Source organism: Maylandia zebra, linkage group LG12, assembly GCF_041146795.1.
Source record: "Maylandia zebra isolate NMK-2024a linkage group LG12, Mzebra_GT3a, whole genome shotgun sequence".
In the NCBI taxonomy this organism is placed as follows: domain Eukaryota; kingdom Metazoa; phylum Chordata; class Actinopteri; order Cichliformes; family Cichlidae; genus Maylandia; species Maylandia zebra.
This window is the reverse complement of record NC_135178.1, coordinates 8,651,422-8,939,779: the sequence shown is the minus strand read 5'-3', so window position 1 is coordinate 8,939,779 and position 288,358 is coordinate 8,651,422. Positions and strand designations below refer to the sequence as shown.

The window sequence follows — 288,358 nt, the reverse complement described above, 5'->3', positions numbered from 1 at the left end:
AGGTTGGACTACTGCAACTCTCTTTACATTGGCCTTTCCTCCACCCTTCTCGTTAGATTGCAGACTGTCCAGAATGCGGCGGCACACCTTTTGACAGGTAGCAGGAAGTTTTCTTCCATCACTCCTGTTCTTGCTGGCTTGCACTGGCTTCCAATTAAATACTGTATTCAATTTAAAATATTACTTTTCACCTACAAAACCATTAATAATTTGGCACCGAGCTACCTCAATGAGCTTCTCAGGTTACACACTCCTGTCAGAGCACTTAGATCTGCTACCCAAATTCTTCTGGAGCAACCTCGTTCTCAGCTGAAGTCTCGCGGTGACCGCGCGTTTGCTTTAGCTGCCCCGGTCTTATGGAACAACCTTCCTGTTGCTATTCGGGCGTCTGACTCAATGCCACTGTTTAAATTACGGCTGAAGACTTATTTGTTTAATCTTGCCTTTCCACCTAGTTAACACTTGGTGATGCGTTGGTACATTTTTATCCGTTATGCTTGTGAATACTTTTATATCTTATGATTGTCAAGGTTTTTATAATTGATATGTGCCAGGTCCTTTCTCTTTTCCCTCCCATCTCCCTTTTCCTATTTTATTTTTGTCAAGCACCTTGGTATACCCTTGGTTTTTTAGTGTGCTTTATAAATAAAGTTTATTATTATTATATCAAACTCTTGACATGGAGGTTTTTTACCTTTTTGGAATACTCGAATAAATGAATGAATCTTATAACAGAACTGTAAGTCCAGCATGCATGTATGAGTGGATCTGATTTTCTAGTTAATCCAAAATGTGTCTAAAATGCCAAATGGTTCACTGGTAGCGGTGAAGAGGTCATTACATGAATCAAATCAACAACCCAGACTAAACATGAACCAATCCCACAAACCAAAATGTTTCACTTTCAGGTGTACCTAGTCAGAGCATGTTAAGGTGATGCAAACTACACAATAAAGCACACATGCAAGATACCTGCTCTACATGTCACGCCCCTTTTAGCACAGCAAGAAAAATAAGTGATAAGGAAGAGGAGAGCCTCAGGCCTTATTGATTTACCACCTACTTTGAGCAGTTGACCTACTCCCTTGTTCAGCTGAGTTTATTTTTGCACTACGTTGTGAACAGCTTGGCCTTCTCTCTGAGTTTAATTATTAAAAAGAACCCAGCTTTGTCCCAGTTCTACATCTCTGTGTTTCCTTCACCAAGAGTCTTTTGTTACATCCCTTTGACTATTTGGGGAATAATAATGGGTGCAGAATCGTGCACATTTAAAGTGGTAATCATACCTCTACGTTAATGGGGAATGCAGTGAAAATACAGTGGCTAACTTTTCTAGTTTATCATATTAATATATGTTGCCTGTGCCATTCAATTAAATAAGACGTACACTACTTTTATCTCAAAGTTTTGAAATGATCTCAGAAATCTGAAATTTTGTTTCCTTTTATATTTATTTTTACATAGAATTTCATGACAAGACACTGGACACTACAGGTAAATTACATGTACAGATATCATTTCAATGTTTTTCATAGAATTTGTTACAGTTTTGAGGTTTGCTTACTGCCTGGGGATGGGAGGTTTTGTGTCATGGTCCTGCGGCCATGACTCAGTGACTTTGTGTTTGTGTTCCTTATTGTTATTATTCTCTTTATTATTCTTGGGCTGTTTTGGGATGGTTTGTGTTTTGGGATTTTAGATACTGGGTTTTGGGTTTGTGCTCCCTCTGTTGGTCCCTGGTGTTAGTGTTCCCCTGTCTCGTCAGGTTAATCAGGTCCAGCTGTGTCTCCCACCTGTGTGTGATTTCCCAGTGTCTCTCGGTGTACTTATAGTGTGTGTTTGCCTCTGTTCCTCGTCGCGTCGTCTGTATTCATACCTTGTGAAATCCCCTGCGTGCTCTCCCTGCTGTTCTCCCTTCATGTTCAGGTTTGCCACTCCTTTGTGTAGTTTCTCCCAGTTTAGTTCGTCCTTAGTTCTGTTTGCCATCTCCACTTTATGTTCAGTATTGTCAATAAATCACCCTTCACGTCTGAAATAGTGCTGCGTTTGAGTCCTCCTTCCACTCTTCACACGGCCGCTGCCCCGAGCCGTGACATTTTGGCTGGTTTCCATCCTTGTTATTGTCTGCCTTGCCATTACTGGTTCAACCTGTGTCTTCTTTGCATGTTAATGGGTGGCTGTGGCTCAGGAGCTAGAGCGGACATCATCTAAACACAAGCTTGTTGGTTTGATCCTCAGTTCCTCCAGTCTACATGTCCAAGTGTCCTTAGGTAAGATACTGATTTCCCCAAATGCGGATTCCATTGGAGAATGAACGAAAGAACTAGCTTAGCTGAGGATCTGTGAAGGTTCTCAGTCATTCAAGAGCCTTCCTTTCCACTTCCTCCATGTAAAGGTTGGCTACAATAGGTGACACGGGGGAGCCCATGGCACAGCCATGTTTTTGGCTGTAGAAGCCTTTGTTTTATTCAAATACAACGAAGGCTCTTGGCTCTTTCAAAGGAAGAGTACCCAGCCACTGGTACAGATATGTGGACGACACTTGGGTCAAAATCAAGACACAAGAAGTGGAATCCTTCACTGCGCACATTAACACTGTGGATAAAAACATCAAGTTCACCAGGGAAGACACAAAGGATAACTGTTTGCCTTTCCTGGACTGAGCTGTGCACATTGAAGAGAATGGCAACCTCAACATCGAAGTTTACCAGAAGCCCACACACACGGACCAGTACGTCCTCTTTGACTCCCATCACCCTTTGGAACACAAACTTGGAGTAATTAGGACCCTACACCACCGGGCAGAACATGTTCCCTCTAAGCCTGAAGGAAAAAAGAAGGAACACACACATGTAAAGGAAGCACTCAAAACGTGCAGCTATCCTAAATGTGCGTTCTTAAAGTCAGCAAAGAGGCACAGAAAAGAAGATCAGACACCAGCGAGGGAGGATAAGAAGGACAGACACAACAACATTGTCATCCCCTATGTAGCCGGTGTATCAGAAAAACTCAGGAGAGTTTTCTCCAAGCACGACATCCCAGTGTACTTCAGACCCAGCAACACGCTCAGACAAAAACTGGTTCACCCGAAAGACAAAACTCCAAAACACAGACTTAACAACGTGGTGTATGCTGTACAGTGCAGCGAGGAATGCTCAGACCTCTACATTGGAGAGACCAAACAGCCACTTCACAAGCGCATGGCACAACACAGAAGAGCCACCTCCACAGGACAAGACTCAGCAGTCCATCTGCATCTTAAGGATAAAGGTCACTCTTTCGAGGATGCCAATGTTCACATTTTGGACAGAGAGGACAGATGGTTTTAAAGAGGAGTGAAAGAAGCCATCTATGTCCACTGTGAGCGACCATCTTTGAACAGAGGCGGTGGTTTACGACACCAACTCTCTGCCATCTATAATCCAGTTTTGAGATCCCTCCCCAGACGCCTTAACGCCCACTCACATCCTGGGCCATCTGACCTCAGGAATTCGCATGATAAGGTGGGGCCAGGTTTCACAATGAACACACCCGAAACGCTGGCTGATTGGGACCCACACCCAGTTTCACACCTTGGCTCAGGCGATTAGAGGATCATCAGGGGGTCCTTTTGTCCCTCTGTGGGGGGTTACTCCCACTAGGTTTAAATCTGGGACTCCCCACCATTTGACCTTAGAACTGAAGAAGCTTCTCGGATGAGAGGTGAAACGTCTTCAAGCAACTTAAAGAAGTCCAGACGCTTTTCTTTGCAAGCTCCTTTAACTAGCTTAGCTGAGGATCTTTGGTGATTGACTGAGGGCTTTATATGGACCCAACTTTACACAAGAAACCTATGTGAGATGTGCATTTCACATTAAATTAAAGCATGTCAAGCTATGGGCTACACTGGGAAATGATTTTGATATCCCAATAGAAAACCTTAGACACCCCTTTCCCTGAGGATGAAGCTATAAATCCAATGCTAGAGACTGTCTTCAGGTGCTCTCTCAGGTGTGTCCTGATGCAGGAAGAAAGTTGAAAGGTTTCAGTCCCTTTTTTAGACCCACACCTCGCCAGGGTGCCAGTGTCATCTCTGCATGCTACTTTTACGTTAACCCATGTTATGTTATTTCTCTTCTATAGTTGCCTCCGCCTGCTTTTATGGTTTTAATCAACTAATAGGATTATTCTGACCACCAGAGCGCCTCTGTTTGTAGACGTACGATGCAAATCCGCCCTAGTTTATCCTCAGTACCACAAGATTTTAACCGCTTGTACTTTATTCCTGTATGTCGTCAGAAGAGCTAGCCAGCACAGTAAATGTATATCTGTTGCACAGTTTGAAATACCACTGGGGATTAATTGCTCTGTGTTGTTAAGGATTTCTCGCTGCTCTGTTTCTACTCGTACCAACTGCAACTACTGGCACAAATTCTCACCCATTGAGGAGGGAGCAAATTAAACTGATCAAAGGAAACCACAGTCTTTGTACATATCTCCCTCCCAACACTGTCGTAATTATGAGCTTCATAAGCAACATGACAGACAATCAGAATGAGTGACTTGCGCAAACCAAGCTGTCTAGAAGACCGATTGTGTTTATCCCTCAAAAACCGCGTGACATCACACAGTCGGGGATTGAATCGTCCTCTCTCTCCTCTGGCTTTCATTACCTCGCCTGGGAATGCAACGGAGAAATGGTACGCATCATATAATTTTATGCTGTGATTGCCAAACAATAAGGTGCTGCTAAAGCCTGTTGTGAGAACATGCTCACATAGGGTCTATTGTTATAAGTGACCACCCTTTGAGAAGACCTACCTTACCCTTATTTATTTATTTTTTAAAATTCTTCATCAGTAATACTAAGAATTGATCAGAGAATGTCTCTCAAGTATTTCCAAAGTGTTAACTGCTCCAAGATGGAAATAAAAAGCGCTAAAATTTTATGACAAAATTAAAAACAGGGTGCAGTAAAAATGAGAAACAATTGAGAGATTAAATGTACTAAGAATGAGGGGATTAAGGGCTTGTTTTTGATTTGTGCTTACATGCCATGTATACGTACACTAAGAGAGTAATGCAAGTATTGCTCCTGGTGTCAATTCTGAAAGCGTGATGATCTCTTTTGAGTTGAACTCTGCTCTCAAGAAGGGTCATGTCTTCCTTCCACACCTGATGGTGGATGTGCCTGACATATAGAACAGTTACTTTTGGTGATGCAGTGGTCATGGTAACAAGAACCAGTAATTTACAAGACAAGACAAGTTAACAGAATGTTATAGTGAGTTAAAATGAGCCAAGATGGCTGCCTGTAACTGACTTGGTAGTTATTCTAGCCAATTGGCAACTTTGCCTTAATTTTGATGTTAATCAAGGGGCCGCATAAACAACTAGCTGAATATCCCATAAATATCATGAATATGCAAAAAACTGTATACCTGTATAGTCCCATATTTGAGGCCACAGTAATAAAAAACTTGTCCTTGTAAAAGATGACTAGTGAAAATTTCTGAATTTCTGTGTGTGTTTCACAGTAATGCTAAATTAAACATAAAATACTTTCTACTTATACTTTGAATACTTCAAGAATGAAGAAAAAGCTTTTTTTTCATGCAACTGTAATGCTGGATTGAGCAAATATCACATGTTTATCATATTTGCTTATGCCTCTTATAATAGTTTAAAATTAACCTGAGTGATAAAACGCCTCCATGGTAGCAGGTCAGGAAATGGTAGAGGAGGTTGTGTAAATGCAAAATATGTACATATTTAACCAAATTATTTTCTCTGTTCTAATTAGTACCATCTGGAAACTTCACATGGACAACCGATGAATGGGTTCATCACAAGAAAAAAAGGTTAAAAGAGAGAAATAGAATAAAGATATACATAAAAAAAATGAAAAGAAATATTTGATTGAAATCATCAAACACAGGAGGAAACATAGGAGGAGGATTTTCTTTAATGTGGTCAAGCATAAGGGCACAATGATTTGAGAAAGTATGACCTTAATGAGCTTAGGATACTTTTTTAAAAATTATATTAATTTCTTTATTTGATACCTGCAAGACATAAAAAATGGCAAAAAACTCTTCAGTTCATTTAGCTTGGTTTCATCACGTGTTGACCTGACAAAGCACCTGTCCCCTGCTCACTCCTCGTCTTCACACTTGTCCTCATCATCGCCTGCATGTTATTGCAGCACACTTGGTTGTGTCAGCAGATCAAGCCTTTCTTTGTTGTGCACACAGTCTCTGCACTCTCTAAAGCTAATGCTGCATTCCCAGTTCACAGCTGGAATTCTCAACTGGACTTCCCCCTCAAATAAGGCTTCCAACTTGGAAAGAAATTTACAATCCAAGATGGTGGCTATGCATGTCAGCAACAGCAAGGCTGTAACACTTGTATTCTGTACTGCACTGTTGTGTATGTAATGTATGTTTCTTATGTTGAATTCACTTTAAAAATTTTTTAGATGTAAGTCATTCTCTGTATGTAAGTCAGTGCCTTAAAAACACTAAAAAACACTAAAGGGGGACACATTACTTTCACTTGTTTAGAGAGGTGATTGAGGATAAATCATAATAACATGATAGTATGTAAAAGAGATTTTATTTAATATTATGCAAATGCAATAAAATACCAAATAAATACAACTGAAATAATGATCACAGCACTACTCTGTAGTGTAGAATTTGAAATTAAGCATTAACTGTCCTATGAGTGTTTGAGCTTTATTGTGCAGAAGTACAGTATACCCTCATGAAGTCACGTGGCCTCAGTTGTTCATGGATTTCTTTTTAGACCTGAGCTAATAATTGTATACAGAAATTTAAATTTCCTCTGCAACTTTTTTTATGTCTTTTTTTGTATATATATCATTTTTTTCATGTATTCATTTAATGATCAACAAGTTATAATATATTAAATAAATATTAACATAAATTCAACTAAATTTCTATATAAAATTACATTATACATTATTGTATATTTTTTTTAGTATTGTAGAGAGAACACAAAACAAACATAGAGGAGAAGGTGGCTTGGGATGGTGAAATACCTGTGCAGTCAGAGGCGGGAAGTTTGAAAGTAGTCAGTCTAAGAGCATTATTCATGTTTCCTTTTTGCATTTCCAGCAGATGCAGTCCAGCATTCCCACATCATAACAGTTTACCGCGTGTAGCTCTCTTGTGCAGATAAGTAGTGTTTCGCTAAGTGTTCTCTTTTTTTTTGTTTTGTTCTTCTTAAAGCTCTAAGATGTCTCCCAAATGCATATTTAGGGTTTAAACTATAAAAATAAGCACTTATAAACGTTTTTTGATCACATCCAGGCATAAATTAGCATAATGCAGTTTAAACTGACTAATTTAAATAAAGTAAGAACATTTCTTGCATTTGCAGCACAGGCTGCAAGTTGACCATAAAGGTAACATTTGAGAGAAAATAGAGCCTGAGCCTAACAGCAGCCAGACATTCTTTTTAACTTCTCAGTAGCAGTTGAAAAGCACCTTAGTGTTCCAGGAGTAGGAGAAATGTTTCATTGACTGGTTAATGGAAATGGAAATGTCATGTACAATGACCCTCAGGGCACCTAACCTCCAGCCCCCAAACAGAATCCGTAGGCTCTGAGCTTGGATAGAAACCATAGGAGCACAGGAGGATTGGGGGTGGAGGTAGGTGGGGTTATATCCATGTGAAACCAGCCCAAACAAAGACTCCCTGTTTCTGGGGGCCAGACAACCCCCCACTTCTCAGAACGAGATAAATAAATAAATACAAATGGAAAAAGAAACCATATACGCCCACTGAAAGGGCCTGTAAGAGAGTGACTGACAGACAATTGAAAAGACAAATTGTTACATTGTCTTTGGGTGGGGATGGGCAAGGGGCTGATGCGCAAATATAATTACAAGGAGACGTGAACCTGGGGGTCAGGGGTCGGAGTAAGTGTCTGACCCCAAGTTTTAGGCCAGCGCTGGGGAAGAAAGAGGGTCTGAATTGGGCCTGTGTCTCTCTTCCTAGCTCCTGCATTGGTTCTTTTTTACTCTCAATGCTCTTTATTTCAATACCCCTTCTTGAGAAAATCCTAAAAAAATAAATAAATCAATTTAAAAAAATGTAAAAAGCCACCTTTTCTACAGCAGAGCTAAAAAATTGCTGATGAGGCATTTGTCCTGCAGCCACTCAGCCATGTTTCATTTAATTGCTTTTCCACCCCTCTGTGCCCCTCTGTCACAGCAGCCTGGCTCTGATAGACAGTGCTGGAAGCTGGAGAGGAAGGTACTGTTATTTTGACAGTCAGGCGAGGAGACATGGTTGACCTGACCCACACTCACTTGGCTGGCTTTCCCATGGTGCTGAAGGGGCTGAGAACTGGAGTGATGGGAATTGCTCCAGCATCTGCCTCTGGTACTTAGATTAAAAGAAAGACTTGAAGTACGTCAGCGAAGTATGTCAGGAGCATGCCAGCTTTAAAGCAGTCTCCTCACATTTTCTTTTTCAAAATACATACTTTTATTTTTTTAAGCCATAATGAAAGGTGGTAAAACTCCTCATTCATGGTCAGGAGCATCTTTAGGTGCCTCTGTAGTTTTTTAATCATCACCTATATCATATTATGTGCCACTACTGCATGATTAATGAACCCCCCAAAGCATGACTCGTATTAACTGATCATTTATAACGAAGATTACAATACCAGATTTTTAAAGTAAGCTCATGTAACTTGTGTAATTAGTTTACATTTTGAGAAATTAATAATTTGATTTTGTTGCATTCATAAAAGTATAGAAGTTCTCATAATACAAACAACAAACCTAGTTCTCTACTTTGTACCAATACTGCTCCTGTAAGAATAACTTGGTTTCTGTAAATGGTGAATATGCAAAATATATTTGATTTGCAATTATAATGTATTGAGATTCTGAAAAACATAGAAACTTTATGGAACCCAAACTGCTGCAGCTGAGTTTGTCTTTTTAGTATAATGTGTATTTTTTTATACAGTAATCCAAAAGTAATTTAAAAGTATTCACCTTAGATCACCTCTTAATCTGATAAACAAGTTTCAAACATCATCATGAGTGTAATTTATATTTACTTTTTCAAGGTACTCTGAGGCCAACTGTATTAACATGTAGTACGCCTATTTATGAGCTCCAATCTCTTTCTCATACTAATACTTTTGCGGGATAAGAGATGAAAATGATCACAAAGCAGGAGGACATTGCACATAGGGAATAAGATATATTTAGATTTGACCCTTGTTAGCATTTTAGTTTATTAGCCTGCTAATGGGCATTAGCTAACAAGCATAACTAGTGCAATCCTTTTTTTTTTTTTTTTTTTTTTCGCCTGTCCCATTTGGTTCTTTAGCCATCAGAATTGTTGTCTGAAGACCAACAAGGATACCCAATGGATTTACTTTGCCAAATGGATCATCGTGGCATTGCCATATTGGTCCATTTGGTCGATCTTTGTTTTTATTATTTATTATATTTTATTTTCAGATGTTACAGACGGGACAGACATGAGTGAGAGATAGGAAAGGGAGAAAGAAAGAGGAAGGAAAGGAAAAACAGAAGGGGAGAGGGACAGTGAGAAAGGGGGGGAGAAAAAAAATAAAAATCTCCTGGATCACCTGTTGAGAGAAGAATAGAAAACAAGCAAAAAAGACAAAAAAAAACAAAAAACAAAGCAACATACTAAACACAACACCATCACATTAATCTAGCTAAGTGTAAACAGCAGTAAATACTAAATATTCAATGTTGTTGTGCAGCACGCAGGACAGATGTGCTTCGAAGTAGCAGCCAAGAAAGGTGTGCAATCCTTTGACAGATGATGGCTCCGGTATTGTGTAGTTGGTCATCTGAAAAGATAAATGTTAGATTTATCATTTTTGACATTTGTACTTTTATACATGCTATGGATTTTTTCCCTTTAAGTGCAGGGCACTGTGAGAAGTTTCTAAGAAAATTACAGTTACAGTTAAGAATTTAATCAAGGATGTTTCTGCAATTCTGGGGCAAGGCATCAAACTGTAATTATAAAGATATCATCACTCTATCAAGTCATTAAGGCAAACGGCAAAGTTAGCAAACAGCAACATTAGCATGTGTTAGCCATGTTTTTGGCCACCCATTTATTCTACACTGAGGCTCCCAGTTATTCACTAACTTTGGCTAGTAGTTAGTACTGTGCAGACAGTATTATGCAATATTATATAATTGTATTATATACTAATTCTATCTATCTATCTATCTATCTATCTATCTATCTATCTATCTATCTATCTATCTATCTATCTATCTATCTATCTATCTATCTATCTATCTATCTATCTATCTATCTATCTATCTATCTATCTATCTATCTATCTATCTATCTATCTATCTATCTATCTATCTATCTATCTATCTATCTATCTATCTATCTATCTATCTATCTATCTATCTATCTATCTATCTATCTATCTATCTATCTATCTATCTATCTATCTATCTATCTATCTATCTATCTATCTATCTATCTATCTATCTATCTATCTATCTATCTATCTATCTATCTATCTATCTATCTATCTATCTATCTATCTATCTATCTATCTATCTATCTATCTATCTATCTATCTATCTATCTATCTATCTATCTATCTATCTATCTATCTATCTATCTATCTATCTATCTATCTATCTATCTATCTATCTATCTATCTATCTATCTATCTATCTATCTATCTATCTATCTATCTATCTATCTATCTATCTATCTATCTATCTATCTATCTATCTATCTATCTATCTATCTATCTATCTATCTATCTATCTATCTATCTATCTATCTATCTATCTATCTATCTATCTATCTATCTATCTATCTATCTATCTATCTATCTATCTATCTATCTATCTATCTATCTATCTATCTATCTATCTATCTATCTATCTATCTATCTATCTATCTATCTATCTATCTATCTATCTATCTATCTATCTATCTATCTATCTATCTATCTATCTATCTATCTATCTATCTATCTATCTATCTATCTATCTATCTATCTATCTATCTATCTATCTATCTATCTATCTATCTATCTATCTATCTATCTATCTATCTATCTATCTATCTATCTATCTATCTATCTAATGAATATGTCTAATACAAATAATTAATAATAAATCCCTCCATTCATCTATTCTATCATTAGTCTAAAAATGGGCAAATAATATGATTTCAATGTAGCCAACTAATGCTAATTAACAAAGCAGAATGTTATACAACATCCACAGCTCAGTACAGGTTACGTTTGTATGGACTACAATGTATTTATAAATGATAATGGGTCTTACACTCCAGTATACCTGGGCAGTTCTTCAAAGCTGCAGGAATTTGACAATAGTGTGAGCTTGGAGAAAGGGAGGAGTAGGGATGGGTATCGTTTAGGTTTTATCCGATACCGGTGCCAAACCGGTACTTTTGAAACGGTGCCGGTGCATAAACGGTGCTTAAACCGGTGCTTAAAGAATGGAGAACACAAAATTGGTCCAAAAACCTCTCATGTTCAGCTGTTTTTTTATAAAAAGATAACAATGTTAGCCTTTTCTGCAGCTATAGGGGATTTATGGCATCACTCTTGGCTGGAAGTAGTGCTTAAACAATGGAAAAAACACAAACTTTGTCCAAAAACCTCTCATGTTTAACTGTTTTCCACTTTTTCTTTGGTCATTTTAGCCTTTTTGGCCAGGGTGAAGGGAGTATCTGCCATCAAACAAGAAGACAGCCGCATGTAGCTATGATGATGTTTGCTAGTTCACCTTACATGCATTAATTCAATAACGTGGTTAGCCTACTCAACGTAAATTACACACGAACAACACGGCAGCTGCTGCATCATCATCCGTCATCATTTCTGCTACACTGGCAGGGCTAGGGGCCAGGACTCTCTTCTTCATGTTTTTGGGGGATGTTGCTTACTCTGGGTCCGATAACAGGCAACCCACCCGCAGTAGATGTGCTCGGTGTGAGGTCTCACAGCAAGCTATCAAATGCGGCGCATTTCTCGGCTTTTAAAAAAACGCTATGTGTTGCCAGGTGTTTCATCGGATTTGAGGTGTTACCTCCTTTGCACAGTATCACAGTATCAGCTTAAAGCGCTTGTTGCAGGCTGCTGAATTTGCGTCTTTTGCTGTGAAGTACAGCCAGACTTATGACCGCCTTGGTCATTTTTAATCTGTAGCTCTGCTCTAAAAGAACCTACTATCCTCGGAAACGTAAAATGATTGGCTAGAATCTAAAGCGTATCACAGCTCAGGAAAAAAAAGCACCGAAATAAAGTACCGAAATGTGCGCTGCCTTTCGGTCTGGTTACTACCGTTTATGTACCGGTATCTGGTGCCATGATGGCACCGGATACCGGTACCCATCCCTAGGGAGGAGTGTCCATCCTTTCCAAATGAACTTGGGAAAGGTTTTCCTGATTAACTGCAGTGAGTTCTTGTTGAACCCACACCAAGGTCAATTTTAGGAGGGAAGGGGGAAAAAGGAAAACAGCTGGAGAGGTTCCCACTTGGTTGTTGTAAGACAAGAATAATGCATTTGGCCTGCATCACACCAGGTTTGAGTAACAGCTCCTGTTAAAATGCGTTAAACCTGCAGGAATACAGGCGCTTTCTCTGGACGTGCCTGATTCCAGACTGAGGCTATTCTTGCCTCTGCGCTTTAAGGCTGGATGGATAACTTTAGTTTATTTGATGTAAACCTTAATATGTTTCTCATTAGAGCAATTTGTGGCTTCACTAATATGCAAGTGTTTAGTATAAATTGTTTGCTTGCCAGCATGTGAGATGGAGCACCGGTAGTAATGATCCAGGGCTTTGTTTTGCATTTGAAAAGCTGTTGTCTATTCTCAGTGGTGATCCTATGGGCAGTTTGCATTTATTCCGCGAGAGCTACAAGAAGAAAAGGCCCCACACAGTCTCTGTTTAGGTAGGAGTGTGTTGGAGGCTGAGAACTGTGCAAGAGAAGAGGGGGCCAGTGCTGCTGGGTTTGTTTATCATTGCAGTTATAGCCTTACTCTCAAGGTGAGGGACAGAGCATAATCGATTGCATGAAAAATGGGCAGACATTTGTTAGCGTGTAGGTGGTGAGAAGGACATTTAGTTTCTGCTGTCACAAAGGCTCATTAATTGTAATGTTTATGCATGGTAATGTTAGCCAGAACGCCCTGTGTGCCCTGCTTCGTGTCAAACAAGCAGCATGTATCACAGGAGAGCCTGGAGGGCCGTCTGGACGCAAGAGGCCGGTGCCACAGGGCCCATCTCTGCATCCACGGCGTGCCCAGTGCACCCAAGAGGTCCTCAACTGCTTTCACTCAAGATTTTCACCTACCTTGAGGGGAGTACTGCAAAGATGGAAAGTTGCTGAATGGGCCAGATTGCAATGCATCTCAGCTGTAAATACTTCTCTTCAAGTCACAATGTTTAGATGTGAAGACAAAGTGGCCAGTGGTTGTTACGGGATAAAATGGAAAAACGGAGCGTGAAAGCTTTATTTAATGTGTAAAAACAAACCCATTCCATCAGCTCCACCAAGAATTATGTCACCGCACTGAGCGAGCGCAGGAACATTCCATCACATTTAAATAACAGACTGTAATGGGGTCAGTATGTTTCAAACAAGGTGTTGATTTGGTCTGAAAGCCTAACAAACATGCCTACTTGTGCAGCAGGTGTGCAGAGCTATGAAAGTAGGTGAGGCCTGAATTTTTTTACAGTTGCAATGGTTTTTAATCTTTGCAAATTCACACAGAGACAGAATAAAGATGAGCTTCTTACCAAGTGCGCATGACCTAGGGGTTAGGTTTACTTCTGCCACTTTAAATGGAATATTCACCTATACCCAAACAGTATCTTATAACAGAAGTACCGTGAAATCAAAGTGTATGAGAAACATTTGTTTTATGGGGTAGCATCTCATAGCTTCTGAAACCTTACTCCTAGAGACCTTAGGTTCTTATGCTGCTGACACATTTTCTGTTATCTGTGATTAACTCGGTCAGTACAATATTACAAGAGCAAATGATGCCAAAAACAGATTAAGGTCACAGATGTACTAAATCCAAATTATACCTCAAGATATGAAAATACTCATGGTCACTTCACTAGTTGCACATTGATAGTACAAGGTGCTGAAAAACTCCTCAGAGATTTTGGTCCATGTTGCCATGAGAGCATCACACAGTTGCTACGGATTTGTCAGTTACACATCCATGATGTGAATCTCCACCACATCCCAAAAGTTACCGTGGAAGCCAGTGAACTAATTGTCATGTTCATGGTAAGCAACAATGTTCAGGCATGCTGTGGATTTTAAACAATGCTGAATTGGTACTAAGAGGGCCAAAGTGTGTCAAGAAAATATCTCCCACACAATTAAACAACCAGCAGCCTGAACCACTGATACAAAGGACAGTTTATACAAAATTGCTGTTTATATTATCTTCTGTTGAACAGCTTCCCATTCTTAGCTGATAATATAGCACCTGGTGTGGTCTTCTGCTTCTGCATGTTTACTTTAGTTACTGTTGTCTTCCTTTTAGCTCAAAACAGTCTGTCTATTCTCCTCTGACCTCTGGCATCAACAAAACATTTTCACTGAGAGACCTGTCACTCTGGATATTTTATGTTTTTCAGACCATTCTCTGTAAACTCTAATGGTGATATGTGAAATTCAAAGTAGAAACACTTTAGCCAGTCCAACATTTACAATCATGCCACATTCAAAATCACTTAAATGCCCTTTCTTCCCCATTCTGATACTTGTTTAGAACTTTATCAGACTTTAATGTACTACATGCCTAAATGAATTAAGTTATTGGCATGTGATTGGCTCACTGGGTACAGATATAGCAGTTGAACAGGTGTACCTCTGAATGTTTTGAGTATTTTCAGCATTGAACTGTGTTGAAATGTATGTTCTATTAATTTCAGAAAAAAGTAAATATGGCAGCACTATTGATGTTGATGTTTATAATCTGATAATAAAGCATTTATAACAAATAAATGACGACAAAGGACTTTAACCCAGGGCTGTTTTAAATTCTTATTTCTGCTGTGGTCAGAGTAAGAAATCTAAACCTCTCTGATGTAGTCCACATGTTGTATCATTTGTTTCTGCAAGGCACACTCTCTAATAAGTGATTCAGCATTGAGCTTTCTTATACCTATTAGAATTCTTTTTCTTCTTATTAGGCGATCACATTTTGTAGGGGATAAAGATGCTTGAAAACTCTGATGAAGCTTGGTGCGTAGTCACTCCAGAAGCCCTTTGGAGCCTGTGCAGTAGTAAACAACTGCATTCTTTGTAATAATTATCGTGGGTTGGCATGTCTTCATCTTAAGCATAAACTGAGTAAATTATGTTGGACCAGAGGCAAACATAGAACAAGTTATTTTTGTGCAGATAAGAATAAAGACATAGAAAACTGACTGAAATAGGGATGGTCAGAGCTATGAAAACCAGGAAACATGACATATCTGCACCTCTCTATCTAAACCCAAACACAGTTGTTGAGGTCTGCCTCGTCAGGATATATAGTTTTGTTTCTGGAAACGTGCATGTCAGGGATAAACTTGTTTTATTTCCTGGACCACATACAGCCCAATTTAATCAGAAGCAAGCCAGACCAATAAAACGACTTTGCTTAAAAAATAGGAATGTAAAGTACATTCTGAAGATATTCACCAGGGCCAGAGCCAAGAGCCAAAGACACTCCTTAGTTCATCTGTTTAAAAAATTACCAGACAGCAGGAAGTATTATTTCTTGAGAAGTTAATCTCCTTGTTTAATGAAGGATTTTATGATAAAAAATAAAACGTTAAAAAAGTTCAATGTCACAAATATAACCAAGCTTTTCCTTACATTACAGTTATCATTTGCAGCTCACAGGCACAAAAGCTCCACATGTAGGTTTTCACAACTTGACAACTCACTACACTAAATACTAATTTGTGTAAATACAAATTTTCTAGTTCTACAAATACATCCATACATTTTCACTTCTTTGTAGTAATTTTGACATCACCACAAAATAAATGGCAATTTAATTCTTTTAAGTAATGATAATGAAGTTCCTGTAATCTTTACACTTTGCAAAGCCAAGTGAACTAAATATGACACTTTGAAGTAACACTACTGGCCCCAGAGCCAGTTGTTTGACGTCACCAGCATGGAGTATAAGGACCCTGTACTTTAAATCAAACTTAAAGAGTCTCTGAAGAGTGCAGTTCTTCAACCATTGCTTACCCCATGCCTAATCCAAACACATCCAGTGGTTGAGGAATGGCCAACATTTGATTGAGGAATGCTCTTTTATGTTCTTCAGAGACCTCTGCTTGGTGCAGGATACATGAAGCACTGGAGACAGCTTGTCTGAACAACAGGTGGCCAGCAGCAGTTTGAATACCACTTTGCCCATGGATGTATCAAGCACCACCAATTCTGCCTCACAGCCATTTTTCCATTGTGTCGCAAGTAGAAGAAAAACTACTGCAACCCAAAAAGCATTTTTCCATAGACCACTGTTATAAAACAGCAGGAACAATCAAGTTGAAGCAAAATCCTTTTGACTCTTGCACTTGATCAGTACCATGTCCAGCTTTCACTAATGGATTGACCCTCTGAGGTCTAAGTCATCACACGTGGTCAGCCTTACCCTATATTGTGAAGAAAACCCAAATGGACTCCCTGATGGCAACTTAGGCCTCAGAGCATTAAAGGCTTGTATTCAAGTACTGAACAGTAGTGCATACAGCTAAAGTCAAACAAAAACACGTAGCTCACAGCTTGGTGAGAGACGTAAGTCATCCTGCTTTCCAAAATTAGGATAGATATGCCATTAGGATAGACAACTGATGCCACGTTCCTGGATACCGAAGATCAGTCTTTCATTACTGTTTATGCTTATCTGGAGTCACCAAAGTGCAAAAGTTGCCAAGTGCAGCTTTAGACCTTTGAAATGTTTGGCTGATTGAACCCAAGGCCGAGTGAGCTGAGGATAATTACCCAATTGGAAATTAATACCATAAATTATGATGATGAATGGAACGCTGCCGGGGCTGCAAACAAGTCTATGTAATTGTACACAGATGGATGACTTTTAGCTGAAGTCCTCATCTTCTGACCACATGCACAGCTGCAGCACTTCACTCGCACAGCTTTTAATACTCAGTGTCTTACAGCATGATTATTTCTGATAGTTTTCTCCTGGACCTTTTGGCTAGAAGGTTGGGGAGCACAGATTTAACACTGATGAAACTTTCATTGCTATAGTGACATAAGTGCTGCAGACATGGTCAGCATCAGAAAAACAAGGCTGGCTCAGAACATGAAGGAGGGATGCACAGCTTTAAAGTGGGCTGGCCTCGTCTGCTTTCTGAGTCGTGCGGTTTATCAGAAATGCAGATGATGCATGTGTATATTGTGGGAAATGGATAAGAAAAATGCAAGGACGTGTCTATTCGGTAGAATCTTTTTTCTGCTTATATCAATCTGTCATTTTTTGGCTTACAGATGTGGGTAAATGTGTGTTGAGAGCGAAGAAAAACACCACATATTAGCATGAGCCCTCATCTGGTGGATGGAGGTAGGGGTGAGGAGGCAGATTAACCGTTTAACATCCACCGGGTTGGTTTGTGATGTTAGAGTTAAGCTGCATTTTAGCCAGAAGGTTCCAAAGAACAGAAGCTATTTGCTTTCAAATTAATTCTCTTACATATATTGTGGCCTTATAGTTCCATCATGTCCACACAGGCACATATGAACCTAACCCTCATTTTAAACGAGCAGCTAGAGATTTGATGGAACTTTGTAGCGGTAACTTGAACTATCATAAGGTAAAGATTGCATAATATTATAGATGTCTAAGCATGTACAGTGATCCTGCAATCTCATTTTAGATAGCTGCAAATTCTGGATTTTAAAACTGGAGAAGTGGAAGGATATTTTGATGAGTATCTGCCAGGAGGCTCAGTTAGTAAAGCTTAGACACTAAAAACTACCTGGTCAAGATTAGGAAATGATTTTCACTCCTCAGCAGTAAGCTTTCCCACTCACAAACTGTCTTTTTGGGAGTGAAAGATCAATCTCATCAATGCCATAACCTGTTATGTCAGGGCACAGACGCCAAATGAGCCACACCAGTGGTTTTAACAAAACTGCACCAGTTGATGCCCTGGGGATGAGAACGAGCTGGAGAACCCCAACAATTAGATGATTTCATGTAGACAAGTACTTGGTGGTGCTAGAGAGGAAGAACTCTATACATCATGGGATGACCACAGCGGCCTGAGCCTAGATGTGTTTTACTGCTAATTTTTAACAAACAAAAGCACACCAGTGCAAACCTACAATGATCTACCTTGGAGTGGGTATATCTGTGGGCCAGAAAAGCATTCACTTCCCACTCCTGCTGAGCAATAATGCTGGCACCAAAGTGCAGGGTATGACTTATGTAGGAGGTATTTTGGCATGTTTTGAAACACACAGAAGCATCATTAAGCCGAAGTAACTGCCACGTTTTTTGTTTTTTTCCCCCCTTTCCTTCTCGCCTCTATTCTCTCCTGCATCTAAATGTCACAAATTGCCTGGATTAGTCATGGCGAGAGCAGTACATCCAGGCAAGTCATCACAGGCAGCTGTACAATGTGTTGCGAAACTCCCTCACAGAGTGTTGTTTGCTTTGATTTTCGAAATCACAAGTGGTAGCTGTACAGCAATACAAGGGGCATTCCAACAGACATCTCATATGGATTAACATACAAATTAATAGACTGTTGACTTAACATTTATCAACTACGTTTTCCTCTAAAGATAAGAACAACCTGGATGATGAATGACCTGCTTTTGACTGTTTTAGTTTCATTGAATTGCTGTTATCATGTTATCACTTCAGTCTATCACTCCCATAGATAGGGCCCATGGGCGCCCTGCTGGTAGTCCAGATAGTAGTTTATCTTCTAATTTAATCCATGATAAGAAGAAAGTAATTCAGACTATGTGGGAGGCTTCTTACGTTTGTCTGAATAATAACATCAAAGTTCAAACATTATAGCAGTTAGTAAAAAGCAAATCCAAGTAAAGCTTAAATCCAAGAGCCAGGTCTCGAGCATCAAAGTTAAGCATCACAGTCTAGAGTTATGTAACAAAAGTCTAAACAGAAAAATCAGGGGCTGACGAGTGAAGCACAGGTAGTCCCAAAAGCTGCAGTTTCACAAGTAGCCACTTGAGGCTGGCTCCAAAAGCAGGTCAATAATTAGACTTCAGTGTTAAAATTAACAGCAGAAATAAGCATGTTTACAGTCTGGTACAAAAATGATTTTGCTCTTTCTTTCATAAAATCAGCACAACACTAAAATGTCTTTACATTTTTTATTAAGGCTTCAAGTTTGCATTATTCGGTGTTGCTATCATTTACTGGACCTCTTGACTGTTTCTTGTGTTGTCTGTCTTTGCAATGCAATTACCTGGCAAACAGCACCGCTTACTATGTGTTTAATTGTTCCAACACTTTGTACTCTCCAGCTTTGGTGTGTAAAATTCTAATTAACATTGGTATGTTACCAACATCCTTGTAGAAATAGGTCTTTTGGTAACTCAGTAGTGAGGGAGTAGTGCCATCTATATAGGAGGGAAAAAAATATAATTTATTAGCTGGAAAACTGCCAAGCTAATGTAACAGGTATTACAATTAAACAACATGAGATATGCATTAAATTATTGTCTCGACGACTTTGGACCAGTATCAGAAAGTTCTAGGTAAGACTATGGAGCCTTGAAAGGATCAGCAGAGAAGGAACCACACAATGATAGAATAGATGTGATTTGAGTAGAAACTGTATTGAAAGTTGTAAAGTTTACAAACCCTGCCTGTCTAAAGCCGGCTTCCAACAGTGCACAAACGCACATTAAAGGGCCCAAAAATAAAATCAAAACAACATCCTCTTTAAGGAAATTCTCCAAAGAGTTTCAATTAAAGAGCTTCCGCTCCCGTTGCTCAGTCCACTTCTCTTTAGAAAGAGAAATTAGAGTTCCTTGTGTGTGTGTGTTTCTGTCCATTGGTTCTAACACTACCCGGGTAGATTTTTAAAGTGTTAGTCTTATCTGTATCAAGGAAGGTAGTAATAGTCCTGAGGTTCGCTGAAGATGGATCCCACGGCTGGCCACACCGCACTCGGGTCCGTCGACAGTCACTCTCTCGGGATTGGCTCGCCACTGAACCCACAGGGTTCAGATCTCAAATGATCCAGTCCTGGTCAAAAACCAATCGGAGCTCGTGGTGAGATAGCTCGTCCAGCTGACGCAGCTTCCCACGGCCGTATTTCACAGATCTCAGATCCAGGATCTTTCAGCTAATTTGGCGGTTGCCTCGTGAGTAGCGGTTGCCTCGTGAGTAATGGCTTCCACAACAGGAAATGTTGACTAACAGAAAGTCATCTCAAGGCATACTCGCCTCCTAGCGGCGGGGAGGGAAAATTACACCTCCAACCTTATGCAGCAGCACAACCCACAAATCTGATGTGGGTTACACTCTCCCCTCCTGAACTCTTGCACGTCCCTGTGCATGACAAGGTTCACACAAATGTTTCTTGGGGGGAAAGGCAAGGGAAGAAGCAGGTGCTTCACCTTCATTTACCATGTCATTCCACACATCGGTCAACCCTTGGAAGAAAGACTTCACCACGGTGACAATTGGTTTCCCCAATTCAGTGTAGTCGAGCCTCATTGGTGGTTGACGATCCCGCTCAGACCTCCTGACATGGATATCAGCGTTAGCTCGTTCCTCTACTTCACCACTCTCCTCTTGTCCTTCAGTTCCAGGATCATTCATCACATCCTCCAACCTGTCCGGGAGGACTGGGATCTCTTTAGGTTGGTCCTCACTCAAATCCTTGACCTCGTTAAACAACTCATCTTCTCCTGAACTGCTATCCAGCAGCATCCTTTGTCCCTCAGATTCAGTGGATGCACTATCATCCATCTTTGCTTCTCCCACAGATTCATGGAGTTCAGGTGCTGGTACGTCCGCAGCAGGAGGTGAGGTCTGACCATCATCTGGAGTCTGCTCATCGCCACATTGATCTGTTTCATGGTAAATTGATGTGGCATCAGGCATAACATTGGCACCTTCCGGAACCTCCGTTGACTCAGCGGAGATTGATGTCAGGTTACTCTTGGCGTGACTGGAACCTAGGTCTCTTGGGGCATTTTGCCTTGCAGCACCCCCAGTCGTCTCAGAGACTGGCTGTGTTTCGAACCAGGCAATGGGAACAATGTCCTCCTCGTCTGAAGACTGGTCAAGCTCCGTTGTCCTGTTGGGAGTATTCTGACGTGTCCTAGGCTTTCTAGCTCGTTTGGGCTGAGCACGCTCCTCCGTTGGTGCGGCAAGAAATCCGCATGGGAGTAAGAGGTCACGATGCAGCGTGCGCTTGGGACCCTCGCCGTTCTCTGGTCTAACTGTATAGACTGGGAGGTCTCCAGCTTTCTTTACTACCACATGGACTGTGGACTCCCACTTATCAGCGAGCTTGTGCTTTCCTCGGATACGCACGTTTCTGACGAGTACTCTGTCGCCAACGCCTAAAGCAGAAGGACTCACTCGCTTATCAAACCGAATCTTATTCCTCTCAGCTACCTTGGCAGCAGTTCTTGTGGCAACTTTGTAGCTCTGCTCAAGGCGAGATTTAAGGTCTTGTACGTATTGGGAATGTGACTTGTGTCGCTGTTCTTTCACTGGTAACCCAAATGCGAGGTCGACAGGCAACCTTGGCTGGCGTCCAAACATTAGTTCATATGGTGTGAACCCAGTCACCTCACTTCTGGTACAGTTGTACGCGTGGACCAACGGCTTTACAAAGTCCTTCCAGTGAGATTTTTCTTGACTTCCCAGAGTGCCAAGCATGTCTAATAGAGTGCGGTTGAAGCGTTCCACTGGGTTGCCCCTCGGGTGGTATGGTGTTGTTCGCGTTTTGCGGATGCCCGCAATCTGACAGAGTTCCTTGATCAACCGCGACTCAAAATCAGGACCTTGGTCACTGTGCAGCTTCTCTGGGAATCCATAATGGATGATGAAATTGTCCCACAACCACTTTGCAACTGTTCGAGCCTTTTGATTTTGTGTCGGTCCAGCTACAGCATACTTGGTGAAGTGATCAGTGATCACGAGGATGTCCTTTGTGTTGCTTCTGTCTGGTTCAACAGACAAAAAGTCCATACATACTAATTCGAGTGGTCGCGTCGTTGTTATATTCACCAGAGGTGCAGCTCTCTCGGGTAGAGCTTTCCTGCACACACACCTGGTACACGTCCTTATTTTCTTCTCAATGTCCAAAGCCATTCTTGGCCAGTAGAATCTAGCTCTGACTAGATCCACTGTGCGTTCCTTTCCCGTGTGACCCATGTCGTCGTGCAGACTGGTCAATACCACGTCCCGAAGTTCCTCAGGCAAGACTAACTGATGTTGGGGGTGTCCCTCTTCTAGGCGTGTTCTATAGAGGATGCCATTTCGGAGCTGAAACTTGTTCAATTCTCTCAACAAGAGAGGCAGATCTGGAAGCTCGGTTCTTAGACTAGATGGTGGTTTCACTCCGTGCTCAATCTGGGAAATGACATGCTTAATGCACTGATCAGCTCGTTGCTTGTCTCTGAGGTCCTCTTCTGAAAGGTTTGGGATGATGGGTAGTCCTCCAAGCCCGTCCTCATGACCAAAACTGTCAGGCACCGCATCTGCAGAAATGGCCAGGCTTTCAACCAGGGAGATACTACCATCGCAGTCCATTGCATTGTCGGTGCAATAGATAAGTTGTCTCTCACAAATGGCTTGAACGACCTCTGGATTAACCACTTCAATGTCTCCTGGGTCAGATAGGTGATGTTGAGTGAAACGACGTATCCTGTCCCACTCTTTCTGAGATGGTAGGTCATCACGCAGATTGCCGTGAGGGCGTCTCGACAATGCGTCAGCATCTCCATTTTGTTTCCCAGGGCGGTACTGGAGCTTAAAAGAGAAGGTGGAGAGTGCAGCCAGCCACCTATAGCTGGTTGCATCGAGCTTGGCAGAAGTAAGTATATAAGTGAGAGGATTGCTGTCAGTGACCACCGTAAACTGATTGCCATACAGATAGTCACTGAACTTCTCTGTCACAGACCACTTCAATGCCAGGAACTCAAGCTTGTGAGCCGGGTAGCGGGATTCACTACGTGATAACCCTCTGCTAGCGTAGGCAACAACACGCAGCTGCCCCTCCTGCTCCTGATACAAGGCCGCTCCGAGGCCGGTGGAGCTTGCATCCGTGTGTAGGATGTAGGGCAACGTGGGATCTGCAAAGGCTAGAACTGGGGATGTTGTCAGTTTGTCTATAATCATTTCGAAGGCCTGCTGGCAAGCAGGTGTCCAACGGTCCAGAAATGGTTCTTTTGGGTGGTAATACTGCCCACTCTTGTCTTTTGACTTGGAATGCTTCTGAACAGGTGGGTACCCCGATGTCAGGTCATTCAGAGGCTTTACTATGCTTGAATAGCCTTTGATGAACTTCCTATAGTACCCGCAGAATCCCAAGAAGGCTCTCAGCTCTTTTAGGCGGTGAGGAACTGGCCAGGTCCTTAATGCTGCTATCTTCTCTGGGTCTGTTTCCACTCCCCGCTCCGACACCACATGTCCCAGATAACGAACCGAAGACTGGAAGAACTTGCATTTTTCTGGAGACAGCTTCAGCCCGTACTCCTTCAACCGGTTGAGAACCTTGATGAGTCTCGCTTCGTGTTCTTCTAAAGTCTTTGAAAAGACTATCAGGTCATCCAGAAAAACTACAACCTCCTTCAGGTTCATGTCGCCCATGCACTTTTCCATCAGCCTCTGGAAGGTACTTGGGGCGTTTGTCACTCCTTGAGGCATGCGATTAAACTCCCAAAAACCAAGCGGGCAGACAAAGGCAGTCTTGGGCTTATCAGCTTCATCAACCTCAATCTGGTAATAACCAGACTTGAGGTCGAGAACACTGAACCACCTGGAACCAGAGAGTGCTGTGAAAGTGTTGTCCATCCTTGGGAGTGCGTACGCATCCTTCACTGTCTGCAGGTTCAACTTCCTGTAATCAATACAGAGGCGAACTTGACCATTTTTCTTCCTGACCACAACAATGGGAGATGAAAATGGAGACTCGCTCTCACGAATCACTCCAGCATCAAGAAGTTCTTGAAGATGTTTTCTGACGGCTTCCAAATCGTTTGGGTGGATTGGCCGGGCCCTGTGCTTGAATGGTGTTTGGTCAGACAGCTTGATGTGATGCTTTACTTTATCTGTCCTCCCAAAGTCAATATCATTCATGGCAAAGACTTCAGGCAATCCATTTAGCTTTTCCACAATTCTGTCTCTCCACTCTGGAGAAATGTGAGATTCCCCAAAGTCAAAGACCAGCTTAGGTTGATCAGGGGACTTGGATCCAGGTAGCTTGGTTGGCTCCTGACCCTCCATCGCACTCTGTTTGTGCGGTAGAATAGCCTGGATTGCATTGAGCTCAGCAATCACGCTCTTGGCCGGAATAGTGATGTCGTGCTCAGACGCATTAGAAATCACAACTGGTAGCCTGCATGGGGATCTGGTCGGTATGTTAAGGAGGCAGGTCTTTACTAGAAGTCCTCCAGGCAGAGATGATGTAGGGTACTCCACAATGGCACACTTCTCCGACTGGAGTCCCTTGACTGCTACAGTTCCCTCTAAAACAACAGTTTCTCCAGCCGGAACAACCTTCTTGTCTTTCCCATGCATCCTCACCACTCCAATGTTACTGTCATGACATTGTTCATGTCGCAGTTGTAATACTTTCAGCACAGTCTTGTAGCCATCTGCTGAAGGGTGGTGGATCACTGGACCTTTCTCTTTGTGCATGTTATATGCCACATCAAGGGTGTTAGTACCAATCAGTACATGAAAGCCAGATGTTCCACTGTCTGGGACCACTAAGGCCAAGGTTGGGACATCACACTCCTTCCCCAGGAATTGTTCTGGGAAGGTGATGGTGATTTTAATGTAGCCCAAATAAGGCACGGGTAACCCATTGGCACCTTCAACTTCCAATAGATCATACAGTGGCTCTATCTGTGTTTTGAACAGATGTTGATCAAAGAAGGACTTGGTAACCGTAGTCACTTGTGAACCTGTGTCCATCAGACAGTTAAACTGTTTATCTTGGATCATCACTTGGCATGTACTCTTTGTACCTATCAGTTTTGGGGAAACCTTCGAAAGGTGTTTCCTGACATTACACTGGTTCAAAGCAGCACTTAATTTAGGTGTAGCGTCTTTATTAACAGGGCGCTGGTGAGCTGCTACAGCCTCAGTTTGCCCTACAACTGAGGCTACATCTAAAAATTTTCATTGGGAGTTAGATGGTCGGTTGCATCCCAAAGACGCTGCTTTTCTCTTAGCTGACTTCTTTTTTCATCAACGAGAGTGGGGTTTGGTTCGTTAGTGCAAGTTGAGGAAATGTGGCCATCCTGACCACACTTGAAACAATACCAAGCCTTTGGCCTTGCATTCTGTTTTGGGTTGGAGGGCTTCCAGCTTGGTGCTCTAAGGTTAAGTTTAGGTGGTAGTGGTTGGCTGGATGTGTGCTCAGCGCTCCCCTTGGGTTTCGAGGTCTTTTGGGGTTTCTTTGACATCAATGCGGTAAGCTGGCTCTGAAGAGATGCGACCTGCTGTTTGAGTTCCGCCAACGTGTTGGACTCGGGTGGGATCACTACTTGCTGGCTGCAGGCACATGTGCCTTGCGAGCTAGTAATGGCCCGCTGTCGATTTGAGCCGAGGTGCTTCTTCATGCGTGTGACTTTGGCTGCATGTCTATCCTCTTCAGTACGGATCTGTAACAGGAGCTCTGCAAACGCTGGAGGGTGACTTTTCTTTTCTTCTAGGTTGAGGTCAGAGAGCAAGATGTTGTCCCAACAACCGCGGCAGAATTGTTTGAGAATATATTTGTCTGCTTCTTCAGCAGCAATTCCTCCCCTCTTAACAGCAAGGTTTAGAACAGCCTGGAGGCGGCAGAGGTAAGACGAAGCCTTTTCACCAGGATCCTGAAGAGTGTTCATAAACTGGGCGAAAAGTTCTTCGCCATCTTCAACAGTTCCAAAGGCTGCATCCAGCAGTTGAAGGTAAGTTTCAGGGGTAGCTTCAGGACTTAGCCTTTTAACAATATCTGCTGCAGGGGAGAGCAAGCTTTCAACCATTTTCCGAGACTTCTGAAGATTGGACAGAGTGGGATCTTTCCTGAGAAGCTCAGCATGTGATCGCCATGTGTCGTAGTCGGTCTCATTACTGGGTCTTGGGGTTTTTCCTGAAAATGGGTGAAGCTTGATGGGAAAATGTGGATATGTGTTACAGTCACTTTTCCTTACAATGTGTTCAACGATGACCTTTTGAACTTCAGGTGGATGGAGGTCACTCTCCCTGATGGGTAGATTTTGCCTCAGGATGGTGGGTGGCTTTGGTTTGGGGCAATCTTGACCGGAATCTGTTAAGGAGGGACTTCTGAACATCCGGTGCTCTGAGGTTTCAACTGTTTCAAGAGATGTGTCGAACGGTTTGGCTACAGATGCCTCATCAATGCTGTCAGTTCCAATTGCCTCACTGATCTCTGACATCATGTCTCTCAGCACTTCTTCGTAGTCTTTCCCACTTAATTTTGCCAATTTCTTTATCTCATTGAGGTAGGTTTTGGTAACATTGCAGCCAACCTTCGTAGTGTAAATGCTAGCCAAAGCTTGAACGAGATACCTGACACTTGGGTTCTCTTTGAGTTCATGTGTGTAAGGCAAAAGAGAAGATAAGGCTTCAATGGCGGCACCATCTTGATATTCAATAATCAGGTTTTTATAAAACTCTGATTCAGCATCAGTTACTGAAACAAGCCTAAAAGAACCAAATTTCTTCAGAAAGTCTATAATCTCCTCATCTTCTGGCGATTCAAGCAACCCACTTACAATCACTGCATTAGGGACTTTGATACCTGAGTTAGCTATGAACTCCATCTTTGGCAATGACAAACAACTTTTAAACAACTTTTTTTTTTTTTATACAATTCCCCAAACTTGAGATATGTTTCACTGCTGACACTTAACTAGGCTCCTGGCTGGCTCGCCACTTTTGTAACAGGTATTACAATTAAACAACATGAGATATGCATTAAATTATTGTCTCGACGACTTTGGACCAGTATCAGAAAGTTCTAGGTAAGACTATGGAGCCTTGAAAGGATCAGCAGAGAAGGAACCACACAATGATAGAATAGATGTGATTTGAGTAGAAACTGTATTGAAAGTTGTAAAGTTTACAAACCCTGCCTGTCTAAAGCCGGCTTCCAACAGTGCACAAACGCACATTAAAGGGCCCAAAAATAAAATCAAAACAACATCCTCTTTAAGGAAATTCTCCAAAGAGTTTCAATTAAAGAGCTTCCGCTCCCGTTGCTCAGTCCACTTCTCTTTAGAAAGAGAAATTAGAGTTCCTTGTGTGTGTGTGTTTCTGTCCATTGGTTCTAACACTACCCGGGTAGATTTTTAAAGTGTTAGTCTTATCTGTATCAAGGAAGGTAGTAATAGTCCTGAGGTTCGCTGAAGATGGATCCCACGGCTGGCCACACCGCACTCGGGTCCGTCGACAGTCACTCTCTCGGGATTGGCTCGCCACTGAACCCACAGGGTTCAGATCTCAAATGATCCAGTCCTGGTCAAAAACCAATCGGAGCTCGTGGTGAGATAGCTCGTCCAGCTGACGCAGCTTCCCACGGCCGTATTTCACAGATCTCAGATCCAGGATCTTTCAGCTAATTTGGCGGTTGCCTCGTGAGTAGCGGTTGCCTCGTGAGTAATGGCTTCCACAACAGGAAATGTTGACTAACAGAAAGTCATCTCAAGGCATACTCGCCTCCTAGCGGCGGGGAGGGAAAATTACACCTCCAACCTTATGCAGCAGCACAACCCACAAATCTGATGTGGGTTACACTAACTCATGATACAGATAATATTAGCCAAGAGAAGGAAGTATATGTAAAGTACACTTATCTAAAATGTTACTACAAGAAAAAGCTACCGCATCATGTAATTGAAACTATAACAATCTATATCAGTAAAACAGCAGGACTAGCTCATTTATTTTACAGTTCACCTAATGGCAGGAGGGCACAGCCTCAAATTCTCCCATGGATTTTAACTAAGAATTCACAAAGTGTTCTCGGTCTTCCTAACATTGCTAATGTTAGTTTTACTAAATAGCACATGTTAGCTGATAATTGTTATCCCTCATCAAATCCTCTCAGATATGGTCATGTCAGGCTCCAAACCTCCCTCCCTCCACCAAAGAACAACAAAAAAACAAACAAAACCAAAAAAATGGACATAGCAATTCATAGTTTTTATGTGACAACAGGGTACTGGGTCCAAGTCCTTTACCCTCCAGGTATCCTCTGAATGTCTTTGAATTTGCCTTAGCCTAAATGCCAGATAGCTACTGTGCTATCAGAATAAATCATCTCTGTTTACTGAATGTGTATCCAGAATGGTGTAGATTATGGCACCGACATGTGATCACACCTTCTTCTATCCCTGCCATACAGACGAAAATCACAGCTATCCCTGCTTCTCTTCAGCAACCCAGGCTTTCAGTGGAAGCTCATTTAAACTGTGGGAATAATTTAACTGACACTAGAAACATAGTCAGTCAACTTTACTGTTATGACATGACACTAATGTGACCAGAACTTTTCTGGGCCTAGACTGCAAATTTCTGAGTAAACAAAGCATAAGATTTACGTGTGGTAATAATTGAAAAATAGGAATAGGTGATTTTACGGTGGTTAGAGCCATCTGTTACGGTCTATGTGTATGCTCCCACTGCTCCTTCCTCCTTCATGGTGTCCCATTGTTGTCTTTAAATGAAAAGCTTATCATTTTTCATTTAGCAGCCTACTAAGGGGAGGAGTAAATGTGGAGGTGATGTCTAAGGAGGTCATTACAACTGATAAAGGCTATTCAGCAGGCAAATATAATTTGAAATGGTTGGCTGGATAAACTGTAAGATGTTTTTTTTTTCTGATTTGCACAGATTATATGGTATGGTATTTTCTCTTTCTTAAAGCAAAGCCAGTTAAAAGTCAGATTCTGTTCCTGACATAGGTTTGATCTTTTTAAAATAAAAATTGTAAAATTATTATTCTAGGTCTCTTGACAGCAGGAAGCAAAAAAAAAAAGTTATGTTTTTCACCTCATGGCAAGAAATTTCATGTTCATTTTGGGGAAATTGTGCTTAGCAGTGATCTGGGTGACTCCATGGTGTAGTGAAAAGGCATCTTGTGTAAAGTCTGTGCCAACTCAAATATGCAGGTCCATCCACTGTGGTGACCATTTGGAAAATAAGGGAGTAGTCAAAAGTACCTTTCTATGGTAAAGATCAACTAGAGGTCTTCACAAGGCAAGTACAGGCATCTGATTAGAGCATTCCATTTGTGTAGTCCCTGGTTTGATTCCCAGCTGGTCAGACCATTTGCTCCATGGGGAAAGAGTTGCTCTTTTCCCCATGTTTCATTTCTTACTCCCCACCGACTAATAAAACCATGAAATAATATTTTTTTAAATTATAGTCTAGACACGAAAGGCCAGTAACACCCCTGCTGACATAATTAATGACATTTTACAACTTGACAAAGATCCTCCAGAGTCACAGAAGACAGTATATAACTGTTTTCACTGGATGAGCTGATCTCTGGATGGTAAATAAACTGAGCTTGATGTATTAAAAATAACTGTAATCTGCTTCTCAGCTAACCATCTGGGGCAATTACTAATGAAATGCAGAGAACAACAAAAAAGCAAAAGGCACGCATATCTAATTGGCTCCATGACCATGTTCTGTTTTAAGTCCCTCTCCAGCAGTATCATCCAACACATCGGCCTATTGCTCCACTGTTCAATAAGTGCTGAAAGCATATTGACATACAAGCATGTTGAAATAATAAAGTAATAAAGTTGTAATAAATGCATGTACTAGTTTTTCAGCATCACTCTGAGACAGGATGTTTGTAATTTTAGAGATATTGAGCAAATGGAATAAAAAAAGTCCTACATATTTGTTTAATACATGCATTGAAGGACATATCCTGGTCACAAAACAACTCCAAAATTCCTCATAGTTCCTTGGGGACAATTTCATCCATAGTAAGCATCTGGTTAGATACCAGATTTATAAGGTTATCAGGACCGAGTACAATAACATTGGTTACATCTGAATTTAGAAGCAGAAATGTCATCCAGGTCTTTATGTCTTTAAGACATTCCTGAAGTTTAACTAATTGGTTTGTGTTATCTGACTTCATGGATAGATAAAGTTGGGTGGCATCTGCATAGCAGTGAAAATGTATGCTATGCCTTCGAATTATACTGCCTAAGGGAACCATGTATAATGTAAACAGGACTGGTCCTACCACGGAACCCTGCGGAACTCCATAGTTAACTTTAGTGTGTGAAGAGGACTCTCTATTTACATGATCACATTGGAGTCTGTTAGCTAGACATGATCAAACCACTGCAGTGCAGTACCTTTAACACCTACAGCATCCACTAATCTCTGTAATAAAATATTATAGTCAACAGTATTGAATGCTGCACAGTCCAGCGAGTCATGTCAGAGGCCATAAGAAGGTCATTTGTAAGCTTCACTAATGTTGTTTCTGTAAAGTGATGAGCTTTGAAACCAAATAGACCAAATAAACCATTCCTGTGCAGATGATCAGTTAGCATTTTTCAATATTTTTTTTAACTAAAAGGTTGGAGATTGGCCTATAATTAGAAAAGAGGCCTGGGTCAAGTGATGGCTTTGGGGTTTTTTTTACAAAGCAAATCATACACTACTCAAAAACTGAGAGGAACACAGATCCCAATGGTGAAAATATGCTGTGTATCTATACTGATATGGACAGAGAAATGTCTTAGGAATGAAAGAATGCCACATCATCTGGAAATGAAAATGATCAATCTAAAAAGGACTGAATTCAAAGACACCCAAAAATCAAAGTGAAAAAAATAATGTGGCGGGCTAGTCCATTTTGCGGAAATTTCTTTGCAGAAACTCAAAATGATCCTCAGTAATTTGTATGGCCTCAACGTGCTTGTGCGTATGTCTGACAATGTTAGTCAGACAATGATATCAGTTTCTTTATCCTCCATAAATTGCCTGCATAATATTGTCACATGAGGCAGGGCATTTTTGTGCACCAGGAGACACCCAGGACCAACCAGCGTAGGGTCTGACAGTGAGTCCAAGAATCTCATTCTGATATTTATTGACAGTCAGGGTGCTGTTGCCTAGCCTGTAGAAGCCTATATTGTCACGGACCCGGCTCTGGGGACTCGGGGTCCGTGGGCAGTGGGGACTGTGACTATTATTGTTATTGTTATTATTATTATTTGGTGTGTTGTCTGCACTGCCCCTATGCACATCTGTATGTAGGCAGGTATGTGTGTGTGTTTTGCCTTTCTGCTGTGGCCAAGTTACAGGCACCTTCAGCCCTGGGGGCGTGGTCTAACTTGAGGGCTGGCCATACCCGAAGTCCTGGCCGCACACCTGCTCCTCATCTGGGCTCGTCGGGGGAGCTATTTAGATGAGCGATGGAGCTTCCACCGACGCTGGATTATTGCGTTTGACTACACGTCAGTCTTCAAACAAGTCAAGTGTGAGTGTATGCCTGCTGGGATAAGTGTTAACGGCTGCCAATATTGTTTTCCCCTCAGGAGGAGTGTGGGACGAGAAGGAGCAGTGAGCACGGGGAGTGCAGGGACACTGGGGCAGAGAGCACTACACGGGGACTTATGGGAAGAAGACACTACACGGGAGTCTGGGAAACTGGGGATTTATTGTTGTTTACTTCACCACCTTGGAAATAAACACTGTTGCACTGAAGAGTCCGGCGTTTGGGTCCTATTTCCCCATCTCCCCACGGTCTGCCAGCCAGACCATGACATATATGTCTCTACATGGATATGCCTCCCCATATACATGAAGGAACCCACCACTAAACCAGGTACACTTGAACGATGTTACTGGCATGATGAGCACAGGTTCCAGTAGAGGACATCAGGACCTCAGGTCGCCCTCATCTGTTGCTGTTTGTTTGGTCAGTGGCCTCATAGAGATCATTTTGTAGCTTTGGCAGTACTTATCCTGTTCCTCCTTACAAAAGAACAGAAACTGGAACAGGACCTTCTACCACCCAGTCCAGCTCCTGGATTGACTGCCTGTCTTTAATATGCTATTGAGATGCATGCTCAATCATCTATCCAATCATCATGCTCTTGACACGATGCTGGAAGACACAGCAAACTATCTGGCAATGGTATATAATGACGTGCCATCCTGGAGGAGTTGGATTTCCTGTGGAACCTATGTACGGGGTCCTCGAGTCCAGGTAGTTCCAAAGTCGCTGAAACTGATTAACAACCTCCTCTGCTGTTTAACCAACTAGATTAGTGTCCCGGAGGTTTTATTGGTTTGATGGTACACTCTGATTAAAAGATGTTCCTTTAATGTTTCTTTTCTTTTTTAGTAGTGTATAACCTCTGGCAATACAGTATAAAGTTATGCAAAATCTTTATATTACCTTTATATTTACCTTTACCTTTTTATTTAATCCTTCATATAATAACTAAATAAATACATTTTTATTTATATAGCACCTTTCAAGACAGAATCACAAAGTGCTGCACATAAGATTACAAGTCATAAAAAGATTTAAAAAGAGAAAATAAAACAGGCAAAAATTAACCAAAAGCAGTTTTAAAAAGGTGAGTTTTGAGTTGTTTTTTAAAAACAGCTACTGAGTCTGCAGTTCTTAATGTTTGGGGGAGAGAGTTCCACAGTCTAGGGGCCACAGTGGCAAAAGCTCTATCACCCTTAGTCCTCCTCTTAGTATTTTTTAAAGCAAGTAAGCCCTGATCAGATGACCTCAAAGACCTGCTAGGGACATAGGGCTGTAGCAGATCAAAGATGTAGGCTGGTGCCAGTCCGTGCACAGCTCTGTAAGTCAAGATCAGGATCTTAAAATTGACTCTAAATTTAACAGGAAGCCAGTGTAACTGAGATAACAACGGTGTCGCATGTGAGTACTTGGAGGATTTTGTCAAAAGTCATATTTCATATGGAGGATATCTGCATGCATGAGCCAAGTCCTCCAGCAAGACAATCATATTGGATGTTTGGCAGCCCAACAATGCAGTGGTTATCCTCACATTAAGACAGTTCCTGGTTCAAACCTCTTGGAACATTTGCATGTTCTCCTTATGCCTGTGTGGGCTACTCTGAGTACTCTGGCTTCTTCCCACAGTCCCACAAAGAGATGCTTCTTAAGTAACTGGTGATGCTAAATAATGTCATAAATAATTATTCCTTTATGGAGTTAAGAGGAAGAGGCCTGTTTTTTTTACTTCAAACCAAACAGAAGTTGGAAATTATGATGCAGATACTACATGGAGGGATGGCTGTGGCTCTGGAGGAAGAGCAGGTCATCTAATTGTGTGTTGGACCCAGGCAGTAATTATGATCCATCCAACATTAAAAGCCAGAACGTCAGTTTCAGTGATTATTGGGATCATGCACAGACTGATTGCACAGAATCACCAGTCAAATCTGATAGAAACCACTTCATAAACTCTGACTTTGCCCCAAAATATGGTTTAGAAAACTTTTCCCCCCATGCAGGTTATACTTCCACTGCAAATGCACAAAGTTACACAACATTATGACTTCATTAGCAGCTTAGTCAATTCAGTCCCATGTCCATGTTAATTCATGTTATTGTTTTATTGTCTTTGCTTGCAGTATCCTAGCAGACCAGCAGATACAGGATACAGCTGAAACTGGCACGAAACTCTGCTGTTTTGCATATTTTAGAGCAACACGTGGTTCGTATATTTCCAGATTTGGCTGTCGATCAGCTCTTTGGGGGCAGGACAACCACTGTCTTTAGCATTGTGGAATTTCTCCCAATGATTTCTATCCAGAATTCATGCAGTGCCATGTCTCCTCCTTCCAATGTTTCTGATATAATACAGCTCCAAAAATGCAAAGAGCGCTATCCATCTTCGTCAGAAACACTGTAAAGAAAAGGTCATAAATAAGATACGCCACTTTCAGTTCTTGGAAGTCTACACACACACACACACACACACACACACACACACACACACACACACACAATCATTCTCCAATCACCGATTGGTGCAGCAATTATGATTTTTCCAAGACAATCTTTCTAAAGCTCTGCTCATGGAAAAGTCAAGCACACCTCATCCATCATAAAGGACTTCTCATGAGACTTTGGGCAAAGCTAAATGAAACCTTGCAGGCCGTTGCTAAATAAAATGATGCCAAATCAAGAAGCTCCCCACTCTCTCCCAGTGTTACCTGACAAAAAGCAGGTGTGCTTGTTTCTCCAAACCTTGACAGTGTTATAATGAAGCTTTTTTTTTTTCAGCGTCCGTCATGCACCTCATCAGCGCACGGCTGACGTCGTGTTCTGGAGCAGATCCAGTGTTTAGCCAGGGCTCGCTGGTGACAGATGACTCTAAATGAACATATATGTTCATTCTGCCAGGGCCAAAAATGCCCTTTCAAGGCAATACATGCACATTCACCCCCAGATGCAGACTGTGGCTTTAAACCCTGGTGAATATAGATGGATTGGTGGTCTTTAAGAAACTCTGTTCTCCTGCAGGCCTATAAGTCCAAATATTTAGTCTTTCTTGTGTAAGTCACACGCTGTTAAAGCACCAGAGCCTAATGGGCCAAAATGCTCTTGTTTGTAGGACCTTTTTTTTTTTTAGTATCCATTTCTCTGCTCTGTTCTCAAATGGAAAGTCACTGTAGACCTCTCCTCTTGCAGCCTTTCTTTTGTCTCGCTCAGTTTTGTTGGCTTGCTGCTGTGCTGACGGTAGTTTTTAGCAGGCCCGTCACGCTGGATGGGAGGCTTCCCCATGCATTTGAGCAAAGCCAGGTCTCGTCTGGAGAAGAAAAAGAAAACAAGCCTCCTGTCTCCAAAATTTGGAATTTGCTTTAGCAACCACCTATGCACAAACTGTTGTTGGATGCCATCAGCCCATAAAGCAGTCTGTACAGCATCGCCTCAAACACAGCCCTGCTTGTTAAACCTTCACCATTAATTTAAAATGTTAACTGAGGTGTCATCTTTAAAGTGCTTCAGAGAATCACTTGGCCTTCTTTTGAGCACACATCACCACTCTGGCATGCAGATTGCAGCACAGAGGTCTGAGTTAATGGATAATTTAACTCATGAGCAATCTGAAGTTGGATTATTTCTGATTTGATTATAACTCTGAGATGATTTACAGTTTTCTTTCAACATCTTTATTTTTCATTTCAGCTTTTGCACCCAGTAAATCGTGTTTTTTCTTTAAAGTGGTACCATCTGTCACTGTCCATCCATCCTGCACATGATGTACTAAACATTCTGCGTGCTGTTGCAGAACATTTTCTCTTGGCCTCAGTTCAATGAGAGGAAAATGTCTAGGTGAGCGGCGTCTCTTGCAGCAGAGACAGCTGTAAAACACATTTATTCTATAAGTTCAACTAGGCCGTTCCTCTCAAAGGCCTCTGTTTGCTATGTGCACACTTAAAATCAAATTAAATCCTCTGTTTTCTTTTTCCTCTTGCTCTACAAGGGCTGTTAACATCACAATGGAATGTAAATTGACCTCCATTTAAATAGAGGGATTTCACACCTTTGCCCTTATCATTGGATATGGGCAGGCTGGGAGGAGGGAGGAGATGGACACTTGGGGCTCAGCAAATTGACTTTAGCCTCAAGTGTTAAACTGAGCTGGATAAGGAAAGTGTTCCCCAGCAGGTTGCAAGTACAACAAGCACAAACAGAGCAGTATTAAATCATCAGCTCCCCATTTGATAAGTTAATGTACCCAAGAACTCCCAGAGGCAGCTTATCGGGTATTTTCCTTCAGAACCTTTCTCCTGCAGAGATAATTATTATGAATGAAAACACTATTTCCTGTCTTTACTTGGGAGGCTTCTTATCCTCTGTGTCTCGGCGTGTTCCCTGCAGGACATTTTAGAAGCAGTGGAATTAAAAGAAAACCTCTAAATAAGTGTTATTATTATCATTATTATTACTCACTAAGTCTTGGCTCAGACTCTTAAATTCAAAATCCTCAAAGAAACTTCAACCTTCAAGGAAATAAAGTGATATAAAGTAAGAATAAAGTGATATAAAGTAATAATAATAATAATGTTATTTTTTACTGAGTTTTTTGCTGAGTTTTTGCTGAGTCAAAGATGACACCCAAAACTGTCATGTTTCTTCAATAAAGTTATAAAAGTCGATTTTTTTTTATTTGTCTATCATATTTTCTGAACCAAATAATGTGTGCATCAGGCAGGCATTACAGTGGATATGCTTTAGGAGATGATCTGGGTTTGTGCTCCATTATATGGAAGAACATAAATTGCCAAAAGAATAAATGAGTTAAAAAGAATACAACAATGAATACGTAAATATGTACAGGTGTAAAAATGAAAGGAAAATAACAATAGATGAAAATAAAAGAAAGGAAATGCATTTGGAGTTGTTTCTGCGTTTAGGCTGTTTCAGGCCTCCGTACAGTAACAGCTGATGGCAACAAGCTTATAGAGCTGCTTTATTTAATATGAATGAAATCAGGATTTCCTCACATTCGGGGATGCGAGGGGCTCGTGTTGTTCCCTGCACCACGTTCTTGTTACAGGCATAAAACAAACCCAGTGTCACACTTTAAAGCTATGCAACTTCTAATCGAGCTTATTCCTACACCCCAGTCAGTCTGAAAGTATTCCCAGTTTATGCGCACATATCCAAATATATTTATTATTATTATTACTTTATATCGACAAATGAAGCGCAAAGGGAACGCTGGGGAGTCTCCCGGAGAGTTTTTACACACGCGGTCATTAAGCGCTTTGACTGACAGCCGAGTGCCAAAAGGCGCAGACGCGCTCCGATTGGTCAGAGCGCACTTTACAACCCCCTCTTGTTTCCGAGCACCGCACAGTCTCAGCGCATTACCTCCCCAAACTCTCGCAGGAGCCGCACGCAGCCCAGCAGCGGGACTACAGCCAGAGGAGATAGTGGACTTATTGCAGAGCGCCTTTCTCCTGCGTCGCTGTCGCTGTGCGTTTCTTCATGAACTGAGTGTTGCCTGGCACTCCGGTTAGCAATCATTCAGTGGCTGCAAAGACACATCATGAGCTCTACTTGTGAGTGCTTCTGCAGGATGTTCCGGCTGCTGGTGACGGTGGCACTCCTGTCAGGGTGCAGGGCGTCAGAGTACGAGTACTTGCCCTGGAATACGCCCGTCTACGGCAAGTCGCCCCAGTGCGTGGACATTCCGGACGACCTGCGGCTCTGTCACAACGTGGGCTACAACCGGATGATGCTGCCCAACCTGCTGGAGCACGAGACCATGGCCGAGGTGAAGCAGCAGGCCAGCAGCTGGGTGCCTCTGGTGCACAAGAACTGCCACCCGGACACGCAGGTCTTCCTGTGCTCGCTCTTTGCTCCCGTGTGCCTGGAGCGGCCGATCTACCCGTGCCGCTGGATGTGCGAGGCCGTGAGGGACGGCTGCGCCCCCATCATGGAGGCCTTCGGCTTCCCCTGGCCGGAGATGCTCACCTGTGACAAGTTTCCCCAAGGTGAAGTGTGCATTGCCATGACGACACCCAACGCCACGGAGGTTACAAAACCCACAGGTAACTCACCTAACAGCAACTTCAAAAGGTCAAACACACACACACAGACACACACACACTGTATATTTGTGAATAAATGTTTGACAAGGAAATATGCAAATTAATAGCTGAATATTTCCTGGGCATAAACCTGCCATTTAAAAGGTTTATTAACATGTTGTCTATATGATGTATATTTTTATTTATTTATTTATTTATTTATTTATTTATTTATTTTTGTTAAATAAACAAACTTTCTCAAGGTGAAATTTAAATGTAGAAATTTGAAGTCAAACTTCAATATAAAGTTGAAAACCTTTTAAGAGAATTATACTTTTTATATATATATTTATATATTCTGTATAAATAATATATTACCCCTGCAACCCTGATAAGGAAAAGCGGAAGAGGACGGATGTTTAAATAAAGAGTTCAGGTGAGGGGTTTATATTAAAAAATTTTAAAGGCATTCCCTTAAAATTCCAGTGAAAGAAAACAATCTTCAAGTTGTCTCATAAGGAAGAAGTTGAAAACGAGATATTTTGCAGTGTAGCTTGATGAATAAATATTCATTCTTTGAATCAGTTCCAATTTCTTAATATAGTATTAACTACCTAACCCTGACTAACTTGCTCACTTAGAAAACAAACAGCCAGCACTTTTGCCACCGTGTAAAAGACGACACCCGTGCAGTTAAATGGGCATGCAACTGTTGTTTCAGGGGTGAAAAGTGTGTTTGCAGATGCAAATCCGAGCACAAACAAAGCAAATGCGACCTTTTGGGGGAGCAAATTCAGCCATGAAAACCTGGATTTGATCCTGTTTTAACACCCACCACCCCTCATGTTTTTTAAAGAAAGTCTATCACGTTTACGTTTTCCTTTCACTCTATAATCCCCTGGCTTTAATGTGCAGGTGAAGTTGCTTGCTATTGACAACGAGTGATGTTGTAATATTGCAAAAGCTCAAACAGATGTTAGTCATTTATTTCAAGGTGTTCGCTGAGCTGGAGGACAATGCTGGGAGGAAGTCAAGCAGCAAAAAAACAAAGAATAAAAAGGTTGGAGGAAAAAAATGTGAATACCTTAATATATTTAAGCCCTGTGCTCTGGCAAATGTTGTGCATCTGATGAAAAGATGGAGATCTGGAAAATCGGCGTCCAAGTTGACGTCGGGAGGGCGGTTTGTAAACAGAGCTCCCAAGGACATTCTTTTACCCCTATCATCTATCACTAATGGGTGCTTTGGTGCAGATTCCCCAAGACGCTGCATCAGCAAATGGGGTTGTAGAGGGCAATAGCATTAGTCCAGCAAAACTGTCTTCCAGCACTAACCTCTGCAAGCCAAGTTGAGAAATGCCAGAGAAGCCCATAAAAATCGCAGAAAATAACAACTCTCTGGATGATAAAGCTGAGAGCAAGGCTGCAGTGCCAGGTTCTCTATCGGTTGCTCAGGCGAGGTGAGGTGTACGCCGAGGGGTGGGGGTGGAGGGACTACAACTGCCTCATTCACTTGAACCATAAAGTTAAAGGGGTGGGGCCTCTACTTATATTTCAATCTAAAGCCCCTTACTGAACATGTTGGCCATAAATGGAGGGACTGTGGATCTTCCTGCGATAACACAGAGCTCACTGTATCTTTGGGGGAGAAGGGACGTGTTTGTGAGTGTGTGTTTTGTCGGGGGGGGTTGTTGCTGACTGACATAGTGGTATGGATGGAGGCCTGTTTTTCTGAAAAAGACTCCTTTTTCAAGGTAAGACGAAGGGACCACACAGAGCTCCATGCTCTCCAGACTTCACCTGTTATCATTTGTCAGCACTGGGGTTAAATAAAGCCAGCCTGTTCCCACAGGTCGGCTGAAGCTCGGCTACTCAGAGTTTTGTTTTCTGGAGAGTCTCTCAGTATCTGATCTTCAGGGTGATAAACATTAACAGAGGCAAGCTAATCTCCTCAGCTGTTAATGATTGTTAATAGAGGCCAGCTAACAGTGCTTGAATACTGCAGCATAGGGACCCGTGATAAGTGATTTAAAGATGAACCAGGCGCTCAGAGGCAAAGGGACCCAGTGACTCTGTAAACATTGTCTGTTTTCACAAGCTCTTCACACCCGAGCGATGCTTTCACAAGCATTCGTTAAACACATGTAAATGGACAACTGGAAGAGAGTAGAGTGCTGTTACCTTCCCCTTTGGTTGATCGATCCAGGCCCACAGTGGGACACCGCAGTGTAGTCGGGGTTAATGTTGCAAGGACGCTGCGATCGCAATGCAGGTCCAAGTTTGTTTGGAAGGTCGGCTCAGCTGTTTGGCATGAAACGATCGTTTGTGGTATTCAAAAGAATTGAAAAATTGTGTCAGTAAAAAGTTTGCAGATATGCCTCAACTGAGTTACTTTTTGGCAAAAACACTTTTTGGCTCTTTTGGGATTTTTGTCTTTGAGCTGGCTATTATACACCTCTACACCCTTTTTAAACTCTGGAATCTCAGAACATTCTTTTAAGGTTGAATTGAATATCTTTACCATTTATTCCTTCCATATTTCTAATACTTTTTTAAAGGTGTATAGATGAGTGTTGAGCAGATGCATTTTGAAAACTGCCTTAGTGTAGCAAAAAGTAAAGAAGAGCGGCTCTTAGTTACAGCTGGCTATAAAAGCTTAAGGCATTCCTCACTGACATCAGGTCATCAGAGTGTACGAAACCCAAGGGAGTAGGTGACTGACTACTGACAGTAAACAGGATCTGTGCATCCTCAGAGATGTTAAGATGCGTAGAAGTCTGCAGGATAACTGACTGAAGTTGAATATGAGCACTCCTGACCTGGTCACCAAACGGGCAACATAAATTCCATTTGACATTTTGTCTTCTATTTGCACCGATTTCTTGTCCAATTGTTTCTTTGTTTTTTTTGTGTGTGTGTTTTCATCCACAGGTTACTCTCCCATCTGCCCTCCATGTGACAACGAAATGAAAACAGACACCATTCTTGAGCACATGTGTGCCAGCGAGTTTGGTAAGCGGCGTCCCAACACCCACAAAACACAGACAGTTGGATGCACTGCATAAAATCAAAAGAACTCTTTACTGTATTTCCCATCTTCAAAGTTCATAAAGTTTTATAAAGTGTGCAACTTTTATTTTTCCCCCCATAGTACACTGTGTCCTGGCGGTACTTGGTCATATTTGGCAGTTCAATTTAATGTGACGTTTTATCTCTTGGTTAGATATACTATCCCTGTCTGGTCTGGTGGACCATGATGTTCTGTGACTAATGAATTGGGGTCATTGAAGTCTTTAAGTGGCAGATCTTTGCAGTTGTAAACTGGGATGTTTGTTCTGTTGTCTGGGCTGACTGATGTTACAGATTACCTTCTTCGTATCCTAAATGGAAAAAAAAGTTAATGATAAACCATCTCCAAAAACAATTCTTAAATGCTAATACCATTTCTTCATGGAAAAAGATAAGAATTTGTTTCTCATTGTGTTGACATTGGGTGTTTGACTTGTGTTAATATTCTGCAACTGTTATCTTGTAATATAAAGAGCCGAGGTAGCTGTTCTAGTGAACTGGTTCTATGGTAATAAAATCTAACTGAGCTGGAAGGTCTTTGAGTGAAATAGTTCATACATCTAAGCTAATATAGGCTAATAAATATTCTATTTAATACGTGGTATCACTTTCAACAAGAAATTTCCACTCAGAAGCACAACTAATATCCTGGTTAGCATTCAAGAGTGATAGGTGTTCTGAAAACTTGCTCTCCAACATTTGTCTGTTTGTTTGTTTTGTTTTTTTTAATAGAATTTTAGCGTTCTATTCATCTATAGCTTTTTCTCAAACTGTTATTTTAAATCTACAAATGGTCAACTGGAAGGGTAGGCTAACAAGAACCATTAGCAAGCTTAATTGCTGTAGTTGTAAAACTCCAGTGCACAGGCCACAACTTAATACAATGCAGGAAACCCTGCTGGGTTATTGTTGGAGAATTGCAACACAGAATTATTGGGTAAATGAGAATTAACACACGTAATTATTTGCTACATGCAAGGCATTGGATTTTATTCAGATGTTAAAAAAAAATGCTCGTGTTTACTTTAGTGTTAGCTTTATGGATTTAAAATTTTTAGTTCAGGTTGTTAGGTGATTTCCCAAATACAAACCTGTTTCCAACAAAAATGGGACGCTCCTTAAATGTCATTCCTAGTAGTGCATGGGTTTTTTATGTTTTTTTCCATAAACATGAAGTGAGTAGAAGCCTGATTGGTATCACCGTTTTTGGTCAGAATAAGATCTGAGTGAAAACAGAATGCAGAGAATTACTAGCTAGTTTCAACTTGCATTTATGGACACAGTGACGGACTGTGTTTCCTTACAAAGGTTTTCAGAAATGAGCCTGTGTGGTGATTTCTGCCAGAGAACTTGCTGTTTTAAATGCATTGCTTCTCGAGGATCTAAAATTCACGGCTATTCTCAACTGAATGGCTGACGAATAGCTCAACTGCCAATTTTTGGCCTTGTTTATTGGGATTCTTCTAGATACTTTTAATCTTTCAATCATATTGCATACCAAAGATATGAAATCTCCAAATGTTTCACAATGTTAGGTTGAGAAAATTTTAAATTGTGGAGCTATTTTTCCCATGAATCTAATCTTTTAAGGGAGAAGTACTCTCCGTCTTCCCATCTGAATTTCAAGAAACCCATTCTGGGATGTTCTTTCTTACGCCAACTGAATCTAGTATTGACAGTTAAGTCAGTGTCTCATGTTCCACCTTGAGGGTTCTTTGCCATTACACAACTTTTCCAGTCTTTCGTTGACCTTTTCTCAACTTTGTAAAACATGTTTCCTGCTGAAAGACAACACAATTTCTTATTTTCTGCAGTTAATATGTCAACTTTTTACTTTAAGAGTAGTTGTAAGATCAAAAGCTTGGTGATGATCAGAAGATCAGTTTTAGAAGGATGTTGTTCATTTTGAAAGGCCATTCTTCAGCTCTGCAGTCATGTTCTGAGGTCGTACCAGAAATGTTCTTTTGGAACATTATCAAATCTAAAGACATATTCTGAAGGGGATTTGGAAGTGGGTTTTGAACACGTCAGAGCCTATTTGGAAATATTAAGAGATGGCTCAGAATCTGCTGCAGCCAGCTTCACACATTCTTTTCATTAGAGGATCCTCAGTCCAACTTGAATGGAAAACAACATTAAAAAAAAAACAGGAAGGAAGGACGATCTTAAGCTGATGAGGGCACTTGTTTTAATTGTGGAAATTTGGAGGTCTTACATGAGGAATCCAGTATAAACCATATGTACTTAAAAAAAGGAAATTGAAAGCTTTGAGTTCAATTAATAACACAAACACAGATTGAACTGCAGACATGAGAACGTTCAGAAATAATACACACATGATGCACACAAGATGCAAGTTGTTCTACTTTCATCTTTTATTCACCAAAGCTTGTGGCAGCACGAATTCCAGGTGCCAGGCTAAGCAAACATAGACTGGACGCACATTGAAAACACACATTCTTCCAGTTCTCAAGAAAAAGTTTAAAGTTACATTTGTTTAACAAATTGCATCGGTGTTTATGCTGCGGTGATGAGACTTGCCCCTTTGAGTCTGCGTCCCGGTTTGCCAAGGGAGCGGGCTGCATTATTGGCTTGTTTCATCTTGGATGAAGACAGATGTTGTTTTGCTTGCTTGTCATAAGTCACCTAACCAGCTGACATATGAGGATACACAGACAGATTTAGTGTCAGGCTGAGGATGAGACCTTGTTGCTTGTGTTGACCCTGCGAGGGAGGGACATAGTCTGGAATGCAACAAACTTCTCTATTGCTTCAGTATGGCTCGATTGTGGCGGGTAAACGACTAATGCGTAGCCTGACACGACACAGCGCTGCAGCTTGCCAAAGATTTGTTTGTTAATTTTTTTTTTCAGCAGACCGACGGAATTCAGTTTTGGTCTGGAGAGAAATGCTATAAATACATCCAACAGCAGCTAAACAGCAGAAGCTAAACATGAGTTAATGCCTTGTCTTGAGCAAAAAGGAAAATGTGCAGATGGAAATATCCCACGCTTTAATCATTATGTGTTTTATCCCACAAGGTCATCCCGATATCTTTCTTGAGTTCCAAAAAAAATATTTGGACAGTAAACTTTAACAAGGCAGCATCTTAAATCCAAGCCTGTTTTGTTTGGAGAAGACTGCAAAAATAGATGTGATGGATTTCTTTGCTTTTCTCAGTGGAACACAGGGATGGAAAACCATAGAGGGGCTTGAGGGATGAACCAGAGACTGAAGCCTTTGTTAATCTGCGTGGACCAATCATGTGTTCATTAAAAAAAAAAAAAAAAAACTCAACCTAGCAGTGAATTAGAATTTTTGTCCATCTCATTTACTTGAAGCTGCAAAATGAAAGATGCCAAAAATAGTGTCTATCATGCATTGCACTGCAGTGCTTCCCAGCATTTAAATTGAGCATGTTTGATTTTTCCATGTGGTTTGATAAAAGTGGAGAATTCTGTGGTGAAACTTTTGACTTGTGTCCCCTGGATGTGGAGTTTTTCTTTCACAGGAGGAAGGATGGCTGTAAGTTGTGTGTTTTTGAGCTAATGCATCAGAGTTAGAAGAACGAGTAACAGGTTTCCCTGGTGAGGACAAATATCGCTTATTTCCCTGAAATCCTCATGATTAATATAGCTGTTGGGCATGTATTTATGCACACATGTCCTATTTGCCGCACTCAGCTGTAAATGATTTCAAACATCATCACAACATCAGCTTTTTCTTCCCACTGCAATTTTTCTCCGTGCTTAAGGTTTTATGGTACCTCATTGTCCCAAAACCTCCAGAAGCCCTTCAATTAAATCTCCTCGGCTTCCAACTGTTCACTTTGTCCTTTTCCGAATTGCTCCCTCCCTTTGCTGATGTGATAAACAACAGGGCATTCCTGTGCTGGATGACTGTTCAGTCTAGCTTGGACCACTTGCCATTATTGTGAATGAGGAGCACTGCTCGCCCTCCTGCTGGGTTTATGACACGTTGGGCACTTAAGGATCCCATTAATACATCTGACCCAGCAGAGGTAATCGAGTCAGGTTTCAGAGACAACATCACAAAAAGAAATCTTACAATAGAAGTCATTTTATTTTAGTGTGCTGGCATGCGTAAAAGCATCCAAATCGCTGACAGTATATCTTCCTTTTAACTTTTGTACTGTAACAAAGGTGCAGCATGCACATATATTTGATTCCACTGAAGACGTTCCCATTTTATTTAAAGAATCGTCTATTTTTGACTCCTAAAAATGAAAACCCTTGTTATAAGCTGCATATATGTACTAGTTCTGACCTTTTGGGGGTTTTTTTACACTGTAAAACTGGTGGGTTAATACCTTGACACTGGAGTAGGAAAATAATTAGTGACAGTAACTTTAATCTCTTAACATCCAACTAATTGACAGTGGACTTTTACCCAAAAGTCTTACTCAAATAAATATCTTGTCACAGGAAAACTGTAAGGCCCAAATGCATCTAAGAGCATTGTTTGATCTTCTGATCCAGGAAGGGCTTCTGAAAACACGGTCACGTCAGTGTGAACATATTCATAGCTGTTTTACAGTTAATATGCTAATGTTATAGGTTATGACATAAGAATTAAGTGGGCAGATTTGAGAAATGCTTTCTCACAGAAAGGCTATCTTCTCTTTTCTTTTCTTTCTTTTGCTCACTGTATAAGATGAATTTATTTTTTTGTTTGGTAACTTTAAAAATTGAAAATATTTTAAAAACTAATGTAGGAAGAAACACAAACAAGGGCAGTTTCACTGACCATGAGAAAAGAAACACTGTTGTCAGTTATTTGATCATTTGAACGTCTTATTGTATTCTGCTGCTGAAGAGATTAAGCCCTCAAACAACGCGAGGTGCAAAGAAAGTTCAGGGCGTTAAAGGATTATCGAGGTTGGAGGATTTATCAAGATGAAGTCCTTTCAGTGGTGGGCCAGACCTTTTCTTTTATTACACACTAATTATGACCGCTGCATTTTGACTTCTCTGAACACTAAGCCCCCTCACAGAGACTGTTTGACGGGGGATAAGTCTTAATCCGTACCATGTGCACTGTTAATACAGGGGGAGGCTCTTTATTTATTTATTTTTCAACACTTTAATTAGCAATTAGCAATACGAGTGCAACTGGAGAGCAAGGATCCAGTACAGGTTTTTCTGTCTACTATAATTCTGTAAAAAAGCAAGTGATCTGGTGTTTAAAATCGTGGAGAAAATTAGATTGAAGCCTAAGTTTGTTCTCTTCTTACTGGAGTGGGGAAATGCTTGGTCAGGCTGTTCCGCTACTGAAGGTCACAAGGCTTTATTCCCAGCTTGATCGTGATTTATCCTGACACAAATGTCAGTTAAGTCAGACATAATGCACCTAGATATACTATATGACAGGTCATAATGTGTGTGTGTGTGTGTGTGTGTGGGGGGGGGGGGGGGGGGGGGGGTAATGGACATTTGGACCACCAAAGTCCAACTCGTGCTCTGTTTCAGAGGAAACTTAGAGATTAGAAGGTTAAATAGAGTTTAGTGAAAGATCAGGGGTATTTTGGTCAATCTGAAAAACATACTTGGACTTAAATGAAGGTGAAAAAAAATTATATTGCATTGCTAATTGTGATAAAGATATATGCTTTGTCTATATTTACACCTTAACCTCGTAACATCCGCCAGGTCACTAGTGATGTGTTTGTGATGCGCAGGTAAGAGGCTGGATTTTAAGGGAACATTTAGTTTCTGAAACATTGGTTGTTCACCATGTGGCTAAAATATAGCCTAACCCTAACCCTATGTGGTTCACTATTGACAAGCTGGAAGCCCAGCGCAGTATTCCTGAGAATTTATTTGTGCTTTGTTTGTTTGTTTGTTATGTCGTGAAAAGCAGAAAAATTAAGTGGCTTTGTCCATAATTGGATTTGGTCTTTGAACATCAGAAGTCACTGAAAAAACATACCGCATTATTTATTAGTATTAGGCTAAACCCCAGAATTAAGAGGATCATGGATAAGTTCTTTTGCATGAACAGGATTTGCAACAATGCACTGTTTGTGGGAAAATGAGTTTCAGTCTATGTTAATTAAATTACTTATGTATTATTAATAAACGGTGATCCAATTTTTAATCAAACATGAGTAAACAGCAAATTGTATAAGGCGGTATCTTGGCTAGCTATTCGTCATTAATCCATGTTATTGTGCAATACTGTTGACCTGAGCCACCAATAGTATTAAGATTATGAATGTACTTTGATTGTGTATGCATTCTGAAATAAAACACACATTTTTGTGCTTTAGCAGTCGTGCGCTTCACACGACTTTTTAACCTCATTCTTACTGATTATTCCCATTATTAGACTTACTGCCACACTGTTCAATAGTTGATTTGAATAATGGGCCCATGATGTACATAGACCACTTTTACTTAGCAAGTATGTTATAAGTGCTACTACTAAAATAAACATTGCTACTTTGGCAATGTTAAGAGTGTGGTAATGTATTTCATATTGTATTAAGTATGGCAGCGATTGAGACTATAACTGATTCAACAAGAGTTTTTTAATTAATGTCAAATAAAAAGTATTTTCCCATATACTTCTATACAACAGGAAGTCATGTTTTGCAAATTGAAAATGCAAGTTTAAAGCACCAAAAACATTCTCTTAAAGTTTAATATTACACTCATTCTATCATTGTACTGTAAAGAGTACAATGATATATTTTTTTATGGGTTTGATTCCTTGAATTTTAATGGTTCTCATTTGGAAAAATTAGTTGTGTATATGAGGTAAAAATGATTAAGAATCATCTGTAAAGGATGGGGAACCATAGTGGCATGCTTCCTTATATCTGATCACGGGAGACTGACCTGCCTAATATCCTTCATGATGATTAATTTTACTAGTGCACTACACTACCAGGAGCTGTCAGACGCAGCACTGTACAACACGTTGAGTTCAAAATGACATTCACATTTTAGAGTAAACTCATCTTTCTGTTGTTCCTCCGCCCACAGCTTTCAAGGCCAAGATCAAGGAGGTAAAGCGAGAAAACACGGACCGTAAGGTGATCCTGCAGAAGAAAAAGAAGATGTTGAAACTGGGAAACCTGAAGAAGAAGGACACAAAGAAGTTAGTGTTGTACTTGAAGAATGGTGCTGACTGCCCCTGCCAGCAGCTGGACAACTTGGGAAACCAGTATCTAATCATGGGCCGCAAGGTTGATAAGCAGTACCTCCTCACAGGCATCCACAAGTGGAACAAGTCCAGCAGAGAGTTCAAAAATGCCATCAAGAAAATGAAGACCTACAAATGTCCCGTATTTGAGAATGTTTTCAAATAATGTGACCTACCCCTTCATCACTGGTTGCATCTCATCATACATATGAACTTGCACAAGCATTCACAAACTTTCTGTTGTTCTCTTAATATATCTTTATGTCTTTGTACATTTGCAGATAGCCGATACTGTGGACTGTCTGTCGTGTTATGTTGAAGATGTGACGACAGGGTTGGGTTTTCTTTTTTTCCCTGCTTCAACTTAAAAGGACATTGTAGTAAAAGCCCTACCTTGCTGAAATCATTTCCAGTATATAGATACTTCATTCACATGCTTTCTCAAAAGGTCTGTGGATTTGTTTTGCATTTTGGGAAAATATACATACTTCTTTTTTTTTTTGCTAGCAATTAGAGGAGATGTCTAACACCACTTTCCAAGAATGTGTTTTTGTGTGTGTAAATTTGAAGCTAAAGCCAGTAAACTGTTAGCTTACCCTTTTTTTCTGAAAAAGGAAGAAGAAAAAGTGTTAGCTCAGCAAGAAGGAAACTGCTAGCTTGTCTCTGTCTAAACCTTTTAATAAAAGAAAGCATAAACTGTCATTTTACATTGAGTTTTCTGTGTATTACAAATAAAATGTATTATTTTAAACAGGGGTAGAGTCAAGCTAGCTGTTCCCTTTTACTTTAAGGCTTTGTATTAATGTAGGCTAACAATCTGCTGGCTAACTGTTATAAATACATCCAACAGCCTTTTATAAAATGGCTCTTTCTGATCATAAAGAAACTCTTAAAATTAGTGTATTTTAAACTTTAAAAGCCAATAAAGGTTTGTTGTAGAATAACTTATTGACAGAAGTCTGAATATGCTGCCATGATTATTCTGTCTAACTGAAGACTGCACTATCAGCAGTTATGAACATTTCTCTGAAGCTCATTCATTTCATCATTAAACATTGTTGTTTGAAATCCATAAGAGAAGCATTAACACCAATCACAGAGTAATTTGTAAGCCTGGGTGGCAGATTACTTGATTTTGCCTTTTTTAAATATTTCTTTTTATGTTGGTATACGTTTAGTCTGCAGTATTCATTATTCTTTGGTCATGGAATACGCCTTGTAGTCGTACAGTTTTGCAAAACTTATCAAAGAGCAAGTATTGGCAATTCTGTTTTTCTCGTTTGTTCTGCTCATGTTTCATTTTCAGCACTCTATTATTGCAAATTGGAATGTCAGCAGTACATTGTTGCCTATTACATGTACATACAAATTTTACATAAATGTATAAAAAAAAAAAAAAAAAACTAAATGTGTTGCCGAGATTATTTTCTTGATTGTTTTTTGTCATTCATTTTCTTTCTGGTGGTTGGACCAAAACTTGGTTCAGTAAAATATCTTTAAAATTGAAATTCTTGGTTTCACGTTGTTACTAAAATATGAATACTGACATTCCTCCAGTGTTATCATCCAGTGAAAGATTTAGGTTAAATTTGTTTAAAATTTGAGTCTCTCAAGAAACAGATTATTTAAATCGCATTGCCACCCCAGCCAAGTTGGCTAAGTAGTTATTAAGTGAAATTAACAGGTAACCTTTTTGTATTTTCAGATAGATTTTCTTTCTTCTTACAGAAAAGTTGCTGTCTATCATGCAAACTAGAGGTGACTAAGGCAATCTGCTAGTGACAAAAGCAATCACAAAAAGGGCTAAGATGAAGCACCTTTTTTGTAACTATTTCACCTAGCAACAACCAGCAGCCAGTTGGGAAATACAGTTTTTTTTTTTCAAAATGACCAGAAGCTGTATTATATCTAACATGTCAGCCAACTCACAAGCAATGTGCACATGACATCATGCACAGCGTCTATAGTGAATTTGTTAAGTGAGTTACAATCGTAAAAAAAAAGAGAGCATATGAAAGACTGGCAGTGGAGACAGCAGAGCCGTATTTGCTATCGAATGAAATTTCACGGACTCAAAGATGTTGTAATTCTTGCTTAAAGCACCTCTTGCATGGAACGTATGTGTAAAATTACTGTGTTACAGCCTTCTAGTTTCAGTTATTTAGGTAATCCAATTATGATACAGTAACTGATGAGTAACGAACCTGCTGGGGCAAAGTAGACAGTCTTGTTTTTGTCCCCAGTGACAGCTTCATACATTGCAAAATGCTTTTATATAATACCAAATAGAACACTGTCAGTCATACCACTAAGTGAAGTGTAAATAAATATAACCAAAGTCTGAGTGAAAATCTAAAATATTGGGAAAAAAATTACTTTCTCAAAGCTACATCTTTACTACATGTAAACACTTGTTGTTTTTAAAACTTTCTTTCAGATACACAACAGTCTCATATCTTTATGTAAGATGTTATTTTGCTCTTTGTACACGATGTGTGACACTGCCAGAACAACTGGCTTCTGCCTTGACATGTCAAACAGGGCCGTGTCAATCTAACATTTGCATGCTTTATGGAAAGATAAAGCATCGCGTTGCCAGATCTCCATGCCAGAGGATCTCTGACGCATGCATGTTTTTACTCCCACCACTTCTCCAGTGATGTTAAACTCTTGTCTGGGTGGCTTTGAATCCAGGTTTATTGTGGTTTCATGGGCTGTTGGTGCGTTGGTATGTTGAGTGTAAATGCCAGTCCCGAGTTATGCATCATTAAAAGCTCATGTTGATGGTGAACTGTAATGCTTTCTTAACCAAAGGGCAGCACTGTCTAATCAAGTGTCTGTAGTTGAACAGCTATGACTTTCTAATGCAAGAGTCACAGAAGCTGCCCCCAAGATAAGCAGTAGATCTCAGCAGCCCATTGATAAATATTTTAATATAAATGCTTTTCAGAATTGAAATTCATCGTGTCAGTACAACATGTATAAACTGCAAAACATGAAACCATTCTGTTAATAAAAACGCTTGTTAAAAACAAGGCGGTATCAAACAGACCAGTGTCTTGCCCATCTGGTTTCAGCAATGGCTTTGGTAGTGGAAAATATATCTCAGATGTTGACTTTGCTTTCTAATCATCACTTCAGCTGCCTTCAAAAGAGCGCCAGAAAACTAGGGGCCAAAATGCAGCTTTGTCCTATTAAGAGATGATCTGCAAAAAATATCCTGTTGGATTCATCCTTTTACTGAAAACCTCAAATTGACAAAGCTGATGAAGTATTATTTTGATTTGTTCCACGTCACAGTCAGGCACTGTATTTATTTATCCCTCCAGTATTAATACCGCACACTTGATTTCAGTCACCAAGTTGACAGCTGGATTGAGAGCTTAGGGTTAGACACTGTGTGCATCAGATCTTGTGAAATACCTTGGCAAATTTGGTTTGGGCTTAATTATATAACGTTCTTTCACAACAGCAGAACCCCAGGTATCAGATGATCCTTTATGATCAAGCATTTGGCAACCGTGGGAAGGAAGAACTCCTCTTTAACAAGAAAAAGAACCATGTGCCTTCACCAGTTGGGTGGAGGGTGGGGTGGGGGGCTATATTCTTGTTGTGTAAATAGTTTGCTTTTAATTTCCACTGCACATTGGGAAAACATTTTGTGTGATTTCCAACTATAGAAAAATCATTTTAAGTTGGGCAAAAACTGAAAACTGTGTTGTACTGAGACATTTTCTATACAGTTGTGTATAGTTTAAAGTTTGCGCACCCAAAAATATGCTTCACCTGAGACAGAGGTCAAGATGGATGTTATTTCGAACAACCGCGTAGCAGAAGAGGCTCCAGTCTTCCTCTCCTCTGTGATTTAAAGAAACATCTGGAGAACTCTTGGGCACCACTGTCTGTTTAAGATTCAACTCCACATCCTCACATTAACAGGAGGAAACAATAAAGTGCTATTAAGACTTATAGCTTAAATATTTGGCAGCAAATAAGCTATCGTAACATGTTTTTTTTTTTTTTCTTTCACCATGTCCAAATGTTTCATTTTATGGATCCCTGAGCCTGGAGGTTTTAAAAAGTGAGGCCCTTCTCTGTTCGTAATCCATGTTTGTGCCTTCAAAGCTGCTGCCACTTCCCCCCACCTGCTATAAAACCATCCTTTGTATTTAAAGGTATAGCTATATACTCTGTTTTATGATCCACAGTCAGTAGCCAGCAATTTAAAAGGAACATTTTGGACGATTTTGTTTTGGCATTTCACGCAGCCATTATGTGCGGTGTCATAAAGCTAGAACAGGAATACAAATCATTTTTAGATGTAACATTAAAATGATTTCCTATAGCTACAAATAAGAAATATATCCTCTTTAACACAGTTTGGACTGAAGTTTTACAATTTAAAAGACAACATTAGCCTTTTTTCTAGAACTTCAGTGTGTGAGAGTGTATAAATTTCCAGTTATTTAAATGCAGAAGTGGTGTTTTGGCTCCCTTGTTGACCCTGAGCTACAGAGCTATAACCTCTAATGTCTTTGGCTTGTATGCAGGATTCAGGAGGGATGAGTCTGCACACAGCACTGCAGACCTGGTTCCTCTGGAATTCTGGGACTGCAGTCAAATTGGCAGACTATTCACATCAATCTTCTGGTTACACCTCAGGCTGTTTGCCTCCCGCTAGCTGCGCTTGCGGCATGTGATATAACTATAACAGTCACTGAAATCCTGGCAGAAAAGTGGACAACCTGCAAAGAAAATAGAACAGAGAAACAATTGTTTTCTGTTTCACGCAGGTCGACAAGGGAGCTGGGGGAGGTGTGCGTGCGTGTGTGTGCGTGTGTGGGGTTGTGTGCATGAGTGTTTGAGAGAGAGAGAGGGAGACTACATACGTGGCCAGCGGCCATATTTTTTTGAATAATAGCCATTAGTTTTAAGAGGATGATGTCACTGTAGGTTTGCTGTTCCAGTAACTATATTCTCACAGTCCTGGATCTGATCCCTTAAATGACTCCTGCCATGAATGATTCTTAATCCTCACTGAGAAACATGAAGAGCTATTTGCACTGGACTGATTGGTAAGTATGTTTCCAGAGTTTGACATGTGTAGATTTAAATCAAATTAGGTTTTGGTTACATTAGAAATAAAGGCAATATATATATACTTATACTTGCAGTTGTGCTGGATTTTAGATTCACTCTAATGTTAAATCATAGCTTTCAGCAAGCAGTTAAAAGTCTTCCTCTTAAGAAACCTCTCAGAGAGGCTTATCCTCTTTGCCTGTGGACTTGGGTGAAGATGTGAGCAATTACAAGTCTATGGATAAGACGTAGTGCCAGCGTCAACATGGCTGTTCTCTTTTGGGAGCACTTTAGTGACTATCAATCAGCGGTGACCAGCCCCAGGTTGTAAAAACATGTGGTGAAAAAAATGAAGATTTATGATTAGTCATTAAAAACCATGAAGACCTGTCAGAAACAGCCACAGAAAGTATTTAGAAGTTGTCCTGCAATGCAAGCAGCTAGGTCGGTGTTATAGACCTGATGTTAAAATTTCTCAGATGATTGATTATTGAAGAGTATTGACTCTTGTTACTCACTGCTTTTAACAAGAATCACATACTGAAATGAATCTGTAATAAGTTTGTAACCGGTTTTGACTAGATTCCTGGTTTTACGGTTATTCAAACCATTTAGCATTAATTGGTGTCATCATTGCTCACAAAACAATAAATCTGCATAATATAAATTTTTTAAATTTACCTCTTACTAGATTTTTAAAAAGTACCGTAAACTATTCTGCAAATAAAATTGTGGCATGTTTTTTCTATTTGTACCCCACATACAAAGCACACTGACAGCAACAGAGTTTTAGCTGAAGCATGAAAAGAGAGCTTTGCGACTGAATCCATCATCAGGGGCTGTTTAAATTCAGTTGTTGCTCAATAATGACTTTACTGCTTCTAAAGCCAACAATCTAAGGTGAATTTCATAAATTGTTCCTCCAATAAACCACATGTGGTTGTTACTTTGAAAAATTCTGACTAGGGGAGCATAGGGGAGGATAAAACCCACCTAAACCCATTTTCTCTGAACAAAGGAGTATACTCAGAACTGTGACATGCATCTTCATTACCAAAGCAATTTAACTAAAACCACACATACAGTAATATATTGGTCCTTGATGAGGACCCATACTAAGTGCAATTCAAAAGACATCTGTGATGATGGATTCATGGAACCCTTGCCAGAGCCAGTAATATTAGGGCCTTCCATGGTTAAGGGAGGCTTAAGTCTATGTTTAACCATATTCCACACCTCCACTGCCGAAACCTGCTGCCTCGTATGTTGGTTGATGCCAAGCCCCAAACCACATGGTGAACACCAGATATAAAGTGAGCCATCAAACTGAAGAATTATCAAGCTTTAACAGGTACGTTAGCCCAAGTGGAAAGTGGCTGAAACAGAAATTCACTTGGAACAAGATGTTCAATTGGCCTCAAAGTGATTCTGGCAAACCCCCAGTTGACTCAGGATTAGTAAGCAGTTTCCTGCCCACTCTGTTTAAAATAGGGATGGGGTGCTTACCTCAAATGAGGATTTTGTCAGGCAGTGGAAGAAATAATTTGAGGTTCTTCTCAACCTCTGTAAAGAAAGCAGAGTCTGGGGATTGGTGGATAGCTTACCCATTACTGTTACTTCAAAAGCTCTCTGTGGGCTGTAGTGATGTGTCGGTCGCGAATGAAACGGCTCTTAGAGCCGGATCTTTGACGTGAGCGACGTGAGCCGACTCCTTATCGCGAGCCGTGGGGGATTTTTTTCTTTCTCTCACCCTCTCTCTCGTACGGAGCCCCTCTGATGACATGGTCCAAAAAATAAATAAATTGTGGCCACAAAATACTACTTCGTGGGCACAAAAATGGGTATAACGTGCCCATAAAATACTTATTTGTGCCCACGAAATACTATTTCAAGGGCACGAAATAGGTATAACGTGCACACGAAATGTTAATTTGTGGGCACGAAACACTTGACAATAAAATCTATCCTGGCGTCCAGGTCCTACTGACGTCTGTAGAGCAGTAGGCTCTCAATATCCTGTTTAAATGTTTCTCCGTAATAATGGTTCCTTGCATTGCCAGGCTTTTCAAAATGCATTTGTTGCTCATTCCCAGCCTAAAATAAAACTCAATCATACTGTCTCTATGGTTTAGCCTACTCTTATGCTTATGTCTCTACGCAGCTGTCCAGGAATTGTATCAATATGATGTGCGCACGTTCTCTGTTTCGTTGCCACAAATGCGTAATTCGTTGCGACGTTATTCCCATTTCGTGCCCTCGAAATAGTATTTCATGGCCACAAATAAGTATTTCGTGGGCACGTTATACTATTTTGATGGCACAAAGTAGTATTTTGTGGCCACAATTTATTTAATCTTTGGACCATGTCATCAGAGGGGCTCCGTACTCTCGCACTTTTTTCTGCTTCACTCCGCATGCGAGCCTTGTGCTTGCGCTGGGAAGAGGGGGGAGGGGCGGTAGTTACACTAGCAGTAGCACAGGAACAGAGCGGGAGGGAGAGACAGAGAAAGAGAGCCAGGGACAACAACGTCACATTAGAAAGGTATAGTAGTCATCCACAACTATTTTCAGTTGCAGATGATAAAGGATTCAGAAAGTTTAATCATGCAGGTCCATATGACAGAGAATATGCATGTTCTTTTTGTTTTCATATTTTAATTTATATTTAATTGTGTTGTGGTTTGCAGTGTTTTCTGTTGTTTCACTTAAAATTTGTTTAAAAGGAAAAAGCTGAAAATTTAAATAGTTAAAAGTTGAACTGTGACTAGTTGGTTTTTGTATTATATGATGTATTTATTACATTTTATGTGGAGTGAATAAATAAAAGTATGCTCTGAATGTTGTAGGACTGCCCTGGTAGACAATTATACAACATCATGTGGAATTCAGGGACAGTGTCCCTGGAATGGCAAACTATTATGGTGGTACCCCTTTTTATTAAGAGGGTACTGTCAGGGGGGTCACACTCTTCTGACTCCCTGGGAAAATGTATACCAATAGTGGACAGAACAATACTTTAGTTGAACCTCACATTCAGGAGGAGAAATGCAGTTTGAACTGTTGCATGCTTTTTTGTCTCTGTACAACCATAATCAGAGCTTGTTTCTCATTGTCCTTCCTTACCAGGGCTGCCCTTTGTCACCAATTCTGTTCAGAATTCTTATGGAAGGAGTTTCTCCTTTAAAATGATAAAGAGAGTACTGGATAAGGAGGTTTCAGTACCTTATCTGTGCTTTGACATTGCTCTGTTTGCTTCACTGAGTGATGACCTCCACTCTCTGTGGGCTGGGGCGGTTTGTTGTCCACTGTAAAATTGGTACAATGAGAATTAGCACATTCAAGTATGAGGCCATGGTTCTTACCCAGAAAAGTGTGAAGTGCCCCAAGCAATAATACAGGTCTGTGTTCCTACTTATGCTTCTGACTTTGGGTAGTCGCCAAAAGGATGAGATCCCAGATATCAGCAGCAGAACTTAGCTTGGTTTGGACATCTAACCAGGATGCCTCCTCTGTGTGATGGGAGAAAACCTGGGAGCAGACCTAGGACACAGTCAAGATATGGAGATGGCAAAGCCATCAAAGAGCTAGATGGGATAACAAGAAAAAAGAGGTAATCTCTGCTAAGACTGATATACCTACAACCCAGACCCCAACAAGCAGTAATCACTGGATCTGATACACAATTCAGCTGATTTATACATATATATATAAACTGGTAAAGGGTCATGTCTTTTGTTTTGACGGTTTGTTGTTCCTCATTGTGTACACATACTGGCTCTGCATCATTTCCACCTTAATGCCCCCCCCAAGTGTTGCTTAGATTTTGTTTATTTTTGGTAAGACTGAAAGATCTCCAATTATTTATCTGCCAGCTAAACAATTTTGTTAGCAGTTTTGATATTTTTTAAAACACAATTTTGATTCTGACTTATTAAATGTGATTATAAATGACTCTCATTTGTTATCTGTGTTACTGATTACTCAAAACAAAACTCTGCTATGAAGAAATGTCTTTTACTGAATGGAAATTTGTAATGTAAAAGGGAAAAAGCAGGACAAGTACACGAAAATGAACACAGATGGATGAGAAACTGAAGACATGAACACCTGCCAATCTCAGAAGAACTACAGAGCAATCCAAACTTTTTTAAACTTCTTTCCCGATAGTTCCCATGTGTCATCACACCTCTCCCTGCAATAATCGTATAATTTTAAAGAAAAAGGCTGCAGTTGTCATTTTCTAAAAGTTTTGCAGCACTATTTGTTCTTTGCATGATATGAAATGTCTTTTACAACTTTTAGTCTATGCGCAATAAATAGAAGATTTGGGCAGTGCACATGGCCAGTAATCACAATCAGGTCTCAAAGAACAGCACTAATGGTAATGAGTTTATGAAGCTAAAATGCTCTCAGATGACAGGAATTATTAAGCTTTTGTAACAAGTGATCATGCTACTTTAAATGACCATTATGTCTTATCTTATCTAAAATCTTATCTTAAGGTAGATTTGAATGTGAGGTTCATTTTAAGAGGAAAAAATCCAATAGTATTCATTTAAAATCATTCAAATTTAACTCTGATATCAGATCTATATCAGTAGATCACCAGAGACAGCGAAATCCATCTATTTATCATGTTCTTAACCACTTATGAAAAATCGGATTTTCTGTGGGGGCACTGTAGAGGAAAACCCAGATCACCAGAGGCTCTAGGAGCCATGTTCCGGATACTAAGAGTGTCTTAGAAAATATATAAATGTATTGAATATTCTGTAAAGGTAGGTGGCACAAGGTTTTATACTGACAGACTGATACAGAAGCAGCATTGTCTCTTTTCCTACACTGTTCTGTAAAATGAGTAATTTTCCCAGTCATATGTAGGTGAAATAATACCATACATTCAGATGCAGCAGCATAACCAAATATATATCTCTGTTTTGGACTCCAGTGTCTCCAGGAAGGGTACTGTCTACTGGAAAATTAACAGTGTATCTATCCAAAGGTATTTAATCGTTTATAATGACAGCCTTCACTGAATAATAGCTCTCTTTGGTTAGTTCCATCATGCTCTTTGTAACGCCCGTACATAAGTCATTATGTCCCCGGCTGACTTTCTCTCCTCACTCTTATGGGCGGCTTTGAACCGTGGCTGCTTAGTTATTATGTTATCATGGTATATTTAGGGGGGAAAAATTACTTCTTTGGGGGGTTTCCACCTGAATTGAATGAACAAGGCATATTTAGTTTTCCTGGCAGAGTTCCCCTTGGAAAATGCTGAAGGTTAAGTCTTTAGAAAAAACATGTGCTTCTTATTTTTAATTATGAATATCTCCCTAGAAAACAATGAAAAGTAGAGCCACTCAGAAAATGTTAGCTACATCTTTCTATGTGTTTAGATGCTGCATGGCAAGAAAAATGACCTGGGAACAAAGGTTTCGTTAAAGCTGCCGTAAAAACCACAATTACTGTGAAACACGTGGGCACGTTGACAATTCAGAGACATATGAAAAGACAAATTTATGCTTGTAACGCTCAGATAATTCTAAATTATGGTTGATGGTGGCTGCAGGTGATGTGGAAAAACAGTCTAGTGTCTGTTTGCTTAATGGCCTGCAATTGAGACTTTTTTCGAAGCCTATAATTTTCATTGCTGAGGCAAATTAAAGTTAACTCTGATTTGGTACATGAATTGGATCAGCCCCGTGAGTCATTATGTGCATTGCACTACTAAACAGGTGCCTTTGAAACTATATGGAAACTCATATCTGCAAGGGGGAAAAATAATTTTGAATAACTATGCCTTGATCATGACTCAGTAAATCAAAGTGTTGGCATAAGATCTCATAAGTCTCATTCTGTCCATCTGTTTTTCCCCTGGTAGACATCAGCTTCCATACAAACCTCTCTCTAACCCATTTATGATCTAACCCATTTACTCTGCTCACTAAAGTTTAAAAAAGAAAGCAAAAAAAATCTATTCTACAAAACCAGCTGTAAAAAGGAGGTGAAAGATTACAGCTATAAACATAACATAGCCTAATGGAGTGTTTACTGTGTGTGACAGGAAATGAAAATGGTGGCTTAACAAGCATGATGTAATTGGTTGTTTTAGCTGGCTGTATAAGCAGTTCAGCCCCCTGCCCCGTAGAACTGTACATCTCTTTAAGAGCAGAAAATAATACTGGCATCATGTCTGTAAGCTAGCTGTTGTTTTCATGAGCATTAGCTACATTTTCAATTGAATTTAAAATATTAAATCCATCTTAGAACAAGTGTGTGCCTGCTGCAGCTGCTGGCTATTAGAAGTTTAAAAGCCTCAATCAACCTTAAAAGATTAAACAACAATTTGTGTGTTTAAATTATGTATTTAACAATTTTATGTGTTAGCATGCTTTAGTGAAAATTTACTTTCATTGGAGCACTCATGTTACAGCTGTTTCCATATATTCCAGTAACCAACTTAATTCAAAAATCCTGTTCCTAACGTTGTGCAGTTCTCTTGAACTATGTCTAGTCCACAGCAGCTTAGTGCTTGTACAGTGTTAGGGTATAGACATGCAGGCCTAGAGATCTCTCATTACACCAGCGACCCGCTGATAACCAGTAATCACTAGTAAAAATGTGCACTCCCCAACCAGTTACCGAGTGGTTGCCGGAGGTGGTTTACTGTTGCTAGGTGAAATTGGTCACGCAAAGGTGTACAGTCCTGCACCAAAAGCATCTTTGCAATTATTGTGGCCGTTATTACATTGGAGCATTCACCTCTAGTTTGTATGGGAAACACCGTTGTCAGCAAGCAGTCATAAACTTAATGACCTTGTAGTACCATATCACCCTATTAGAGCACTTCGCTCTCGCACTGCAGGTCTACTTGTTGTTCCTAGTGTTTAAAATGGGAGGGAGAGCCTTCAGTTTTCAGGCCCCTCTTCTGTGGAACCAGCTTCCAGTTTGGATTCGGGAGACAGACACTATCTCTACTTTCAAGATTAGGCTTAAAACTTTCCTTTTTGCTAAAGCATATAGTTAGGGCTGGACCAGGTGACCCTGAATCCTCCCATAGTTATGCTGCAATAGACGTAGGCTGCTGGGGATTCCCATGATGCATTGAGTTTTTCCTTTCCAGTCACCTTTCTCACTCACTATGTGTTAATAGACCTCTCTGCATTGAATCATATTTGTTATTAACCTCTGTCTCTCTTCCACAGCATGTCTTTATTCATATAAAGCACCTTGAGGCGACTTTTGTTGTGATTTGGCGCTATATAAATAAAATTGAATTGATCTGAATTGAATTGAATCAACTACTCACTGAGCAGTAGTGAAACTATGAGTGCACCACAAGCTGAAAGTTGAGAACTTTCAAAATAAATGTTGTGCCTTTTAAAATATGTTGAGTTCAGTAAATAACTTCAGTAACCAAAAAGAGAGAAGAAAGGCACAACTTTTCTCTTCCTGGTTTATGTTGCACTCTTCTCACTTTCACAACTGCCTAGTGGTTAGTTTACAGATGATGTCATCTTTCATGCAAATGACAGGTGACCACAGCAATCTACCAGTGGCCAAAGTGATTGCAAAGAGGTTTTTGGTGCAATCGCTTCCAACCTGCAAAAGCCAGCAACTACTTGTATAACAATATGCATTTTTTCCTAGAGACCTCAGGTTGCCAGGCGTTTGCAGACCTGTCTCCAGGTCTGTGTTTTGGGGGCCTAAAGTAGTTTAAAAAATCATAACTAGCAGCCTTTATTCATTATGTTGATGATAAATGAGTGATGTTTAAAGTGAAAACATTCAGACAAGTGTCAGAGATCACCCAACCTCTACGTATTAAATTATGTTGTGGTGGCACACAATAGGCTCAATAAATATGTCAACGCCCAGGAAAGAGATACGTTTATTTTTCGTTGTCTTGGTTACCATGATCAGGAGACACACACTAAATGGTCGCAATGGCACAATTGTCTTACTGAAAAACATCAGCTGTGTTGACATCCTTAATCCATTCATTGTGCTCAAATCTAAGCAATCAGTGATAAAATGTAAACCATAAATTGCAACGAAACAGTGATGGAAAATTCAAGGAACTTGAAAGAAATAATTACCAATGGTCAGCACAGACAGGACACAAAGCCAGTCTCTTGGGTGAAAGTCTTGGGTGTGATCTTTTCCCTCCTCTTTCTAAAAAGCACATTTATCATTTATTCTGCTTCATGTGAATCAGAAGAGTTGTATCTCCATAGTCGAAAATCCCCAACCACATAATGCATGAAAGGGTTCACACTCTCTCACTTTTTCTTACTATTTCACACAGAATCTGCCATCTTGTCAGTCTACATCACAAAAAACACATCTTGTTTTTGTCTAGTCTGTTTGTTCACTACCACATTTGACACTGAAAGCTGCTGCCAAGTCACAGCTCATCAAAAAAAGAAAAAAAAAAGACCAGAGGCTGCTCGGCACCCCATAATGAGCCTATCAAGCCTGGGCACGGCTTTTGACAGTGGTTTGTTAACAACATGCCGAATGGTTTGTCCCTTTGTGATCGCACTGATTAAATAAACTTGAAATCACAAGCTGCTAAGAAAAACATAAATCTGATTGTAGACTGATATTCCAGTGGGAGGATTTTTCCAGCTCTATCTGTTTATATAACTCACTTAAGGGAAACAAAAAGATCTCCCCGAGGGCCTCTGTTTCATGTTGTTAGGTGTGCACACATACTCACGCCCACATACTCAAGTGGAAGTCATGCCTCATCAACACATTTTTCTACACTTATCTCTCAGTCAAGTGTGGTCTAACAGTCATGGTGTGGTACACTTTCCCCACCTGTTTTTTCTTCTTTATATTCAACAAACTTTTGTTATAAAAGGAATCGCAATCAAAACCTCAGTGCTAAGCATTTTCAAGGCTTTAATATTAGCTTGTGAATTATGTCACATGCTACGGCTCTATGAACAACAATTTCAAATCTCTGCATGACTACATCGAAGTCTTCATACTTTAACCATTTAAGAATGGTTATTGTTTCCATTACAGTTGTATTCCAATTCAAGAATGATGAAGGTAAGGAAATGCATCATCACAAGTGTGACTATCTTGGTCATTGCTTCAGACTTACTGGATATTGTACTCTCCTCCACAAATAATTCTGCATCTCATTGCTTTCATTCCTTTATCCAGTCTTTTAGTTTTCTTATCACCTGCCGATAAGGGGCAGGCCTTATCAAGGATTTGATAACACACTTTCTTAACAGTAGATTCCTGGAACTCCAAATGACTTCTTGGCCCAAAAGCAGATGCTGGGAAGCATCACTGTCTTCAAGTTTGGTCAGGGCACGCTGAACATTGGATAATTGTAGATATTTATACTGCAGTCCTGAACATTCCTATAACAGTGCCTACATTTCCCAAACAGTTTGATCAGGTATTGTATGCTAACCTTTTTTTTTTTTTTTTTTTTTTTTAGGAGAAAATACGAGTCTTTATTGAGGTAAAAGTGAGTCTGATGTGCAGGTGATGAATCCAGACAGACAAAAGCACGAGGAGTAGACTAAACCAGATACCAGGAAACAGAACTGGGTAGAAAACACAAGGCAGCGCTCATTAAGAGCATGTTGGAAAGCAAATTGCACACTAAGACAGTCTGGAAGGGAAAAAAGGGAAGACATGCAGCTTAAATACACAGGGAAGACAGTTAGAGGCAGTGGGACGCATTAGGGCGGAGCACGCAATCAAACAGGAGAAACGGGAGGAGGTATTTGAAATGAGAGGCTGAGTAATAAAATAACACACACAGAAAAAAAGAAAAATATATAACAATGGAAAAAAGTTCATAAGCTATTCAGCAGACTTCTGATCCTTCTGTTTAGTTTATCACATTAGAAATAAAGATGCTTTTGTGTTTTTTGTCTTTTGCAAATCCTCCAAATCCACTTCAGAGAAATGTTTTTCTAACTAGAACATTTATTCCAATAAAACAATATTGTATGCTAACCTGCCAATTTCCCAATCACTAGTAGAAATTTGATATGTTGTTCCACTGAATATGTTTGAAAAGCACAAACTTGTGCACTTACCATTAGTGAGTGTAAATCTCTCTCTATAAATTATAGGCAGTGTTCTGTTAATGCCAGTATCTTTTACTTCATCCGCAATATTGTTATGTATTGTAAGATCTATCATCAGGTCAAAATTGGATGTTTCCCAGTACTTTGTTTGTGAAAAATTACATTCCTGTTAAGTCTTGCTTACTGATAGGGCTTACAGTATCAAACAAAGAACATCAGCTGATAATTTCAGTTCAGTAAGCAGAGATCATTTGAAGGTTTGAACATGACTTAGTGATATACAGAATTTAATTAAGCTATTTGGTGATTAGACTCTCATGACCCATCACAGCAGAACAGAATCCCAGCATTTATAGGGATTTGGGCCGGACCCCCCAGAGTCTAGACGCTGGTGTTAGAGATGAAGATAGCGCCTTGGAGCCTGAGTAATATGGGAGAGCTGGAGATTGTGAGGAGGTGGGTTGCAGGAAGGCATCTGCAATGGAAAATGACATATGAGCACTGATATTTAAAGTATGCAGAGCGGAGCCTGATTGGTCTAAAGAAGATGGTCAGACCAGTGATGTCGCAATGAGCTGGGGAAATGGAACTGATGTAAAGCATAGATTTGCTACCAACTGGGAAGCAGACAGAAATTTAAAAGCATTTGTCATCATTGTAAAGTCCCAAGTAATGTGTGTTTTCTGTTAGAAATCCATCTGAGATAATTAGGTTTCTCAAATGGCCTTCCTACCAGAATAAAACACTAAATAAGTGAATCATCTCCTAATTTAAAGATTAATTGACCAAACCCTAGCACCTCCAAACCACATGAATGAATGTGGCTTGAATTAGTACGTGTTTTGAGTGGTTATTCAGAGTAGAAAAGTACCAATCCAATTACCATTCACCATAAGAAGATATTTCAGGAGCCTAGTTCTTTAATTTGATGTAAGAATACTGTTTAATCCTCAGAAGTCTGACTGAGTACTGGTGATAAGCTGAACACCAGACCTGAACCACAACCCTGAAATTGGAACAAGCAAAAATTACTTGCTATGATAAAATGTAAATAGATTTTGACATATCAGTTAGAATTAATATTTTCTTTTTCCCTTTAAAGCCAAGACTTGAGAGAACGTACAGTTTTTTCAAGTCTGGCAAAGGGTTAGGGTTAGATCTCAGTGAGCCAAGGTATAACAAGACTCAAAATTCTCCATACGTCAATGATGGACTTTTCACAACGGAGTAATGACAGCCTTTTTCAATGAATTCAGGCTGTGCTCCATACTTTAAAAACACATTTCCCTTCCACCAAAGGACAAAATGAAAGAGTTGTTGAGAAATAAGCAGTTTGGCATTGAAATGAAAGCAAGGTTGAGGAGGTTGGATGGACGCATTTACTCCAAGCCCTGAAGATCTGCTTTTAATTCCAACCTTATGCCAAGATGTTTTCTTCTGTGAGAGGAGTTTACAGTTTTTGGTGGGTGTTATTCTGTTGTTGTTGTTTTTTCTCCATTTAACCACAACCAGAAGCACACAGCTAATTTTAAATGTACTTGTCAAAATATCGACCACGGTTCTTAAGCTAATCCTAAAGCTATTTCAACAAAAATTGCTCCGAACAAGACATCTTATAGACTTTCCAGTATTAGGACTCTTAGAATGACATTGTAAGTCTATCAGCTCAGGTCTCTACCCTTTTTTAGGCTGAAATACTCTAAAACGTGTTAACTTTGGCACAACAAACTCTAAATTTGTGATTGTCAAGTTTCTGTATCTTTCCACATTGCCTTCAGAGTAGTGGGAGAAGAAACTGGGGGATTTATCCTATGTAGTACCCTTATTTTCTTATTTTACTTATAGACTATTTATAGTCCCTGCGCCTTAGGGTCGGGGAACGGGTCCTGACTGTCATCTGCGCTTATGCGCCGAGTGGCAGTTCAGAGTACCCAGCCTTCTTAGAGTCCCTGGGGGGGTGCTCCACCTGGAGACTCTGTTGTCCTGCTGGGAGACTTCAATGCTCACGTGGGTAACGACAGCGAGACCTGGAGGGGCGTGATTGGGAGGAACGGCCTCCCTGATCTGAACCCGAGCGGTGCTCTGTTATTGGACTTCTGTGCTAACCACAGTTTGGCCATAACGAACACCCTGTTCGAACATAAGAGTGTCCATAAGTGCACGTGGCACCAGGACGCTCTAGGCCGTAGGTCGATGATCGATTTTGTAATCGTATCAGCAGACCTGCGACCATATGTTCTGGACACTCGGGTAAAGAGAGGGGCTGAGCTGTCAACTGATCACCACCTGGTGGTGAGTTGGATCAGGTGGCGGGGGATCAGACCTGGTGCACCTAAACGCGTAGTGAGGGTGTGCTGGGAACGTCTAGCAGAGGCCCCAGTCCGCGAGATCTTCAACGCACACCTCCGGCAGAGCTTCAACAGCATTCCGAGGGAGACTGGGGACATTGAGTCCGAATGGACCATGTTCAGCGTCTCCATTGCCGAAGCTGCTGCATTGAGCTGCGGCCGCAAGGTGGTGGGTGCCTGCCGTGGTGGTAATCCCCGAACCAAATGGTGGACACCAGAGGTGAAGGGAGCCACCAGGCTGAAGAAGGAGTCCTATCGGGCTTGGTTAGCCTGTGGGACTCCGGAGGCAGCCGACAGGTATCGACAGGCCAAGCGGAATGCGGCTCGGGCAGTGGCTGAAGCAAAAACTCGGGTGTGGGAGGAGTTCGGAGAGGCCATGGAAAAAGACTTTCGGACTGCCTCGAAGAGATTCTGGCAAACCGTCAGACGTCTCAGGAGGGGAAAGCAGGGCTCTACCTGCACTGTGTATAGTGCTGGCGGAGCGCTGCTGACGTCGACTGAGAAATTTCAGGTGGTGGAAGGAATACTTCAAGGACCTCCTTAATCCCACTGACACGTCTTCCGAGGAGGAAGCAGAGTCTGGGGATGAGGGGAATGACCCGCCAATTTCCGGGGGCGAGGTCACTGAGGCAGTTAAACAACTCCTTGGTGGCAGAGCCCCTGGTGTTGATGAGGTCCGCCCCGAGTTCCTGAAGGCTCTGGACGTTGTAGGGCTGTCCTGGTTGACACGCCTCTGCAATGTTGCGTGGAGATCAGGGGCAGTACCTGTGGACTGGCAGACCGGGGTGGTGGTCCCCATCTTTAAGAAAGGGGACCGGAGGGTGTGTTCCAACTACAGGGGGATCACACTCCTCAGCCTCCCTGGGAAAGTCTATGCCAGGGTGCTGGAAAGGAGAGTTCGTCCGTTAGTCGAACCTCGGATACAGGAGGAACAATGCGGTTTTCGTCCTGGTCGCGGAACACTGGACCAGCTCTTTATCCTCTCCAGGATACTTGAGGGTGCATGGGAGTTTGCCCAACCAGTCTACATGTGTTTTGTGGACTTGGAGAAGGCATTCGACCGTGTCCCTCGGGGTGTCCTGTGGGAGGTGTTGCGGGAATATGGGGTGTCTGGCCCATTGCTACGGGCCATTCGATCCCTATACAACCGTTGCAAGAGCTTGGTTCGCATTGCCGGCAATAAGTCGGACTCGTTCCCGGTGGGTGATGGGCTCCGCCAGGGCTGCCCTTTGTCTCCGGTTCTGTTCATAATTTTTATGGACAGGATTTCTAGGCGCAGCCAAGTGGCGGAGGGCTTTCGCTTTGGTGGCCTCAGAATCTCATCTCTGATTTTTGCAGACGATGTGGTTCTGTTGGCTTCATCGGGTGAAGGCCTCCAGCTCGCACTGGAACGGTTCGCAGCCGAGTGTGAAGCAGCGGGAATGAGGATCAGCACCTCCAAATCTGAGGCCATGGTTCTCAGCCGGAAAAGGGTGGAGTGCCCACTCCGGGTCGGGGATGAGTTCCTGCCCCAAGTGGAGGAGTTCAAGTATCTTGGGGTCTTGTTCGCGAGTGATGGGAGAAGGGAGCCGGAGATCGACAGACGGATTGGGGCTGCAGCTGCAGTAATGCGGACGCTGCACCGGTCCGTCGTGGTGAAGAGGGAGATGAGTGTAAAAGCGAAGCTCTCAATTTACCGGTCGATCTACGTCCCTACCCTCACCTATGGCCACGAGCTGTGGGTGGTGACCGAAAGAACAAGATCGCGGATACAAGCGGCAGAAATGAGCTTCCTCCGAAGGGTGGCTGGCCTCTCCCTTAGAGATAGGGTGAGAAGTTCGGCCATCCGGGAGGGGCTCAGAGTAGAGCAGCTGCTGCTCCACATCGAAAGGAGCCAGCTGAGGTGGTTCGGGCATCTGACAAGGATGCCCCCTGGGCGCCTCCTGGGTGAGGTGTTCCAGGCATGTCCCACCGGGAGGAGGCCCCGGGGCAGACCCAGGACACGCTGGAGAGATTATATCTCTCGGCTGGCCTGGGAACGCCTTGGTATTCCCCCGGACAAGCTGGAGGAGGTGGCTGGGGAGAGGGAGGTCTGGGCTTCTTTGCTTAGGCTGCTGCCCCCGCGACCCGGCCCCGGACAAAGCGGATGAAGATGGATGGATGGACTATTTATAGAATATTCAATGCCTTTTATCATTGGCTGGTTAAAAAGGAAGGACTGTAGGAAATCAAGAACACTCTCGTCTGTGAAGGTTCTCAGTCATCTAGGTCATTGTAGTCTAAGGAGCTTGGAAAGAAAAGCGAAGTCCAGACGCTTTCCAAGTTCCTTATACCAAGAATACTCTCATTACAATAAGATTTGTGAAAAAAAAGTTACAAAAAAAGTCCTTTCTGTAAACCTTATTGAGAATACAGATGAGTTCTAAAATGTAAATGCCTGCTGTCTGCCATGCTTTGCTGAGACCTTTAATGGAACTAAGCCATTGCAGGCAACGAACTTAGTTTCACTGTTGCTTTTTCTGTTACATCAAGTCAAAATATCTGCATTGTGACAGGTGACATATTGACACCACATAATTTATGTGAGGAAGCACTTTGGACTTTAATTTTTCTAAAGCCATACTGTGCTTTAGTAGAGCTGCATGGGAAGGAAATTGAAATTCAAATAACAAACATGAGATCCTTCACTGAGTCCCAGATTTTAAATGTATTTTCAAGACAAGGCTTCTTGATTGATTGGACTGAAAATGAATCTGTCCTATAACTCACTCGTTTTGAGCTTCACATAAGGATATAAGCTTTGTGAAACTTCAGAGAGGATGATAAATGAGTGATTGAATGACATCTTTCTAAGGAAATGATACAACGCAGAAAGATTTTCATCATTCAACTTATCATCTGCGTCTTCCAAAGATGAATAACTACCCATGAACAGTGACACTGGTTTCCTGCTTGCTGAAATAATGCACACCTTGTGCTGCATTACCCATTATTAGCTAGGTTACAGTCGAAATAGAGGAATGCCTGTGCTAACCTTGGACAGAAGGATAATCTGAAGAAATGAGTCTGGAGAAAGGCCTGACTCATATTTCACTGACCCTGAATGGGAGACTGAATTGCTATTTGCCCATGCCTGCAGGGCTCATAATGACCTACATGGTGTTTCTGTTAGAGCAATGGTATCAGGTTATATTTCAAAAGTGTCAGCAAAAAACAATACTGCCTGGACTTCAACTGAGATGGGTTTGTTTCTGAAAGCTGAATCTGAGGGGTATCTTTGCACAAAAGCTGCTTATAAGAAAATGTTAAATGAAGAGGTTAGGGGGCTGTCATTTATTGAAAGGTCATTACTGAGATACCATTAAAAACCTAGATCAGATGGTCTGGAAACAACCTCTGAGATCCAAATGTATCTGTAGATGGATTCTGTGTCAATAAGGTGACAAACTAAATTACAGCAGGGGAAAACAAAAACTCTGTTAACCGCCGTGGATAGCCCTGCACACAGCCTCCATGTATCTCTAGTTCAAACTCTTCAATCTCTCCTTTTCAAGGGTCATTTCAGCAAATATTTTTCTTTGCCTCCATATACTATATAGGCTGACGTAGGAGAGGGAAACCCCACATAAAATCACTGTTCCTGCCTCCAAGGCTGACATAAATCTTAATTATGGGAAGGCATAGCACACATCACAGTAAGTAGTAAGTCAAAGGGATAGAGGCGATGTTTTTTCATGGAAAAAACATCATGTCTTTCCAAGAAGGCAAAAGATTATACATAACATACTTACATAACTATTAATTATTAACTATAAACAAATCAACAGGTGGTAAATAAAACAAACATAGTAGGCCTTAAATTTGCAGGTTAAAAGAAAACTTTATAGAATAGTCTGCTTGAAATTACTATTGCGTGCTATTTATATAACATTTTGAAAACAAAACATAACGTGAAGAAGCAACAAAATTTTCGAGTTTAGTTTTACCTATCCTTATTTTACCCAACTTAGCTGGTTTACAAACTCTACTTGTGCCTCTTGTTCTTTAACAACTGGGATTTGACATTGAACTGGATAGGTAGCAGAAAATGGATGAGTGGATTAAAGTTTAGATTAAAGTGTACAACATCAGTTTTTACTTCAGATAATCAAATAAAAGTTAAAGTAATAAAGTTCTCTATGTCCATGCTTTTTTATATTTTTGAGCCCAAGGTACACTAGGACCAAAAGAAAAGCACACCTATATTCACATGTGCACATTTGATTTGGAAATCCAGATAGTGAACTTATATATGCCTTTGCAACAGTAACATGGTAACATGGAAACATGGAGGATGCATGTAGAGAAAGCATTCCTATGGAGAAGAAGGCTGGATGCCAAAATCAAGGAGCCCAGAAGGATGTTGGTTGGTTAACTGAGGTGCAGAAGGGTGTCATTAAAGATAGGTCCCAGATAAATAAGAAGTACAGCAAGATGGCATAACTAAGGCTGTAGAAAATGCAAAACAAAGATTCACAGCTCTGGTCACTTGGTTGAAGAAATATACCAGAAAAGCATAGACCACGAGAATAAATGCCCTGTTCTCCAAAGATCTATCCAGGATTTTCTCTCAGCTACAAGGGAAAAATAATACAAGGGCAAACACAACCAGAACTCAACAAAGCAATACTTGAAGAACATCATGGAGAAAGAGACAGGAGACAACACCAAGACCACAGTGGCTAGTGGCCCTAAATGTAACCCACAGCAACCTCCCAGAGCAAAAACCAGTCAACATCAAGGGTACTGCAGTATCAAACTATCAGCTGAGCACCTGCCTCTCCAAAAGATGGAAGCTCCTCTCAGGCATCACAGCAACCAAACTGAGTAGGCACATGAGTCAATACATGATTCACAACGCAGGAAGGCAGTGGAAATAACACTACAGGACTAGCTCCTGGTTGATAGAGCAGTATGCAAGACTTTAAGACCAGGTAGACTAACCTGAGCACCTGGACTCACCTAACCAAGGTCATCCACTGTCCATGCTGTTGTTCTGCATAGGCCTCAACCCCCTAAGATGCAAGAGTTGACATGGATTTAGATTCAGAAGTGCAGTAACCCTCAGCCTTGACTCACTAATACAGCTCACCAGGATCTACAACAAGGATATCGAGATGTCAGTCAGATTGGATAATTGTGGCCTAATGGTTGCAACGAGAGGGAACGTGACCCACATACATTCAGAGGACAAGATAGGTGGTTAGAAGCCAGTAGGAATAAGATCCAGACCATGGATCTACTGGTCATGGAATTATAAGCTGGTAACAGGAGGAAACACATAAACTCACAATACATGGAGGTCTCCACCCAAAGACTAGAACCTTAAGGCTCTATGAGCAATGGAAAGAGGGAGGGTGAGGATTAGTGACTGTTAGAGCCACAAACCAGGATAAAGGAGCCTCCGCGAATACAACAGGAAGATGGTCCACCAATATGAGTTGCTCTAAGAGTGCCTTGGGCAAACACTCAGTGAGGAAGAACTATCAACCCAACAATCAACAAATTGATTTACTCTGCCTTACAGAAACCTGGCTGCAGCAGGATGATTATGTTAGTTTAAATGAATCAACACCCCCGAATCATTCTAACTACCAGAAATCTCGAAGCACAGGCCGAGGGGGAGGTGGGACAGCAATGTTTCACACCAGCCTATTAATTAATGAAAGACCAAGACAGACTTTTAATTCATTTGAAAGCCTGATGCTTAGCCTCATCCACCCCAGCTGTAAAACTCAGAAACCAGTCTTACTTGTTATCATCTATCGTCCACCTGGGCCTTACACAGAGTTTCTGTCTGATTTCTCAGACTTTATATCTAATTTAGTTCTGATCTCAGATAAAATAATTATTGTGGGTGATTTTAACATCCATGTAGATGCTAAAAATGACAGCCTCAACATGGCATTTAATCTGTTATTAGACTCAATTGGTTTCTCTCAAAATGTAAAAGAACCCACCCACCACTTTAATCACACTCTAGATCTTGTTTTAACATATGGCATAGAAACTGAACATTTAACAGTGTTTCCTGAAAACCCTCTCCTGTCTGATCATTTCCTGATAACATTTACATTTACAATAATTGATTACACAGTGGTGGAGAGTAGACTTTATCAAAGTAGATGTCTTTCGGAAAATGCTGTAACTAAGTTTAAGAATATAATCCACCCACTGCTATCATCTTCAATGCCCTGTACCAACACAGAGCAGAGCAGCTATCTGAACGCTACCCCAACAAAAGTCGATTATCTTGTTGATAATTTCACCTCCTCACTACGTACGACTCTGGATACTGTAGCTCCAGTGAAAACTAAGGTCTCTAATCAGAAGTACCTGACTCCGTTGTATAATTCTCAAACACGTACCCTAAAGCAGATGACTCGTAATCTGGAGAGGAAATGGCATGTTACAAATTTAGAGGATCATCATTTAGCCTGGAGAAATAGTTTGTTGCTTTATAAGAAAGCCCTCCGCAAAGCCAGAACATCTTACTATTCATCACTGATTGAAGTAAATAAGAATAACCCCAGGTTTCTCTTCAGCACTGTAGCCAGGCTGACAAAAAGTCAGAGCTCTTTTGAGCCAACAATCCCTTTAACGTTAACTAGTAATGACTTCATGAACTTCTTCACAAATAAAATTTTTATCATTAGAGAAAAAATTACCAATAATCATCCCACAGATGTAATATTATCTACAGCTACTCTTAGTACCATTGATGTTAAGTTAGACTCTTTTTCTCCAATTGATCTTTCTGAGTTAACTTCAATAATTACTTCCTCCAAACCATCAACGTGTCTTTTAGACCCCATTCCTACAAAACTGCTCAAAGAAGTCCTGCCATTAATTAATTCTTCGATCTTAAATATGATCAACCTATCTCTAATAATCGGCTATGTACCACAGGCCTTCAAGCTGGCTGTAGTTAAACCTTTACTCAAAAAGCCATCTCTAGACCCAGCAGTCTTAGCTAATTATAGGCCAATCTCCAACCTTCCTTTCATATCAAAAATCCTTGAAAGAGTAGTTGTCAAACAGCTAACAGACCATCTGCAGAGGAATGGCTTATTTGAAGAGTTTCAGTCAGGTTTCAGAGTTCATCACAGCACAGAAACAGCTTTAGTGAAGGTTACAAATGATCTTCTTATGGCCTCTGACAGTGGACTCATCTCTGTGCTTGTCCTGCTAGACCTTAGTGCAGCATTCGATACTGTCGACCATAATATCCTATTAGAGCGATTAGAACATTAGAACAGCAGCACACGCCTTTAGCATCCTAGGACAAGGTGTGTCCTAGGATGCTAAAGGCGTGTGCTGCTGAACTTGGGGAGCCGCTACAACGAGTCTTCAACCTCAGTCTGCGACTGGGGAGAGTGCCCGCCCTATGGAAGACATCCTGCATCGTCCCGGTCCCCAAAAAGAACCGGCCCAATGAGCTGAATGACTTCCGACCGGTGGCACTGACGTCACATCTTATGAAGACTCTAGAGCGGCTCTTCCTCAACCTCCTCCGACCACAGGTACAACATGCCCAGGACCCACTACAGTTTGCATACAAGGTGGGTGTCGGAGTGGAGGATGCCATCCTGTACCTCCTACACAGAGCCCACTCACACCTGGATGGGGGAAAAGGCACGGTCAGGATCCTGTTTCTCGACTTTTCCAGTGCCTTTAATACCATCCGGCCCTGTATGCTTCAGGAAAAACTGAACAGGATGGAGGTGGACCCCTGCCTGGTGGGTTGGATCTCCGACTACCTCACCGACAGACCACAGTACGTCAGGCTGAAGGACATCACGTCTGACACAGTGGTCAGCAGCACAGGAGCACCACAGGGAACTGTGCTGTCCCCTCTTCTCTTCACCCTGTACACCTCTGACTTCTGCTACAACTCTGAATTATGCCACATTCAGAAGTTTGCAGACGACACAGCCATCATGGGGTGTATCTGGGATGATCAGGAAGAGGAGTACAGAAGTCTGGTGAGGAACTTTGTCGCATGGAATCACACAAACCACCTGCAACTCAACACCTCAAAGACTAAGGAACTGGTTGTGGACTTCGGGAGGTCTAGAGCAGGTCCACTGCCAGTTCAGATAGAGGGGGAGGAGGTGGAGGTGGTCAACAAGTACAAGTACCTCGGGCTGTGGGTGGACAATAAACTGGACTGGTCATGCAACACAGAGCACCTGTATAAAAAAGCCCAAAGCCGACTGTACTTCCTCAGGAGGCTGAGGTCTTTTAACATCTGCAGGAAGCTCCTGAGGATGTTTTACCAGTCAGTGGTTGCTGGAGTACTTTTCTATGCTGTGGTGTGCTGGGGGAGCAGCACAGCAAAGAAGGACTCATCCAGGCTGGAAAAACTGATCAGGAAGGCTAGCTCTGTGGTCGGCATGAAGCTGGACACTCTGGTGACAGTGGCAGAGAAAAGGACACTAAAGAAACTGATGGACATTATGGACAATGCCAGGCATCCTCTGCACACGGCCATTAACAACCAGAAGAGTCTGTTCAGTGACAGGTTGCTTCTCCCCAAGACAAGAACTAACAGACTTAAAAACTCCTTTGTCCCACACGCCATCAAACTGTTTAACTCCTCTCTGGAGGGGAGAGGGAGGGGAAACAGGAGGACAAAGGAGGGGGGAACAACTAAGCTGTAGTGCCTCTTCACCTCACTGTGCAATACCTTTTGTGCAATACTTTTGTAAATAGTCAACAGTGCAATAGACCTCAATACTCGAAATGTGCAATTCATTCACTTGTATTTTTATTTTTTATTCCTATTTATTCTATTTATCCCCTTCGTATATTTTATTTATATATGTCTCTGTATTTATATATGTGTGTGTGTGTGTGTGTGTGTGTGTGTGTGTGTGTGTGTGTGTGTGTGTGTGTGTGTGTGTGTATATATATATATATATATATATATATATATATAATATTCTGTAACTCTGAAACTTCTGTCGGTGCTGTGCTTTTTGGAAATCGAATTTCCCAGAGGAACCCACCCGAGGGATTAATAAAGTTCTATCTAATCTAATCTAACATGCTGTAGGTATTACAGGTACTGTGCTGCAGTGGTTTGTATCATATCTATCTAATAGACTCCAATTTGTGCATGTAAATGGGGAGTCCTCTTCACACACTGAGGTTAATTATGGAGTTCCACAGGGTTCAGTGCTTGGACCAATTCTGTTTAATAATAATAATAATAATGGATAGGATTTATATAGCGCTTTTCAAGGCACCCAAAGCGCTTTACAATGCCACTATTCATTCACTCTCACATTCACACACACACATTTACATTTTACATGCTTCCCTTAGGCAGCATCATTAGAAGACATAGCATACATTTTCACTGCTATGCTGATGACACCCAGCTCTATCTATCCATGAAGCCAGATAACACACACCAATAAGTTAAACTGCAGGAATGTCTTAAAGACATAAAGACCTGGATGGCCGCTAACTTTCTGCTTCTTAATTCAGATAAAACTGAGGTTATTGTACTCGGCCCTGAAAATCTTAGAAATATGATATCTAACCAGATTCTTACTCTGGATGGCATTACCTTGGCCTCCAGTAACGCTGTGAGGAACCTTGGAGTCATTTTTGACCAGGACATGTCCTTCAATGCACATATTAAACAAATATGTAAGACTGCGTTCTTCCATTTGCGCAACATCTCTAAAATTAGAAATATCCTGTCTCAGAGTGATGCTGAAAAACTAGTTCACGCATTTATTACTTCCAGGCTGGACTACTGTAATTCATTATTATCAGGATGTCCAAAAAACTCACTGAAAAGCCTTCAGTTAATCCAAAATGCTGCAGCAAGAGTCCTGACAGGGACTAGAAAGAGAGAGCATATTTCTCCTGTTTTGGCTTCCCTTCATTGGCTTCCTGTTAAATCCAGAATTGAATTCAAAATCCTGCTCCTCACATACAAGGTCTTAAATAATCAGGCCCCATCTTATCTAAATGACCTTGTAGTACCATATCACCCTATTAGAGCACTTCGCTCTCGCTCTGCAGGCCTACTTGTTGTTCCTAGAGTATTTAAAAGTAGAATGGGAGGGAGAGCCTTCAGTTTTCAGGCCCCTCTTCTGTGGAACCAGCTTCCAGTTTGGATTCAGGAGACAGACACTATCTCTACTTTTAAGATTAAGCTTAAAACTTTCCTTTTTGCTAAAGCATATAGTTAGGGCTGGACCAGGTGACCCTAAATCCTCCCTTAGTTATGCTGCAATAGACGTAGGCTGCCGGGGGATTCCCATGATGCATTGAGTTTTTCCTTTCCAGTCACCTTTCTCACTCACTATGTATTAACAGACCTCTCTGCATTGAATCATATCTGTTATTAACCTCTGTCTCTCTTCCACAGCATGTCTTTTATCCTGTCTTCCTTCTCTCATCCCAACCGGTCGCAGCAGATGGCCACCCCTCCCTGAGCCTGGTTCTGCCGGAGGTTTCTTCCTGTTAAAAGGGAGTTTTTCCTTCCCACTGTCGCCAAAGTGCTTGCTCATAGGGGGTCATATGATTGTTGGGTTTTTCTCTGTACCTATGAAGCGCCTTGAGGCGACTTTTGTTGTGATTTGGCGCTATATAAATAAAATTGAATTGAATTGAATTATCATGGATGACCAAGCTCCTGCGTGGGCTGTACCATTGACAGATAGATTAAGTGGCTGACATCAAGACATCCTGCTAGCAGCTAGAAAAACCCAGCCAAAAGGACAAGACAGAGGGTCTGATCATGGCAGCACAAGAACAGGCCCTAAGCACTAGAGCCATAGAGTTGCAAAGTCTGCAAAGGTGCACAAGAAACTATCCAACATACAGAAAAAAAATGCAAGCTTGTACAATGAAAGTGGCTGGGAAATTGTATACTACACAGGAGAATTTGTGCCACATTTGGACTTGAATTCCCCATGTCCCAATGGGAGACACCAACAAAGGTAGTTGAAAACAAGATGAGATTGAGACGGATAAGCAGCAGCAATTGGTATTGGAAAGAAGACCGACAGACAGACAGGCAGAAAGACAGGCAGGCAGACAGACAGACAGACAGATTATTAATCCTTCCCAGCAGCCCTAGGGTGAGAAGTGAACATTGAAACAATACAGGTCACCGGTCTGTCACGAGGCTAACAGACAACCAGTCAACAACAGTTAATTTAACATTGCCAATTACTGTAATAAATTACCCAGCATGCACATCTCTGGATCATGGTAGGAAGCCAGAGCACACACATAGAACTCATACAGGCACAGGGAGACTTGAGACAGAAAGACCCAGCCAGTGAGTTCAAACCTTGGGTTCTCTTGTCCTAACCATTTTTTAATAATGTAGGTATTAGTACTTTTAGTCCTCCCAAATGAATAAAAGGCAACATTTGCTAAGGAATCTCAAGGCAATGAGTTTGTGTTGCCATTTGCACATGCATCAGACAACTGGCAAGACGCAGGCTAATTCAAATGTTCACATAGCATTAACATGGCTTTTTCTTTTGCTTTCTTAATGTTCTCATTCTATCCTGTAAGCATGTTTTGATTAAGTTATCCATGTATCCCTGTGCCTTCTTTAGGTCTGTTTGACCTCTGAATATGCTCCCCACCTCTGAGTTAAGGAATAAATTTCACAATACATGCCTTGGGACGACACTAAATAGTGATATGCTTTTGTTTAAATGTTTTCAACTGTTTCTCTAATGTAACTCAACAGAGGGGTATGACAGGCTGGCACGGGGCTCCCTCTAGTGTTACACGAGCGCAAATTCACAACAAAACACAGCTTAGACTGAGTGCAGAATAACGGGGTTTTTTAATGGTGATTTAGGACATGTAGTTTTGGGGGTTTTTTTTGGGGGGGGGGGGGGGGGGGGGGTGTTTGTTTGTCTTGGTAATTTTTAAGGTAAAGTTAATTTAGCAAATACTACTACAAGTTATTTATTTAGTGCAAGTGCCTAAATAAGCACTCTGGCTGGGGAGTTGACAAGTCTTCATCTAGAAGCCCTCTGAATATTTATTTATATGTAAATGCAATTTCATATTTCCTCCCACATTCTCTTTCTTTCTTTTTTTGCTTTTTCTCCACATTTTCTAAATGGCTATTACATCAGCCACTGATTTTGACTGAAAACATACCATTTGAAAATGTCAAAGATTATTTACTTAAAAAACTTATTCTTAAAAGATTAAGGATAGTGCTAGAGCCACAAATTTGACAGCATTTTAAATTTATTATCCCTTTCTGGCTGAAAGCTGAGTCCACTAAATCCAACCAAACAGGGCTTCCAAGTAGTTTAAACCAAGTTGATAAAGTGATTCTCGCATACCGCATGACCTCAGGTCTGGTCTCTGGAAACTGGCTTCTTCTCTCTTCTGGCCTGGACAAGATGAAGTGAGAGATGCTGTTGGACATTTACACCGATATTCAATCCTTGTCCTTGGCAGCGCAGGGGGTTCCTTATTCTCCATTCGCACCACGTCTGAATGCAAGACAAACATGCAGCTGCCTGACAGTGCTTCATCTCTGTGGTCACAAGTAGTGAGTACCCACTCCCCTCACCCCAGTGATTTACCCTAACTCTATTTTTTTTTTTCAAACTCTCTGGAATCCTGTTCTTAAATGGAAACAGTCCTAATTGCCTGTTTGTGGCTGCTGGAGCGGGATGGCAGTGGTTTACGTTAAAATGCTATTAAATGAGGTGTGGAAGGGTGAACCCTTATATGTTTCCCCTCATGCACCATTTTCTTCCTCTACTTGCTTCCTTTCAGCTGTGAAATAGGGAAATTTAAAAATTAAAGATTAATTGGACCTATAAAAACAGAAATAATCAGAATAAACCAGATATGTTTTTAAAGCTGCAGATATTTTTTAAACAATTAACCTGCACTTTAGAGTGCCCATATTTACAAGAACCAACAAATGTATCACTCAGACACATTTCGTAATCATATGTGTTTGGTTTGACACTGGGCCATTTTAAATTCTGAAAGTGAAGCTTTACCCTGATTTCACCTTATTGCAGTCCAGTGATCATTTCCAATTTGCTTTGGGATTTGGCCATGAGCATTAAATAAACAGCATATTTGCATAAGATCCATAATTTCTCAGTCCTGGGAGAAAAACTTGATGTGCTTTTAAGAATTTTTTAATGTGGAAAATGTAGAGAGAAAGAAAACACGAGACAATAATTTGTTTTTCATTGCAGTCATTTTAAATGTCTCAATGCGTGACTGCCTTTAAAGGGGCCATCTGTTATCCAAGTGAAAATAATAAGCATAAATAACTTTCTTTTACAGCCTATGATGACTTACAGCCTATTTCAGTAACCCCCCCACCACCACCATTTTTTTCCCCACTTATTTTTCAGAAGTTGTAAATATTGGACAACAGCTCTATAATCACAATGCATATTTCCGTAAACACCAGCAGTAATATAAACAGCTCATTTTGAGTATGAATTGTAATTGTGGAAATATTTCTGTCAGAAAAAGGGCAATTCTCTTGAGTGGAAATGTTTTTGGTGTTTGATTAATCAGTTATACTCAAGCAAACATCAGACATTATACTTGTCAGAAAGGCCACAGAAATTCTGAGCAAACTATAAATTCTTCATGTTCTGCATGTCTAATTTATTGTAGACAACTATAGCTTTTCATTTAGAACACACTCAGACTGTGCTGTGTAATTGTCCTTGGCTATGATAGGTAGCTTTACTAACGACTGATTAAATGTAATCAGCTACAGGGATCTTTCTTTCAGTGTCTTCATGAGGTAGATGATGTGAGGTGAGAGCAGTGAGAGAGTAAGTCTCGGCTGGATAACAGAAGAGTACACTAGTAGCATCCCAGTGTTTCTTCATATTATAACTACTGTGATTCAGATCAGAAATGGTCAGTGATTCATCTCTGAACATTAAACTGATCATATTTTATTTTCAGTGCTCACTTTGGTGACGGCACACAGGGAAAAGTGAGAAAAGGAACTAATTGTGATGTAACAATGTTATATGGAATAGTGGAACTTTAACAAATCAGGTGGAAGGCTGATTTATTAGCTTTATGCAGATGATAAATGATGGACATTGTCATGCTTTTCAGCACACTTTGCTAAGAACATTAGTTTTATTTTATTTGTTGTCATTTATTTTTCTTTATAATCTATGCAAAGCCTTCTCTGCAGTAGTAGAAAATGTTTCACATTTGCCTGCATGGTACATTTACTTCATTACATTACTTCAAAGGAACCCATATATTTATGCAAAAAAGGGTGAAAAAAAAACCATTATGATGCAACAGATTCAGACCCCTGAAAAAATGTAGGCCATGCAGATGTCCTTTATCCAAATTACCTGAAGATGGTGCTGTTCTCCAATGTTACTGAAAGGCAGCCAGCACCACACATCTACTGAAAGGAACCTTCTAATATTTCTTATGCTATCCTATTGTACATTGAAGATTGAGAACAGATTCCTTTGAGGTTTGGATAGATTGCCCCAGGAGTCATGGTTTATTCATCATCATGAATGAGGGTATGAGGCAATGTGCCTCAGGGTCCCATGTGTCTGTGTGATTGATTGGTTCAGCTGTGCACTATTGATCAGTTACTACACGTAGATGTGCTTTCCCGTCCTCTGTATCATCTCCAGAGAGCCAATGATCCTCTAACAAGAGGCCATTCTGCTGGCTGAACAGTTAATCAGCAGCTGTGTGGCCCATGCTCACCACAAGCATAGGAAATCTCCCAATGACTGTTTTAGTGGATGGTGGGAGAAAAATGAAGTGGATGATTTAACTCCCAGCTTTGTGGTTAAATGAGACCTGTAGAAATGTTTGTCAATGTTAATTGTAGCAACACTTCTGTGGTTATTAATTTCATTTCATACATTTGTCAAATCTGGAAAAATAAATATTTGCATATGCAGTAAAAAGCTGCCGTCTGCTCCCTTCTAAAACCTTCATTGAGAGAACTGAAGGTCCGTGATGCTGATAAGGAATGATCAGCTCTCTGTCATGACTGAGAGCTGGGGGATTTTCTCTTTCTGCCTCAGTTATCTCTCTTTGAGGTTATAATGAGTTTAGCAAAGGATTTACTGAGTGGTTTACTGCTTGGCATTGTTTTCCTCTCTTTCCTGTCACCCTAGCAGAGGTACTGAGCTTTAATCCTCTAGTGTCGTTTTTTTTTTTCCTCTTTCCCCCTGTGTCTGTATGTCTGTCTGGTAAGCTGAGGACAAGTGCAAGGTAACAACTTGGGAGTGATTTCGAGTAAATGTGATCCACTATCTCCTCTAACAGCAACTGTTATGTGAATACATAATGGACAATTTTTAACATTTCTTTGGTTTGATCTAAAAATCCTCAAAGACGACATCCGTGGCTAATAGCTCTTGAAGCACTATTTGCTAAATATCTGGGCATGGTTTAAAGTGTGTCAAGCGATTTGAAAGAACTGGAAAAGTGGAGTGCAAAAGAGGAACTGGAGGGCCTAAAAAAAGGAAAAAAAAAACAAAAAAAAACACACCTATCTGGATCAGACAAACATGTATGGTTTTATGGAGATCTTAAGGAGTAATGAATCCAAATGTCAAATCCGGGGTGACTTGAGCACAGTATTGTACATACTGTGTGTCTCTTTGTTCGACCCACCCTATAAAGAAACATCCTGATGCACATGTCTGTCAGATTTCTCATGCTCATATTTTGAATATGATAAACAGAAGGAAATCTAAACAAATTGGACAGCTTTTACAATAACTCAGATAACACCACAGCTGTCAGATGCATAAAATCATGCTTTGTTTCTTCCCCTGTGTGGAGACAGTACTTATTTATTCTAACCAATATGACGATTTTTGCACAAAACAAATGGAGCAGAATACAAATATACAAACCACACAAGCCATGTCGTTTGTGTCCAACTTTAAGTATATCAGAAGGAGACTTTCTCCTTTTTTCCTGCAAATGATTTTGCAATACCTGTATTGCTCCAAAAGCATTAACATATGACCCTAACACTACACACCTACACTGTACTTGAGGTGAAGTAACTAAAGCTAAAACTGGTGTTATGTTCCAAGGCTTGGTTTAAAATCTGGTGGAAGTGCCACATGTTCATTGGGTCTTATTTATTCAGTTCAATTCAATTTTATTTATACAGGGCCAAATCACAACAACAGTTGCCTCAAGACGATTGTGTAGAGTAGACCCTATACATATAGAGAAAAACCCAACAATCTTTTGACCCCCTATGAGCAAGCACTTTGGCGACAGTGGGAAGGAAAAACTCCCTTTTAACAGGAAGAAACCTCCGGCAGAACCAGGCTCAGGGAGGGGCGGGGCCATCTGCCGTGACCGGTTGGGGAGAGAGAAGGAAGACAGGATAAAAGACAAAGCATGTTTAAGTGCAAAATAAATGATCTACTGGGGGTGTTTTGGAGGAAGGTTCAGAGAAGGTTGGAGATCATCGGGTCAGGATGAGAATGAACAGTCAGTAGTCACTTGCAGGGTTTTTCGTTTTGTTGAATAATGAGCAAAAGGAAAGACACATGGACTGCTATCTCTGAAAGGAAATAAAGTATGATTTAAGTAACTCAAAATAACAGATGAACTCAGGAGAGCAAACAGAAACTCACCTCAGCTGTGGGAGTGAAGAAAGAGTGAGCTGTAGGTGAGTGCAGTCCTTATATAATGGGTGACAGGTGAGTGCAATTAAAGGCAAGCACCACACCCAATCAAAGGTGAGGAAAAGAAACAAGGTGCATCTGGTGAAGTGAGTGTGCTGAAAGGTGAGCCTTTACAACAGGGGAATACACTTCATATGTGCAGCTTGTTAAGCCATACCTTTCACTTTGTATTCATTTGGCTGCAGAAAAATATGTTTTACTTACTTGCCTCTAATCTGCTGCTAAGTCTCTTTTACATTGCTGGAATCACTGCTACAAAAACACCGAACACACGGAGGGAATAAATGTTCAGCTATTTCCACCTCTCCTTCATTTGGCTGTGGGACTGTAACCTTTGATGTTTAAATGCATCCAGTTTAAAGCTTCAGAGCTCTAATGGGCAGCTGTAACTTTGGAATTAAACAGCAGCACTGAGAACACGCTCAGCAATGAATTAATTGAATTAAGATGTTTGTATGAACTTGAATTAAGGTATGTGTCGGGGGAAAAGCATTTGGAACTTTAGACTTTGTTTTTAAAAGCATGAAGTCATGCATAACCTTTTCACATTACACATATATGATTTAACAAAAAACTGTAATCAACAAGTTATACTTTCAGGATTTATGACAGTTCATTATAAAGAATAATTGGACTTTAGAAATTACATCATCCATTGTCATCTGCTTCTCCTTAGTACAGGATATTTTTATGGTTGAAGGTGAGTGTGATCAAGGGGCTGCTACTATAAATTCTCTGCTGCTGATCACTTCATTCCTGAAATTAAACTGACTGAGCCACTGTAGTTTAGTAATCCTATTTCAGTGAGTAAGTAAATTGCCTTATAAGGCACTATAGTAAAGTAAAAACAAAACTCTGCTAAATTAAGGACAGGTTTAACCAGACATTTTCTAAATGTCTGTAGAGCTCATGCATTCGTCTACAATTCCACAATAGGTGTAAAGTGAAACTCTGATAATAAGTCAGCTTTAGTTTATGTCGATCAATAAAGAGGCAAAATATGTTGAGCATAAAATTTATTGTTGATTCTGGTTGCTACCATTTAATTATGATGTATTTTTTGTAGTGTACTTTCCCTCTCTATCCTCGTCAAAATGCAAGTTTCGACTCTGGATAAGGCTCATAACAGGAGGCTAGCGGCAGGTTTAACTTGTGGCTGGCTGTACAACATAGAGCACAAGCATCCAGCAGGATTCACAGTATATTGTCTCAGAGCCAATAGACTGGCTGATCAGCACTCGATTACCTGCTCCCAATTTCACAGGGACTTGACCATTTCACACCAGCACAGAGAACCCCTGAAAAATAGCACTGAGATGGGTTTCCATTGATCACAGCACCTGTGCAGATGAAAACATCACGGTCTGTAACTCTAAAAATCTTCCATACCAATCCAACAACTCTGTTGGTGGCTGTTTTAAATAGAATAGAATAGAATAGAATAGAATAGAATAGAATAGGCTTTATTGTCATTGTACATAGTACAACGAAATTGGAGTGCCACTCCCTTGGTGCAAGATTCAATAATAAATATAAATGTAAAATATAAAAAGTACAATAAAACAATCGCAAGTATTCAAACAATAGTAAGTAAGATATATACAGGATAGCAGCATTAATATAATGACAGTATGAATAGCAGCATAATATAATGGCAGTGACGTATGGTATAGCTGGTATAGCTAAGCAGGTTCAATTGTTTTTGTGCTTATTTACTACGGTGATAGCTCTGGGAAAGAAGCTATTCCTGAATCTGTTTGTCCTGGTTTTATGTGACCTGTACCGTCGGCCTGACGGTAATAGTTCAAACAGTTGATTGCTGGGGTGAGAGTGATCCTTGAATATATTGCCAGCTCTGCTGAGGTACCGAGAGTTTGCAGTGACCTCCAGGCTGGGCAGAGAGCAGCCAGTGATCTTCTGGGCTGTGTTGATGACCCTCTGCAGTACTTTCCTGTCAAACGTAAAGGAGTTTGAATTGAGAAGAAATGAACTGAAGAATGCCGTTCTGTGAAAAGGCAATAAAATGTGCAATGGATGGAGGAGGCTTGTAAAGCCTTTGCATTATAAGGCATAAAGGTGCTAATAATACTGCTTTTCATCTGTCATGCAAGCCCAATAGAGTCACTTATGCCTAACCTGTCTGTAGTGTAAAACACAAAACTTTGTCTCCACTGCAGCAAACTATCATTCAAAATTTTGGGGCAGCCAAGCACATGTACAACATGTACATGTAAGTACATTTAAGCATATTAACTTTCAGTTGACTTTATAGGCGTTTAATGTACACTTCTGAGCAGTATTCGGTGCATTTCTGAATGCCATTTCAACAGGCTCCTAATGAATACCATCAACAAAGGCTGAATCTAAAAAGGTGCCATCAGGCAGCTCTGCCACGCCACGAGATGAGTGTCAGAGGCTTGATTGGATTTTCAGTGCTGGTTCATAATTGCTGGCCAGTGTTAATTTCCCTCCCTCTGTTTGAGTAGAAGAGGGTGGTGGGTGGGATGATGAATGAGATTTGCAAACAGAATCCACAGCCAGCAGTACAGGTCCATGTAGTGCTCCCGGGAGCTGATCTAGCATGTATTTCCTAATAAATCACCCCGTTGGACTGAAAGCCCTTTGTGGCTGAGAGTCTGCAGATACGGTGCAGATGGTAACAGCACAGAGCCAGAGATGAGGCAGGTAATTAATCGAGAAGCCTAATATTTGATCGATCCATATCATTCCTTATTCCATACAACAAAGAGCACATTGTAAAATGGCATTTGAAATCCAGCTTACCGGTAGTTACTTACTTCTGGCAAAAAAACCCAACAAAAACCAGACAGCCAACAGAGCAGAAATTCATGGCATCATAAAACAAAAGAACATTAAACAGAACTTGTGCAGACTGTTTCACTTACCACTTACCATATTCATTCATTTTAAATATTTGACCTTCATCGTGTACATGGACAACATTCCTGCACCCACGTATAAGGAATGCTTCAATCTAATACAAGCGCGTTCATGCTCACAGGTGTACACACAGGTGCTCACAAACTACACCCTTTTTGGCTGCTACCTCAAAGTACACTGTGCGCTGTCAATCTTACGTGCTGCACAATAATCTTTAATATTTAGTATTTACTGTTATATTCACATAGATCATCGCGATGATGTTGTTTATTATATTTCTCTCTTTTTCTTTGCTTGTTTTCTCTTTTTTCTTTCTCAACAGGTGATCCAGGTGCTTGTTATGTATTTTTTGTCTGTTTGTTTTTTTTGTTTTTTGCCCCTTATCCTCGTCCCTCTTCCCCGCTCTTTTTCTTTCCCTCTTTCTTTCTCCCTTTTCTTTTCCCCAGTCAAGTCTGTCCCGTGTTCAGCAAATGAAAATAAAATAAACAATAAAAGCAAAGGTGAATCAAATAGACCAGCAAGGCTGGGATGGTCCATTGGGTAAAGTAAATCCGTTGGGCATCTTTCTTTGCCTTTAGACAACAATTCTGATGGCAAAAGAGCCAAACGGGACAGGCAAAAAAAAAGGTCTAATGAGAACAGTCTGACAAATGGCCACCTTGCAAGTAAGAGTTCCAGGACTGAGCCTGTATTATTAATGGGGTCATTAATGGGACAACACTAGTTTCTTACAACATCTGTAAAGGTTCAAAACTTCATATAAAAAATAAAATTAGAATAAAAGATAGTAGCTCTAAATCAAAACATTGCAGACCACATTCCACAGATCCTGGACTCAGATCAGATCATTTGGAGTTGTACGGCAATGCATTTGCTGTTATTTTAAAGATAGCATTTATTGAATACCATTGTTACAAGTTATTGATAATACACCCTGATTATTTCTGTGTCATTTTGCCATTTCAGTTTGCAATCCACTATATGATTGTGAGAGTAACAGTTTTAGTTATGTTTATTCCATTCACTCACATGTGTTGCACATTGAAAATTAAAATACATAAAGAGCTGGTATTTCTGATTTGTGTAAGCAAATAAACAGTAAGCAAAAGCTTGTGGGAGCTCTGTTTTATTGTTTTTATGAAGCACTTTTTCAGCACCCCTGTTGCTCATTCAGTTGTGCAGAGATTTCACATTCAAATTTCATGACTGGCATGGAAAGAAATAAAAAATAACCTGCAAGTTGTTATGGAATTGTTGGTTCAAGTAAAAGCCATGAGACACCATATTAGCAGAAGTACCAGCACTAGCAGGGATAGGAGTTGCAGTATTATCTGTTCAACTGCCAGGAAGCACTGATGGCAGAAGCCCTCCGTTCTTTGTACCTCATAGATTTTAGTTCCCTATAATATTCCAGGTAGATGTTGATGGTTGATACATACTGATGATTTGTGTGGCAAATTTAACTTCAAGCAATCCACTTTTCACTGTCTGCAATGGTAATAAAAGCTGGTTGAGCTTTTATGTTAGTCGATTAGCACGTGCCTGAGAATGCGCCATTGCATTTTATGAGTGCACCTAAGTGGAATGTCTTTGCGCGTGTGTGTGTTATCATGCAAACAGCTGCACTTGATATGTTACATATACCAAAGCAGCGTAATGACTGGAGGCTTTTAAGGCTTAAAATAAGGAACTGAGTTGCTTTTCTATAAACCGAGACAAAGACATATATTCCAGAACAACAGCAGTGAAAAGAAATCTACAAAAGACTGTGCAGCTCAGAAACTCATTCTTTTGTCTTTTAGAGACCCTGAGAAAAAAACTCTAGATGAATAAGCAGAGACAAAAGGCGGCATGAGATTAGAGTCATCTTGAACACAGGACAAGGCCGTTCCCTGTAACATACCCTTGTAGCACAATGGAGTCATAGTTCCTTCAGTAGTAGCTGCCAGCATCAAATAACGATGCCTGTGATGACCCTGAGATTTGGGCATTGAGATGTGAAGACAGCATACTGCCAAGGGATCCTTGACTCAGAGCTGCATGTTTGGGCTGGCAGTATTATTTTGGACTCAGAGAGCCTGTCTGCCAGATAGCAGACGTGCTTGACTCAGACTGGAGAGTCTGCATGACAGGATTAAAAAAAATCCATCCTCATCCTGGTGACACCCTTTTTGTTGAACATGTCCTAAAAGTCCTAGTTTTATTCTGTTTCAGCATTTTCATCAAACATGTTTCCAGGGCATCAGGCAGCTTTGAAACAGTGTTCATTTTGATCTCAAGTTTTGATTTAGCTATAGTCCTTTGACTAAGATTTCATTTAGTTTTAGTCATAAGTTTAAATGTTTGTTGTTTTTTTGTCAGTTGCTCCACACAGTGTATAAAGCATCTTATTTTATTTAAATGCAAAATGTGTCCATATGTCTGAGGAAACAGCAACAGCACACTTAGGCTTATTGTGTTTCACTTCCTGGTCTCAGAATTGCTAACATTATTTAGCTATTCTATCTTTTCCTCTTTACCAGTGTATTCATATCTTGCAAATGACATGGACTGATATTATCACTGCAAGATGAATGAGTGGGAAATTACAAATCAAAAGGCCATAACTCCATCAACAGCTGCAGACCTCCAGCATGGGCATGCTTTATTCATTTGTGAGCATGTAGTACTAAATCTCTGTAAAGTGCACTGTTTTCTCACTCAACCCCAAGTTCTTTTGCCTGCCAACCCATACTGTGCCATAATTGCAATGTGTGTGAGTAATTGCCTCGTGTGCTCCAGCGATGCACCAAGCAATTTCAATCAAGCCCTCAACAATGGCGCACTAGAGTATGTCCAGCCTTCTATGCCCGCTTACCATATCTACCCATTTACCCATTTGCCTGTCCAGAATATAAATCAGGAGGTCTGCATTATTTAGAGAGTGAGCAACAAATAAGAAAAGACAGACAGGGACGGAGAAGGATAAAATCAAACTCGCTAGTCAGCTGTGACCCCATGTGATCAGTCAGGCATTGTTATATTAAGATGCCTCAAAGGGGGGGAACTTGCTCACTTGCTTCGATCTGACTACATTTTACCTGTGTAGTCCAGGAATCTTGGGACGGGCCTAACTTGCTGAAACCTACAAAACATAAACAAGCAACTCATAAAATTACAAAGTAATTTTTGGAATATGCCCATAAATCCAGTTTTGTACTTGTGCTTCAGCGATTTGTGCTGGATCTCTTCCAGTGATTGTTCTACGTTATCTTCATTTTGGGGAAGTGGACTAAATTGCAGAGAGCCAAATCTGTCAGGTGGTCCGAGGAATTACTTGTTTTAATGAACTGTGCTGGTATACTGTAGCACACTGCTAATGTACTCCACAGTGACAGTAGTCTGGGAGGAAAATTCATGGTGCAGAACTTTAATCCTTATTATCTAAAAAAAAGTTTTAAAAAGCTCAGAATGGCTTTGGTCAGTTTAAACTAAAAGTAGCAGATGTGCTGTAAGTCTGGGAAGATGGCTTTGAACTGTGGATTTAATCTGGTAAGGTTTTTGATTTTAATGTTTCAATAAACAAAACTTTATGATGACACCTTGTAGTGTTCACCAAATATTTGGCTACACATCAACACTATCTGTACTAAATAGCGAATTGAACAGTACTGTTAGTAATGCTGTAGAGAGGCAGGACTTGGTTAGAGTTAGCTTTCGGTACGGCTTGGAGTTTACTGTAACAGGATGGAAATTTTAACAGAATAAGGCTGATGTGATTTTATTGCACTTTTAATGATATTTAACCAAAACTATTGCCTTTCCCTGACCTTAGGCTTAGGTTAAGGCACTTGTTGCTTACATGTAATGATCATCAGCCTTGTACACTTAACATTTATCTGAACCACTTAATGATCATTCTGTTATAGTACATAAATTTGACATTATTTTCAGGGACATGAAAATAAAAAAGATGACTTTTCAGTGAACAGTGAGCAATTACATTAGCACTATAATGTAAGTAGGAAAGTGATTTGGTTGTTAATGGTTGTAATTACTAGGAGAAAGAATATTGTTTAAGAGGACCCATATTAAGATAAGATAAGATAAGATAAGATAACTCTTTATTGTCATTGCACAGTCATACATAGTACAGTAGTACAATGAAATTGGAAAAACTGTCCTACGTCGGCACTACATATAACACACAACACGACACGATATGACACATCACAACGTAACAAACAACACAACACAGTATATTAACTTAGTATAAAAAAGAAGAATAAGTGTATGTGTATTGCACACTGTTATTATTGCACATTAATTATTATTGCACCTTGTTATAAATATAAATATTATTGTTATCGTTTTAAACATTGTTACCTCCCCCTAAAAAGTCCAGGGAGGTATCCAGTCAGGTCAGCTATTTACATTGATCAGGGCTATTGCCCTGTTGTAAAAGCTGTCCTTGAGTCTATTTAAATAGTTAGGTCTATAAATTGTTGCATAATGATACAGTTTTGTTATTTTGCTAACTGCACACAATCACAGTGGATTTTAAATCATACAGCCAAGATGAGACTGAAGTGCAGACTTTCAGCTTTAATTCAATGGGTTTATTATTTGTGTACATGGTTCCCTGTTATCAAAGAACCCAAAATAATTGGACAATTCACAAGTGGTTTCATGAGCAGGTAGGCGGCGACCACCAGCTGTGATTTTTGTACAAAGCTTACGTCAACGCTATTCTCTGCCAGGACAAAACTTTAAACTATGCTTCCATGATAACGTATGCAAAACTGCTCATGTAAATGTATAATGTTCAAAAACATTACATATTTATTTTAGATATTCTTCAAGGTTTTATTTATTTTACATTTGTTTTAGATTGCATGGGATTGGAGGGGGTTAGTAAGCTCCATTTTTGTCCCAGGAGCTTGTTCCTCTGACTACTGCGTGACCTTATCAAGAACCAACCCTCCCCTCCACTTGAGAGCAGGTGATGTCTGTAGGTATGCGATGATCTATTTATGAAAGAAGAATGACTCAATGTTCCTCTATATTTGAGACTTCGCGGCAGCGTATGAGAGCTCTGAGCGAAAGAAAGAATGGGATTTGTAAGGGTGAGTTTAGATGTGTGCCAGAGAACCCCCGGTGGCTTATTCCCCTGCTCACTGCATCAGTGGAACTCATATTTCACCTGTCAGGATCTGTCATCTCCACTGCTGTCTTCCCCATCCCCAAGCTTCCTCTGCCTGGCCTGTTGGCTTTTTTTTAGCTGATGCGTGCGTGTGCATGCATGTGTGTCTGTCTTCATCTTTTTATTAAAACCCTAATAATATCACCCAGTCAATCTAACTTAAGGTTCCCCTGTGATCTGGTTGCCTATTATCATTATTATTATTTCATTAGATTACTCTTGTGTATAATGTGCAGTAAAATTCTTTCATTAAACATTTATGAATCTTTACCTCGTGAAGGCTTTTCATTGTAACCATGCATTACATTTTAATAAAAGCAGCGCCTTTGCTCTGAAGCTGTGCCAGCAGTTGCGTCAGGTTTACCCCTGACTGAGTGAGAACATCCAAATTCAAAGTATAAAATTATGTTTAATTCTGAGGAGATAATTTAGGGCTGTCGATGCCGGCGGGGGTTTTGGCAGCAATATCTTGTCAGAGTGTGATGTAACAGATGCTGTCATTTTTTCCGGTTAAACAGATACAGCAGGTTGCAGTCCAGCAACCTCTGCAGCTGAATCACACAACAAACACTCCGTCTTCTCAGAGAGGAAACAAATGAATTAACGTGGAGAAATAAAGTAGAAAGAAACACATGAGAAATTAGAAGTCACTGAACCAGGTTGGGCTTTTGCGCTGCTGTGTTAGTGAATGTGCCCATGATGGCCAGTCTGCAGCTTCTTGTTGCTGTGCTAAAACACCATGTATGTGCTAAATAAGCCCCACGAACAAAGGGAATAGAGCAACAGAATGAGCGGTCGAATGAGCCACAGGCCCTGAAGAAATGAAAGCAGTTTCACACTTTTCCTTCTTTAATCTCAATATTATCAATATAAGGAACCCCAGAAAGAACATCCAGAGAGATACACTGGCATATGGTTACCGATGAAATCTAATCTGCTGTCCTCTGGTGACCAGTTGTTACAAACCCCTACAAAGCAGTGATAGGCAACAAGCAAGTCATATTATATATTGATGAAGGCCAAATGTGCAACTACAAGAATGCTGAGCTTTTAGTTTTCGTTAGCAACAGTGCAGTGCTTCCTGCAGGTTTACATTCTGTAGGAAATACTGTGCTATTGCTGCCATTGACAGTAGTCCTTGTTCTGCTCTGTGGCCTCTGTGAGATCGGTGTAGTGGTACATGAACCAGCCCTCCATGTGCTGCAGTTCCTTCAGCTCGAGGCAGATTTCCAGAGCAAAACTACAACTACAGTTGCCAGCTGGCAGGTCAACTTCAAAAACGAGTAGAGACAGATGGAGATCACGTGACCCGTCGGCAGGAATGCCAGCGTAGTTTTTAGCTCTGCACACATTGTCACTGTTTATCACTATCCTGTCATATAAATTAGTTATCTCGACGCCGATCCCACTATGGACACCTCTTCAACCAGAGACTCACGGAAAAGGGAGATTGCTCAGTCTCCCTTAAAGAAAAAGTTTAAAGATTCCTCCGTCACTAAGGAAGACCTCGACGAGGCTATTGCTAACGGTGTGAAGCTAGCACTTCAGGAACAACAAAAGTCCCTCGATTCAGTGGTTGCCTCGGCAGTCAGGGAAGCTATGGACTCTATCTTGATTCCTGCTCTGCGCGACTTACGCACAGACCTTCAAAAGACCAATGAAGTGGTAAATAATGTTAGCGGGGAAATCGAGAGGGTAGCTGCGATGGCTAAACGCACTCAAGACCGAGTGGACTCAGTGCAAGCTGCCGCGCGTGAGGACAGACGATCGGTTATCGATCTGAAGAAACAACTCGACCTTCTCACGACAAAGCTTACAGATCTGGAGGACAGGGGTCGCAGGAATAACATCAGGCTTGTTGGCTTACCTGAAATGCTGGAGGGCTCGGATACAGTTGGCTACATTAAGGCTAATCTCCCCAAGTGGATTCCGTCGTTGGAGGGGCGCGACATCGACATCGAACGAGCGCATCGGGTGTACGACGGCCGCGATACTAATACCAAGAAGTCTCGCACCCTAATCTTCAGATTATTACGGTGGCAGGACAGATCGGCAATTCTCAAAGGGGCACGCAAAGCATATCCAGTGAAGCATGCCACCAACACCACTCTTCTTTTCTTCCCTGACTTCAGTCCGACTACAACAGCAAAGAGGAAGAGTTTCTCTCCTGTCATGAAGAAGGCTACGGCTATGGGCCTGGAACCATTCCTCATTTACCCCGCCGTGATGAAGATAGAGCACGGTGGTAAGAAGATGGCATTCGAATCCCCTCAACTGGCAGAAGATTTCATTAACTCCCTGCCGCGAAAGCTGAATCCTGCAACGCCGCAGTGTGTTGATGGGGCCCCCGCTTTTCCTCCCGATCTAAACAGCGCGGCCAACGACGCTGGCAATCAGCATGCAGGAGAAGGCAACTTAGTGGACATGAATGACTGAACGCCGGTTAGTTGACCTGTTTTAGTTGCAGCAGGCCTCAACTAGGTTGACGGCAGGATCACTTTCATGGGTTAAGGTTGGTTACATTTAATTTAGCGACTTGCTTCGCCCCTACCGGGGGTACTTTTTTTTTATTTATTTATTTTATTGTATTTTATCTTATCTTATTTTGTGTATGTATGCATGTGTATGTATGTATATGTGTATGTGTGTATATATGTATATGCATGTGTATGTGTATGTGCATGTATGTATATATTTATATATATGTATTTTTTTTTTTAAATTATTTATTTTACCTTTCTTTGAGCTTATCATGGTCACATATTTGCTGGCTGTTGTTACTGTACGTATATAAGATACATTTGTATTATTTTATTTTGTTTTTGTTGCAAATATTCATATTTTATATTCTTTTTTTTTTTTTTTTTCTTCTCGCTAAATAAGATAATTTCACTCAGTCGGGAGGGTGTGGGATATACTTACCCACTTAATTTCCGTTGACTATGTGTGCACGTCTGACCCTCAAGTTTTTTGTGTTGGAGTGGAAGGACCGGTTACGAATCAATCAGAAGTTTGTGTTTTAGCAGACCTATGGAGGGAGCTCTGTGCGGTCTGCACCAGTTTTTGTATATAGTTTTTTCCTCCCCTGTCCCCTCCCTTGCAGACATATCTCTATGCAAAGTTATAATTCCAGTAGCATTAGTGAAACATTGCAGTACCTGGCAGGGGTATGGTGGCCTTGTATTTTACTACACACTGACGTTCCTCTCTTGCTATCTTCACATTGGGACCATTCTTGGACACTTGCCGTACCGATGCTACCATTGATTATTCTGTCACTTAACGTTAATGGTCTTAACTCCGCTATTAAGCGGACACGTGTCCTTGAGTACCTATACCGTAAAAACGCTGACATTGCTTTAATCCAAGAAACACATCTGAAACAAGGTGATGTGGCACGTTTTCAAAACAAACACTACAAACTACTAGCTTCGTCCTCTGCCCCAAATAAAACCAAGGGTGTCTGTATCTTGCTGAAGAGAAAATTCGACCTTACTACCAGGTATAGCACGAGTGATGAAAACGGCCGGCTGGCACTTGTAAGTGGCAGTATCTTAAACCATAAACTGGTATTCGTATCTGTATACTGTCCAAATGAGCCAGACAGGGACTTTTTTACTTATATTGCCAATACACTATTAGAATACAATGATTATTCCATAGTGTTGGGTGGAGACTTCAATGCTGTCGTCAACCCCGTTTTAGATAAATCTCATCCAGATGCAGTAGCTAATCTCTCATCTTCTCTGTTGAATACACTTATAAAAGATCTTAATCTCATCGACCTTTGGCGGATGCAGAATTTCGACATTAGGGATTATACATTCTTTTCTAATAGACATAAGACATTCTCTAGGATAGACTACGTTTTTGTTAGTCCTTCCTTAGTTTCAGGTGATACATCTATTTCTATTCAGCCAATCTTGATATCGGATCATTCAGCTTTGTTATGCTCTGTCGATCTGCCCAATTTAAAGAATAGGGCCCCCAGGTGGCGCTTTAATACGTCCCTATTAACAAACTCTACCTTTCTCAGCCTGCTTAAGCTCCAGCTGAAGGATTTTTTGGATATCAACGCTAATGAGGATATCGACCCACAAGTCTTATGGGAGACTACAAAATGTTTCATTCGTGGCTTTTCCATCTCATTCTCCTCCATGTAGGCAAAAACAAAACGTGCTCAGGTGTCCAATCTAGAAAATCAGGTGGAATCTTTACAGAATCTGCAAAAACTAAGCCGGTCAGACGATCAGTCTACACTCCTAGCTTCACTAAAAGAAGAATATGATGCAATAACCTTGTCCAAAGCAGAGTTCATCTTGCATAGAACTAGACAGAAGTACTATTTTGAATCAGAGCGTCCTAGTCATTTGTTGGCACTTATGCTTAAAGAATGTGAAACAAGGGCACATATTCCAGCTATAACAGCTGCAAACGGTAAAATTACGACAAATCCCCAGTCCATTAACACCACTTTCTCGTCATTTTTTGTAAATCTGTATAAATCAGATATCAATTTTAAGGATACTATCTGTAATAGCTTTCTCGAGAATCTGGATCTACCTCATATTCCACAAGCAGATCAGGATGAGCTAGAGGCCCCATTAACTCTAGATGAGCTGCATAGAGCGCTGAAAGACCTTAACAAAGGTAAATCACCTGGACTGGATGGCCTTCCGCCAGAACTATTTCTAGAACTTTGGGATACAATAGGCTCGCTCATGCTCGGCTCATTTAATTTTGCAATCCGGAACGGGTCTTTCCATAGAGACCAGAAAACAGCACTTATTACCCTTCTCTTAAAAAAGGGAAAGGACCCTCTTGAGTGCTCTAGTTTCAGACCGATATCTCTGCTCACAACTGATCTTAAAGTATTTGCAAAAGCTCTCGCATTGCGCCTGGAAAGAGTTATCCATGTTTTGGTCAATGCAGACCAGACAGGATTTATCCGAGGGCGGCTTGCATCTGATAACATAAGACGGCTGTTGCACATCATAGATGCCGCTAACAGCTATCAAAATCCATGTGCAGTATTTTCACTTGATGCAGAAAAAGCCTTTGATAGGCTAGAGTGGGACTATATGTGGATGGTATTAAAACACTTTGGGTTTAAGCAGAAATTTGTTGCTATGATTCAAACACTATATCACTCACCTCTTGCTAGTGTCTTAACAGGGGACCTGGTCTCTCCCCCTTTCACGCTGCAGCGTGGAACGAGGCAGGGTTGCCCTCTCTCTCCTCTCCTGTTCTGCCTCTCTCTAGAGCCCTTAGCACAAGCCATTAGACAGTCCACGATTTCTCCCATAAGAATTGGTGGTCATAATCATATCATATCTCTACATGCGGATGATATTATTCTGTTTTTGGACAACTATGAGACGTCCATCCATCCATTGATTAAAAACTTTGACCATTTCAGCTCTCTATCTGGCTACAAAATAAACTGGTCGAAATCTGCTTTGATGCCTTTGAACGATAAAGCTACGAAAGTTTCCTTACCCGGTTGTGTTCAGATCAAAAGCACTTTTACTTATCTGGGCATTTCAATTCATAATAGTATTCCAAAGATAATCAAGGAGAATTTTACTACTATGCTAAATAAGATCAAATCCGACTTTCAAAGATGGGACAATTTAAAAACTTCGCTTCAGGGTAGAATCAACACAGTAAAGATGAACATACTGCCACGGCTTAATTTCCTTTTTTTTATGTTGCCACTCTCTCCTCCTCTAACTTATTTTAAAGACATACACTCTGTGGTGTCTAAATTTATTTGGAATGGCAAAAGGCCTAGGATACGTTTGTCAACATTGCAGCGGCCCAAATTGTTTGGTGGCCTGGCAGTACCAAACTTTGAGTTTTATTACTGGTCATTCCAAATCAGGGCGCTTAGTACGTGGGTCAACCCAGAGACTACTACTGCGTGGAAAATGATCGAATCCGCCAAGGCAGCACCGCATAGACTACAAGATCTTCTGTTTGCTAATGTTCCCGCCAATACGCTCTACAACAACAACGAGTTTGGACCTATTATTGCCAACTCTATACAGGTATGGAGGAAGATAGAACGGCGGCTGGGTGCTCCAGTTAAATTTTGTAAAAGCTCACCACTCTGGCATAATTTAAAATTACTATGTGGCAGCCGACCATTTGTTCAACCCTCTTGGTTCTCACTCGGGATAAACCTTTTTGATGATCTATTCAACGCCCAAGGCCTTTGCTCATTTCAGGACTTAAGGACACGTTTTTCTCTTCCTGCATCTTCTTACTTTGTATATCTGCAGCTCAGATCAGCTTTAAAAGCATACGGTGTCCCCTGGGACTCTCCTCTTCCCTCTCATCCCATGTTGGACTGGATCCTGCCTAAATCTGGCAGACCCTCTGTTTCCAAAATCTACAACAAATTAGCTGAACATGGTATGAAGTCCCTGCCCATTGAATCTATTTGGGTCAGGGAACTGGGAGAACTACAGGTTAATATAGACTGGGATACAGTGTGGTCTAATCTGAGTTTGACTTCTAAGAACCTGGCGCATCAGTTAATTCATTTCAAAACCATACACAGAACATACATTACGCCCTATAGGAGGTTCCAGATGAAACTACAGGCTACGTATTACTGTCACATCTGCAATGATTCATCACCTGGCACGTTTTTGCACATGTTTTGGGACTGTCCTGTGGTATCCGATTTTTGGGTCTTTGTGAACTCTGTGTTATCTGAGGTACTGGAAGTTTTTTATGTTCCCAATCCTGGTCTTTGTCTCCTTAATGATACCTCTGAAATCTCCTTAAAACAAATGCAATGCAAAATGTTGTTCGCTGGATTTACATCCGCAAAGAAGACTATTACAAAGCAATGGTTCTGTCCTGACATTTGTATGGAATCATTCTGGAGACGATGTCTTATCCGTGTTATTGGTTTTGAACATACCACAGCAAAATTAAATAAAGCTCGACCCACGACTGTTGACGCTTGGAAAATCTTCTCATCCAGAGTTATCTCCTGGAAGAGACAATAATTGGTTTTAACTTTGTGTTTTTGTGTCTTTTCTTTGCTGTCCCTATGCCTTGTTTGCTAATGTTTGCTTTGCTACTGCAGTTTACAGTTGTGCTGTATATGTCTGTACCCCCCCCCCCCCCCCCCCCCAACCCCGTTTTAAATCAATAAAATGTTGATCACAAAAAAAAAAACGAGTAGAGACAGACAGCGAGTCCTTCACATGCTGATCCTCTGGCATTCTTCAGGCAAGGTCCATGGGTCATCAGCACCGTGCACACAGAGAACTATACACCCAGTAATGTTGAAAAAGCCTGCAAAATCACTATTAAAACTATAAGAATATTTAAAATTCTAATTCAACATGGAGGACAATGCAGAAAAAGTACTACAAAAAATATGAAAGGTGCAGCCCAAATTAAAGTGAAGCCTAAAATCCCAATGTTGACTGTTAAAATTTACTTAGTAGAAAAAATAAAAACAGAGTTGACCACAGAAATGGTCAAGCTATTCTAAAAAGTAGTCAGAGGCCTGAAAGCATCTGTTTCGGTCATTCGAAACAGATGCTTGAATTACAGGGCTGTGAAAAGGTTTTTGCATCTTGTTTAATCTCCAATTCTTTTGCATATTTATCACACTATGTGATCAATATATATCAACAAAAGAACAAGCAATTAGAAAAGGAGCAAATACTTTTCCACAGCAATGTAAACGCTTATGAGACTGTTCCATTTGGAGTTAGGACATCCACGTCTGGTATCTGGGCTGACAGTTGAAACTTGGAGTATATTGCTATTCAGTATAATCAGTATGTAAGCTAACAGGTAAAGTATATTGTACCTGTTTTTAAAATTGCATATAAAATGTAACGAAACAGCAAACCAGCATTTTAAAAGTCACTGAATAACTTTCCCCCTTTTTAATGCTTCAGATATCTTTTCAGTCACTACATATAAACTCTTAACCCTCTCAGGCTCAAATTAAGTTTTTGTTGCTAATGCACAAAAGAATACTTGCAGTGGTACTTCTGAGTAAAAAAAACCCTCATAAAATATGTATGTGGGGTAATCAGGTTGTTAGCTTTTAACTGTTGCAAATCTGCAACGCTTGCCTTGAGAGGGTTAACACCCACCAGAGTCGCGTAGAGAATTAGGGATGGGATATGGGTTAAGTTTATGTCCATGCCTTTTTTTTTTAATTGTCCATAAAATGTGCTTATTTAGCATGCTAAGACAAAGCCCAACCCTAACTCCTACTCTCGGTTGGTTCCCTAATGACCTGCTGGATGTGAGGAAGTTAATGACATGTGACATCACTCTGGCATACAGGGCATATTTAAATAGCCTGGGATGTCCTAACATCTCATTACATCTGGACACTGATAAGGTCCTTAGCCTTCTATTCTAAGGTTTACGACCTTATTTTCTCTGAGCACATAATAGATTTTTTTTCCAGACGTTTTTCACACCAAGTAATAACAGCTTACCTTTTGCTCTCGTATCACAAAATGATGAACCAAAAGTTCAAGTTTATGACCAAAGCTTCCTTTTATAGTGTTTGTCCGTCATTTATGTACTAGAAATAAAATCTAAAAGACATCTGAGGATTACCTGCAGAACATTCAACCTCCTGAGGTCTAACCCATCCTCCGTGATGATGACATGAACTCAATCCTGACCCTTTGTTTTGCAGATAAAAAAAAAAAGCTGATTTCTTTTTCAGAAATTGGAAAACAATTGTTGGCAAATAGAAGACACACAGATTTGGAGAACAATTTTCTTTAAAAAAAGAGAAAGAGAAGCAGAAATAAATACATATTCTGGGAGGGCTAGGGTTATCACCTGTGATGAGGTAAAGCCTAGTAAGCCCAGTAAGCTGGAGAAAATACAGCATCTATTCCTCAAAGCATCCTGTTTCCAGTTCCACACCGCTGTTCTTAGATATTCACCATCATACAATCCTTTCCATTCCGGACACGTGTGGCTTTAGCTATTTTCTCCTTCTCTGTGTAAGATCTTTGGTTTTGCCACTGTCTCCTAAACCAAGCGACTGACTGCAAGAACAGGCTGTTCAGTCTCTTTCTCATATGTTCCAGATCTCGGCATATTCCTTTTAAAAAAGTAATCAAAATATTTGTTTCATCTGTGAATGATCATCATGACCCCCACCAGCGTTTGCATGCATGGTGTTCTTTTAGTCTGTAAACACAATAGCTCGAAAACCTTTGAATAAATTCTGATAAAACTTTGTAGGTATGTAGAGTGGAGTCATGTTAACTATCCCTTTAAATTTGGCCTACATCCACCAAGGCCTTCAAGGTCGACTCAGTGATTTGTTGGTCGACAACTAACAAAAAGCCTTTTAACTTAAACACTACTATGCACTATGAAATGTGCTGTATGTTGTCAATATGCAAAAAGTATAAAGATTTATCATGTCACATTTGACCTCTGACCCCTCCATCAAAGTCAATAGATTGATCTGAAAGTCAAAGTGATAATAATGCCATATGGAGCTTTTTAAAACTATCTTTATTATTTATTGTTTGTTTGGAAATCAAAATAGAATTCAAAAACTTTTTCACTTGCTATTTATTACTAAACATTTAAAAAGGATTTTCATCATCAAGACTTGTTTTTGACTCTGACAGCGAGGTCCAGTTCACTATTTCAACAAGTCTTTATTTTTAAAGGTTCTTTTCAACCCTGAATGTTATTAACCTTACTTATCATATTGTCATACAGTATTTTTGCATTTTTGTGCAGTACAAATAACCCCAAATACATCACTTGGTCACATTTTACCTTTTCAGCCATAGTGCATGACAGTTACAACAGTTGCTTGTTTTAAGGATAAAATATGACTACGAGCACCGGCTGGTTTTTCTTTCACTGTGCTCCCAGCCACAGCCACTCTGGTGGCTATGGGGTTTGCTTTTTATGGGCTAGCCGGCTGTGACTGACTGATGGTGGCATTCCCTCTCTTTGTGTGGCAGCTCCAGCTGGAAAACATAAATAAAACGGAGGCAGACAAGGAGCCAAAAGCAATGTGCCAGCCACAGACAGGCATGTGTGCTACAGACTTACAGCATGGCTCCTCACAACAAACTGGGCCAGGTTTGAAAGGCTTAATTGCAGCTGCCTGCTTACAGTAGTTTATGATAATATGAAGTCTTGCAGGCGCACTTGTTTGAAATTCTAGTGAGAATCCTCTCTCTGTCTTTGGTAAAATGGTTCCTGCTTCTGCCCACAGGGAGCCCAGTGAGATTTGTATTTTGTTACTAGAGGCAGAGACTCTACCCAGAATTCCACCAAATTTAGAAGTGGCCTATATTTTGCCTATCAGGCCTCATAATGCATCTGAGTGTTAGCCCTTTTTGTGCTCGGGGGGTGCGTCTCAAACGCTGCAGTTTATGACAAATCATATTAAAGATGCACTCTAAATGGCGTAATGCAAATATCTGCCTAATGTGCTAAGCCTGTAAAGGAGGATGGGATGTGATTTTGGAAATGATGTGGGGGGAAAAAAGGGTAGAATTAATATTCAGCGCTCAGTTACAACCACTCCTCCATAATGCATGTCGTGAATACATTTGGCTACAGAGTACTGAGTAATGAGAAGCAAAGGAATCCAGAAATGAGCAAAAATCATCTGGCTCTGACACACTTTCAACTTAGAGCTCCGTTCGGTTGCGAACATGCGGCGGCGATCAAAGAACGCTTCTCCAGAGGGAGCTGTGTGGCCTGGCAGTGAGGCGGGCTCCAGAAGTTCACAGGTCTGATTCCTGCAGCAGTTCTACATCAGTTGCTGGTTGTGTATCCTCCTACCTACAGTAAAGGCAAGTTAACTGTATGACAGCTTCAATAAACACACTGAATGAAAATGTGGTGAAATAAGGCCTCTGGCAACGTGACACATTTCCTGTTTCGAACCTCGCTTGTTGTGACATACTAACCATCTGGACCCGTTGGCAGATGAAAGACTTTTTCCACCTCTAACCTTTTTTTTTTGGTCTCCCTCTCTAACAAATGAAACTGTTCTGACCTGGTATTCTGACCTAGTTGGAAGCAGTGGAGATGTTTTTTTCAAATTGCAGTGCTGACCCTGTTTGCACATAAATGTAGTCCTGCAGCTATGCACCGCCTTTAGACCTTAACCCACATTCTGAAACAGAGCTGGACCATTTCCAAGAGCTTACCCTATCAATGTCTAAATAGCACCCTAGTGTGTGCAGGTAGTGCCACAGCTGCATTGCCATATAAACAGTGTGACTCAGAAACACCATCAGCCTAACACAGCTGCATGAGACACACAGAGGTTAATGGTTCCCCTCTACACAGACTGTTTTACTGCAACGCAAACAAAGCTTGTTCAGCTGAAGTTGGTCAATTGTTGGACAACAAAGAGTAAACAGCACCAGAACATGTGCCTAGAGAAGCCACAGTAAAAAAGGAAGATGACGTTTTTGATTTGCTACAGCAGGTTGATTTAAACAGCAGGTAGGTGGGCGTGATAACTATGTCATTGTCATCATCACATAGAGCAGAAGTGCCAAACATAAGGCACGGGGGCCAGAAATGGCCTGGCAAAGACTCCAATCTGCTGCTGCTGATACAGACCTCCCAACAGTTCAGTTCAATTCAATTCAATTCAATTTTATTTATATACCGCCGAATCACAACAAAAGTCGCCTCAAGGCGCTTCATAGATACAGAGAAAAACCCAACAATCATATGACCCTCTGAGCAAGCACTTTGGCGACAGTGGGAAGGAAAAACTCCCTTTTAACATGAAGAAACCTTCGGCAGAACCAGGCTCAGGGAGGGGCGGGGCCATCTGCTGCGACCAGTTGGAGTGAGAGAAGGAAGACAGGATAAAAGACATGCTGTGGAAGAGAGACAGAGGTTAATAACAGATATGATTCAATGCAGAGGTCTATTAACACATAGTGAGTGAGAAAGGTGACTGGAAAGGAAAAACTCAATGCATCATGGGAATCCCCCGGCAGCCTACGTCTATTGCTGCACGCTCTCTCTTTCTAGTCCCTGTCAGGACTCTTGCTGCAGCATTTTGGATTAACCTAAGGCTTTTCAACGAGTTTTTTGGACACCCTGATAATAATGAATTACAGTAGTCCAGCCTGGAAGTAATAAATGCATGAACTAGTTTTTCAGCGTCACTCTGAGACAGGATATTTCTAATTTTAGAGATGTTGCGCAAATGGAGGAAAGCAGTCTTACATATTTGTTTAATATGTGCATTGAAGGACATATCCTGGTCAAAAATGACTCCAAGGTTCCTCACAGCGTTACTGGAGGCCAAGGTAATGCCATCCAGAGTAAGAATCTGGTTAGATACCATATTTCTAAGATTTTCAGGGCCGAGTACAATAACCTCAGTTTTATCTGAATTAAGAAGCAGAAAGTTAGCGGCCATCCAGGTCTTTGTGTCTTTAAGACATTCCTGCAGTTTAACTTATTGGTGTGTGTTACCTGGCTTCATGGATAGATAGAGCTGGGTGTCATCTGCATAGCAGTGAAAATGTATGCTATGTCTTCTAATGATGCTGCCTAAGGGAAGCATGTATAATGTAAACAGAATTGGTCCTAGCACTGAACCCTGTGGAACTCCATAATTAACCTCAGTGTGTGAAGAGGACTCTCCATTTACATGCACAAATTGGTGTCTATTAGATAGATATGATACAAACCACTGCAGCGCAGTACCTGTAATACCTACAGCATGTTCTAATCGCTCTAATAGGATATTATGGTCGACAGTATCGAATGCTGCACTAAGGTCTAGCAGGACAAGCACAGAGATGAGTCCACTGTCAGAGGCCATAAGAAGATCATTTGTAACCTTCACTAAAGCTGTTTCTGTGCTGTGATGAGCTCTGAAACCTGACTGAAACTCTTCAAATAAGCCATTCCTCTGCAGATGGTCTGTTAGCTGTTTGACAACTACTCTTTCAAGGATTTTTGATATGAAAGGAAGGTTGGAGATTGGCCTATAATTAGCTAAGACTGCTGGGTCTAGAGATGGCTTTTTGAGTAAAGGTTTAACTACAGCTAGCTTGAAGGCCTATGGTACATAGCCGATTATTAGAGAGGTTGATCATATTTAAGATTGAAGGATTAATTAATGGCAGGACTTCTTTGAGCAGTTTTGTAGGAATGGGGGTCTAAAAGACACGTTGATGGTTTGGAGGAAGTAATTATTGAAGTTAACTCAGAAAGATCAATTGGAGAAAAAGAGCCTTAACTTAACATCAATGGTAATAAGAGTAACTGTAGATAATATTACATCTGTGGGATGATTATTGGTAATTTTTTCTCTAATGATAAAAATTTTATTTGTGAAGAAGTTCATGAAGTCATTACTAGCTAACGTTAAAGGGATTGTTGGCTCAAAAGAGCTCTGACTTTTTGTCAGCCTGGCTACAGTGCTGAAGAGCAACCTGGGGTTGTTCTTATTTTCTTCAATCAGTGATGAATAGTAAGATGTTCTGGCTTTGCGGAGGGCTTTCTTATAAAGCAGCAAACTATTTCTCCAGGCTAAATGATGATCCTCTAAATTTGTGACACGCCATTTCCTCTCCAGCTTACGAGTCATCTGCTTTAGGCTACGTGTTTGAGAATTATACCACGGAGTCAGGTACTTCTGATTTGAGACCTTAGTTTTCACAGGAGCTACAGTATCCAGAGTCGTACGTAGTGAGGAGGTAAAATTATTAACAAGATAATCGACCTCTGTTGGAGTAGCATTCAGATAGCTGCTCTGCTCTGTGTTGGTACAGGGCATTGAAGATGATAGCAGTGGGTGGATTATATTCTTAAACTTAGTTACAGCGCTTTCAGAAAGACATCTACTTTGATAAAGTCTACTCTCCACCACTGTGTAATCAATTATTGTAAATGTAAATGTTATCAGGAAATGATCAGACAGGAGAGGGTTTTCAGGAAACACTGTTAAATGTTCAGTTTCTATTCCATATGTTAAAACAAGATCTAGAGTGTGATTAAAGTGGTGGGTGGGTTCTTTTACATTTTGAGAGAAGCCAATTGAGTCTAATAACAGATTAAATGCCATGTTGAGGCTGTCATTTTTAGCATCTACATGGATGTTAAAATCACCCACAATAATTATTTTATCTGAGATCAGAACTAAATTAGATATAAAGTCTGAGAAATCAGACAGAAACTCTGTGTAAGGCCCAGGTGGACGATAGATGGTAACAAGTAAGACTGGTGTCTGAGTTTTACAGCTGGGGTGGACGAGGCTAAGCATCAGGCTTTCAAATGAATTAAAAGTCTGTCTTGGTCTTTCATTGATTGACAGGCTGGTGTGAAAAATTGCTGCCACACTGCCCCCTCGGCCTGTGCTTCGAGGTTTCTGGTAGTTAGAATGACTCGGGGGTGTTGATTCATTTAAACTAACATAATCATCCTGCTGCAACCAGGTTTCTGTAAGACAGAGTAAATCGATTTGTTGATCAATTATTAAGTCATGTACTAACAGAGACTTGGAGGAGAGAGACCTAATATTTAATAATCCACATTTCACTGTTTTACTCTTTGGTTCAGATGTGGATACTGTATTGTTCTTTCTTTTTAGTTTGTTTTTTGGCTCTTTGGGAGCTGACACAGTCTCTATGGAGATGGGGGTTTTTTTTGGAGGGGGGGGGGGTAGCAGGAGGAGAGAAGCTGCAGAGAGGCGTGTAAGACTGCACAGACTCACAACAGCCATTCATACTAAACGAAAGTACTTAAGTAATAAACAGTTCAATGATAGAACAGGTCTTGATGCATTCTCAATCATCCAGGAAAGTAAATCTCCAAAAGTTGATTCTGTTCATCTGGACGTATCGTTTTCAGTTGGAGAAATGTTTCATCACTCATCTAAGCCATAACTTTATAATTTGAAAGCAAAACAAATCTGTTAAGTCCATATTTCCAAAAAAAGAGAAAAGAAAATTCGTGCAAAGCGAATTATTGACTTCCTACCATAACAAGAAAGAAAGAATTTGCAAAGATTTTTTTTTAATCCAGTCTACTTTCAGCATGTTGTGCAAATGGGAATAAATATTAGTGCTTGGTGAATCTCAAATAATAATGATGAGACAGACATAGAAGCACCTAATATCTCATCGTTACATTCTAATTTGTGTTGTACAGTTATTTTATTTTCAACTTTAATTTATATATTTTATCTTATTCTTTCCCAGTTAAATTTACCCTTCATTCTAATTTGTGTTGTACAGTTATTTCATTTTTAACCTTAATTTATATTTTATTCCTTCCTAGTTAAATTTAACCTTTTTAATTTTTCATATTTATTTCCTATCTTATTCATAGCCTTTCCTTTTTTGTTTTCTTTAGGTCACGAGCAGTTGTCCAAGCATTTCACTACATATCGTACTGTGTATGACTGTGTACGTGACAAATAAAATTTGAATTTGAATTTTTATCTTTCCCTAAAACATTCTCTAACATTAAGCTGAGCTTTATACATGAATGAGATTTAAGTTATTCTACATAACAAGGTTGTTTTCACATGTTTACATAGTTTTGAGTTTCCCCTAATTTGACTACCAAAGAGGATTTTTATTCATTTATTATTTACTGATACACAGCCACACTGAAGTGTTTAGTCAGCATAATCATAGTTAGAATCAAATATTACACATAATCAAAAGTTAACAGTGGTAACAAAATATGTCTGATCATGTTGTCACGGGCAAAATAACTCAATTTGATTTGATGGCAACTGAACTATAAGCCTACATCATATATCCAACTACTGAAAGCGTTATACAGACTCTGAATTTTGAGAAGCTGCTTGAGGATACTGATCAAACAAGTGAGGGGGAGTTTGTGCCTTGCGAGAGAACTTTCCAAACCTCCAGCTGATCTTAAGGTTTGGGAAGGCCTCTGTATATAGCTGAATACAGCTGAGGATTGCCTGGCTCTGCTGCAAATTTGCAAAACATTTTTTTAAAATTTGATTTGATTTTATTATCCTTTGTTTCTTTTTTTTCATTATACACCAGCTTATTTTTCAGTCATCAGTAAAAAATGAGTTTCACAGAATTCTAACAGGCTCTGAGCAAAGTAGTAATTCAAATCAAATAGTGATTCATTCTGTATTTCTGCATTAGTTACGGTTGACTAAGCCTTCATTCACTATTGCCATTTCTTCTTCTGCAAGCACTAAATAAAGCTCAAAAGTTTGGAGTTGAAGTAAATGTTTCATAGCCTTGTTGTCTAGTTGCCTAGTTGTCACCACTCAGACAATACCTCCACCTCAGCACTGACATAGACAGAGAAGAAGTCAAAACAGGAAGCAAAGACATTGCAGTGTTTTCTTTTTCTTTTTTTTCAAATTTCTATCCACAAAGTCTCAAGTTTTCAAACTGTTGCAGCACCTCCCTCTGTGTAATCTCTGAATCTCTGAGTTTCTGCACAGACACATCATTAAAACAGCTGCAAAAGCCGAAATGATCATATACTCGTGTCTTCCAGTTGGCAACCCATCAGGTTACAAAATCAAGAGACGCAAAACAGCACCAACTTTAACACCACTTATGGTCATGTGACAGGGTCTTTAATTATTCTGACCTGGAAGCTATGTCCATGTTTTATACAGTCTGTGACCATTACGCATGTTTTTGACACTGTCCCCTAGTGGCAGTAGACAGCTACAGCATGCTGTGTAGGTTCTGGATAGCACCCTTTAAGGACCCTTTACTTTGCAGGGCACAAATGTCCTTTACCTCTGCTTTTTAAACTTACTCTGCTGAGTTGTCCAACAGGCTAATCTCAGCACTTAAATGCTAAGGCTGAATGTAATGTCAGGTTAACGATGTATACATGAAATAAAAACTAAAAATGAGATAAAATGAAAAGCTTTTGCCACACAGAATGTCCACTGCTCATGTCAGTAATAACGATACTCCCACATGAATCATAAAAGGCTCTTTACAGACCGTTTCATCCCCAGCCCCGGCTCCTGCCTGCACATCACAAACGACTGAGCTGATGACATTTGCTAATGGGAGATGCGCTGCCTACCTGCTGCCTCAAAGTCAACTGACGTGGCTGATGAGCGGCGCGCGGCCAATGGGAGCGCAGCGGGGCGGAGAGCACGCTTAGATTGTACTACAGTGTAGTACCGCTGCCAGCAGCAGACGCGTCTCCTGCTCACTCCCGCTCTTCAGCATCTTCTTCTGGTTCATGGATTATACAGTTTCCCTCCAAGTGCAACATCAGCTGGCGGTGTTCCCGACGCATTTCCATCAGGGCTACAGCGTGGAGTTACAGGTATGATCTGCACGCGTTACCGCTCTTGTCTGCTTTCTTCTTCTTTCTTTCTTCGCTCGGTTTTTTCTAGACTGTGATGAGAGACGTGCACGCGAGTTTAGGAGTGAATGAGTGTGACTTTATGTAGATGCCTTGCTGCAGGGGACAAGCATGGTTGTGGTGTTGCATGCTGATATCTTTAACACCGAGGTCCTTGTTGCACGGAGGATCCTGTCAGAAGGAGCGCAGCGCAGCTGTGCTGCTGCCGGCGCGCTGCGGCGCACACCGGGGTGAAAAAGTGAGCAGAGCAGCCTGGTTGCTTTAGGTTGACCTTATGTCTCGTGTAATGTTCCTGCGTGCTGAAAAGGTGACAGTCCCTGGTCGATCCCCGAGGGAGTCCCTCTCGATAAGCTATAAATGAAGACATATTCAGAAACAATCTCAGTGTATTAGTCCATTCAGAGATTTAACTTTAAATAATTCAACACGCGGTCCAGTACTGTACACACAATGCTGCAAACACTCTTCTACCCCGGGGGCAAAATCCTCCAATAACCTTTGGAGAGTGTGTGTCACTCTTCACATTAAGCTTTCTCCTGCAGTCTGTAGCTTCTTCATCCAGTGCAGGACAAACTGTAATCATTAAGCGATCAGCTGCCCCCCATAGAGCAGCCCAGGTTGCTCGTAACATGCATAATAACGCCCTTTCTGATTCTTAAAGATGACAAGTAAGATGGATTGGAAGGAGCTGAAGACACCTGTGTCAGCCTCAGGGAAGAGTTTCAAAAGTATTGACTGACCTGAATGGTTCCCAACACCAGATTTAAAAACAGAAGAACTTTTTCTTTAGTTGTGTTTGGTGGTGAATGGAACTGAAGCTGTTCACTTAGTGTCTGTACAGCATCAGAAGTGGAATGACCAAGTTACCCACTGTAAATGCACTTGTCAACATATAACCCCCATCCTCCCCATCGAAACACACAATTAAATTGCATCATACATTTTTAAGTAATAAAAACAAAACAAAAATGCTGTAGGAATGTAGCAAATCACTCATATATGGTCATATATGCAAATTAATATTTAATTAATTTAAAGAAAGATTCAATAAACATTCAATTTTCAAACTAATGTGAAATTTCTAGCAACTACTTCATGTTTTATACTTTAAAAGGATAAAGAGGATGAATAGAAATCATAAATTATTATTATGATGATGATGATGATGATGATAATGATGATGATGATGATGATTATTATTATTATTAATAATAATAATAATAAATTAATGAAACTGCACTTGGTGAAATTTTGTTGCATAACTTCCTTCGTGTTTCTTTGTGGTGATATGTACTCTTTGTGCTCTTATTGAAATTACTGTTATTCCACAGATAATGATAACTTATAATTGTTTGTTTGTTGTGCAGCACAATGCAGCGACTGATACATACGTTCTCACAATGCTCTACACTCGGCTTTTTAATGTTTTTTTTTTCCAATTGTATCAAAAGTTGTGTTGACCATCAATATTTTTCAGTGTATTGTGTATCATTTAGAAATACTTGGATTGGGACTGGCATATGTGGATGACTATAGGAGCCCTTTTTTCATACATAGATAACTTGCTGACAGTTCTGGCATTCATATCGGGCGCTGGTGATGGCGATGTTTTTTGCCTTAGCCGACATCGACACATCAGTGGGCTGTCAGTGAAAGTTATGTGAGAAGAGTGGACACACACACACACACACACACACACACACACACACAAAACATGTCCCCAAGTACTCCAAAACAGGGAAAAAGGCATTTTCCTTTTTAATGCTGTTCCAGCCGCTGACAGTTGCCCTTTTCTCAGTAGCTGCCAGTTCCACTAGTAACAACTGATCTCTGGATGGATATCTGGAGGGTTACACTGTGGCACCACAATACAACACATTCACATCAGTTTAATAAAAATAGCTGGCTTAAATGGCATTAAAATGCAGTATTTCTAACTACAGCAACACCTTGATGCTGCGCAAACCTGGCTCTGCACTGGCAGAAGGCTCTGCGTATTAGCCAGTAGTACACTATATTCCCAAAAGAATTTGTTTGTTTGCCTTAACACACATAAAAACTTAGTTGCATCCTATTATTAATACATAGGGTTTAATATGATGTCAGCCCACCCTTTGCAGCTATAACAGCTTCAACTCTTCTGGGAAGGCTTTCCACAGGTTTAGAAGTGTGTTTATAGGAATTTTTGACATTTCTCACAGAAGACATTTTTGAGGTCAGACATGTTGGATGAGAAGGACTGGCCCAAAACTGTTGGGAAACAAAGTTGGGAGCATGTCCAACATGTTTTGGTATGCTCAACCATTAAGAGTTCCTTTCACTGGAACTAAGGGGCTGAGCCCAAGTTAGGAAAAAACACCACATTCCCCCCTCCACCAAATTAGACTTGGCACAATGCAGTCAGACAAGTAATGTTTTCTTGGCAACTGCCATACCCAGACTTGTCCTTCAGATTCCTAGACAGATAAGCACGAGTCCTCACTCCAGAGAAAATGTCTCCACTGCTTTAGAGTCCAGTGGTGTGGTGCTTTAAACCACTGCATCCGACATATTGCATTGTGCTCGGTGATGTAAGGCATGGATGCAGCTGCTCGGCCATGGAAACCCCTTCCATGAAGCTCTCTACGCATTGTTCTTGAGCTAATATGAAGGCCACATGAAGTCTTGAATCTGCCGAAAGCTGCTGTTATTTTACTTGCCCTACCACTTCATGGAGTTGCAGTCATTCCCAGTGGCTTCCATCCATCCATCCATCTTCATCCGCTTTGTCCGGGGCCGGGTCGCGGGGGCAGCAGCCTAAGCAAAGAGGCCCAGACCTCCCTCTCCCCAGCCACCTCCTCCAGCTTATCCGGGGGAATACCAAGGCGTTCCCAGGCCAGCCGAGAGATATAATCTCTCCAGCGTGTCCTGGGTCTGCCCCGGGGCCTCCTCCCGGTGGGACATGCCTGGAACACCTCACCCAGGAGGCGCCCAGGCCCAGGCAAAGTGGCTTCCACTTTGTTATAATACCACTAAAATGTTTAGTTAGAAAATTTCATGACTCTACTTGCACAGGTGGCATCTTATCACGGTAATATGCTGGAATTCACTGAGATCTAGAGAAAGAGAGCTATTCTTTAACAAATGTTTGTAGATTCTATACACCTGTGTTCATGATCGGAACGCCTGAACTCAATGATTTGGCACTATAGTGTATATGGCCGCTGATATTTAATGCCTCCCTTTGTAAAACAAGAAAAAAGTAAGGAGGAAACCCATGCAGATCAATAGAAAGGAAACTTTTTTCAAGGCTGTTTGCTTTCATGTTCTATATGAGTATTGTACGTGTTTTCTTACCTAAGGCTCTTGCAGCATCATTTCAACACATACTTAAGGATCCCAGACACATCCCAGGTGTGTTTTATTCTGCAGCCCCCAGCAAGATGAGAAAAGGAATAAAAGAATTATGCACCATTTTACCAAGTGGGTGCTCAAAGTGCCATCTGCCTTATTTAAAGTAATACGAACGTTTAAAGTTATATCATCAAGTTTCCCCTCGTGCGGAACAATAGATGGCACTGTTGAAGGCTTCCAAGTTTTCCCTGGGACACAAACATTTCTCTTTTAAAGCTCAGCAGTAAGGTTCTGCACCAAAACAGCAACATGTTATAAAGTGTGTCAGATAATAAAGCTCCTTCAACCCTATCTTTAATATTCCAGTGATTTTTTTCAACCACCAAGGATGACTACAATCCTTTCTGTTTGTGAAAACCTTCAATTGAAGAAAAGAGCACTTCCATTCCCCCGCATGCTGTCTGTAATTTGTGATGCCTATAAATAAGAGGCTTTGAAGCTCTGCACTTCCACATCATCAGTAATGTGTTTGTTTTGCAGAGTTAAAATTGCTCTGCTTCTTTGTTGCTTTCCATTGCATCCTTCCCAAAGTTGTTTCCATTCTCTCTCCGTTATTCCTTTCACAGAAGGTCAACTGAGATGGGGTTTGAGATTTTTATAAATAGCACACAAAGTAACCAAGTGCTCCAACCATTGGCACTGAGCACATTTATTACACAGAGCTTGGAAGTTGTTTTGAAGGAAACAACTAAGAAAACTCAGCTGCATCACAGAAGATAATGTGTGCTTTATCAAAGGTGTGGAATCTTCTCTCAGCTTCCAGACAAGCTCCAGCTCAAATATGCAGAACCACTTGTATCTGCTTATAAAAATGCAGTTACTGAATAAGATGTTAAACAAAGCATCCAAAAAGTGCCCCTGTTTATAAAGAATAAAACAAAGCATGGTTCTTTTTACCTCTTAACCAGGTCATCGGCTATCCATCTAATGTTAGAGTTGTGTATTTAGTTTGTGCTTAACAGGCATATTTTCAGAAATTCAAAATACTCAAAAGCCATTTTATTCAGTGCACCCATTCAGCTGCTTGTTAATGCAAATATTTAATCACAGCCAGACTGCTTTAAGGAGGCAGGAAGGCCACAGTAATTACAAATAATCGCTCAGTACAACCAAGGTATGCAGAAGAGCATCTGTGAATGCACATCACGTCAAATCTTACAGCAGCAGAAGACCACACCAGCAGGATTGGAAAAACACTGCCTGATGTGATGTGTGTCATTAAGATGTTAGGGTCAGAATTAAGTGTGGACAACATGAAAACATGGATCCAAGTTGTTGTTGGTTGTATAATGGTGTGGATGATATTTTCTTGATATACTTTCGTCCCCTTAGTATCAGCTGAGCATTGTTTAAACACCACAGACTACCTGAGTATTGCTCCTTAACCATGTTCACCCCTTTATCACCACACTAAATCCATCTTCTGATGGCCACTTCCAGCAGGATAAAGCATGTCACAAAGCTCAATTTATCTCAAACTGATTTTGCAAACATGACAGTGAGTTCATTATACGCAGATGGCCTTCACGGTCAGCAGATCTCAATCCAGTAGAGATAGTTGATGCAATGGAACAGGAAATTTGCATAATGGGTATGCAGCATATGTGGAATGCTTTTATGACAATATGGAATAAAATCTCAGAGGGATGTTTTCAGGAATTTTTTAAATAGTCCATGCTGTGAAGAATTAAAACAGTTCTAAAGGCAAAAGGGTGTTCAGCCCAGCAGTACTAAGGTGTACCTAACAAAATGACCAGTGAGTGTAGAATGTTAGATTACAGGGTTTTTTTTGTTAAGGCCTCCTCCCTTTATGTGTTTTTAAAGACATTATCTATCTTAACCCTAAACCCAGATGTTAAAGGGTTAAGGACTTTAGTGAAATCAAGCCAGTAGATGGAAAAATAATTATCCATGTATTTACTAAGGCATTGGTCGAACACAACGCTTGTTTCACCTTGCTTGCAAACACTTCTGGTGTCCCAAAAGAGTCTTTTAAATCTTAGATGCATGGATATGTCACCTTGTAGTTAAGTGCTTTTGTGTAAGCTGTTATGGATGTAATTTCCAAGTTACTTTAACTACAGGATCATCCAACAGGTTTGTGCTGTCATGTCCCAAGCCACGCTATGTCTCTGACAGCATATTATTTGATTATTTGAGTTTGAATCCTCCTTGATCTCATGCCCACGCTGGGAAGAATTAATCTCATCAGACCGACCAGTGTCACTATTTTATTGTTGCACCGACTCAACATTTGCCCTAAATGTCTGTTCTGGCTGAACACCAAGCTGATTATATTACTGAAGTGCAGGCAGTATGCCCAGTGTGAGTGCTAATGTTTTCACTCAGCAGATCTGTGGATGCCGCTTGGGTCACACTGCATGGGAATAGGCCACTTAGCAGCAAACACAAAGCAAATGGTCATTGTTTCGACCTCAAGGCATGACATTACAATTTGGCCAGCCTTTGCCTCCCCAAAGCCAGAGCAGCAGAATAATAGAGACAGAATGGGAGGCAGATCAGTGCACAGGTCTGTGGAATAGGATGTAAAGTGTCTTTGCAGCCTCGCTCAACCAGTCCGGCTAATTTGCCCCCCTGAGAGCAATGTTAGAATCTCTCACATGGCCCCGGAGCACCAGCTGGACAAAATGCTGCCGATGATAGAGTAGGCAGATTCTATAGAGCTTACAGCTCAAAGTGTGCACGGAGAAGTGAGACAGCTGCTCTTATTATATATGTACTTTCCTTTGTTCCTTCCTTACTAAATCCTTGACCAGCACCAAGTTGCTTCAGTTCCATGTACTTTTAGATGATTTCCTTTTTTTTTAGCTGCATTTCCTAAAAGACACTATATTTTCTTTCAAACATGCACTGCTTTTCAGTAATCTGAAGGTGTCTGAACTTGTCAACTTTAGAGTTAAACTTTTGCAAAGAAAAAGCGTTAATAGTCTTACTTGGCTGGACCTAGCAACATTGGCATCTAACATTTATTGCAGTCTCCGAGAGCAGTTGCATTAATGGAAAAGTATGCACAAGATACTGACTGTGCGTGTCTGTTGTGTATCTAAGCTAGTTGTTCTGCTTGCTTAAGAGCAAATGCATGCACATATGTGATATTAACTCTTACCAACTATCTACAAGTTGCTATAAAAGAAAATTATCTCTCTGTGGACTTTTACTTCAGCCAATCAGGAAGAGAGACTTGTGTAGGAGGGTACAAATTTTTAGCAGCACTGTGCCATGCACACGAAGATGCAGACATGCACACAGAAACAGGCAGAGAGAGAGAGAGCCTGCTCTTAGTGACAGTGGTGGCGAGAGTGAGAGTGTGTACTGTGACAAACAATGGCACTAGTATGTCTGAATAATAACGTAAAAGTGACATGTATGACAGAATTAAATCATTTTGTCAAAGTTTAAAAATGGTCTTATATGACATTTAGCAAACCCAAAATCATCCTTCAGTTTCCCATGAAGCAGTGATGGTGTGTAACTGGGCCAAAACATTGTGTGTCATGTTCTCAGTAAAGGTGAAAATTGAAAATAAAAGTATGTGACATTAAATTGCATAAAGAATTTGACTGAAAGCGCTTGATTTGAACCAAAAGAAAAAAATTATGCAGGCTTGGTATTTTTAATTGCAAATTGTTAAGGAAAGGGAATTACTACTTACCTAGCAAATACCCAGACAGTTAAATATGATATCATCTTAAGTATCTTAAGTGACTGACTGTCAGTTTAGAGCCTTTATTGCCTTTTTCAGATAAAGTCTCATCCAGTTATTTTGGTATCATGTTTTTTCTGTTAAAACCTTCTACAAATGGGCAATAAAATAGGTGAACATTAACTAAACTCAAACACTACCACTAACCCCAGATGTGTCACTGATGACCCTCTTAGATATAAGGATAAGACAATGCTTGTATTTCATGGGTTGTTGCCTCTCATTGTGGTGTCTGCAGAGATTGAAGCTCATGTCTTTTGGGATATGTAAGCAGCAGACCACCCTAGCATTACACTGGCTAACAAGACTTGCAATTAGGCCAAACATGAGACCTCTACTGAGACTGAGAGTGAAGTCCTTTGCAATCAAGTTGTGGGGTAATCAACATTCAGAGAGTGGCAGGAACAGTGATTACTACAGACATCCTGCTTGGATTTGATGATGATGCCAGAGATGGTGATAAAGAGGACAATGAAGATGAGGATGGTGACGACGATAGTTATTGTATGTAAAATGGATTCAGTTTTGTCATATGTATATATCAGTGTTATTGGATTTCAGTTCAGGATAACTTCAGTCGTATACAGACAGTCCTGGTCGGGTACAGATTGATTTACCACTAACTGATTTCTTCTTCTTTTTTTGTGTGTCAAAACTGTCAGAGTTCAGTTTTACAGATGAGATTTAGTTCAAATGATTTGAGTGAGAACTGAGAATGAATTTCAAATGATTTTTTATCCATCTCTGAATAAGCTAAAGGAACAATGCATGCTAGAAAGCAACGTCACCAGTGTAGCTATTTAGATACTGATTCCTTCATTAATACCGTATCAAGATCTAAGGCTTTTGCTCTGATCCAGATTAAAATTCTACTCAAACTAGTCAATCACAGTTTAACTAAGAAGAAAGTTTGTAAATCATTGTCATCAATCTTTGAAGCAAAAATGTCAGATATTTATTATCTGGGTTTTCTGTGTTTTACTAAAAAAGCAACCTGCTATTTTCCTTTTTTATTCTGTCTTGGTGAACACCAATAATAGATATTTCCAACCCTGGGAGTTTTTAGTGTCCAGTCAAACCCTAAAAAGTCAAAGTCCAGTGTCCTCGCTGTCCCTGAAAGAAGGAAGCTTAACTCTTTACATATGTGCAGTTAACAGGTAGTTGTGAATGTAAAACCATGCTTAAAAGAAAGTACACCTTCTTTCAGTAGCCTACCTCCTTCTTATTGTGTTGTCTAATCTCAACAAAACATTGTACGATCATCTTCACACAAAGAGAAATGATTAACATCTAGATGTTTGTTTGTTTTTCTAAAGATTTATTATAAATCCCAGTTCTGTGGGTTTTCATGTTCATTGTCCTCTTGGACTGATGACCTCACAGTTGACCCTACAATACTTGATGGTTGACTCAAAGATGGCAAGTTGCCAGATTCTGTGGCTGGAAAACAAGCCCAGCTCATTACCCCTCACCACCACTGTGACTGACAGTTGGTTATTGGAGGTGTTTAAGCTGATATGCTGTGTTTGCCTTTCACTAAATGTAGCTGAATAAAAATAGATTCCAAATACACAAAATCAGTAGTAGCCCAATTAATACTAGTGGGGTATAAATATTGTGTTTACGTATGCGTAAATAGCTTTACAAGGGATACTGATAGTGAGAATTACTACAAAAGGTCATATTAGTCATACTGTGATTTAATTGATACGTTCTACATCTGTGTGCTAGTGAGTGTGTAAGTAACTGAAACAAAAATCAGTGTCGATCTGATTAACAAGAAGAATTATTGCCATTTTATTCTGTAATGCTTTGCTTTTATTTAGTTATGGCATTGATCCAGGAGTTCTCTGCACCATCTCTGTCTTCCACTCAGCATAGATTGAGCTATGGGACTTTCAGATGGCGTTTTCTTAGTCAGAGGATTATTGCCCACGTTGGATTTTACACCAATATCTGGCCCCAGAGAACAGTGCTGGAGGCCCTCCAAAACTGGTGACCGACAAGCTCACTTTATTCCTTATAATAATTCATTGTCAGCAACAGGTGAGCAAAGATAACTATAGTCCCATTTATTCACACAGTAGAATACTGGCCATTGTACCATATCACTGATTGATTATTTCTGCTGTGCTGGACATTTAGCACCCATTTGTTTCACTTGCAAAGTCAGGCAAAATGAGAAAAATGGAGGTGCTGTGGAGAGGACTTAGGGTGAATGCGAATAAATAGTGGACCATGAGGTCTATACCTTTTGAAAATTTCGTCATTGCAAGCTGCTCAGATTGCAATTTTGTTCATTTTCTATGCATCAATTTTCAGACAAAAGTGGATAATGTAGGTTTCAGAGTAATGCATCAAAATCTAAAAAGCTGAGTTTTTGCGTTTTTGAATAAAGCTTGCTCTTTCATCATGAGGGTTTCAGAGACTAGGAAAGCTGAAAAATCATTTAACATGATTCATGCCATCATAGAACTGTAAAAGTCTGCAGTGATCAGAATTATTGCATTCTTCAACAACTTCAGCAACTGTTCCAAGTGACTTAGAGAGTCATACTTAAAGACAATCACTGTGGATATGTAATAAATTGATCAATTTATTACATATCTACAGCACATGTATTACTACAGCACAGCTTGTCTATATCTAAACACAAATGTAACAAAAGCTCTAACAATGGTTGGCTGGTGATCTCACATGAAAGCTTAGCCCATGGTCAGTGTTGGCCCAATGTTGTCAGTATGTACTGGCTGCAAATTCTGCTGGTTTGACCATTATCCTAAACAGTGCTGGCAAAGGGTTTCACTTTACTCATGGCATTTCTTCATAGTGTTCATTGGGGTTGGACAGTCAGTTGTTAGTTCACTTATTTTTACAAGTAGGTGGTCCACTTGTGCAAAACTTAGTTTCAGACCAAGATTCTGCATATGGAAACAACTCGCCACCCGCCACACTTTGACTTGGTTATCAGAAGTACTTTACAAGTCTACACACACCCAAACACTGGTTCTCCTCAGACCTGGTATCGTCAGCTCTAGTTGCACTTCACTGTGCCAAGTCATGAATACATGCATTTCCACTACACTGTTGTTTCCCTGGTGGTCTGCATGGGTCACTGGAACTAATCAGTCAAGATCTTAACCAAAACAAAGCTGTTTTGTGCTTATTATTAAGCACAAAAACAGTTATTGTAACTGTTGGCGATTTAACTTTAATCTTTCTAATTTAGAGATCACCTTGATTTTATTTTTCCTGTTAGAATTGCTTACAGAGTGGGATTTGGCGATTGTCCCATTGTCATTTGGTAAAAATGTTTGCCATCACTGGGCTGTATGTTTAACATGCAGATTTTTTGGATATGAATGAATAGATCTGACCACTGGGACCATTACATTCGGCAACAACATGCACCAGTGCTGAATATATAGGTTGCACAATAATACTGTTTTACCTCAGACATATAAACTTTGCTATGGGTCATTCGACTTTGAAGTTATTACTCTGCCTCCTCAGATGTGGTCCCAACTCTGCCAGCAAGAGTTCAAAATGCCCCACTAACATCTTGAAATATGTACGAAAGCAGTCATGATACAGCCTCAACTCCTGGATCAAACCATGAAATTCTCCCTGCTGCTGCCTTCGTTTGAGAACTGGATGAATCCAGAATCTCAGTTTCTTCCTTTTCTTGTTTAGAAAGATCAGGATCAGCTCAACATCAACTTCTTTTTGAGGATGGATTTTCTGCATATGAAATGAAATACAATACTTTTGGTGTATGTATCAACCTAGTATTATGGCAAAAGGTGTAATAGACACTCCGGTCCACCGTGTCCATTTCACGCTTCACCTCTCCAAAACATGAAATGTACACGCATGCAGAAGATGCAGTAATCCGAAGTACCAGCACAGGGAAATATTTTATTTCAAGCCAGCATGAAGATAATCACAAGAAAGCATTTAAACAGACATTATTAGCACCTTTACATGTATATACATATTAGCTGCCTAGGTTCATTGTTTCTGATGACGAAGGACCCTTGATTGTACTTAATACGTTTTCTGCTCACTACCAACTTTGTAGCTTTAAATATATTATCTCCCCTACTGGTAATGTAACGTCTGCATGCATTTAGATTTCACATTTTAGAGAGGCAAAGCGTGAAATGAACACGGTTGACTGGCGTGTCTATTACGCGCTTTGCCGTGATATCAGGTTGTGTATATATGGTACAGTTCACATTTGAAAAAAAAAGATTTTTCCACTACATGCTCAGTGTTTAATATACTGCTACTGGTTAGAGGAAGAGAAAGAGAGATTTGACAGTTTCATCCTCCAGGCCCAAAAGAGAATAACATATTTACCAGTAGGCTAGTCTAACTTTCCTAAATGATGGATGATTTAGCCTAGAGTAATAGGTAAATACAAGTGGAAGGATGCACAGCCAAAACAGCAATATTTCATAAAAGTCACATTGGCTCTTTTCAAGAAAAAAGAAAACCTTTTTCCACCGTTGAGGCCTGTTGTTCAATTTGTTTTTATGTGTATAACATGGTTTACCTGTCTCGCCTCGACTGTGGACTGTGCCCTCTTCACACACAGAAGAGTCCTTCACAGACACACTCACGTACTACCGTCTCTTTAAAAGCACTATTACAGTAAGCTCTAAATTAAAACCAGCACTCCTTCTGTTTTTACTCATTTTAAAATGAAGATGGTGAAGCTCCTCCCTGCATGCAGAGAAACATGTTCTTATTGAAAGTCAAACACAAGTCAAACACATAAAACCGATCAATATATATGAAAACCGTGATCAATATGTAATATATTTATATAAATCTCCTAATAATCCTTATAATTAGGCTACAGTCAGACTTCGGAAAACAGTGGTTGGAGACCGTTGGAGACGGTGTGCAATGAACTTGGAGTCTTGTTGCATTAGAAATGGTTGCTTTGAAGATGGGGACCAAGTCTGCGACCAGTTGTACTCTGATTCAAACCCTTGCCTATCCGTCCGAGAGTAATTGCAATCAGTCTGAGTCGCACGACAATGACTTGGAGACAAGTTGCCTTCCACCAGGTGATCTGTGCAACTGCCTTGCAGTTGAAAGGGTGCTGCACTCCTAACCTCTGGGTTTCCATTTTTGAAGTTGTACCATGATAGTGTGATACATGCTGACTGTAGTTTTGCATTGTTTTTTGGATGTTGTTTCAAAATATGTAAATATTATATAGTCAGTTATTCATGCCATGCACATTAATGCTCCCTCCATGCCATCAGTGCTGTGTGCTGACAGCCAGTTTCATAGTCCCTCTCCTCTGTAGCCTGGAGGATGCAGCTTTCATTATTTCCAAAAGGAATTTCAAATTGTGAACGGTCACACCACAGGAATGCTTTTCACTTCAACTCTTAAAAGAGCTCAAATTCAGAGGACTGTCAGAATTGCATTTTTAATGTTTGTGGAGGCAGTAATCAACTATGTTTTTCAGAAGTTTTCTTGTGCCCAGGGACTGATTTACAGATCAGATCAGAATTCAGTTTTCCATGAATTTAGATTCTTATTTCCAATGCAGGAGGTAAGAGTGTTGAATATGCACCCAATTAAAAATTCCCTTAGCAATTATGTTATTTGGCAAGCACTTTGATAAAATTACATAACTTAAAAATACAATGAAGTGTGCCATTAGTGGAGTGTCTCATCCTTCAGATGAACTCTTGGAAAGCTGCTGGTTAGTGGTTCTGCTCTGCAGCGTCTCTGATCGTGCCACAAACAGCACTCTGCCTCCTGCAGGTTCTGGAGACCGTCCCACCCATGGACCAGATTCTTTTTGAGGAAGTAGTAGGATGATATCAAGAACTTCCATAACAGCAGTATGGCCAGTAAGCCATCGTGTAGTGAAATAGTACTAGAGGCTGGGGTCCTGTAGCTCCTGTTAGAACAGGCTCTCCAGTAATCACAAGGTTGGTGGTTCAATCAATCTACTCAAGTAGAGTAGAACAGCATGATGTAAGAAACAGTGCATTTAGAGACTAGAAAAGTCACTGGTTGGCATGACTGAATTTCAAAATAGAAGCTAGTAAATTGATTGCTGGTGGTAGACAATAAAAAAAAGCCAAAACCAGACGGTCACCAAATATTTCTGCGTATCCGTTAGTCTTTGTGTGGGAAGTAGGGCTGCCACGATTTGTCGACTAGTCACGATTATGTCGACTATCAAAATCGTCGACGACTGATTTAATAGTCGACGCGTCGTTTGAAGCTTTGTAAGATCACAAAAGACGCAGGAATAAGTAGCAGGATTTAAGAGTGTAATAACGGACTGAAACAGAAGATGGCAGCACTGCATGTACAAGGATGCCAGCTGCCGTTAAACCCCGAAGAAGAAGAAGAAGAAGCAGCTGTGTCCCAGAAATCATAGCGCGGCCCAGCTTAGTTTCCAACAGTGGCGGCAGCTAGTTAGTTTTAATGTTACTCTTATTATTCTTTCTGGGTCAGAAAATAAACGTTTAACGTATTTTCAGGCGAGAATGTAGCTGTGTAAACCTCAAATATCGGCTCAGTTTATCAGGACACCACATATTTTCAAAAGCGCTCCGACGTTTTCGGAGACGTCTGTTACCCACCAGCTCGATAGCTAGCCGGGGGCTAGGTCACTAGCGCGGTGAGAACACCGGACTCCCGGCAAATTGTTTTCTAACCCACCGCCGTCTTTCGCTACTCAGGTTAAATATATATGAGTCACTTAGATAAATTAAAAATGTTGTTGTTTGGCTTTTTTTTTTTTGTATTTTATTTGTTCCTGAGTAAATCGGTTTGTCTGAGATTAAAGTTATAGTTTTTACACAGCTGAATAAACGTCAAGCAGACAGCTGATTATCAAAAGTGTGAGATGCTGGAGAATATACTCCGTTGTCCTGTTATATTTTAGATAGCAAGGAGTTCATTAAACTTCACCGAAACAATCTGCAAATTTCATTAAAATTGAATAAACTATCATCTTGTCTTTATTTTTAGTTAGCACCTTAAACACTTAAAGCTGTAAGCTAATGATAGTTATATAAGAGCAGATGCTGCTGGTGCAATAAGCTGTACGTTTTACGTCCAGTGGATGATGATCTGATTAGTCGACTAATCGCATAAATAATCGGTGACTAGTCGACTATCAAAATAATCGTTTGTGGCAGCCCTAGTGGGAAGCAGCGGAATTGTGCTGCCTCAGGGCCATGAGAGGGTAGACATACAGATTAAATGACTGCATTTTGTGTTTATTTACATTTTGCACAATGTTCTAACTGCTGTGGAAACTGGGCTGTATAACTACACTAGCGCTTGCTTTCTACAATTTGTCATAGTCAGCGTCATAGTTAAGCGTAGTGAGAAATTTGCATACTGTGAACTTTTTTAAGAAAAGACCTTATTATGATTTTACGTGATCAACGCTTCAGCAGTTCTTTGTGGCACGAGCTCACTCAGGGCTCTGCAGCCCCTCTCTTTCTCATGCTGCTACTCTTAATGTGTGGAGCTACTATGATTAATTGGCAGTTTTACTACTTGCTATACTACATATGGAATAAATGACCAACTTCTAATTTATGGGTTTCTACAGTCCTCCATGTGTAGTCATAATTCTTCATTAAATAGCTCACAATTTATTGGTGAAGCTTACTTTATGAGTTGAGGGTTACTGTCTACTGTCTACAGTCTGGTTCATTATTTTGCCAATAGATTATTATTTTGGCTGAAGGCACATTAAAAATTATTTCAATGAGCATCCCTCTTTCTGCAGAAATACAATAATATACAACTGAGCACTAACTGAAAGTGTCTCATTCTTGTGTACATTTTGGTATTATTTAGATGGCTTGAATTCACCGGGAGGATTGTAGTCTCATTTTAAAATCAGTTAGTAATAATAATAATAGTTTGCTAATTATGAAACATCTTCAGGCCACCCATAAAGAGAAAAATATATACTTAATTTAAATTTGGCCATCTCCTTGTGCAATGCTGCACAACGTCCACCCCAGCTGCTTTTGTTAGGTCAATGCCTAGAACTCCTATTCTGACCATTTAGACCTGTGTCTTTGGTAAGTGCTGGATTTCCTCCACTGTACCAGAACTGTGAGCCTTCAACATGAATTTTTATTTGTAGTAGAGAACAAAGTTGAAAGGAGACAAATCTGGTAAGGTGTGTGCTGAGTGAAGATCGTGTTAGTGTATCTGAACAGATCCTGCTCTGTGAACAAGTGTGTATTGGCACGATAGCATGTGTCACACTTGAAGTTGTTTGCTGCAGCGAATGGTCTCCTTGAGACCTTTAGGAATTTTCAGGAAAAACAAAAATTTGCAGTCACATCTGTGGTTTCACTAGTGGAGAGAGTGGTGAGTGGACCAGCAGGGACTGGCAGCAAGAAGGTGGCTGGTTTAGGGTTGAAGTAGCTGGTCGGGACATGTGGGAAATCTGGAGTGCACACTTTGGTGTTTACAGTGCTGGAAAACAGCAAGGAAAATAGAAATCCGAAAGGATAACAGTAATGGAGTCTGAATTTTTATAACACCATGGCTAACAGACAATCTGGCAGATAGTGGGTGGTGAGAGCTCATTTATAAATACTGCAGCAACGTGATTAGGTAATTGTCCTGGTGTGCCAGCCAGCCAGAATCCTACAAGAACCAAAGCCCAGCCAAGAGGGAGAAAGAGAAAGAAAGGGAGAGTAAGAGTGAGAGTAGAGGAAAAACCAAACAAATGGACATGTTGGCACTGGAGGCATATAAAGATCACGATAAGGACATGTAAAGTGATCTGCTGTATGAGGAGTTAAATGACATTAAATCACAATGGATTCTTTTTACATTGTATTATTATGAAGTGTGACTTTTTATCCAGGAACTTTGCTTTTGTAACTCCAGTACAGCAACTGGATCTGATCGTCGCAGCTCAAAACAATGCTTACAGTTCCCCAGACACTGCTCATCACACTGTATACCTAAAAATAGCAGCGGGTCGTTTTTTTTCTTCTTCTTTTTTTCAATTTTCAAGATATCAGAGTTTGTGCAGCTCTTCCAGTCCTAAAATCTGCCAGTATGATCTGTATCATGGATGGAACAGCACGCAAAAGTAAATTATCAACTGAAAAGGTGCAACATGTTCCTTTTAGATGTATTGTTTACACATAACAGGGCCATGTGGTACATGCTTCATTTAAGGATGCCTTTACATCTGCTGAGGTAATATTTGAAGCTAGAGGGCAACATGGAGATCAAAGAATATATAGCCTCTTTTCAACTAGTTCCTTGAATCTACTCAGTTTCTGTCCTTTTCCATTTTTAAGGAATCACTCACATGACTCATCAAGTGATGCCACTGATTGGCCAATTTGTGGCATGCAGTCTGTTGATGTCATATTTTCAGACTCAGCTTGCGTCGAACCCCAGCTGAGCAGGTACTACCAGTACCATGTACTACCACCTAATGGAAAACCCTAAAAACTGAATTGAGTCGAGTCAAGCTGAGCTGAGTAGGTACAAGTGGAAAAGAGCCATATGACGGAGCAACTGGTAAGTGGTAAGGACAGAGACAGAAAAAGTCTTTGAACTTTAACATCAAATTAAAACATCAAGTAAAAGAGAAATCACTGGTGGACTGTGAGATTTAAAAAGAAATGTTCAAAAACAAAAGCAGCCGCTGAATTCCTTGTTTTAGGAGCCTTGAAGAATAATCCCAAATAACAAGTCAATAGAAAGAGTGAGTGAAAGCATCTAAATCAGCAATTTGTGGAAGCAGGAGCTGTACTTAAAGTTGCTAATTTCTTGTTAGCAGCAGAAATCCAAAGGCAAGATTTAACGAAAAGTCAGAAAGGGCATGACAGCAGAATGACCTCTCACCAAACGTAAAGCCAAAGGTATGGCATAAGACAGGAGGAACTTAGAAAAGTGTGAAATTTATGGGGCATCTGTATATCTGTTCCAGACAGTGTCTCCAGCATGAGTCTCACAGTAGCCAAGTCTGTTTATTACTGATTTAAAGAAAAAAAGAGTAAATGTTGAGTACTGTCACATATACTTACTGAATCAAAGAAATGTTATTTCCTTTGACATCAGTTAACTTTTACTCTACATCTGAAAAAAACCCTGTACAAACACCATTAAAGTCAGTCTTTATATATGATGACAAAACGTGTGCACTTATAAATAGAAATAAAAGCTAAAACATGACAAAGATTCTACCTTTTCCTCTTTGTAATGTTGGCTGATGCCAGGGCTGTGCAGAGATGTTTGAAGGGGCGGGTGCTCAAAGTTAAAAAGGGGCACATAGAAACAGGCTGAATAACAACAACCCACATTCATCAAAAATCTAATATGAAATCACATCATACTGTATCACTGTCATCAGGTGTGGACAACACAAACCAAATGTAGCCCGTGTTTTTAACTGAAGGGGTACAATGTTCTGTTGAGGGGTTGCTGCTGCTCCTGGTAGTGTTAGAGGACAGGGCTGTGTTGATCTGAGACGGTAGACATTTAAAAAATCCATAGGAAAGATGGTAGCTGATTAAAGACGTGTTATGAGATAATAATAAAAAAATACAAAGATTGGTGACAGCGCTTGGAATCATAAGGCAAGAGGTTAAAAAAACTGTGGGAAATAAACTGAAACCAGAACATTAGTAGGGCAAAAGAGCGGGGTTGTCGTGGTAGTGTAAGAATGTAACAAAAAAATCTATACACATAAAACACACACACATGCACATGCAGTGACATTTTATACCTTCTCCAGAGTACTGTATATACTATACCACAAGTTTGCGTCATGGTGCTGATCCAGAATCCTCATTGTTTATTCTTAATGGTATAATAATAAAGTAATAATAATTAACTTACTTTAAAGCAAACTATGTTCCCTAAAACGGTGGACAGAGCTACAGACCCATGACGACTTTACACAGTAAGCTAGCAGCTAATGACCAGCACTTCTTGTGCAGTTAATAATAGGACAGTTAATGTTATGAATTTGAATTGAACTTGCAAGCCAAAAATTCAGTAAAGACCAAATGGACTGTGCGGGTTTTAGGATGACTGCAGTTCACTGGAATGTTTCCTAGATTGTAGCCTTTTTGGTGTTGTATTTCAGCCTTTGCAAATGCAAACTTAAAGGTATTGTAAGTCATTTTTGCACTAATAAATATATATTAATTGATGTGTATTTAAAACAACAAATTCACATAAACAGAAATAATTAAACAGAAATAATTGATTACAACTTAATCAACTTTAAAATTCCACTAACGTCAGCGAGTCGAATTTCCCAGAGGAACCCACCCGAGGGATTAATAAAGTTCTATCTTATCTCTCTTATCTTATCTTAGCAGCAATTAACAACAGCGCTTATAAGAAAAGTTTAGGATATTCTCAACAACTCACCTCAGTATCGCTGTAGTCGGTCAGAAGTGCGCTACACAGTCTCATCGAATCATATCAGTCTCCTTTTACAGAGTTTTACAATCTCCTCTAAAGTAAATAGATGTGAACACCCGAGCTGAGCTAAGCTGTCAACATAGCTGAGCTGAAGTAAACAGAAGACTGACAGCATCTACTCACTACATATGAGTAGAAGCCAAAGTTGTTTGTCCTGGAGTGGCTACTGTAGCTGGGATGCACTTGAAATGGGAGGGGTAAGAAATAAGAATTGTACTGATATCAATCTGCAATGTACTGAAATCTAGTGATGAAATTTTACTTATAGTACCTTTAATTTTTAATGGCTTCATTTTGTGATATCATCATATTGCTTCCCAAATATGTTTCCATAGTTTTGTCGTGTTTGCCATTTTTAGAGTTGGAGAAAAAAAAGCAAAAAAAAGCTTTGCTCCATTTTTACAGTAAAGTTTTACAGTCTGGTTGAGACAACATTGATGATGATGATGATGATGATTTTTGTTTTTATTAATGTTATTTGACTTGCTGACTGTCATTTTGGCTGTTAACGTTTAACCTGGTATGTATCAAAAAATCCAACACAAATATAAGTAGACAGTATACAAGAATAATAATGTCTGCCCAAATAAGTCTGGCAACTCATTTTAGCATTTTTATATGTAAATCTTTTTATCCATCTGAGGACAACTCAAACTGTGGTTGACTTAATGGTAAACAATCCTCTCCTTCCTATTTAGAAAGTTCAAATGGTACAAATGAGCTGGACCTCAACTCGATTAAAATGCTTCCTTAAAATATTAAGAGAGCATTGCATAAAGGAATCGTCACAAACTTTGATGAACTGAAGCAATGTTAAAGAAAAAAGGGGCAGAAATTCACTCAACTATTAGAGAGACTGATAAAGTCACAAAAAGAGAAAAAGAAAGAAAATACATAATACATATATGACTTTAGTGTTTAGTATATAGTATTAGTATAACATGGCTGCACACTGAAATAAAGTCTCTTTGTGTCGGAACTCTATTTTTGTGTATTATTTGTGTATTTGGTATGCCACAAATGTAGCAAGACTTAGTACGTCTGCAGGACACAGAGAAACACAGTGATACTGTTGAAAGCTGATATCAGCTACAGCTTTTTAAATGCCTCTTCTCTCTTTTTAAAGCACTCTGCTGTGTGTTACATCTCTCTGACAGTTCAAGGATGGGGGAAACAATCTGGGGCAGCTAGTCACTAAAGCTCCTCACCGGAGGAATTTGAGGCCTGTGTGTGGGAAGTGCAGAATCGCCCCATGTGAATACAGTGGAATTCTAAAATCACTTAGTTAAGGATGAGACAACACATTTGGTATTTATGTGGCTTTGCTTCTAAGAGATGATTGCTCAGTGTAATCTAAGATTTACTGATATTATTCCGAACCAGACAATCAAACAACGTACCCCAGTTGTTGTTATCAGCTAGTCTCCAGTGTGATGATGCATTATTGAGCAGGGCTAGTGTTGAAGGCTGGTTTAACATGTGTGACATATTAACTTACATTACATGTTCTTAAACCTTCAAAACCTGCAACTTCCATTTGCTCTCACTTCTGTCCAATTCCGATCAATCTTTTATTGAAATCTGATAAATTCATTCCAACAATGAATGTCAGTGAATGATTAACTAATAATTTTTCTGACCTCCTGACTTCTAAGAGTCTTTCAAGAATTGATTGTCATAAAAAAAAGTCACTGATATAGATATTCAAGTTTGATAGCAAACAAAAAAGTCTCAGGTGTTGTTTGATCCACTGTCTGTCTAGGAACACATTCCCACTGTATTTTTGGATTTCAGTGGGTTATCGCAACAGCTCTGAGTTGCTATAAAATTTGCCGCATACATTTGTTGTGTACATTTCTAATTGTGATTTTTCGTCTTTAGTTTTCTACTTGAACAGATTAGCCCACAATTAATACTCAGATAACTTTGGGGATTTCATGACGTTCATCTGCAGTTCCTGGTATGTTGGCATTGATTCAGAAAAAGAGAAAAGTCCACTGAGGATAAAATGTAGTACTGATACAAGTGTAACAGAGTAATGCCATGCTGTTCAGACAGCTCATTTTTAACCTATTGGCAGTGTCTGATCAAAAGAAGCATTTGTCCTGTACTCACTGACATTCTCATGTGGCCTACAAAAAATAATTTAAGATCTAATTAAAAGCTGGCAGAGAACTGGATATTTTCTGGGTGTGTGCACTCTCCAGAGGTCTTTCCGTGTTGTGTTTCCTGTTCATGCACTTTTATTTTCATTCACAGTGTAACCAATACAGGCCTAACCCGTCCAAAGAATAGGCCTGGGACATTCTGATAGTCAAGTCAGAATGTCTGTTCATATGATAGGCAATGACAAGGCGATAGAATTGTGTATTAAAATGTTTCCTACCTGACATTGGGATCAAAGCTGGAATTTTTATGTTGTGACAGCAGCAGTGCCCATTTAGCTGGTTATCATTATTTGTTATCTGAACTATTCTTAGCCAAAGGGTCATCTGCCACTAAGGCCAGCACGAGTCCAGCTCATCTGCATGGGCATTCATCCAGCTTCCCAGCTTAACACACTCCCTAACGAATTACAACTGACCTTTTTAGCAGCAGCATCTGCTGGGCACTCGCCACTGTAACCTTCTTTTCATCTCTGAACTCTTTCTCTCCCTCTGTTTCGTCAGCTTTTTTCTTTTTTTCTATCCCCAGCCTCACTTTTCCAGCTCTACGGAGCTTGCCTCCGTTGATGTGCTAACACTTTGTCGTAGTCAAAGAAGGTCGGTAAGCAGGAAAGCTGGCTTTCTGCTAATTTGATCATTGGTGTGAAATGTGCTTGTTTGTTTCTTCTGACTTCTCTGGTGAAGGAGAAACAAGGGACAGAGTGGCAACATAACTTCCGTAATGAGCTCACGGAGCTGTGCTGAGAGAGCTTGCCTGTAATGTTGTTAACAACAGCTGCTCTGATCAGATATTGATGATTGAATTGTGTAAAGGACCCCCTGTTGGTTTACAAGTGCGATGCCTCCCCTTATCCAATTACACGGGGTAAAAATTAATATTTTTCTCATTTAGAAGAGAGTCAACCTCTTGCAATTATAGCAATGTATCTGACAGTAAAATCCATTAGCTTAATGAATTGAACACCAAGGAGAGGCACATGTTAATTTGGTGAGAAGCTGTTGCTCTTTGGAGCGCTGTGCTTAATACTCAGCAGGACGTTTCCTGCTTTCTCTCTTGTGCCTTTGTGTGATAGACACACTCAGGAACAAGTTCTCTTCTCAGGTAAAAAATAATTATTTTTTTTTCTATTTTTGCCCATCCACCACTTCTCATTAAGTTAATCTTTACAGGAATGAAACATGAGCTGACCACTAGGTTCAGACCTAACAACAAGGGGCTTTATTTCTCAGGACCTCTTCAGCTTACTTGGCACCACGTTAGCACAGGGGTGGCTGTAACTCAGGAGGTAGAACAGGTCACCTACTGATCAGAAGGTTGGCGGTTCGATCCCTGGCTCCTCCAGTCTGCATGTCAAGTATCCTTGGCCAAGATACTAACCCCAAGTTGCTCTCCGATGCATCCATCGGAGTGTGAATGTAGTTGGTAGAGCTTGAACTCTCTACTAATGGCCAACCATTAGCTATATAACACATAGTTGTATATGTACACAGGGCTTAACAAGCTTTTGACTGGAACTATTAGCATAGGTGTACTCTTTGGGCTATAACTGAGAATATCAAGTATGAAACACAGAGTTGGTGACCTTTGAAGGGTTGGAAGTAGACTTATGGTTTGGTTTAATGCTATCCCTTCCATCTATTTTCTGACAGACCCAAACCAAACCCAATCTTATAACAGAAGATCTGTTAGGTCGAAATTCAGTTCAGTTAAATCCAATTATATAGCGCCCAATCACAACAATAGTCACCTCAAGGTGCTTATAAACCCCAGAGAAAACCCCAACAATCAGATGACCCCCTATGAGCAAGCACCTGGCGACAGTGGGAAGGAAAAACTAACTAAAAAGGCTCAGGGAGGGGCAACCATTTGACCGATTGAGGGTAAGGATACATGTAAGAGACTGGACTTGAAAAGCAATGTTTTGTATTTTTTCAGAATCCTTCTTACGCATAAGTAGAATCATACATAAAATGCTACCTAAACCTAACCCCTAAGTGATTCACTAGCCACTTTGTGGACATTATGAGGTTTTGAGGGAACAATTTGGCAAATTAGCCAAATTCTAGTTATGTAAATTGTCTGGGTACACCTCTGACTCACAATGAGATACAGATTTAAAGTACATGAATCTAATGTTTGTCTAATGGCAAACAGAAGATGCACAAGGGTGGTTTCAGAGTTTCAGAGAACAGGACAAAAGAGGAAAAAAGCCTAACGAAGGTGTTACAAGGGGTCTCGCTTCTTAGTGAAATAGGTCAATACAGCATTACCCAAAATCAAAACCACTAACAACAAATAACTTTTTAAGAGGCCTTGTTTTACTGTTATTTATTAGGCGGTGTTGAGATTTTTACAGTAAACTCCCACCATTGCTGACCTTAAATGCAGACAAAATATAGGGTCAGAGCTCACATCCTAACAATAAATCCAGCTGAATGATTTTTCGTGTCTCGCGGGATTATGCATTGTGGAGAGAGATAACAGAAAAATATTTACTTATTTCTCTGTTTACTCCACATTGTAGGGTTTTGGCCATTTAGTCCAAACTAAGATGAATATGCAGACTTTACAATGGCAGAAATAGAACTGAGACCTCCTTTTAACTATGGAAAATGAAGTCAGAGATAAGAGTTGCTTTCATTCCCAGGCTTCTGCAGAAGTTACCCCTGATGCCTCTGCTTCTTAACAGAATTTAGGCAGATTAATTATTCATTTTGCACATCTGTGCACCCTTGCTAAAATAGTGAGTGGCTCCAACTGGCACAGGCTGATAGAGCTCTCAAAGATGCTTATTTATGTTGTTTGTCCTCTAGAATCTGAACTAGAAGTGACGGTGCTCTCGACTGATTACAAGACTTTGGAAGAGAGTGGCAGTGCTGACTTATTTATGTTTCTCTTCTTCTCTTGCTGTTTATCTGCAGACACATACACTCCTGACATGTTTTGCCCCTGTTTTCTCAGTCTGACCATAATGTCTTTGCTGCCAGAGGGTAGGGTAGTGTAGGGCCTACCTTACAATATAAAGCACCTTAAGGCGACTGTTGTTGTGACTGTTTGGTGCTGTATAGATAAAACTGAATTAAACTGAATTGAATGATAGTGCAAATATTTCATACTTGAATAACATGCAAGTTTATTCTTCTGTTCTGTTGCTGGTGCTTCATATTCCAAGAATCCAACATTTTCTCTGATGCTGAAACTACTGTAGGCTGAATTTCTTTTCCACACACAAAATTTATCATGAATCATTAGGGCAATAAACAAAGATTCAGGTCTAGAAACAGAATTAGTGTAAAATCATTTTGTCAATAAATTTCCATCCTCCTACCTTGCCTAAAGACGACCACCAAATTTCTGTGTGTCTCTTTCTTTTGCTGTATCAGTCAATATAATTTTTTATGTTCTAAGTAGATATTCTCTGGCCAGTGGATGTAAATTTAGCCACTTGGTTTGTTGGCATGATGAACTATCAATTAGTAATAACAAGGAAAAAGATTTTTTTTCATCTTTCTGCCAATGAAAATGTAAAATCCGACCCCAAATAAGCCATGCAAATTATACATTACCACAAGCTAAGTGGTACTCTCTGTGAATATTAAAGAGTACACTTATGGGAAGCTTGTAAAACCACACAGACTGGATGTAAAAGGCAGAGGAAACCTCTAGGTCTAAAACATTATGGCCAACAGGGGTGAATCATCTGAAAACTCTGAATTTAATGATGACTTTGAGACAGTGATCTTACTTCTGATTTGTGAGCTCAGTCTCTTTTTGCGTACTCTGTTGCTGCTTAAGAGCATTTTTCTGTTCACTGTGACACTAATTTTTTTTATAGAATGTTATCTCCTTAACAAAAAACAAATGTTAAAGTAGGGTATAATTTAAGGTTTGTCTGCCTTGAGATTGACAAGTCTCTAATGAGCCCTTTGCCTTGGCATTTTCCAGCTCTCTGTCAGAATATTTGTGTTTCCTGCTTGTGCTTGACAAACCAGAGGACACCTGGTGCAGTTTTTAAGACCAAACTCATCCTCACCATGGCCCTACTAAGTGATTTGAGGAGGATTAAAACTTTGATGACCATATGCTGTGCAATGATTCCTTGAGTAGAGATTTTGAATCTAAAACCAATACCAAGATGCATCTTCTTGTTATTAATGCATCTTAGTATTGCTTGACAATCTTGAGCTGAATGTGTGTAAGACCAACAAAGAGATAACAGTGGACATTACCAGAAAACTAGCAAAGAACCTTCATCCTCTCAGCATGAATGGGATCCAGCCGGAGAGGGAAGACCAGTTATTACCTCAGGTGACTGAAGGACTTATGATTTTGCACTACAGAGAATCCTGTACTGCAAAATCCCCACCCGGATGGGAAACTGCATCCAATGCATCCAATCTTTAAGACTTCTTAAAACTTGTTACAATTTTCCTACTTTTGCTAATAGCACAGAGCTATTAGCTATCAAATTTGTAAATTGAAACAAGTTTGAGATACGTTCCTCCTAAGTTCCCTCTGTCCCGTGGCTCCAAATGAAGCTGCACCTTTGTAAATGAGGATGAGTTAAGCCTGACTGCTTCCAAATATGAAATGCGAGCTTCTGTTGTAAACTAGGCTGAATTAGTAATAGAAAGCAGAGAGGGCTCAGCTATGAAAATAAAAGGTTTTTGCAGCCATGTCACCTAGAATACATTTTTTTCTCCAACAACACACAGCCTGGAGTTCAATTTTATACTTTAATGAATTCCCAGGAACAGCTCGTCTTTGATCTCTTGTTATTTATTCATTAACAAATAACATTTTAGCTTCATGTCTTAAGTGGGATATTTTGTATAGTTTTTCTGACTCATTGCTTGCAAAAGCTGTTCAGCATCTGTCACTAAGTTAATAAAATATTGATTAACTGTGTTGAAAATATGAGTTTGTTGTTTACTTGCTCTATTACATCTTGGTTGGTTTGTCACAGCTCCCTGTAGACCTACAAAACAAGGCTGCCTGATAGTACCAATGGAAATCAGACAGCTTTCTGTGTTTGTGTGAATGTACAGTGGACATATTATGTCATTTTGTCAAAACTGTTAGTCAGAGAGGTCCAGTTTGATTCGGACTTGCCGTTTAAATAAAAAAACATTTTCCCTAACTTCTTTTGACTCATCCTGTCTGAAATGGGCTTTTTCTTTCAAAAACAGTCAGCATTATGTGTGCAGTTCTTAAAAACACCTGCCAAAAACGGAACTCCAGTCAGTAAACTCATTTTCTCCTTCTCCAGATGAAGTCAACAGAGGTGGACCAAGGGCTTTTCACAGACAGCTACTGCAAAGTGTGCAGCGCTCAGCTCATTTCCGAGTCCCAGCGGGTCGCCCATTATGAGGTGAGAGTCACATGACCCTGATATACTATACTACTCTATTGGAGCTAATGACAAGATTTGTGCTGTTTAGGCACTGCCCCCAGAGACACTTGGAAAATCTATCCACCTGAGCCCTGCAGCTCCACACTGACATACACCTGAGTTCACCCAGTTGTTTGTTCTTTCATTTAGCCTCAGTTGAATGCAAACCTAGAAATACAGATATAACCAAAAGAGAAACTGAACTTTGAGATTTTCCACAGCTCATACTTTAAGGGGTATTCATCCACACTACCTAACATTTTAACCCCAAGAGATCATTGCTGAATTCAAACTTTGACAGCACAGTTGCAGTAAACAAGAAAAGCCATTACTGAAAAGCTACAAAGCATTTTAAAGTTACAAATAAGTCTCTAATCTCTCATTTTGTATTTAAGTATTGCAAAGTGATACAACTAACTACTGCAAAATAAATTTAGGACTGGTGTTAGATTGGTAATCAAAGCCAAGTATTGTATCCAAATAAATCCCCCAAATTTTCCCTTCATTAACCTTACTGTTTACAAACTGAATTGCCCTTTGTTTCTAATGGTTAATATAGTTCCTGACATGGAAGCCCACTAATTAATGATATTCTATCAATAGGATTATTGAATAATCTCAGTAAAGCCCTATTATTTTGATATTTTGGTGGCTAGCTTTGGAGCTGGCTAGTAACTACCAAAATAGAGAGATGGACTAAAGAAACCACAAAATTTGTCTGCAGTATGCCAAATACCATCTCACGTCCACTTTAATGTTCTTGCAAGTGAGTTTTAAGGAGTTTCTGACAAGATAAAATAAAAAATGTAGTAAATCTATGTAAACACATCTGTACCTGTCCTTTAACCCGACGCGCTGAAACTGGCGATGCCCCAATCAGTCAACTCAAGGTCAAATTGAGGAAGGCAGCCAGTTGGTTTCCTCCTGCCTGAGCATCATCAGGTAGTGGACCTCTATCTCTCTGCAGATGCCACCGCTCACTCACTGTCAAACTGAGTTTCAAGACCAGTGAGTCTGATGGCTAGCCTGCCGCTACAGGACATCTGCAGTAACAGGAGTTGAAGGGACTCATATGAACACTACCATCCAGGCAATATTATCAAAGACTGGCCAGCTGACTTTCATTCTTTGAGAGGCTGAAAGAAAACAGTTTGAGACCTTGAGTCAATTAAGCATGTTATTGATTTCCTGTTGTTGTGCATCAGTTTGCTGAGGTAAAATCTCAAAAACGAAAACGAAATGTTTTTTTTGTTTGTTTGTTTTTTTTACATTTTTCTGACAGTGTTACTTTGTCCTAACTTTGCCTCGTCCTAAGCTTGCTTTCCTTGACTTTGAGTCAACTTTTCTTTTGCAACTCTTAACTCAGACTCTGTTTCCTGCAGGGCATAGTGCTCGCTGTGCTGCTGCTGCGGAGTGCTATTTAAAGTAGCCCTAACTGCCTATGGGAAACAGGAGAACTATTGTGTTCTTCAGGCTGTTGCAGGAGACAGAAAGTGGCTGTACCAATCCGAATCAAATATTAATTTTGTTATTGTGTGGTGAATGCAGAATACAGCACTTGGCCTGTTGCCTCCTGGAGATAGAGTGTATTTGGCTTCTATTTTAGCACAGTTAGGGTCTAATGCATGGTGAGGTGTTTGGGTCATGTTGACGACAGTAAGAAAAAAGGGAAGTGCCACAACAAAGTAAACTTTTGAATCGAGATGGCAGTTTTGCATTTGAAAAGGTGAAGTGTTTGCATTTTGTTTTTGTCGATTTGATTCCAGCAGTGCTGCATTTGAAGATTTACAGTTGCTGTATATCAGACTGTAGAGCTTCAAATCTTCTAACTTGCATCTGAAACTCATGACCTCTTTCATTAAAAATATGAACATATGTATAAATCATAATAATGGTCATTAATAATGAAAAAGTGCATTTGCCAAAGAAAGAAGGAAGCCAGAAGATTTTACGTCTATGCTTCAGGTGAAGCGCTGGGCCAGTTGTGTATCTGTAGTTGAAAACTCCTTTTGACAGGGGATGCAGACCAATTTTTTTAAGCTTTTTGCAACAGATAATATGTTATTGTTATTGCCATTTCACATTTTTGGCCTTAAGGGTCTGACTTCATCACCCCTTGGAGATTCCCCCCACTCAAGGAATCTCCAAAGGAGACAGGCAATAATGATTTCCTCCCTTGGCCTCAAGCCCTACAGGTGGATTTTGAGGTGAAAGTAGGTCCTAAGGCATATTGTTCTAGATGTACTGGCAACACCACCAGTGTCAGGAAGTGTGGGGTGAGCTTTCAGGCAAATGTCATGGTTTTCCTCCGCAACTGTATAAGGTATAGTGGGAAGAGTGTGCAGACTTCAAGTTCGACTCTGCAAAAACAAGAGAGATCAGAGGCAATAGGAGACAGACATGTAAAGGGCTTTCAGGGTAGGAATAAATAATTAAATAACTAACTGAAAAAGAATTCATAGTTAAAACTTCCTGGACCATAGTAGGGACTTTTTTATCAAATGGAGAACTTTTTCTGTATCCCCCCTTCAGATGAAATCTTTTTGACAGACTGGTCATCTAACTCACTCAAATATGATGATCTGTGATCGAGTCAGTGTTACTTTGAATTTTTAAACTCCAAAGTTAAATCAGTCTTTGGGGTGACAGTAGACATGTAATTGATCTTTAAACCTCCTTTTCAAATACATCAAAGCAAGAGCTCCCCTGCAGAGTGGATCAGAGTGGCCTTTGGTTCTCAGTTCAAAGATATGAGTGTGGCGCATGTTAATTTATGCATCTGTCTCGTTGCATGTTTTCTGATTTGGGCGTGTACTACAGCCTCTCTTGACAAGCTGCCCTCTTGCAAGCAGTGCAAGAGAACCTCTTTTAAACTAGATGCCTATTACGTTTTAATGTATTTTCCCTAGCAGTGTTGAGTAACTGCTCTTGAAGAAATATAACACAGCTCGTTAAATGTCTGATTGTTCAACGTGTCTTTCACTTACTGAGTCAACAGCAGTTTATTAGTACTTGCTTGAGTGTGGCATGTTTTAGGGGTGATCTAAGGCACTGTTTTATGGCATCACACGGATGAGAAGCAAAAAAAGGCCCATCAGGTGCTAAAAATGAACCTTAGACTCAAACGTTAGAACAGGCTTTTCCCTGCAGCACGCCGTGTAATAAATACTCACAAAGAAAATGGCGGCTGTTACAACTTATGTCTAAAAATGTATCGTTTCATGCATCTGTTAAAACACTCGACTCCAGGTACGCAACGCCCAGCTGGAAACACTTCAGCCAAGTCGAGCTGCCCGAGATTCACAGAATTTACAGAAAATGTTAAATTTTTGTGATTTATATCGTTATCGGGACGATAGATGTCTTATATTGGGATATGAGATTTTGGTCATATCGCACAGCCCTACTTCAGAGAGACCTTAAAGTCAAGCTCAGATAGAGTTCTGACAGATCAGCTGAATGCTTACCTAATAGCTTTCTTCACATCCAACTGCCAAATCTCATATTGATGTGTTATATAAGCTGCATCAGCCTGTCCACAGTTGGCGCTCATCTGCAAGTCGCTTTGCAACCCACCTCCACACCAGTTTCTCTCTTTTTTTAGAATGTAGTTAAGTCTTATATAATATATTCTCTTTTAACAAATTAAATCTAAGCAGCAGTCTGTTAGTCTGTTATTTGAGATGTGGCAATGCATAGCTTCCATTGTGCCATACCTTAATGACAGGACCTGTTATGGACATCAGACTGCTACATAATGACCTCATAGTTGTGGTCAGTTATTACTTAATATAGTCTGAAACAGGTGTACATTTCTGCCTTGCTTCAGTTCTTTTGTGTTATCAGAACATGGCCTTTGTTTAAAAATTAATTAATCATAACATTAATTAACATGAGGATAATATATACAGATTATATACATGATAGCATCTAGGACTGGGTGATATATTGAGTTTTTAAATATATCAATATATTTTTATACGAAATAAGAGATGTGACAATATCGTTTATATCGATATAGTCTATGTTACGTTATAATTATACTTGTGGAACCACAAGTTTGCCTCTCTTTCGTCCACTTTTGTCTCTACGCTGCGTTACTCTGCCTTGCCTCTCTCCTTCACTGAACACAACTCCCCCTCCCCCATCGCTTCACCTGCAGTTAACGACAAGATGGACACGGTAGCTATCAAAGAGGAGCTGGTCGGTAAAAAGAAAACATTTAGAGATTACTATTTTAGTGCTGCAGCATTACTCTCATTAAAATGACGTTAACGCCATAACTGTATTAACGCGGCAAATCTCCGTTAACGAGTTACTGCGGATTGCCCCGTGCGTGGGGCTGCACGGCGTCAACGCGTTAACGGTTACCTCGTTAACGTGTTGACGCCGTGCAGCTAGCATTACTAGTATTTTCACCATTTACAACAGCGCCATAAAGTGCAAAATGAAGAGTGTGTGAAAATGTGTGCTGTATCCCAGACCACGAAGTCTCCCAGCCTCCTGCCCTGAAACAAAGTACCTTACATATAACCTAGGGCTGCACGATTAATCGTTAGAAAATCGCGATCTCGATTCTTACTTATGTCCGATCTCATTTCCGAATGACAACGATTTAAAAAAAAAAAAAAAAAAAAAAAAAAAGACGACGATTGTACCGCATTTTGATCCGGGACGTAATCTGCATGAAAACAAGCGCTCACTCTTCCTGCTCAACAAATGACAAGGGCGGAGCCTTATACCACGTGATACAGAAGCTGGCTGCTAAAATTAGCAGGGAAAAAACAACGGAGAGCACGTCAGGGATGACGAGAAAGTGACAGGAGAAAATCCGTCCCGGTCAACCACCCAAACATCAATAACGGGAACCTTATACAGCGCTTCACGTCGAACTCCCGCAGGCACAAAGAAATTACGGAGGCTATCACTTATCACCTGACCAAAGATATGGCTCCCATCAACACTGTGCAAAACGAGGGATTTAGGAAATGATCAACACCCTAGACAAACGCTACACAGTGCCGTCCCGCAGCTATTTTTCTATTGTTGCACTACCTGCTCTGTACACGCAGTGTCGAGCAACGGTGGAGACGGAATTTCAAGCAGTACAACATTTTGCGGCAACAACAAAATGTGAGACTTTTGTTGTTTTTATGTTTATTTATTGTTTTTATGTTCAGTCTCAACTGTTGCGAAGTTGATGTGCAGTTAATAAGTGCAATAAATATTTATACTGGAAAAGAATATCGTGAGAGAATCGTGATCTCAATTCTAAGCCAAAAAAATCGTGATTCTCATTTTATGCAAAATCGTGCAGCCCTAATATAACCTTACACTAAAATCCTTTCATTTTCTCAAAAATGTATGAGTTCTGGTTGTGCTTACTGACCGCGAACCGATTTTATGTGGTACAAAGGGCTGAGCAATCTGTCAAAAATGCTTTAGTACGACTTTGGTAAGCTACGAAGCTGCACCGCTTGATGGATTGTTGGAGCATTACGGCTAGCGGAGTCTGGAGCCTCGTGGAGTAATGCATACTGTGCTTCAATATAATATTACCGTATTGTGTGCGCATAACGAGCACAAATGGCACCTGTAAGAGACACGCTTACGAAGCGGATTTCAAACTCCAGGCTGTCAGTCACGCAGTAGAACTTGGGAACAGAGCAGCGGTGAAATCTGTCTGTCTTTGTTATGCTCAGCGTCTTTTAGTTTACATTTTGACTGCACAGTTGTGAGCGTTTTGTTATGCACAAAAACAACATTGTTTTATTTTATTTATGGAGAATTATTATTTAATAAATGCTGATAATTTATCTCTGAGTAATTTTTTCATGTACATCTACGCTGTATGTTAATAAAAGTGCCTGTGTGAGATCTGGGACACAGTGTGACTAAGAATTCTCTTTTAGTTCTTACTTTATGGCTTTAAAAAATATCGAGATATATATTGTATATCGCCATCTAGCTAAAGAATATTGAGATATGAATTTTAGGCCATATCGCCCAGCCCTAATAACATCATGTAAATACTTAGTGCTTCCAGTCCACACATCCCCAAGGTAATATTACACTGAAATCTGATTAAAGGTATTATTATATTGAGTACAGAGAAAAGAGATAGTTTAAGATGATCCGAGCTTTGTGACATGTTACAGCTTTGTGATATTCTGCTGGAAGCAGCATCAGAAGGCCGATCCAATGTGGTCATAAAGAGATGGACACAGTCAACAACAATGCTCAGTTGATACTAGGGGCCCAACCTGTGCAAGGAAAATACCCCCCACACCATTGTGTCACCACCAGCAGCCTAAACTGGTGCTGGTGGTGTTGGCGGGATGGATCAGTCCTTTTTTAAATTCTGGCCCTGACATTTTGATATCACCGCAGAAATTGAGAGTTGTCAAACCAGACAACATTTTTCCAGTCTTCCTCTGTCCAATTTTGTCAGCTCATGAGAATTGTAATTTCAGTTTCCTCTTAGCTGACATTGGTGACATCTGCTGTGGTCTTGGTCTCCACTATCTACGGATGGAAATATTTGAATACTTGTTAAACGCCTCACTATTTTACCTAGCTGTTATTTCTGTCTGTCTGCTGTGTGGTAAATTGCAGGGTTTATCAGATCATTATACCCTAAAATAGCTTGTATTATGGAACTGAGGTTAATCTTATTATGATTCAGTTTTGAAATAATTCTCTGTAGGTTTATGAGTAGGAGAGAAATGAACACGAGATCCATTGTTATGTAATTTTTTATTTAATCTTTAGATACAAAATGAAGTTTGGAGCTTTCACCTATACAGGAAAATCTGGTTTCAAGGATTCGATCTTTCCAGTCAGAGGGAAGTCCTGGAAAACGATGTAAAATCGTATATTTCAGCAGCATGAGCTAAACATGCCACAGCAGACTACCTTTTGCACAGTTTCATAAATCTAAGGCAATGTGTATTTCAGCCACTTCAAGCTGAATAATCTCATTCCCCACATCCAGGAACAATGCCTGTCAAATGCTATTTGTCAGCACTGCAGAGTCATTTTCAAAATGCCACCACACTAATCCAGCAGCTGCAGCATGTATGACTTTTTCCGTGAAAGCTGTATCAAGCTCACATTTTGCATTTTCACTCCACTACATTGTGATTCTCCTCTCAGTACATAACATGATCGAACAAGAGCAGAATTCAACTGCATTGGGGACACTCTTAAAGTTCGAGTAGCTCACTATTGGCTGCTTGTGTTGTTCTGTTCACTGCTATGCTCTTTGTGCACTTCATGTCCTCACTAATAGGTTTCTATTATCTCGGAGACATTACAAAATGAGTTTGCCTTTCAACATTTTATGCTATGCTTTATGCTTTATACAGCAAATGACTCACTTGGCTTGTAAAGAAGAGGAGAAGGGTTTAGGAGCTCAGCTAATATACAGTGTAATACTACAGTACATAATTAAATATAATGCATGTGTGTGTTAGGCTAGATTTGGTTACATTTATTAAAGCTTAAGGTTGAAAAGAAACCATGATGGTAAAATAGTCCATTGAGCTAGTATAGTGGTGTAGGGGGCAAACAGAGCCAATAAACCAGTTATTCCCACCACCCATCCCCCTACCACGGCCCTACAACATCTTAATGAGCAGCTGTTTACTGTGCTGAGAAGAGACCAGACTAAAACATACCATTTATGACTCTGTACTGCCTTTCTTTCCCGTGCTGAATGTCTTTTTCGGAAGTGCTCTCTGGCTGAACAAGTGTTTAATATATAATAGTGTTTTTTTTTCTTTCCTACTTTTGTGTTCTTTTCGAATTGAATTGAATATCTTTATTGTAATTGTCGCTTGAACAATGAAATTAAAAGAATTGTCTTCGATCGGTGCTGAAAACCTTAAAATAAAACAATAAAAAAACAGAACATTTACATTCATTCCAATACATATGCCTCAATTAGTTGCAAGTTATTCCACAGCATGGTTGGTAATGCTGATGTTCAAATACGATATTGCTGTTGGGTAGAAGCTGTGTTTAAATCTGTTTGTTCTTGCTTTGATTGTCCTATACCTGCCCGAGGGCAGCAGTTTTACCAGGAAATGGCTGAGGTGAGAAGTGTCTTTCATGATGTTCTGAATATTTCACTGTTTATTTGATCTGACACTAAATATTTAAAATATACAACAAAGAGGAAAAGCATCTACCAATATAGGAGTATTCATAACGTGTGTACTCAAACTACAACAAAAAAATCTGCTTCCGATACATGCAGTAGTTGCTATTCATGCTAGCTTGTGTAGATAATGCCAAATTTGGTCACAAGAGGACCGTAAATCACAGTGTGCACAGACAATAAAACAGAATTTATAGTACAGAACATTGTTCTGAGACAGAGATCGCTTTCATGTTGGTTTCACGCTAATTAAGTTTATTTTATTGATTTGACTAGTCAAGCACTGATTGACTTGCCTGTCCTGATAACCGATCCATGAGATAACATACTGTAAATTGTAGTTGGCTAAATTTGACAAAGAGCAGTGAACTTAAGATCTACAATGTAAAATTAGTTGAACATCTAGCTTGTACACAAAAAAAGTACAGTCCACTGGAGCTCACGGTATAAATCGGTTTATCAAAGTTATTTTCACACAGTGTCCCAACTTGAACTCCACCGCCAGGGCCTCTGCCCTTGACTTCCACCCGACACAAAGATTTTCTCTATTTCTGTCAAACATGCTGCCCACCACAGCTGTAGCTGCTTATGTCACGGTCATGTCATGCACCTGGCCTCTACAGCGCCTCTTGTAGGTTGTGAGCCCACAGAAGAAAAGAGTCAGTTAGGATCTGACTAGGATGTTTCCTGGACGCCTGGGTGAGGTGTTCCGTGCAATCTATCAGGAGAACATGGGACCAGAACATGCAGGAGAGATTATGACTTTCAGCTGACCTGAGAACACCTCAGTGTTTCGCCAGATAAGCTGGAGGAGGTGGATGGGGAGAGGGAGGTTTGGGCTAGTCAGTTAGTCTGCTGCCCTTGCAGCCTGGCCCCAGTTAAGCAGAAAAAAATTGATGGATGGATATTTTCATACTATTTATTTTTCTCCGTTGGGTCTTAGGGTTTTTCAATGTGCCAAATCCCAGTTTATCCCATGGTGGAAAGACTATTTTGTGATGCTTTAGTTTTTGTTACTATTTTACCGGATTCAGAGCAGATAGTTTATTATATTTTCTGATTTTATGATCTAAGTTATCAAGGAGTTATCAGGGAGTCCATAAAACAGACTGGTGGGTGTCTTAGTGTTGCCTATGTTTTCATGTTGACAGTTTGGAAAAGATTTTACCAAGATAGGAACACAAACAAGGCTAAATCATATCTTAATATGATTTTACTTTAATGCAACATTGCACTACACTGCTCCTCTTCCATTCTCTCCACTGCATGTAAGTCCCTGTCTCATTCATGAGCTTAGTGTTGTGTCTGCTGTATTCGCACATTCAGCACTCCAATCAGACTGCTGAATATGTCTGAAGCGTTAGATGTCTAGAGAAGACCACAGGGCCTAATAACTGCGACTGGCTCAGACGATATCATGTGCCCTCAGGGGTGCTGCCATTGCTGTCTCATCCCGGGATGTCCTCGTTTTCCAACGCTTGCATGTCTTTTGTGATTTTCATGGTGTGAACTAAATATACCTGTTCAGTTGCATGTTAACACAGATATTATCTAATCAGTCAATCGTATGGCAGCAGCTCAGGCATGCAGACACTGTCTGTGATGTCCAGATGGTAGGGCCAGAATTTGGCATGAACAACATAAAAGCATGGATCTATCCTGCCTTGTATCTACAGTTTAGACTGGTGGTGATGTGATAGTGTGGCGGATATTTCTTTGACACACATTGGGCCAGCTGAGCATCATGTAAAGTTACCAGAGATATTGTTGCTGACCATATGCATCGCATTTGAAATTCAGCTTTTCTCACTTTTTAAAACAAATTTCTCCCAAAACAACCTAAGAAAGCGTGAAATCAACATTTTATAAATCCTGAGCAGTTACTCCTCCTTTCACTGACACAGGCTCATCACTAAACTGTAGCATGTGAGTGTGTAGGAGAGTGTGTCAGCTATTGACGAGGTAATCTGCATTTTCCATGCAGCTCAGTTTGACCTCTACAAGTATTGATTTTTTGAGGGAGAGGATTAGTAAATCACTGTAGTTCAGTGTGAGTACTAGTTGTTTCTATCACTCCAAAGAGGCACAAAGGAAGGATCTCTACCAGCTGCTATCATGAGTGAGAATATGCATTCTTGGAGACACGTATGGTAGCAGTAACTACCACCAAGGTTTTTATCTTTGGTAGTCCATGAACAGATTTTTATGCAGTCAGTGGAGTCACATAGAATTGCCTTTCACTCATGAATTCCTGGTGTCTCATACACTAGCAGTTTCTGTGCAGCCCTGGCCCTGGCCCACGTGTTTGTCTGATAAAGAAAGAAACTAATTTCCGTGATCCCTTTGTAATTACCTCCCATGCATCATTAGCCGAATGTCGAGGTCTGCTAATACCTGCAGCAGGTGCGTCAGAGAGTTTATAGATGCTCTTGTCTGCATCTGGAAGACTGATGTCCACATGGCCCCATCTGCCATCTCCTGTCATTTTCACAGGCTTTGGAGTTAATGGCATGGAAATATTAGCCATTTCTAGTGCTGGCAGAAACTAATCTACAGTAGAGAAATGAGACTGAAAAGTGCTGTTCCACTCAACCTGAAGTGTGATCACTGGAAAACATAATCAACAGTAGAGCGACTTTGCTTCATTATCAGTCTCTGTTATTAAATTAAAGAGTAAAAGACAATTGTAAGCTCCTCAGGAGTCTGTCTCTCCGTGCCATGCGATAACAGCACAAACAAGAAGAAGATTAAAAACGCTTCCAAACATGTTGGCACAATGAAAAGTGGCCCAAAGCTTCCCTGGTAAGCAAAAAACACTAATGCAGCAGCGTTTACACAGTTTAATTATGAGGCTGTCTCACTGGGAAACAGAGGAGTGAAGGAGTGGTTATTAATAGAAAGAGTCCTGCGAGATCAGTTGTTAGCCCGTCCTTAAAGCAGAGAGAGGGAGAGAGAGGCAGAGAGAGAGAGAGGTAGGTGAAACAGTCCTTTTGGCTCTTGAAAGATGATTAAACGAGTTCCAAACAGCCCAGAATCTTCCTGACAGGGAGGCGTTTAGCCCATGATGCGCGTCAAATTAAAATAGAATAGAATAGAATAGAATTCAACTTTATTGTCATTGCACATGCACAGGTACAGGGCAACGAAATGCAGTTTGGATCCATCCAGAAGTGCTTTAGTGATATAGATATATTACAATATATATTAGCAATAATATAGATATGTGAGTATATTACAGAAATGGGTCTATTATGGTATGTTATAATGTACACGGTATGAAGTATGTTGTGAATATTCTATAACTATAAGTATGTACAGGCTGTAGTGAGTACAAGCTATGTACAGGATATGAACAGGATATAAATATGAAAAACTATACAGAATATGAAATAAATAACTTTACAGAATCTGGGATATACAGCTATACAGAAATGGGAACTATGCAAGTTGTAAACAGTTGTAGGATTAAAGATTATCGAATGTACAGAATGATTATTTACACAGAGCTATACATTAGTGCAGTTAAGATAAGTGAGGGTGTAGATAGTTTCTACAGAGGCTATATAAAGTGCTAGTGGTTGTGAGTGGTGGTTCAGTCCATGTTATTATTGTGTTTGAGGGTACAGTTGTCCATTGTGGGTGTGTGTATGTTCAGTCCATGAGTTTAACGTGGGTCAGATGTCAGGAGGCAGAGTTCAGGAGTCTGACAGCTGTGGGGAAGAAGCTGTTCCGGTACCTGGTGGTCTTAGTCCGGAGGCTCCTGTGGCGCCTCCCAGAGGGCAGGAGGGTGAAGAGTCCATGTGATGGGTGACTGGGGTCTTTGATGATTTTCCCAGCCCTTTTCAGACACCGCTTCCTGTAGATGTCTTTTATGGCAGGAAGTGGTGCTCCGGCGATGCGCTGGGCAGTTTTCACGACCCTCTGCAACGCCTTCCGGTCCGAGGCAGAGCAGTTCCCGTACCAGACTGTTATACAGTTGGTCAGGATGCTCTCGATGGTGCAGCAATAGAAGTTCACCAGGATGTCTGAGGACAGGTGGTTCTTCCTCAGAGTCCTCAAGAAGAAGAGGCGCTGGTGAGCCTTCTTGACCAGCTTGGAGCAGTTGGTCGTCCAGGTGAGATCCTCGGAGATGTGGACTCCCAGGAACTTGAAGCTGCTCACACGCTCCACAGCCGTCCCCTTAATGTGGATGGGTGGATGTGGGTCAGCATTCCTCCTGTAGTCCACGATGAGCTCCTTGGTCTTCTCGGTGTTAAGCAGCAGGTTGTTTCTGTCGCACCACTCAGCCAGACGATCCACCTCCTCCCTGTAGGCGGCCTCATCGTTGTCACTGATGAGGCCAATCACCGTGGTGTCATCTGCAAACTTAATGATGGTGTTGGAACCATCAGCAGGTCTGCAGTCGTGGGTGAAGAGGGAGTAGAGGAAAGGGCTCATCACACAGCCTTGTGGTACACCGGTGTTCATTGTGATGGTAGATGAGCAGCGGTTATCCAGCCGGACATGTTGGGGGCGGTTGGTCAGGAAGTCCAGTAACCATTTGCAGATGAGGGAACTGATACCCAGGTCTGTCAGTTTCCTGATGAGTTGTGAGGGGTGGATTGTATTGAATGCTGAACTGAAGTCTATAAACAGCATTCTGGCGTAGGTGTTGTTGTTGTCCAGGTGTGAGAGGACAGAGTGCATTGCGATGGAGACTGCATCCTCTGTGCTCCTGTTCCGGCGGTATGCGAATTGGTGGGGGTCCAGGGTGGGGGGGAGACAGGATTTGAAGTGTGCTAGGACCAGTCGCTCTAAGCACTTAGTGATGATGGGGGTGAGTGCTACTGGGCGGTAATCATTGAGGCAAGATGGGTTGGAGTTTTTGGGTATCGGGACGATGGAGGTGGATTTGAAGCAGGCCGGTACCACAGCGTGGGCCAAGGACAGATTGAATATGTCTGTGAGCACTCCTGCAAGCTCCCCAGAACACGCTCTGAGATGCCGGGGATGCCATCAGGGCCTGCAGCCTTGTGGACATTGATCCTGCTCAGCACCGCTCCTACATCGGTGGGGGAGAGAGTCATAGGTTGGTGGTCTGGCGTCATGTCTGCTTTGGTTGTGGTTGTGGGGTTCCCTCGCTCAAAACGAGCATAAAAGTTGTTGAGCTCGTTTAGGAAGGAGACATCAGAGGATGCGGGAGAGGGTTTGGTGGTCCTGTAGTCTGTGATGGTCTGGAGTCCTTGCCACATGCGTCGGGGGTTGGAGTTGGAGAAGTGTTCTTCTACCTTCTTTTTGTAATGGTGTTTGGCTTTTTTGATGCCCTTCTTTAGATTAGCCCTGGCTGTACTGTAGGCGTGTGCATCTCCTGACCTAAAGGCAGTGTTGCGGGCCTTCAGGAGGAGACGAACATCCCGGTTCATCCAAGGCTTCTGGTTGGGGTACATGGTGATCCGTTTCTGGGTGGTGACACTGTCTGTGGTTTTGGAGATGTAATCCAGTACAGATGAGGCGTACTGGTCCAGGTCTGTGTGGGTGAACATATTCCAGTCTGTGTTTTTAAATCTGTCCTGGAGCACTGCGTCTGTCCCCTCTGGCCACACTTTAATTGTCCTCACAGCAGGTTTCACACGTTGGATGAGTGGTGAATACCGAGGTGTGAGGAACAGGGAGAGATGGTCCGATTGTCCAATGTGGGGGAGGGGTGTGGCTTTGTAGGCTCCAGCCAGGTTGGAATACACATGGTCTAAAGTCTTGTCTCCTCTGGTGTGGCAGGAGACATGTTGGTGGAATCTGGGGAGGACTGTCTTTAAGTTGGTGTGGTTGAAGTCGCCAGCAACAATAAAAGCAGCCTCGGGGTGTTTATTCTGGTGTTTGTTAATGGCTGCAGAAAGTTCTTTCATGGCCAACCTAGCATTAGCGTCGGGGGGTATATACACGGCAGTGAGTATGATCGAAGTGAATTCTCTGGGGAGATAATAAGGTCTGCATTTGACCATTAAAAACTCCGCATTAGGTGAGCAGTGACTCTCAGTAGTAGTGGAGTTCATGCACCAAGCATTGTTAATATAAATGCACAAACCTCCACCTCTGGTCTTGCCGGAGTCATCTGCTAGCCTGTCGGCTCGGTGTGTGTGGCGTCCTGCTAACTCGATAGCATTGTCCGGGCAGCTGTTGTTCAGCCATGTTTCGGTGAAAAACATGACATTTGAGTCCATAATCCGTCTGTTGTTAGTGATGGAGAGCCGTATCTCATCCATTTTGTTTGCCAGAGAACGGACATTGGCGAGAAAAATACTGGGTAAAGGCAGCCGGTGTGGTGTTAGCTTTAGCTTAGCCCGTAGCCCTCCGCGCCTACCTCGCCTTTGTTTACGAAATGCGCGAAATGCATATTCCACTTGCAAATAGATTGAATTCCCTCACAGTTTCGCTGTGACTCAGCTCATAATCCCAGGCAAGGTTTTCAACCCTCCCAACATACACACACACATGTGCTTCTGGCTCTGTGAGGCACAAATTCCAAACAACAAGCCCAATTTTCAACATTGCATCTCGCCTTTGGTGGTTTGGTACAATTTGTTTGTTGTGTGCCATGAAAGTTTTGTGCTCTGCGGCTGCTGTGACACTGCTGCAGTGTACCAATACAGAGGATGCTGAGAATCATTAGCATAAAGAGAGAAAATTACAATCATGATTATAGTCAATAGCAATTATGGAGTCTTTACAGGGACTTCCAGTCAATCCAGTCTCTTTTATTTAGCAGGATCACAGGAGGGGGTTGGGGCCTATTCCAGCTACCATAGGGCGAGAGACAGGGTACATGCTGGACAGGCCACCAGTAGGGCTAACACAAAGAGCCAGACAACGATTCACACCCATGGGCAATTTAGATTCAACAACTGAAAACCATGAGAGAGAGAAACTTGGAGAGAAACCATGTGATAGAGTCCCAGGAGAGGAACTTTGGTAATCTATGAGTTGATCAGGAGTGGCAGAGAAGTATGTGAATGTGGTCCAGGATAAGTATGAAGACACCAAGACCGTGGCGAGGTGTGCAGTAGGAGCAACAGATTCAAGGTGGGATTGGATTACATCAGGTATCGGCTCTTAACCCCATCTTGTTTGCAATAGTGATCGACCGACTGACTGATGAGGTCAGGCCTATAATGTTTGCAGATGACATTGTAATCTGTAGTGAGAGTAGTGAATAGAGGAAAGAGAAGCTGGAGAGGTGGAGGCATTATTTGGAGAAAAAAGTAAAGGAAGTTAGTAAAAGCAATACAATTCAATTCAAACCTAGGGATGGGTACCGGTATCCAGTGCCATCATGGCAGCGGTTCTGACATATACGGTAGTAACCAGACCGAAAAGCAGCGCACATTTTGGTGCTTTATTTCGGTGCTTTTTTTTCCTGAGCCAATCATTTTACGTTTCCGAGGATAGTAGGCGGGTCCAGGTACGTACGTTCTTTTAGAGCAGAGCTACAGATTAAAAATGCCCAAGGCGAAGCGGTCAAAAGTCTGGCTGTACTTCACAGCAAAATATGCAAACTCAGCAGTCTGCAACAACTGCTTTAAGCTGATACTGTGATACTGTCAAAGGAAGTAACACCTCAAATCTGATGAAACACCTGGCAACGCATAGCGTTTTTTTAAAAAGCCGAGAAATGCGCCGTATTTGATAGCTTGCTGCGAGACCTCACACCGAGCGCATCTACTGCGGGTGTGGTGCCTGTTATCGGACCCGGAGTTAGCAACATCCCCCAAAAACCCGAAGAGGAGAGTCCTGGCCCCTAGCCCTGCCAGTGTAGCAGAAATGATGACGGATGATGATGGCAGCAGCATCCGTTCTTCTCTGCGTGAGTAGCTTAATGTTGTACGTGTGTAATTTATGTTGAGTAGGCTAACCAATGCATGTAAGGTGAACTAGCAAACATCATCGTAGTTACATGCAGCTGTCCTCTTGTTTGATGGCAGATGCTCCCTTCACCCTGGCCAAAAAGGCTATAATGACCAAAGAAAAAGTGGAAAACAGTTAAACATGAGAGGTTTTTGGACAAAGTTTGTGTTTTTTCCATTGTTTAAGCACTGCTTCCAGCCAAGAGTGATACCATATATGCCCTATAGCTGCAGAAAAGGCTAACATTGTTATCTTTTTACAAAAAACAGCTGAACATGAGAGGTTTTTGGACCAATTTTGTGTTCTCCATTCTTTAAGCACCAGTTTGAGCACCGTTTAAGCACCGGCACCGTTTCAAAAGTACCGGTTTGGCACCGGTATCGGATAAAACCTAAACGATACCCATCCCTATTCAAACCCCGAGAGTAAGAAGACCACCTATGAGCAGGGACAGTGGGAAGGAACAACTCCCTTTTAACAGGAAGAAACCTCCGACAGAACCAGGCTCAGGGAGGGGACAAAAGACACATTGTGGAGTAGAGCCAAAAAATAAAATTAGTTAATGATTAAATCCAGAGTGGTGTATAAACATACAGAGTTAAAATAGGTGAGTGAAGAAGAAATACTCAGTGCATCATAGGATATCCTCAGCAGCCTAGACCTATTGCAGCATAACTAAGGGAGGCTTCAGGGTCACCTGATCCAGCCCTGACTAAAAGCAAGACCAAATATGTATGTGAATGAGAGCAGGGCTGGTTTAACAGTGAAAATGCAAGGTAGCTAAATTGTAATACCTGAAGTACAACATACAACGTACATGAGAGGTGATGAAGAGAGTGAAGGCAGGATGGAGTGGGTGGAGAGTGTCAGGGGTGATTTGTGACAGAAGGATAGCAGTGAGAGTGAAAGGAGAGCTTTACAAGATGATAATGAGACCTGTAGTTCTTCTTGCTTTGCAGCAGTGGTGCATTATTACCTCTCTGCGCTTCAGTTGAGTTCTTATGGAAGTTTCTTTTATGGATTAGTCATTTAGTGAGTAAAAACGACTACAACAACAAAAAAGGCAACACTTTCACTGCAGCCCTCATATGCAAGTTAAAGTCCAGCTTTTGGGAAAAATTGTCTTGAAATTCTTGGAAAGAGGAACAAAAGCTTTGTAAGCTCAGGGGAATTTGAATGAGATATAATATTAGTAGCTGTCAAAAATAGAATCAGCAGAGTGAAGAGTCCTCAGGCTTAAAGGAAGATGCTGGACTTGCACATTGTACCGCCTAACAGTCCAATGTTTCCTTGAAACACCCCTTTTCCCCCCAAAAAGACATTAAAACATAACCGAAGCTTTCATGGCATTTTCAACAGACTTCAGCTTTTATACTGGATGGCCCATTAAGCCGACAAGCTTGTTCTCTTTGATCTCACAGGGTTTTGTTTGTGGTCGATACTGCGTTTTTAGTGGGAACTTGAGAATTGACTGCATGGCCTACTTTGACAGCGTTGACAGTGTTCTCTCGGCAGCCTCAGGGTTTGCTCCCAGTATTGTCTACCGATCTCTGCAAACCAGCCTTTGGCTTGCTGCCAAGCGAGCTTTAGTCAATCAGCTTTCAGTGTGAAAGCATTAAATAAAAGAAATCTAAATGAATCCATCTAGTAATCATCTGAGGTGTCAAGTTGGTTATCAAAGCAATGAGGTGGCGTGGCTGCTGCTAATTCACATCAGACTGTCAGCAGTGAAGAATGAAGTTGCTTCCTGTCCTGAGAACAAATTGAACTCCTGCTGTGATTTATGCTCTGATTGCAATTGCTTGTGTCGGTATGAGCTATCTGAAGTGAGGTTTATTTTCCTGCAGTGGATAAGTTGGCAGGTATTACAGTGACAAATGCGAGAGGACAGGTGAAATGATTTGAAATGAGAGTGTTGGACCAATATATTCGACCTCTCTCAGTGATACTGATGTAGGTTGTGCTGATGAATAGGTTTATTCCAAGTGAAGCTCAGCAGGTGCTCCCATAACCACCAACTTCTATTAGTTCTCCACCATTTCTCATTATACGTACACAGACTCCTTATGAAGCCACGTATCACTTGTGGGTAGTCAGTCAATGTATTTTCTTTCCTGCAAATTCAGAATTTTAAAAAATTGTCTGTAAATCGATTTTTTAAATTGAATCTTGTACAAATCCTAAAAGATGTTTCCTGCTGTTTATTCCAGATGCTCTGTTCTGATTTTTCACAGACGTTTCAAAAAGAAATGATACAGCTCCAGAACTCATGCACTTTTATGGACATAGTATTCCACCAAATACTCCACAAGAGCAGAGATTATTTTGCAGACTCTCAAGAAGGAGCTCAAGTTATAACCACTAATTTTTATCAGTGTATTGTGAATGCACACCTTATAAAGCTACAAGTTCAAAACCAACAAAACTTACTAAGAACTGTTTCACCCTGGAAACACTGAAAAACAGGGCCTATAGAAACAGCATAAAAAATGACCAAGTCCAACTATAAGTAGCCCGTACATGGAGGTCATCAACAAGGACATCAACAATAGACGTTCAGTAGACGTTAAAAAAAGACGTTGCCTGGCATCACAAAACAACCCCATCAGTGGACCAAAATTGCATGTCCAAAAGTGACATATAAAGATGTCACTCCGATGTCACTTTGTGCATAGCGTAGTCGTTGTGCAGTTGATCACAACCATTTCAAAACCAAATAGAATCGTTTTCAAATGTTGCATAAAAAACCCCAAAGACACATGGGTTTACTTCATAGCAAGCAGTGCACGCTACATTGGTAGTTACTGCACTACTAGGCTGAGGGAATAGCCCATAATTTGCATTGCATTGGATTGCACTGTGTTGGGTCTGCGCTTCCACAGGCCCCGCTGGTTTAGAGACTTATTCCCGTTAACGAAGCAAGGAAGCAAGACGAAGAGCTTTAACCTGTTTTTACTTCCTAGCAAGAGAGGCTGGTCGGAACCAGGCTTTTGGAGCTGAGCGCTCCTCACCTGTCTCCTAGCCAACTTCAAATAAACAGCCTTCCTTGCTGCCTTTTTATTGAATACAGTGAATACAAGCACCACCCATTGTAAAACCCCCTATGGTCACAAAAGGTTAAAACAGTGTGTGTGTGTGTGTGTGTGTGTGTGTGTGTGTGTGTGTGTGCGCGCGCGTGCGTGTGTGTGTGAGTGTGAGTGTGTGTGTGTGTGTGTGTGTGTGTGTATTTGGGGGTTCGTTTGTGTGACCTCCTGCTCACCAAAGGGTAATCTCCCCCACCCTGTATATGGCTTAACCCCTCTAACGGTTTCACCATACACAAACACAGGTGAGGTCATAAAGGCAGGAAGTAAAACATCCTCACTATTCTGTTTTATATTGATGATTCATGCATGGTGGTGTTGGCATTTCATATAAGCAAGCAATAAAAGTGCTTTACAAAGCCAGTGTGCAGCATACCAAAGTGAAAATAACTGTAATACAAAATGAAAATAAATAAAAAGAAAAGTAATGGAAGGAAAAGTATAAATCCTCAAAGTGATTGTGGAAATACTTCAAGTTATTTCTTCATGAAGTCGCTCTGTGAGAACAGTGAGGAATTTTGATTAATGATCAGACTGGGAAAACAAGGAAGCGCACTGCCTGACAGCACCAACTATGCTTCAGCCTTAGTGTCCATATTTTCCTCATCCAAAGGATTAAAGATTTTTATTCCGCTCACACTGATTTCTCTGATCTATCTGGGACTATGAACATGTTCGACATTCAGCTATACTATCCATTAAACATCAAGAAAGTTTTAAAAAATGGTAGTTTTTCCAAGTACAGTAGTCTCACATATATCTCTAAACCCAAGAGATAATGGTAGAAGAAGCTATTTGTGTGAGGTGATGGTGCTAACCACTGTACCACTTGTTAGCAACAAGGTCAATTTAAGTATCATATAGAAGGATGGGGTCCTTTGTATCGTTTTAGAAGTACACTGAAGAACCTGTACATATACACGGAACTGAGGAGCTTCTTCGTTTTAGTTTTAGTCTGGACTGTGAACACTATTTTCCTCACAGCTGTGTCTGAAATTAAAGGAAGCCAATTATGTTTGGCAGCTACAGTTTTTCTATTTATTTATTTTTTAGGTTAATGTGTTGCAGCAGTTGAACCACTCTGTGCATTTTGCTGTTTTGAAGAAAACTTTCTTTCATTCTCTGTTTAAGCCCTCTGTGGTGTTTCCGAGTAAACACACTGTAATCCCTCCACAAAACCCTGCATGGACCCAGTGTTTTGATGTAAACAAAATGATTCATGAATTTTTGCCTGTGTGAGTGTGGCCTGCAGTGTTGTTCCCCACAGCGAAAGGGTTTGTATTAGACCTGAGGGGTCCAGCAGCAGTCAGAAACCCTCTGCCTAAATAATCCAGGGGATGGCTACCAGGTACGTAACACAACTCAGTTCAGAGTGTCCTAAGACCTGTGTCACAACATTTTCGTCTGATTTGCTATAATTAGAAGGGCCCAGTGAGGCAAGCACACAGCCACTGGTCTAGTGCAAGTCATGAAACACTCAAGGTTACATTTGGGTAAAAGCTTCCAAACATGACCTGAGAGGCAACGAGGGTTGTTGTTGTTGTTAACCAAGTTATGTAACAGGTGTCGACAGGAGGCACTGAGTGCTGTGATGATGCTGCAATAATGGTGCAGGCTGGTCCTTTTAGGCAAGGAATGGGCAAGTTCTTGAAGTTGGAATAGAAATACTCTACAACGTTATATTTTTGGAAGTTATAAAAGCTCTTCTTATTTGAGAGCAAAATGACAAAAATGGAACAATGATGTGGAAAAAGTTGAGGTGCTTCAGCTGTCAAGATTTTTACCCATCATGCCGAGGTGTTTCATTTGTCCCAAATTTGTTTTATAGGAAAAAACAAGCCCAAACATGCAGAAAGAGTCATGAAAAATTATTTTCAGCCACTGGAAAAACAAGGAGCCCTGCAACAGATGGTGCAGTCCCCACAGAGTCCCCGTCTCAGCTTCACAGAGTCAGTCTGGGATTACATAAAGAGACAGCAGACAGTCAGAAACCCTAAATCCACATATGAGCTGTGGCAAGTTCTCCAGTCTCTCTTGAAAACTGCTTTGAGGAGAAACAATGAAACAATAAATCAAACTAGTCAAGCATCCTTGCTTTACAATCAGTGCAGTTTTGGTAAAACTATATGAAGCTATATAGGGATTTCGAACAGATATCAAATGTGATCTGCTCATTGAATGGTTTTTATCAGTTATCAGTCCCATGCATATCAGCAGTAGGTGGCTTTCTTTGCTCATAAAGCAAAAGTGTTTTTATCTTCAAAAACCTCTGGTTGCAAGGTAAAAAGTGGTATGCTCTTCTGCTGCTCTACCTCCTGGTTGAGCTTTGCGCTATGGCTTTGAATACTCTGGCGGAGTAGAAAAGCACCATATAAGAATCAGCCCGTTTAACATTTAAATGAAATAAATATTTGATCCCAAAGGAAAATTTACTTAATACTTGTAGAAACCTTGTTGGCAACCACAGCGGTAAGACAATAATTGTAGTTTTTTACTAGGGTTTCATATATCTGAGGAGGGATTTTGGCCCACATCTCTTTAGAGAAACTCTCTAAATCCTTTAGGTTTCCTGGCTGCTGCTTTGCAACTCAAGGTTTTAGCTTCTTCCTGGACGTCTGGAGCCTGGCCTAATTGATAAAGATAGTCCTGACTGATTGGTTGGTTGGTTGGTTGCAATTTGTCTGCAACGTGGGCACACAGTAAATCTGCAGAAGCCAGAATTTGAGATTAAATATTTATTTCACAATCATATACAAATGATTTTGTTCATAATTTAATATGTTTTTTCTGGAAACTACCATAAATATTATAGACTGTTAATTTTTGTCAACAGGGGATCAAATATTTTCTTCACTCTATTTATTTTCTGTTCAATCATCCAATTTGTCTCAGTATCTTATGACAAATGACACACTTTGATTAGGGACTAGTGACCAGGACAGAAATATTGTAATTGTAATTGTTATCTTGCCCTTATCTTCTCCTGTGAAGGACAAGCAACAGGACAGGACTAAATGCTTGATGTACTATAATAACCCTACTTTAAAAATGTGAGATTCATCATATTTTCTCCTGACAATCTGCCCTGGCGAGTTAGCTGCTTTGCAGTCTACATGGTGCACTACTGCAGCTGACTGTGTCAGATTTATAACAGCTACAACTAACCTGAAAGAAATGATAATTATACTGCAGTGGTTCTGCTGAGGGACCAACAATGCCACAATTTTTGGTCTAAGGAATTAGACAAATGGGATGTTTTGGCAGCTAATGCTCCGTAAACACCCAGGGATGAGAATGCTGTCAACCTAATTTATCTTGTGGATGAAATGAAAAAACTAACTCTCCAGGTATGACTTAAAATGAAAGGAGCTAAATCACATTACTAAAACTTTTATAGTGAAAATTCTTAAGTAAAAGCATCATTTGTTGGCAACGTGTCAACTAACACACTGTACTAATGTATTAATGGAAGGACGTGTGATGGAGACAGCCATTGGTTGTTGGTATAAATATATGTAAACTGGACTAAAGCACTCAATTTATGTCAGACGTGGTCTGAATTTGTACACCTCACCATAGGACTGATTTATAGTTCCCTGCATCTCGTACAGAATTACTGTTAGTTTATAGGGAACAAAAAACAACATTCTGTTTATTGGTGTTCACTTAAAATAGTGTTAAAATAAGCAGAATTTAAACCTGCTTTTGACTTTTGCCTCTATCCCCTTTCTGGCTGTCATTTTTTCACAACAACATTAACAGCCCAGAGAAAAAAATATGCAGCCATCTGTGGTCCTGAAGCAGAGGGGTAATCGATATTTTCAGACAATTCTCTCCCTTCAACCACACGTTCTTCTGACCAGCGTATTCTCTACAGTTGCTGCAGACAAGTCAATGGCAATTAAGACATCTCTTTCTTTGCTGTTGAAAAATGGCACAGTGAGCAGCCAAAAACCACATTGTACAATTCATTTAAATTCCCTCTCCTTCCTTTCTGCCCTACACATACATATTCAATAAGGTCAATTTCATTTGTAAAAACAAGGCAAATTGCAAATCTTTTGCAAATCTCATAAACCCATATGTTATTCAGAGTAGAACATAGAGAACATATCAGATCCTTACACTGAGACATTTTACATTATAATGATAAAAAGATTTGAATTTGATGACAGTAAGGCATCTCAAAAAAGTTGGGATGGATCAAAATTTGAAAAATGTCCATTTAAACGTGATTTCCATGTTCTGTTGTTAATAAGTTGCATTTATCAGATTAACAAAGCATTTCATTTGACTTGTGTTTACAGTTTAAACAGCACCTCAACTTTTTTGGAATTGGGGTTTAACAAGAGTCTATGCAATCATGTCCGACGCAATTAAGATTTAAACTGTCCTGAATGACAGCCATGGTGTTTCATGACTGTTATTCTTTTTTAAGGAAAGGTCTTTATTTTCATTGCATTACATACTGAGTAATCTATATTTCCACCAATGAGTTGCCCAGTACAGCCATAACCTTCTAAACAGTTAGCAGGGTGCAATATCAGGTTCAGCTGCTAAGGTAGAACACACCCTTGATATAACAGAAGAATGTAGCCACAGTGACCATCACCCATTGATGCCATTTTGAAGCCTTGAGTGGAATTTTTTTGCTGATTGCAAAACTAAGGCAATGAATGGATCTGACCGTGAGTGATGCTGCATGCTCATTGGGTACCAGTGTGTTGGACAAAAGGTTAGATCATGTTGATTAATATCGTGTTGTATCCAATAAGACTTGAAACTAATGACTATTATTAAAAATATAAAGCACGTGTTTACTGAGCTCACAGATCAAGCGAACCAACGGCCATCTTCTCCTAGTCCTTTTTACAGCCAGATTTCTTTGTGCAGCCATGAGAGTCGACTCCTGCTGGTCATTTGAAAGAATGCAAATGGACTCGGTGTAAAAACATCCATTTTCTTCTACATTACGACTTCTCTCACTTAATTTATGGTCCCACAAATGTGTCTCTCTGTGTACACAGTTTTGTTCACATAGTGAGCGGAGAAGGGTCTTCACCTAAAATGTGTTGCCTTGCAGCCTTCTTCTTCAGTCACGTTTCTCACTCACTATGTGTTAATTTACCTCTCTGCACTGAATCATACTTGTTATTAATCTCTGTCTCTCTTCCACAGCATGTGTTTATCCTGTTTCCTTCTCTCTCCCCAACCGGTCACAGCAGATGGCCGCCCCTCCCTGAGCCTGGTTCTGCTGGAGGTTTCTTCCTGTTAAAAGGGAGTTTTTCCTTCCCACTGTCATCAAAGTGCTTGCTCATAGGGCGTCATATGATTGTTGGGGTTTCTCTGAATCTATTATTGTACGATCTACTGAACAATATAAAGCACTTTGAGGTGACTTGTTGTGATTCGGCGCTGTATAAATAAAATTGAATTGAATTGAATTAAAATCCTAAGTGTGCTGATTGGTGGACAAGCAGACTGGAATAGGGAAGGGAGCAACAGCACAGTTCTCTGGGAAAACCACCAAAAAAAATTGAAAGACAAAAAAACAGAGTATGAAACACACAGACAGTGACTGCAGTGGACTCGTCAGTGTTTTTAAGATTTTTTTTCACTTTAGCTCTCTCTCTGTTATAACTTTGCTGTTCTCTGTGGCTGGCTGATAGATTAACAGCAGCACAATCAATCAGTGGCCCGTTTGCACCACATACTTTGTACACTTCCTCAATACTGAAGAAGTTACAAGGATCAGTTTTTACATATTAAAAAAAAACAGGGCGAGAATGTTTGGGATTATCAGTTCTTTTAACTTCACAATGCCCAAAGGACAGGGATGGCTCACTGATCAGCTCACTGATGTGGTGGTAATGCAATATGGATTTTTTTCTCATCCCTGTTTATGTCAGATGTGCACTCAGCCACCCTGTCATAAAAGGATCTCCCACTGAGGTTTAGTTATTTTTATATCCTGAGTTTGAATCTGTGGAATGGAAGAAAATGTATATATTTTCCTTAAATTTTCTACTTCAGTCTAGTTTTAAAACTATGCCTAAAAGCAAACAGCAAGTCATTTTTAAATAAATTTCAGAATAAAACAAAAATAAATTAACCACAGGCAGCCTTTTGGTGAGCTTTTTTTTTGCTGGTCAACTTGTGACTGACAAGTCATTGGGCAATCAGCATCTCCTGGGCAATTTTTGTTTCCCTTATAATGGCCATAAATTGTAAATTTGGGCTCAGTGTTTTATTTGTTATGACCCATAAACTCATAAAGAGTTTTTACTGAGGTCTATAAGAAGAGGAGCCAAGTGCTATTTTCCCATAGACTTTTATGCAATTGGAAATGTTTGTTCAACCACAGCAGTCGCCCTCTGGTGGTCATTAAATATATTGCAATTTAAAGGGCCTTTCAATTTGACTTCACTTTTCAGACCCGGAAGATGTCCACGTAGTTACGGTGTCCATCAGATTTTGGGACACCTCTTTTAAAACCACAAATGTTGTGCTGCAAGAAAAAGTCTCCATCATCAAATTAAAAAAATAATAATTGAGGTGGATCCTCCAGAGATCAGGAATCTCTCTTTAAAATTGATGGCCCTCTATTATGTAAGAGGTAGTGAGATATTTCAGCATGGACTGAAGTGGTGAGCCAGTGAACAGTATCCTCCCTAAAGCTGCACTGCCAGCATAGATAAAACTGCTTCAATGTGGCGTGGTCAAATGCTGATGTCGACCTACAGAGATTCTTTTTTTTTTTCAGTGATATCCATGTTTGCTTTGTGTGTAGGTCCAATTCATCATAACTGACAGGGTCCCAGACTTCCCTACCCTGTACCAAGTTTACAGTCACCTGCAGGTGATAGCACACATTGCTGACAATACACAGAAAACACAGCATTCCCACGGGCACTGTGTCTTAAAGAAGTACTTTTTTTTTTTTTCACTGCCTTAGTCAACATTTCCCTGCCTTCCCTTCTGGTAATTTGTTAGGGCTACATAGTGACTTCTTATCTGCAGGCCTCCACATTTTTTTTCTTAATTTTTGAATCAGCTTTTGGCTGCTTCATCACCTAAAGAGATTGCTCTGCACATCAGCAGCCACGTTGATGATGTAAGAACGGGTAGGGTTTGGCCATCTAAGCCAGAAAAAAGTAATTTTGCTTCAACCACAATAGCCAGTGCCATGGCTACCGATATCAAAGGGAATTAGAACACTGTAATGATCATAATCCAGTCACGCAAATTCAACAGCATACATCTTGCACACTCTCATTTAGAGTGTCTCTTCTTAAGACTTTAGCATGTGTGCACTGTGTTCAAATCCCTGCTTATTCTCTACTTGTTCTGCAGTTCTGAAGGATGCATGCAACAGTGCTGTGCAGGTTTAACATTTGGTAAAGTACAGTGGGAGGAGGCTACATGGGTCCTCCTGGCACAAACAAGAGCCAGGATGAAAACTCCCACATAAATGACATCAGCTTTTCAAATATACACTTTAATTAAATTTTCAAGAGAGAGTGGAAAATTGCTCTTAAGATGCTTTCAACAACTTTTTGCCGCAAGCATTAGAAATATTTTTTAAATAACTTAACAGAAAGTAAAATAAACAAGTTGTTCATTTGAGTTCTCATATGAAGCACTGGAATGTCTCTTTTGTGGATTCTTGGAACAGCTGTGCTTCCTGATAGTGGATTCTCTGATTGTGGCTATTGGTGCATGACAGTTTTTTGTAATTAACTGATTTTCCTGAGTAAACATGCTGACAATGTGAATGAGAAACAGAAGGTAAAGATACAAAAGCCTAATCGTGTTTTTTTTTTCTTGGTTTATGAGAAGTGATTTCCTCTCAAACATGAGAAGAATGATGAGGTTTCACAGCTGTCCTGTGGGAATTCCACATTGATCCGTGCTCATCTGACAAACACAGGCACACTGGAATGCCTCAAATGATGCTCCACCACAACCTTTTCGATTCAACACCTTGGCTCTGTTATGCGTTTTACTACCTTCATGGGAAGGATCACTGGATATCAATGCAAAGTTCTCACTTTTATTAATATGATGAAACATTTCTATCCTGATAGGAGTGGCCTTTTCTAGGATGACAATGCCCCTGTCCATTGGGCACAACATCTCACTGAATTGTTTGATGAGTGTGAAATGATGTGAATCATATGTTGTGGCCTTCACAGTCACTGCATCTCATTGTGATCGAACAACTGTCGGACATTTTAGACTAGCATGTTAGACGGCTCTTTCTACCACCTTCTTCAAAACACCAACTAAAGTAAATGTTTTGATAGAGTGATCTTCTATCCCTCCCATTTACATTTGTTGTTTTATTTTGGTGCATATATATGCACTCACCTCACAGGAAATTGAATTTAAACTCTAGTTGATTGTCTTGCTGCTGTGCCCTCAGTGTGGAATAGGATTTCTCCCATAATCAGCATTCATTATTACATGGCCTGCCCAGGCCCGTAGCTGAATGTGAGACAGCTACATGTGGCCACGGCACCAAACGCAGGATTTTAACAAAACAAAGTCTGCATAAAAAACATTTAAAGTCAACCTAGCATTTTTCGATTCAGCTTTATTCTCAGATCTATGATTTTTAATTTGCAGTGGGTAGTGTTTTCCAGACTTTTCCCAGTCTAACAGCCTGGGAACAGGTTAGGTTATGTGCTTTTCCTCCCTCATCACTCTCTGAAGATGCCACATTCCTCTGTGGTGCTGCTTCCATACCAGACGATACTGCAGCGCTGCTCTCAGTGGAGCTGCCTCAGAAAGACCAGAAAATGCTGTGGCTCACTCTACATTTCTACAGGCACCAGAGATTGTACAGGCGTTGTTGGACAATCCTCACCTATTGGTGTGTGTGGACCATATAAAGTCCTCTATGATGATCATGAAGAAGAATTTAAACTTCCTGCCCTGCTCATCTGGGATTGCATTAGTCTCTCCTTGTCCTCATCAAAGCCACAATCAGCTCCTTGATCTGTTTGATATTTAGGTTAAGATTGTTGTCCCAGCACTATCATCTGTGTTAGATAATTTATCTCCAAAAAGGAGAGCAAAAAGGAAGATTGGTTTTGTAAGATGTGATTGATCTATCTATCGTACCAATGCTAGCTAGCACAAATTTAGTGTTTTGTACACTTTGCCAGTTTTTATTTACATTTTTCTTCCTCGGTATATATTTATTGAAGTCTTGGTAGCTGGGGATCGGGAGTCCGCCAGGGCCTCAGCTCCTGGCAGCCGCCCGGCACACAATGCACCCGACCCCTATGATGCCTCCTGCAGGCGTTGGGCCTGCAGGAAGATGGGCCCATGTCCTTTTTTCAGGCTGTGCCCCACCGGGCCCCATGAACTAAGGCCCGGCCACCAGATGCTCACCCTCAGACACCCTCCACGGGACTGGCTCCAGGGCAAGGCCCTGGTAACCTTATTCCGGGCAGGGTGAACTGTCCCCTAGGTGTTCTTCTTATAAGGGTCTTCTGAATTGCTCTTGGTTCAGGCATGTGACATGGATGCCTCCTCGGCGTATCCTGGGTGAGGTGTTCCAGGCGGATGATCTGATATCCTCATGTCGGTGTTGTTCCCGCACGATCTGGTATCCTCGTGTTGGTGTTGTTCCCAGATCATCATACTAAATGTTGTTCCAGGATCAACATTGCAAGTGACCAATCAGAATGTTGTGACGTCATACTTTTGCGACTTCGGGAAAAACCGGCGTAAAACAAAAAATTTTACTTAAGCTGCGAGAAACCGCCTCTGTCCGCCGATCAACGGACCCTGACCCTAACCCTAACCCTTTAATAAACAGTAAGCAGAATTGATATTGTCCTTGCAACATTGGAATTTCATAAATGCACGAATGGCTTGGCGTGCAAAAGAATAACGTCACAACAATGTGATTGGTCACTTGCAATGTTGAACCTGGAACAACATTTTCATGATGATCTGGGAACAACACCAACACGAGGATATCAGATCATCCGTTGTTCCCACATCATCATAATAAATGTTGTTCCAGGTTCAACATTGCAAGTGACCAATCACATTGTTGTGACGTCCCCCTTTTGTGCCTTTGAAAAATACCGCCTTAAAAAAATCTACTTCACTTGCGACAAGAGAAACCGCTTCTGTCCGCCGATCCAGGAACTTGAATTCTTTGCATTTCAGGATACTTTCCTTTAACAAATGGTAAGCATTATACATATTGTCCTTACAGAGGCGGTTTCTCTTCTCGCAAGTGAAATAGATTTTTTGAAGGCGTTTGTTTTTTTTGAGGTCGCGGATGACGTCAGCAGAAGGTGATTGGTCACTTGCAATGTTGAACCTGGAACAACATTATTTATAATGACGAGGGAACAACACAAACACGAGGATATCAGATCGTCCGTTCCGGGCATGTCTCACCGGGGGGAGGCCCTGGGGCAGACCTGGGACATGCTGGAAAGATTGTATCTCTCGACTGGCCTGGGAACACCTCGGTATTCCCCCGGATAAGCTGGAGGACATGGCTGGGGAGAGGGAGGTCTGGGCTTCTCTGCTTAGGCTGCTTCCCCTGCAACCCAGCCCCAGATAAACGGAAAAAGATGGATGAATGGACAATATATATTTAGATTATTCTTTACATGTTTTTTATGAAATAGTGAATGGCCAAATTCATTTTTAGAGATTTTTGTACAACGTGTAACAAGAAAGAAGAAATTCGACACATAAGTCAAAGAACCAAAAGAAGAAAGAAAGAAAAATAATCTTGTCACATTTTAAAGCCTTTATTGTGAAAGCAACACATTTTGTGTGGTGTACCAACTTTTATGCAGTGTCATGTGAGACTCTTTTGGCATACAGATCAAAAATATATCTTCACACATCATCAAACTGCTTGAACAAAACCACACTGCCTGGTTCTGCCAAAGAATAAATCATTTTATTTTAGCCAGTTTATCGGTAAGTTTGGGAAAAAATTTGAATTTCAAATAGTCAAATTTCTGTCCTTCTTTCAGTTTGAAACATTCCCTTGTTGCTCTAAAGAGTAAAACATCATGCACAGATCAAGACCAGAGTTTTATATAACACTAGAATGCTTTGTTTGTATTTATTTGAGCTAAAAGTTGAAAATTCTTTTTTTCATGCAGATATAATATAAAACGTACGTGATCAAACCGGCTCAGATTTTAATGATAAGTGCGGAGTGAATATTCATGAGCCCTTCCTGCTTTTCAAGCTCTGTTTGTTTTCTTTTTAAAGAAGCAGCAGAGCTCATGTTGCTGTGTCTCTGCCAGGAGACCAGACAGGCAAGACAGATATATTCACGCAGGCTTGCTCTCCCCACGCTGCCCAGGCAGGATGAGTTTGCCCTTGTAAAGAAATGCATACACATGGATGTCTCTGATACCCCTGTCCGCTGGAGTAAGGCATCAGGCCCTGTTAACGCTGCTACTATACATGCTTCACTAGACTTATTTTGTAGCTATCACTCCTCTGTGGCATTCTTTAAAAAGAAAAATTGCAGTATCCAAGGATGTTTTCCTTCACCTCCTACTTCCTCCTCCTACCTTGTGTCATTCCCCTTGACTTCTAAAGCATTACATCCTTAAGCAGAGTCATTTTCAGATGAACTAATCTGCCCTCCCAAATCCCGTCTTTCTCCTGTCATGGCTGTGCTATCAGATCCTGGGGGATTGATGGGCTGCCGGTAAGAAGACTCCTGCTTCAACCTCAGTAAACCGAGCACTAGTTATCAATTCAGTCCAGTATCAGGGATCGGAAGAGTGCACCTCATTTGACGGCCTTCACCTATTTTTAATGGGTCCTCTAACCTAAGCCAGTAATTTGAAACAAGAGGGAGAACTAAAGGGTAGAAGAGTTGTTCTGAAAGTTTTTCTTTTTTGTTTGAACAACATCTTTTTTTTTTTCAAATAAGCTCCAGCAAATACTGATGTAAAATTTAGTATTTTGGTCTAGACAGCCCTAAAATGTGATGTCCACATATGTGGAGGCCAGGTCCTAGGAGGTTAATGCAATATCTCTCAGGCTTTTCCTGTAAAAGCATATTTTAAAAGCAAACTGCCTTATTAGAAACACAGGAACTTAACAGGGCAGTTTTTCAACATGATATTTATCATCTGTACAAGCACAGGCTTTATAAATGGCAGATCAAAAATATATAAGGAAAGTTTATATTGCAGTTTTAAATAGGTCAGTAGCAGTGGTTCAGGCATGAACAGGGTGTCTCTTAGTACCGTGGCAGAGAAGATATGTTGCAGGGGCATCCGATGTTCCAAATATATCTTCTGTTCCCGACACTCTGTGTCCCAATAGGCCTCACAATAACTTGGGATCTCTGATCACTGATGGAACAATAACATTCTTACCATTCTCAGGTGAAACATAATTTCTCCTGTAACAGAGTTGGATGTCAAAGTTTTGTATATATATAGTATTTGTTGATAAGGGAACAGTCGGTTCTCATAGTCAACTTGTTGGAGACCAGAGCAACTTGGACAAGGTTTTCAGTGATTATTACCAAGTGGTTTGCCTGGATTGGCAAAGCAAGAGTCTCCTTCATCCAGATCAAGAACATTTGGGCATCCAGAAAGATGACCCTGACTACCAAGATCCAACTGTTCAACTCCAAAATGAAGTACTGCTGTACAGGGCTGAAAGCTGGAAGACAAATAAAACCTCAAAATGCAAAATCCAGAAATTCCTCAACAGCTGTCTCAGAACAACCCGTTCTCACTCCCAAAGCGTAACATTTTACGCTAGGTGACAAATCGTCAACATATTACGTTTTCGGCTACCCACCACGTTCCTAAATGACGACCTCGGAAAAAAGAGGAAATATGAGAACCGTCTGGACTCCATCTACACATGTTCGCTCTTTTTCTTCAAATCGCTTAGAAACACGCTATTTAACATCATTATAGTCCTGGTTAAGATCAGGAATAAGGTTATGGTCAGGGCTAGGGATAAGGTTAGGTTTAGGGCTGGAATACAGGGCTGGAACGTCTATTACAGCGGGAACGTCATTGCACTGGATTCCAACCATAACCCGCTGCGTACCATAAGAACGCCGAAGGTCTCCTTTTGCGTTCCTCAGGAACGCCGCGGGATGTGACAAAACGTCGACATGTTACACCTCGGGAGTGAGAACGGGCTGCTCAGAAAGTTTCTTCACATTCGAAGGCCAGATACAATCAGTAACATCAAACTAGGGGAAAGAACCTGTCAACTCCCAGTAGGGGAAGAAATGAGGAAGAGAAGATGGTGCTAGGTAGGGTACACTTTGCGCAAACCGCCAACCAACATCACCAGGCAGGTTCTCAGGTGGAACCCCAAGGCAAAAAAGCAAAAGCGGGGCTACCCAAGAAACACCTGGCGACAAGACTTCGTGGCAAAATCAAAAATGATGGGCTTACACCTGGAACCATCTAGAAAGAATGGCCCAGGACAGAAAACTCTACCTTTGGCGGCCCATACCCTGGGAGGGGTGACAGGCAGTAGTAGTAGTTGCCTGAAGCGGAGAAATCTCTATGGTTTCATCCTTACCCCTTTCGTATTGCCATTTCATTGTGAAAATGTCTTTTTCTTGTTTCTGCAGTGTTATCAACGGTTTGTAGCCTTGAAATATTTGCAATTAATAGGACATTTACTAAGCCTCTGTGTTATTTTGCACTCAAATTACCATCTTGCTGCAACTACTTGAACATTTATGTAGACGTTTCTGAATTTCTGTTTCAAATGTACGGATTTCTGACTGGACTCTGAATATAAGTTGTTAATGTAAATTTCTCTGTAAGCAGACAACTGCAGATTTGTGATTTTCAGGGATTTATCATAGTTAATCGCTGTGCTGTCATAGATTGCATGTAATTGTCAATTTGTTCAATGATAAGCTGATAGCAAGTTGACTCCATTGTATTCTCATTTTATTGCGATCTTGACACACCTATGTATTGAGGCCTGACGACAGCAATTGATTGCAAGTCTTTGTAGACAACAAGATCACAAGTTTGTTGCAAAAGATTGCAATAATTTGTTCGTGTAATGGTCTCCAACCACTGTGTGACTGTCTGGGACAAAGCCTGGGACAATGGGATTTAGCCTTCTTTTTATTCTGATCCACATATTTGGGTGATGTTTTTAAACTCAACCAAATACATGTATTTTGTCTTGTTGTTTACTGTTGAATTTATATGCATGTATTTATTTGACAAGAATATATTTGATGTATATGCCTATTTACATTTTAGATTTGAGTCATTTCCTCTTTTTTCTCTTGCAGAGTCGGAAACATGCCAACAAAGTGCGACTGTATTACATGCTACATCCTGTGGATGGAGGTTGCCCTGCCAAGAAGCTCAGATCAGACAATGTGAGTCCTGTGTGAATTCTCTTCATCCTGCTGTGTGTTTGCCCACAGCCTTGGTAATCACCGAGAAACACACACACACACACACCTCAGCCCCAGTCCACCCCTGCTGGTCTCATATGGAAACCTTTAATGGATTTTTCACAACAACAGCCGTGAGACTCGCTGGCCCCTTGTGCTTCAGAATAGGTGACTGATAAACAGCGTTGCCACATTTTTAGACCAATGAACAATGCGATTGTGATGGCACTGCTGGCGATGCCAGAGGACGTCAACCTTGCATCAAACACAAAGGCGCATTGTTTGGTGTCCGGCCCTCACAGCCATTACTGTCATGTAAATTTGAAGCATGCGATGTGTCTGACAGACACAATTATGTGTGACTTTTGTTCCTCTTTTTCTGCACTGAGGAAGGGTGAAAACACGCTTCTAACATCCTCTTTGCAGCTCTGCCAGCACACAGATAAGCATCACAGTGTGGAAATTTCATGGTGGGTGCTGATATTTGATGTAAGCGTCATGGTGAAAGGTGCATTTCCAATCCAAGTCAAGTTTACAGTTGGAGTGTGGTGGTGAAAGACTTGAATGTAGAAGTGGACAGACTTTGATGAAGAGACAGGGAGAGGTCTGTGCTTTGATTACTGAGGGTTTGCCAGCTATCAGTAAAGAAATCTGGGTTTCTGAACCAGATAAGGACATGTCAAGGGATGCTATTGCATTCGCTTGCTGCCTCAGCTTGTCATCTAATCCTGCTGCTCTTGTTCTTTCTCCTCTTGTATCCATCTACACGGGTTGGGAAGATGTCACACGCCTCCATTCTCTGTGTTCTCTAGTTTTGGATAAGTTCCTTTCCTCTACCTTCCAAGCATTCCTTTCCTGTTTCCTTTGTTTTCTCTTATTTTACTTTCCTATGTTTTTTTTATTCATTCCTCTTCTACTTGAATTTCTTGACCCTATCTCCTTTTTGGTCCTAGTCTATGTTTTTCTACTTTTTTGTTTCTCTTCCACTGATTTCTTTCCTTTGTGTTTCTCACTTACTTATTACTGTTTTTGGTTTTGATGCATTTCTTATTTCATACTCCTTCCTTGCTTCCTTTTTAACCTTCTTTCTTTCCCTTCCTGTGTTGGTATTTTTACATTAGATATTTTCTCTTCTTGCTTTATAAGTTTTTTTCTCCTCTGTTCTTTTCATTCTTTACCCAAAACTTTTATTCCCCTCTTTTTTTGCCTTTACTTTTCCTGTCATCTGTTTTCTTTTATTTAATTCTCAGATCATTTTCTTTCCTCTCTTCATTTCCTCTGCACTCGTTTTGGGCTTCATTTTCTGGTCCACTTTTCATTTTCCCTCTCTCTTTCTCTTTTCTCTTTTCTCATTATCTCTGTTTCTTGTTTCTTATTTATCTTTGTTTAATATGTATTTTCCTCTTTGATCTTTTGCTTTATCATTTGTTCCTTCTTTCCCTCCAACAATATAATAGATTTTCTTCTCTTTCCTGTTTCCTTTCCTTTCCGTACTTGCAGACACCATTACCTCTTATACCTTTAGTGTAGTTTTCTCCCCCCCTCCCTTCCATCACAGTATAACTTTTTATGTGATTTTTATGTGATGATGTGATAAGAACATTGTACACTCTGACAAGCAGAAATGTGTGTTACCCATTAGCATAGTTCAGTCATGACTACTATAGACAAAAGGAAACTCTTACTTTCATATGCGGTATGATTGTTTTAGGTTCTCTTCATTTTTAAATGGACGTATTGAAAACGGTAGATAAAAGCGTCATCAGAACAGAACAGACTACCAATAACAACAGACATGACTCTGCTTAAAGTTATCAACTGAGCCATCAGCTGATATGGGCTGGAAGTCAGACTAATGGGATAATGGGCAACCACGCTAAATATAAAGAGTATGAATCAGGTGGAACCTGATAGTCACCCTGTTTGCTGCCTGAGTCAACTGGCTTCTTGTCCAGTTCCAACTCTGACAGTTTTCTCTTTTCTTGGGAACCTGACTGGCTTTCAAGATGACACCCAACAAGAAAGCAAGGCTTTCCATGTTGTGGAGAAGTATTGTAGTCCAACTTTGACTTTTTTTTTATCCTGCTAGACTTCCTCGTACCATTGTGTTCCTCAGCTGCCTGTGTCATTGTTCTCATCGCTGCCCAGTTCCTCAGCCTCAAAGTGGCCCAGAGTCAGGCAACACCATGCCTAAACTGGAGTCAGCTGATGTCCTCTCTTAGAGCTCAAACCAATATCAGAGTCATTTCTTGAAGTAAACCCCCTGGATCCAGAGAAGCATTTATGGACCTGCAGTCCAAATATCAAAGCTGTTAGAATTTTGTGTGTAGCTGTCAGAGTTTGTGTCTGTATTGCAATGGCTTTGTCACCACCCACAGCCAGAAGATGGCTTCTACATGGACCTTGTTGTATTACTACAACATCCTTCCATTCTGTAGCATTAACATGGAGGGGGAGTTCAAATCAGAGGAGCTTGACAAGTTTTTCTGCTGAGCTGACATTGCAGGCTGCTTCATATGAGGGAAGTTTGTGGTATGTAGTGATGTGTCGGTCGCAAACGAAACAGCTCTTAGAGCCGACTCTTTGAAGTGAACGACGCCAGCCGTGGGTGTTTTTTTTTTTTTTCTTTCTCTCAGCTTCTCTCTCGCATTTTTTTCCGCTTCACTCGCACGCGAGCCTTGTGCTTGCTCTGGGAAGAGGGGGGAGGGGCGGTAGTTACACTCGCAGTAGCACAGGAACAGAGCGAGAGGGAAATAGAGAGAAAGAGAGCCAGGAACAACAATGTCACATTAGAAAGGTATAGTAATCATCCACAACTATTTTCAGTTGCGGATGATAAAGGATTCAGAAAGTTAATTCATGCAGGCCCATATGACAGAGAATCTTCCTTTTATTTTCATATTTTAATTTATATTTAATTGTGTTGTGGTTTGCAGTGTTTTGTGTTGTTTCACTTTAAATTTGTTTAAAAGGAAAAAGCTGAAAATTTAAATAGTTAAAAGGTGAAATGTAAACAGGTGTTTTTTTATTATATGATTTATTTATTACATTTTATGTGGAGTGAATAAATAAAAGTATATTTACGGTGGCCCCTAGAGACAAAGCACATACAAACTCCAAAACACGTACAAAACACAACAGAAGTGCTCCAGGATGCTAGGCGCAGTGTTGAGCTTTTGTTACCTAGTGGCTACATAGGCCAGGAAGTACCAACAACCAGATTTGGTATGTGGTAGTAACAGGTAAATTAACATTTTTTTAAATTATTTGAATATATATGAGTGCTTGTGTATAAATACACAAACAATACACATATGCTTTCAATTGTGTAATTTAAGTGATGTAGGTAGCTCTGTTTTGGAAGTTCAGTTAACGCTAGAAATGTGCTTTGGAGTTTGTACGTGATTTGTCTCTAGGGGCCACCGCATATATTTATATATATAAATAAAACCACATTTTTTTTAAAGTAATTCCTTTTGTGCATAATTTTATATTGTTGTTAATAATAAATTAATTAAAGCAACAAAACAACCTGAAGAGCCGGTTGGGAGCCAAGCCGAAAGAGCCAGTTCTCTAAAAAGAGCCGGAATTCCCATCACTAGTGGTATGTGTGATCACACATGTGATGCAACTTATAGTAGGTGAGGTCTGGTGCTGGTGTGGTATGGAAGAGTAAGAGTCAGGATGAAGACAAGTAAAGGAGAGATGAGGCTTTGTTCAGTCTTCATATACACAGATATGTCCATATATGTAGCTTGCTATCGCCAGTGTGTGAATGGGTGAATGACTGAATGTAGTGTAAAGCGCTTTGGGGTCCTTAAGGACTAGAAAAGCGCTATACAAATGCAGGCAGGCCATATAAAATGAACGATAAGAAAATGAAATATCGCGATAGAATATGGGTAAAATGCGCATGCGCAGTGCCTTTGTTTTCATACGCACATGGCAGAAAAAGCATGGCGGCAATGAGAAGGGCGAAAGCGGATCGTTGAATGAAACGGATGAAAATGCTGCAACTTCAGTGGTGTGGAACTGGTTTAGCTTTCGTCCGTCAGATACACAACAAAGCACTGTTTTTGGTAGAGCATGCTAGCGGGCCGTCGTTATTACCGTGTTTTTTGGAAAATACAGCACACTGAATTCTGGTTGTGTTTACTGACTTCGAAACGATTTTATGTCATACACGGCATTCGAAAATCTGTCAAATATTTTAGTACGACTTTGCTAAGCTACGAAGCCGCACCGCTTGATGGATTGTCGGAGCATTACGGGTATTGTAGGCACGAGTCTTGTGGAGTGATACGTACTGTGCTTCAACATAATATTACCGTATTGCGTGTGTATAACCTCTTTTTAAGTTTTGTGGATATTGTACATGGTTATGCTGAGGATATATTGGCCAATTTCCACTGGAAATGCCTTTTGGTTAAACTGTCAGCAAGGAATTTGCATTTGCACCGTAAAATTTTTATATAACTTTAATGCACATAAAAAACAGCTGCTTGTTTAAGGGAAAAATACATTGATGTTTTTTTTTGCACTAATAAAGTTGTAGAGTTGTAAAGTATTTTGTTTAGTGTCAATTATATCATTATATCGTTATCGCAAAATTTCAAATGTATATCGTGATAAGTATTTTTGGTCATATCGCCCTGAAGACATTCTTTTGATTGAGAAGAGAAAAAAAATATTATATATATATATATTTGTAAACTGGGTGAACAGAGTTGAGTTTTTAGGGGCTTCATTGATGCCTGCAGAGGAACAGAAAAGTTTCTGCCTACCTTTGATTAAATTCAAAGTTCTGAAGATGCTTCACTGTGCTTGTGTGTGTTGCTCGGTTCCAAATAGAAAAGTAACATTTCACATTTATTTTTTGTTACTACAGTTGTACAGTAAAAACAAAAATGATTAGGCATCAATCAAATTTGAATTCATAGTACAGTAGGTTACATTCCAGGTGGCACCCACTGCTGACAGTGATTTTATTGCTTGTAACGAGATGCCATCCACAGGGAAAGCACCATCAAACCTGTCTATAGAGACAGGCTCCCTCCCCATTGTCATTTTACGGATCAACTAATAGGCACATGGACCTCTGTAGAGGGGACAGAAGGATCTCTAGTTCATGTGGTTTGATGCAGAATCCTTTCATTAGTCTAGAATGAGAGCCAAGGGACCCATTTGGACCTGACAGAACAACTCCTCTGAGCCTTCCTGCGATTCAAATTAAATCAACCTCCGGGTTAATGTCTGCTCCAGCAGGGAGAGCTCCTGTTTTACTGTTAGAGAGCGATGGGGATGATGGGGAGTGAAGGGTTCACTCATTTCTGCAGCAAATTCTCAGCCTTGCTTTGATAGTTTACTTTCTGCACCCTCTTGTCTCATCACTAATACTGTATGTTTGGACCAATGTTTGCACCACATTCATTAAATTTTGAAATCACATGAGAGAAGAGGGCTTTGTAGTCAAATGACTTTCTAAAATAGATCTGAAATATTCTTTGTTAAACTTGTTTCTACAGAAATAATTTCAGTCACAAAGGGTTTTGCTTCCCTTTTGGAGCATATTGGTCTTTTGATCATCGTGTTCTCAATATGTATGTATGTATGTATGCAATATGTATTTGGTTCTGGGTATCCCTTGATGTAAAAGTAGAGACTACTGACTGATACTTTAAATACCTGTATTCTTTACCAGTCATCTGAGCAAACCAAATTTGAAAATTACACTGTTATTATTACAGTGATTAGAAAGATAGTGTATAACTATAACATATTTTATTTTAGTGTATCCTCAAAAGGTTCAAGACACAAGCCTGTCTATAGGCATGTGCCATCTATCTTTACAGTTCCTTGAAATTTATTCAATATCTTCAGTGGCAGTATTTCGGATGTCTGAAGCCTAAGATTAAAACGATTTTTTCTTTTAGTATGTGTGCATGGCAGTTGCATGATTTTAAAGACTTGTGGTGCAGATAAATTAGGGCAGAATCTGAGGTTTAATAAAACAAGTCAACCAAACAACCAAAATAGATGGTCTGATCCATAAAATGTACTCCTCTTTTTGTACATACAAAATACAAAATAAATAATTCACTAGATTTAATTCCTGACACTTGACATACATTTTGGGGTACACACTGGGCTGGACAGGGAGAAGGAAAGATTAAGCTCTACAGTCACCTGTTTATTCATTTAAAATTTAAACTTTTTTAAAAATGGAGCCACTGGACAATTTGAACACTCTACCTGTCATCTTAGGTTAGAACTACAGGCTTTAAGGCTGTTACATTAATTTGTGTTTTTTGTTGTTATGGAACACTGACTGCATTGTAAAATGCAAATTTACAGTTTTGCATGTGCGTTACTTTATTCTGTTGTTGTTTTTATTCTCTTAAAGCAAGGCACATTTGCTAACTTTCAGTGGTGTTGATCTCCCAAAGGGTGATTCACTCCTGGACCTTTCAGCTAGCATTAGAACTTTCATTGGTCCATTAAAAGCTATCTGAAAATGTCTCATAAGAGTAGTCTCTTCACGGTTTGCTGTAGTTACACAGCATCGCCAAAATTATTTTACATTTTTCAAGCAAATCTACACCAACTTTTTTGTGTATTTTTTTTAAGCTGGTTGAAAAAATCTATGACCAAACCAGGACTAGCTTCACACATTGCTTCATCTTTGCTTTTTTAAATGTCACAGTAAATCTGTGTTTGGTCTGTAGTCTGACCTTAGGCCCTTGGTAAAAGGGCACATTGCCTTGATGGGAAAGGCTCCACTTAAACTACACAGATGTGATGCGACCAGGCTGTGCTTATAAGGTGGCACTATCTAAAAATACACTCGCCAGCACAGCCTCCAGAGACTGTGGGAGTGCGTACGGCCTGGCGTGACCCGATGTCTGGACCCGGTTGAGCTGATGGCATCTGACAACTGTACACGCTCCTGGTCATGCTAGTCCCGGTGATAACCTGCTCTCATGTAAAGGAGGAGGGGGTGTCAGTCAATGCTTGCTTTGTGGATGGAGATTGTAAAATGGCATGTTTGGGATTGTGGCTTCATTTGTTCAGATTTTTTGTACCAGTCAGATTAGTTTTGCGATCACTGACGTTTTACTCTGTTAAAGCCAGACAGACTCTCATAAATAAGATTAAATTGTTTATTAAAAGAAACGTTGAAAACCTGTGAAACTGCAAAGCAGTTATTGATGCTACAGTTTTATCAGGCAGACGTGAGTTCAGCACCCATAGTTTGACTCTACTGCATTTTCATTTCTGTGTTGGCTGGTTAGTCAGCCTTCTGTTCTGACATTTAAACAGAACAGTATGAAGAAAAATTAGGATTCAGATAGCCCTATGAGATCTGCACATTCAGCTCTGATAATGCTTTGATATCGCAAAAATATTTTCCTTGAGCCAGCAAGGCTTTCAGTCGATAACAGGATTGGAAATGCCTGTGTTGTACAAGTACAGAAGGTTGAGCGGTATAAATTAATATATAAAATGTACATTTGATAGACTATTTTACTGCAAGCTAGACATTTGTTGACTGCTGATTTTCACATTCGCATCATTATTTTACATGACTTTTTAATGGTAATCAAATTCATCTTTTTTATCAATAACTGGAAAAATGCTTAATTTATCGTTTTTTCCACATCATAGCACTGTGTCTATTAATTCTGTTTCAAGAAGAGAACCTCCAGCAGAACAGTGCTTAAGGAGAGGCAGACATCTGGTTGACCTGTGAATATCTGTTCACTTTTAAAAGTGAAGACAGTTTTACAGCTAAGTTTAGAAATAGGTTTTGCTACAGTTAGTATTTACCGCAGTGGTCAAATCCAGTAGTCGAGTACCAGAAAACAGATGTTGTCTTTGCTTTCCTTTCTTAGGTGGTCATGATTCTGCGGGTTAATGAATAGAATAGAATTCAACTTTATTGTCATTGCACATGCACAGGTACAGGGCAACGAAATGCAGTTTGCATCCATCCAGAAGTGCTTTAGTGATATAGATATATTACAATATATATTAGCAATAATATAGATATGTAAGTATATTACAGAAATGGGTCTATTATGTTATAATGTACACGGTATGAGGTATGTTGTGAATATTCTATAACTATAAGTATGTACAGGCTGTAGTGAGTACAAGCTATGAACAGGCTATGAACAGGATATAAATATGAAAAACTATACAGAATATGAAATAAATAACTTTACAGAATCTGAGATATACAGTTATACAGAAATGGGAACTATGCAAGTTGTAAACAGTTGTAGGATTAAAAATTATCGAATGTACAGAATGATTATTTACACAGAGCTATACAGTAGTGCAGTTAAGATAGGTGAGGGTGTAGATAGTTTCTACAGAGGCTATATAAAGTGCTAGTGGTTGTGAGTGGTGGTTCAGTCCATGTTATTATTGTGTGTTTGAGGGTACAGTTGTCCATTGTGGGTGTGTGTATGTCCAGTCCATGAGTTAACGTGGGTCAGATGTCAGGAGGCAGAGTTCAGGAGTCTGACGGCTGTGGGGAATAAGCTGTTCCGGTACCTGGTGGTCTTAGTCCGGTGGCTCCTGTAGCGCCTCCCAGAGGGCAGGAGGGTGAAGAGTCCATGTGATGGGTGACTGGGGTCTTTGATGATTTTCCCAGCCCTTTTCAGACACCGCTTCCTGTAGATGTCTTTTATGGCAGGAAGTGGTGCTCCGGCGATGCGCTGGGCAGTTTTCACGACCCTCTGCAACGCCTTCCGGTCCGAGGCAGAGCAGTTCCCGTACTAGACTGTTATACAGTTGGTCAAGATGCTCTCGATGGTGCAACGATAGAAGTTCACCAGGATGTCTGAGGACAGGTGGTTCTTCCTCAGAGTCCTCAAGAAGAAGAGGGGCTGGTGAGCCTTCTTGACCAGCTTGGAGCAGTGATGAAATGAAATGCTGACCCTGAACTCTCTAGCCATTATGTCAATATTTGAACTTCTATCCATCCATACATCTGTTTTTTAAAACCACTTATCCAGTTAAGACCAGTTTTGAATCACCAATAAACATCACAAGCTTGTCTTTGGAATATGGAAGGAAGTAGCCAGAGAGTTCACAAAAGCACAGAAATACAGAACATACAGTACTGACTTCATACAGAAATGCCCCAGCCAGCTGGTGGATTCAAACCCGCAGCCTCCTTTCTGTGAAGCACCACCACTACTGCATTACTGTGCCAGTCACTCGTCCATCTATTTAAATTTAATTTAAGGAATAAATGTGGTTCCACTGCTAGTAACATGTAAGCATCTTGATGTTGGATGAAACCACTCTCGCAGAAATGCAGCATGAGGTGCCACTATTTCTCAGGATGTTATATAAAAGCTTTGCTCTTGACACCCGATAATAGGACAAATTCACTATGTTCTTCCCATATCAATATGAACATAGTCATCATATAACAACTACACAGGAGAAAACATTTTTCCACAATACCTCAGGGATGGCTACATATTGTTGTGTTGATGTGTTTGCCATGCCTCATGGTGCCACTTCTTAACACCAGGGTAGGTTTCATTTATGCCTATTAAAGGCTGTTAAAATAAAGCCACTAATGTTTATGCTGTACCACTAATGCATAGGCAATACTGTTTTTATCCAGTTCCACATTTTGAAGCAATACACAGTGATCAAGAGAAGAAATAATGCAATAAACAAACCCACTCTCTATATATGTTGTACTGGAAAAAATGTAGCTAATTCTCATTCTCACAGAAGGCTGACGGAAAACAAAACAAACAAAAAAACTTTTAATTCTGCTCTGATGTGAAAAACTGTTTTCTCTATTTTTCTGGTTGTTAGCATTTTTGTGTGCCTACAATGCTAACAGCACTATGATGTCAGCTAAATGCTAATTTTAGCGCGCTAACTTAAATTTTATGACCCTGGCTTGTTGGTTTTTAGCAAGCTTTGTGCTAACTAACTAAAAATAGCTAAACAGCAGTAAGCACAAAATACTGGCCACTCCTCGAAGGTTCACCAGTGTGCAAAGTTTTCATCCAGTGTGGCTAGTGGTTTACTGGCATCCCAAAGTTCTGGAACCCTTTCTAGGATGATATATGTCAATGATTTTGTTTCTAAACAACCCTTAAGTTTCTGTAGATTATGGCATGATGTGTTGCGTTTTGAGATATTTTAACCTACTTCATGTTGCCAGACAGGGTCTATGAAAATGATTTCTTGATTCATCGGGTCTGGCAGTAATCAGGCCTGGGTGTGAAACTCAGCTTTCAGCTTTCAATATGGTTAATTCATGATTTAACAAGGGGGAGGGATAACGTTTTCATACAGGGCCAGGTTGATTTGTATAGCTTGTTTCCCTTAATATACAAAAGCTTAATTTAAAAACTGCATTTTGTATATAATTGTCTTATCTTTGTCTAATAATAACATTTATTTTTATGATCAGAAACATAAGAGTGGAGAATGTGGAAAAAATGAGAAATCAGGAAAGGGACCAATTCTGCATAAATAATGCACTGTAATAATTAAACTACTGTAGACTAAAAATGGCTGTACCTTGAACAAAGTATGTACCCATGGATATAAAAATGTGTTTCACAGTCTGGTGGACTGACAGGCACACTTACAACCATTCCGTTCCATAAAATTTCCACCACTTTGTCAAACACAGCCAATATTCATTATACACATTCATGTGCGCAGAGTTTTGCAATTGGTTGGACGGTTCTGGTGTAAGCCTGCCAGTTTATTCAACTGCCAGTTTCCATTAAATCAGGCCTCAAGCATTCCCACCATATCCTGGTGGGTAGATGGAGCAGTCACACTGGAGATGGCACAGGTGTCCAGCGTTGCCTTGACTGAACAAGAAGTGACTGCAGTCTTATGCTTCATTGCCTTGACCTCTCCTTGGGCAATGTGCAGCAGATTGCACTCTTGCACACATTTCTAATAGTGTATACATACACTACATCAGCTGCATGGCGAGGAAGCACCAGGGACAGAAAAAAAGGCCTCTGGAGGTTTAAGTTCATAGTGGGATCACATGGACAATAGCAGAACTCCATTCTGCTAATTTGTTGCAGCTTAAAAAAAATAAGATGGCATATGTACAGCATGTAGTTTATTAAAATAAGTAGGTATCAATGCAGAAACAGAATTGTAAAAATAATAAAAGTTACATTCTAGTCAAGAGCCAAGAACTTATTTGTGTTAATGAGCAGCTGAAATGTAAAATGTATTAGAACGCACAGCATAACATGAGAAAAGCATAAGAATAATTAAAGTATTTCAGACCGTGCATTAGAAATCTGCTTCACATGCCAATAATACAAGAGCATAATGTTCTTATTTGCATATTTTGATTAGTACATATTCACCTTAGCTAAACAGCAGGTGGAGCACCACTTGCACAGAATATATTATTTATTGTCTGTAATGTTTGCTTCCAAGTATTTGAAATAAATACCAGGTTGCTCCTAAATGTCAGTCACTACTTAATGTAAAGTTATGCTATTATGAATAAGAGGAGCAGATATCATAATTTGAAAACATTCTCTCATAATATAAAAAAAAAAAGCTGAAAAGAGAAATGTTAAAAAGAACTATGATCCGAATTAGAGAACATTTCAGGATGCCTCTCAGTGTTGCTGCTAATCTGGCAGCTTGTGCAGAAATCGTCAGTTGTCTCACCAACTCTGTAAATCTGTCAATAATAACTTTGCAAGATGGTGAGTTGGTGGTTCCTGATGGCAGCTAAAGAGGTAACCCATCACAGTGGAAGATAGGAAACGTCATCAAGCATGCTGGACTTCCTGTACAGTTGCATGGCAAGTTATCAGAAGCTCCTTCATTGATCTTCCCCTTCCATGAGCTTCAAATCAAGCTTGTTTATATTTTAAGACTATTTTTTTCTGCTGCAGTTAGTTTTCTCTAAATTGAGTCACTCCAATCCACAATGTTAGTAATAAAGATGATGGTGACCTCATGTTTTGTTTTGCTTCTGATTCTGAGTCACCACTGTGCTTTTATTTTATTACTACTGTGATGTGGAAACACAAAGCTTCATACAGTTATGAAGAAAATCAAGATTCAGTTGCAGATGCCAGATTCACGTCTTGGTTTACAGTGGAAGCTGTGCAGCTGTCATTTGTGCCTTTTCTTATGTTTTTGTAGATGAATAACATTTGGACACACAGTATTTTTTCTCTAATTTTATGGAACAATGATGCAGCACTTTTAACCTCTTCTGTCTGGAAACAGTATTCTAAATCATACCTGTACTTGGAAACACTTCAGAAAGAGCAGTTAGATATCACTTTACTGCTTAGCACAAAAGGATAAATGCACACAGGCTATGGAACACAAAGCTGAGTAAACAAAAGGGCACCTCAGTGTTAGGAATCTATCAAGCCTGAAAAGTGATATGTCAATCTTCTGCTGTTTGAAGAATGAAATGAGGAGAGGATGATGCCTTTTCACCTGCCTAAATGTATTTGCAGCTCCCCTCAGTGTGGAACCGAGACTAGACTCCTCCATTTCTCTCCCTAAACTGCTTCCACATTTTAAACATCCTCAGTGCTTCTTTGGAAAAGGGATGAGTGTGAATTTCTGCTCTGTAAGGGGGGTGGTCCATTATGCCCAGTGACGGGGAGGGATTTAGCAAAAACCCCTCACCGTGCAGAAAGCAGAGCCCAGCAGAATGAAGGCTAGAACCAAGAGGTGAGAGCAGTGAACTATCTGAACCTCCAAAAAGACGGAAAACAATGGTTGTAAAAAAAAAAACAAAAGGGGGGGGGGGGGGGGGGGGGGGGGAGAAAGCGTTTCTGTTCCACAGGAAGGTGTAAGAGAGCTGACAGTGTTGACTAGAACCGCATAACATCTCTGCACCAGACCCCTGTGCAAAGCTCTTTTCTAAGAAAGCAGGAAGGGAAGAATACCTGAAAAGTAGGTTTCAAACTGGAGACGGTTCAACCCTTTTTAAATTAGCTCAGATAATTGGCCACACAAGTTGTGGAACAGTAAAGTCTCCTGAAAGTACTGTTCCAAATTCCAACACTTATTGGCCGCTCTTGGCAAGCTGCACAATTGTGCGTACAGCAAAAGGAAAACTTTTTTAAGTGTTTTGACTTTACTGGACTTTGAGCACAACAAGCTGCTTTGGTGGCCTGTGAGGAGTTCTGCTGAAGGATTCCAAAGAACGTTAAAGAGAACAGAGATAGCAGAAACAGATTTACACAGTTTTCACACATGCGGTGCAGCCTGAACTTTTCTAAGACTTTCTGGAAAGAGGTATGTGTGAGAACGCACAAAGTCTGTGTGATGGTGGATACAGCAGCGTGCAGATCAGGCTTATTACAATTAAGACCTGCTTAATCTGTTTAGAATTTGTCTGGACCTCATCAGTGATATGACAGACTTAACAGTGGACGCTTTCTGGGTAAATAAGTCACTTCATTTAAAGCATTAGCCATGCAATCATCACAGCAGAGCTTGTGTAACTAATCAGAATATCCTCCAAGTCCCTCTGCTGGGTCCTTCACAGTGTGAACCTGCTGTTCACAATTACATTACACTGTGAAAAGCTTGGGCAAGGATAAGGAGCGAATCATTTAACCTTGTGAAGAGACGGTGAAGGCTGCAGATGATGGAGCTTGTCAAACGTGTCAATCAATAAGCTTTATGGAAGACCATTCAGATTGTTATATTAAATCTCTAGAGTTGGTTTTTTTTTTGTGTGTGTCATACAAAACCTTGTCTGAATTAGGATGTAAAGTGATGATCCATAATGTTAACTTCCGTGCCTAATATGAGACTGGAAACTTGCATTCCACGAGTTGAGCTGCAGTTGATAAGATTTTTTCTAACTCTTCCCTCAGTCCCTTTCCAGATCAGTTATTTTCGTGGCTGGAGTTGCTCGTTTTTTTCTTGACAGGCTTTGGGGATCAACACTTCTGGAGCCAGCTTCGGGTAGCCATTAGAAGAGCGTTATAGCTCCCAGTTATCTAGTCTGAGAGAGCTGAGCCACAAAAAGCTACAGGATTCAGGACTGAGGCTTCTTTCTGTTTAACTAGAATGTGGAGACTGTGAATTGGAAAGCTGCTGCTCATTTCTGATATGCTGTGATGCATTCGTCATGTCCTAACAGTTTTTCCTTTGTCAAAGTTTTGAATGCAGTTAAATCTGCATCCAGTACAGTACACCTGGATCTCTTGTAAATGAGACATTGAGTCTCAATGGGACTAACCTGTATAGAAAAGGTGTATAGATTAGTTAGGAAACTGCAAGCAACACTTGCTTTGCTATAAAATCTAATTATTTGAATGAATTATGTGATAGTTTAATAATGTTTTCACTTTGAGTTTAACAGACTTTAATACCTGAGTTTGTGCTATTGAGCAACATTAAACTACTCTTCCAGTGCTGACCTTTGAAGGAATGAAGAGCTCAAGAATTTAAAACACATACACTCGTGTGCTTCTACCGATTTAACTACTTAACCCTTCTCTGTCTATATGTGACCTTCTCCATTAACAGTCACCACCTGGCATGGCTACATAAAAGAGATGTCAGCTAGGCAAATGACAGTTATCCTTAGATGCTGTTTTTGCTGTCACAGAGGTGCAGTCCACTGTTGCCTTGCAGCAAGAAAGTCAGATTCACAGGGTTTACTGGATGGGCTTTTCCTCTGGATTTCAAATTGGTCCTGAGTCCATATGTCCATATTATACCAATGACAGTTGAGAGAAAAGCAACACACAAACCTGCTGTAAAACGTGGAGATAATTCAGTGTTGGTTGTTTTTTTGCTGATGTTTTTTACTGTCTGCATAGTTCTGATTTAAGTGTAGCTGCTCTGGTGTTGGTCATGATGTGTCATGATGTGGTCTTATTCCTGGGTAATTCACGGTTGATGTAATAGATCAATGCTGATGTGTTTTAGTTGGTTAAAAAAAAGTACTAAGTTTACTCACTAATGTCAGAGACTTTCCTCCTCTTGCATATTTTTCTGACTTGCTGTATGAACTGAGACGATCTTGCACCCTATACGAGTGTGTGTGTGTGTGTGTGGTGTGTGTGTGTGTGTGTGGGGGGGGGTCTGAAATCAGCAGAGGGGGAAAAAGTTTCTTGCGGCAACTAGTCTAAAAGTGTAGCTCCATGAGCAGTCTTGCTGACCCTCAGCAGATTTATTGAGGGATTTTACTTTTTTTTATTTGTGCTCTGTCAAACTAATGCTCACCATCTGACTGCCCATGTTTAATTGTGTATGCTAGTAATTATGGGTGTGCGTGTGTTTTGATGGTCTCGTACGACTACGATACTAGAGTTTAAAACTTTATACCGACACACAGGAAAATACTTAAAACTCATTTTTGATATAGAGAAGATCTTTACTCCATCCTGCAACAACAGAAGTAATGCCAAAGAAGTCACTGCTTGAAAAAGCTGTTTATTTGAAACTATTTTTCCCTATTATAAGTTAGGTTTCATGAAGATTTTAGATTTAAGAATTTAAGTTATATATAATTCACATTTTATGTGATTGAATTAATGTAGAAAATATAGCATTATTGAAAAGTTACAAAATAACTTTGAATAATAATCACACTTAAACTCACAAAATCACAAACTCTACAACTAAATGAGAAGCAGATTTTAATAAATGATCATACAAGTTGAAACGTTAAAGTTTATCATCCTTTCCACATCTGCCTGCCGTCTCGCTCTCATCCAGCGTTCACACTGCTCCACCTTACTCTCCAGCTCTTTACCTCCTCAGTTCTGCTCGTCTGATTCAGCTGCTCTGGTCCGGATGTCAGTCTATATTTGCTCAGATTGGGTCTCCACACTCGGGGCTCTCTGCTCAGTTCAGCCACGGTTCCCCCGCTGTTCGGCCCAACCAGAAACCCTCCCGGTTCTTCATTGGTCTGTAATGTCACAGCTCAATTATTACTCTGTTCTCTAGCTACAGTCCTCTTGCCATTAATGATACATTGATGATAACAGGTGACTAATGTGTTAAATGGCTAATGTTAAAATTAGGTTTTATGATTTATGATAACTTCTTAATAGAGTCAGCTGGAGGAGACAAAGACGGCAGAGTTGGGATCGATGTTGTTGGAGTGTCATAATTCAGTAGTAATTTGAGGATTGATTAATATCATGTATCAGTATTTTTTTTTTAAAAACCCTACTAACCATATTTTGTATATTTTGTTTACTCATTGATTATTTGTGTGTTTATTTTAATTGTATGTGAACTAGCAATATATCTGGACTGAATCCTCCTGTGTGTGTGTGTGTGTGTGTGTGTGTGTGTGTGTGTGTGTGTGTGTGTGTGTGTGCGTGTGCGTGAGTAACTTTGTTACTCTCAGATACGCTAACTGCAGATCTTGACTCCTGCCGCGGCTTTCGGTCTTCAGCCTGTGACAAAATAGCAACATAACAGCTGCTACACAGGGACTGGCACTCATTCGTGTTTTTTAATAATCATATCGTCAAGTTGTTTAAGTTTAAGTTTATGTATAAGCCTGTTTTTGTAAGGGATTGTGTATAAAAGTGCCATTCTGCATGTGTTTCTCATAAATTTCTTTTTTAAAAAAAACACAGCTTGGGAGCCAGTTTGTTTCTGATTTCGACCAAATCAAACATGTTTCATTTTATAGCATGTTTTTTCATGGGAGGTTCAAATACGAGGTTATTGTCAAAAACAATAGGTACACGTTCTAAAGGAGCTGTCTGTTCTTTTTCTTTTTGGCAGTTTTGTTTCTAACACACCATTGCACACACAAAGAAAGCAGTGGCCAAATGATCCTGCTGTTTCTGTTCTGCTGTTCTCCACTGGAAGGGAAATAACCTCAAAAGGAATCTAGTTGTAGTTTAGCAAACAGTGACCTAGTAAGATCCAGAGGCTTTGCAAAATCATAATATGTGAGTAAAATTTAAAGAGAGCAAACCAGACTTTTTTCATGTTCATGTTTCATCTTCTCATGTGTACTGTTAGTGGATTGGGGACATTTTTGAAGGCACTTTTAATCATTAATCATAATTTTGCATAACTAAATTAAGAAAAACGCTACTATATGCAGAATAGACTGGTTAATTTAAGACCCAGCCGCAGCCTCGTTTGTGATAATTATCAGTGCAAATGATGCTCACAAATTCAATTCTATATTTAGAGATGTTGATCTTGTTCACACAAAAAACCTCCAATGAGTAAGAATAACTGCTTCGTGCCGACGTGCACAATATGCTCTTGCAGTAAAAAGTGAGGCCCCAAAACTCGAATTCTCGTTGCTGCCTCGTGATGCATCGTCCAGTGAAGACCAGTCAGGGTTTATTCTCAGCTCCTGCTGGCCCTGCCTGCTGTTTAATGTGAAGGTCATTTTATCATGTGCAGCAGAGACTACTGTGTCAGCCCAGCTTAGTGCTCCCCTGTATGCTCCGCTTGGCAGCAATAGACTGCATTGTCCACAGCTATGTTGGGAGCAATTCCTTTTTTTAATCCTTTTTTTTTTTTAGCTGGGATACCCTTGTACTTGGCTGCCCTATTTCTTCTCTGCGCGCCTTAGGGGAGATGCACATGAACAGTGAGTGTTCCCTGACCTCCAGATTTAGCTCAGGCATTATACGGTGTTTATCCGCACCAGAATCACGCCAATCCAGTCCAGGTTTCCCAGAGCTCAAGGCTATCGCCTCAAGGATCGGTGCAGCTTGTTGACTCCATGCATCTGAGACAGAGTCTCTGTGAGGCTGAGCGTGTTGCAGCCTTGGCATTTGTGATATAGCGACAGTAGTAAACAACACAAGTCCAGTGCTCCAAGACAAGACAGGGGCAGTGCTTCCCCTAAACCAAGATGAAAATGTGCAGCACAGCACTGACAGCGGAGAGAGGATTTACTGCTTGCAAATCAAAAAGATTATTTTATTATGCCTTACATGAATAGGAATGAGGCAGCCCCATCCCTTCCTCCCTCTATCTCTCCTCCTGGCCCCATCAGTTACATATTCAGAGGAGTGCAGCACAGCCCTCTATTCTGCCAATGCAGAACTCCAATTATTTCTCACTGTTGAGTTAAGATTTTACACACACACACACACACACGCACAGAAAGATTTTCACTCTACATGGCTGCTGAAATATGGCATTCGTCAGGCTTCAGGTGGCTAATTTTATTATATTTTTTAAGAAAAGAAATACAAAAAAAGGAGATATTTTAAACTATGTCGTTGACCTTATCCACATTCCCCAAGTTTATGTCACATCACCATTACTACTTCATACCTGAAACAACAGTTTCTCAGCCAGGTCTCCACTGTGATTGGGAGCCTGCAACATATACCTACCTACTGCTTAATTAATTACATTTCCCTGCAATTAGCTTCTCGTTTATCCAGTTTTAATTAACCATGAAATTATAGATCTTTCCAGTCTGGAAGAGGCATCCCATCCGGTGGTGCATTTTTGCTTCTTCTTGAATATATTTGCTCATTGTGTCTATAAAATACTGTGTATTAAGTGCAGTAGTGGCTCTGCTGCTGCTACCTTGGTAGCTGAGGGAAGGTTCTGTGTGTGTGTGTGCCAATGTACATGTGTGTGCTGAGTTAGTGAAGGACAACACCAAGGGCGGAAGGAGGGGCTGTGTGCATGTGTGTGTGTGTGTGTGTGTGTGTGTGTGTGTGTGTGTGTGTGTGTGTCAGAATGACTCAGAGTGCAGCAGTGTTTCTGTGTTATCACACACTGTGGGAGGAAGAGCTGTTTTTTTGTCTTATCCTCTCACACACGCGCAGTTGTGATCTGTGCTACATTAGAGCTCGCCACAAATAGTATTTCAGTAAAAACAGAAGCCCATGTTCATGTACTCAGAGGTTAGGTATGAAGCCACTGATGCATTCAAAAAAATCGATAGAAAAGCAGGTCCTACCTGACCAGAAGGTCTGAGATTGGCCTTTTTAATATATCCTTCATTTATCTAGTTGAAGGTCTCATTGAGAAAAAAAATGCAACCCTGGCCAAGGAGGCAACAGAAATGACAACACATAAAACACATATAATATAAGAAGTAAACAAATACAACCGACATTCAGTACTGACAGGTGAACACATGACCTTATGAATAACAGACCATTACAAGAGGAACATCAAAAGCAGTCGCATTGACTCATTCATTGAAAAAAGTCAAATATTGTGAGCATGTAGACTGTACTGGTTGTGGTTTTTACACATACAGACACACAAATGAGAGCAGTGATTTATACAGAACAAACAGCCAGTGGAAAGTCTGCGGACACACAGCGACAGCAAGAACTCCAACATGGGGATATTTACGAGGAACTTCTGATGATGTATTGAGAATTTCTTCTCCACTCTCTTATTTCTCTCTTGATGTTTTTATGTGCCATTACAGCATGTCAGTAACTTCTGTCTGCTCTCTCCTGAAATCTGTTTGTTTATTTTTTGTGTCTCTGTGCTCATTTTTTCTCTCTTCTCTTTCTCCTCACCCCCCAGCTGCTGGCAGTAGGGAGTTCGTCCTCCCCACTCTCTCTAAATGCTTGCAGACAGGGAATGGTTGCTGTGTTTTGTGTCTCATATTGTAGAGGTTTATCTACAGTAACAATACCTTAGACCTGGTTTAGAAATCTAATTGTCCCAATGACTACATGTCAAATCAGAAATGCAGCCCAGTTTAGACTTTTTTTAACATAATTTCTGATGTTTCAGATGTTTCTACTTGCAAATGTTTTAGAAATCCCTTTCAAAAATTGTATGTATTTACAGATTAACTTCAAAATGTAAAACTTCTATACAAAGTTTCTACTTTGTGCACTTATGTATCGTGCCTAAAAAGCAACACAATTCACTGTTGGTAAGTCTTTTCTTAGTCTGTTCGACCACGCACATCAATTTCTGATGCAGTTGTGACATCATTTGTGGCTGTGACAATAATGACAATAAAGTCAGCTTTGCTTAGATCGTATGCACCTGCAGTAGATACAACATTCCTTTTCCAAATGATTCTACACCTTCCCACAACTGGCTGTACGCTATGCTTTGTGCAGCAACATTATGACATCACAACTTGTCCTTATAAAGACAAAGTGGCACTTTGAGTATGCCGAGGCCACAAACTATTTGTGGCAGTGTTTATTCTCCACCAGGTGCAGTGTTTCATAGGATATGATTTGGCCGAGCAGTTCTCTAAAAAGCTGCAATTGCTTTCTTTCAGCCAGGCTTATTTTGACTGGACTTTCCTCTATCGCCCTGTAAATTTAGAGAGTAAAACAATCTCATGACTCAGTGAGCCACTGTTAGTGAGGTAGTGTTTAAGTGGCATACAGTAGGTTTTCCTCTAAAAATAGCAGTGTACAGAGAATAGTATCGATGGCAGTGGAATTATTGAGCTCTAAAACCAAAATTAGAAGATATAGGAAGCTAAAACTCTATCTAGAGTTAAAGGGAAATACAGATTCAGGTGTTTACTCAGTGGCTTTATTTGCAATTTGTCAGATACATTAAAAGACCATCCCACTGTTAACCCCTCTTTGGCCCTGGGACCAAAAATGGTCCCAGGGCCAAAGAGGGGTTAAGAAGGTGGGGTGTTCAATCAAAGCATTTAAGAGAGTTTAAAAAAACCCCAAAGAGCATGATTTATTAAATTCAAAATGTGCTTTCAATTATATTTTTACACTCTGTACTCACTTCCACTTAGATATCTTTGCTTGATCACTTGTGAATGTGTACGAGCAGTCATGCAGTCTGGAATCGATATTAGTCTTTAACCATAAGACTCCAAGGGTCACAAGTCTTCGATACTTGCCCTTTCTGTAACCTCAATGTTGTGTCATTTTTGGATAAGAGTATGGTGGTGAAATGTCTTTAGGTGGCTCAGCATAAATGGGATTGTGCATGAGATTGGCTTAACTTGACAGATGCATTGGATTCTGCTTTTCCTGATTTGAGGGTCATAAAAAAACTTTTTTTCAGTACTTTTTACACCATTTTTTTCCTTTTTTTTTTTTTTTTTGCATAATCAGCATATCACATTTCTTAAGTGCCTATACCCAGTAGAAGACAAACTTACATCTTTAACATTAAAGATCCGTTTAGGTATAAGGCGTGCTTTCTTGTTATTCTTCCTACCCTATTCAGCACATCCGTTTGTGTTTAATGCATCAGCCATTTCAAATATGGCACAATCACAAACCCAAACTAGAAAAAATTGCATTTCCTGCGAAAATGCTGTGTGGATGCCTTACGCTGAAGATTTCTGCTGAAAAAAGCAGAAAAAGTTGAAAAAACAAAAAACATTGCCCTGAGCGAGATTCGAACCTGGCCTTTCTGATCTATAGGCGGCGTCTCACCTTACTGGACCAAACTGATTCTTACAAAGAAGAGGTGGAGAGACTGACAATTCTGGTGAAATTAGCAGAAGCTGCTTAGTATTGTGCTAATAAGAGGTGAAAAGGCTAAACATTTAGCAGAAAAGAGGTGAATCAGAAGAAGTTCTGCTGAAAAGAGGTAAAGAAGCAAAAAGATGAGTTGAAAAGAGGTGTAGAAGTGCTTGCTGAAGATGGCTGTATGTGTAATGACACACTGGAGAGTGTCAAGAAAGCAGAGCGCATGCAAGCAGGGAACATGTGTAGCAACTGTCACAGGTAGGATTCGAAACTCTGCCCCCGGGTCTCACGGCAGCTGCCCTACCCTCTGAGCCAAATGAGTTCTGGTCTCAAGCAAATATATGATGAGAGAGAAAATGTGCACTGTGGAGCAGAAGCTCAAATTAGCAGAAAAGAGGTGAAGAGGAAGAACTTTGTTGTGAAATGAGGTAAAGAAACTGAAATTTGTGCTTAAAACAAGTGAAAAAGCTGAACTCTGAAATCCTGCTAAAACAGTAGTAGAGGCTGATATTTTTCAGCTACTCACTGAGCCAAACTGGTTCTCACGTAACTGAAAAAAGGTGGAAAAGCTTAAAATTCTAATGAAAACAGCAGAAGAGGCTAAGTGCACTGTGGAGCAGGAGCTCTAATTAGCAGAAAAGAGGTGAAGAGGAATAATTTCTGCTGAAAAGAGGTAAAGAAGCAAAAAGCCGAGTTGAAAAGAAGTGTAGAAGCAGAAGTGCTTGCTGAAGATGGCTGTATGTGTAATGACACACTGGAGAGTGTCAAGAAAGCAGAGCGCATGCAAGCAGTGAACATGTGTAGCAGCTGTCACAGGTAGGATTCGAACCTCTGCCACCGGGTCTCACGACAGATGCCCTACCCTCTGAGCCAAATGAGTTCTGGTCACAAGCAAAGATATGATGAGAGGGAAAATGTGCACTGTGGAGCAGCAGCTCAAATTAGCAGAAAAGAGGTGAAGAGGAAGAACTTTGTTGTGAAATGAGGTAAAGAAACTGAAATTTGTGCTTAAAACAAGTGAAAAAGCTGAACTCTGAAATCCTGCTAAAACAGCAGAAGAGGCTGATATTTTTCAGCTACTCATTGAGCCAAACTGGTTCTCACGTAACTGAAAAAAGGTGGAAAAGCTTAAAATTCTAATGAAAACAGCAGAAGAGGCTGAGTGCACTGTGGAACAGAAGCTCAAATTAGCAGAAAAGAGGTGAAAACAGCAGAAGAGGGTGAGATTTGTGCTGATAAGAGGTGAAACTGCGGAACCAATCAGAGGTACTGCTTCTGTCTGCTTCATCAGGCTGTGTACTTGTATGTATTTCTGCCATAGACTGTTAACCAGAATCTGAGGTCCATATTAGAAAAGCTGCTAAAATCATTAAACTTTGCAGAATTGTAATAAATTATCAATATGAATTACCGGTCTGTGATAGTGTATAAATTTGTAGTTAAAAAAAAAACATGTGGGCCAAGGTGGAATCGAACCCACGACCTCTGGTCTGAAGAGCGGTGTCATTACCAATCGCGCCACCTCTAAGGGGGCGGGCGCTTTGAAAAAAAGGGTGATGAGGAGTCAGAATTAGATCGCGGTGAGACGCGAAAAACGCCGTTTTTTGGAGTTACAAAACGTCGTGTAACTCAAAAACTAGGTGGGATAGAAGCATAATTCTTGCACTGGGTGAATCAGCGGACTTTGGTGTACTTTGACTGCGATTTACATAGCTCTTTGTATCTCCGTCGCGGAGATATGACGAGAGAAGAAACGGCTTCATTTTCGGAATTTGAAAAATGAGAGGAGGACAGATTTCCACCCCTCAAACAAGTCTAACTCATCTCAGAACGGTAATAGGTGAGAAAATAATTCTTGAATTGTGAGTGTCAGGAGTGTCTGAAGATATACAGGGACAAGCCTCATGTCTTAACTTTGCTTCGTTAAGGAGATATGACGATTTGAAAATGCCTTCAGTTTCAGTATTTCAGCTCTGAGTTTCACAACCTCCCCATAGACTTTGAATGGGGAGTTTTTAGACCATGTGTCACTTCGAGGCAAATTGTGAAAAAAACGTAACTCTCACAATAATTATAGTGACACTGTCTTAAAGCCAGCAAAAATACCTACGTTTTGATGTATAATTTGTGGAAGTTGAGTGGAAATTGAGCGAGTAGCAAGGAGTTGTTCAGACATGAAGAGAAAATTCAGAACGGACGAGTGTGCAGTGGGAGTTAATTGCATAGCAACCATAGCAACACATGTATTTTCTGAAAAATCACAAAGTTGTAACTGAAAACTTAAAGAGTCATTACATGAAAACGGTAACAGATATGAAAAAGCTGAATCACACAGGAATAGCCCAATCATCTGAGAACGTTTTAAAGTTTGAATGGAGTTTCTAGGTGAAAGTATGAGGAAGTAGTTAAGTTTCAAAGACAAGCAAGTTTTAGCAGAATTGTAGAAGTTTCCCATTCATTTCAATGGGACAAATTAAAGGAAAAAAGTGTAATATTTTAAAAAGTATAATAGTAATAAGTACCAAAAGATATAGCAGTCGAAAGCAGAAATAGCAGAACAGTTTAGAGTTTGAATGGTAAAAATCGGCTGAAAACTGAGGGAGTAGTTAAGCGGCAAAGAAACGGAGCAACTAGAATAATAAAGGATAAAGAATAAAGAGAAACAGGATCTCAATAGTGTGGATGCCTACGGCATCCACCCAATTAACCGGTGGCACCTTCTTCTCCTGAGCTGTTTTAATGTTCTGCCCTCAGCTTATTTAGATCGCTGTATGTTTGTCTACTGCAATTCAGAACCTCCCACTCAATGACATTAGTTTCCTCTCAGGCGAAGCTTTTGTGTCTGAGCCACACACCTCTCTTTCATCATAAAAACAACAAAAAAGAAAACAGGGCACGATGATGTGGAACTCAACTCTTTTAAAATGAGGGCATGAGATGATTTTAACAGTCTGTGCAGAAGCTGCTGTTGCATATCTGTTTTCATCATTAAGCAATTAATTAGCTTCATTACTAGCCTTATTAATGTGAGTGTTGTGTGAATCAATTTGTATAGTCATGTTGGCACAAGCTTAATGTTAATGTGGGTGGTGAGTGTTGTTGAAAAGTTATGACCTTCAACTGATATTTCTGGGTATCTAATGGTGTGGAAACCAGTGGATGTTTTTTTTCTGATAAAGATTGTCAAATTCAAAATATCACATGTATGTTAATGTAATGTTGCAGACTCAACAGATTGTATGCAAATGCTTCCAAACTGATCAAACATTTTGGAACACTGGAGTATAATTATGAGTCGTATGTCATCCTTGGTGAGTAACTCAGACAGTGTTGCTTTGTAGCTGTGCATTTCCATAGCATATATCTGTAATTTATGCTCAGTGTCTACTTTGTGGGATTTCGGTTGGTCAGTGGCTTGGCTGTTTCGCTTTGTGAAGTAGACCAGAGCAGTGACTTTACAATTTGCAATCATGTGAGTCCAAGTCCGAATTTTTTGAAAGAGGAGTTGTAAATGTCAATGAAAGATTGTTGACTATTAGACTTGGAGGCGATGTCCAACAGAAAACAAAACAGAAAACAAGTCAAATCATGAAAAAAAGATATAATTTTGAATTTGGTGACAGCAGAGCAAAAGTTGGAATGGGGCAACAAAACGCTGGATATTAAGTGGTGCTATGAAGAAAGCAGCCCAGATCTAATTAGGCTGGTGGTGGGTCAGTGTAAAAAGAGCATCTTATAAAGTTTCTCAGAAGTAAAGATGATCCTCAGCCCTTCCCATGAGGGTGGCACGGATGCCCCTCCGGTGGTCCTCCTTGGGCTCTCGCACTCTGGGGCCTCTGGATGTCTGGGGCCTGGATCTCCTCCATGCCTGCTTCATGCCCTGGGGGACGGGGCTATGGCTCTCTACATCCTCTTGCAGACCATTACATGTGGAAACCATTTGAATACAAGCGTGCTGATCCACACAGGTGTGCACACGGGTGTTCACTGTTCGTAGACTTAAATTACACCTTTCTTGGCTGCTACTTCAAAGCACATTGTGCGCTGTCGGTCCTGGTGCTGCACAACAACATTGAATATTTAGTATTTACTGCTGTTTACACTTAGCTAGATTAATGCGATGGTGTTGTGTTTAGTATGTTGCTTTGCATTTTTTTTTTTTTGCTTGTTTTCTATTCTTTCTCTCTCAACAGGTGATCCAGGAGATTTTATTTTATTTATTTATTTTTTTCCCCTTTCTCACTGTCCCTCTCCCCTTCTGTTTTTCTTTTCCTTCCTCTTTCTTTCTCCCTTTCCTATCCCTCACTTATGTCTGTCCCGTCTGTAACAACTGAAAATAAAATAAAATAAATAATAAAAACAAAGGTCGATCAAATGGACCAATACGGCAATGCCACGATGATCCATTTGGCAAAATAAATCCATTGGGTATCCTTGTTGGTCTTCAGACAACAATTCAGATGGCTAAAGAACCAAATGGGACAGGCAAAAAAAAAAAGAAAAAAAGTAAAGATGAGCAGAGATTACTAATCTGGTAAACACTGTGCTTGAATTTTGGACAGCACAGTGATTAGTTCTGATAGCTCCCAGCAAGAAGGTCCTGGGTTCAATCCACCATCTGTCTGGACCTTTCTGTGTGGCGTTTCCATGTTCCTCCCCAAAACAATCAAGTTGTTGGTTTAGCTTAATTGGTAGTTCTAAAGTACTGCCAATGTGAATGGTTATCAGCCCTGTGATGTCTTATAACAAGAATGGGATGACATTCATTTCCGAAAAGTTGAGCAGCTGGCCTCATCAGTTCCCAAATATTTATGTACTATTAAAAGAACACAGGATGCTACACAGTTGTAAACACGGCCCTGTCCCAATTTTTTTTAGGCATTCTGCTGCCATCAAATCCAATGAGTTAATATTTTTGTAAAAAATTTACATTTTGTCAGTGTAAACACTGGATGTGTTTTCTGTGTTCTATTGTGAATAAAATATTTTGTTTTTGTTTGGAGCATTCGGGCAGGGGTGGCAATCGTACAGATGTTCTGTACTGAAGTAGTACGTATACTACTGTTAGAAAATACTGCAGGGAAAGTTTATTAAACTTCTTTGCTCAAGTAAAAGTGAAAAAAAAAAACAGCTGTGAAATGTACTCAAAGTAAGAAAGCAAAAGTAGCTCCTAGAAGAACAGGTAAACTAAACCTTGTGCTACATTAAGGTAATAATAAAATAATATTAGAAACTTTATTTCAGTCAATTAAAAAAAAGATTTTGGCTCTAGACTATAATACTCTGACTGGATAGGAAAACTTACTTCGCTACAGATTTTCAGATTGCCCTGAACATGTCATGTGGCTAGCTATTGAATTTAGGCCACGAGGGGCTAAATTGGGGCAAAATTGCTATTAAGAAGAAATAAATAAAACACACACAATGAATAGTGACAGATTTCAACCCAACTCTGTGCAATTGAGGGGCCATAAACTCAGAAATCATAGTATGACAGTAAAACTTTACACAACCTTAAATGTACTAAAGTTGTATAAATAAAATCAGGAAAGTTTGACGAGGTCAGATGGACTCACTAACTTTTCATGGAATGACCCAGCATCATTTTTAAATATTTAACTAAACATCTCACATTGTCCACTTGAAATGCGACGGAAATGTACTTTCAGGAGTTTTAACAAGCAAAGACAAAATAAAGAGTAGCTTGATTACAGGCTGAAAAATAATCTTCAGATTTCTGATTTTGAGTTGGTTCAGTCACTCTTTACCTGTCCAGTGTCGTGCTCATATTTAAATTTCTGAATGAACCTAGCAACTCATTATAACTTTTAACTGGAAACGTTTGAGTACACAAAGTTAAAGTTAGAATTCTTCCCATGAAAAGAATAAAGAGTTGTGAAATGAAATACACAATCCAGTGTACATACAATATTTGCGTAGAAAGCCTCGTCTGAACATACCTTACATTTATTTATTTTTTCAAAAACTAAATTCAATAATGTATTCCAATACTGTTGAATAGTTGAAGTGAAAGGTGCAGTTATTGACAAATGTAAAAAACTTTTTCTGCCTACCGTCTGTTAATGATTACAGCCCATTCCATTTATGCACCGTGCCTTCGTCTAGACAGAAAAGACATTTCTCTGTATACAACCGGCTAATGCAGTGAATACAAGAGTCCTTCGGCTGGCTGATTGAAATTGATTGAGTGGTGCTGAAGGTAATTGAATACTGCTGAAATAGCCTACTGGTTCCTTTGAGAGTAACAAGGAAATACTGTTTAACGGCTCTAAAGCAAAGACAGAACAAATGGCATCTGTTGTATCCGGACTCATATCCAACATTCTTAATGAGTACAAAGTTTGTGTACATGCCTTATATTATAACTTTGCATTGGGAATGAGGTTGCCTATTATCCAAATTATTTTTTAAAAGAAAATAAAAAAGTATGCCAATAGCAGAATAGACCACTCTAACATATCAAATGAGGTAAGGCATTGATTTTATTTTACTTGAATATAACTAACGTTAATTCTAAGCTAAGTGCATCTGCCATTTTTTTCAGGTTTGCAGAGCTCTTTAACTAAATACAGAAGTAACAGTAAACACAAAATCTGTTTTTCATTGTTATGGCATCGCCAAAGACATTCAGATTCATTTGTATACAGTCTTTTAATTCAGTAGTCGATATTACAACCCGATATCACAGCAAAGAGTGTAACAGACATGTCGCTCCACCATGTTCATTTCACACTGCCTCTCCAAAGCGTGAAATGCACACACCATTATACTACTGCAAGAGAACAAGTTGGTAGTTGGTAATTGCCAGAAATTATAAAGCTAGACATTATTTTTATTTACATGTAAAATGTTAATAATTTCTGTTTAAATGCTTCACATTTTCTTGAAATAAAATATCTTCCTCTGCTGTTACTGCAGATTACTGCAACTTCTGCATGTGTGTACATGTCATGCTTTGGAGAGGCAACGTGTGAAATGTACACTGTAGATTGGTGTGTCTGTTATGCATTTTCCCTCAACTGGTAGCAGAGCACTCATTGTTTGATAGCATTAATAGGGATTGAGGCCTTATACTTTCCAAGAAAGACTACACATTTTGTATTTGTACATGAGATGGTTTCAAGATATAAATTAGAAAATGTATAATAATTTCATACTGTTCTCACCCGCCACAGGGTGAGAACAGTATGGAATGTCACAATAGGACCTTACATAGGACCACAGTAACCTTACAATGTCACAATAGACACCAACACTTCCTGGGATGCTAAATTGAATAAATGGAAGAAAATGGAAAAATGGATGTGTGCAGTTTCGTACTGTATACTTTAATATGTCTCCATGAGCGAGGTTAGCTGTGTGCTGTCAGCAGTTTTACACTACCTTGCATTTGCGAAGCATCATGCTCTTTATTTGCATTTTGGACACCAACGGCTGGCTGAATATAATGGTCTCTCTGTATCTTTCACCAGAAAACAATGGGACTTGAAGTATTTTTTTAACAAGACACTTATTGTATTGAATGTGGCAAACTCAAAAATTGGTGACTGGTTAATTTTAGCAATAAATTTACCCTGAAGAATGAGAGGGTTGCTGATATTGTATTATTTTCTGTTATTAGATATTCCTTTCACATTCCCTGAAATTCAGATTTTAGTTTAAATATTACCATATATGCTCCAGACTAAAACCTGAACCACCAGTCGCAATCCAAACGCTTTTCTTCTCTACCTGACTGAACTCTTGGAAGTAAATTTATCATGAAGGTGAGTGAGCTCATTATCTCGCTTCATCTCAGACTGAGACAGTTGAACTGAAAAGACACACACACACACACTCAGATTCATTGTTCACGCATTGCGTCTGGTAGAGTGCACCATGCACCGGAGCAGACATTTGAGAGATGTCATGAAGTTCACCCTCTTCTCTCCTCTTCCTCCTGTATGAATATCAGCCTTTCGGTGACCTGGTCTGACTGGCAACACACTATCTTCTTCTTCTTCCTCATTTCTCTGTAAAAAAAAAAAAGTAGCACAACCTTGGTGAACAATACTGCTAGGATCGTTCTACATTTTTTGATGATAATGGGTTTTTGGTGCAGTTTGTAAAGATGGAGTGTGCATATAACTAACGATATAATTGACGCGAGACAAAATACAACTCCACAACTGTACTAGCGCAAAAAAACCCCATTCATGTATTTTCACTTAAACAAGCAGCTGTTTATGTGTATTAAAGCTATATAAAAATTTAACTGTGCAAATGCAAATTCCTTGCTGAAAGTTTAACCAAAAGGCATTTCCAGTAGAAATGGGCTGACATATCCTGAGCATAACCATGTATAATATCCACTGAAGTTAAAAAGAGGTGCTTTGCAACATTAAACTGCAGTGTGCCAAATAAAAAAGTCAAATACGGATTTTTCAGACCATAAGGTGCATGGGATTATGAGGCACATTAAGCTAAACAAAGCAGTCAGATAAATGAAACTTTATTCAACTCATACTTCTTGCTTCTTCCACTTCTGTACCATTGATTCATTAATGCTGTATTCTATCACAGCTGCTCTATTCCCGTGTTGTTGCAGTATATTAATGACTAACCTCGTATTGTGGATGGATTGTCTCAGTTGTTCTCCTGACTGAAGTTTGGTCCGTTTACAGCATCCTGCCATGCAATTGCATTTGTCTCTAACCATCAGGAACCTTCACGTTAACTTTTATCGAGTGGAAAAATGTTAGCGTTGATTCCTCCAGATTCACCGTTTATGTTATGCTAACATAGCTGTGTCGCTAGCGATCACGTAGCACATCATTATAAACCAGCTAGCCCAACTTCAGTAACCTTACAAACGTCACTGCTGTTTAGTTTCCTGTCTTCATTTATGTTGGAAGTGATAGCAGAGCTGTACGTTTGAATTTTTCAGAAATCTCTCAGTCAGAACATGCTATATCATGCTCAGGTAACTAGTGAAACTAGCGAGCTAACTTCCGCTAGCTTCTAACTCCGTTAAGTGTAATAAATTCTGTTTTCATGGGTGCCTGGATGTTAAACTTCATAGTTACACCCGGTAAAGCAGCAATGCTGATCGTTTTATTAAAGATGAAAGAATTTAGACATTTTAACTCTCAGTGATCCTGCAGGGTTTGTTTGACTTTGGGACCTGAAGAGACGGAGTTTAGGACCCAGATTACTCCCAGATTTACGAGCGCCTTAGTCCCACAAATACGGCAATAACGACGGCCCGCTTGCATGTTCTACAAAAAACTGCTTTGTTTTGTATCTGACGGACAAACACCAAACCAGTTCCACATCACTGAAGTGGCAAAATTTTTACAAACTAATTCTGGTTCATTCGCTTCACTCAACGATCCGCTTTCTCCCTTCTCATTCTCCGTTGCCGCCATGCTTTTTTTGGCCATGTGCGTATGAAAACAAAGGCACTACACATGCGCGTTTTACCCATCTTCTATCGCGATATTTCATTTTCTTATCGTTGCCTAACATTGTGCCGGTATTACTGTGAACGGTATAATGTGGCCCAGCCCTACACCCAATCTCTTAGTTTCTCAGACGCCCAACCGAACTGAAATCTTCTGTTACTAGTTGCTTGATCTGGTCTTTATGGTTCTTAGAATTGGTTGTTATTTGTACTTTTTTTGACCTTTTGTTTACTGCTTCTTCTTTAGGTTTGCTTTTTTTTTTTTCACTTAATCTATCAGGCTTCAGTTGTCTGCTTTTTGGGTCCTGTATTGGATAGAGTTGACTCTATTTGCATTCTGCCAGGATCCTATCCTTCAGACAGGAAATGTTAGAATTATCTTCTAAGTTGAGTCAGCCAAAGTAAAGCCATTCAGTGTTAAAGTGCTAAAATGATATGCTGTTCTTCCTTTGTTATGCATATTACATGTTTGAACCCTATTTTTAAAGCTCTCAAAAATAAATAAATGTGGTTCTCAATCATGCATTTTTCTTTTCTAGGGCAGTGACGACGGCGATGTGGACAAGAATAAATGCTGCACACTGTGTAACATGTCCTTCACCTCAGCGGTTGTGGCACAGTCACACTACCAGGGTAAAATCCACGCAAAGAGGCTAAAACTACTACTGGGAGAGCAGCCTGCCATCACAACCAAAGGTATATCCCCTGTTAAAAATTCATCATGGGTATCAATGATGGAAGAGCTACATGTGTTCAAAGGGGATTTATAATTGAGAAGAAAATAATTAAGGAATGAGAGACAAGTTATAGTACTTAAGGCTACCATCAAGATATGTGTTGGCAGTCTCGTAGATGTATATGTGAAATTAAATATGTGACAGATCGGGTTTTCTGTTCTCCCTATATTTCCATACCTACTGTATCTGAGCTTAGGAGCAATGCAATAGGACAGACTCTTAGATCAGTGATCCAAAATGTCACAAATAAAAAAGGGGTGCTGTATGGTCAGTATATACTGCGGGAGCCCATAGGCTAGACCAGGGGTAGGGAAATCCAGGCCTCGAGAGCCGGTGTCCTGAAGGTTTTAGATGTGTCCTTGATCCAACACAGCTGATTTAAATGGCTAAATTAGCTCCTCAACATGTCTTGAAGTTCTCCAGAGGCCTGGTAATGAAATAATCATTTGATTCAGGTGTGTTGACCCAGGGTGAGATCTAAAACCTGCGGGACACTGGCTCTTGAGGCCTGGAGTTCCCTACCCCTGGGCTAGACCTGTAGCATACTCAGGGAGATGAGGAACAAATTATAATTATATTTATATAATTATAATTATATATATAATTTTATGTTGTTTTTCTGCCTACCTTTGTGCTGAGTTTTGAAGTACACAATACTTTATCTACAGAGACTTCATAACAAATAAATCATAAGACTTATGAAACTGTGTTATGTCATGGAAGCAACTCAGAATTAAAGAAAATGGTCTTTGTTTAGAACACTTGATTCCTGTTTTCTTACTTTTTTGCATATTTGTCACAGTTAAATATTTTAGATCATCAAATGCTAAGGATGTTATGACGAGATATTAGGTTTGAATATCTTTTTCCCTTAATAAATGAATTCATCAATTAAAAACATCATTGTACTTTGTATTTACTCAGGTTATCTTTGTCTCATCTTAAAATTTGTTTGATAATCTGAAGCATTTAAATATGACTAATATGCAAAAAACTCCATCCATCCATCTATTGTCTTCCGCTTATCTGGGGCCGGGTCGCGGGGGCAGCAGCCCAAGCAGAGAAGCCCAGACCTCCCTCTCCCCAGCCACCTCCTCCAGCTTTTCCGTGGGGACACCATGGCGTTCCCAGGCCAGCCGAGAGATATAATCTCTCCAGCGTGTCCTGGGTCTGCCCTGGGGCCTCCTCCCTGTGGGACATGCCCGGAACACCTCACCGAGGAGGTGCCTACGAGGCATCCTTGTCAGATGCCAGAACCACCTCAACTGACTCCTTTCAATGTGGAGGAGCAGCTGCTCTACTCTGAGCCCCTCCCAAATGGCCGAACTTCTCACCCTATCTCTAAGGGAGAGGCCAGCCACCCTTCGGAGGAAGCCCATTTCCGCCGCTTGTATTCGCAATCTCGTTCTTTCGGTCACTACCCACAGCTCGTGGCCATAGGTGAGGGTAGGGACGTAGATCGACCGGTAAATTGAGAGCTTCGCTTTTACACTCAGCTCTCTCTTCACCACAACAGACCGGTACGGCGTCCGCATCACTGCGCCCGCTGCACTAATCCATCTGTCGATCTCCCGCTCCCTTCTCCCATCACTTGTGAACATGACCCCAAGGTACTTAAACTCCTCCACTTGGGTCAGGAACTCGTTCCTTTTCCGGCTGATGGCCATGGCCTCACATTTGCAGGTGTTGATTCTCATTCCCAAAAAACTCAAGAAGGGGAAATCAGGAGCAGTATTTACTTACATATACTATACATACATACACACACACATATGAGCCACATTAGATTCCAAAAATTTATTTGTGTTATATTTTAATAAAATTGCTTTCAACATCCATACATCAATGTTTTAACTGCTTATCCAGTCTTGCTGTCATTGCTCTGAATATGTATCTGTTAAATCTTTGTTTCAAATTATTACATTATCACAAAATATGGAACTTTTTATGTGGACATTTTACACACGATTTGTCCTGTGGTTATCTGCCCCTCAGCAAGAGCAACAAAGATACAGTTGAGTACCACCTGAAAAGGGTACAAAAGGTACGCATGATGGTCTGTGGTTAGTACTGTTGCCTGACAGCAATAAGGTCCTGCCTTCAATTCCACCATCAGATCAGCCTTTCTGTGTGGAGTTTGCATGTTCTTTCCGTGGGTTCTCTCCAGGTCCCACAGTCCAAAGACATTTAGTTAGTTAGGCAGTTAGTAGGTTTGGGTAAATTGATGATTCCAAATTGCCCATAGGTGTGAATGTGTGAAGCGAATGGTTGTCTGTCTCTATGTGTTTGCCCTGCGACAGACTGGCAACCCGTCCAGGGTGCGCCCTGCCTCTCACCCTAAGACAGCTTAGATAGGCTCCAACCACCCCGCTGAATTGGATAAGTGGAAGAGAATGAATGGATGCACCATGGGATTGGATCACGGTCTGATCTTGTATCAGCTGATGGAAAGATGTCATACTTATATATGATAATCGTGATAAAATGTATTTTACCTGGTATAATTCAGGGTCTAATTACGTGCCAACAGCAGGTCACGAGTTGGTGTGTTTGCATGTTTCCTTATTTCATGAGTCTGTGTGCGTGTTATTTAGAGTTAATCACCAGCTGCTCTTTACCTCAGGGTGATCAAAGTCTGCTGCCGTTGTAATTTGCTGAGAGCTACTTACCTTGAAATCACGTACATATTAGCAGTTGCGAAAATAATGAGCAAAGGTCACAGAGGAAATACGGCAAACATAATTTTAGATCATTTTAAAGCCCAACACCTGAGTCCACAGTGAGCAGCGTGGATGTGGGTAACTGAGCTTTGTTTGTTTCCTGTGGTTTGTTGGTGCTCCAGTTGACCAGGTCATTGATATGCACTGCAGAGCTTTGTGTTTTACTTTGTGCTCTCACTGCTACATTTCTTTTAATTTGTTGGATGCGTTCAGCTGGCTGATAAGGCAGTAAATTTTTATAGTGGTATTATCTGAAGCCTCACATTGTTGGACCATCCTGAGTTTATCCAGCATTAGTGCTGCCTCAGGCACTGCAGCCTTTTTCCCCTTCCAAAGTGGGAGGATTGAATCCGTAGATTGGCACAGAAACCTCTTGTCTTTGAGTTTATGTTTGACTTAACCTTCTGGCTGAAAAACCTGAATAGAATAATTTCTTTCACCGCAGCAGTTCTAGAACAGCATTTACACTTGAAAGTAATGGAAAGGTCCTCTGTTTTACTTCAGGCCAACGGCAAGTTGCGTTTTCTTTGTATTGTGTTTGTGAACTGAAAAAATAGCAGGACAGATTATGATTTAAGTGAGGTCGAAATATTAAAGCTCTCGAAACTGTGGTAGTGATCACCAAATGCTGCTGCATAGTGGCACTTCCCTCTGGTGCATTGACAGCCCAGTTTCCACATGTGGTCTCTGTGCTTTTTTATTCTCGGGATCTAAATTGATCTCTTGCTGCTCATGCTTAGCTGGTTCAAATATTAAGGATCTGAGGCAGTCACTGAAAAAAAGCTTGATGCCAAACAGAGTTTTTGTAAATTCTCAGTGCAGTTTTCCTGTCAAGTTCACAGTTATACTGCTAAAGAATAACTTTTCATTCTGTCTCACAAAAGTCATTTGTATTACACTTTTCTCAGCATTCTAAGCCTTTTTAAGCATAACTTAAAAATAACAAGTTACATTAACATCAGATTTCTGGAAATATGATCTGTTTAGGATGTGCTTTTCTTTTGTTCTGCAATAATTCAGCAAAGATGGCATGAACTTCACCTCTCAGGATGCTGGGATGCAGATTGTGATCACAGAGTCCATACATGGCATTTCCCTATGTTCATATATAGTCAATCTAATTGTATTGTCTGTTTACAGTAAATACCACTGAAGTGTGTTTTGTCTCTCGTCCTTACTGCTGTTCACATCTCCATGGTGCTGAAATGCAAGAAACAGTATCTGAAATGAACTTTTTGACTCACCGCCCAAGGGTACTGAAAAAATCCACTTGTTAAGCTCATTTCTTTATTAGGCAAACTGTTAAGTCAGCTTTTTGTGTCTTATACATTTGTTTATATATATTTCATTGGGGGTAATATGATATAATGCTGAATTCAGCCATAAAGAAGCCAATATGTGAAGCATATTTCTAAATATGTTAATGAAATCAGGCCTCAAGAAGTCTTGATCTTCACCATCATCATCATCATCATCCACTCTGCTGTCTACAGCCTTTATAGATTTAACTTTCCAAATAGAAAATCTACCTAACGTGTGGTGCTTGATGGGTTGTAACATGTAACATGTATGCAGTATGTTATTTCTGACATCTTCTTAGACACTTAAATGAAAAGAATGGAAATAAATAAATAATTAGACTTTTGGTTAAAATCCATTTACAAAAATATAAATGTTTTGTTTGGAAATGTCTGGTATATTTATAGAGGACGTTATTTCCCTCCTGCTATTGTAAAACTGATTAAAGTAGAATAGTGTGAACCCAAATGCACTAAGAGCTCAGATTGAATAAAGAACAAAAAGTCTGAATGAAAACTTACAGGGGGTAGCAAAGCCTCACAGATGAAGAAAAACAGTGTTGCTGAACAAAAAAGGAAAATAAAAACAAAAAAAGTCCCAGGGAAAGTTTCCAGGGAAAAAAAACAGAAGAAGATTAAAAATGCATGAGGACACAAAAATCCAAGAAAATCAGACAACTGGGGACAGTTAGGACAGGCTACTGGCTGGAAAACTGGGAAGAAGACCTCAGGCACAAAGCCTATCAAGACAAGTCAGGCAAGTCCAAAGGCAGAGCAGACTAGCTGAACTGTTCCAGAGGGCACTTTGACTGAAGGGCAGACTGGCAAGACTGGTTAGTGGGGGACAGGTTGAGCAGACAGATGGGACTAAAAGCTACAATCCAGTGACAAACACAGAATGACTCTGTGGGCTGGGTAAAGAGCATTCAGCAAAGTTCTGCACAGACTTTTCAGATAACATTACACGATAGCATGGTGCCTAAATGTTCAGATCCTAAAGGTTTAAATTTAATCCTGATTTGGATCTAATCTTGTTGGTCATTATTGGCTGTTTTCACTCCTTTATATCTCGCCAGCAGGTAGCTCAGTCTATCTTCTAATCTCTCATTTACTGTGATGAGTGATAAACAGAGAACAGCCGTGTTTATTTAAGGAAATATCTACCAGTTGTATTAAGAAGTTCATGTAAAGCAAAGGGCTTTTTGTTGAAAAATTGTGTATTTTATCTCAGACTGTGATGTTTTCTAACCTTAAATAGCCTACATCTAACATTAACTAAACAGTATAATAAAACAAAATTAGCAGTTGTAATGCAGTGGCGATGAAGATGTATGTCTATGTCTAGCATCTACTATGCTGTTAATATACATTACACACTGACTGCAGACAGCTGATTAATGATGTAAAAAACTGGGGATAGACATGATTTTAGTTTGGTGGTTTAATTTGAATGATTCAGGTTTAACAGGAAACATTTGGAAACATCCATCCATACTCTTATTCACTTCAGGGTCATTGGGAGGGTGGAGCCTATCCCAGCATGCAGACCAGAGTCAGACCAGATGGTGGATTTGAACCTTCTTGCTGTTGAGGCAATACTTCTAACCACCATGCAAAAAAAACCCCAGACAGTTCAAAATGGCATAATTATATCTGTTTAGACTTGAATAGCCCAAACATCCAAAGAAATAAAGAGATACCTTGACTTTAGTTTAGAGGACTTCATGACTGTTTGGTTGTAGTTGTACTTTAGAGATATTGTGACTGCTGAGAAATTCTGATGTAGTGTTCAGACAGCACCCTTTGCTTTTCTTTCTGCCACATGTCAGTGACAGACATAGCCATTAACGAGGCCATCTGTGGCCAATGGTTCAGAACAGAGGCAGAACCGTCTCAGCCAAAAGAGGGGGAGGCACAGCTATCAATCGCACTGACATCCAACAAAGTACCAGGACACCATGGAACCTCTTCTCCACCTGACAGACACATTAAGTTTTGTTGACTGAAGTTGCTGACATCCATCTTTGGGGAATCATTTGTATCACTGAAAAAAATCACTTATTCAGTGCTTCTCTTGCATCTCTTTTAGTGTGAAAATGACAGAAATGAAATTGAAACTGCTCCATTAACATTAGACTCATATATTACCCTGAAGCACAGTGAATTTGTTTTTTATTTGTGTCTGTTTCATTACAGAGGGGTTCAAACCATCAGAAGAAAAAGAAACTATTAGTAAAATGTTGAGTTTTCATTACCCAAAAAACTCCAGTCCTGCTGAAATAAAAGAAATGTTAGCTTAGGTTATTTTATCCTGTGGAAGTGTAATTTAAATCCTCTCAGATCTGTCACAAATACATAATGTCATAAAGATAAATCCAGGGTGCCGAGAGGCCCCAGCTATTGATTTCTGCATAAGTCACATCAGCCGACTCTGTTGATCCAGTTGCCTCTCGGGATGCGTTGTTGTTCTGCCGACTGTCAGCCAGCATACAGCTGCAAAAACTTCTAGCTCTCCAAGCACTGACTTTGGTGTCCACACAGGACATGCTGTGAAAAAAAGCCTCCAATAACACTAATGAGAATTTATAGCATCATGGGAGAGCATCATAAACTTTACTTGATGTTATTTTTGCCTTTGAACAGATGCTGTACATCATCTTCTTGTGCCCAAAATGCCTATTCAAAACCCACGATGAACATTCGAGAAATGCACTGTCATCAATCTCTAGTCACAGACACACACACACGGAAAAGTCCTGCGTAAGCGATTGTTCTCAATTTCAAACTTTTTGAAGATGCGAGAATTTCATCTGACAGTTGAAATTAATCTTTAATGCTTTACCTGCAGGCACAAAATTACACAAAGCTTCTATAAGCTAACCAGTAACCCTTGCTTGCCCTTTTACTTGGGCACCGTTGTGTTAAATTTGAATATTTCCACTGACCCACATAGATCATGCTCAGCTGCACACATTTTCTGTTGAATGAACTGCTGGTGTTGCAATGTATTGCAATACGCTTTCTATTTTAGAGCGGAGGCAGGCTAAACGAGCGTTGATCTGTCATTAGTACTTTTATATAATCACAGCCACGTTTATTTTTGTATTTCTTCAGTCGCTATTTCCAAATTCTGGCTTGTTTCCCATCGTCTGTGTCGTAAGCACAATAGCTTGCATGAGCTGCATTTCCTTTAACATCTGCAGCTTAATGTGGGGCTGTTTTGCTCCTGCACTGATTTACCGAGAAGTGATTTAGAGAAATCTGGAGTTAAATTGTTCATATTGTAAAATAGCTGTTCCCCTTCCATTACGTTAAACTGGGGACATTATCTTAAGACTTTAAATGTCTTTGTCTGTTAACATATAATCAACAGCAAGCCTGCATGAATCATAACAGCAACATTTAAAGCTCCTGTATTTTTATATTGCCTTGTGGTTCCCTGCTGTTTCTATCTAATGGGACACTTTAAGCATTTGCAGCATTTTAGACATTCACACATTTGCATTTGATGGATTTCACTTTCATTGTGTTGCAGCAGCTCTGCTTTGAGAGCAAAATGAAAGTGGAGCAATTAGAATGGAACACGTGAAGAGAGCCGTATTATGTGGTCATAATTATTAAGTCCTGAATGACTGTAATCAGCACTAGAACAAAAGATTTTCATTACATTTGATTAACTAAATTGTATTTTCATACATACATCTTTTTCTTGCATGGAGTTTGAAACAACCATTTCAGCAACAACGTTTATGAATTAACTATTATAACTTTCGTCATATGCAGACCTTTTATCTAGTGCCAAAACCCAGATTATTTTTCTGTGTTGTTAGGTTTTTAGGGGTGGGAGTTGGGGACAAGATGGCAATTTATTAAAACTCTTGATAAATGCCAGTAGTGTTATTGTGAGCATGTTAGAAAGTCACTGTGGTAAAGTATTGTGTGAGCGCAAATCCCCAGACAGCGCTGACAGGTGTGATTAGTTTTGCGGGTGATTTACAGAAATAATGCTGTTTTCTAACACATGTGCTGTCAGTTCATTTGAATATAACATACCCAATCTACCAAGAGCAGAGCAATTTTGAGCAAGGTCGCAAACTAAGCAATGATATTCAGCTCCCAGTAAACTAACCGGACAGGTGCAGAAAAGCATATAAATATAGGGCGTACAGTGTACGGTAGAGTCATTATAATCAAAACAGGCTTTGGTAATTGTCTGTAGCTCACTTACTGTCAAAGTGCATGAAGCCTAATGCAAAACCCTTGTGCGCTGTCCATGGTCCTGGATTTCTAACGGTTAAATTTGACTGTAATAAAAACTTAGTTAAAGAAAAGTGTGTTTTTAGAGTTTGTTCATGTAAATGCATTGATCAATCGACGTCCATCCAGGGCTTGGTTATTTTCGGTATTGGGTACAAAGTCAACGTCACCATTCCTCCTTTCTCTCCGCACTTCAGCAATTTTGTGGTGAACCCATTGCACGGGCTGTGAAATTCCTGCTGCTGAATCACAGTATGTTGGAAAGAACCCGGCACTAAAAGTTGAAGAGTTACAAGAAGTTCAGTTGCCGCTGGTATCGTGCGACTCTTTTCTGGGTTCTAGGTCTAGACTCTGAGTTCACTGAGCAAATGTAGGAGTAGTTAAATTGGCACAGATGGAGAAATGTCTCACTTTGCTTGCACAAAAAAATAAGATGTGTTTTTTTGTCAGTTTAGTTAGCAGTAAATTGCGTGTCACAAATGGTAGTAAATCATTTTGTGTGTATTCCTCACCCTATAAAAAAAAAACCTTCCAAAAGAATCTTCCCACCTCTTGCACACAATTTCCTAACTGCAGTGTTTCTGTAAGTACTGACAGTAATTGTTTTTAAACCAGTTTGTGCTGGTGCAACCCGTTGGTAAATCTGGTTAGTTACCTCGCCATCTGCTAGGCATACTTCTTAAATGTGACCTAGTCATTCTGTTTGGACTGCCCTACAAGATGTATTAACTTTAATAAATAGAACAACATCAGCAACTTTAACAAAGGCAATAAAAAAAAAGAAAACATCCTGCAAGGGTTACTCAAAAACGTAATTTTCCATCCTGAAGCCTTTCTCATTCTGCTGAACTAACTAAACCAGAGGTGGACTCAGCAGCACACTGGGTTTATAGTGCTGACATCGAGAGACAGAGCGGTGATGTCAGTAATGTGAAGTCACCATGAAACAAAAGTTACCTGTAAATAAATGTAAAGGGCTTACAGTGGTTGTTTAAATTTGCTCTATATGCTGACACAAACAAACACACACATATTTTTTCCCTATGTCTTTGCTCTACCCTATTCTGCTTATTCGCTGTTATCTGTGTGTTATCTATAGCTGATATCTGTGCAATATCAGATGTAATGCCTGCCAGATATAAACTGCTGTCACGACTTATAGAGTCAAGGATGATAAACTCCTAGAATATCCTGATTTTAAACTATGTGAATATAATCTCATATAACCCCAAGCCTTGCTTTAATCAGGTCAGATATCTGTGGCATCTTATTACAGATCAAATGACAGATATGAAGATATTTATAGGCCCAAGCAATCATCCTCACATGCAAGTTTGCAGTCTAGAGTAGAGATGGAGTGAAGAATTGTTGTGGGTTTAATGTATATAAATATATACAGAAAAGCTGAATAGAAAATCCGCTATATGCTTTAAACAATTTACACTTGTAATTATGTTTGCTGTCCATGGAATGTCAGAGAAGTGGCACTGATGGTAATTGCCTGTTTCATTTCATGCGGCACACATTTTAAAGTGCCCCTCTTTAAAGCGCAGACTGTGGGAGAAAGGAAAGATTTCTGTATCTTCAAACAGCCAAATAGCAATGCAACACCGAGTCGGATCATTTGACCCGTCTGTTACCTTCTGTGGCCTCCTGCTTTACTTTGCCTGACTTCAAATGTTTCACAGCAGCTGCAGGACGATGTGATAAAACTTAAGCAGCTGTATTCACATATTCTTTTACTTTAGTTATAAAAATAATCTTGCCCAGAGAATATTTTGCATTTTTCATAGCTAATTTAAGCATCAGCTTTAGGCTGCAGTAAAGTTTACTGCAGTTTATTGTTTGTTGCATTTAAAGCAGGGATGTCACTCATTTTACATTGTGGCCCACATACAGCCCACACTGGTCTTTAATCCTTAAGATGTCTTAAATGTCTTAATTTTTTTAAAAAAATGCAATTTCAACAGTGTCTCCGTTTTTGTATATGGCAAATGTAAAATTACATGAATAAAAAAACGTGGTTAATTCACAGAAAATGATCTTTTTTAAAACTGTGAACACACTTCAGAAACAAACATAACACAATTCTGTAGTAGATAGTAAAAAAAGTAATTTTTCTACCATTTAATTTTTATGTTTTATCTGTTAAATACTTTGGTGTTATATGAGTGACCATACGGGAGGTATTTCAAAGTGGAAAATCTGTAAAACATATAAAAGTACAGTTAAAAGCTCAAAATGTATGCACTCTACTACATTTCATATTCAAAGCCTTTGAGTGGGACAGTGGGCTGATTCAGGCCCCCAGGTCTTATTTTTGACACCCCTTAGTTAAAGGATGTCTTTGGTTCCGCCTGTATTCCAAGTGCAATGGGAACCAAGCCTCCTTTCCAAACACATGGACCAAGCTTTGAATTGCACAAACTGCAGCTTTGCGCTCAAGTCTTCTGTGTTTATTACTCAGAATTGTCTCAAATGCAGCAGGCTTAGTACACTTGTGCCCCCCCCCCCTCCACTTTAAAGCATTTTAAAGTACAAATTGTCCGCAGTGCACAGAGGGTGATAATTAACTTCAAGTATGAAGATGTGTTGTTTGCTTTCCATTCAGAGATTTCTCTTTGAAGACAAAAGGAAAATCTGAGAAAACATTTTATAAGTGGTACATGTCAGCAGGGTTTATATTCCGAGAGGGTGGAGGGGTGAAGGAAAGCACAGCAGGGATCCTCATTGTAGGAAAGGGTCAGTGAATGGATTTGGAGCACTTTGGTCCCGTCTTCTCACAGAAGCGGAATCTCTTTAGATTTATGACTCTGTTTTAAGAGTTAGAAGATTTCTACACTGCCCTGATTCTCTGTCTGCTTATAAGAAATGCCATGGGGGGCAAAATGAGACACTCTGCTTCAGCTGAAAGTAAATTGTTGCATTAGTGAAAACACGGAAGTGTGTTTCTCTTCGACTTTGAGCAGATGAAAGGATTGCCTTGCTGTGCTGTACATTTTATTTTTAATGGATTCTTGGTATTCTCTTACTAAGCTGGTCAGTAATGAAAGAAGTGTTCACACAAACAGCAGCAGAAGAGCTGCATAAATAAATCCAAATTAGTTTGAAACTGGAAGCTGACACAGCCAGCATCAAACAGCAAAAGCCTTAACTGTGGTGTCAAAACCTCAAAAACCAAAACCTCCCAGCTCTTCCTACATGTTTGAAAAAATCCCGAACAAATTACGATGTATAATGTATGAATTGTATTTATATTAGTGTCCAAAAATGGCTGCTTAGAGCAAACTGCTGTTCATAATGCAGGCTGAGCACAATGTGTGACTCTTTTTTTCCCGCCTGTCCCGTTTGGTTCTTTTGCCATCAGAATTATTGTCCAAAGGCAAAGAAAGATGTCCAACGGATTTACTTTACCAAATGGACCATCCCTTGCCGTATTGGTCTATTTGATTCACCTTTGCTTTTATTGTTTATTTTATTTTATTTTCACTTGCTGCACACGGGACAGACATGACTGGGGGAAAGAAAAGGGAGAAAGAAAGAGGGAAAGAAAAACAGTGGGGAAGAGGAACGGTGATACAATGTGTGACTCTTGAATGTGACTAAATTAGAATAATGTGACTAAAAATGACTCATGAGTGTGTCCACAGAAAAGCCTGCATGGAGGTGTCTGTTTTCCTCAGGTGTTTTATTTTGAGCTTTGTGCTTTCCATTCGGTTTTAAGCTGCTGTTTTTTCACTGTTTGAATCACTTTTTACATTTGATTTGCTTTTTTTGTTTACACCCACTTCACAGGATTTACCCTGCACACTGAAAATGGTGCTTGAGCTTAACTGGGGTTAAAGTCCAATCGGTCCTTCGCATGTGACAACTTAGGAGTGAGAACCGACTCTCACTGTTGTCTAAATGAACACCAGAGGAGCTCATATGATTTTTGGCTAGTTTTCTCCCTTGATCTCTGGTTAATCCAACACCTCAACTCTATCTATTCATTTTCTTAAAAGCTTATCTCATTGAGGGTGGCAGTGGGCTGGAGTATATGGTGTGAGGTCACTACAGTCACTCTCACATCCACAGCAGGCTAGAATCTGGACTGTAGGAGGAAATCAGAGTATGAGGCGAGAACCTGAACGATTGCACACGTACCCTGTGCAGTCGTGAAAACATGCAAACCTCACACAGGTATATCCCAGCTGATGAGCTGAGGTCTTTCTGTGCATTTCTGTGCAAGCTTGTGCTAACAGCTGCACTTCTATACCAGAATCTGACCCTACCATCACAATGTTGCAGCAGAAATCATAACTCATCACACCAGGCATGTTCCAGTCTTCTGTCATCCAATTTTTTAGGAGAGCATAGTCTCATTTTCCTTTTTCTGAGCTAAAAGGAGTTGAAACTGCCATGGTCTTCTGCTGCTGTAGCCCACCTACTTTAAAGTTGCATGGCTTGTGGATTCAGAGATGCTTTTGCATAACTTAGTTATAACAAGTGGTTATGTGAGTTACTGTTCCTGTCCTATAAACGCAAAGCACTTTTGCCATTGTCCTGTTACCGTTGGTATTAACAAGGCATTTTCCATCCAGAGAACTGCCGCTCACTGGATATTTTCGCGGACTATACTCTGTAAACCTTAGAGATAGTTTTACAGGAAAATCCCAGCAGATCAGCACTTTCTGAGATACTCAGACCAGTCTGGCAACAACAACCATGCTGCGTTCAGAGTCACTTACTTTTCTTGAACATTCTGATGCTCCGTTTGAATTCCAGCAGATCAACTTAACCATGTCTACATGGCTAAATATAGACATGGTCAAGTGCCGGGTGATTGGCTGATTTGATATTTGCACTGATGAACAGTTACACATGCGCACATAATAAAGTGGCTGGTGAGTGCATATTCGTGGTGCCCAGAGGATTGATTCTATTAATTTGATGAGATCAGCAGTTTGCCTCTATTGTTATCAGGAGTTTGACATTAAAAGCATCTGTCAAGCATTGAATCCAACTGTACTTTGGGTTTATCTAACAGCTTGGTATCAGTGTTATAGGTTTACGTGACTGATAGCCCACTTGCTCTTTTATCTGTCCTTATCTGTTGTACACAGCCCCTTAATAACTGTTTCCCAAAACCTATTTACCTGCCTATTTGAGTTTGGCAACGGCTCGTGTCTTGAGTCTTTAAATAACTGGTTGATTCAGTTCGGTTCGATTCTCCATTCAGTTTTATTTATATAGCACCAAATCACAACAACAGTCACCTCAAGGTGCTTTATGTTGTCAGGTTGTAAGAACAATCAAACAACTCCCTATGAGCAGGCACTTTGTGATCATGGGAAGGAAAAACTCCCTTTTAACAGGAAGAAACCTCCTGCAGAACAGGCTCAGGGAGGGGCGGGGCCATCTGCTGTCATTGGTTGGGATTGAGAGAAACACAGACACAGAGAAGAGTGGATTTGAGAGCTAAATTCTGTGTTTGCAGGGTGAGTAAACCTGCAAAACTAGACCCTGCAGAGCTCTGCCACATCCTGCTTTACTGTCAAGCTTCTTAAGGACAGTTTTTCTAGCATAAAACTTCAATTAGAAAAACTGTACAAGTTAACAGCTGACACTGAAAATGCTTCTGTAAACCTGCATGCTCGTTTTAACAATCTGAACCTACAAACTACAAACTACAAAATCTGAAAAAGTTAGGACAGAAAAAGCACAGGGACTTGCAAATCTCACAAACCCACATTTCATTTACAATAGAGCATAAAAAACATATCGAATGCGTAAACTGAGAGAACATACCATTTTAAGAAAACTATATCATTTTGAATTTAATGCCAACAAGTCTCAAAAATGTTGGGCCAGAGTCATGTTTACCACTGTGTAGCATCCCCTCTTGTGGATCTGCAGACAGCAGAGGGTCTATCAGGCCAATAAACAGCTGCTGTGTGTGCGTGTGTGTTTGCGTGTGTGCGTGTGTGTGTGTGTGTGTGTGTGTGTCGTTGGACTAAACAGCTACGAGGCTGCTAGTATGAAATGTGGCATGTGTACTGTCTGTTTGACTTGATACAGCAAGACCATCAGGCTCAGATGATTCACTCGGTTGTCTCTTAAAAAAATGTTCTTTTCAGACATCATTGTCAAAATCATTGAGTCTCTACAAAAAATAGGCTACTTTCCCAGATAGTAGTTTTTACTGCGCTCTCTGTGCTTAGCGCAATGTTTCAGCTCTCGATTTTATCTCTGCGGAAAAAAACTTTCCATATTTATCCAGATGATACTTAAACCTGTAACATTGAGAAGCAGGGCCCTTTTCATTGAGTTTAAAGTGTCCTTTACACAGCAGGTGCCACATCAAGCTGAAGCCATCTGTCTCTTAGTGATGGTGACGACCCCTGCCTTCTGAAGTGAACTGAATCCTCAATCAAAGCACAGAGGGGTGTTTGACAGTGTGGATTTAATGATGCTCTAAATGGGAGGAAAGGCTTTCAGTCCTTTATGTGCCTGCTGGGTTATTTGATGCCAAAGACCCATCCTGTAATAACACAGTGTGTTATGAGTCAGGAGCCACATATGGAAAGTAAAGACTTTAGGTAAAACTGGTGGGCTGCTAGACAAATGGCCTGGACACTCTGTCATAAAGCCTACTAGAAAGAATATTAAATCAGAGTGTGATTATGCTTTGCTGGAGGAAGATACTATATGGAGAGGCTGCACTGATGATGATAAATACTCTTTGCTTAGGCCATATAATCATGCCCCTCTAATTCCTGACTATTTGCAGCAAATTATTTTTCCAGAGTCTCTCCTCTTTTGGGAATTTTTCACATGCGATAAATTTAATCGAATAATCAACACTGTTTGACGTGCAACAGAAATCTAAGAGCCACTTACCAGAAATCTGTCAAGACCACTATAGTCAAAACAAGGCTGACATTTCTATCTGCGATAATTTGTATCTGGTGGTACGGCCCAGTGCTGGGAGGTGTGAAAGGAGGAGGTGGGTTGAAAAGCAGCTTGCAGATGAGCAGCAACTGTGGGCAGATTGAAGCACTGTAAATTCACTCCTGCATCTAAATCAGATGTTAATTCAGATGTGGCAATCATCTCCATGGCCACAGGTGTATAAAATGCAGACTGCTTCTACAAACATTTTTGAAAGAACGGCTCGCTCTCAGGAGTGGTATTATAATAAGATGCTACCTGTGCAAAAGTCCAGTTTTGAATTTCCTTACTACTAAATTTTCCATGTTCAACTGTTAGTGGTAAGTCGTGATAGAGTGGGGTCAGCAGATCCTGAGGCTTTCTGCAGAGTCATTAGGTACATACAGGTGTTCAATTAAATATGTGTGCACTGCTTCTCATGGACTTTTTATTTTGTTCTCCATTTAAATGATAAAACAACTTGAGAGATGTTGACAGCATTGTAGTGATAATTAACATGTTTACCAAAAATGCTGTATTAACTTTAAAACAATATTTGAGATGCTGCCTTTCTTTGAACAGTCTGGAGTGCAGAAGTGTACTGTGAGGATAATTAACCTTCTTTCTGTTCTCTCACGTCTTTATCTCAGCAAACAGTAAACATTTAACCTCTTTTGAGTTCCCATTCGCTCTAACTTCTTTCATTCTGTCATCACTGTGTCTGGAAATCGCCTGAATGTTATGATACCAGGAGCTGTGCTTTTGGGGGAGTGTTGCATCTGAGTATTACGCTTTTAGTTCTTCGTAAATTTAGAGCTTTTTTTCCTGCTTTAATCCGAGGCTGCATTAGTCTGCCTATAGATTTCCTAGTAGTCTTTATATTTGGGTTGCAGAAATGCAATCCCCTCTCTTTGAGCAAGGCGTTACATTTCTCTCAGCTCCAGGGTTGCTGTTATGCTGCTGACCTCTGACCTGCTTGCAAAAGCAGCTGCAGGGATTAAATTGAGTCTGACAGTTTACATTGGCCTATTATAGTGGGGGTCATTCTATAACCGTAAAGTCCAACATTTAAATCCTACATAACATCCTTTTGCTGTGGAGGGGCGAATGAGCCAAGCACTGAATGTAAAGTGTGATCCAAACGGCCTCACTGAGGGCCAGCTGTGCTCAGCAGACAGCGAGTCCTGACACTTCAGGCTCCATACATCCTCTCTCCCGCCATGTTTTTCACTGGACTTTGCTATTTTGAAATGTTGACTGGTGTAATGGAAGCTAATGGGACAAAACTAAATGTTGACTTAGGGTGAGCTGTGCAGTGGAGCGTTAAAACTGATTAAGCTGATAGGGCTTCTTCGTGTTGGGGAGTGCTCGTTGCAGCACGTTGCTCGTTCGGGGGTTAATGCCGTCATCCATGCGTGAAGGCACAAGTGGGCAGCCCCAAGAAGAGCTGGCTTCTCTTCCGTTTGCCAAGTAGAATTTAGGTTTTCCTCTTTAGGCATCTAATGGAGATAACAGCTTGTTATTCAGAGGGCTACACTTGCACGGCCACAGTTACGTTGCCGCTGATGAGTGCTCATTAAAGCCGTCCCATTGTGCTCTGTCTGCCAGCTACAAATCTTTTCTTTAAAAAAGCTGGCAAAGTGTTGCTAATGTAGCTCATTTTAAAGTATTTTTTTCCTGGGCAGTGTTTTTCCTGAGCATTTATAGTTTCTCACATTTGTCTTAGCAAAAATGTGACATTTTGGGTTATTATATCACCATTATGTTCACAGCACCTTTTCAGGACTTATACATTATGTTTACTGTTTGACATAAGCCAAAAAGACATGAAGTGTCATGATCATACAGAACCCAAGTAAATTAGCTGGATTTCAAAAGCATTAAAAGTCATGTCAGACATTAAAATCAAGTTATGGTTTAGAAACACAGAGAACACCTTGTTCTTATTATTTGTGTCCTTAAATTTTGTTGTTTTGTTTTGCTATCAGTTATGTCAGTCCATGACAACTAATGTCAAAAGTCTGTTTGTATCCATACAGGTACAGTGTACCCAGTGTTAAAAAGGTAAATATATACCCAAGAAGTTAAAAGGTGTTTCTTGGTTTAAATAATTGCAGTTTGAGGAGACAGTCTGTTTGGGGTCTAGTAAACAAACAAGTTAGCATATTGATTTAACTCTTAGACTTGATAAAAAGCATTTGGGCAAAATTCAGGAAGAAGGTTTTAGGTTCAGTCTTTGCTTTGCTGTCTGCTTGTCTGAGGCAGATATGAGAGAAAGAAGATTCAAGGGTTCAGTAAGAACAAGCAAGTATTTTACAAATGCCTCCCTGTTTCAACTTATTAAATAATAATATTTCAAAAAAATAGTCATTCTTTAACTTTATACTAAAAAATGTTGCCAGGAATCAGAAGTGGTCCTTGAATCAAAACCACATGGGTACAAATTAGCACCCATTGTCAAATGGCAATACCTTAGAGTACTGTTTAAGCTGTAGTACCTCTTCATGCCTCTTCTTCATCTGAGACAAAAATGCATGAATAATAAAGATGAAAATTTGACTGTGAGGCCAGATCAGGTTAGTAGTTAGCCCACAAGCTACCAATGGTTTGAGAGTTAAGCCTAACATAATGGTCCCATTTTAATAAACCATAAAATCCCCCATAGTGTTTTAGATTCTCCTGAAGTAAGAGAGTGAATTCATGCAAGTCAGAGTGTGCTTTTCCCCTGAACAATCACAAGCTTTTTCATTTCGTAACCACTGGAAATGATTTCATATTACTGACAGCTTAGTTAGATAGTTCAGATCTGCTTCTTACGTTTATGAGTCTCAGTTAGAAGATAATTTGATATGTGGTTATGTATTTATTTTGTTTTGTTGTTTGAGTTTTACACTTATTTTTATTTATTTTTTCCAAACGTTTAAAGCTGTTACACACACAAAAAAGTTGACCTGGTGTTTCAATCTTTTACTCAAGTCACTGTGATTGCTTTTGCTTTGTATTTGTTTCTTCAAAATATGAAATTAAAGCTCATTGTTAGTTTTTTTCTAACAATGAGCAACAATACTTCTTTCTCTGAAATTTGAGGTTAACTTAGTGTAAGAAAGTCTAAGGAGCTTGGAAAGGAAAAGGAAAAGCGTCTGGTTTTCTTTAAGTTTCCTTGAAGACATTTCACCTCTCATCCGAAAAGCTTCTTCGGTTCAAAAGAGTAATTGGTGGAGAGTTTAAAATCCTTCCCAGACGCCTTACTGCCCACTCACATCCCGGGCCATATGACCTCAGTAAATCACATGATAGGGTGCGGCTAGGTTTCACAATGGGTAACCTGAAACTTTGGCTAGTTGTAACCCACACCTGTTTTCACACTTTAGCCCGTGTGATTAGGTAGAGGATCAATAGGGGGTCCATGACCCTCTTGCGGACACTCCCATAGGGCTTCAAATCTGGGACTCTCCACCAATGGCTCTTAGAACTGAAGAAGCTTCTCGGATGAGAGGTGAAACGTCTTCAAGGAAACTTGAAGAAGTCCAGACGCTTTTCTTTCCAAGCGCCTTAGACTCTGATGACCTGGATGACTGAGAACCTTCACAGACTTAGTGTAAGAAAGTATTTATAGTAATTTTATGCAGCTTATCTGCGTGAAGAGCCAAATATGGAAAGTAAAGACTGTAGGTAAAACTGGTGGGCTGCTAGACAAATGTCCTGGACACTCTATCATAAAGCATCCTAGAAATAATATTAAATCAGAGTGTGATTATGCTTTACTGGAGGCGGATACTGTGGAGACTGATCAATATATTATTTTTCAAACTGATACCAACCCTGAAATGCCAATTTATTAGCCTTAAAAAAAAAAAGCACAATCAAATTTCCCTAACACTTAAGTCAAGTGTAGTTACTTTTTTACTTGTTTATGTCTTGTCTGACTTTATTCACGTCATCTGGTTACTTTGTTTGTGGCACTCAAATATTTGTTTGCAAAGTGCCCTCTGGTGGACAAGATATGCAGCATCAACACTCATGGCTGAGCGTTGTTTCTCTCTTCTCTATAAATCATTCTTAACGTCGTTACCGATAGATCAGCGAGTTGTTAATATTGGCTGAAAAAATTGACGCAACAATAAATTTGCTGGGCTCTATCTCTGTCAAGTCGCGTACTGTGGTCATGTCAAATATGTAAATTTTCTGCTTTGTATAAGGCAAGGGGTTCCCAGATTACGTAAAATGCTGTAAAGGAGATTATTTAAAAAATAGTAGTGTCTTAGCAGATTTGTTTTGTTTACAAAACTATCACTAGATCACCAAGAGACATCTGTATCATTCTTGTTTTACCTTCAGAGGCATCCCCCAGTCCTGTTAAGACCTCCCCAGAAGCATCTCCTATGACCTCCCCACGACAGCGCCGTGACTCAGACCGCTACTGCCAGCTATGCAACGCCTGGTTCAACAACCCTGGCATGGCTCAGCAACATTATGATGGCAAAAAGCACAAGAAGAACGCTGCCAGAGCAGATCTCCTGGAGCAGCTGGGAAAGACCCTGGACATGGGAGTGATGAAGGGTAATATGAATACATTTTCAGTACATCAGTTCATTTTTAAACTATGTTCATGCATTTGTGAAGGTGCATTATCAGATACAGTTTATAAACGAAGTTCAAAAAAAGTTTTCCAGCCTTTTTAAGGGTAAAAAATTCTTATACTGAATACTGTACAATCTTATTATACAGTATATACAGTATATACAGTTCTAATTTCTTTTGAGGTGACACATACCACCACTCACAATAAAAAAAATCACAATGAAATAACTGTAAGCCAATAGCAGAGTTGCATTACTGTGAAAGGTAATTTCACAATTTGCATTATTGCATTATCAAACAATATAACTATGTATCAGCCGATAGCAAGTCAGCACATTTAGCCATTTAGTTCAAACTGAGCCTCTGAATAGCGATGACAGGGACTGGCTTTGGCTGTGGGGCCAGATCAGCCTGCCTTACAATTTCAAAAACTGCTGGGGTTTCCCTGCATAACCATGTGAAGACTAAGGGGACAGAAAATATCCAGTAATCAGCAGGTCTCTGGCTGAAAATGGCTTTTTGATGCCACAGATCAGAAAGACAAGACTAAGTCAAATAATCACAACCAAAGTAAGCAGAAGAGCATCTTCGAACGCACAGCCTAACAAAGCTTGAACTAGAACTGCTACAGCAGCAGAACAACAATTCCAGCTTTCAGTCCTATCTGTGAAGGGAATAGAAGATTGAGAAAACTTAGCCTAGTTTGATGAAATCTTTAGTTTTGCTGTGAAATTTGGATGGTAGGGTCAAAATTAAATGTAAAAAGCATGAAAACAATGACCCATCCAGCTTTGTATCAAAGGTTCAGGCTGCTGGTGGTGGGTGCGCAGTGTTGTGGGGCATATTTTCTTATCATGGTTTGTGCCCCTCAATACCAGCTAAGCACCATCTAAATACCACGGCCTATGTAAGCATTGGTGCTGCCCACATCCATCTTTTATCACCACAGTGAACTCATCTTCCTATGACTGAATCCAGCATGTCATAAAGCTCAAACTGGTTTCTTGGACGTGTATTTCACTGCAAAATAAATGACTTCACTAAGATCTGGTGACTGATCTCAATTCGATAGAACACCTTTGTGATACGGTGAAACAGGAGATTGTGCCATATTGACTGTCATGTCAATACGTACCATAGTTTCTGAGGAATTTTTTCAGCACCTTCTTAAATCTGTGCCACAAAGACTTTTGGTAGTTATGAAAGCAAAAATGGGATCCAACTAGGTAGGGATAAGTAATGTCTCGTTTAACGCTGCAGGTAATAAATGTGACTTGCATAGCTTAATATTGATGAGCAACAGAGAGCAGTATTACATTTGTTAATAGCTGTGACTATTTCTAAGCCCTGCTCTGTGGAGCTGAAAAGTAACCCTCTTGACTTCAGCTGTCAGCTTGACTCTTCATGGAGCCCACCAGCATGTCACAAGCTGTTAATTTTACAGAGGAGGAGGGGAGAACTTTCTTGCTTATCATTTCCCAGTTACAATATGTCAATAACAATTACATAATATTATTCCAGCTGGCAGAGTGCTGGCTGCCAGAAGAGCACACGGAGCCCAGAGGTGTTGTAAAGGGCAGCAGAGTGTGACTGCACCAAATGGGAGAAACAAGTCTTCACAGCTGATTGGCCATGGACCTTCTAACTCAGAGCCTGATTGGCTACTTTTGCTAGTTGAGGGCAAACTGGTTGGTTCTGCTTTGTTCAGCTTTGTTATGCTGCCCAAGCTTTTGAGTCCACGATGTTTGTTTCAGGAACATTATACATGGTGTGTTTGACTGCCGATGTTTGCAACTTCAGTTACCAGTACCGCATTTAAACCTATAAACAGGGACATAAATACACTTATGATTCAAAGAAGAAATTCACCATTGTTTTGGACAATAAGCAGATAATAACAGTATTAACATAGATATTGTGCTGTAATGTGTGTTGGTGGGGATGGTGGTTCTGTACTCTGTGGGTTACATTTTGGCTTGGGGGAGATTGGGCCATATTAAAATTAGTAGGTTTACAGTTTATTTTGAGAATCTTTTACCAGGTGACATTGAATGGTGACCACTGGCTGGGAGAGTGGCTAAGGGGGTAGAGCAGGTCATCTACTTATCAGAAGGCTGGTGGTTTGATCCCTTGCTGCTCCAGTCTGCATGCTACGATATCCTTTGGCAAGATACTACCCCATTGTGTTCACTGGAGTGTGAAATTTAGAAAGTGCTTGTATGAATGGGTGAATGAGACATGCTGTATAAAGTGCTTGAGTGGATATATCAGTATGTATATAAGAACCTGTGCATTAAGGATACATAAGTTAAACTGACTGGTTTCAGACTACGAATATACTAAGAGGCTGCATAAAGAGTAGGGCTGAACGATTATGGAAAATAATCTAATTGCGATTTTTTTGCCCCAATATTGCGATTGCGATGCGATATGCGATTATTTTTTAAGGTCTTTGTCTTCTGTATTATTAAACAAAGACAAGCAATACATCATATAGTATGGCCAATACTATATTACATTAATTTTAAACTGTTCTTTCCTGGAAGACAGACCTCTGTTATGATGACATGAGGTGATGCATGAATTGATGACTGACATTTTTATTTAACTTCTTCAATCACAACAGTATATTTGAACATACACAATAGTTTATTTTTAGCTTACAAACATCTGAGCATAAAGTGCTGACAAGGAACCCTGGTGTAAACATTAAAATGAAAGTCAGTACAATGTGCAGATTGCAGAAATATACATAAAAAAAAATCAGTGGCTTTACCACACTCAGTTTTTCGACATCTGTGAACTACTAGACAGTCATTCAATTAAAAAATAATATTAAATAAATAAAACTAATAAATAAAAAATACACACATCTTACTGATCTCTGCAGTCAGTAACATTACACATAAAGTGCAAACATAATAGCAATTGTATAAACACACACACAAACACGCCTTTAAAGTTTAAAGGCGTGAAATTGGACGGTCTAGTTCTGATTAGCGTCACCGCTGTCTCGGTGGAGTTTAATAAACTCGGCCGTCTGCTTCTTGCTATCTAAAATATAACCAGACACTGGTGTAAATTCTCGACTGTCTCATACTTCTGTTTAATAAGTTTTCTGTTTGACGTTTAGTCAGCTGTGTGAAAACCAAGGAGGAACCCACCCGGGGGATTAATAAAGTTTTATTTTATCTAATCTAATAACTTTAATCTCAGCCAAACCGATTTACTCACGAACAAACAAAACACTGAAAAAAGCCCAACAATAACATTTTTAGGTTGTCTAAGTGACTTATATATCACGTTTAACCCGAGCAGCGAAACTCCGCGGTGATCTGAAAATGATGTGCCGGGAGTTGTGCCGTTCTCGGCCGCATCAGTAACCCTCGAGCTCCCGGCTAGCTGTCGAGCTGGTGGGTAGCAGACACCTCTGAAAACGTCGAAGCACTTTTGCAAATATGGGATATCTTGATAAACCGAGCAGATATTTGATGTTTACACAACTACTTTCTCGCCTGAAAATATTTTAAAAGTTTATTTTGTGACCCAGAAAGATTAGTATGAGTAATTTTAAAACTTAGTAGCGGCCGCCATTGTTGGAAACTGGAGTTTGGCTGGGCCGCGCTATGAATTCTGGGATATGGTAGTAATTTGGACAGCCTTCGGCGCGTCGCTGTGACGTAATCGGTCTACAAATGCGGCCTCAGGAGGATGCAGCCCATGAATTTGGACATGTCCAGAGTATAATCGCAGCCTTTGCGGTTAGAAAATTGCACTTGATCATGTCGCGATATTATCGCAAATGCGATATATCGTTCAGCCCTAATAAAGAGTCAGTATAAGACAAAGGTGAACTTTATTAACTCTACAGGGGAGACACAGAATAAATAAAGGGCTGGAACTTAGCATTTTTAGCTCTTTTCTAAATAAGTATTTTTGGTATACAAAGAGATGTTTTCACACCTTTGTATAAATTGGTGAGGTTCAAATCAGGAGATTATGGCAGTCAATTCGAACATTCATGCCAGTTTTTAAGGAGGATCATTGTCCTCCTGTAGAACTTTTTCTCAGTTCCAGGTCTCAACGAATTGCCTGAAGTCTACGTCCAGAATTTGATTATTTTTAGCCAGATCCACTCTTCCCTCTATCTATTGTTATGTTACTTGAACTATTGGCTGCCACTCAACTCCAAAGCAGAATATTTCTGCTACTCTGCTTAACAGCTAGCAAGATTTTCATTTCTGCTCCTGAATTTCTCAAACACATGGCTCGGAAAGTGTGACCAATGAGCTCAGTGTGATTTTTTTGTTGTAATCTTACTTTAAGTCATTTGTAGACTTTCATGATTCCAATGAATCGTTCATGTAGGCTGTGTTTGCGCATCAGTGCTAGGTTAAATGCTGCACAGTTAAATGCTGCATCTTGTGTGTCAGCTAAATGTTTCTACAAAACTTGTTTGAAGTTTGACAGATAATGGCAGAAGAAGCTAATGAATAAAATATGATAGAAGGTACTTTTTAGAGTTATCAAAAATCATTATTGGCCTATATTGGGCCTATTAACTGATATATGCATGTCTTGTGGCAGATTGCTGACCCTTCTTTAGCCTGGTCTGTTGGAGGTATCTTCCTGTTAGAAGAGAGTTTTTCCTTCCCACTGTTGCCAAATACTTGCTCAAAAGGTGTTTCTGATTGTCCCAACATACCCAAGAAACATGTCCTGGCTCTGCCCCTGTGTCTCCTTCCATTAGGAAATGTCAAAACCAACTCTTCTAGGAGGTATACAGGATGTATCCTAGTCAGATGGCTGAAAGATTATCTCCCTACTCTCACCCCCAACCAGTTGTGGCTGATAGTTGCACTTTGAGACAACTTGTGATTTTTCATTTATGTAAATAAAATTGAATTAAACTAAATCAAATTGAATTGACCAATAATCTTGTGCTGGGAAAAAGTGCAGTGAAGAGTTGGAAGGAGAGATATTTTTTGTTGCAAGATTCCTTTGTTTCCTTTACACGGGGTGTGAAATAAAGCATCAGCATTGGTTACTGGCCATTTTTGAAACAATGTTTCAGTCCAAAGTTTTGCATCACAGGGTGTTTGAAAAGTATGACTAAGGTTTCTAAAGCGACTGAAAAGGAAAGATTTCTAAATGAAGACGTAGTTTGTTAACGGGTTCAGTGTTTTGCAAGTGAATCAAAGAATGCACTGCTTCCACAATCCTCTTATAACAAGTGTTGATCTCAATGAATAATTCATTAGAGATTTGCATGTAAAAATGAAAAACAGTTTAATCCCTTTATATCTTTACCTTCATCTGTTCTGCACGGCGCCTGTTTTTACAGTGCATTAAGAGGAGATGAATTTGCCGGCTTCAACAGAGTCATTATGGAGCGACAGAAAATGTCAGCACACTAGCTGTACTATTCAGCACTTGGAATAATGAGCATTACTCTCTGGCGATTATCAATTAGTAATGAAGTGGCAAATTGTCCTATCAGGCAAAACCAGCAGTGTGAGCCCACAGAGAGGAGAATGGGACCGCAGCAGGCCTTGCAGGCGGTCGGGATGCTGCTGCTTCTTTCTGCTTCCTCTCTGCATTTTATCCTTTCATCTTTCCCCCTTTTTTCCTCCCCTCTACCTGACCTTGTGCACTTCTCAACCTGTTAAGAAAATGTGGAGTCTGACTCTGAAGATTGTCCTGTGATGAAATATTCAAAAGCTCTAATAAAATGGGAGGGAGCATCAACCAGTGGTCTTGTTTGTTGTTGTTGTTGTGTGTACAGAGCTGTGCAGCATTGAAAAGCTGATGGCAAAGACATAAGGTTGAAGATGGATAAAGAGATGGGCAAGCCATTAGCACTTTTAGCACAAGTGTAGAGACCCTCCAGATGTGTCTAACCTCATGATAAAAGCCTTTGTTTTATAAGTGGTGTACATACAAAAGAGTGCAGGTTAACCGCATGAGCATAGTGTAAAACCGAGGTCCCTGCTCACCTGTCCTCTTTGGCTTAGTTGATTTAAGTTGTTTTGGTAAAACTCCATCTTTGCGCTCTAATAGTCTACTTGATCCTCTGGTCTTTTGTCTGGTGCTCATTCTGTTCAAAGCTAACAGGGAGTAGTATTGAGATGGTGATATAACTGTGAGGACTGTAATGTTTGCATAAATGTAAATGGGATGGAAAATGAATTTGTGGTTGATAGTCCATTAAGACACTAATGGGAACAGATTGTGTAAGCACTTTTGCCCAGTTATCGCTGCAGCAAGTTTAAAACAGATGATCTCTTTTTTCCAGGTTTGTTTTCTTCTTCTTTTTTTATTAAAGTAAAGATGTGTTGGATTTTATCTCAGAAATAGCTAAACTTGTATTTGTGGTGAACTTTCTTATTCGTGCTGAACTCTCCCCATTCCAGCACTGCTGCTCAGGAATCATGTGTTTACTCTTGTCAGTGTTTACAGACTGTGCCTGTAACTGTGTGGAAATCTATCCATCCATGTTCATGACTGGTTATCCAAGCCACAGTTTCGGGAAATCACTTTCCCAGCTGTCATAAGGTGAGAGGCAGGGTACACTGAGGGCAGGCCGTCAGTCTAGCTTAATGTTTCAGTTTAAATATAGATTAGATAAATTAAAAAAATAAAATCTTTCAAAAATGCCCCCTTTTATGACTTTTACATCAGAACACATCAAATCAACAGATGACTGCTTTTAAGCTTTCTTTTACTTTCTTGTACTGGCACATAATGGACTTCATGAGAGAGACTGAAATAACACACATGCTATAGACTCCTTTGTTGTCCCACATTCAGTGTTCATAGAGTGGCTAAACGAAACATGAGCTGCATCCCAGGTTTAGTGACTCACAACCAGACAATGTGACACAGCAAACAGCTTGGTTCATCTGACCACCAGCCAGCAGTTCATGTAACTATCTAAGTGCCTGCCAAATGCTTTTTATAGTACTCATAAGACACCTGCTGTCACAGAGATGTGAGCATCAGCAAAGGTAGAAGTCACGGTAAGTGGTAAAGCTCTGTTATATGAGATAAGCATCACCTTTGCGTTGAAGTGGCGTTATACAAGTTTGATCTAATTTAGAACCATTTGCCATCATCATCACAGAGTTGTAAACACTGCCTGCGTGCTGTCATTTTTCTTTATTTATCATGCCCATTTGGGCAATGTACTTTAGCTAATGTGATTTCCAACACCAGCAGACATAAGATACAGTTTGTAATCATCTTGTGCCATGTCAGAGAGAAAAAATATTATAAATGTAATAATGGAATCGATGAAGGACGATGCACAGGAGCTAAAAAAAAGGATGAACTACTGCACCACTGTGATCTGTGATTTCCATCTCAGTAGGTTTTCAGCTTTCATATGAGATGAATGATGAATTTGTCCTATCAGTACTGGATATGCAGTAATTGTTCTCATTATTTGTTCAATAAAAATGTTTTGAGACTAAAAAAATGTAATACAAATGTTTTTAAAAAATCTTCGTGGTTTAAATTTGGTGATCTCCCTCTTCTTGTGTAACCCAGATCTGTTTTCTGGGCGGCTGCTATATTTATTCTAGTTTGTCCCTTTGTCCCACTTTTTCCCAATGCCTGTTGGATTTCTTCCTGTGCATCAACAAGCAAAACTTCATCTTTATTTTTATGTTTGCGGAAGTGAACAATGAGTGGTCAGAGTCCCATCATAATCAGTTCCATTTTTGGCAGTGGAGGTTTAGCAGTCCTCAAAGAGTCGTGCTGTACAACGTTATGGCAGTGCTCTTATAAAACATCAGATCTATTATTCTCCAGTCTCACAGTTTTTTAAATAAGTAAAATGATACTTAAGTAAACTTCAGAATGCATTTTCTAAAGAAAATGCAGTGTGAGCGCTGCTAGCCGAATGGTTTGAGTTCAATTTTTATAATTGCTGAATCTTTGTTGAAAAAAATGTTTAATAAGCTAAAATACACCAAATCATTGACCTGAAAGCCGGAGTGCAGAACTGTTGAAAGCTGAAGTTTACACAGAAGTTGGAATGTAGTGTGTGTGTGTGTGTGTGTGTGTGTGTGTGTGTGTGTGTGTGTGTGTGTGTGTGTGTGTGTGTGTGTGTGTGTGTGTGTGTGTGTGTGTGTCCTTATCAGCGAGTGAGTGACATACAGAGAAAGAGGGGAACTGGCATCAAATTAGGAGGTAAAATAGTTTTAAATCTTTAACTGTTTTGTGCGTCTTATTTTAGACTTTATGTTAGTGGGGAGAAAAGCTATACAGACTAAAAACAGAGACATTAAATGAGGTTAGACGACTTGATATGTGGGAGAATCCACTAGAATCCACAGGCAGGCACATAGTTTCAGTTATAATGATCCAGTCACAAAATATGATTCCTAATGTCATCAACTGACTCCAACTACCCAGATTTGAACCGCCTGTCTGCTGAAGACAAATCCACCCATGAAAATTTGGCCGCAAGTTAATGTGCCAATCAGAACGCTCTATCATTCCCATAGATTTAAATTCACCAACTGAAAGTAACTGCCAATAGCTTTCAGTTGGACTGAAGTAAATACTGACATACTGTTACACATACTGTTACACAAAGGTACTCCCTGTACCTGGATCCACACAGTTGAATATTTTAAAAACTAAAGTTAGAAATGAGAAAAATACAAGCTCACATGTCCAAAAGAATCTAATACGTTGAACAGTGTTGAAGGAAGCTGACGAAAAAATATAATGAATGTACTCAACACTTAATCAGCGTTTACACTAATAAACTTCGGTCTTTTTATCCAGAGCCAATTTCCTGGGCTGAATATTCTTACATGTTTGGTCGCCCATCCTATGTCCCTTTTAGTCCAGGAGAATCCCTGTATGTAAGTCAGTCGTGCTATTTGATAAGGACACAAGATGAAGTGTTTGTTTCAACATCATTTCCAAGAAATATTATTTGGAGTTATTATCACTGCCTGATAACACACACATAGCTGACCAAATACTCTAATCTTTGTTTTACCTGACCAGCTGCCTTTGCTTCTCAAGGTTTAAGAGTCCATCAGAACATTTACCTTTTTCTAAAAGGCTGTCATGTACCTTTTAGTAAAAAGTAGCTTCCATCTACCCACTTTACCATAAAGCCCTTTAGCAGAGTGTTTGACCGATGGTTGTCCTTCCTAAAGTCTCTCCTGTCACCACAAAGGACTCAAAGCTCTCATTTACAGTATAAACGATGCACCACGACTCAGCTGCAAGTGCCACTACAAAGGATCTCAGTGCTTTTGAAATGAAATGCTTCAACAACATTTCTTTTTACATGAAAAAATGAGAACTCTTTAAATAAAAATGGGAAACTTTAAACGTCATTTTTATATAAATAAACTGTTTGCTCACCCTTTTATGTAGCATGAATCACAATGTTTCTTTCCTTTTTTGAGTGTAGCTGACAGCATGAGAAGATGAATAATAGTAGCAGGAAGACAGCAGAACTCACTTTAAGTCCATGCTGTGCCACAGCTGGTGTTTGCACTCCTATCACTTACCATGTCTCTGAAGAACAGTCCTCGCGTCTGCTCTGCCTCTGTTGAGTATCTTGTTTGAACCGGCCCTAAAGATGATTTCAGGCGGAGCAGCCCATATTCACTAAGTGCTTTTCATATTGTGGCTGCTTCTCTGAAGTGTGGGGGAGAAAGCTGCTCACATGGAGAGAAGCAGACTGCGTTTGTGTTAAGAGCAGTTGAAAGAGAAGTGGAAAGTAGACTGCAGAAATATTCGAATTTACCTGTTTTTATCTTTTTTTTGTTGCACACCAGCTTTCAGATGCTACGTCTTTAACACCGAGTGATGTCATCTCTTCCAAACCTTATTGGCTGTGAAAATAAGCTGCTCTTAAGTCTGCATGGAAACATTTGAACCCCCCCCCACCCCACCTCATTTCAATCCCTCTCCTTGCTTTTCAGTCAACTACATCCTTTTTTCAGAATAAAATGGCAGCTAGTGAAGTGGCCACTCTCCCAAAGCATGTTATTACCTAACTGTCACACAGTCAGACTGTGTGTCGAAGCTAAGAAATCACACTAAGGTTTGACAGGTACGTGGTTGGAACCATCATCCTCATTTTAATACTTCTATGGCACACTGATGAGCAGGTACAAGAAAAGTTTATGGAGCTTAGCGTGAGTAATTCTGTACTAAGAGAACGTGATTAATCCTTAAGTACTCCACTGTGTACTCTGGGCAGTGATGTATTGTTCTTTCTAAGCACAGTTGGAGACTCAGTTTGTAGACAAATCTAAGAGTGACTTTAAAACACAGTTAATATTAAATGTAGGCGATAATATAACATTTACATTCTAAAGAGGTAGTGCTTAGTAAAGCAGTACAGCACACAATTATTTAATTAAAGAGGACCTAATATGATTGGTTTTATTGTTTGTTCTATTACTGCTGTTCAGTGTATACAGAAGTGTTTGCTCTGAGCCAATAGAACTCAGTTCTTTGCCATTTTTCTACTCTTGGGTGTGTATGATGGCAGAAGAAGGGCTTAACCTCTCCAAGGTCATCTTAGGTATGCAGCTGTGACTGTAACAGCTCCACCCATTTACTCTTAAAATCTTTTGTTTTGAGGGGCAGCCAATAAGAAGGCATTTGCCGTTAAGGCAACGAAAGCAGCTTGTTTCAGACAAATAAAGAAGTGAGGGGCTGTACCAGAACCAGCACGAGCTAAATGAGGATTAATTTGGACTGTGAATCATGCAAAGCTAGAACAGGTCATCTAATAATCGGAGGTTGGTGGTTCGATTTCTGGCTGCTTCAGTGTGCATGCCAAACATCACATCCTCCGTCTTAACCTTTTATCTTTTTCGGTAATGCTACAGTCTACAAACCATACACCCAACTTTCACTAGTATCTTGTAAACCTTCCCATTCACTTTTGCAGCTATCCTTCTATGATAATTGTCTTCACCCACTCCACCCTGCTTGCACTCTCTTCTTCACCTCTCTAACCTCTCTTTCTCTCTCTCTCTGTCTGCTTTGGACTGTTGATGTTTAAATGTATCTACCTTCACTATCTCTATTGTTTGCATATCCACCTTTCCACCTGTCTCCTTCTCCTTCACATACATATTCTGTCTTGCTTGTACTGACTTTAATTAATCTTCTCTAAAATTATATTCTATTATTTTTTTCATCGCTCAAAATAAGCGTCACAGCCGGTGTACCCACCGAAACGCCGTGCATTTATCGAGACTTTCAACCCCAGGTAGGCCAATTATGGATCTTCGGATCCACATTATATCAGCAGCTGTTCTCCACCGTGAACTATGTTAAAAACAAACGCCTCACAGATGACAGCTTACAGTCCAGCGTAAAGATGAAAGTTCAGGAGCAGAAGTCCCATTGTAAACGTACCACAGCAGACCCGACGATGTTTCCATGAACATGCTTTTCAGCATCTCTTTATTGACCACTTTTCACACGGTTGCTGTACGCACACAGCCGGCTGTAGCTTTTCAGCTCACCACCCAACACATACCAACAACAACACAACAGCATAGATAGCACACAGACGTTAAGGCGGCAAGGCGTGATTGCGGGCGCCGCTCGGGCGCGTCCACCTCCCCTGCAGTGGCGCTGCAGACCACGCCCCGCCACGCACATTAACCAGGTAAAATACATATTTAGGCAGAATTTTGCAAATATCTATTTTTCATTTTTTAGCAGCATAGTGCTTTTTTTCCAATTATTTTTTAAAAGTCAGGTCAAGGCTCCAAAAGCCCAAAGGCAATATCAGGGTGGCGGTCTTAAAGGTTGCTGACCCCTCACCTAGACAAACAGTCCTTTCCTCTTCCTTAGTGTTCAGTATTGCATACAACTCGTAATAACAGTAAGCTTGAAAATAAGAAAGAAAATTGCGTTTAAAAAAGTAATGAATGATCAAGATGAGAATTGTTTCAACCTGGCCATGAAACCAACATTCATAAATGTGTTTCTGCAACCTGTTGTCAGTTTTGTTCTCATAGGTCAAGTAAGGGCCGTCTCTGTCTTTGCCATCTTAATGGTCCCTCTCAGTGTATTTTGATGTTGTCAAATCTCAACCAGAAACCACTAAATTTAGACCACAGGCTAGCTAGCCTGTCAACACCCAGCAGACAAATTGTGTTGGGTCAGACTATCACAGCTGTTAATCAGGGATGCTTCTCTGGAAGATATAATTTAGCATGTGGTCTCCTCATTCTCTCACTTTTTAGCTCTTTTTCAACAGAGGCTTGCAGTCACTGTTCTCAAGCTGTTGCTTTCAGCTGTATGTTGTATTCTCCACTCTTGTATTCCCCAGCCTAAAATAGATCCATTATACTGTTAACAACAGGCTCAGAGACGGGGAAATTACACCAAGCTGATCTAGGTCCTTTTCAACAAAGTGTAATGCTGAACCCTAATTTAAAACTCTAGATTGGACGAGTTCTCCTCAAGATATTACGCCTCTTCTTACCCCACATTTTTGAACCGTCCAATTTAAGAAACTTTCAGTCAGTGCTTCAGTGGGATGAAAACATTTTTGAGTAATGATTTTATTCTGTCAGTTTTGCAAAGCAATTCATTATACTAAATCTCACAGTTGCAACTTAGCACCCAATTGATTTCATAGAAACAGTGATTAAGTGTATGCTCTTTCAGCCTGGGCTCAATGCTACAGTGAGGGAGAGAATGAGCTAAAGTTACCAGATCTGAGTGGGGCAGATGCTTGCTGGTTAATTTAGCATGAATCCTGGACCAGTACCACCTTTTTCTTTGCTTATAAACAATCGACAAAGAATGTTGCACTGCTGATCAGTCATACTGCCAACAGTATCTCTTCCAAAGCTTCAGGCAATAGGTCTCAATAAGCTAAGAGAAAGCAAAAGATTCACTGCAAAACAAATTGATCTTGCCCAGGTTCAGAATCTGTTTGAGTGGTGCAAGCACGTACGGTTAGTCTATACGTTTGTGGACAAATAGTCTTCTCACTTTTATTTTTGTAGTTTTCTCTCTGTACGCTATGACAGAGGATTTAAAATAAATAAAAATGTAATTAAAGTACAAAATCCCAGCTTTATTTCAGTGGAATTGACAAAAATATTGCATCAACTGTTTGTGAATTATAGGCTTGAGGCTTGAAAGTAACTGGACAAGCTAAACAAGTCAATGGCCCATGCATATCTGCAAATGTTGTGTGTTCTCCTTTGAGAAGTAACCTTAGACCCTGATGCTAGCATCGTGTTACATCTGTGGTGTTGTGTGCTCTGTATAAATTGCTTTTTAAAAGGTTTTACTAAGGCTTTGCTTGTATCTGTGGGTATTTTTTGACATACAATTACTTGATACCAGAAAAATCTCTCAGCTTCATAGCTTTCACAGACCAGCATGCATTTCATCTGTTTTTACAGCTAAAATGCTGCATGAGTTGTTTTTACACTAAAAACTGAGCTGAGCTCCTCTTAGCTTAAATATGTTTTTGGATATTTGACCTGAAGTTAAAACTAAATAGGCAGCTGATATGAATCTCATTACACCCACTAAAACATCTTTTTTTAACCTTTTTGGGTTTAGTAGTTTACCTCCTGGCAACTTCTTTTTTAGAGGTATACTTCTTATACGGTGAGATCGAATAAAGATCGAAGACATCAGTCTGTGTTTTTTTTTTCTCTGCATGCATCAGCTCCACAACCTGTTATTTTATTTAACAGTTACCAAATTCCTAAGTTAACTCAAACAAATGAGACTGCAGAGCACATTTTTCTTCTGCTGCAACCACTCATCGGCTGCTCCCCACACCCTCGTTTTTCTCAGCAAAGGGACAGGTTAACCAAAACAAACGAGTCTCCAGTGCCTCAGAAAGTAGGAAGCAAAGTTGATGAAGGGGAGGAATTGCAGAAGCCTAAAGCTTCTGATGCTTCATCGCTCATGCACCATAGCGCCATGTGGGAAGAGCCGCAGGTGGCTGCCAATGATGGATACCGAAGTCACAGTATAATCTTTCACCCTTTCAAAAATAGTTTGAGAGGCAGGCTGTCAAAGGGGCACTGCAAGGCAGAGCTTCTCCGCCTGCTGCAGAAATTTAATGTCGATTCATGACTGCGTCTGGGGACGATGGTGCAAAATTGAAATCTCAGTCATGGTGGCGACCAGCTGACAGAGTGGTTATTGTACAGCTTATCAGCGGGGAAGTGAAAGGGAGGGATTTGCCGCTCTCTGTGGGGAATATTGCCCTCCATCAAAATGGTAGAAGGGAAACAGCTGACATCAACACCCGAGACCAAGCCCACTGCAGATTTTCACCTTCCGCAACCCTGAAAGCAGAAAAACAAGAAGACTTTCAAAGTTTCGGCAGCGCTTTCCTCACCGCAGCGATTTAACAAACAATCATTCAGTGAGGAAATTTGATTGAGGAGGATATGGAAATGTGATTCAATGAGTGCAGGGTGGCATTTATTTTCTCTTGGCCTTTTGCTCTGAGGCATATTTATAGAGGAGCTAACTCAATTGCGAGAGCGAGGAAATCAAGACGGCCATTTTTCACACCACAATAAGATTAGTGCAACATGAAGGCGATTACACAGGATGCTTATAATTTGCAGCAACAGGGCGCTGATTCAATACAGCCATTATCACCCCAAGGGCATTGCTGTCGCTATTTAGAAAAAAAAATAGGCAACTCATTAAATGTTGTAGATTCCAAATGATTCAGACATCTCAAGGTCTCAGCTGCTATGGATTTACTATAAAGATCTTTGAGCTATGACTGCTGCACAAAGAGTCTTCTCCTTCAGTGCAGTTATGGGAGTCTTCTTTAGCAAACACCAGTTTGTTAAGGCAAAGTCACATGAATGCTCATCTGCTGCAGGACTGAGACCCGTCTGCGTGAAGGCAGACATGCCTTCTCACTGTGATGGATTGATTCATATTGGCCACGTGCAGCAGAGCAAAAATTGTATTACTGAATCAAGTTTTGAAAAATTCACTGGAGTAAAGCATTTGTTCAGTTGCCAGATTCGTTTCTGTAATGTGCGCTATTCTGTTTGATTCCAGGTCTGAAGCGAAGCTACTCCTGTGAAGTCTGCAGCGTCACACTCAACTCAGTGGCACAGTACCATGCACATCTGCAGGGCTCAAAGCACCAAAACAAGTGAGTGGATCCCACTAATGTTCATTTACAGCTCCTTTACACATCAAACTACTTATGCTGCTCTGGCAAAAGCCAACATGTTGTTTTCTTTGCTTTCACTTGCATTTTTCTTTCTACTTCTCAACAAAGAACCAGACATGCTACACTAATAATAAGAATGTTGCAGTGAGTGCCATTGCTGAGCTTTTGCTGGAGGCAAGCAGTGAGATTTTTCTCTGAATTAATTTCAGTCAACAAATTAAAGGACAGTCTATTATGGGAATTAACTCTCTAATTTAGCCTTGTTTGTCTTTTAGGTTGTTGCTAACTTATTGATGTTCAGCTTAAAGTGTCTACGAGTTAATCAGTCTGGCTGACTGGGCAGAGTGTCAATTTAAAATTGTGGGCTGAATTTGGTTTTTGTAGTTAGTTGTGGGAACGTACATCTCTCTTTTTCCCAAATCTGCAAAAAACTGCAGCCAGTTACAAGAGAAATATAGCTCTAGACTAGAGATGGACCGATCCGATATTACATATCGGTATCGGTCCGATACTGACCTAAAAAATGTAATCCGATCCATTAAATATCACGAAAGCACCTCACAAAACTTGCAACACGCCGTAACTCACCTCAGAACGTTAGCACGTCGGAGCAGTATGCATCACGTGATAGAGCGGCTGTGGCATGCGGGACCTGTCGGTGGTCTGGATAGCATGTGGAGCTTTGCTAGCAACCCGGCATTTCATCTCCGACAAAGTTATCCCCGAGAGAAGTAAAGCAAGTGTGTAAGTCCATCTCTGAATGTTTGTAAAGCATTCCTGCGTTAAGCTTAACAAACGATATATGGAGCGACTGCCTCTTCTGGCTGCTACTTCAATCATGAAACTGCTTAATGATCAGCTGATCGGCTTTTCTGTCGCAAGTCCGTCGCTCTGGTTTGTTTTTGGCCCACTTTGCACCAGAAAGAGGAAACCAGCGGCTGAACAACAGCAGCACGTTTAAGCTTGATCAGCTGTTGTTAGAATTTATTTATTATTACTTTCTACTCGAGGATCTTTTTCTACGTAGCTGACGGCTGGTAACTGTGCAGGGGCGGATCTAGCAAAGTTTAGCCAGGGGGGCCGATAGGGCATTAACAGGGAAAAGGGGGCACAAAGACATACTTTTCTTTCTTATTCTCATTTAAAATGTCTAGCTTTTAATAAATAATTATCCGAATCTTACACCCAAAGTTTTAATTTGATGTAAAATGAATAGAAGTCAATTACTGTATATAGTAACTATTAAGTCTAATATATATACCCTAGTAAGCTATAGTACTTTTTCCTTTGGGAAGGTACCATCTGTGCAGTCTGCAATTTTGTTGAAGAAAGATGTTGAATCTATTTAATATTTCTTGAAAAATAATTGATTTCTGTGCATTTTTTTTTTCACACTGCATCAAATTAAGGTTGATTACGTTGATTAAGCATCATGAGGTGGAGGGTGAGGGGTGGTTCCCTATTTTTTATTTATTTATTTTTGTTGTTGCTGGGAGTTGGAACCCTATTAGTTAGGTTGCTTAATATTTACGCTAAGTACTCTTTAAAATACCAGAATAGGGAGGATGGTGCAGGTTTAAGTTTATTAGATTGATCAGTATTGCTGAACTATGAAATATTTTTTTTTTGCATACAGGTATAACAGAATAGCTTTAGTGTAGTTGTTGTTTTAAACTTGAGTATGAACTTATACAAAATGCAGCAAGATATTTAAAAAAAACAGTTTTGTTGATTAAAAAACATTATATCGGATTCATATCGGTATCGGCAGATATCCAAATTTGTGATATCGGTATCGGACATAAAAAAGTGGTATCGTGCCATCTCTACTCTAGACAATAAGTCCTCATGGCTAAACCTTACCACAGCTTTTTATAATCTATATCCACACATATCCTGTTTACATTACCACAAAATATATTCCTGCTAAGATATATGGCATCACGAGATTCATGACATCGCCTGTTTCCTGCTTCAAACTACCATCATTACCATTTTAAACAAACGGCAACCTCCTATGCAGAAAAAAAAATACATTTCTAAAAAAACCCTTCAGGCTGGCTCCATATTAACTGTAAGATAAGATAAGATAAGATAAGATAAGATAAGATAAGATAAGATAAGATAACCTTTATTAGTCCCACACGTGGGAAATTTGTTTTGTCACAGCAGGAAGTGGACAGTGCAAAAGTTATGAGGCAAAAATTAGAATACAATAAGAATAAATACAGTACACAACTGTACAGAATAGAATAAAATAAAATACTATATACAGTAGAATAAAATAAAATAAATATACAATAAGATAAAAATAGAATACAAATACAAATACTATATACAACTGAGTAAAAATACAACGATGACAGAAAGGATTATTGCACTTAGTATTATTGCATATGTATGGATGTGTGTGCTTGATCAGTTAAAGTCGTTATTATGGAGTCTGACAGCAGTGGGGAGGAAAGACCTGCGAAATCTCTCCGTCCCACACCGTGGGTGCCGCAGTCTCCCACTGAAGGAGCTGCTCAGTGCTGTCACAGTCTGCTGCATGGGGTGGGAGATGTTGTCCATCAGGGATGACAGCTTAGCCGCCGTTCTCCTGTCACTCACCACCTCCACTGGGTCCAGAGGGCATCCTAGAACAGAGCTGGCCCTTCGGATCACCCTGTTCAGTCTCTTCCTGTCCCCAGCAGAGATGCTGCCGCCCCAGCAGACCACGCCATAAAAGATAGCAGAAGCCACAACAGAGTCATAGAATTTCTTCAGGAGTGGGCCCTCCACTCCAAACGACCTGAGTCTCCGCAGCAGGTACAGCCTGCTCTGCCCTTTCCTGTAGAGGGCGTCTGAGTTATGAGTCCAGTCCAGTCTATTGTTCAGATGAACACCAAGGTACCTGTAGCTGTCCACAGCCTCAATGTCCATACCTTGGATGTTCAGTGGTTGCAGTGGAGAATGCTTGTGCCTGCGGAAGTCTACCACCAGTTCCTTGGTTTTACTGGCGTTGATCTGGAGGTAGTTCTGCTGGCACCAGTCCACAAAGTCTTGGGTCAGACCTCTGTACTCCTTGTCGTCCCCATCAGTGATGAGGCCGACTATTGCAGAGTCATCAGAGAACTTCTGCAGGAAGCACTGGGTGGAATTGTGGGAGAAGTCTGCAGTGTAGATGGTGAAGAGGAACGGAGCCAGAACCGTTCCCTGTGGGGCCCCCGTACTGCAGACGACCCTGTCCGACACACAGCCCGAGTCCTCACATACTGTGGTCGGTCGGTGAGGTAGTCCAGGATCCAGGTAGTGAGGTGATGGTCCACTCCAGAGTTCACCAGCTTGTCCTTTAGAACCGAGGGAAGAATGGTGTTGAAGGCACTGGAGAAATCAAAGAACATGATTCTCACAGTGCTTCCAGCGGTCTCCAGGTGAGCGAGGGAACGATGTAGGAGGTGAATGACGGCATCATCCACTCCAATGCCAGGCTGGTAGGCAAACTGAAGTGGGTCCAGTGATGAGCTTATTAGGCGCCGAAGCTGAGCCAGGACCAACCGCTCCAGGGTCTTCATCAGGTGGGATGTCAGAGCCACCGGCCTGTAGCTGTTGAGGTCCTTGGGGCGTGAAGTCTTTGGCACTGGTACAACACAGGAGGTTTTCCAGAGCTGTGGGACTCTTCCCAACCTCAGGCTCAGGTTGAAGAGGTGCTCCATCACCCCACACAGTTGGTCCGCGCAGGACCTGACGACCCTCGAGCTGATGCCATCTGGACCCGCTGCCTTCTTGCCATTAATCCTCCTCAGTTCCCTCCTAACCTGGGTGGTTGAGAGAGACAGGCTGGAGCCTTGTGTTGAGTGTGTATTGGATGCTGTTGTTGGGGGTGGGGGGGAGTGAGCAGGGTGAATAGAGGAGGTGTGAAGTGTCTGAGGTGGAACAGCAGCAGTGGGGGTGGGTGAGTCTGCAGCCGATGTTGCAGACTGCCTCATGGCTGAGTCAAATCTGTTGAAGAAATGATTCAGTTCATTTGCCCATCTCACATCCCTCCCAGGCAGAGAGTTCTGCTGTTTGTGGCCCGAGATGGTTCTGAGGCCTCTCCAGTAGGGATGAAATTAACGTGTTTACTGTCTGCCAAATAAAACAGCTTTTAATCTCTATACTTGGCTAATTTACAGGAAGCAGGGTTGGTTTTTTATTTGGCTGCTCCCTGTAGAGTTCCATCTCACTGGGGATACTGGAGATGTCACACTTTTCCATCTTTACCTGTTTTAAATTTCTAAAACACATTAAAGAAAGACACAGCAGCAGAAACGTGTAGTTAAAGGGAACTTTGTCCTGGAAACATCCGGAAAGACTGTAGAGTAACTGAATTATTAGAAAAATAAACAGAGAAATATTTGCTACAGTCTAATGGGAAGCATCCCTCTCCCGTCTTTAGGGAAAGGGGTAACATAGTGTTAAGTCATAGGAAGCTTAGATTTATGTTGACTGAAAGCTCAGACTTAAAGCTCTGTAACAATAACACGTGCTTGTGTCATGACACTGAATTCAGGGGTAACGATGTACTTGTGACTTGTAAGGCGTAAACTTTGTTTTCCCTTCCGACCTCAAATTAACAACTATCTGTGTATTTGTTTATTATTCTGGGGGATTCTCCTTTGCTCAGATTACGTGACTTAAAGCAGTTTTAGGACTGCACACTGTGTGGGATTCCACATGGACCTTTGGCAGCCGCTGTGAATTAATGGGGCTTACATGGTGCATGTCCTAGAATTAATTCCCCCTGTTGGCCAGCTCTGCCAGAACACCTCCATGGGGATGCTAGCATCAGGAGACGTGACGTGCCGTTTAACAGCCTCTTTGCTTTATTAATGGATGAAAACTCCACCTTGTCAGAGCCGCTGGGTTTCTGTGGCACACAAACCTTTCATCCCACCTCACACTCTGAGCAGGGCAGAGGACTGGCACATCAGACCACTCGTCTAACCACCCCACCCCATCGTTGCCATCCAACCAGCCTGATTTTATCCACATAGTCCACAACTTTGCCTCAGGTCTATTTAGGTCATTTGCCTAATGCTGTTTCACATGGAGTGAATCAAAGGCTTCTCTGCTCTCCAAAACTACAGAGTGAGGCTAAGGATAATATCGGAGCTGTTTCACATGAATAACACCGTAATACAAAAGCTAATGAAAGTGGAAACCATTCATTTCACTATGGCTAATGGGACTTATATTCATCCATTTTGTTAATTGATTGTCCAGTTCAGGCTTATACGGGTGGGATGGGGAGTGGGAAGGCTGGAGCCGAGGCACAGTCCATCCTTGACAGCTTGTCAGGGCTAACTCAGAGACAGAGTCACGCTCACATTCACACCTAGGACTTATTTAAAACCAACAGGTAACCTAGCATGCATGTCTTTGCACTGTGGGAAGAAGTTGGAGTACCTCAGAGAATCCACTCAGGCACAGGGAAATAAGCGAACTCCACACAGAAAGGCCCCAGTCAGGAGTAGAACCCAGGACCTGCTTGCTGCGAGGCGTTAGAGCTAAACACTGTATCGATCAGTGGTAACATAATGAGGTCCTTGTATGTGTGAGTAATCTGTTAAATCTGTAATCTGGTGGAGCTGTAAAACTTAATTAGGCCATAATTACATTACACAGAAGTCATCTATTAACTTTATTTTTACCATTTGATGCTGGTTTGATTACATTTATGCACAAACAACTAGGTTTGTTGTTTATGCCTTATACAAAGAAGATCTGTGAGACCAGCCCAAACTGGATTTTGCTTTCTGAGAAACCAGTGTGTTCTACTTTTCTGTGTAGCGTGAATGAGCGAGAGCAGCTCAAACACTTTTAGTGTCTGTAAGTCTGTATCTGCTGTTATTGATGCCACTCCATTAGTGGGTACTCTTTGCATGGTTCACCGAGTCAGGTGAGGCTGGGATCTGTGTGCGGGTCGATACAAGGAGAGTCACGTTGTGGTGCAAAACGGGAAACAAAGCCCACAGGCTTCGGGGCTATATGGGCCTTTATTGCTTCAATGAACTAAGGTTAGGAAAGCAAAGAGGAAATTCAATTTTGACTCAGGAAAGGGGACTAATTACACCATGATAGGTGCACTAATGAGAAGTGTGATCTATACTCCTCTATTGAGAGCGCTAAAAGAGTACAACAATCCTGGTGTTTAAACTATCTGATTTGCTGCCGGCACCTAAAGCAGGAATCTCTAATCTAATGTGGGCTTTTATTAGGTGAACTTGGCTTCATGGCCTGTTTTAGTTTCTTTTTTCCCCCCTTGTCTTTCAGTTTTCTTTCTGCCGCTGTTTTGCCTCCTCTGTTTCCAAACTGGAAAATAGCTTGGAAAATCAGGTGCTGAAGCCACTTTCTGTGGCCAATAAGCAAGTAGTGCATAGCAACCATTTAAAAAATCAATGTGGAGATATGTGTTGATATTTTCGAGCACTGACCTTTGCAGTGCTTTGACCTCAAGGCTCTTTAGTGGGATTAATCTTTAGCCACCGCACTGAAGACATCAGCATGGGGAGGTAAATGTTATAGTCCACATTGTTGAATTATGAAGCAGAACTTTACTTGCAGCTTATTTTATGGTGGTTTGTTCAAAAACGCAACAAAAGAACTGTGTCCTTTTTTTCTTTTTGTTTTCCTTCCCTGATTGCAAAGACCTGCTGAGAAAACAACAAAATATATATAAAGCATCAGGGTCCTTTAAGTCTTCACTGGTGATGACTGAGAAGAAATAAAGCCAGTGGAATGAGTTCCTGAGGTAGAGCAGGGCGATATGACCAAAAATACTTATCACGATATACATTTGAAAATTTGCAATAACGATATAATTGACGATATAATTGACACGAGACAAAATACTTCACAACTCCACAACTGTATTAGTGCAAAAAAACAAAACATCAATGATTTTCACTTATTTTTTATTTTTTTTGTTTATTTTATTTTCACTTACTGAATACAGGACAGACTTGACTGGGGGAAAGAAGGGGAGAAAGAAAGAGGGAAAGAGAAACAGCTGAGAAGAGGGACGGGGGAGAAGGGCAAAAGACAAAAACCAACAGAATGAGCAGAAAAAAAAAGATTTTCACTTAAATGAGCAGCTGTTTTTATGTGCATTAAAGTTATATAAAAATTTAACGGTGCAAATGCAAATTCCTTGCTGACAGTTTAACCAAAAGGCATTTCCAGTGGAAATTGGCTGACATATCCTCAGCATAACCATGTAGAATATCCACAACACTTGAAAAGAAGTTATACACACACAATACGGTAATATTATGTTGAAGCACAGTACGTATCACTCGGCCAGGCTCCTGCCTATGATAGCTGTAATGCTCCGACAATCCATCAAGCGGTGCGGGTTCGTAGCTTAGCAAAGTCGTACTAAAACATTTGACAGATTTTCCAGCGCCGTGTACGACATAAAATCGTTTCGAGGTCAGTAAACACAACCAGAATTCATACATAAGGCACACGGGATTATAAGGGGCACTGCCAGTTTTCTTAAAATCAAAGGATTGATTTTAAGTGTGCCGTATTTTCCAAAAAACACTGTAATAACGACGGCCCGCTAGCATGCTCTACCAAAAATAGTGCTTTGTTGTGTATCTGACGGACGAACGCTAAACCAGTTCCACACCACTGAAGTTGCAGCATTTTTACAAACCAATTCTGATTCATCAGTTTCATTCAACAGTCCACTTTCGCCCTTCTCATTCTCCGTCGCTACCATGCTTTTTCTGCCATGTGCATATGAAAACAAGGGCACTGCGCATGTGCATTTTACCCATATTCTATTGCGATATTTCATTTTCTTATCGTTGCCCAACATTATACCGGTATTACCGTGAACGGTATGATATGGCCCAGCCCTATCCTGAGGTCTGTTTCTCAAACAAAGATGGATAAAATGATCCATGACTCACCAACAAAAGGTCTGCCTGTGGAAGTAGTGTAGCGTTCCGTCTTTTAGCAAGAATATAGTGACAGAAAATTGAATCATATTCTTCACCGCAGACATCTGTTTCATAAGGGATTTTAAATCACTTGTTTTTTTGTTTTGTTTTCTGGAGTGTAATATCAGTTTTTAATACTGTGACAAATAATGTTTATCTTTATGTGTTTTGAGATGTTTTTAAGCTTCAGTTAGGTCAGCAGAATGCAGATGGAATCATTTGTACAGCTTCTCTTCCTGCTTATTATTTCACTTGAATTATCTTCATTCTACAAGACAAATTGCTTGTTAATTGCTGCATTTCTGCAACATAGATGGGACTGCACTGTCATCAGTTGGTCAGCTCAGGCTGACACCATAATTATTGTACCATTACATCGTCCTAGGACATCTATCCATCAGTGGCCATTATGTGTGTATGAGTGTGTATTTAGCCTGAATGTATAAGCACACATGTGTTTGCATACAAATAGACTTTTAAGAATGCTAATAGGCTGCAGAAACACATTAGATGTGAAGGTCCTTTTGCTGATGCCTTTGAAATTTAAACAGGTCATTAAAATGGGGCTCTCCTTTTTCATTTGCGCTTTCTTGAAAGATTGAGGTTGGGATTTTTTTTAGCCATTTATGCTAATTTTTTGATAATGGAGAGATAGAAAACTATAGAGTGGTGACACACATAAAAACTAGCATAGAAATGCTTTTATCAATTAAATTGGTTTCGTTGTTAATCAGTTCTTATGTAGTGCTTTTATACTCTAATTTCCCACTCAAAGTATTTTATCCCTCATTCACACACATTTTGTTCTTCTTTTAAGTGTTTTCTGTCTAACATTCTCACGGTTCAGTAACCTGCATAAAGATAGTTTGGCATGCAGCCTGGGGCAGCCAGGGATCAAACCACCAACCTTCTGATTAGCAGATGACCTTCTCTACCTCCTGTGCCACAGCCAACCTTCAGTCGTTTCTCTGTATGGAAAGGGAGCATGCAATAAGATTTATATCATCTCTATGCAAAAGAAACATGAATCAGATACTTTTTTAATGGCAAGTTCTTTTTGGATGATACTGAATGGAAACATTTTAACTCTGAGGCTACTAATAAATAAAGAGAATAAAACTTCTCCGTAAGGTCAAATTAACACTATTTCAGAGACCCAATGACAATGCAGGTGCTTCTTTTAGTCAACACAACCAGTGCTGTGTTGGCAGCTGGCAGTGAGGAGCTGTCCAAGGACAACTTTACAGGGAGCAACAGATTGAAGCCCACAGGTTACAATAAGAGTAAGTAATGGATAATAAAGGATAATCAGCCTCTCTGACTGATTTCCACACAATAACCTAATGCTGTATCTGGTAACTGTAAATCCATTGCTTCAAACTGAGACTTAATCATCTCTGCTTTATCCAGTGTGACCTACAAGTCTTTTGATAGTACGAGCAGAAGTGAGAAGAGTGACAGCTCTGTGAGCTAGGACTTGGAAACCATTGTGCTTTGAGCTACATAAATATCATGAGACATCTGTAAAACATAAACATTTGAAGGCGATGGGGGAGTTGTTGAGTGTTTGTACGCTAGCAAAGCAACCAAACACATTTAAGTTGTCATTTGGCACGCAGGTGTTTTGCATAATGTGTAATGCAGGCTACAACATGCAGTATGTAGTTAAGACCTCTACAAGGAGGCTGTATTATTATTGTTATTTATTATTATAATTGTTACTGAGGCAGCCTCTAAGGGATGGTGTACTGTTACACAACAACAACATGCGAACAAGTGTGACATTATGATTAAATTATAAACATAATTAAATATAAACATAATTAAAAACTGCTCACATATTTACTTTGTCACCTTTTAAACTTTGTTATGCTAAAACATTAAATACAACTTTAACTTCAAACACAGGTGCAGCCTTACAGGTTCAAAGTTGGGTGTGGACACCCAACTTTGTGACAAATAACATAGTTGCATCTACCAAAAATTTCCAATGAGTCCAAATCTCAGAGCTGCAAAGTTTTCTGAAAATCTTGTGAACATTATAACTCAAGAAGGATGTCGGCTGGGATTTTCAAATTGATATCATAAGTGTATCTATTAGAGAAGGGCGAATCGCTCAAAACAGTGATTGTATCGGTACCCACACTAGTGTTGGTATCACATTGGTACTAGTCCGGTTGGATTGATACTTTTTTGTTGCTATCCTCTAACTTCAGTACGTAGCCTGGCCTGCTGAAATGTATTAAATTAATTGGGGCTTTTTTGGATATTGAAAAATATGACTCACACATGAACTATGAAAAATGTTTGAAACCTTTTGTGCATGTGTCCAAAAACAGAAAACTGCTCTCACCTACATAAGAGACCTTTAAAGGTTAAAAGTATCCACATTAGTATTGGTATTGATATTGGCAGTAGAGGCCCTCAAAATTTTCAGTAGCACATAGCACTGCTATTTATTAAAAGTTAGAATCTCAGTGACCTCTGCTTCAAGGTAGAAGGTAACCCTAACCCCAAGGTCAAGTTTAGAGGTCATTTTTCTGAAAATCTTGTGACTGCACTAACTAACAACAAGGAAGTCAACTAGGATTTTCAAATTTAAACCAGGAGTACAACTACTAGGAGGCTGAAGGGCAACACTAGTTACCTGCTATTTTTTAACTATTTAATAATTGCCATAAAAATGTTTATTAAACCTTCAGTTAAATAAAAAAAAAATCAAAAAGAAAATCTGTTTGCATATATGGATTTTACTTTGTGTCACTTTTGCTACATTTGAAATTTGTTGCTTCCGGTTTAACTAAAACAAACAAAAGCATATAAGAAGGTTATAGTGTTAAAAAAAATCACATTGAAATGTAGAGCATGTGGATGGCTGTGTGGTAACAAATTGTGGACCCAGATGCTGGATGCAACACACTGATGTACATGAACATCAAAGATTTAATACTGATAAAAGGTAAAAGGAAACAAAAAGCACAAACAATAATTTGCTGAACAGGAACAAGGTGACTGAAGGCTGAAACAGAAGGCTGAACATTTGCACACTATGAGGGAGGACACGACTAAAAACAGAGGGAGAAGTGAACAATATATACCCAGAAAGGCAGAGTGGACACACCTGGGAACATAGCTAAACAAAATCTAACAGTGGAAGCAAAATTGAAAATGACATACAAAATAAAACAGGAAGTGACTAACACACCAGGCCAAGAACATACAAAGTTGACAGAACACAGGGAGCCCAGGGAGGCTATAATGAGACATAATACATGACCAAGGAAATTAACAATTTAGTAATATTAACAAAAACAGACTAAAAGAAAGGAAACCAAAGACTACAAAAAAGTTAAAATACTGTGAGGTCTCAAAAACTCATGTATCAAATAAGTTGCACTTGGCATTGGAAGGTTAAGCCACATTTTTTTAAACTCTTCAGTCAAACTATAATAAACAGCCTGGTGTTGTGTTATACTGTTGTTCTGTTGTTATATTATTGTCTGTTTTTTAATGTTTGTGCCAGTCAGTGCTTATCATGGAATTTCACATAAACTCCATGGCCTAATAATTATAAAAGTATGAAAACTGCATGTTATTTTTGAATGACTTGCCACCCATTGATTATAAACCGCAGCAGTCTGACGACAAAGAATTCTTCTGGTTGGCACTGACAGGTCTATCCACAGTCTGTCTTTAGTGTGCTCTCAGTCGATGCAATAGGCTAGCCTGGGGAGCAATCAGCCCCTTGAGGCTCAATCCAGCCTGTCACCAATCACCATCAGCACCTGCATGATACTTCCCCCCTTCCCTTCTATTCAGTCAGTTTCAAAGAAGTAAAACGTGTGCATACAAATGATCACATCTTCAAAGCATAAAAGAGCTATCACTAATAAGCCTTGACACTTTTCCTTATTGCAATTCAGATAGCATATTTACCCGGTGTGTTCAAACGAAAGAACGTTCCAGCTGGTAGCATTTGTTTTCTGTACAGTGTACGCAGGCTGGTAAAGCTATCTCTGCAGGGAAATAAACTTCTGCTTATTTAGACACAAAAACAAAATGGCCTTTGAGACAAACTTGGGAAACATCAGTCACCCGAGATAGTGTACCCATTTGAAATTCTGCCTCCATCTAAATTAGCATTTCAGGAAGGAACAGACTTTATTCCATTTGACAGGCTAGTTATACAATATGGGATTAACAAGAAAATATTTTTAGAATATCAACAAATTAAATCCATAGTAAAAAAGAAATTTAACCTCAGTCAAGTTGAATTGCAAACACCACCAAGCGCGGTACATTTTCTTACTCTTAAATCCCCCAAATTATTGTCTAAAATATACAGAACACTTTCTAAAATAGATGAATCAATATCCCTTCCTATTGCAAAGTGGGAAGCAGATTTATCAGTCGGCTTAGACCAAAACTTCTGGTCTCAGATATGCTTAAAAACCTTTAAATTGATTAGAAATCCCAGTCTGCAATTAATACAGCACAAAATACTACATAGAGTGCACTATACAGGTCATCGGATGTTCTAAATGGGCTTTACATCTTCCAACAACTGCTCACACTGTCAAGGCAATACACCAGACAATTACATCCACGCTCTTTGGTTCTGTCCACCAGTGCAGAAGTTTTGGCGCGAGATATGTGAAGACTTATCAAAGTGTCTGAAATTCCAACCTCCCCTTTAGTGTGCTTGTTGGGCAAATTGGATGATGTCACTACAGAAACTAATACAGTCCACATGGTTTTTACTGCCCTATGCATCGCCAAGAAAACGGTCCTCATGAACTGGAAAAATAAAAATAATCTTAATTCTAGCCAATATAGAAACCATCTAATAGATCACATTAGTCTCGAGACAGCCTCTGCCACCACATTAGATCAATCCCTCTGGGCTCCTTTGATCGGCTCCATCACCTAGCGGGGGTGGGGGATCGTGGTTTGGTCCCGCCTTCGCCATTGTGGTTGATGTGGAGGTAGGGACAGGCTTAGGGTGTCTGGAGAATCCCTAGGGACGTTATCCCTGGAGGGCTTAACCCAGGGGTTGTGGTCATAACCTGGTTAGTGGCTCTGGTCGCTCTTAGAGGGTGTTCTCCTTGTGGCTGCGTGCAGCAGGGCTGGGGGAGGGTCTGTGCTGGCGGACGTAGGTTACTGGCCTGGTAGCCTGGCTGCCCCTGAGTGGATCCGGGCAGGCGTGGGGGCTTGGGATTTGGGGGTGCTCTGTGCTAGGGCTCTGGCTGGGCCTTGGTGTGTTGCAGAGGTTGTGGGCGGGTGGGTGCACGGGGGCTCAGCCCTGGCGCAGGGGGCCTCTGGTGCATCAGTCTAACTGGGGGGCTCTTCAACTAGCAGGGAGTTTGTTCCATCCTTGCAGGAGTCCACTCTGCAGGTGGGGGAGAGTCATAGGAGAGGATGAGAATAAACTTAACCTGGGTGTCTACTGTCTTGTGCTGTCTGGGAGATGATTGAATGTTAGGGTGGGTACAGTTTCCTCTGCGGTGGGGTCGGGTGGGCTGCCCCGGGTCCTGTGGGGCTGGGCGGTCCTGATGCCGTAGGCCCCGGTCTGGATGGGCCTGGGCTCCCTTGCCTTGGTGGGTGCCAGGCAAGGGAGTGATCCAGGAGATTTTTTTTTCTCTTCTTTCTCTTTTTAAGCGCCTTTTCTCACTTTCCCTCTTCCCTTCTGTTTTTCTTTTCCTTCATCTTTCTCTCTCCCTTTCCTATCCCTCAGTCATGTCTGTCCCATCTATAACAACTGAAATTAAAATAAATAATAAAAAAATAAAAATAAAAAAATAAATTAGCATTTCAGGGCCGAAAACACACACACAAAAGTCTATTTTCCTGCACTGTTCCAGTTATCAGCCGTGTTGGGGCTGTTTATTCAATAAGTCATAATTACTCTTTTCTAATGTAGTGTTATACTTAATATATTCACACATGCAGTTACACAGCACTTTGTAATCAGGAAAGCGGGGTTGTTCATGTCCAAGTCATGACTGGTGACCCGAACCCTACTCTTAACTCTGAGCCTATACTTTTTTTTTGTTGTTTTGTTTTGTTAGTTAGTTAGTTAGTTAGTTAGTTAGTTTGTTTTTCTCTTCTTTTCTTTTCTTTTTCGTTGTTTTGTTTTTTTGGGGGGGTAGATGATAATTCATCAGAATTATCATTGTTTTGGTTTTTGATTTAAAAAGCATAATAACATATCCTGATTAGCTGTTTAATGATGGAAAGCATTAGCTGCTTGATGCACGGCATGGCGTAGGGTGAACTAAAGACAAAGGATTAGGTTTTGGTTCAAAATAGTATCTGACTGCAGGACCAAGCAGACAGAAATCAGAACCAAGCAGCCAGCAGTATCAGACTGTAAACACTAGAGAGGCGGAAGCTAGAAACAGAGAGGCGCATCAGCTGAAAAAAGCCCACAAGTAATTAAAAAAAATAAAACAGAAAACAAATTTCATAGAGAAACAAAACACATTCAGTAACACTAAGACAGGAAAGCAGCGAGGAAAAAACACTTTAAAACACGAAAGAGAAACAAAAGAGGAGTCAAGGACAGGGCAGGAATCTTGACACAAGATACAAAAGCTCTTTCCACTTTACTGTCACATTCTTATCCTTTGAAAATGTGAACTCAAAGTAATTTGCATACCCTTATCTCTCAAAGTTGCATACCTTTACGCTGCTAGGTGTGCCCAAACTGACAGCTGTGAGTATAGCTTTCTTTTAAAAACATGCATCCATTCCTCAGTGCTATGAAAAAATTCATAGATTTCAATTCTGTTTCCTAGTTTCTTTATTTTCTTTCTCCACTTTCCTTTGCAAGTTCAAAAATATGAAGCTCCCTCCAATATGCCACAGATAACAAAACTTACTTATCACCATGTTGAATGTGATCTGTCATTGTCTTGTAGTCAGTAAAAAACACCAACAGCCTGCCATCACACGGTGATATTTACTATGCCATATTTATCTTTCTGCTTCATGAACCAAGCAGGACAGCCAAGTGCATTATTAATTTTGGTCTCTGGTGAGGTTTGTCCCAGGAGCTGTTGGGATAATTTGACTGGAAAAATGACTGATTGTGTGTTTCTGAGTGATGATCTTCAGCTATAACAACTTCATCTGATATGAAAAATGAAGAAAGAATGAAAAGAAAACTGTTTTTGTAATGGTCTTGGAGCACCTGTGGTTCGGAGTGCATTGTGTCCTGAAGCACAAAATAGCCGGGACCAAGGCAGGGGGGGATTTTTCACTGCCCATATTTTCCCTGCACTCATCTCCCGTGTAATGGCTCTGCGATTTACAACAGCGCACGATGGGAAGCTCTGAAAGGGACCGGGCCTTTTTACACCTCACACCTATTAGCTGCTCAGTAGAGGGATTTTTCAAAACCACTTTATGTGCACGTAGCAGGCGGATATGGATGAAAAGAGCAGCTTCCAGGACTGGCAGTCATCATGAGCTGGGAAGGACAAAGGCGAAAGAGAGCAATACCACAGAAAGTGCTCGTCAAGGTTTTTATTATTCAGCCTCATTTCTCCCGATCATCAAGCCCCTAATTAATTCCCCTGTGCACAGGGAGATAACACAGGGATGCAGTTGGCTACAGAGGAGCAATTGTCAACCTCCAAGTGGGGCAAGTGCCTGTCAGATCACCTGTTTTTGTTTTGTTTTTTTGCTTCTCTCTTAGGCTGATAGTCCCCCAGGGGCCTGCTGTTAGATGAGATGCAAACCCTCATTAATTTAATTCCCTGTCATTCACTGGAGTGTAATCAAGTATTCACTTTGTTCCTTGTTGTTTGTTATTGAAAACCATCTATCACTGTTGAAGAAGGCCAGACTCCGTGTGGTGGATGGGAGCCAGTTCAAATGATGAAGAAAACAATGTCTCCTGTAATAAAACCTCTCTGAAACAGTAGTTCTGCCTAACAGGATAATGTATGATTAGTGCTGTTAACAAGGTTCTCAAGCCTCTCTTTGCTCTGAGCTTTGTTTGTGGTCAGCGTCAGCATTATGGACAGGGCTCTGTGCTCCAGATCTGCCCACTAAAAGTCGCTGTGCCCCCACAGTTAAATTCTCCTGGTACATTTTGAATATAAGTTACACTCATTTCATATAATTTTGGTAATGAAAATCATAAACACCCATATCTGTGATAACAGTGCAAACACAATTTAATGTTTTGTTAGCAGAAGTTTCTGCAGAAATCATGGTAACTGATTTATAAATGTGTTGAGGATTTTGTCTCCTCACAGTCAGCTGCCCTTGTTTTCATTGATCCACCAGTCAACTTTGGTCCAGATCAAATAATTTCCACAGTTGTTGGGTGAAGATCAAGTAAGTGGCATGTGTGGTCATGACAGGAGAAATGGTGCTCACTTTTTATGGGACATTCCTAACCCGCAGCAGCAGTTTAGCCCATAAATTTTGTCAAGATATCAGCGGTTCATAGAGTTGGATCCAAGTGATTTTGACAGTCTAATCTGTCCACCGCTTCTGCCGTGACGTTCACATTTGCGGCTGATTGTAAGCAATCCTTGAATAACGTCTATAATTATAGTCAAATGGCAGCAGCACAGTGGTCAAGGAACCGAGCAAAGGAATGAGGCGAGATGATTTAAAGGACTTTGAATGTGACACGGTAGTTGGTGTCAGACTGAGCATTTCAGAAACTGCTGATCAGCTGGGATTTTGCTGCATATCCATCTCTAGGGTTTACAAAGGATGGGACAACAAAGATGACACGAGGTCAGAGAATAATGACCAGACTGTTTTGAGCTGATAGGAGGGCAAGAGTAACTAAACTTTGATGCTAGAATTCACACAGGATAACCATAAGTGGACATTCGATGACTTGAAAAAAAAAACATTATCTGTACTGATGAATCTCAGTTTCTGCTGTGACATTTCGAACGTTGGGTCAGAATTTGTCATAAGGACCAGGAAAGCATGTATCCATCCTGACGTGTATCATTGGTTCAGTTTGGAGGTGGTGGTGTAATGGTGTGTTTCTTGGCACACTTTAGGCTCCTGTTGGACCAACTGAGCATTGTTTAAATACCACAGCCTACCTCATCCTCTGATGGCTACTTTCAGCAGGGTAACGTGCAAGTCACAAAGCTTAAATAATCTGAAACTGGTTTCTTAAACATGACATGAGTTAACTGTGCTCAAATGGCATCCAGCATCACTAGATCCCTATCCAAAAAGGCACCTTTGGGATGTGCTGAGTATAGTTACTTTCTATATAATTATTGCACTATCATCAGGATAGAACAGTCAAAATGCGGTTCTACACTTGGTTCTGGTTGTGGTTCTTTAAAATGCTTAATAACCTCACATTTAGTACAGACCCCAAAAATACACAGAATTGAAAAGTAGCTGTGTTTGGGCTCTCAGCCTCCCTTTTTCTTCAGCTGACTTAAACATATTATAAGATGTGCATGCACTATTTCTTTCAAAACTGACATTCCTATCCACGGAGTCCTGATGAAACAATTTATGATTCAAGAAACACGCCTGTTTTTATTATATCTTTATGCTAACACAAAGTCATTACAGTAAAATGCCAGCTGCGGTCACCGTACGTCGAAATATATCAAATTTTGAAGATAATTTATGAATTAGTCCTAAGTTTAGTAGTATGGCAGATGACACCTGCCAGCTATGGTATGGCAGCCAATCTGAACTGCCTGTGGTCTGTTTGTTTCATGCAGAACATTATATTGAGTGCTGAGCTGAATCCACCATGCAATATTTCTATATACCTGTCATTAGGGCATGCAGTGTACTGTGTAAAGGTACACAAAAGGGTTATACATAATCTCCTGTTTGTTCTGTTTGTTTTATGTAGAACAAAACTAGTTCAGTGCTCAATTAACTGTAAATCATGCAGCATTAAGTCCTCCTGTCATTTTGATCAGGCACAGATCATTTTCCCACAGTGAATTATTAGATGTAAACCTCTTGTATTGTGAAATTGCTTGGGACAGGTGATTTCTCCCAGCACAGACCACACTGACAATCGTGACCCGCACAGCCACAGCGAGGGAGGCTGTTTATCATGAAGAGAGAATTAACTTCAAAGGGATTTGAAAATGTCCATGTGGAATGTAGGCTGGAGAATGAATTATGCATGAAAAATGCTTCACTAGAGCAACGTCCTGATACAATTTGTCACACACCACAGGAATACATAAGTTGCAGAGTTGCCATGTGGGAGGGGTGGATGCAGTCAGGTTGTGCTGTTGCTCTCGGCCATTGAAGGTTGTGAAGCAGTGTAACCTACGCCGACTGTACTGTGAATTACTTAAGAGACCCTTCTCCACCTTAAGAAGTTAGCTCGGGGGCTTTTTATGCAGTAGTAGCGTGAAAAATTTTACTCTTGACTTAAATCTGTGAAAGTATGATTGTGCAGAGCAGCACATTGCTTCGGGCAGTGTTTGAGGCCATGTATCATCCTCAAGCTCCTTAAAGTCTAAGCCACTTCTTCATATTTTCTAGGAATTCTATATAATTCTTGTATAACTTTAGCCCTAATGCACAATCATATTATACAGATCTTTTATTTTTCCCAGGATAAACTGGTGCAGTGATGTCACATGACTGCATCAAAAGTTATATAACCATAAGAACAAAAGAAAAATAAATCAAACTAAACCACACAGAATTTGATTCTTATCATTCAGTGAAAGGTAATGAACAAGTTTTTTGGCCTGGATAATTGTTTTCCCAAGTCTTGGCAATCCTGTGGAATACAGAGGGTGGACTGGCTCACCCTGCCTACAGCACAACTAGATTGCCAGCTCTTCCTAGAAGGCTTCCTCTTGCTTCTTTGAATTTATTTTCCACATGTTTTATGACACAGTCCAGCTAATTTAAAAGCCAGTCATCGGTCTGCAGAAGAAGGGTTTTTACATACAAGACTGCTGACTGAATCTGTTGATGAGAAAATTTCTTTGCAGTCATTTGAAGCATACATCTCGTATAAGTGCTCAGCAGTGATGTGTGAAATATGAGGCTGTGCTGGAGAGAAATGCATCAAATTGCAGATACTTTCACATGCTAATTAAGTGGTCAATAGGTAGCCACAGCACTCACTGTGCTAAGGGTGCTTCAGGAGCTCTGCACTTGACTCTGAGTAGAGACCCCAGTTAGATCAGATGCAAATACCAAACCTGAGAGAACCTGTGACAGAATCAGAACATTTGTAATATTGCAACCTCGGATCAAGTCAGACCAGCTCACAGCTGTATCTGTAAAAGCCAGAGAAGATTAAATCTGCTACATGTTCGACAGAATGATAACCAAAATGCAGAACACTGCAGCAGGATTACTGAACAAAATTCAAGTTTTAATACATGACTTAATGAAGGCAGATAATCTAGAAAAATTAAAAGCAATACAGGTGAAAACAGTCAAGGAATTAGAAGTTGGCAAAAAAGGACATGATGTAAAAAAAACCAAAAACATAAAATAGAACCAAATACCAGAAAAAGAAGAAAACAGGAAGTGACTACAAGTGAGACGCGAAGCACGCAGAGGCAAGAATTATGCAGATTTGGAGTCACATAGTCAAGATTACTAAGGAAGGTTCCTAACTGAGCTAAGTGAAGCATCTGCAGCAGTCATAATAAAAGCTATTCAAATTCTCTTAATACTAAGGAACGATTTAATTGCACCTTATAGGTCATGTGCTTCCTTTTCTTTAAACCTTCAACCTTGGTAAGGAAGTGATATGTTATATATAGTAATACATACAGTAAGAACATGTAAAGCATCTAAGACCAAGGAGTCTTTAAGTGCAGTTAGATTCCGCTGTTCTTTTTTTCTTGCTTCTTATTCATTTTCCATGGCACCTCATGATATTTCACATCAATGTGAAGGAAAGCTGATTAGGAAAGGTTTGTGTGTGGACTAGTTGGCTAGAAACAAAACTAGCATGAAAATGGTGAGCACAATACTATTTGCTTGTGTGTGCATGTTTATGTAAGCTTAGTGTCATACCATGTATGGTAGCAATACACACATACTAGAAAATAAGCTGTTACCAGCTGTTACCGTAGAAATATAACACCAACCATGAACAAAACAAGTTCCTTCCAAAGGTCCACACAAAGATAATCCATAAACAGTTCTGGCCTGGAAAGATTGTGACAACAAAAATGTTAAATTATGCACAGGAACAGGATGGTGGCTGAATTTGATATTCTGTAACTGCTGGATGTGAACAGGGACAAACATAATGACTGCTATAGAAATCAAACCTCTGTGCACCAGTTTGCCTCACTTACTACCTGCTATGTTGGCCACACAAATGAGAAAACAAATGGTGTAAACAAAAAAAAAAAAAACAGTAAGCAGTGAGACTGCTCACCGTTGCTGTGTTTGGGTGGCTGTGACTCAGGTCTTAGAGCAGATTTTCTACCAATTGAAGGTCAAGCGTTCAATCCTGGCCTCTCCTCTCCTTCATTGAATATTCTCAGGTAGGATGCTGGACCCTGAGTTGCCCATGACACAGCTGTGCGTGTGAATGTTAATTAAAGTGCTTAGGCATAGATAAAAGCACAGCATGGATACGTGTTACTGTGTGAAGTTTAGGGAGCACTTTGAGTCCTCGCATAGAGTAAAAAGGCACTGAACATACAGCAGTCCATTTACCCGTTAACTGAATTAAACAAACACAAATCTGTTTAAAACTATTTTTTTCTGCTGTATCAGATCAAATGTAACATGACTTAATGTAAGAAGAAATAATTTAGAATGCTTTGAAAGAGAACACTGACTTTGAATGACATAATTTTGTTTTTTGTCTTGGGATCGTTGAAGAAAGGGAGATTCTACCTAATACTGAATCTAATTAACATGGGGTTGTAAAGCATTTGACTCAGTATAGACTTATACATATGAAACCCTCAGATATATAAAGCACCATAGTGCTGAGAAACAATTCTGTTGTCAGAATAAAAAAAGAAAGATCCCTCTGCCCTCCATTCCCCCTCCCTTCTTTCATTGGTCTTAAGGTGTCTTCAGTTCTGTTTGTTTCCTTTTTCCCCATTTTTGGCTTCCTGCCTGTTTCTTTCTCTCTCTTTCACTTTGGAGATGCTCTTATATTCCACTATGCCTTTTCATTTTAATATCACACCATCCCACTCTGCATTTCCATGATAATGAGTGGAGAGACAAAAATATCTCCCCATGTTTGACTCACATTGTGAAAATTATTCAGCGTTAAAATAAGGTTCCCTAGTGTGCTAATTCTTTCATTAATGTGTGAAAATTTATATTTTTACATAAAATGTGATACTTTTCTTTTAGCCACATACACACAATTTTTCATAAAGGGTAGATTTACATGGCTGCCAATAACAGTCAAATACGTGAATGCAAATTAGCCTGTTTATTTTTGGATTTCCATGGAGATTTAATGATGGGTTAAGGCGCAAGTGTTTTTTTTATCACATACGCTGGAGACCTACCTGAAACCAAGCAGAGTAATGAAATGTGTGACATTCAGCGATGGAAATGTGGCATAAAAATTGTGATTGGCCCTTAGAATTTAAAAAGCATTAGCTCACTTCATCAGGGTAAATTTACCATGAACTCAGGAGTTAATTCAAATGATTTCGGGGGAATTGCATATCCCGATGGCTTTGTCTTGAGCACAGCGATTCTTTATAATTAGTAATTACAGGAGTGTCAGGACAATAAACAACCAGAATCTCCAAAAGTTGATTCTGTTCATCTGGACGTAGCATTTTGTGGGAGAAACGTTTCGTCACTCATCCAAGTGACTTCTTCAGTCTCAGCTGCCTGCAGGTTTCCCCAACCTTATAAACAGTACATTTGCATAATGTACGAACCCAGCCCACTGAAGGAACAATGGGCTGGGAGGTCAGTTCCTTAATCTTAATTATGCAAATTCTCATGACCATTGATCAACAACCACTGACCAAAACCCACTGATCAAAGCCCACTGATCAATGGCCATGAGTCCCATTCACAGACAGTTGGGGAATGGCTGCAATCACAGCATTGTAAGGTGGCGAAAGATGTACCCTAAGGCCCCCTCCTCGATTCAGAGATGGTCTTTCCCATTTCACGTAAATGGCCTCCTTGACTCCGCGCTCAAACCAGCGTTCCTCCCTGTCCAGGGTGTGTACATCCTCATCATTGAAAGAGTGTCCACTGGCCTGTAGGTGTGAATAGACTGCAGAGTCCTGGCCTGACGAGGTAGCTCTTCTGTGTTGGGCCATCCGCTTCGCCAGAGGTTGTTTGGTTTCCCCGGTGTATAAATCCTGGCAATCCGGACAGCATACACTACGTTACTCTGTTTGTGTCGGGGGACCCGATCCTTGGGGTGGACCAATTTTTGGCGCAGCGTGTTTTGGGGTTTAAAAGCTACAGAGACCCGGTGTTTAGAAAAAATGCGTCTCAACTGCTCCGATACTCCTGACACATATGGAATCACTACAGGTTTTCGCTTGGGCAGCGGTTGTCCTTCTCTCCTGGATCAGCTTTCTTTAGGTGCCTTTCCAGCTTTGACAAAAGTCCAGCTGGGAAAACCACATTTACTCAGGGCCTTCTTGATGTGATGTCCTCCTGCCTCCCTGGCCACTGTGTCAGTGGGGATGGTGTTCGCTCTGTGTTATAGCGTCCTAATGACACCCAGTTTGTGCTCCAGTGGATGATGAGAGTCAAACCTTAAATACTGATCCGTATGCGTAGGTTTATGGTACACGTCAGCTTTTAGATGTCCCCCATTACTGATGGAAATCTCACAGTCTAAGAAGGCTAACCTGCCCCTTTTCATATCCTCCCTGGTGAATTTGATGTGTCGGTCCACCAAGTTAATGTGATCCGTGAATTGTGGTACGTACAGAGATTTCATTTTCACCCAGGGTTCATCCACATATGTGAACCAATGGCTTGGTGGTGTTCCAGGGTAGGATAGCAAGGACCTCCCAGCCCATTGTTCCTTCAGTGGGCTGGTTTCAGTCATTATGCAAATGTACTGTTTATAAGATTGGGGAAACCTGCAATCAGCTGAGACTGAAGAAGTCACTTGGATGAGTGACGAAACGTTTCTCCCACAAAACGCTACAACCAGATGAACAGAATCAACTTTTGGAGATTTGCTTACCTGATTGATTGAGCATGCATCAAGACGTAAACAACCAGAACTTTTTCTGTAAAATGTACAGACCAAAGTGGGCTGTATGTGGCACATAATGTAAAATGAGCCTGACTTCTCTGCTTAAGAAAGTCAAATAATTCAAAGTGATTGCTTATTTAATCGGCACAACAGTTGTTAGCTATGCAAAAAAAATTTTTTTTAAATCAATCAGCCTTTTAGGATGTTAAACCTCTGCCATTAGAATAGAGGAGTGTTTGTTGCTGAATATGGGCAGATATTCCATCAGAAATGATAAATGTTTATTATGAATCATTCATTTCTATCAGTTTTACATTAGATAGAATCACATGTGCTTTTCTTAAAAAAGCAAGGACATTTCTGAGCAACTGAGTGACCAAACTGTCCTTCTTTTTCTACCCAAATACTTGGTGTACGAGGAAGAGGGTTACAAGATCTGTTTGTTAAGAAAGGTTCAGGGTAGTAAGTCAAAACACTTTCTGTGTCGAGGTATAAGTCTGAAGCATTGGTGCATTCTGCCACGTTGAGCTTACCAGTGAAATAAGCACAACAGTTTGTTTTGTGTAGTTGTTTTTGTCTTTGCAAGACAAACACAGCAGGATGCTCTTTTTGCAGAGCAGACTGTGATTACTCTGCTTAGTTCGACTAAGGACAACATGCAATTTCCATTGCACTGACAGAGAAAAAGCCATTTGATTACGTGCAACAAACAATAGAAGCGATGCTAACTGCCAGTCTGTCATGTTCCTGCTCACAATTGTGCAGTTATTGTGTGTCCCCACTGGGGAAAATTGCACGATGCCTCTGAATTTTTTTCCCCATCTGCTCTATCAAACCATGGGCACCCTTGTTTGTGCTGTCTGAGGGACAGGCAGCCTTTGGTGTGTCGTGACTGAGTCTTTATTGTGTTGACCGATTGAACCTGGGAGTACATCAGTCCTGCTAATCGAGGAGACGTCAGGACAGCAACTCTGTAATGATAAAGCGATAAGATGAGGCCATCTGTTGGTCTGGGTTGCTGGACCAATGCAGAAAAAGCTTGAAGTCACCTATTCAATCACACAACGATTGTGATTACTTGGCAACTTTTTGACACTGGATGTCAAGAGAAAGAAAAACGATTTCATTGAGTGCATGGAACAAAAAGGAGCAGAATGGTAGACAGGACCAGATCTCTACCTTTTCGATTCTGCAAATCAACTTATTGCTGATATATACTTATCTGATTTTTCAATCAACTGCAATAGCTTTAAGAATTTCCTCCAGGGAACCATGCATCATTAGTCTCTAAAACGGTGCTTAAACTAACCACTTGTATAAACTGAGTCCTGAAACTTATCTGCAGCAGATTATACTTTCAAAAGTTCAAAAGGAATGTTCTCCAGATGTCTCACATTGCACAAGTACAGAAACATGGCTGTTGAAATGAATTGCAGGCCAAGTGTGCATCAGTCATTGACGGTAGTTTGAAAGACATGCAGATTTGTGCAAATTTCAGGGACTGAGCCACAGAAAAAATAAGAATATTTTCTGACCTGACACACTGAACTAGAAAGTTAAGAATATTGTAAATCAAGGTCAGCTTTCTTTCAGAAAACCTACATTTCTATACAGTTATTGTATCTCCATTCCAGATTTTTCAAAGGCAAATATTTTAAAAGAAATAATGCTAAATAATTTATTCTTTAAAAACAAACCACCTGGCCTAATCCTTATGAGGATCTATTTTAAATCATGTTTCATGTTATATGTTTACGTTTACAAAGAAATTACATTTCCATTGAAACATAATTTCAGTTCAAAGTATAAAGTCAGGTGTTCCTGCTGCCTGGTCTTAGGTTTGTTTTTCATTATGTATCACTGAGCTTTCTATCAGCTAAAATGTCTCGGTCTGTCTCTGTCAATTAAATCTTTGGCATGCAAACAATAACTCATTCATGCAGAGGTGTTAGATCCCCTTGACTGCCTTTGGCCCTAGGCCTTGACACATGCAGGCCCTCAGGAAACTGGACATACATTTTAGGCCATGCTGTCATGTTTTGAACTGCATTCAATTCATTGAATCAGGGTCTACAAAAAACCTCCAGTCTTATTGAGGATTAGGTGAGTTCACTCCACCCAACCCACTGAAAACTCCTAGAGGACTTTGTGGAGTGGAAGACTGGCAGGTGCATTGGCTAAATTAAAGTGGATGAGTGTACCCCAGTCTCTTGTGGTGAAGAGACAGCTGAGCTTGAAACCAAAGCCATTCATTTGTTTTTACATTCCCTCCCTCAACTATGGTGACAAGCTCTGGATAGTGACTGAAAGAATAAGGTTGCAGTCTTGGTAGTGCAGGCGTCTTGATTCAAACCCAACTATGGCCTTTCTCCACAAAGAACATCAGCGTCTGTTTTGTCCTTTCTTCCTCCTCTCACCCCTAATCGGTCACGGGAGATAGCAGCCCCTCCCTGAGCCTGGTTCTGCGGAACTTTTTTAAAATGATTTTTTTCCTTCCCACTTTCAGCAAGTGCTTGCTCAGAGGAGGTCATCTATGTGGAGAATAGCCTGTGGGTTCATTCCTGATTCAAACTTGACCATGGTTGTAGATAAAGTGCTTCAAATGCATTGAGTAAACAGCTGTATGGCTGTATTTTTTTACTGGTTGATCTATGATCCCACCCTCACCTATGGCCATACATGCATGTAGTGGATGTTCCTCTTCTTCTGTGGGAGCTTGTCTTGGAAAAGCTCCGTAGTTTAGGACAGGTTATAGTCCTCTTCCACATAACAAGTAGCAAGTTGAAGTGGTTGTGATTTGGATGCCTCATGCACACCTCCTAGATTAAGTCTTGTGGATATGTCCTACTGGTAGGAACTGTGACAGGACAAGGGGCAGAAAGATGGATGAATGAAGTGATTATTAACTGGCATAAAAATCAGAAGGCTACAGACACTTTGGTTATTCTTCTGTCATTTCAGCACACCAAGTTTCTGCATGTAGAACGTACTATACAAAACTGCAATGTGACAAGAGATTCATTAACCTTAATTTGATTCACATCTGTTTTCTTTTCTTTACTATTTAATGAGAGACATGATTGACTGCAAATACAAGTTGATTACCAAAACCTTTTTAGAATATTTTTTTTCTTCAAATCTTTGCTGCATACTGAGCTGTCATATTTTTCATAATACAAAACCGGCAACATTATTTTGAACAATAACTACCATTATGTCTCAGCAGTTGTGCAGTCATCTCTGGCATTTTAAAACTTCACAATATCAAAACAAACAAAAAAAAAACCCAAGAGAAAAAGAGCTGTGTGTGCAGGTTCAACTTTACAATGTGTGAACGGATTAATTTATGTGTTTAATTCTCCCGTTGCCCCCGATGGCCACTCTGGCACTGGTGTCTCTCTATTTCATTTTGAACAGACCGAATTAATGTTTACTTAGAACACTGGAGGGCCACGCCACAAAAACATGAATGAAGTTTTGTATTTGTAATAAAATAGTAAAACAGAAACTACTATACATCCTGGGATGCTCTGAGGATGGCAGCTGAGGTATGGTTGTATGTTGTGCACAGCAGTTTAAATTTAAATATGTGTGTGGAACTACACACTCATATTGTTTTTGTACAGCATGTGCAGGATTGATGGAGATTCAACACGATATATAAAGGAAAACTGAGGCTGAAGGCGACAGAACATGACAAGAAACACAAGCAGCCAGATTCTCTCATCTGTTTGGAGCATTAAAAGATCTAAAAACTTATTAACTGGATAAGAACAAGTTGGTGTTTTTTTCAGCAGTATTAGTTTAAAAAATAGGAAGAAAACAAACAGGTAAAGCCTCTGCATATCAATTTAAATGATAATCTACATCTACATCCAATAATCTACATCCAAATAACACCTTTATTCTTTTCCTGTATTCTTTTTTCTATTTATTCTGTTCTATTTATTTTAAAATTTCAGCTGAAGAGGAGAAAACACAAACAAAATCTTTTTTTTTTGCCCTGTCAGAATATATAACAAACCAAACCCTGCATGGTTTCCATAAACCAATTATTCATATTTACTCTTTTCAATTCAAAACTTTTGCAAAATTCAACAGGAAGCCTAAAACTTTTGAAAGATTTTTGGTTTGTCTTTTGATATATATATACACTGGTCACTTTGCTAGGCACGCCATATACCTGCTCATTAACATAAATTTCTAAGTAGCCAACCACATGGCAGAAGCCCAATGCATTTAGACTTCCTGCTGAAATTTGAGCATCAGAATGGGGAACAAAGCTAGTCTTAAATTTCAGAGACTTCCCACACAACCACTTTTCGGCTTTACAGAGAATAATTAAAAAAAAAGAAAGAAAGAAAGAAAATATCCAGTGAGCTCATTTCTCTGGTTGAAAATGTGTTTTTGATAAAAGAGGAGAATGGCTGGACTGGTTTGAAGTGAAAATGTTATGGTGTGGAGATAGGTGCTGGGTGGAACCCACACACACGTGCAGTCAGGGTGAGCTTGAATTGAAAAACTACTAAACTGCATAGCAACAGGGAAATGGGGAGGAGTTTTCTTTTACGGAGAGAAAGATGCCTGATTGGAGGAGACAGAAACTGGAGCAAACACTATCTATGGAAAGCCAAGTCTGAGGCTTCTCGCCAAATTTTTAACCAATCATATTCATGTGATATTTCTATGCTATTATTAAAACTTTATTCCCTGAGGAGTGGCACCCTTTCTCTGTCAGGACAGCTGGACAGAGAGAGGTCCGCAGTGCTGTAACTGGAACCTTCGACCATTTAATAAACTTCATTATAAATAAAATTCATCTTTGAGTTTGTTCATCCTCTCTCAGAAAACAAACGCGACAACAGTAACTCCGATAATCACTCATTAGAGCCAAAGTATGTAGAAGAGCATCTCTGAAAAAGAAGAAGAGCTTGAAGACTGAATAACTCCAATTTCTACCTATTTATCATATCTTGGTGGTATATGTCATTCCAAGCTCTGCAGTGTGGAAGATGTTGATTTTTTTCAGTCCAGCAACACACGCAGTTCTCAAAGTTGGACATTAAATGACTGGAAAAAACATTAGCTCGTCTGATGAGTCTCAATTTCTTCTGCGACATCTGCAAGGCAGGGTCAGACCCAGGACTAGCAAAGTGGACCTAATAGTGTCCAGTGAGTGTAAGCTTTGACATCGTTTTCTTATCCATTGTGAAACTGATGAGTTTCTTGACATTTTTATGATTCTTAACTGGTGTAAATCAATGGCGACAGCAGCCAGCACCAAAATGTTTCTTTTCCTTTATTTTGCCATGTGCTGCATAAACTGTGTATACAATATCTGAAGTGTATCACTGATGAATCTTTTCCGTCTCTTTCTGTTTTTCTCCAACAGTCTGAAGAATCAGATATGTGTCCAGTGAGCGTGGGATGCCGATTAAAAACAAAAAAACAAAAACAAACTACTACTGGATTGATGTCAGACAAGCTGTGTTCAGCTTGCCCTGCTTTTTCTGCCTCCGCCATGCTTTTCGCTCCTCTCAAAACTATTTCAATTTCTCTCCTTATCTCTCCATTTCCATCTCTCTCTGGCTTTTTACTCTGTCTGTTTTGGATTTTTTTTTTCTAACACTAGAACTGCATCAGCTCCCTCACCTTTCAATATAAAGTGCAGTTCCTGCACATTGTTAGCCACTCCCAAACCATAAACCTTCACACTGCGGCTGTATTCTCTGCTTGCTTTTTTTTTTTCCTTTTTCTTGTTTTTAATTATTTGTTTTTTCAGTCCACTGACCATCTGAGAATATTAAGGTGGATCTGATACGCAGCAGCCTTTCTAACATGCATGGACTGAATTTAGCTTTATTTTTCACATGTTAAGTACTGTAAGTGGAATTAAGAATATAAGGGTTTGTTTGCGTTTGCTCAGTTTTAATGTAACACATGCATAGTGTCTAACATTGTTAAATCATTGCCCTAAATTATGTAAGGTAACAGTGTAATTTAGTGCATACATTCTGGACCTAAATCCCCTTGTAGCTTTTAAGGGGTTAATGGCAATAATGACACTAGTAGAAGTCTAACAATAAGTTGCATTGGTATTGTCTTCTATTGGCCATACTGAAGACTAAATTGCTCTTTTTTCTTGGGTTTTGGTTGTGCTGTAAGAAGACCACCAGAACTGGTGAGATTTGTCTGCATCTACACAGGATTACAAGTTTCAAATAGAAGCTTTCAACACTTTTAATTTGCCAGTACTGGGACCATGGTAAGAACTTTGCTTTCACCATGTTAATTGCTGTGATCTGGGAACAACTAACATCACTGTAAAGCAATCAAGTGGGGTAAGAAACTGTCAAACAATCAGACAAGTCAGAAAAAGTTAGCCAAAAGGAGAAACAAAGAAGGATTTCCCAAACTCTATCCATGTACCCCAGCATCATCCCAAGCAAAGCAGCACAGATATTTTTCTCCTCGGGTCCTCCAGGATACTTAGCTCATCTGCCCCAAGTTCTCCACCCAGTTAGCTTCGTTTCAGCATGAAAGGATTTGCGTTGCAAGCTCTTGAGGTGGGAGTATTCTTCTGCAGACATACAAAGAAAAGAGCGCTATTACCAGTTGATTCCATTGGTACCAAATCATTTGCATAAACTAGACTTAGAAACAGGAACCGTCTAACTAAAAGAACTCTTTGATGTCTGGAGCACCCTTGTCCTACAGCTTTGCATCATGGGAAGTGAAGGGCTGCCTCAAAGAATTTCTAGAACATTCCAAAAGACTGAAAGTCACACATACACTCAATCTTTTCCATGTATAAGGCCATCCAGACATTATTACCACACTGGTTGTGCCATTGTAATCCGACATCTTCAGCTAACTCTGGGCTTCAAGTTGAGCTACTCTAACTGTCTGGTTGTTTGGGTTTCATGTTTCTTGCCCCTGTAGAAATTTGTCCTTGTTTTAAAGCAGTCCCAGATGACTTCAATAATAAAAAGTTATCTGTTATCATCATTGACAGAAACGATGTCAAAATCAAACAAAAAATTACATTAAAGTTGTTTTTAAGGTGTGAAAAAAGTTCTGGGATTGGGCCTGATATATATAATACACATGCATATGTTTGCGTGCGTTAAAACCTTACCTGATTTCAATTTGGATCAGTTCAAGATCATCTTTTTAGGTTCAGACAGCTTCCAGCGCAGCTATTTTTAGATCCCTCTCTGGAAGTTCTGTTCTGACCATTTACATTTACAAACTTTCACAATGGACCACCTTCAAATTATGTTTGGAAGTGACATAAATTTCAAAGCCTAATGGTAGGTGATGATCGAGACCAGAAGCATGGTTGTTGTTACTCATTCACTGGATTTTGCACCATGACAAAGTGAGACTGTCAACACCATGCTCCTGTGGGATCTGAGGGAGAACACTGACAGAAAATTACCTGTCTTGTGCCACCATACTGTAATTATCTGTCATGTTTGGCCACACAAACACACTGCGCTGGAAGAGCCAGTGGAAATTACAGAGGCACAAGTAGTGGTAGACAAAATGCGACTTCCACAGACTGATCTGAAAAGCTGATCTTGAATTTTTCAGGTATGGTTTAAATTGGGAAAAGTTTTTAATTTTTCTAGGCCTCGTCCAGGAAGTTGTTGATCACACCTGTTACAAAGAACAGCTAGGTTTCTCTTGGTTATAAAAAGATGTCACCAGACATGATCTCTACCGCACGTTGAAAAGAGAGACTTTGTTTTGTTTTAAATTGCTGTCCAATGCAGCATATACAGTCTATTATATATAGTCAGTGTTTCAAAAAATATATATTTCCTTTCATTTCAGTATGGTCTTCATCTCAGGGAGGTGTAACTGGATGCTTTTGTGAAATTTAACAATGCTGTTGAGAGCTGAACATTCAAATGTACTGAATCCATTCCACCATAGAGACTTGTAGAATGTGTTGGTAGATGAGGTAGAAAGGACTGAAGTATAACTGTAATGGTTTCACAGTATTTGATATTGATGTGAAGTGTTTTAAAGGGTAATTCAGCTTTACATATATAGACAGTATATATATTATTCAAAGCTTATGTAGCATTCTTCTTTCTTACATGTCATGTCAAGAAATTAAAGATGTTGACTTAAAAGCCAGTATTGTATAAATGAGCACTATGAGGAAAACTATAGATGAGTAATATATCACTGTTGTGGACCAGATTAAGTTGTAATTGCTATCTGTTTACAATGTAAGAGATTTTATCTACTATCGTTTTCAGTGCTGTGTCAACTGCAGACCTGTGTTTGATTAACATGTAGCTTTGACTGTGTCGTTAAAGCGTTTAATTTTTCAGCCCTCTAAGGTTATTGACAGCTGAAATCACTTAAATATGGAGCTGGAGATTTGTACTGTGGAGGAAAAGAAAAAGATTATCATCTCGATTTGAAAAGTGGAAGAATTGTCGCTGGCTGATGTCAGAGCCGCCAGCTGATGTGTGAGATGCCACCGCCAACGACATTATGAATAATTTCTAGAAATGTGTTTTTTAAATATTGCAAATAAGACATGCACGTATGATTTGTTATTGCAACGAGGGAAAAAAATGAATTGCATTGCTCAGCCTGAGTAATAACGTCTCTGTCCAGGCGTTGCTTTGAATCAGTCATTTCTCCTTCATCACAGGATGTCCTTTGCTCATACACCCCCTAGTCCTGTTGTGCTCTGGGTTATGTGCTTTATTGTGTCTGAGAAACGAATAAAAGACACTTGCAATGATTTCTTCTGTAAGTTGTTTTTTGTTTATTTTATTGTGTTGCTTTTTCATCTTATTTTTAATAATTATAAAAAATCCTATCAGAACACATTAAACTTTTAAGGTAGTGAGTCAGTAGTGTAGAACCACAGTTACCAGTGACAACTTGAAGTAATCGTATTCTGTGTGACTATGAGTCTTTCACATTGTTGAGGAGGACTTATGGCGCACTTTTATTTTGGTCATTTCATCTCATTGATATTTGTCGGCATTTTTTGTGCACAGCTCTCTTAAAACTAGACTATGTAAAATCACATCACTCTGTAGAGTGCAGATTGGTGTTAAGGAATTCTGTTATTTTTACTCCTAGTTCAAGTGCATAATCCTAGCTGTGGTGGCCACTGTAGGACTTTTCTCCATAACAGCTGGTTTGTTTCTACTACTTTTTGCGAATAAAAAGATGGTCACATCTTTTGCTTTCACTTTTTAGCTTCTTGGATGATAAAACATATTTAGCTCAATGTAACGTGAATGCCTATGAGTTCTTTTCTTCTCTGCCTTTGATGTACTATGTGTACGACTAGACTATAACCACATATATACAATGTGATTAGGTGGAGTGTCCATCTCTGCACCACGGTGGGTTTAACAAACGGTGCTCGCGCTTATGAGTTTTTCAGTGGATTAATTCCAATAAAAATGCATAAGGTCGTTAGAAGACATGATTACACACTAATAAATGTATGTTTCCGAGTACAATATTTTATTTTATACTAAATAAAATTACTTACTCTATGATTTTGCAGTTTCTCTGAGCATTTCACCTAACTTTGGGGTGAATTTGATAGGATATCCACTCCTGGCAGGATTGCTTTCTAATCCTTAACACACACCTGAACATCAGACAAACAAACTGACAAAATGTATGTTTTTATCAATTATTGTATTATTATTACTATTAAAAGATTAGTAGTAGTAGTAGTAATAGTATTGTTGCGTCAAACATCAATTAATCAAGTGCATTTGATTAACATGACCTGGTTGTTTCTTATCCTCGCAATTTTGACATATGGTAAAGGTGTTCACAGAAATGCATAGAACCCTTTGTTTTTCACATGACTGTATAATCTCTTTGACTGACAAGCTATCATAATCACAATGTTTTTATCCCAATAAAGAACTAGAGTGTCATAATAAAGAGAATTATAATTTTCCTTTATGATTCAAAATGCCTATAGACCCACCTCGGTTGACCAGAAATACCCTTTATGTTACTAAATACTTAAATAGGATATACAGTGGGGCAAAAAAGTATTTAGTCAGCCACCGGTTGTGCAAGTTCCCCCACTTAAAATGATGACAGAGGTCAGTAATTTGCACCAGAGGTACACTTCAACTGTGAGAGACAGAATGTGAAAAAAAAATCCATGAATCCACATGGTAGGATTTGTAAAGAATTTATTCGTAAATTAGGGTGGAAAATAAGTATTTGGTCACCTCAAACAAGGAAAATCTCTGGCTCTCACAGACCTGTAACGTCTCCTGTAAGAAGCTTTTCTGTCCCCCACTCGTTACCTGTATGAATGGTACCTGTTTGAACTCATCATCTGTATAAAAGACACCTGTCCACAGCCTCAAACAGTCAGACTCCAAACTCCGCCATGGCCAAGACCAAAGAGCTTTCGAAGGACACCAGGAAAAGTATTGTAGACCTGCACCAGACTGGGAAGAGTGAATCTACAATAGGCAAGCAGCTTGGTGTGAAAAAATCAACTGTGGAGCAATCATCAGAAAATGGAAGACATACAAGACCACTGATAATCTCCCTCGATCTGGGGCTCCACGCAAGATCTCATCCCGTGGGGTCAAAATGATCATGAGAACGGTGAGCAAAGATCCCAGAACCACACGGGGGGACCTGGTGAATGACCTGCAGAGAGCTGGGACCAAAGTAACAAAGGTCACCATCAGTAACACACTACAACGGCAGGGAATCAAATCCCGCAGTGCCAGACGTGTTCCGCTGCTGAAGCCAGTGCATGTCCAGGCCCGTCTGAAGTTTGCCAGAGAGCACATGGATGATACAGCAGAGGATTGGGAGAATGTCATGTGGTCAGATGAAACCAAAGTAGAACTTTTTGGTATAAACTCAACTCGTCATGTTTGGAGGAAGAAGAATACTGAGTTGCATCCCAAGAACACCATACCTACTGTGAAGCATGGGGGTGGAAACATCATGCTATGGGGCTGTTTTTCTGCCAAGGGGACAGGACGACTGATCCGTGTTAAGGACAGAATGAATGGGGCCATGTATCGTGAGATTTTGAGCCAAAACCTCCTTCCATCAGTGAGCACTTTGAAGATGAAACGAGGCTGGGTCTTCCAACATGACAATGATCCAAAACACACCACCCGGGCAACAAAGGAGTGGCTCCGTAAGAAGCATTTGAAAGTCCTGGAGTGGCCTAGCCAGTCTCCAGACCTCAACCCCATAGAAAATCTGTGGCGGGAGTTGAAAGTCCGTGTTGCTCGGCGACAGCCCCAAAACATCACTGCTCTCGAGAAGATCTGCATGGAGGAATGGGCCAAAATACCAGCTACTGTGTGTGCAAACCTGGTAAAGACCTATAGTAAACGTTTGACCTCTGTTATTGCCAACAAAGGTTATGTTACAAAGTATTGAGTTGTATTTTTGTTATTGACCAAATACTTATTTTCCACCCTGATTTACGAATAAATTCTTTACAAATCCTACCATGTGGATTCATGGATTTTTTTTTCACATTCTGTCTCTCACAGTTGAAGTGTACCTCTGGTGCAAATTACTGACCTCTGTCATCATTTTAGGTGGAGGAACTTGCACAATCGGTGGCTGACTAAATACTTTTTTGCCCCACTGTACTTTTAGTAAAAAATGCAACTATTGGTAGGGCACCTGATTGTAATTAGATTGTAATCTAAATTAGATCCTGCATTAAAAGTCTGTACTATATAGATCCATGGTTACATCAATAGGCAAACATTCAGAATGTTTTTTTATGATTTTTGAAAAAATATGTACACAAAGATAAAGACATTCTCATGACGTCATGACGACGAATTTAACGTCCTAGGACCTGGCGTCCACATATGTGGACATCACATTTTGGGTTATTTAGACTAAAATATTAAATTTTGCTCTACATGGGCCTGATATCCACTTACGAGGACAATATACTGCTACTGTTCTATTAAAATTTTAAACGAATATCCTCATATGTCGCTCTTATTTTTCTTAAAAAAAAATAAGGTAAAAAAAAATCTGGTAATTCTTTGATGTTTGTGCATATTGTAAAAACAAAGAGAAATGGAAAATGCATGGCGTGAAAGAGTTCGGGTCTTAGGAGGTTAAAGCAACTTCCTGATGATACACTGAAGACATGCTGGAGCAGAGATAGTGTGTTTGTCTACAGTAGGTGGTATGTACAGCAGCCTTTTTGATAAGGTGTCTAGGCAGATATTACTAGCTAACAAGACTACTACTTATCTAAATTAATGCAGAAACAGATCTAACTTTAAATTTAAAATGTTATGTCTAAAAATATTGAGTGAAACCTCCCTAAATGTTAGTTAGGTTTGCCAAAAAGTTGAGTTTTAAAGGGATTTTCTTTCCTTCACAGATGGTATCTTTGCTACATACTGTATGCGCAAATGTTGTCTGGTCCTTATAACAGCAGATGGGCAGAAGAACTGCCATCTGTGGTGTTATGGAATTTCCACTCACGATTGTTTAAGTGGCAAATATATGCGTTATACAGTGGGTAAAGTAAGCACTGAACACATCACCAATTTTCTAAGTAAATATATTTCTAAAGGTGCCACTGACACAAAATTATCACCAGACGTTGGTAACACCCCATCCAATCTACACATGCAAAGAAAACAAACCATGGACATCCATAAATTTAGTTATGTGTAATAATGAGAAATAACACAGTGAAAAAATATTGAACACATGAAGAAAGGGGGTTGCAAAAAGGCATGGAAAGTCATGACATCATCTGAAATATATAAGTAATTAGATATTATACCAATATTACTAATAATATTAGATTGCTTTCTAATATAAGTAATTAGAAAGCAATCCTCCCACTTAGTTTATCAGCTGGTTCAATCCCAACTGATGGCCTATAAAAATGATTTCATATTACCAAGGTGTCACACAAGAAACATCTCATGATGGGTAAAACCAGTGAGCTCTCTCAAGACCCAAAAATAAAGAAGAAAATAAAGAAAATAAAACACACAAAAAAACATGATGAACATTTTCCTTCATGGTGCAAAGAAACAACTGCTGAGAGAAGATCTGGGATCCGGAAATAATAAATGGACATTACTGTTGTTGACAATTTATCAAGAATTTAAGGCAATATTTAACCACTGTGGCTAGCATACTGTAGCATTCAAATGGGTGTGAGTATGGGTGTTAGCATTAAACCATCATGAAGCCATGCACCTTTGGTGCAAATGAAAGTATCAATGGTTCAGCACAGTCTCAAGAGTGGGGAGGAAATACCAGCAAATGGACAAATATACAAGTACAGCTGAACAGGATTGTACAAGGACATCATCCAATCAGCAGGACCAGTTTATGCTCCTTTGTACGAGGAGGAACTGTGGAAGCACTGCCGAGTCCTACGGTATGACCTTTAGTGAGCTACTCATGTGCATGCTTCTAATCAAATTGTCAGAGACTCCATGAGGGTGGCATGAGGCTCTGCAATCCTTTAGGCCCTGGCCTTGCGCTTACAGCCAAGCACTAAGCAGATCAACTGTCATTCACCAAAGATATGCCTCCCCAGACCATCACAAACCCACTGCTACCACTGGAAGGAAGGAAATCCAAAAAAGTCAATCCAATCACAATCACAAATGAAAGGCTTTGATTAATTTCATATGCGTGATTCATATCCAGTACATACAGATAAAGAAGATTATCAGAAAGGATGGTTCTCTTTGAATCGTCTACATGTATCCTTCATTCTCTACTTTGGAGCTCCTTACATTACATTTTTTTCCTACTGAAATTTTTCGGCAGTGTGGGTTGGTGTGTACTGACCCATGATGATAGATTATTCTAATTAAGCTATGCAGACAACAGCGGCCCATCAAGAGGCAAGACTCATTAATTCACTGCTTTAAAATTTGAATCATAGAATGTAAATGGGAAAAGGTCCCAAATTAGTTTCTGCATGAGGAGGCGTGCCGGGAAGGAAGCCACAGTGTTACCAAAGCATCGTTGCTGACCTCTAACAGTCATTTAAATTATCTTACCACATACATTCATCAATTTGTCAGTATCACTTTTTTATGCCAAGCCATCAATCATTATGCAAAAACATCATAAGACTGCAGGAGTTAGTTGATGACAATCCTTTTTTTCAACAGTTTTGCTAAAGCTTTATGAGATTATTTAAATAGCTGAAGCAAGCATTGTCATTTGGATGCTCTTTAACTGGATTCCACACCCTAGCACTATGATACCCAAAGTCACAGCTTATGTGTAGGTATTCTTTTGATTGCTTGAATTGTGATTTTCACTCCTGTACCTGAACATGATGAGAGCAATAAAAAAAAGAGTTGGGGAGGATTGTGCAGTTCTTGCCTTGTTTTTAAAGGAAAAGGAGGATTTTTGAGGACTGTGGATGAGTATGAGATCTGTATTCCTTTTCCCAGAGCTCACCCTCACATGTGTGCCAATTTAAGCTAGGAGACAGAATAAACAGAAGAGAAAGAACTGAGAAAAGAAGCCATATACATCTGGGACAGAACCAAACCAATCCAGTGCAAATCCCTAATGCTATCTGTAGCGATGCATACAAAATATGTGAAATTGCTGTTTTCCTGTAGTGAAGGAATTAGCAAGTGAATTAAGGAGCTTTGCTGAAGAACTATGTGCAAATGACAAAGTGAGTTTAAATTCCAGGAGAAAATAACCAGATTCTTTATATTCCATATACATAGCATCTTCAGTAACTCCAAAGGCATGAATAATGTGTTTAAACACTATTTATGTAATATAGATTGTTTCATAAGGAAGATTTATAGTAGAGTAGCAGAGTGACCCAAGAATAAGGTGAGCCTTTATTGTGGCTCATGAAAAAATTCCCAGTGGAATATTGAAGTTTAACCAAACTGGAATTCAATCATACAGTACAAGGAAAAATCACACAGTAAAAAACAGAGGGGAGCATTCGAGACAGAGGACAAACACTGGTCTACACAACTTCCAGTTGTTGCTGAAAATTGTCTGCTACGCCTCACTTCCACTTATTACAGTCATTTAACTGCACCTCACAACTTTTTAGTGCTGTTAGAATTACCTCACAAACAGTAGGCTATGTCTTCCTATGCAGGTAATTGTACTAACAGCCTCTCCAACAAGTATGGACTCCAGTTTTTGGTGAGTGAAATTCTACTATTTTATCATTCTGTTAGCTAACATACAGTGGGGCAAAAAAGTATTTAGTCAGCCACCGATTGTGCAAGTTCCCCCACTTAAAATGATGACAGAGGTCAGTAATTTGCACCAGAGGTACACTTCAACTGTGAGAGACAGAATGTGAAATAAAATCCATGAATCCACATGGTAGGATTTGTAAAGAATTTATTCATAAATCAGGGTGGAAAATAAGTATTTGGTCAATAACAAAAATACAACTCAATACTTTGTAACATAACCTTTGTTGGCAATAACAGAGGTCAAACGTTTACTATAGGTCTTTACCAGGTTTGCACACACAGTAGCTGGTATTTTGGCCCATTCCTCCATGCAGATCTTCTCGAGAGCAGTGATGTTTTGGGGCTGTCGCCGAGCAACACGGACTTTCAACTCCCGCCACAGATTTTCTATGGGGTTGAGGTCTGGAGACTGGCTAGGCCACTCCAGGACTTTCAAATGCTTCTTACGGAGCCACTCCTTTGTTGCCCGGGCGGTGTGTTTTGGATCATTGTCATGTTGGAAGACCCAGCCTCGTTTCATCTTCAAAGTGCTCACTGATGGAAGGAGGTTTTGGCTCAAAATCTCACGATACATGGCCCCATTCATTCTGTCCTTAACACGGATCAGTCGTCCTGTCCCCTTGGCAGAAAAACAGCCCCATAGCATGATGTTTCCACCCCCATGCTTCACAGTAGGTATGGTGTTCTTGGGATGCAACTCAGTATTCTTCTTCCTCCAAACATGACGAGTTGAGTTTATACCAAAAAGTTCTACTTTGGTTTCATCTGACCACATGACATTCTCCCAATCCTCTGCTGTATCATCCATGTGCTCTCTGGCAAACTTCAGACGGGCCTGGACATGCACTGGCTTCAGCAGCGGAACACGTCTGGCACTGCGGGATTTGATTCCTTGCCGTTGTAGTGTGTTACTGATGGTGACCTTTGTTACTTTGGTCCCAGCTCTCTGCAGGTCATTCACCAGGTCCCCCCGTGTGGTTCTGGGATCTTTGCTCACCGTTCTCATGATCATTTTGACCCCACGGGATGAGATCTTGCGTGGAGCCCCAGATCGAGGGAGATTATCAGTGGTCTTGTATGTCTTCCATTTTCTGATGATTGCTCCCACAGTTGATTTTTTCACACCAAGCTGCTTGCCTATTGTAGATTCACTCTTCCCAGTCTGGTGCAGGTCTACAATACTTTTCCTGGTGTCCTTCGAAAGCTCTTTGGTCTTGGCCATGGCGGAGTTTGGAGTCTGACTGTTTGAGGCTGTGGACAGGTGTCTTTTATACAGATGATGAGTTCAAACAGGTGCCATTCATACAGGTAACGAGTGGGGGACAGAAAAGCTTCTTACAGAAGACGTTACAGGTCTGTGAGAGCCAGAGATTTTCCTTGTTTGAGGTGACCAAATACTTATTTTCCACCCTAATTTACGAATAAATTCTTTACAAATCCTACCATGTGAATTCGTGGATTTTTTTTCACATTCTGTCTCTCACAGTTGAAGTGTACCTCTGGTGCAAATTACTGACCTCTGTCATCATTTTAAGTGGGGGAACTTGCACAATCAGTGGCTGACTAAATACTTTTTTGCCCCACTGTACTCCATAACCCTGAATTGGATAAGGAGAAGAAAATGGATGCACGAGTTAGCTAACACAAGTTAGCAAGAATTCTGCTAACCTGTAATGCTAACCTTAGCTATCAGAATCAGAATCAGAATCAGAATACTTTATTGATCCCTGGGGGAAATTATTTTTTGTTACAGTGCTCCATTTTAAACCAACATTAAGACAAGACAGACAATACGCTAACTAAGAATAGTACAATATATACATATATATACATACATACATACATAAGTCACTTATAAATAAATATTTGGAAAAGAAACATGTGTAGTTGTAGCAGTAACCAGTGTGTTAAGTGGATGCGTTGTACAGGGAGATGGCCACAGGCAGGAATGATTTCCTGTGTCGTTCAGTGGTGCTTTTCGGTAATCTCAGTCTCTCACTGAACGAGCTCCTGTGACTGACCAACATGTCATGGAGTGGGTGGGAGGTGTTATCCAACATTGTCTTTATCTTGGACAGCATCCGCCTCTCCGACACCACCTTGAGGGAGTCCAGCTCCATCCCCACAACATTGCTGGCCTTACGGATCAGTTTATTAAGTCTGTTGGCATCTGCGACCCTCAGCCTGCTCCCCCAGCATGCAACAGCATAGAGGATCGCACTGGCCACCACAGACTCATAGAAAATCCTCAGCATTTTCTGGCAGATGTTGAAGGACCTCAGTCGCCTCAAAAAATAGAGACGACTCTGGCCCTTCCTGTAAAGTGCTGTGGTGTTTTTAGCCCAGTCCAGTTTATTGTCAATGTGTACTCCAAGGTATTTATAGTCCTCCACAATGTCAACACTGACCCCCTGGATTGAAACAGGGGTCAAGTGTTTCCTGGTCTTCCTGAAGTCCACGATCAGTTCCTTGGTCTTTGCCACGTTGAGCTGCAGATGATTCTGCTCACACCACGTGACAAAGGAGTCGACCACAGCCCGGTACTCTGTCTCATCATCCCTGCTGATGCATCCAACCACCGCAGAGTCATCAGAAAACTTCTGAAGATGGCAGGTCTCTGTGCAGTGGCTGAAGTCTGTGGTGTAGAGGGTGAAGAGGAAGGGGGAGAGGACAGTCCCCTGTGGTGCCCCTGTGTTGCTGATCACCTTGTCAGACACACACTGTGGGAGACGTACATATTGTGGTCTTCCTGTCAGGTAATCAACAATCCAGGACACCAGAGAAGCATCCACCTGCATCGCTGCTAACTTATCACCCAGGAGGGTCGGCCTGATGGTGTTGAAAGCACTGGAAAAGTCAAAAAACATGACCCTCACAGTGCTCGCCGGCTGGTCCAGATGGGTGTAGACACGATTGAGCAGGTAGATGATGGCGTCCTCTGTTCCGAGACGAGGCTGATAAGCGAACTGAAGGGGATCCAGATGTGGTCTTACTATGGGTCGCAGCTGGTCCAGGATGAGCCTTTCCAGGGTCTTCATGATGTGGGAGGTCAGTGCCACGGGCCTGTAATCCTGGGGGCCACTGGGACGAGGGGTCTTTGGTACAGGGACGAGGCATGATGTCTTCCACATCACCGGGACCCTCTGCAGACTCAGACTCAGCATAAACAGTTTATGAAAGACTCCACACAGCTGGGGGGCACAGGCCTTGAGGACAAGGGGACTCACTCCGTCTGGTCCAGCAGACTTACCTGAGTGAAGTCTCCTCATTTGCATCTCAACCTGGTATTGAGTGAAGGTGATGGGTGGGGGAGGGGTGTCAGGAATCTCACAGGAGGCAACATGTGAAGAGAGAGGCTGGCACAGTGGTGTGGCTCTGGATTCCAGGCTGACTGCAGGTGAGGTTGTGGGGGTGGGAGCAGACACTGTGGTGTCGAATCTATTGAAAAACAGATTCAACTCGTCGGCTCTATTCTCACCTCCCTCAGCTCCCCTGCTGTTGGTTGGCCTGAATCCAGTGATGGTCTTCATGCCCCTCCACACCTCTCTCATGCTGTTCTGCTGGAGTTTCCACTCCAGCTTCCTCCTGTAATTGTCCTTAGCCTCTCTGATCTTGTCCTTTAGTAACACCTGGACCTTCCTCACCTCCTCTTTGTTGCCCCCTCTGAAAGCCCTCTTCTTGTTGTTGAGGAGGGCTTTGATGTCCTTAGTCACCCACGGCTTGTTATTTGGGTAACAATGAACAGTCTGAGCTGGAACAATGGAGTCGGTGCAGAAAGTTATGTAGTCTGTGATACACTCAGTAAGCCCATTGATGTCCTCGGCGTGAGGCTCACAGAGTGTTTCCCAGTCGGTCACCTCGAAACAGCCCTGTAGTTCCGCTATTGCCTCCTCTGACCACCTCCTAACAGTCCTGGTGGTCACAGGTTCCCTCCTCACAATTGGCACATAGCGGGGGGTGAGGTGAATCAGGTTATGATCTGACCTACCAAGTGGGGGGAGGGAGGAGGAGCTGTATGCATCCTTGACGTTAGCATACAGTAAGTCTAAAGTTTTCTCTCCCCTGGTGGGACAGTCCACATATTGTTTGAATGTTGGTAGTGTATTGTCCAGTGATACATGGTTGAAGTCACCCGAGATCACAATAAAGGCACTCGGGTGCTGAGTCTGTAGCCGAGCTATGGCAGAGTGGATAGTGTCACATGCAGCTGTGGGGTTAGCAGAGGGGGGAACATAAACAGCCACCAAGATGACGTGAGAGAATTCCCTGGGTAAATAATACGGCCTGAGTCCAACAGCACACAGTTCAGTGTCCGGGCAACAAATCCTTTCTTTGATTGTTATGTTGGCAGGGTTACACCACCGGTTGTTAACTAAAACAGCAAGCCCACCTCCTTTACGCTTACCGCTAGCGATGCTGTCCCTGTCCGCCCGAACAGTGTGGAAGCCTTCCACGGAAGCATTCTCATCGGGAATGTCCTGGTGCAGCCATGATTCGGTGAAACACATCAGGCTACACTCTCGGTATTCCCTCTGACTCCGTACCAGTGCTGAGAGCTCGTCGATTTTACTTGCCAACGATCGCACATTTCCCATCACGATAGACGGCAGACACGGTTTAAACCTCCTCCTCGCTTCGAGCCTCCGCTGTCTCACCGTCACCTTTTTTCTTCTCTTCTGTCCTTGACCTCTGCATCCCCGATGTGTTTTCCTCCAAATTTCAGCTGGTACTTCTGCGGGCACTTCTGCGGGCACTTCTGCGGGCCTGGCCAGCGAGCCGGCCGGCATCAGGGCGATCAGCTGATCTCTGGAGTAAACAGTCCGTGCGTGTAGGAGATGTGCCGCGGTCCCGTTCCATGATAAAAGTAACAGTTCCACGGCCACCAGAAGAACAAAAACTCTCTCAATCCACATGATTGAGTAAGAGATAGAAAACGGAGGAAAATACAAGTCAGAAAAAAAAAGAATACGTAAGAAAAAAGAGCTAAACTAAGAGAAAAGCAGGAGCGACTGTAACAGGCTGCACGCTGGTTGGCGCATGCGCACTAAATCTCTGGCTTTAAAGCTTCAAAATATGGAGGGTTATGCTACAGCCTTATCTGCAGTTTGTTGTCGTTTTCCCATTTCTATTCTCAGTCCACACATTTACACTACTAAAACTCATTGACAACAGAATAGCTCAATATGATGAGTCGCAAGCCACCTTTTTTTTTAGATCAACATGCACTGTCTTTGCTAAAATGAAAGCAGTCCAAAAATAGCTTTTAAACCTTCCCCCAGGAATTTTGTCTTTCTATTATAAGTTAGCACCTTCACTGAAAACATGCACGTTTCTTACTTTCCTGTAAGTGTATGTGTACTAACCCCTACCTTAACCATCTATTGTAAAGAATATTTAGCACTTATTGCATCAAACCACTTTCCTCTTTGGAGGAAATTAAATTCCCTCCCTGCATACAAAGTGGATGGAAGTTATCAAAGAAAGTAATGAACATGAATCAATTTTTAATGGTACATTAATAAAAAATTTTTTGCCTCATAATTTCCTGAGGCAGGAACACGGGCTCTTTAACTTTCCCTGAAGCCTTCTGCAAATCTGCTCTCGTTACTGAAGTAAATTTTACACGTGATATACAGGGATGAGGAAGAAGGGGAGATGGCACATACAGACAAATACAGGGAGTGCAGAATTATTAGGCAAATGAGTATTTTGTCCACATCATCCTCTTCATGCATGTTGTCTTACTCCAAGCTGTATAGGCTCGAAAGCCTACTACCAATTAAGCATATTAGGTGATGTGCATCCCTGTAATGAGAAGGGGTGTGGTCTAATGACATCAACACCCTATATCAGGTGTGCATAATTATTAGGCAACTTCCTTTCCTTTGGCAATATGGGTCAAAAGAAGGACTTGACAGGCTCAGAAAAGTCAAAAATAGTGAGATATCTTGCAGAGGGATGCAGCAGTCTCAAAATTGCAAAGCTTCTGAAGCGTGATCATTGAACAATCAAGCGTTTCATTCAAAATAGTCAACAGGGTCGCAAGAAGCGTGTGGAAAAACCAAGGCGCAAAATAACTGCCCATGAACTGAGAAAAGTCAAGCATGCAGCTGCCAAGATGCCACTTGCCACCAGTTTGGCCATATTTCAAAGCTGCAACATCACTGGAGTGCCCAAAAGCACAAGGTGTGCAATACTCAGAGACATGGCCAAGGTAAGAAAGGCTGAAAGAAGACCACCACTGAACAAGACACACAAGCTGAAACGTCAAGACTGGGCCAAGAAATATCTCAAGACTGATTCTTCTAAGGTTTTATGGACTGATGAAATGAGAGTGAGTCTTGATGGGCCAGATGGATGGGCCCGTGGCTGGATTGGTAAAGGGCAGAGAGCTCCAGTCCGACTCAGACGCCAGAAAGGTGGAGGTGGAGTACTGGTTTGGGCTGGTATCATCAAAGATGAGCTTGTGGGGCCTTTTCGGGTTGAGGATGGAGTCAAGCTCAACTCCCAGTCCTACTGCCAGTTTCTGGAAGACACCTTCTTCAAGCAGTGATACAGGAAGAAGTCTGCATCCTTCAAGAAAAACATGATTTTCATGCAGGACAATGCTCCATCACATGCGTCCAAGTACTCCACAGCGTGGCTGGCAAGAAAGGGTATAAAAGAAGAAAAACTAATGACATGGCCTCCTTGTTCACCTGATCTGAACCCCGTTGAGAACCTGTGGTCCATCATCAAATGTGAGATTTACAAGGAGGGAAAACAGTACACCTCTCTGAACAGTGTCTGGGAGGCTGTGGTTGCTGCTGCACGCAATGTTGATGGTGAACAGATCAAAACACTGACAGAATCCATGGATGGCAGGCTTTTGAGTGTCCTTGCAAAGAAAGGTGGCTATATTGGTCACTGATTTGTTTTTGTTTTGTTTTTGAATGTCAGAAATGTATATTTGTGAATGTAGAGATGTTATATTGGTTTCACTGGTAAAAATAAGTAATTGAAATGGGTATATATTTGTTTTTTGTTAAGTTGCCTAATAATTATGCACAGTAATAGTCACCTGCACACACAGATATCCCCCTAAAATAGCTAAAACTAAAAGCAAACTAAAGACTACTTCCAAAAACATTCAGCTTTGATATTAATGAGTTTTTTGGGTTCATTGAGAACATGGTTGTTGTTCAATAATAAAATTATTCCTCAAAAATACAACTTGCCTAATAATTCTGCACTCCCTGTATTACAAGACTATAAATTCTTACATGAGTTCAGAAATGTGCATGAACCTATCCGGTCTTTAAGTGATGACATGATGAATCCTGCTTCTGCGTCCAAACTACCCCGTGTTTAATAAGGCTTTTGTGTTTTTAACATGTTTTAATGCTTTGTATCTTGTTCTATTTAATCTCATCCTCCAGCTTCACTGTGTTTATTATGCTGACATAGCTGTGTTGCTTGCGATCACGTTGCACATCATTATATACCAGGTAGCCAAACTTCAGTAACCCTACAAACATCACTGTTGTTTAGTTTTCTGTCTTCATTTATGTCAGAAGTGATAGCAGAGCTGTACATCTTAATTGGTTTCCGAAATCCCTCAGTCAGGACATGCTATGTTGTATTTAGATGGAAGCTAGCGAGCTAACTCCGTGCTAACTTCTAACTCTGTTAAATGTCAGATATTCCGTTTTCATGGATGCCTGGATGTTAAACTTAATTGTTACACCTGGTAGAGCAGAACGCTGATCATTTTATTACAGATTAAAGAATTTAGACAGTTTTTCAACTCTCAGTGATGCCACAGTGATCACTTGACTTATGGACCTGCAGCGGAGTTTGGGCCCAGACACGGCTAATGACCTCAGACTTAAAGACCGTTGTCCGGTCTTTAAGTCTGAGGTCATGGATACACAAAAAAAAAGCCTCAGTCACAAAAAGTAAATCACTTCCTTAGCTTATCACACACGAGAAGAAAGCATGCAGTGTAAAATATGATGGTAAATAACCAGCTCCTTGCAATCAGCAAAGCCTGCACCTTTACAGGTTAAGTAATTTGAGCTTGGGTTTCTTTTATAGTAAACTGCTGTGGCTGTAAGTCTGCGTAAGATGGAAAGAGATCAACAGAGAGGTCTGTGGAAACAGTTTTGATTTATTTGCCAGCAATGTTATTAACCTGTGGTTAGCCAGAATGGCTACTATTGTGTTTTACCCAGGTCTCATTTCTCTACATTCTCTGGAGTTACAAAGCAAAAAAAAATTGTGTGTGTAAAGTTTATACAGTCTATAGAATTACAATGGCAAATATGGCTATAGTAAATATACCAAGTTCATATTTACATCAGAGAGTCTAGCCTTGGTAGTGACTCCAGGAGGCTCTACTTAAGCATAACATTTCTTGTGCCAAGTTTCTTCGTTGCATTTCATTTTTTACAAGTATAGAAAGCTACTTCATATCCTTTGCCAGTTGTTGAATCAACAATTAAGCTAATATAAATGTTGGGAAGAACCCGGAGTACTTACTGAAAAGCTGCAGATGATCCACACAGACACACACAAAAGGCTTCAGCCAAAAAGGACATTCAAGCCAAGAACCTTCTTGCTGTGATGCAGCAGTGCTGACCATTGCACCACCAAAATGCATTACTTAATTTCTTAACTTTCTTCTTTTATCCATTTAACTGAAGTATTCCTGAGGGTTGCTTTACCTTGTCCAGAAAAAAATCACCCTCCACTGCAATAGTTGCCACAGTAAAGTGAAATGTGCTTTTTATCCACGTGAAACAAAGAGCTTGTACTGCAGTTATTTATATATCTGTAACTTAGCTGCACTCATGTTCATTAAACTCAAAATTCTCTTTTGTAACTTTTTTTTCATCAAATGTAGACCTTTGACTCGTTGATGGCCTGGCTTCTCTACTGTGACTGTGTTAATGTTAGAAATACCTCTGTTCTTCGGGTGCATTTAGCTGTTTTTAAACACAAACTTCAGATTTTGAACCTTTCTTTTCCATGGCTGTTCTTTCTCATCATCCTTTCTCATAGCACACAGCAGGAAATAGTCCGCTTCAGAATGATTCACAGTATTGGGAATATTTTGTGTGGTTTAGATGGAAAGCTACTTAGAGAGCAAGGTGGCAGCACACATGGCAGCAGTTTATGCATCAGACTATTAGCAACTTTTTTGTTGTGTGTGTGTATTTATGTTGTCATATACACAAATTTTCACCAAGACGCTGGCCAGTGAAATATATAAATGCATTGGATATTTGCATGCACATCGACTTTTGCTGGGTAACATTTATGCCTAAAGTCTGAGGGGGAAAATGCTTACTTATTGGTGTGTTGTGTTTGGACCAAAACCCAGAATGTTGGGTTTCACATCAGCCAGAACAATCCAGCTAAGGATGTTGGGAGTTGCAGGAATTTAACAGAATAACATTTAACAAATAAATCGATACAAATTCATTGGCAATGCATCCAGATAGCTATAACTCTTAAATGTCATCATCATGTTGATGCTGAAGAAAGGGGATTTCCAGTGTCATTGTGAAAGAGCTTCTGGAAGACTGTTAAAAGTGAGACTAACAGAGAAGTCAGGTGTCAACAGCCACAAGGAGTCAACTTCTGGATTTTTTTTTCTTGAAATGATGACTTGATATGTTGACACTAATCAAATCAGTTCTGTCTGTTAACAATCAGATCATTAAAAAAAACTTACCAGGCATTTTTAAGTAGGCCTTCCATAAGCTGCCCAAAAACACGTCGTCTCCTGGAAACAGCATCACCACCATAAATCTGTCAGCTTTTCAAATGTGTTCCTTTATTCAAACAAGTTTTCCTGGATTTGCATATCAAATGTTTGCAATTATCAGAAACAGAAATTGATGCTGGTTACCAACTGGCACTCTGTAATTCAGCCACAATCGCTGCTCATTCATAACTGATGGGCCTGTAGGGCAGCAAGATGGCCTCCCTCCAAATTGCTAACAATCTCAAAGCCCGGGAGAGCTTGAAAACATTTTCACTGTAAGACAGCATGCATTCCCTCAAGATTATTCTAATAGCAGAGAGACGACAACAGAAAGAATCTGACCTTTAGCTGCACATGATTTTTTTGTGCGGTGTCTCATTATGTGTGCTGCTCCTCAGAGATTCAACAAGTGTTTAGTTGGATCACTGCCATTTTCCACATAACTGTGTGGAATGGTTTGTTAAATGTTCCAGTGAGTTAACACTGCTTCTTGTTAAATGTAATCTTTTGCAACAGGGGCATATTTACCATGTGCAATGTTGTTGTGTTGGGCTGTATGTTGCATGTAGAGCGGCACACGTTTATCAGCAGCACCTGCAGGGCATAGAGTAATGTATGCAAATCCAAGCCACGTACTTTTAATTAACGTCTGACCCCCCTAGCATTTAACTCAAATGCTGTGTGTTTATGTGTGTGCATGTGTGCACATTAGGTCCACTTTGTTGTGTTTTCAGGTTGCTCATCTGCATGTTAAGCACACATCAGGGAAACTCCCAGAAAAGATTCCTGACTTAATCAAATCTTCATGAATCACTTCCCTCAGAAGTCTGTTCTTGAAACATTTCACTAAATATGATATATTATTATTATTAGTAGTAGTATCATGCAGTTATCAAATAAACATGTAAGCCTATTTGCACATTTCATTCCACTAATGTTCTTGTTTTATATTAAGGAATCCTTTCCCATTCTTCATATCCTAAATGAGCTTTCTTTGCAATTAGGGTATTATTAAGCATTTGTATCAATGACTGGTAACAATACAAATGTGCACATACAGCGAATAAATTCCATCTTCTCGTGTTGAACTTGATCTGAAACACACTTAGATACTTTAGGACTTAAAATACTTGTGAGCATCAGTGAATTATGCTTCTACCAATAATAAGCAAGGAAGTTTTCTTATTAATGAGCAAACTTCAGTGTATAACATCTGTGTAACATCTATTCATAAGCATTTTTAAAACCATCAGCCGTTGCAGTGCGATACAGCTAAACTGAGTAAAATACATAAAACAATAAAGTGGATTTAAGAAAGAACACAAAATGAGAAAAAACAACTAAAGCAGAAGATATGAAAAGTAATAAAGAATAAAAATGGGTTTTGAAAGTGACTTTCTGGGGAGATTTCTGACAGAAGTAGGTAGTTTAGTCCAAAATTTATTAGCAGCTTAATTAACAAAGGTTTAACCTCCTCTGTGTTTTAAGGTGGATTTCAGGCCAGCAAAAGAGTACTCTGATTACCACTTGCAACCACAGGGACAGACTACCACAACTCACACTGCCACAAATAACCAGTGGATAACTCCATCTTTTCTATACAATCTGTTGCTTTAAGGCTGTGGTTCTCAAACTTCTTTTGGCCTGCCCCACAGTTTTAATCAATCATTCACTCAGTAATAAAAAAGTATTTAAGTGTAATATTTGTGGACTAAAGGGCATGATGGCAACAATAGCAAACCTGCATAGATATTTGAGACTCATTTATTTTTTTTACCACCAAGTTTTGAGTATTAAAAAGAACCTATAATAAAGCGATGAAATGGAACATGCTGCACAGTTTCATAACCCGCCTATCTTCTCGCTTCTGAATGTTGAACGTTATTTAACAACACTATAATTACAGCAGTGCTAATGCTAATCTGTACTGATGACTTAGCAAAATCAGGATGGTGTGTTCACCAAACATTTAACGAAACATTTAACCACGGAGCTTCTCAGTAACCGAGTAGAAAACAGTGCTTACACCCTACTGCACAGCTTTGTCTAGTTAAATATTACACGGAGCTTGTAATCACTGTTCTCCTATCAGTATTGACTGCTGCCTGTGCTGATGACACCATTATGTGCTCTGGGCCAGAGGCTGCCAGCTTATTGATTTTCAGGCTGGGTGGACAGTACTGCTGGAATTCTCTAATGACAGTTATGGGATTGTCCCAGTGGAGGCTCAAATATGTGTGTATGTGTATAATTCAGTGTTTTCTGCTTTTTCCAGACCTACTGGCTCACATTTCACCTGCATGTCTTCATCTTATTAGGCACTTTCATCTTTTTAGGCTCCCTATTAGCGGGCAACTGTGTGTTGTCAGGATACCACGTTGTGTTGGAACTTGTCAGTGAGATCCTGATGAAATAAGTAACATGAAAGGAATGTGTTGCCATTTAAGGATTCGTTTTTATTGGAAAAATATTTCAAATAAAACAAAAAAATGGTAATGTAACCACAGTTTGATGCAATTGGTACTTAATGTCATGTTGTGCTACTCTCTGCTTGGCAGTTGGTTTGACATTAAGCATGAAGACTTTCTGGTATTGCAATTAAGAATCATTTGAAGGGCAGATTATCTCTAAGTAGATTTGAATGCAGTCTCCATTCGAGATGGGTTGGCTGAAGACTGTCCATCTCTTGACACCCACCATGGGGTAAATGGAACTGTCACTACTAAATCCCAAGGAATAAATGATAGGCCAAAGTGTGTGTGTGTTTGTTTGTGTGTGTGTGTGTGTGTGTGTGTGTGTGTGTGTGTGTGTGTGTGTGTGTGTGTGTGTGTGTGTGTGAAGCATACCCCTTTAAGAATATTGCCCATCTTTAATGTAACTGGGAACATGCTGGCGATAGAAGATGAATTCCTCCATTTAGTTGTCACCGGTTCGCGGATGGTTTCTGCAAACCTCAAGAATTCTCATTAAAAATTCATGGCACTGTCACCAGTGACATGGCAGAATAAAAAAATAAAAAAATAAATAAAATGTAAAAGAAGGACCACACTACACGACACCATCTCTACCACCCACGGTTTATCCTTCATACCTCGAGATCAGATAAGAATCAAAGTATCTGCATCCCCCAAATGCATAATTGTTTTTTTCATTTTTCATTTTTATGTAATTGGGTCACAATTGTGCTTCCTTCAAAAGATGCTTTGTAGTATAGAAATGGCATTTGTATTAAAGGCAGTTTCCATTTGAAGAGTTGTTATCATAAAAGGAGAAAAATGTCTCTATATGAAGTCTGCAGGCTGTACTAAAAGCTATTTTAGGGATAAAGACTTACTAGTAGCAGTGACCCTGGTGGTACTGGCATCTTAGAATGCTGGTCAACACTTTGCAACTTGTGCCTTGTTTACCTGGATTATTGGAAATGGATCAAAGTGGCTGTGGTGAACACATACTATAGGAATATATGGTGATGTAAAAGAGTGTACGAAGGTGCACACATGTGGACAACATCCGATGTAGAAGGTACAATCTGAAATAGACAGGAGACTGCAAGGTGGTGTCAGGAGATAATGAAATTAGCCAGCAATGATTGGTAGTCTGTAGGATGCCTTTCAAAACCAAGGGAAACTGCCACAAAGATATTTGGTGTGTTCTGGACAGAGGACAAAGAGACTTGGTGGGGCAATGAGGAAGTACAAGAATGTATTTAACAGAAGATGCTATCAAAGAAAAGGTGGGATAGTTGGGGAGATGAAGAAAGTATTGGGGAGCTATGCATTTAACAAAGAGAAATGTGACAAAGAAAAAGGACGAGGCTTATTTTGAGCTGCATTGTGAGGTTGGATACTAAGGAAGGAGAAAAATAATTGTATCTATTGGGTAGGCAGAGAGATCGAGCTAGAAAGGATGTGCAGCAGGTGACGGTGGCTAAGGATAAAGATGCAAGTATACTAACAAGTGAAGACAGTGTTGAGAAGGTGGAAGGAGTGCTTTCAGGGCCTGATAAATGAAGAAAAAAGAAATACAATGAGAGATGTAGGATAATTGGTGAATCAGGAAGTGCAAAGGGCTTGTAAGGAGGAAGTAAGGGGAAGAGAATGAAGAGTAGAAAGCATCCAACCATCCAAAGGAATGGACAGTGCACAAGAGAGGTGAAGAAGAGAGTGCAGGCAGCGTGGAGTGGGTGGAGATGAGTGTTAGGGGTGATTTGTGAAAAAAAAGGTTGCAGCAACAGTGAACGAGAAGGTACAAGATGAAACCTGCTATGATGTATGGTTTGTAGACATTGACAGTGAAAAAAAAAAGACAGGAGACGGAGGTGGCAGAGTTGAAGGTGTTAAGGTTTTCACTGAGAGACACCAGGATGGACGGGATTAGAAATGAGTGAATCAGAAGGACAGCTCTTGTTGAGGCGTTTGAAGACAGAGAAGGAACAGCAAAACTGAGATCCTTTGGAAATTTGCATAGGAGAGAAGATTCATGGATATAATGAAGGAGGACATGCAGAAGATTGGTGTGACAGAAGAGGATGCTAAGGATCGGATCATTTGCTGTGGTGACCCCTACAGGGAGCAGTCGGAAGAAAAACACTATTGAAGTCACTGGATAAACAACACAGTTCACATGTAAATGGAAAGATTAATTTGGAATTCTTTGGCATTTGATGATTCCTTTAGTTTAATGATCAGGACAGGAGAGAGAGTGAAGGAGGAGAGCGTAATAGACACCAAAGCATCAGAGTTTAGCCAGTACCAAAAAAGGACTGCACCACACATTACTATATAACTGAAATCTGTCCAAGAGAAATGTTTTTCAGATCTCCTGTGTGGCTATACAGATGAGAGGAGTGGATGAATGCCACCGAGGGGACATTTCAGAAAGCAAATACATCTATGTGTGCTTTTGATATATTGGAAGGAAAATTTAAAATTTATGGTGGCAAGAATTCTATATGTACATGGAAACATGGTCTTCTGACATGCTAGATTCAGCTTGTCATATGCTAATCCTCCTTCCTGCTCTTTTTCAAGTGATTGAGCAGTGGAAGCAAACATGGAGACAGATGATCAATCTGCAACATATTACCTGGAGTTTGGATTTTTCTAGACAAATGAAATGTCAGTTGCATTAGTGTGAATTTTGATTGGTTTGCCTGGTATAGTAGGGCACAGCGCTGGCTTCAAAAATATGCTGCAGATGATGAGATGCTCTCTCTGTTTGAGAATCTGCCTGTTTTCAGATGTTATTCTATTTTTTGATCATTTAATCCCAGACTAATTTAGGGAAACGTGCTATGAGAACTCAGAGGGAAGAAGAGGTCCGTCTAATTTGATTGATGACTTTGCGTTTGGGACTCTAAGGTCAAAGAAATAATAACCAGCCTGCTGCACAGCTGTAACATTAAATTGGTTTTGACTGCTAGGATTAAATGGCCCAGAAATTTGTTCCAGTCAAATGTCACTCTTTCATCTTCCACTCATGAGGATTCAATTGCAGAGAATTAATTAAAGTTTATATAATATTTATTCCTAAATCTTAAACTTGGGCTTATTTTGAAAAAAATAAGCCATGTAATGTGAGTCTCCAGCTGCCATTCAACACCGAACAAGTAGCTGCCAAGAAACAGCCAACACTTTATGGACCATGTGATAATTAGCACAGATTTGAGACAAATTCATTTGTAAAGACCACCCGAGGGTTTCCGTTTCTCTTAAGCTTATAATGGTTCAATTAGTCTAATGGTTAGTGAAAATACTGCTCTACACAAACAATGCCCCAAGTGTAAAGAGTGCTGCACATTGGGAAAGCTTCAATCCTAAAACAAACCACTTAATTTTTTTAAAAAAAAAGAGCACTTTTAGGGGCACAAGGAATTACTGCTTTTGACAGTCTGAGACACCTGTGAGTACAACTTTAAGGCACTAGAATCTTTTAGATTCCTTCTTTTGTCACTTCTATAAAAAAGACAAAATAGTGCAAAACAAACTTGTATAAACATGAAGCTTATGCCCAGATTGCTCTACATCTAGAATGGAGGGACAAACTCTGTATTTAAGACGAGGGAAAACTAAATGAGAGAAATGAAAAAGGGGAAAAGACACTTTCATAGACTCAGTAGAGTGGCACGAGAAAAGGTCACAAGGGGTCAGCTGGGTAGCTTAGTAGGAAAGGTCAGACTGCTGTGGTTAATAACAAGAATGTGTTTAACTCTGTTTTAATGATTACCAGGGTCAAATCAAGTCAGTTTTATTTGTGCAGCCAGAAATCTCATTCAAAGGTTGAAAAGGCTT

The 288,358-nt window shown here is 40.3% G+C and overlaps 2 protein-coding genes and 1 long non-coding RNA gene across 5 annotated transcripts; 2 read left to right on the top strand and 1 right to left on the bottom strand.

The window, feature by feature from the left end:
* The first annotated feature begins 37,130 nt into the window (after positions 1–37,130).
* Positions 37,131–49,556, top strand: sfrp1a (secreted frizzled-related protein 1a). Its single transcript, XM_004565800.3, has 3 exons — positions 37,131–37,834; positions 40,744–40,824; positions 47,889–49,556. The coding sequence occupies exons 1-3, from the start codon at positions 37,330–37,332 to the stop codon at positions 48,212–48,214; spliced, it is 912 nt and encodes a 303-aa protein (XP_004565857.2). The 5' UTR covers positions 37,131–37,329; the 3' UTR covers positions 48,215–49,556.
* Positions 49,557–107,521: 57,965 nt separating this feature from the next.
* On the top strand, positions 107,522–263,451 carry zmat4a (zinc finger, matrin-type 4a). Of its 2 annotated transcripts, XM_004565799.4 has the most exons (7): positions 107,522–107,662; positions 133,729–133,830; positions 167,276–167,365; positions 198,787–198,943; positions 218,510–218,731; positions 233,819–233,915; positions 262,462–263,451. In XM_004565799.4, exons 1-7 carry the CDS (start codon positions 107,576–107,578, stop codon positions 262,487–262,489), a joined length of 783 nt encoding a protein of 260 aa, XP_004565856.1. In that variant the 5' UTR covers positions 107,522–107,575; the 3' UTR covers positions 262,490–263,451. The 2 variants fall into 2 exon arrangements, with proteins under 2 accessions (XP_004565856.1, XP_076746774.1); XM_076890659.1 differs by lacking the exon at positions 133,729–133,830.
* On the bottom strand, positions 194,056–228,603 carry LOC111500719 (uncharacterized). 2 transcript variants are annotated; one of them, XR_002721227.2, is made up of 4 exons: positions 228,531–228,603; positions 228,292–228,441; positions 218,504–218,709; positions 194,056–196,817 (listed from the first exon to the last, which is right to left on the bottom strand). It is a non-coding gene; the product is annotated as an uncharacterized LOC111500719 (long non-coding RNA). The 2 variants fall into 2 exon arrangements; XR_013101097.1 differs by lacking the exons at positions 228,292–228,441; positions 228,531–228,603 and adding an exon at positions 228,143–228,285.
* Positions 263,452–288,358: the final 24,907 nt, after the last annotated feature.

What these genes read in the sequence shown, in the direction of transcription:
- sfrp1a (XM_004565800.3), top strand. Translation starts at nt 37,330, where the DNA reads ATGAGCTCTACTTGTGAGTGCTTCTGCAGGATGTTCCGGCTGCTGGTG. An exon ending in GGAGGTTACAAAACCCACAG is followed by an intron (nt 37,835 to 40,743) that starts GTAACTCACCTA and finishes TTTCATCCACAG; the next exon opens with GTTACTCTCCCATCTGCCCT. An exon ending in CATGTGTGCCAGCGAGTTTG is followed by an intron (nt 40,825 to 47,888) that starts GTAAGCGGCGTC and finishes CTCCGCCCACAG; the next exon opens with CTTTCAAGGCCAAGATCAAG.
- zmat4a (XM_004565799.4), top strand. Translation starts at nt 107,576, where the DNA reads ATGGATTATACAGTTTCCCTCCAAGTGCAACATCAGCTGGCGGTGTTC. An exon ending in GCCTGCCATCACAACCAAAG is followed by an intron (nt 198,944 to 218,509) that starts GTATATCCCCTG and finishes TTTTACCTTCAG; the next exon opens with AGGCATCCCCCAGTCCTGTT. An exon ending in GGCTCAAAGCACCAAAACAA is followed by an intron (nt 233,916 to 262,461) that starts GTGAGTGGATCC and finishes TTTCTCCAACAG; the next exon opens with TCTGAAGAATCAGATATGTG.